General features: G+C 43.3%; 2 protein-coding genes across 4 annotated transcripts; both read left to right on the top strand.

Annotated features, from left to right (window-relative positions):
* Positions 1–66458: 66458 nt before the first annotated feature.
* On the top strand, positions 66459–226563 carry LOC148024578 (S-adenosyl-L-methionine-dependent methyltransferases superfamily protein). 3 transcript variants are annotated; one of them, XM_087694200.1, is made up of 7 exons: positions 66467–66591; positions 66717–66825; positions 99094–99169; positions 120966–121158; positions 225421–225491; positions 225612–225767; positions 226083–226561. In XM_087694200.1, the coding sequence occupies exons 2-7, from the start codon at positions 66717–66719 to the stop codon at positions 226204–226206; spliced, it is 729 nt and encodes a 242-aa protein (XP_087550326.1). In that variant the 5' UTR covers positions 66467–66591; the 3' UTR covers positions 226207–226561. The 3 variants fall into 3 exon arrangements, with proteins under 3 accessions (XP_087550327.1, XP_087550328.1, XP_087550326.1); XM_087694201.1 differs by lacking the exon at positions 99094–99169 and having other exon boundaries at positions 66459–66591; positions 66685–66825; positions 226083–226563; XM_087694202.1 differs by lacking the exon at positions 99094–99169 and having other exon boundaries at positions 66460–66591; positions 226083–226563.
* A 17639-nt stretch (positions 226564–244202) lies between these two features.
* On the top strand, positions 244203–253813 carry LOC148024577 (alpha/beta-Hydrolases superfamily protein). Its single transcript, XM_087694199.1, has 2 exons — positions 244203–244783; positions 253287–253813. The coding sequence occupies exons 1-2, from the start codon at positions 244432–244434 to the stop codon at positions 253607–253609; spliced, it is 675 nt and encodes a 224-aa protein (XP_087550325.1). The 5' UTR covers positions 244203–244431; the 3' UTR covers positions 253610–253813.
* The last annotated feature ends 12275 nt before the right edge of the window (positions 253814–266088 follow it).

Genomic DNA, 266088 nt, shown 5'->3' with positions numbered 1-266088 from the left:
TGTTTTGCATTTGGCACCCCCATTTTTTAGTGGTCTAACCTGCAATTTTTACACTAAAACCTTCCATATTTGGGTCTCTCAATAGTTGTAATTGGTCATATCCAATTTCTCAATATTGAATATAGTACTATTACAAGAACCACTAGCCATAATGAGACGAAGCAACTGCACATAAGAGCAAAACAGGATGTTATAATATCTTGCAAATCGGCCCCAAAACCACTACTAAATCAAGCCACAAATAAGAGGTACTAGCAAAATAATGCATTGTCCACGAACTATATGCAAGAAACTTTCAAGTACAAGTGATGCCCTCAAATAGAATGCATAAAACTAAAATGATAGGTGGTTGTAATAAATTGCAACAATATGTCAACAACCAGTTGTGCACAACCAAGAGGAAAGAAGCCAGGAACAAATAGCACTCAAGACTGACACAACTGCAGTGTGTCAGAAACCATATATGCAATAGGCATAGACATCATGCACAAGGTGGGTCTCAAGGGTAAATGAAGAGAATTGTCAAATGCATAACCAACTGAGCAAAGGCTCAATATATAACATAGCATCCCCAAGTGATCCAGCATCTCCGTCGTCACAAAATCTTCAAACACCCTATGGACCACTTCTGTCAGCAACTCAAGAGACCAAGCCCCACTCCAACCATCCTCTAGAAGAGAAGATCCATCGTTGAAAGCTTCATATAGAAGGCCAACTTTTGCAACTGATAGTGGACAAAGAAAGAATGGTCTAGAGGAACATACTCCTGAAAGTGCTCAAATGTAGACCATAACAAATCCATCGTGGATTGCAATCTTTCCACTTTATCTTGAAACAATGGACACAATGTGACCTGTCTCTGGAGAACTGCCAAGTCCTGCTTAGAGATAGAAGGAATAATAGGGACATTGGGGTTTGGAGGAATGGACCGTGACTGTGCCAATTGGTCTTGCAACTGCTTGATTTGGAAAGCTTGTGATTCCACTGTGTTATGAACAGTTTGTAAAGCTGACAGTTTCACATCTAAAAGAGTCTGAAACTCTTGAGCTTCTTTGGACATTCTCTCTTTGTCCTCTAAGACTTTAGTGACCTCAGAGTGAGCTTCTGTTAATTGAACCTTCAAAGAAGATATTTCTTCTCTCTGGGTCTCAACCATTTGGGTCTACTACTCCATTTGCTTAAACTGATCTGCAACTGTGTCTTTAGCAGAGGCTAACTCAGAGGTTGCCTTATGCAACTTGTCTTTAGACTGCATCAGTTCTTCATAGAAAGAAGCATATAGCTGTTGAATACAAGCTATCACTGAAAGTTCAATCAAACTCTGGATATCATTACTGAGGAATGGAATAGCATCTCCTGATACTAAAATGTTCAGTGAAGGGACTGATATTTTCAAAGAACCCTCTCTATGTGCCCTGAACAAATTGTTACATGTGAGGTAGGTAGGGAGGTCACTGCCAGAGGTAGCAGGAATTGTGACTGAAGGAATAACTGAAGGAGTTTTATCTGCCACACGCTTCAAGCACTTTCACTGAATGACCAGTGGAGGAAGGGAATCAAGATCCTCTATGTCAATAGGTTCTGACTCTTCTGAAAGTGGTAGGGGAGGTACTAGATCAGATGGAGGAGGTGGTAGCACACCCTTCTTTAGGCCTGAGTATGTCAAGAAAGCATATAGGTAGGAACCATAGGTGACATTTGTGATATTTCCTTTGGTTACTTTGACAAAATGTTGGTCCATCTTTGTAAGCAGGTAAGTACTCCAATCAATAGCCACCCATTTTAACACCATCCTGGAAGTTGTGAAGAGTTCCTTGGACAAATAATGGGATGGTGTTTTGGCAGGCATAAACCTGTCTTGGAGAAATTGGCAGACTAACTTCCAAAGAGGATCAGTGATCATGGAAAAAGATACACTTGAAGTGTTTATCACTTTCTTGACATCCTGAATCTCTTTGGTCTGCTTCTGTAAAGCTTGAAAATCTCATCGTTGGAGAATAATTGTCCAGCTGTAGCAAAGGGCTCTCCTTTTTAGGGAAGAGACAAAGCCTTCCCTAACCCTCGGGGTGTCAATACCATGGAAGTACCATGAACCAGGCCCGACTTCTTACTGTATGATGTAAGGAACTCATCACACAGAGATTGATCATCTGGAATTAATGGGAATGAAGCAGCCACAAAAGTCACAAGTCTTGCTTTCACTATAGGTTCAAAAGCCAATAGGGAAGAATAATCCCTACTGATCAGTGGGACATACTGGATAGGAGGAGGAGTGTGAGGCGCCATTCAGATGGAAAACACACACACCACAACACAGACAATCACAAAGAATGCCTCCAAAAAAACCAAAGGGCTATAAAAAAGAAATCAATAAAAAATAAGGATACACATATAGACGTAACTAACCAATTTACCACCCCAAATAAACCACATCCTAGGAAAAATTCGGCATGACCTCTACATATATGCTACCGAAAACTTCATGCGATGCAACAAGCAGGCACCCAAAACCCCGTATCAGGTAAGAAAGAAAGAAAAACTGCAAATCGTACTCGTAATCGTAACACATAAACAAACCATAATACCATAAAGATCTAAATCAGGACCTGACCATAACCTTGACCACCAATGTTAGCTAAGAGGACTTTGCACGTCCATCCCACAAAGCGTGTTTATTAAAAAGGGAAAAAAAAGTGCAGTGAGGGGAAATTGTTTTAATGAAGGGTTCATTTTAAGAAATTATTAATAATGGGTGACATTTTATTAGGTGATAAACCTTAATAAGAAAATGACGATTCCTTCTTAAAATTTTAATTACAATTTATTAGGGTAAAGGGTGAAGCGGTGCTTTATCAAAACCTAGACTACGATTCCCAGACTGGGGTCTCTAAATGGAAATTCATTAATTAAAATTAATGGTGATGTGGAGTGCTTTTTTGCCAGTGCGTGCTTTTTTTGTGACGACTGATTCATTTTTATGAAAAATTAAGGTGCCTCTTAAGCGCACGTAGTGTGTGCAAAGTGAATGACTGGTTGATTTTCATTATTAGAAACTGTGTGTTTAGTGCGAATGCGCGTGAAAGAGTGGGTGAATATAATTCATTTTAGCAATTAATTATGGTTAAGGGATAATGAAAATAAATAAAACTAAAAAATAAATACCTGGTAGGGGTGTGTATACAATAAACTGAAGGCGCACTGAGTAGTTCTCCAAATGCAAGGAATCCAATAAACAAAACAAACACCACTAACTGGAAAAATTAAAACACCTTAGTGTTTTTGTTGATTTTTATTTCATATATATATATATATATATATAATTTATTTATTTTATTTATTTATGATTTTTAAAATTTTATATTTTAGGTGTGTTTGTATTTTGTATATAATTTGGTTTGGTTTATTTATTTTGTTATTTTGTTTTCTTTTTTTATTTTATTTTTTTAAATAATTAAATCGGGATATAGGACACATGAATATGTTGTGAAGTGTAGGGGTGGAATTTTAGCAATCTAGCAAGTGTAAAAAATGTACGTTAATTTATCCATTATTTTCCAATCAATTTTTGGAATTTAAATTGAATTTTCATGAGGTGAAGTATTAAAGTTAGGATTTTTTGCTTCAAATAATATTTTGGCCTTTTGTGAAATAATTTTTAATTGATTAATTAGTGGCAAAAGGGGCAAGGGGATTTGTGAAATTTTTTGGATTTATTTTTGATTTTTTACTAAATTTTTATGAATTTTACTCATTTTATATGCATTTTAAAAGTAATTTTTAAATTTTGATTTTTTTTTTGCAATTTATTTTTTTAAATTTTTACTTTAAAAATATTTCGAATGATTTCAACAATATTGGTGAATTTTTCGAAAATTTTTTGTAGTTTTTTTAAATTTTAAATGAGTTTTAATGAATTTTTGGAATTTTTACGGGTTTTATGTTTATTTTTATGTATTTTGCAGGTTGAAAAATAAAAGGCGGTACCCGAGCTGCGTGTGAACGACCGATTGTAGTACGCCACCGCACGGACAAGTTGGAAGTGCGTCCTCGCGCGTGAATGCCTGCTAACACACCCGTACATAGCGGGAAAACAATGGAAGAGAAAGAGTAGAAACAGGGGCTGACTGAGTAGGGTAAGTTAATTAGGTTAGCTTAGTCAATTAAGTTAGTTGAGTGTGGTAAATCAATTAGGTTAGTTAGGTGAGTTAAGTTTGTTAAGTTAGGTTAGTTAGGTAAGTTTGATTAAGTTAATAAGGTTAAGTAATGTTAGTTAGTGTAAGTCATATTAGTTAATTAAGCTAGGGTTAGTCAGTTGAACTATGGTTAGGTAAGTCTAACTAGGGTTAGTTGTCTAACTAGAGGTAGTTAGGTTAACTATGGGTTAGGGAGGTCTAATTAGGGGTTAGTTGTCTAACTAGAGTAAAGTTAATCTAAGTAGGGTTAGATGATGTTAACTGTGGTTAGGTTAATTCAACTGGGGTTAGGTGAACTAACTAGGGTTAATTAGAGTCACTAACCAGGGGTGGGGGAGAAGGGCGGTTGGCCGCTGCACGGAGGAGGAGGAGGAGGAGGAGGAGGAGGAGGTGGTGGAAAATGGTAGGTGCCTGCGGAGGGTGGGCAAAGTGAGATGGAGGAGGAGGACGGCGGTGGGGAGTCGGCGGGAGGAGAATCAAGGACGAGGACGACAAATGGTGGCGTGCGACTGTCGAGGTGACGGCAGCCAGCAAGGTGGAATCGGTGGCAGGCGCGAGGGAGGACGACCATAGGCACGGGGGAGGACGACCACAGGTGGCGGCGAGTGCAAGGGACGTTGACGACAATGGCGGTGTCCTGAGCCACGGTGAAGGACGACAGCGGCCATGGGGGTGTTAAGGAGGGCCAGGTGATGGAGAGGAGGGAGGCGACTGCAGAGCGTCGACGGGGAGCAGGGGGAGGAGAAGATGGAGATGGTGGTGGACGGGCGCCTGCGGTGGAGGGAGGCGACTGGTGAGTCCAAACAGGTAAGGTAGTTAGGGTTTTTTTTTTTTCTTTTCTCTTTTTTTTCTTTCTTTTGTCTTTTCTTTTGTTTTTTCTGTTGTTTGTTGTTTTTTTTAAAACTTTTTTTCTTCTCTTTTTGTTTTGGTTTTTTTCTCTTGTCTTTTTTGTGAATTTTGATTATTTATTTATTTTTGGTTAATTCGGTGTCTTTAAAAAAAAGGAACGCATCCCCGTCCCGCGTGTATGTGCGCAGCGGGAGTAAAATTTTTTGCAATGATGGGATCAAACAAGGCAAGGATGGCGATGCGCGAACCACAAATGCCACAGGGGCGTACCGAGGCGCGTAAAACCAGAAACACGCACGTTCACGCGTGACGAGAAACTTGGTCACACGGCAAAAAGGAATAAAAATGAGTAAAATCCAAACCGTTCGTCGGATCGAAAAATTGTAAGAAGGAAAAATGTGCCGAGAGAAAGGGATTCACAGGGCTGGTGCATCAAAACTCAGTTTGAAAGGAATTAGGAGGGGTTCACATGGGAAAAACACGAAAAACACACAAAAAAACACTCGAAAAAGTTAATAACTAAAAATCCGACAATCAAAAAAGGGGGAGAAAAAAGAAAAAAGTGGGGGGACGGCTGGTAGGACATGGTTGTCAAATCAAACTGGAATTCCTATGTAAATAGGGCAGGTTCACATGGAAAAATGTGAAAAATAAGCACGAAAAGGGTCCAAAATTCCACAAAAATTAATAACGGACCAACTGTGCATCGAAATGACAAGGAATAAAAAGGAAAAATGTCAGAGGGAAGGGCTAGGATAGGGTTGGCATATCATATCAGGGTTTCGAAGCAATAAAGACGCGTTCACATGGAAAACCGGCCAATTTACGAAAATTGCTTTAAAAATTAATAACTTTAGAACCGTCTGTCAGAACAGGGGTTGGTAAAAATGAAAGATGGGCAGTTCAAAGGGATGAACACGGTTATAAGGTTGGATTGGGATTCTAGTGAACATAGGATACATTCAAATGAAAAAAATGCAAAACAAAGAATAAAGGCAAACAGTCAAGAAACAACCCCAAGGACAGGGTGAAATAGAACGGAAGAGTAGGGAAGGGATCCCATCAGGATAAAATAAAATCATGGCATAGATGCATAATCATAGCAGAGTATATGCATGGGGGTATGCATCATAGACGCACAGGGACACGTCTCCACACTTAGAACCTTAGCAGGAAGGGTAAACCGAACATCAAGGACCGAAAAGTATTTCTATATTCAAAAGAGAAAATATTGGTGTGTAATAATAATAATAATTGGGTGCTTCTATCGTGAGAGTTTATTATTCATCCTTGCTTGGATGCATTTATTATTATAATCATTTGTATTATAAACAATTTCATAATATTAGATTTTTAAACTAGGAATTAGAAAAAAATTAGCCAAAATCACATCGTTCATGCAAGGAAAGCAAATTTTCAAAAAGGGATGTTTTTCATGATTTGTTAGTAAAAGCTAAGAATACAAATCAATTAATACATGGATGAGGGAGGTCCTTACTCTTGTGGGGGGAGATTGTAACCATTATCTTGTCATGCACCCTTGTCTCTATTTTCTCTCTTGTGCAATTTGTGTTTCATGAATTTTGAGTTAATATTTGATTATTTTATCATGAAAGCTACAACACAAACTTAGCTTTATAAATCTTCTACTTTGATACTTCTCAAGGCCCTTTGTGTTGCATGCTCCCAAGTTTCTTCCTCTCCAAACTAGATATGTATGTCAATTTATTCACTTAAGCATATTTTGGGATTTATTTACATGACAATTAGTATTACATGGCTCTTTTGTCCTTTTGTGTAGAGTTTTTGATTGTATACATTTTGTGTAAGTAAGGTCTTGTATAAGCTACTTTATCACATGCTATATAACACAAAATAGTTCTATGTAGAGTTTCCTCTATACAAGCAACTTTTGTACCAAGTGTATTTAATTGCTATGGCTAACAATAATGATGTATTCTAAATATTGGCAACCAATTGAGGACAAGTTGGATGCCACCAACTATCCACATTGAGCTTCTATGATGCATCATATATTGATCGAAAAAGAATTGTGGAGCATTGTGAAAGGAATTTATGTATGTTATGCTGTGGCTATGGAAATTACAAGTATAACAAAATAGGTGATATTGAGGATATTGTAGGTTCACTTTCCTTGAGTCTTCCCCTAAGGGTAGTATTGTGTTAACCTCAGCACAAGAAGAAAGTGAAAAAAGTGGAAAAGCACAAGTCAAGACCTAAGAGAGGTAGCCCAAGAGGAAATCTGACACAATGGAAGAGGCAGAAAGGAGAATGACTAAAAGCGCAAGGCAGCCTCAAAATCAAGTCAAAGGCAAAAGCACATTTTTAAATACAAGGCATCCCTAAAACTATCGTAAAGAGCGCCAGGCCCCCTCCTCTTGTGCAAATTGTAAAGGTAGATGGGCACAATGGGAAGGAAGCTATGAAGACAGAAGGAGAATGAGAAAGAGGGTCTATGGTCAACTATCTAAAAAAGGGGGTGACCGCCCAAAAACGGATTTAGGGTTTTGTATATAAAGTTGAAAAGTTAATGAAGAGCTCATTCTTTGGTGTGTGGCAAAGTGGATTCTTCTTCTTCTCTCATTCACTTCTCTTGCTTGCTTGCTTGTGAGTACTTGAGGGAGGGAGTGTGAGCGAGTGAGGGAGTGAGTGTGTGAGAGTGAGGGAACTTGGAGGTGAAGCCCTCCACCATCTCCTCTCTTCTTCTTCTCTTCTCTTCTCTTCTCTCATCTCATGCATGGCTATGGCGGATGGAGCTTGGAGGAAGAGGCTTGAGGATGCTTGAGCTTGCATCACGAATCGTGGAGCTATCGGAGTGCTTGAGAGAGGAGGCAACTCAATTGGGCATCAAGGTAACCTCACTACACTCGTAGAGAGGGATAGCGCGTCGGCTGTGTAAGAGGTAGCCATTAGTGCTCACTTGGAACGCTTGAAGGAATAAGTGGTCCGTGGGTCTTGGCAGTTGAGCAAGAGCTCCCTTTACATTTTGGTTCTGTTGCCGAGATCAACAGATTCAAGCTTGAGCACTTGCACGTTTTGAACAATTCACCCCTGAACCAGTGCTCTTTGTAGGTAGGAGATTTGGGAGTTTAATCTTTGAAACAAGTAAGTATTTTGTGTTGTTGATGATTAGGCAAGTAGGAAAAATCATTTCAGTGCTTTACTTTTGATTTTTATTGCATTTAGAGTAGGTAGAACCAAGAAATTGCAACAGGAAAGCCTCAGGGTTACTATTGTAAAACTGGCCCAAACAAGCCACAGATCATGAAAAAATGAAAAAAAAGAGTACTTGTAAGGGTTTATGTTGTCAAGAGAGTGATTGGAGAGGTCGGGGAAGGGTTTATAACCCAAGAGACCAAGGAAAAGCTCATTTGCCAACTGTTGCATTCAGAGAGAGAGAGAGAGAGAGAGAGAGAGAGAGAGAGAGAGAGAGAGAGAGAGACCCCTATTGCCCACATTGGATCGATCGACTCACCCATGCATTTTTAGCACATTGTAGGTATGCAGTGGGGTATAGGGGGAAGCCAAATGATGCTTAATACCCCTCTCGTCACATAGCTGCTCAAAGGTACATGACATATATTCTCCCCCATTGTCAGTCCTAAGGCATTTTAGCCTATGCCCACTCTGGTTCTCAAGCAATGTAAGCCATCTCTAAAATACAGCCAAAACAGTTGACTTAAGCTTAATGGGGTAAGCCCAGATTTTACGTGAAAAATTGTCAATGAACATCACAAAATACTTTGCACCACCCATAGATTGCTGATAGGGCATGGGCCCACATACATCTGAATGTACCAATGCCAGGGACTCACTCATACATGTCCTACCAGACTTCTTATGGGTATTCCTAGTCTGTTTGCCATAAAGACAATGCTCACATGAATCAAAACATGCATAGTCAAGGGGCGGTTAGTACTACAAACCAAAAAGCATTTTCATTCTCTTTAAGGACATATGGCCCAAATGGGCATGCCAAAGAGATACATGTGGGATGGAACTGACTGATAAAACATGGTCAACAGAGGACCCATCAACTATAAGAGGATAGAGGTTGCTAGCCTTGACACCTCTAGCAAGCAAAGTCTCCCCCGTGTGATCTTCTAGGTAGAATCTCTAAATGAAACATGAAACCCAACATCATCAAGCTGCCCTGTGTAGACATAAGACTGCGTGTAAGCGCAAGTACATGATATACATTCTGTAATAGAAAAGCACTGCCAATAGAGAATTACAATCGTACATTCCCAATGCCAACAATAGTAAGTGACCTATCATCACCTAAGTGAACTAAATTGGAGACAGTGTAGTAGGAATGAAACCACTCACGGCATGGTGTAACATGAAATCAAGCACCAGAATCCAAAAGCCAGCAGTGCGCATACATAGAGTGAACCTCGGTCAACGTCATAGCATCACAAGCACTAGCTGCAAGTATGTACTCCCCATTGGAGTCATCAGTCTGCATGACATTTATCTCCTTGATTTTCATACTAGATTTTGCAGGCATAATGCTATGATCAAAGGACTTTTCTTGTAATTTGTCTTTCCCCTTCTCTTTGCACTTATCATTGCGCAACTCATGACACTGTGGGCGCATGTGATCCTTATTGCCACAATGATGACATGTCACATTAGCATTTCTCCCATGAGACTTGCTGCGCGACTTACCATGCGACTTAGACCTAGACTTATGCGAGTCTCTTCACGATCATTCTTTCCATTACCATCTTTGCCCCTAAAAGTCAAAGCATGCGACACACAAGAGGTATCCAAGTTCTTACGATTGATCTCTTCCTACAGAAGAGCACCTCTCCATCAAGCGAGTTCAAAATAGTAGGAGCACATAAGGCGGTGTGGAATACATCCCATGACTCACTTAGAGTCCCAAGCAAAAACAATAGAGTAACCTCATCATTAAATGTAATGCCTTGAGAAGTCAAGTTCTTGAGAATTGCATGGAACTGGCTCAAATAAGCAGAAATTGTCATATTCTCCTTCATGCGCAGGTCCATAAGCTGCTTCAGCCAATACATCTAACTTGCTGGACTTTTCTTATCATAGAGATTCTTAATTTTATCCCAAAGCTGCCAAGCACTCTGTGCTTCTTCAACCACATTGTCATGCACTTTTTTGGTGAGAGATAAGATGAGGGTGGACTTGCATAACCTATCAAGCTCATCCATTCGTCATTAGGAGGCTGCTCACCATGCATCCTAAATCGCTTTATTTGTGATTTCTGCACCAATACCTGCCGAACTTGGCTCTTCCAATAGGCATAATTCGTACCATCAAGCTTAGTGATGTCGAAGATAGCACTGTCAATGAAAGAATATGCCATACTATAGTCCAAAATGGTGCAAACATTTCAAAATTGCTTGTTGTTTTCTGTTGTAAACAGTCAAAATACCACCAAAACTAATGCAAAATGACCACGAACTAATAGATAATGATATTGTCCACCAAGTACCATTAAAAGTACATAAAATCAAGATGATTCAGCATAAAAATTCCACGCCAGTCCATGCATAACTGCTTGTTGTAATAAATTATAGCTAGGTACAATGAGAGCAAATTGTAGGCAAAATGAATGCACCAAGTCAACCACTAATTGTCAAAGCATAACCGACATCAAGCGGGCATAAATCAACATGTGGTAGGCATACGGACATCGAGCAAACACCCAAGCATGTCAAATGAATCCTTCAGTAAGCCGGCACACCCCTTGTGTAATAGGGCAAAGTGTACACAACAATGGCGAGACCTGACACAAAGAGGTGTATGCTCAGGGAGTGCAAAGCCCAAATCACCCCAAGTACATCTATGAGGACCATGGCATATCAATCATGCAACATCCAAGTGAGGATCCTAGTCTCAAGCATTCGAATGCTCAAGTAGCATAAACCACCTGCTCAATGTCTGTCAAGCATATCAAGACACTCCCATTGGCACAAAAGCCGTAAATATCAAGCAAAGAAGCTCAACAAGGACATATGATAGCATCAGTGCCAGAAGATCCAAGATCAAGCATCAATAAGACCTTGTGAGCATATAGGCTGTGTAGCATCCGTACATAGCATCCATAGACATCAAGTACATCCAAATTGTAACTCTAGCAAGCCAAGAAATAGCAAAAGTAAGCTCTGGGCAAAGCCAAAGCAAGGCTTAATAGCATCCAACTCCAAACAATGTAATGAGCATGTAGTAGTGGCATAGGCCAAGCATGTCAAGACCGGTCAAACATAAGCAAAGTACATGCCATAAGTACATCAAATATAAAAATCCAAATGCTATATGAAGCAATCTCAAGCTCAACCAATGATTCGAGAGCAAATCCAAGCTCTATGTCGATCCCTGAGAGTCACTACATCAATGTATACGTCCAAGACATAGCCCAAATCCAACATGCATATCCAAACATAAGCAAATAAGCTCCAACCCTGAATATTCCATCAACAAATAAATGTCTAAAACTTAGCAAACTGTGGCTCAATCCAAGCTTAAAACCATAGACAAACCATATGCATACTTTTCCATATTCACAGGCACCAACCAAGCATAATCCTGCATTAAATGACCATGTAGCATAAGCATAAAATGTAATGATAGGGGGTTGCCCTATTTTGGGCTACTTGTGGACTATGTAAAATAGTCAATGGCTGAGAAATTCAGCCCCAAAAGCATCTCATATCATAGGCATACATTCCCCTTGCATTCGTGGAGCATTCGGGACTAATTGAGCAACCAATGTTAATGCCAACCAAGCATAAACATAAAGTGCTAGTGTAACAATGTTTGTGGTTGCATGTGGATTGTGGAAAACAGTCCTAGACTAAGGTAAATTAGTATACAAATCAATGCCAATGATAACCACCAATGTCGAGCATCAAGGGGGTGTTTCCAAGTGCCAAATGAAGTGTTTTCAAGCTGTTAATGAGTGCCAAGGGAGGGCTGAAGTAGAAAATGAATTTTTTGTAGGTGTTCAAGCTTGCCCAAACTGATATGGGGCCTATGGAAGGGTTGGGCAAGGTTAAGGCAAGGTTGGGGGAGTAGTCAAGGACCCCCCTGAGCTCCCTCTTGAAGGGTAAAGTCACTGGTAGAGAGTAGACATCACAAGAAGCAAGAGGACATAGCTGCTCTGCTTCACAAAACTTGTGGACTGAAATAAAATAATAAAAGAGAGCTCCAGTACCTCTAAAGGAATGCCCTGAGGAGGGTGACCAAATGAGCCAGGTAGGTGCTCTCGAGAAGCCTGGAGAGTGACAAGAGCTCCGGAGAGTCGGCTATGGCTGTTGAGAAGGAGACCTAAGGAGTGTAGGTAATCGATAGGAAGTTGAAGGAGTCATGAACCAAGTCGTAATGCTTGAGCAACCATGCTCTGATACCAGTTGAAAGGTGAGAAGGATTGAAGCTTGCTAGGAAGAGCTATTGCGGGAGAGCAAGAGCAAGAAAGAGATAGAGACCAAATGGGAACTCCAACAGTCACAATGTGTGACTAGGCCTTCCTTTATTCAAACTATCACTAATAATAAATAATAAAGTGACGGTGACTGGCACTTGCCGCTTGCAGTGTGCAGTGGCGAGTATTGTTAGTGTAGTAATACACGGGCGGCTAGGCAGAGGCTCCTTTACCCCCAACACAAAGACCCTCGTCAGTGGGTCTCACTGTAAGATCAAGTTGCCATCCAAGGCCTTGTAGAGCTCTTCACTTTGTATTCCATTAATGAATATTTTGGACATTGCTCTCTTGGTTGGTCGCTCGCCAGTAGGGATTCTCTTGAAGAGACTCCTCATATGGGTCACCTAATCTTGGATATCCGCCCTATCCCTCTACTTGACATTCTTTTGCCACACTAGAAGGGTTATTGGAGTATACAGGCTTAGAGAATCTCTTAATGAAGAGACTCTTAAGGCTGTTAAAGTCAGTTCACTTGGCAGCGTCTAGACTCGTGTACCAAGTCCTACCCTGATCTCCTAAGCACATACCAAAAGCATGCGAGCGCAAAGGAAAATTGGTAAGGCTGTTAGTCTTGCAAACTTGCTCAAACTGCTCTATGAAGCTATATGGGTCATCATTAGGCTGGTACTTATCTAGCTACTTTGCGACTATTGGGATTTTAAACTGTCACTTGGAGCCTTGAGTAACTCCGAATCTTGCAAGCAACGAGGTTGCCATTGCAATGGCACTTCACTCTCAGTGGGAAGCATTGTCTAACAGTCGCTTCATGAGAAGCCCACTCAGCGTAAGATCTCCCTCTAGTGCTCTTTCCCTCTCGGCATTAGGATCTATCTGATTTCTACTTGCTAGCGCGAGCACCCGCTGAATTTCTCACATTTCTATGCTTTGCTGCAAGTTTCTGGTTTGTTGCTCCTAATTGTAGTTCATTACATCATGAAAAACTTCCCGCGCTAGTCTTCTTTCCTCTTCTAGGTCCGCTAAGATATCCTTAGACATCCTACTGTGGTGGACGTCTGGGCTTGTAGGTCGTAATTAGCAACCAGCCGTTGGATTTTGATAAGGAGACCACCTAGGCCAAGCTCCTTGTCCCACCCATAGTTAGTACTTGTCTCTGCCATGTCCGCAGTCTCTCTCCACCAAGTCATAGTCGACGAGATTGATTGGATTGGGTAGATCCACTTCTCTAATGGTGCTTGTTCCTCCTGGATTCCCTGCTACGTCTTTTGCTTGGTCCTACGAAGGAATTTCTATCACCAAAATATGTGTCCCAATCTTCTCCTACTAGTGGGTTTGTCCCCATACTATGTCTAGGTGAATTTCTTGTTAATTAGGTCAATCCTCAATTTACAGTCACTTGGTGTGTGTGTGTGTGTGTGTGTGTGTGTGTGTGTTACTTTTTGAGCATTGTGCGCAATCAAGCTTTCATTTTCTTAGTTGTACTTCACGTGTTGGGGAACAATGCAAGTACAAATGCAAAGTGACTACGCAACTCTCACACTCTTGTCACTTGAGGGGAGGTCACACCTATCTCATTGCATGTTATGACTCGTGCATAGACAAAGCAGATTGGTATATCATTGTTAGGGCATAGCAACTTAGACGCAATCTCACTCGAAAAAAGGAGCCGTAGGAGAAGGAGGAAGAAACTCGACGCAAAGGTCACACTAAAAATAGAGAGTGCCACAATGCTGCATATAGGAAAGAAAGCAACAAACACAAAAGCAGAAACGTCAACCCCAAGGATGACAGAGAATGGAAGTGCGAGGATCAGGGAGTACCCCAACTCAAAGCGCCAACTCGAAGCCATCGAAAAGGTGGAGTGGATGAAAGAAGCCTAAGAACACCTAAAAGATGCCAAGCCCATATTAGAGGATGGGATCGATGATCTCTCAAGCATAAGCATGTCAGTGTCACCTCGACGACCAAAATTGAGAGATGTGGCAGCACCACAAACAATGCCGCATAAGCAAAGCCTAAAATCTATGGGCCTGCAAATCAGCCAAGGCCATTGGCTAGGAAGAGTAGAGACAGGATTGTGACAAGTAGCTAGCAATCTCCTCACCTCACTAGTAACCACCCCTATGACTCTAAGCCTAGGAAATCTACTTAGGCAACATTGGCTGTTGTGGCAGGAGCTAAAGCAGTGGGTTAAAGGATCAATGGGCAAGGCGCCACTGACTTGAACGAACACAATGCAGAAACTCAGATATCGAGTCTAACATTGCACTTAGTGCCAAAATCCTTACACGTCAATGCTTTGTGTGGTAGGAAATTGAAACACATGATGTCTTACCGATCTTAACTCTAGGCAACACCACAAGGAAAGAAATTGTAGACATGGGAGCGAGAGTTAGTGTGATGAGCCATGAAGTGCTCTAGACTTGGGGTAACCCACAAATTGAGATGGCCAAGTTTAACATCACTCTGGCTAATGGAACAAAAGTGAAGCCATTTGACGTGTTAAAGAATTGGCAAGTAAAAATCATAGGAGTTGAATCCTTGATTGATTTTATAGTCATGAAGGGAGTGGACTATGATATCCTACTAGGTCACCAACATTGGATGCGCAATGCCAGAGTCATAGAAGACTGGGCGAATGGTTTGATCTTCCTAGGCAATCGAATGGAAGTCGTAAGAGTAGAGATGGACACCTGGAAGACTACGATAATCGACCAAGACGCATCTGCATGTCCTCTACAATCGAGCTGCCATTCTCAGACAACGAGAAATATGAGCAAGCTATTAAACTACTTGGTAAAACCTAAGAAGAGCCCTCTAGTAATCCATATGATGGCCAGAAGTGCGTAGAGAGGGCCCAACCTGATCTCATTTCAAGTACCAATTAATAGATAAGAGCTCCATGAGATCTTAGAACACATGACCAACAAGTTAGCTGGCAACTTGTCAGCAAACCTTAAACCACTCGAAGATCTCTTAAATGGACCTAACTGGCAATGGACCAAGGTGCACGACTTAAACTTGGCCTTAGTCATCGACCAGAAGGATGAAACATATCAATACTTGGAAAATGATGAGCAATCGGATGGAATAGCTTTAACGACGAATATGAGGATTGTTGTTCCTTCAGTGATGATGAGAGTGAAGGAGAGATTGACATAATAGAGTATGACATTAAGGGACAGATGATAGAGCAAATACGACTAGACTCCAAACCACACAAGGGAAATGCCTTTCGAATCAAAAGAGGAGTCATGTGCATAAGTTGTGATCACATCTCGTTGGAGCACGTAGGTGCAATAGACTTTGAGCAAGCAGGCCTTGCCCAACCAAGTGCCATGCCATTGCTTAAGATGGATTCACCATTGGAGCTACAACCACCGAGAGAGGCTCCCTCTTCTAGCGAAGAGGAAGAGTTCGATTCCAAGTCAGAAGTAAGCTCAAATAGTGATCTTGAGATACCTCGACCTTCCAAGACTAGATGCACCAAGGGGGACTTACCCGTCCACCTCAGGCAGCACTGACTTGACCAAGGCAGAGGAAGCGAGTCTCATTGCTCTCTTATAAGAGTATATGGACGTCTTTGCTTGGTCTCTGAAAGAACTCAAAGGGGTAGATTCGAGTGTAGTAACTCACAATACATCCATGACACCCGATGCGACGCCAGTTAAGCAACGATTATACCCTATGAATCCAAAGCATGCCCACATTATCAAGGAGGAAATTGATAAGCTAATGAGAGCAGGATTCACGGATGCATGTCCACGATGTCAAGACTTCCTAGACCATACAAATGATAACCTTTTAGTTAGGGTTATCGTCGATCTCGCACCACCAATAACTGATTACAAGGGAGTTTAGTGCTTCCTAGGCCATACAGGGTATTATCGGTGGTTTGTGTTGAACTATGCATTGCTTGCTAGACCTCTATGCAAGCTGTTGATCATATTTGAATGGACCAAGGAATGCCAACACGTGTATGAGCTACTGAAAAAGGCTCTAACCACAGCACCAATTCTACGAGCCCTAGATTGGATAACCACTTTTCATGTTCACATTGACGCTTCTAAATTCATTGTAGGAGTAGTGTTGTGCCAGTTCAGTGAACACAACTTAAACTATCATGTGAACTTTGCTAGCAAACAACTCATGGATACGGAAATGAATTATTCGACAACGGAGAGAGAGGGGTTAGCCATGGTATTTGCTGTGAATAAGTTTTGACTTTATCTTTTGGCTATGCCATTTACCTTCTTTATTGACCATCAGGCCTTGCCCTACCTTGTTAATAAACCATGTGCCAGGGGATGCATAGCTTGATGGTTACTTCTGCTTTTAGAATTCGACTTCTCCAAGGTCGTATGTAAAGAAAAACAGCATTATATGGCTGATCGTATGTCTCACATCCCCACAAGAGAAGTCACTGGACATGGCATTGCAAATGAACTCCATCTGTTTAGCCTATCCAATGGAAGAGGTTTGTTTAGAGCTGATTTGACCCCTGATTGGGCAGATGACATAGTCCAAGTGCTTGAGCACGAACTCCCTGAACAACCAATAGAAAAAGCTCGACTTAGGTGACTCATTCTCAAAATCCAACCCTATCAATTTTGATAGGAGGCTAGCTTTATCACCTAAGGCAAGACACATTGATGCATAGATGTGTGTGCGAACATGAAATGCACAACGCACTTATAGAAGTACACACGATGGAATAGTAGGAGGTCATTTTAGCAGAGACACAATAGCCAGCAAGGTACTGTAGTCTCAGTTATGGTGGCCTAATCTTTTCTGGGATGTAGCACGGTTTGTAAAGCACTATGGTGAGTACCAAAGGACCAAGGTATCAGCTCGCAAGGAAAAAAATGGACTTAAGTCCAATCATTGCATGGCAACCATTCAAGAAATGGAGAATCGACCTCATTGGGCCAATCAGTCCCACAACACAATACTCCTAAGCAAAATACATCATTGTTGTCACAAACTATCTCACAAAGTGGGAGAAAGCACGAGCTATAAGAAAGAATGACACTAGGGCCACTGTCAAGTTCCTTTGGGAGTAGGTGATCTCATGATTCGCAGCTGCCCCATCAAACTCATTAGTGACCAAGGCACACACTTCATCAATGAAGTCATCGCTCATCTCCTATCCACCTTTCTAATCATCCATTGGAAATCCTCTCCGTACTATCCTCAGGCTAATGGCCTGGTGCGTAGATCGGTCGCAGTATGCTCACGTAGTGAATCCCGGAAGGTCCCCAAGAACAATGAACTCTACCTTTTTGCACAAAAAACAATGTAAAACCATGAACGACAAGAAGCAAGAGACGAATTGGGTTCAATCTCCCCCCATGCCTTGTGTGAGCGCTTCAGAAAGCATGTATTTTATGTATATTTCCATCTTCATGCTCAATAATAGCCCAATTTACAAAAATATGACAAGCTTTTAGCTTTTGAGTTTGCTTTCTACAAAAATAGGAAATAAAGCTAATGGACGGTGCCCATAGAGTCTGGCACGCCCAACACAATGTCCCAAATAGAAATAACATATCCGTGCGCATAGGCGCATACAAAATAATAATCAATAATCAATGCCTCAATAGACATAACAAAATATAGGCGTGGCGCCTATCAAAATATAATCCATAGGTCGAATACTCGCTAGACTCCAATGCTTTCCTCCGCCACTACTGCTATCTCTACACATCAACTGAAGCATTCACAATCGTTAGTAAAATAATACAATTAAACCGACAAAAGTGAATACCTAGTAGTCTTCAGCTACATAAATAAATCAACTGGTTAGAAATAAATCCTAACCTTAATTTATTACGAGTGCACACTCTAAACTCATAAACGTTTATTAATTTAATATGCATTTTGCGGAATCACCCGCTATGGAATCACCCATGTACACAATAAATTAATGAAACGCCCGAAAAGGACAGGCGTCCCCATCAACTTCTCGCACAAAGAATCCACTTTGTGTATGAGCCCCGGTCATCTAAGTTTACGGAATCCACCGTAAAACCTCACGGAATCCACCGTGGATTGTGCCTCCTAGCATCATTGGCCAGGCTGAGTCTACGAATAAAATTATAATAAACATCCTGACCAAGGTAGTCTTTGCTTCACGCAGCAACTGGGATAACAAGCTCATGGCAACTTTAGGGCCTACCGCACAGCTTATTAAATGACCATGGGACAAACTCCCTTTAGGCTAACCTATGGGACTGAAGCAATTCTACCTGTAGAGTTCTTCATTCCTAGCCCGAGGATTGCTCATCAAGAGAGATGGGATGGAAAGGAGGCATGGACAGAGTGCCTAGTTGAACTAGAACGCCTATCAGAAACTCAACTTCTAGCCACCGATGCACTAATATGTGAGAAGGCAAGACGCAAAAGCTGGTTTGACAAGCACGTCATGTAGCGAGATTTCGAACAGGAAGACTTAGTGCTCCTGTACTCTATCAAAGGTCATAAATAGAAGATGAAGTTTAGAGGTCTAGGGCCTTTTAGAGTCCGCACCATTATCAGAACTGGTAATGTGGAACTTGAAACCCTAGAGGGTGAGGGCATAGGTTTCTTCAATGGCAATAGTATGAAGAAGTACTACCCTCCCTCGCACCCTCTACATGAGCTGCCAATGCTAGATTCCCCTGTCAATGTGCGAGTGGCCACTATCATAGGGATTGATGATGAGGATGAGGAGGTAGTAGAACCAACCTACCTAAGTATACCGGTCACTGCCAAGCAAACACACACCTTCAATGCGTTGACCGATGAGGGAGCTGACTTTAATGTCTTAACTCACGATCATTGGACTCACATTGGGAAACTGCAACTGCAGACCAACAATGCCAAACTCAGCCCATATGGGGGCCAATCATACGCACTCTTTAGGAAAGTGCAAGACTACAGTCTCTATCGAGTCTGAAAGCATTTCAATGATCTTCTATGTGTTGCCAAACACCAAAGATGTAGGTATAGAATCGTTGTTAGGATGCACATTTAAAAATCAAGCTCATTGCAATGTCGACTATGAGTGCCAGCGTATCCACCTCGCCATGGGCAATGTACGTATAGTCACCACTTTCAGCAAGGGTGCTGCGCGAGTCCTTCAAAGTCTGCAAAGCCATTGGTAGAGGAACCCACCGCCAAGTCTAAGGAAGGGGGTTGTGACTCACCACCACCTGCCAAACCTAACCAAACCTAAAGACTTGCAAACAACTGAAGCCAAGCCTAAGACACCTGAAGTAAGGCTTCAATGGATGCCAAAAAATCAAAACCCATCCCTTAGGAGCACACATCCTCAGCATAGCAAGGCCAAGAGACCACACTTAAAACCTAGGAGGTCAAGACGGAACTATAAACATCGACATATGGTCAAAGCCACGATGGGTTTCCAAGACCTTATTGCAAGCGCAAGGCTACTATGAGGGTAACACCTGGATCTCCACCTAAGGCCAAAATGGCCAAAGGCCCTACTTAAACACCACCCTTAAGCTTGACCATATGAAACATCAAGACAGATCAGGCACTCGGGCCACAAGAGACTCATGCTACTAAATCCATAGACTCTCTGAAGTCTAGGCCCATAGATTTTAAAACAATCTATAGGCCTAAACCGTAGCCCACTACCAACAAACCATCTCGACCTAAGCCTACTAGTGCCCTTCAAACCTCAGAAGTACCCTTAGCAGCCACATCCCAGCCTATTGAACAAGAAGCCAAGCCACAACTGTAGAAGCAACTAAAGCCGCAACAATCAATTACTGAACTCTCTAGTTCTTAGTCAACCACCTGTGTAGGCCTTAGACCCTCTTATGAGCAGAGATCAATTCTAACTTTGGGCACTGAATTCACTGAGAACACGGGGGATAATTTGGTTGCTTGCCACAGACGCTTGGACGCAACTTTCTGGTCCCTTGCTAAAAGCTATGACTGCTTGGACTAAGACCTTTTGGAAGAGCGTTTCTCAACAGAGGTGCTACGCTACCTTGCTCACGAGAAGAATCTGAATTTGTCTCCGTTAAAGTAGTCAAAGTAGCTGAGGAGTTAATCGCCACTGAGATTTCCCGTGAGCAAGCACAGAAATGATACCTCATCACATCTTATCACAAGAGCACTATCCTTGCCATAGACAAAGGCGTCGAGGAGTTAAAACAACTCACTCGCATCAACTCCTCTTCCTTGAGAAAATGGTATACTCTTCGGCTTCAATGGAAGCTAGAGGGATACCGGATCATGACTAATGTTGAGCAACTATGTGCCATCAAAACCTTGGAGTATGACCCTACTTATGTAGCTCCAACCTCCTATAGGGTGCTGACTACCATTTGCAACTGACCCCTAGAAGTGCACCTCCTGACCCATCCGTATCTAGATCAAATTTTGATCGAGGAGGAGTTACACATTGCTAGTCGAGTTAACTTCGGTGACTTTCTCATCACAGATGTTCTCACCTATATCACTCAAGCATGCATCTACTCTTTCAACATGGACCACTATGCTCAATTTAGAATACAATCTGAATTTCTACACTTGGCTCATGGGAAAGTAAAGCCCCAAGAGCACATGGTAAATGCCCTTAACTTCTCAACCACTAATCCTAGGAAGGATTATTCTCATTCCCAAAGAGGAAAGGGGTACAGTGAAGCGGTGAAGTGAGGTGAAATCAAGGAAAAGTGTCTTAAAATTTTGAAAATGAATAAAAATACTTAAAGCATATTCTTATTTCCATAAAAGCACTATCAACTCCTGTTTATCCTCCGGCAAAAAGTGTCTTAAAATCAATAATGGTGAACCATGGTTTGTAATAGAAATGCTTGAGGGAGGGAGTGTGAGTGAGTGAGGGAGTGAGTGTGTGAGGGTGAGGGATCTTGGAGGTGAAGCCCTCCACCATCTCCTCTCTTCTTCTTTTCTTCTCTTCTCTTCTCTCGTCTCATGCATGGCTATGGTGGATGGAGCTTGGAGAAAGAGGCTTGAGGATGCTCGAGCTTGCATCATGAATCGTGGAGCTATTGGAGTGCTTGAGAGAGAAGGCAACTCAATTGGGCATCAAGGTAAGCTCACTACACTTGTAGAGAGGGATAGCGCATTGGATATGTGAGAGGTAGCCATTAGTGCTCACTTGAAATGCTTGAAGGAATAAACAGTCTATGAGTCTGGCAGTTGAGTGAGAGCTCCCTTTACATATTGTCACCTACACACATAATTCCTTGGGTCATATTAAAGGAATTGGTAAAATTGTGCTAACCATGGCTTATAGCAATACTCTCACACTTTCAAATGCTTTGTATGAACCACACACACACACACACACACACACACACACGCACGCACGCACGCACGCACACATCTACACTTACCAAGTTGAGCTTAGTTATTAAATGTCATATGTCCTATTCATGATCTCTCGTGTGATCATACAATTATTAGATTTGGTTCCTTCTGCTATGGGTTTTCCAAGCTCAACAATTATGGGAATGTGTGGAAGATATGCCATGTGCAAATGTAGATTCGTGAGCTATTTCTTGCACAAATATGACATCGTGTATATATTGCTTGCTCTTGAGCCATATCCTAACATGGAACATAAAGAAGTAGGACTTCAACACCTACACTAAGGGAACATTTCATTGCTAAATTCCTATGACTCAAAGCATAAAATCTTGAAGACTGTAGTGATGTGACAATAGGGAGAAAGAAGCTAGGAAGGAGTGAAGCACCAATGAAGTTGATCCTAGTGGGATTTGGGGGAGTGCTCATAGGTATTATTGAAGAGGTCCTCAAGGATCCTAGAGTAGTTATAGAACTAATAACATGTATAGGAGAGGGAGGTACAACGTCATCATCAAGGCAAGAGGGTACATCAGAGGAGATAGTTGTCATAGAAGAAGAGCCCCTTATTATAGGTGATGAGGATGATGAAGAAGCACAACTACAAAAGGTGGCTGAGCTAGCATGGAAACAAGATGAAGAGACACAAAGAAAATTGTGTGCATAGGATGCTGATAAGACAACATCTAGTGCATCTATTAAACAAGATCGAACACAATCAAAGTTTTCCAACCCACATAGACCAAGAAAAGGTTGTAGACCCAAAGGCAAAAGAAGTTGGAGAAGGAAAGAAGGAAAAGAGCTGTGGAAGCTTAAAAAGCCAAATTGGAAGCCATTCAAAAGAAATAGTTGAACAAAACTCAACCAGGAGAGACCACATAGGAAGAAACAAAAGAAAGGAAAAAGCTTCCACCAAGGATGGCAAAAAGAAAGTGTAATGAAGCAAATTAGCCACATTAGTTCACTTACCTTTACCAATATAAACCATATAAATACTTTAGCCAAGATGGTACTAGGGTTTACTATAAAATGGTTGTTCATGTAGGGATGGAGATCTCTTGTCCATCACCACCTTGGGGTGAGTACCAAGCTTTGCTTCTTATATCTTGATTTCAGATTCCATGGCTACGTTGTGCTATGATATAATGGAATATGCTTATGGCATGGCCATGATTGAAGCAATACATGTTATTTCATATTATTTTCTTAGTTTTCTTGTTGATTTCCATAATAGAATAGGCCTTCTTTACATTGGTATCAAAGCAATAGTTTAGATCCTATCAGAAGTCATTTTCATGCATTAGATCTAGTTGCAGTGACCAGGGAGTGGAAACCACAGTTCAAATTTAGTCACAGGGATTGGTTCTTCCATAACCATGGTTAGACATGGAGATTAGTCACAAACTATGACCAAGACAGAGGTTCTTGGCATGACCCAGTGGATGATGGTGGGCTCCAGCTACTTTGGCAGGTCGTGACTAAACTTTCAACCAAAATTTGGGGCAAGATGGACAAAATGAAGGCTACAGGCTTTAGTGGAGACCAAACTTGAGTTACTTGTAGAATAGGGTTTCTTTTCTCTCTCTTCATGCTTCCTTTCATGGATTCCATGGAAAACCATGCTCCTACCTTGATTCTATGGTTTCTTTATTGTAAAGACACTCCATAACAAGCTTCTTTATTAACTAAGCTTGCTAACAAGCACCATTTATGGTGGTTTTGTTCCATCTTCTGCAATCTCCATCTACCTTGATAGAGAGAAGACCCCAAGGGGAGCTGCAATCATCTTCTTGGATGGGGCGAGATCTTTCCTAGACCATAGAGGAGCATAGAGAGGACCCACCCTCCCTCACCAATTGCTGCTCAGACCAAATGGCCAATTGGCTGCCATGTTTAGAAGTCTGGAAGTGGACGAGGATAGATCCCATGAGAAAGGATAAAAAATGGCATCGCTGCTACTCCTCTTGCCAAAGAACGGGTTGAAAGCCATTTTTCTTGCTACGTAACAATGATTTGTGATGTTCTGATGACTCCTTTATTGTTAAGACAAGATATTCCTTCTTGATAGATGCGATAGACAACTACTGATGACAATCAATAATCTTGCAAGTAGTTAGCTTAGAATCCAAGTATATTGTAAGAGATATCTAGCATCTATGGCTACTATTAAGCCTTGTACACATTGTACTTCAAGCCTTCTTCAACTTACATGAAGATTCTTCACCATTCTTGAACTTTCATCTCTCCTACGAACTCTAGAAATGATAGTTTTGGCAAGCATTGGAAATTTCCATATTTCTTTGCTCATTTCAAGGGGGTTTTGATCTTTTATCATTCTTGGAGAATCTTCGTAATCATGGATTCAAACATTGGCCATCATCGAAGCTACATTGAAGGGATTTGGAATCTTCTTGCTCAATGGAAGGGATGGACAGCATAGGCTTTAAATGTTTTTGAAATAATTGGACTTTTCTTCAATTTTGGAGTCTTCAATCATTCTTGGATTACCTATTATCATTCTACAAGGCATTTCATCAAAATGGAAGGGGATTTTAGCTACATTCAATCAATCTTGGCTTAATGGAGTACCTATGAAGCTTGAAGGAGAAGAGCACACTGCAAGGAGTTAAATCTAACATGGAGCAAGTTTATAATGGATAATCTTTGTCTATTTGAGGCTGAATTGAAGCCATTCTTGTTAAAGGGTTTATCATCAATGATATACTTCAACTCCAAGTACAAGAGGCATTCTCAATCATATTTAATCTCTCTTGAATATCATATTGATGAGCTTATCCAATTGATGGAAAGAGAGGTTAAATTGATAAGAAATTTATCCATATTCCTAAATGCATTACATGATCATTCCCTAGAGCTTTTATAGATGGTAATGATTAGCAAACCACTCTGATTTCATTGCCATAATCATACTCTAAGCTTCCAATTTCTAATGTATTTTTCCCCAACCTTGACATTGCCTTGTTTGATTGTTGTCTCAAATGTCATGAGAAAGTTTGTGCCCAATGGTAAGTGGAAAAAATTTGTAATGCAACGAGTCATTGCTGAAGGTATTTCCTAATGAGGAGCCTAATGATGGACTATCGGCCCCAGTGCCGGTGATGGTTTTAGGAAGAGGAAGAGGCAGAGGCTTTGGAGGGCCAAGCCAAGATCCAGTCACATGTTGGACTTGCGGCCACCTAGGCCACATTTCATCACGCTGCCCAGAACAAGAACAAGCTAACAAGGACAAAGCGGATCTCCAATACACAGAGTGTGGAATCACACATTTGTTTCCTGATTGTCCTAGGCGAAAGCCATCAACAAGCTCTGTCAACATGCCATCAGTGCCTTTGGGGCTTTTTGGAGTGGGAACCTTTGACAGTGAGGATACACCCATCCCACTACATGTTATGACGTGAGCTCAAACAAAACAGGCAGGCATCTCTTTGCCAAGGCCAAGTAACCTTGACGCAACCTCAATAGGAAAGAAAAGCCAGAGGAGACGGAAAAAGAGAACCGATGCAAAGATAACTCTTAAAACCGAGGAAGCGACTACGTTAGTAACGGGAAAGAGGGTCACAGACGCAGAGGCGGAGACCTCAGCTCCTAAGACAGCCGAGCTAGGGAGTGCCAAGGTAGGGGAATATTCCCATCCCAAATGGCAACTCGAGGCTATAGCTAAGGTCAATGAGTGGGTCAAGGACACCCAAAAGCACCTCAAGGATGCTGAACCCATATTAGAAGATCCTATTGACGATTTCTCCAGCGTGAGCACACCAGTCTCACCTTCAAAACCACAAGCTGCAAGCATACTTGCACCACTGGGGGCAACTCAGCAGCAAGGCCAAGGGGAAACTTGCCAAGGCAGACAGAAAGCATGGCCTAGAAATGCTAGCCTTAGGGGAAGACAAGAGCCCAGTAGCCTCCTCACAACCTTGTTGCCTACTCCAGTAACTCTAAGCTTGGAAGACCTACTTAGGTAGAATCATTCCTTATGGCAGGAGTTAAAGGACTTGATGGAGGGACACATAGGACTTGTGGGTGCTGATCCGCAAGATCATGATGCGATTACACAGATCCCAAGTCTAACTCTACACTCAACTCCTAAGTCTTTGCACATCAATGCTTTTTGGGAAGGCACTGAAATGCATGCAGTTTTACCCGTCCTAGCCTTAGGAGATATGACGCAAAAAGGAATTGTAGACACAGGTGCAAGTATTAGTGTACTAAGCCATGCAGTCTTAGAGGCATGGGGAAACCCTCCTGTAGAGACTGGCAGGTTTAACGTCACGTTAGCAAATGGAATGAAGGTAAGACCATTCGGGGTCTTAAAGAATTGGCCAGTAAAGATTGTCGATGTGCAGTTTTCCGTAAACTTCATTGTCATGAAGGGAGTGGATTATGACATACTATTAGGCTGACCTTGGATGAGGAATGCGCGTGTCATTGAGGACTGGGGCAATGGTTTGATTTTCCTAGGGAACATAACTAGTGCAGTAAGGGTAGAGATGGACACTTGGAAGATGACCCCTATTGACCTAGATGCCATCTCAGCTATGCTGAAAGGCAATACTCAAATGACCAAACCCTATGGATCACTCACTAAATATATTCCTTGCCCTGAGGATGAGAGGGATTGGATGTACGTTTTGGCAACCATTGACCTACCATTCTCGGATGAGGAAGAACTATATCGGCAGGCTGCTAAAGCCGTAACCATGCGAATTGAGGAGCCAATTGTGCCACTCTGCATGATGGCAGGAAGCTCACTCAACCTAGGCAAACCAACCTCATTCCATATCCCCAACAATAAACTAGAGCTTCAGGAAATCGTAGAGTATCTGACCAATAAACTGGAAGGGAACTTGGTTGCTAACTTAAAACCTCTATGTGATCTATTAGCTAAGCCAAAATGGAAATGGACCAAGGTCCACGACCTGAATTTGTTATATAACTGGGCTTTAGTTACTGATGACAAGGAGACTGGAGAGGAAAGCTTAGGTGATGATGAGCAGTCAAAAGGACAGGACTCTGATGACGAGGAGTATGAGGACTGTCGCTTTACGGGAGAGGAGAGTGAAGAAGAGATAGATACAATAGAGTATGACATGGAAGGAAAAGCGATAGAACAAATCAGGGCAAACTCGAGGCCTAGGAAAGGAAGGACCAGTCAGAACGAAAAAGTAGTCATGCGAATGGAGTGTGACAGATCCTGGCTAGAATACATAGAAGCCGTGGATTATGAGCAAGTCGGAGTGGCACGACCATGGGTAATCCCAGTGCTCAAGATGGATGCACCTACTGAACTACGACCCCCTGGGGAAACACCTTCCTCAAGTGAGGGATGCGAGTTTAACTCAGAGTTAGAAGTCAGCACTGAGAGTGATCCCGAGATACCACAACCTTCTAAAGTCAAACGCACCAAGGGAGACTCGCCAATCCACCTAAGGCGCAGGAGGCTAAAGGAGGAGGCCAGGAGGCAAGCAAAGGACTCAGAAGCAGAAAGGAAAAAGAAACCGCAGGATCTACCCAAAGGGTTTACAAAATTTAAAAAGGGTGATAGAGTGGTGATTTTGCTAGGTGCAAAAAGACAAGGCCAAACTAGTGAACCGATCGAGGGACCTGCCAAAGTCAAGGAAGTTAACTTGGCTCGGGAAGCTGAAAAGCCAAGACCTGTATTCATTGCAAATGACTTGATGGAGGATGAGGAGACCAAACTTGTTGCACTCTTGCAAGAGTACATTGACGTATTTGCCTGGACATTGGATGATGAACTTAAGGGAGTCGACCCTAGGGTTGTGACTCATAATATCCCAATAGTCCCTGATGCAGTGCCAACGAAACAACGACCTTACCCCATGAATCCCAAACACGCCCATGTAGTAAAAGAGGAGATTTAGGATTCATATATGAGATCGAGCACACGGACTGGGTATCACCTATCGTGATTGTCATGAAGAAAAATGGAAAAATACGAGTGTGCGTGAACTACAAGAAAGTGAATGCCGCTACAAAGAGGGATAACTATCCTTTACCTTACACCGAGCATATGCTTGAGAGGGTAGCAGGTAAAGAAGCCTACAATTTTCTGGATGGTTTCTCAGGCTATAATCAAGTGCAAGTGCACCCCGATGACACGCACAAGACTGCCTTTGCCATGGAATGGGGTGTATTCACCTACATTGTCATGCCTTTTGGGCTGATAAACGCACCTGCGACTTTTCAACGCCTAATGTGCACTATCTTTAAGGACATGCTTAGGCACGAACTGGAAGTGTTTGTAGACGACTTATGCGTACACTCTAGTTGGGCCGAACACTTAGAGAAATTGAGAGCTGTCTTTGAAAGGTGTAGGCTGTACCACCTCTCGTTGAACCCCTTAAAGTGCCAATTTTGGGTGAAACACGGATGCATCTTAGAGCACGTAGTGTCAAGGAACGGCATTGCCACTGACTTTTCTAAAGTCAGAGTCATTGTTGACTTACCGCCACCCAATAACTACAAGGGAGTTCAGTGCTTCTTAGAACACACTGGATATTATCGATGCTTTGTACTAAATTACACACTAATTGCTAGACCGTTGTACAAGCTATTGATAGTGTTCGAGTGGACTGAGGAATGCTATTGCGCATATGAGGAGTTGAAAAAGGCTCTTACTACTACACCAATCTTACGAGCCCCAGACTGGAACATAACGTTTCATGTACACATAGACGCCTCTAAGTTCGCTATTGGAGCCGTGCTATGCCAGCCTAGTGAACATAACTTAGATTACCCGGTGAGGTTTGCTAGCAGGCAGCTCACAGAGACCGAGATGAACTATTCCACGACAGAAAGGGAGGGGTTGGCCATGGTATTTGCGGTAAAGAAATTTAGGCATTACCTATTGGCCACTCCCTTTGTCTTCTTTGTTGACCATCAAGCCTTGCTATATCTTGTGAACAAGCCTTGCGCTACGGGACGCATAGCTAGATGGTTACTCCTTCTACTGGAGTTTGACTTCTCTGTGGTTGTACGCAAAGGAAAGCAGCATTACATGACTGACCACATGTCCCGCATACCCACAGGAGAAGCCGCTGGACAAGGCATACCTGACGATTTACCAGATGCTCATCTCTTTAACCTGTCTAGCGAGAGAGAATTGTTTAAAGCTAATCTGACGCCGTATTGGGCCGATGACATAGTGCAAGTGCTAGAGAGAAGACTACCTAAGAGACCCATTGAGAAGGCCAGGTTGAGAAGAGTTATCCTAAAAATTCAACCATATCAACTGATAGCCGACCAACTCTACAGGTTGGGACAAGACGGTTTATTGCGCAGATGTGTATGTGAGCACAAGATGCACGATACATTGAAAGAAGCACATGGCGGAATCGTTGGAGGACACTTTAGCGGGGACACAACAGCTCGAAAGGTGCTACAATCCCAACTATGGTGGCCCTCCCTTTTCCGCAATGCAGCTAAATTCGTAAAGCACTGCGATGAGTGCCAAAGGACCAAAGTGCCTGTGTGGAAAGACAAGATGGAGTTGACCCCTGTCATAGCCCGACAACCCTTTGAAAAATGGGGCATCGATTTTATTGGACCTATCAGTCTTGCGGCACAATATTCCCAAGCTCGCTACATCATAGTGGCAACCGATTATCTAAGGAAGTGGGCAGAGGTACAAGCCACGAGGAAGAATGATGCTAGAACCACTGCAAAGTTCTTGTGGGAGCAGGCCATTTCACGGTTTGGCTGTCCAATCGAACTTGTAAGCGACCAAGGCACGCACTTCATTAATGAGGTGATTTCCCACCTGCTCTCTACCTTCCTAATAATTCATTGGAAGTCCTCTCCCTATTACCCTCAGGTTAACGGCCAAGCCGAATCCACGAATAAAATCTTAGTCAATGTGCTTACAAAGGTAGTGTCTACTTCAAGAAGTGACTGGGACAACAACCTAATGGCGGCCTTGTGGGCCTATCGCACAGCTTATAAAACGGCTGTAGGACAAACGCCTTTTAGGCTGACATACAAAACTGAAGCCATTTTACCCTTAGAATTCTTCATCCCTAGCTTAAGGATAGCAGTCTAGAGCGTTGGGAGGGAAGAGAGGCTTGGACCAATCGCTTAGTGGAGTTAGAGCGCCTAACGGAGACCCGACTCCTCGCCACTCACTCTCTGATTTGTGAGAAGGCTCGACGAAAGATGTGGTTTGACAAGCATGTCAAACAACTAGACTTTGAACAAGGGGACCTTGTTCTGCTATACTCTGTAAAAGGACATAAGTAGAAGATGAAGTTTCGGGGGCTAGGTCCTTTCAGAGTACGCATGATTGGTAGAACAAGGAATGTTGAGTTAGAGACACTTGAAGGCGAAGGAATAGGCTTTTTTAATGGCAGCCGCATAAAGAAGTACTATCCTCCTTCCCATCCATTACATGAGCCACCCATGCTAGAACCCCCAATGAACGTCTGCATGGCTACTATAACCGACCTTACAGATCAGGACAAAGAAGCAGTGGCACCGGCATATCTACGAATCACAGTCACAGCAAGAGCGACGTATTCTTTCGATGCCTTGATTGATGATGCATGACCATTAGACATGCATTGGTCAATGGAAACTATAGCCCACTAATGCCAAACTCATCCCGTTTGGGGGTAATGCTTATTCACTCCTAGGGAAGTGCAAGGTAGTCGTTTCTATCAAGTCTGAAAGTTTACCAGCTTTCTTCCATGTGTTGCCTGACACTAAAGGAGCCGGTAATATGTCACTATTAGGTCATACTTTCAAGAAGCAAACGAACTGTAATGTGGATTACAACCTAAACCGCATTCATCTTGCTATAGGCAATGTGCATATAGTGACAACTTTCAGCAAGGATTGTCCTGACTCCTCCACCATTACGAAGCCACCAGTAGAAACCCCTACGACCACGCTTTAGACCAAGTCTAAACAGAAGAAAACTAAGGCCTCATGCCAGACTCTCGACCCTAGGCCCAAACCCACCAAGAGTGCTCACAAGGCCAAGGAGTCCAAGCTTATATGGGTGCCAAAATGGCAAAGACCACATTCGGGTAGACTACACAAACGTGATTCTAAATGCCAAAATAATCAACCATCACGGCCTAAGAGGCAGTCTAGACGCTATCGACGTAGACACACAACCACGCCACGATGGATCCCCAAAGATCTCTTGCGAGCACAAGGATACTACGAGGGAAACCCCTGGATTTGGGTGCCTAAGAATGGCAAGTTTAAAAGCTCATCTACAAGCAATCTCACCCCAGTGAGGGAGGCTTGCACACATGATGCTCAGGGCATAGTTAGCAAACCATCGCCCACTGTGGCTAGTAAGCCCCAGCTCATCTATTGACCAAAGCAAACGCCACAATCCTTAGACTTACCTAATCCAAAGAACTTAAATACCCCTATGACTGCTCACTCAGAACCCAGCACAACTCCCATGCCCCCAGAGCTTCCTACAGCACCTCAAAGTTCTTCTGAGTGCAAAGCCACACCTGTGACACCAATGATGGAGTCACCACTATCCAGTCCATTTGCACCATTCCCACCAGCAGGTCTTAAACCTTCCTATGCGGTACGACCTTTTCTTTCCTTGGCTAAAGACCTCGCCGCGACTTCTGGGGATGACTTAGTAACCTGCATCAAGATGTTTGACAAAACTTTCACTACATTCGCTAGAAGTTATGAGAGGCTAGACCTAGGTCTTCTTGACAAAACACTTGCTTTGGATGTTTGTGCATTACCATGCACTTGGGAAGAATATGAACTTATGATCAGTAAATTCCCCAAAATTGCTGCTGAACTGATAGCAAATGATGAAATCTCAAAGGAGCAAGCTGCCCTTAGAAGACTAATCACTTCATATTGTAAGCCTCCTCGTTCTGTTCCTGAGCCCGAGTTGTAAGAGCTCACGCACATGGCAAGCTCGCCTTCCACGTTCTTGCAGCAGTGGTTTGCTATGAGAATCCAATGGGGAAAAAAAGGTTGCCGGATAATGACCAATGCTGAGCAATGCAAGGCAGTTAAAACCATCAAATATGACCCTACTTATGTGGCACCTATCTCGTTTAGGGTTTTGGCCATCACCCGCAACCAGCATTTAGACGACCATGTGCTCGCTCACCCTTACATTGACCAATTCCTTACAGAAGAGGAATTACATGTTGCAAGCCGCCTTAATACTGGAGATCTCTTTCACGATGTCTTGACCTACATCTCCCAAGTCTCCATTCAACCATCTGCTCTTGATTGTCATGCCCAACTCGAATACAATCCAAGCTTCTATGATTGGTTATTGGCTAAGTAAGTCAATCCACGAAAAACAGCATTTGCCTCGTACATCCTGTGCTAATCCTAGGAAGGATTCCTTGAAAGATCCAAGACGGGGGGAGCAATGTGAGCAAGAGCAGAGCAAAATGAGAGTCAGCAAAATGAGAGTCATGCTATCTAGCAGAATGTTATGATTAATTGAGTTTCAATGGAAGATACTGCAAAGGGAAAGCAATAGCAATTGCTGCTGTGAACCTGTCTCTAAAATTCAAGCCTCTAAGCAAGTATACCAGTTTTTGACACGTACATTTTTCTCTCAAAATTGAGTTTTGTTATAAATAAGCCGATTTTTAAGCATTAATGTTGGCATGGTGTGTTGACAGGTAACCAGCATGGTAGGACAAGACAAAGGGGGAAAACTCCCATTTTTTGAAGAAGAGATGACCAAGTTCGGCATCAGCGTCGAGACACGAGGATTTAGTCAATTCACCTTCAAGCACACGCTGAACCTGGATGAGGCCATCTTGGAGGAATCTGCAGTCAAAGAATTGGTGGGCAGATGCCACCTCCACAAGTATATGGAAAAGGTGGGGCAGGCCGTGGATTACAGCATGTGTGCTGAATTTCTAAGGAACTTTGACAAGGGCAGGAATTGTGGTACTGTCACAGTGAGGACAGGGGAGCAGGAAAAAAGAGTTGAAGTGCCCCTCAATGCGGCAATCATAGAGAAGGCCTTGGGGCTCGTACCAAGAAAGAGAGGCGACCGAGAAGGGATGTTTATGCCATGCTAGGGGTAAAGAAAGAAGAGGTGCACACAGTGGATGGAATCAGCTTGGCTGACATCCCGGATCCAACAGTGAAGGTGCAAGCAAAGATGATCCACACACTCTTCTCGCGCCAAAGGTATAACGCATTGATGAACAGGATCGGGGTCCCATTGTTAGAAAGCATCGCAGCAGGAGTCCCTGAGGAGGTAGACTAGAATGGGTTCGTGCAGAAAACCATTCAAAGCTCAGCTGCCCTTCTCACTCTAGTGGAAGCACCAGTAGGAGGAGAATCCCCTGCCTCAACAGCACGCTCCACAAGGAAGAAACCTGCCTCAAAGGCGGCCACAATTAGATATGGTGGTGTTTTGACAGCCATCATAAATGAAGCAATGAAGGATGTTGGAGTCATGGAAGAGCAAGCTGCACATCAAAGCCCACCTCACCACAAAGGAGAGGAATCAAGTGAAAGAACAATAAGTGACAAGGGAGAACAGGAGGTGCCGCCTACACAAGCAAGCAAACCAAAAGGATAAAAGAAAGGGGACAGGAGACACAAGGAAAGAAAAGAGGAATTAAGCAAAGAAGAATGAGCTGAAATCAAGAGGGCTCAAAGAGAGTCTAGGAGGGCTGAGGAAGAAATAAGAAGGAAAGAGGAGGAAGAGCTTGCAAAGATAAGAGAAGAATCAAAGAAGGCAGAAGAGGACAGGAAAAGAAGGGCGGAAGAAGAAGCTGAAGAGCAGAGACTGAAGGAGCTGGCAGAGTTGGCAGAGGCTACACGAAGATCTGTGGAAGAGACCCATGGGGGTGGAGAGCTCGAACTTGTGAGCCCCCATCATAAAGCCGAAGCTAGTTCAGGTGTGGAAGCAGCTCCAGTGTGGCTGTAGGCAAGGGCAAGTCCCTACTACATCCACTTCCTTCCTCTTTTGTGCCTGCAACGACTGAAACCACGACTATAACCACCACACAACCCACACCTCCCCTCGACACGGAATAGCTAATGAACATGATGCAAATGCTAGTGAGCAAAGTGGCCGAGATCGTGCCAGAAACTGGATTGAAAAGGCCCACTGCAAATGCAGAGTCACGGCAAGACCCTAAAAGACAAAGGCTGGAGGCATCAACCACCACACCCCATACTCCCATGCCTGTCGACACTGACTATGACGCATATGTGGCTGAGCTACTCGCACAACTAGACAAGGTGAAGGAAGAGAAGAAAGTGGCCTTGATGGAGCTAGAAAAAGAAAAAGAAATGTCAGATGCTCTTAGGCTAGAAGTCTCAAGGCAGGGAGCCGACCGACGAAGAGAAATGAAGGCCCTGCAAGACCAGCTAGTAGCAAAAGCAAAGAAAGCCCAGGACAACAAAATCCGCCTTAGACAAAGGCTGGAAGATGAAGAGCAGAACCTGGTGGTAGAGCAAAGGAGTCTAAAGCTACTAGTGTAGCAATACAATGATCTATAGCAAAAGGTCACTCAAGTGGAAACATTAAGACAGGAGGTTCAAGAAGGCGAAGCCAGTACACCACAAGAACATACCATGGAGCTCCGTTTGTGGCAGGAGCTAGAAGAACAAAACAGATTAATAAGTGAAATCGAGTTTCTTAAGAGTGAAGGGCTAGGAGTCTCAACACAGCAGAAGCAAAACAGCTACAAGATGAAGTGCAAAGATTACAAGATGTGTTGGAGACCTCCTAGGAAGATGTAGAGGCCCTCATGGCCATGGCTTTTAATCAAAAAAGGCTATTCCTTGCTGAGATCCAAAGCCAAGAGCAGCTGGTGTAGGAAAAATCAGAAGTACTGGCCGAGGTGCAACAAAGGCTCGGCATTGTAGATCAAGCCAAAGGGATTGCTGAAGAGCAACCGGCTCAGAAGTCAAGAGAAAGGAACCAGTTGTGGTTTTTAACAAATGAGCAGCAATAGGTAGTGACCACCCTAGCAAGCCAATTGGAGGAAGAGAGAAAAAGGATGGAAGAAAGAAAGAGCTATGGATTGGGAAATGAATAATTTTGACAGGGTGAGAGACTTGACCGAACGCCTGGCAGTGGGACAGAATGCGAAAGGGTGCTTGCAGAAGCCAGGGTTGAAGCTGCCGAAATAACTACTAAAACATAGCGGCAGGCCTTCCTCAACACGGTACTCCATGTCACACAAGCTGAGGGTGATGATCCAGTGGAAAATGTGAAAAGAAAGTTGGAGCTGACCACCCGAGCTCTAAGATATGGTCTTCAAGAGCGGGAGCTCCCAACGAGTACAGGGATCACTAAGGAGCAACAATTCCACTACTTACGCTGTATAAGCCTTTCCACTGCTGAGCTCAAGGATCTAGGTTTTGAGGAGCATGAACAGCCACCACCACCACCACCAGTCATCCCATCTATGGTTGAGCGACATGTCGAAGAGGGTCTGGATTTCGAGCAAGGTGATGAAGAAGAGCAACAAAGAATGTCGAGTCCGCCTCAACCCAATCTCCCACAGGAAGAACGTGCAGATGCCCATCTGCCTGAGCGTATAGTTGCAGCAAGGAGGAGAAGACAATAATTAGCTGAGGAGGCCCAATGCCGAGCACGCACAATTCCAAGACAACTTTCTGAAGAGCCCATGCCACTGAGAGGTGATGCACATCCTATAGACTGTCCCCAGGAGTTGGTCATCTGGTGTCAGCAAGAGTTCCAGAAAAGGCAGTTTGAGCTCTCATTTGCTTTCCCACGCTCTCTAGACCAGGCCTTGCCTCTAGTAGTCTTAGCTAAGATCAAGGATCTGGCTAATGAACTTGCAAACAGGTGGATTGAATAGAGGAGCCTGATAATAACTAGGTGGCGATAAGAACCATAGGATTACTGGAAAGATAAGGTCAATCTGGTTCCCAAAATAGTCCAAGGCTACGAGGCACAGCCGAAATGGCGGAGGAGGATTTGGGACACCAATTTTGATGCATGGACCGCCTTTTGCAGTTCACTCCCCGAAGAGCGCAATGATCCTATCTACATGCCCTACCCCCGTAGGCATGGAGTGGACTATGATAGAGACTTGCATGGGGATTACGACTTCCCAAAAATAAATAATGTAAATGCTAAGAGCCCTGAGGAATGCTTAGTGTTTAGGTTAGAAGATATACTTCCTTCTATAAATCGTTTCCTTGTAGACTTCTCTTCCTACCCAGATCCAACGTTTTTGACCACTTGTAATCACCTTCGACTTATCAAATTCCTGCTACTCCAAAAACCCACAGCAGAGGAAGCCCATCTCCCCCCGCTCTTCTTTGATATCAACCTAGGAATAGATAGTAGAGCTATGACTAGGTTAATGATGCAATCTACTCTCCTTCCTTCCTTCTATCTAGAGCTCTTAGAAAATATGAGTGACACCCACTTCACAAGGTGTAATCATCCTTTCTTGTCAACCACTCCTCTGAGAGCTAAGGCCGATATTAAAGAATACCTACAAAGTCGCGCATTCTTATCTCAATGCATGCGACCGCCCCGTATTAAATGGGTGTGATATGCCTTGACAATTGTACTCCCTCTCTCATTCTCCAAAAAAAAAGAAAAAGAAAATAAAAAGAAAATAAAATAAAGCAAAGAGAGAAAAAGCCACAAGGAAACAAAGACAAGGTGATTGGAGAGAAAGACAAGAGCAAAAAATAGCAAAGCTGAAAGATGAATCTACTACTAAGCAAGTTAACAAGGAGAACAGTTCACATGTGCTTGCAGTCTCCCTTCATTGTTATTGTGCACCACACTCACTGCATCTAGGGTTCTCCCTAGCCCCTTCCCCACTTCACGCTTAGGGCACATCAAGGGCAGGACTTTCAGACCTGTCACCCTAAGTTTTGCACCGCACCTCCAACGACGCACGAACTGGGTCCTCAAGTGTGGGACATTATCAAGGGCTTGCCTAAGGTTAGACCCATCTCCCCGTTCCACTGGCACGGGCACCATGCACTACACAGTGAGACAAACACACCCCCTAGCAAGTGCACAACTTTTCTTGTAGGTTATGTTCGTGTTTCAAGAACTGGCTGCTTGGTTGAAGAAGATCATCCACTACATCCTCCAATGACAATGAATTTTTCCATGAGTCGGACATGACTCCATTACTGCAACTTCAGGAGCTTCGCTACGAAGGTTTAAATGGCTCAACAGATTTCATGTTGCCAATCATCCGCCTACTGATGGTTGCCATGACTGAACCAAATCAAGTAGAAGGAAAACCCAGTGATGGATCTGCCATTGGCTTAGATTTTGGAATCTCATCTTTCAAAGATGCATGCCTACCGCCTCAAGATCTACGGATCGCTTATTGATTCCACAAGCCTGAAGATTTTCAATGCAAGGTTCAAGATCTTCAGCTCAGCATTGAAGATCTTGAAATCAAACCTGAAGATCTTGAAATCAAACCTAAAGATCTTGAAATCAAAGCTGAAGATCTTCAAATCGAAGACAAGGATCCTGAGGATAACAAGATCTTTAAAAAAAAGACAAAGATCTTCCATGCGAAGACAAAGCAAACCTTTGTCAAGATAGAGTTCAGGGAGGTTTCTCCAAGATAAATCCCTCCAACACCATTCTCCTAAGGGATTGCTTATTGATCAAGAGTTTCTGTTGACCAAAGGATAACCGGCTACCTATTTTCCACCAGCCAATTGGAACCTCTATCAGCCGTCGCAGAATGGGAGCCACAAATGTGTGTGAAATCCCGAGAATTTTCATGAAGTCTAAAGCACGCTGGAATCTCTCCTGGTCATCATCATCAAACTCCATCACCTCTCATTCACAAGCATCAGTGTCATCTACCCACCAGTTCCACCTAGCAACAGCATCATCTATCCCATTACTTCCCACCACATTGCCATGGGACTGGCACTTGGCTAGGAGAGGGGTAATGTTTACCGCAGCACAGAGGAGCGGGAAATGGAAAAAAGGAAATAGCAAAAGGCGCAGGACAAAAGGAAGAAAAAGGCACCTTAATCGGTAACCACACCCTGAAAAAATTAAAAGCACGGGCACGACCCTCAGGAAGTCTTAGAGTCGCCCAAGGAAAGTAAAAGAGTAAAAAGCTCATCATTAAGTGTGAAAGTGCTCCCGAAGCCTTGTAAAAGAGCGCTAGGCTCACTCCTGTGCAAATTGTATGCATTAGTTGGGAATAGGATAGATTAGAACGGTGGGAAATGAGAAATGGGCCTAGGCTAATGGCCGGCCATGTAAAAAAGGGAATGACTACCCATGAAAAGTAGGGCATGTATATAAAGTTCAAAAAGTGAATGAGAATATCATTCTTGTGTGTGGCCAAAGCTTCTTCTTCTTCTTCTCTTGTTTCTTGCCTTCTTACTTGTGCTTGAGAGAGGGATTGAAAGAGTGTGAGGGAGTGAGGGAGTGATTGTGTGAGAGTGAGGGATCTTGGAGAAGCTCTTCATCTTCTCTCTTCATCTTCCCCTCCTCTCTTCTCTTCTCTTGTCTCGTGCGCGGCTATGGAGGATGAAGCTTATGGGAGAGGGATTGAGGTTGCTTGATCTTGCCTCAAGGATCATGGAGCTACTGGTGTGCAAGAAAGAGGAGGGTACTCGATCGAGCATCAAGGTAAACTCACTACACCCGTAAGGTAGGCATTGCGCATCGGCTATGTGAGAGGTAGCCATGGCCACTCGGTTCAAAACACTTGAGCAATAAGTGGTCCGTAGGTCTCGGGGTAGAGCTTGTAGCTCCTCTTCATAGCCAAACTAGTTCTCTAGGACAGTTGCTAATTTTGGGCAAACAAAGACTAATTTTTAGCAAGGAGGAAAGCAATCAAATACCTACAGCAAGATCTCTTCATTTCCTATAGTTTATGGTTCAAAACAGGGCACTAATTTTAGGTTTAATGTTGAAAGTAGATTAGATGGAAAAAGGACTCAAATTAGTGGGAAAACTTCAGCTCCTTTGGTGTAAGGCAAACATGTTTCCAATGACAAGCTCAAGGACATGTATGCAAATGGATATGCTTCAAATGTGGAGAGAAATGGTCTCCCAATCATAAGGCGAAATGCAAAGCCAATAATGTCAAGGTAAGCATGATCTTTGAGAAAGATTCGAATGTTGATGTAAATGAAGGCAATGTATTTCAGCTTGAGAGCCCATCCACTCTTGAAGAGATGCATGACCATGAAGAGGACAACCATGAGGAGTTTTATGATCCCATGGATTGTTTTCCATCCAACCCAAGTGGATAGTATATGGATGATAAATGGACTGACCTAGATTCATTGAAGCTATGCTCTATTTTCCATGACGCATGGAATGGTTCCAAAGGGGATAATACCCTACACCTTAGAGGCTACATTAGTGGAAGAATTGCTCATATTCTTATCGACACACAGGGAGTACTCATAGCTTCATAAACACAATGTCTCTTGATGGGCCGAAGTTGAGCACTCAAGAAATGTCTTCCTCTCTGTGGAATCAAGTGTCAAATGGAGCTTATGAGAACAATAATCAGATTTGATCTAATGTTCCTATCACTTTATCTTCATTATGTACCACTTCAGTGAGTCTTATTGCCTCAGAGATGGGCCCCATTGATGTGATACTTGGTTGTAATTGGTTGAAGAGTATTGGTAGATTTACCATGGATTTGGAAAGGCTGCAAATGGAATTCCAAAGGCATGGACAACAAGTTTATTCTTCAACGGATTGAGAAGAAGAAGTTGGATGTGATCAGTCCCAAGAAGGTTAAGAGACAAATCAATGCTAAGGCATGTATGTTCACTTTTCTCTTGTCTAAGATTGATGAGGATCAGCCCTCTACACCTCCCAAGGACATGGATCCTTGCCTTTGCAAATTGTTGGAAGAATATGATGATCTATTTCAGCCTCCCTCTTCTCTTCCTCCCAATTGTGAAGTAGAACATCCCACTGACTTGCTTCCAAATACCAAGCCTATCAATAAGCCTCCATATCATCTCTCAAAGGTAGAGAGAGAAGAAGTTGAGTGCCAAGTAAAGGAATTACTTGAGATGGGTCTCATACAACTAAGTCAATCTCCATTTGCTTCCCCCGTTCTCTTGGTGAAGAAGAAGGATGGATCATTCCTCATGTGCATAGATTATTGTGATTTGAATAAGGTCATAATCAAGAATACGGGATACCACCAAATACGTATGAAGGAGGGAGATGAATACAAAACAACCTTTAGGACTGAAAGGAGACTATATCATTTTATGGTTATGCCCTTTGGTCTTTCCAATGCTCCAGCCACATCTCAAGCATTGATGAATAAAATACTTCACCCACTCTTGTTTAAAATAGTTTTGGTCTTCTTTGATGATATATTGATATATAGTAAGAGCAAAGAAGAGCATTTATAACATGTTAAAGAGGTGTTTGACATCTTTAGAAAGCACAAATTGTTTGCCAAAGCATCTAAATGCATACTCATGGTCAAAGAAGTAGAGTATTTGGTGCATATTGTTGGGGAAAATGGTATAAAGGTCGATCCAAAGAAGATTCAATGTGTTGAGGATTGGCCTACATCGACAAATACCACATCATTGAGGGGTTTTCTTGGGTTATCTTCTTTCTACCGAATGTTCATAAAGAATTATGCGCATGTGGCTACCCCATTGACTGATAGGTTAAATGATATTTAGTGAACCTTTGAAGGTGTTTTTTTTTTAAGGATTCTCACCTACTCGTAGTGTTTTGGAATACAAATGTATTTTGCAAATCACTCAACTTCTTCTTAGAATCTACATGCAAGAATCTACATGGCCCTTGCCAAATAGTGGGCCTTGCTTTTCTAAGACAATTTTGAACAATTACACATTAAATATAGCCATGGAAAAGTTGTGATAATCTACTAAACACACACTTTATAAGGTGCTAAAGTACTCGATCTTTGGCACTAGAGTGTTTGGATATGTGGCTCACCATCAACTTTATTGCTCAAACTTTGCCATGACGCCACAATCCATCACCAAGCATAGTTTATCGATGTATTCTACTAAAAAATCTTGCCCATATGATCATGCTACATTGTAAATCTCATACCATGGATTTAAGACAAAGTTAGCCAGCACTCATTGGTAAAGACAATGATAATAAAGGAATATGATTACCTTTGGGATACATCCCATCATGGACAAATCTATGTCCTTTTCTATGACTAGCTCTCCTCCATGTAACGCTTTTGTTAATGCTTTAGACAGCCACCTCAAAGTCATGAATCATGACAAATCTTCTAGGACCTCAAGGTGTCAAATAAGACATTGATGGGCACTACATCAAAACTCTAATCTTGCTACCTCTCATTCAATTCTAACAACCTTGTACCTTGTAAGCCACTTCTCCACTGATGCATGGTGCAACATGCAAAAATAATTTATCTTTTGCTCAATCCATCTTATTCTCTATCCCATTTCCAACACCTAAATCCCTCCTAGTCAATTGTCTTCCTTGAGAGTCCATTGCAATCTATTATTTGTAGCCACTACCACAAGCCATTTAGAAATGTGTACAAGGGTATGTGACACTAACTAGCCTTCAATCATGCTACGCTCTTGACAAACCTGCTGTCACATAAAGCCCTTCAAGATTTTCATGAACCACTAAAAAAAAAAAACATTGATTATGCACTGGTCTTGCAACCTCCACTTCATCCACAACATGCATTAGGAGGTAAGTGCATCTCAAAAAGACAAATCGTCTCCATTGCCCCTTGCCTTACTAATTGAATTGAGGATTCTCCTTTTGTGAGACTGATTGCACAATGTTCAATAACTTGTAAATGGCCAAATATATCTCTAGAGTAAGGGAACCCGTGATTGTGCTTGATGGTATGAGCTATCATAATTCCAACATGCTATATATAATATATAAATGCAATGCAAAATCACAAGTACAATAAGCACTTGATCATGATAGTGGCTTTATTGGCTTGCACATAACTAGCACATCTTATGCTATTTATGGGATTTGAGTCCTATTTGTTGGTCATCCTTGATAAATGTGCTCTTGAGAGACTGCATCCCATTTGTGGGCATGCATATAGGCTTGATAATTTGTTTTAGTCTATTCTTCTCTTTAGTGGATAAAACCCAAGGAGTGCAAGGCAATTGTACACAACCATCTGATGTGGTCTACAGGGATCAATTTGTCTCCATAGCATATATCACTTTCAAATGTATCCTTGCCTTTAATGTGTCTCTCTTTCTTGTAATGTGGTTTGACAACAAGCTACTAACATTCTTTAAGATGTGCATGGGATCCCAAAGATGATTGATTTGTAACTAATTCCAATATTGTAACTTATAGTAGATGGAGAATTATCACGCTATACTTGGGAGCCATTGTACCATCTTCCACTCATACCAACCTCGTGCGTTCGTTCATGAAAGAGTCACCCAAGGAATCATTCTCTCATGTCATGGATCTCTAGTAGGAATATTGCATGTCCCTAAAATAAACTACCTTCTTCATTGCGCTTGACCTAGAGGAGTCCACCAACCTTGGTCCCCACATAAGACATGCATGGTAACATGATATGATTAGCCCTGCAACAACTATAGTGTGTAATTGACTTGATGATGAAAGCATATGTTGGAGAAATCCCGTATAATGGAGACATATATACCCCCTTAACCCTAGAAAGTCATGCACAGTCCACATGAGAATTTCTCTTATATTGGGAGATTGTCTCCCAACATGCTTGCACATGTAATCCACACTGTAAATCCTCCCATAACTCTTTAAGCTTATCTATCAATGGACAGAGATAGACATCCATATTCTTACCTTATAGCATTAAGTCAAAAGTAAGTTGGGGTTCAGGTGTCCTTTCTTGATAGAGAGCTAGGGTGGAATGTTATAGTTAACAAGGACTACTATCCATACACTGTAAAAGATTGAGCGTAATCCGAACGAATTCACACCATCCAAGGCAAGATCAAACCGCAGATTCCTTTCCTCCTTTACAAACTCTCATAAAGTTGAGTTGATGTGATGCCATGCTTGTGAGTTTGCTGGTACATATTTGATGTGATGCCATGTTGTTACTCAAAACATGTTATGGATGCATGGTATGAGTGAAATGTGTCTAAGAACCTTTAGGGCAATGATTTGACCTTGTAGATTTTGTTGATATTTGTTAGCTCCACATTTAGGCACATGCTTAGTAATTCATATGTGCTGTGAAAGAGCATGAATTCCTTAGGATAGCTATATATGTTGATGTAGTCCATGCCTAGTTTTTGCAACACTTGCATCATCACAATACTTAGGTATTGTGTTTCTAGTAGTAAATATGTGGCAACTCTCTCTCTCTCTCTCTCTCTCTCTCTCTCTCTCTCTCTCTCTCTCTCTCTCTCTCTCTCTCTCTCTCTCTCTCTCTCTCTCTCTCTCACACACACACACACACACAAAATTGTAGAATGCAAGAAGGGTGAAAGAGAAAGAGACTCACCTCAAAGCATGTTGCTGCTCGTGCTCCAAGTGGTCTAATGCTTTCCTCTCCTTTTGTGTTCTCCTTCTTGTGCAAGCTCTCTTTGCTTGTGGTTGCTATCCCTCCCTTCCTCTTTGATCCTAAATATAACACTAGTAGTTGCACAATAAATGTTGATGATGACTACGATAATAGGAGCAATCAAGCTAATAATAGTATTGTATGATTGACTAGTTAGTCCTAGTCATAAGGCTTAATACCTTAAGAACTAGAAAGCCATAATAATAATAAAATAATGTTTTTTAATTATGTAGTGGTAAAATATTAAAAGGTAATATAGTCACAATCATAGTCTACCACAAGCTATCAGTAGTGGTAAGTCTAACAATGAAAGTCTTAGTGTCTTCTATGCTCAAACAAGATAGCAAAATTGAACCTCAATGGACAATTTTAGTAGAATGATCAATTAGACTAATCACGACCAAAGTAGCACCATTAAACACCTACACCTAGACTAATCACAACCAAAGTAGCACCATTAAACACCTACACCTAACTTCCCACATTGACATCAAGACAACCCCTTTAATAACAATCCACTATGGGACAAAACATAGGGACATCTTTGACATCTAACAAAGCTTGCTTCCAAGTGATCACATCATTCAAACGAGTAGCCAAAAGCCACCTTTTAGTCATATGTCATACGCATTAGGGAAAACTTGGACTCAAGTTTGGCCTTGTAAGAAATTCAACCTTGGTATAAAGAGATCTAATCCAAAACTCATGAGTGACATTAAATTCCACTTTTTCTTTTTAAATCTCATTTTTTTCAAAAGGCACATATTAGCATGTAGCTTTTAAGTTTTAGATTTGCCCTAATTAAGAGTCTAAAGGCCAATACTTAGAATAAATTGCCTAATGTTCAGAATTTGATGATTCATATTTAGATAAGTTTAGATTACTAGCATAGTCTTTGTTTTTTAAAAGTTGAGCCAAAATGCTACGTGTATGCTCGAGTTGCATTTGCAACGCTACATTTTGAAACATACTCATTTGATCTATTTTCATTTTTTGCAAGCAACATCACAAACAAAGATAGTTGGGGCCAAATTAACATAACAAGGGGGATGGCTAAGGTCTAATAAATATTATAAAGGAATATGGATGTGCTCAAATCATCATCAAGTAGGTATAGGGGAGAGGCATATCACCTCCCCATTGATCTTGATTGTAAGTATGAGTTGTTCTGTAAGAAAAACAAATATTGTCTTGTATCTTCTACATCCAAAGAAATGCGTAGATTATAAGAACACAATAATATAAAATTGCACAATGATGAAGAATTATATCCAAAAGATCCTTTTCATAACTCTATGCCTCCATTCATGGATATGACATCCTTGGTTAGCTTTGTTAGAGTTGGGTATAATGGCCTCTTAGGATATTCACAACATTTAAATGCAATAAATAATGTATATAAGTTAGAGGGAGATTTGTTAGATAGAGAGAATTCCTCTTTGAGGCTAACAATAGAGCAATACAAGTGAAAACTATTACAAAACAAAGAGACAATTTTAGTGTTGGAGAAACTGAGAGATCAATTAAGGCTCAAAGAAACAGAATTAGGCATTTGAAAATGGTGTAGAAAAGTAGTGGCATGAAGCAAATAATATATACAGTGAAGTGAGCTCTTTGCTCCTTATTCCTCAATCTCAAAAAGTTTTTAAAAAAAGCATGTTATCATAATTGGCCATTTTGATTTTGAATACAAATATCTCCTATAACCCAATAAAGAAGCATACCCAAGCCTATAGGCATCAATTACATAGATCAAAATGCTTCTTAATAAGGAAGCTATCAAAATGATCCTAAAGGATCAAAAGTATCAATAGCATACAAAATAAGGGGTTGAGGTCTTTATGAAAGGGAACCAACTCAACCCAAGCGATATGTAGGCATTATTGGATAAGACATGTGTATCTAACATAGATAATACATAGATATTTATAAATCTCTTCAATAAAAGTTGAAGGAATCTAGGCTTCAGGATTGATATTGCAAAACGCATCATTATCCACAAGAATGCAAAAGCAAGTGAACAAAGAACTTTTACAAGTCCTAGGAGCTCCATTCTTAATGGAGATATGTATTATGGAGCAACAAAAGAGGTGTTCTATAACAATACAGTAGCATATTTTGCAAATTAGAGATCTTACAATTATACTTTGTTCAATTATTTGACATGACTCTAGATGAATGCAATGGTATCCTCAAATTTATGCTCAAGGTTGATGAATGTTAGATCGTGAAGGGGAGAAAGCTAGAATGGGTTATCATCACTTTGATGAATAGGACACTTGATCCAACAATTTCAATGAAAAATCCAAATTTGTTTATTGTCTATTATGAGAACAATATATTTAGGTAAGGAATGCATTTATACGAGTTTTCTTATTTTGATAGTTTAGCTGCATCAAAGGAAGTGTGTTGCGTGCTTATAATATCTAGGTGTCGTAGGTTCTGTTTGAGAATTTGAAATTTTGATAATAGGAAAGGTGGGGAGCATAGTTGTTGGAACATCACCATCTTCATTCTCTATTGTTTACTCAATAATTAAACCCACCTTTGTGTCCTCCCTTCTCAAAGCATCAACATCCAATTGAGCACCTTGATCCATCTCATTGGCCAAATCTTACGGCTAGAAAACCTCTTGGATCTCATCATCATCTACTTCAAAAGATTGATGTGCATCTTCTCCATCATCTTTCAACACTTTCTCTTTATCCTAGCAACACATACGAAAAGAAAAGAATGTTGGGACAATTTTTTTAATTCTGCATAGGGCAATGGAAATTTACCTTCTTCAAGTCTACTAGAACCCTTAACACTGCCCAAATGAGCTTCTTGCTCAGGGATTTTCAATGAAGATATTGTTGATTTGCACGTTTTGGGCCCCTCTATATGCACTTTTCCAACAAATGTGTGCTTCTAGAATGTAGCCTCATGTTCCTCAAGGTAGATTTGTGAAGCCTTAATCCATTCCTCCACAGAGGCAATGATAGAAAATAGTTGGGATAACTATGGATGGAGATGATATTGTCTTGGTTGACAAAGGAAATCTAGCCACATGTCATCAAGAGTTCATTCACTACTCCTAGTTGTTGAGCCTCCATTCCTTGCATCTTTGTAGAATCCATTTGCAAATAAACATGCATAATTATATTAGGCTCTACATTGGAATATTAGTCTAGGGTGAGACTAGTGGTGAGGAACACCACAAAATAATATGGAGGCTGGACCCCTTGGGGACTCCTTAGAGCTGGGCAACAACAAACATGAGTTTGGGGGGGTGGGGGGGGGGGGGGGGGCGGGGGGGGGGGGAGGGGGGGAGGGGAGGGGGGGCTCACGATATGCTACACCAACGCAATGTAAGTAGGGGCCATTGAAGGACTTGAGTAGCCCCATCACGTTGTCCTAGCCTTAGGCGAGCACAATTGGGAGGGATGGGAGTGGGGTGTTGAAGGTCTCAAGGGGGAAGGCCAACACAATACACAATACAGGGGGGAGGTTTGGGCGGGCCTTCCTCATGTTGTGCTCACAATGCAAGGGGTGGGGAGGCAAATGATCTCAAGGCCCCCCCCCCCCCCCCCCCCCCCCCCCTCATGTTGTGTCAACCCAAGGCTCCCCTTGCATTACTCTAGCCTAAGCCTCACTCAAATTGAGGAACCACACAACATTGTAAGGTGCACCAAGCAATCTCAAGGGCCCATGATCACATTTTGTTAGTCCAACTATGGCATTTTGTACCTCGATACAAGCATTGAGAAACACATAATGGGAGAGAGAAGATTGAGAAACACAATCATGAGCATGCGCAATGAGAGAGAGAGAGAGAGAGAGAGAGAGAGAGAGAGAGAGAGAGAGAGAGAGAGAGAGAGAGAGAGAGAGAGAGAGAGAGAGAGAGAGAGAGAGAGAGAGAGGGAGGGAGGGGAAGATCATGCAATGATGCAAGCACCTTTAAAGTCATTTAGGTTCAATGTTGCATAAAATTTGCCATACATTATTGAAATACTTAGTGTGTTCCATGGAAATAATGGCCAATAGTCTCACAAAAGCTTTCAAAGATAGCAATAGAGATCGTTACTATTTGGATGGAAATGAGTGTCATACAAGATTCAAGTTTGTCAATATTAGAGTTAACTTGAAGGTATCATGCTCTAATGATGCTAATGCCAATCAAACATGAAGGTGTAAATATATTGCCAATGTTGGTGGAATACTTAGCATACTCTAGGGTATAGATGTAGGGGTGCGTTCAATTGGTATACTCCAAGATAGATGTGGCAATATATGGTATTCTACATGCTCATTGAGAGAATAATGGAGAGCAAGAAAGGAGAGTAGTGAGAATTTTTGTAGGCATTCTCTACCTATAATGGGTGGGCCACACTAGTTTACATGTGTTCTAGGATGATGTCATCTTACATTTCAATACCTAGCAAGGTGCCTTTACTAACGAGGGCCATTTTCTTCAATGCTAGATGGCACCCAATAGATATACATGTAGGCAAAACAAGGCAAGTATTTCTATAGTTGTTGTACTTGTGACCTACAAATAAAATTGATATGGCAATAGCACCTATATAAACTATTGAAAAGATCATAGCAAATAACTCAAGACCTGACAAAAGAGCTCTTGAGACCATCTTAGATGCATTTGACATTTTGAGTAAAATTGCGTGAATGTAGTTGTCATGAGTAATGGGTTGTCCAACTCACACAAGCATGAATAAAGTTTATTATGTACGAGTGACAATCATCCTAGCTTTTGGCAATAGGGATTGATTGAAATAAGACCTTGATTAGGATGCACATGAAAAATAGTAGTACTAAGGTTCATTTAGCTAAAGAATTAAGTACTAAACAATAGTCACACTAAGGATGCAACTCATTTAAACAATCATCACACTAGGGATGCAACTCATGTAGGCTTTTAATCACAAAAGCATGTATCTTGGATTGACAATGTATAACACTAGCAGTTGCACATGGAAAGCACACCTATAAGTTGAGATCTCAAGCTTGAAGTGTAGCAAATATCTTGCATAGTGGCAAGGATTGTCCAAGATGGATTGATGAGAACCACCTTTTCCCAAGATTTTGATTGAGTGTTTTTTTAATCAAGATTGCTACTAGAATGACTATAAGTTAATAAAGTAATATTGTGATTAAAATCTTGACTAAGTCATTTAAGTCTAGATGGAGACTTTTGCTAAGGAGTTTGCATAAGGTATTCTAACCACTTTGATATGATATACCATTTACAATCAAAAGTCACATCATTAAGGCAAGTCAATTCTACAGTTGGTTGGAAGTTGATGATACTTATTCTCTCATTAGGGGTGAGGCACAACCATTTTCATGGTCTCTTAAAATAAAATTACTTAACAAAATCCCAATATTGGAGCAACATGAATGCATCTATCATTGATTCCAATGCTTCAAGCTCTTATAATTACTCTTCTTTTACATAGCATTAGAAATATTAAGATATTATTGCCTCCATTGATTATGTGTTAGCAACTCTCCTTGCAAGTGTACGAAATATCTCCTTATGCTTCTTTTTTGTCTTCTTGTGAAAAAATTGTTGTCCTTCTAAAAGGGTGAACAAGAGTGAGAGCAAGAGAGAAGCTCAAGTGGAAGCAAGGGAGCAATGGCTATGGAGGTTTGAACTCAAGAGAGCAAGACCGGTATGTGGGAACTCAAACAATCACAATACGTGACCTACCTTCCCTTTATTATTCCATCATAAAGAATAAAGAATAAACATGATGGGCAATTGCCATCTATAGTGTATAGGTGTGCTGGAACTAAGTACAAGATAAATGTGTGCAGCTAGGCACATGTAGCCTTTAACCCCAACAACTTCCCACTTAAAGGAAAATGTGTTGAGAGTAAGAAGAAAGAAAATACAAAATGTACATACGAGTACAAGTGGATGATGAAAGATGTTATCTTATATAATGCCCATCAGCTTTCGAAGAAAGGCATAATGTTCCACTAGGATACTTTTGGTGAGCAAATCAATAAGATTCTCAACTAAAGAGATATTGAAAAGCTTTATTTGTGTATCCTCAATCACCTCTCTAATAAAGTGATAATGGACCTCAATGTGCTTGGTCTTCACATGAAAGACTCGATTATATACTAGCTAGATGGGAATCATAGACCGATAGCAAATTAGGAGTCATAAAAGTGATACCAAGGTCTATAACTAGATGGCCTAACCATAGGGTCTCCTTGCAAGCCTCAATGTGGCTACGATGTACTTAGCCTTGGTGGTAGAAAAGATAGTGGATTTCTACACCGTACACATCCAAGAAACAACACCTCTAGCAAAGATGAAGACAGAGCTAGAGGTGGACTTCCTACTATCTACATGTCCTACATAATTTGAGCCAGTGTAGCACATGACTCCAATATCCGAGTAGTTGCCACATCAAAGGCACAAGTTTATAGTGCCCTTAAGGTATCTCATGAGACCCTTCATGGTGGCCCAATATCACTTGTCAAGTGTCACCATATAATGGGTCATAACTCCCCCTAGAAGCAAATCAAAATAACCTAGAGCAAGATAAGCTTAACGTATATACATCATAGCATGTGGAAGCCCAATAATGCCAAGTGATATATTTGGGAGCACCCAAACGACATAAATATCCAAGCCCATAAGTGGTAAAGCACTAATTGAGTGCAACCTAGTAAGTATGAATGTAATGGAGCTTGTTAACCCCAACACAAAGAAAGCAAAAGGAAATAAAAAAGACGCAGGGCAAAGGCCGAAAAAATATAGTCCGACTAAAGAAAGAAGAGGAGAAAAGGCCAAAAGTGCAAGGGCAACCTTAAAAGTCCAAGGCAAATGCAAAAGGGGAAAGGTGCATTTTAAAATAAAAAGGCGCACCCTGAAATCTTGTAAAAGAGCTCTAGGCTCTCACCTGTGCAATTTGTAAATGTAGACAGGCGGTGGAAAGGAAGCTAGGAAGATAGAATGACAATGACAATGGGAAAAATGGCCTAGGCTACGGCCGGCCATGTAAAAAAGGGGAAAAGGGGATGACTGCCCAAAAGGGATTTAGGGTTTTGTATATAAAGTTGAAAAGTGAATGAGAAGATCATTCTTGTGTGTGGCAAAAAGTGGCTCTCCTCTTCCTCTTTTTCTTCTTGTTTTTGCTTGCTTAAGCTTGTGCTTGAGAGAGGGAGTGTGAGAGTATGAGGGAGTGAGTGTGTGAGGGTGAGGGACTGAGGAGGAGAAGCTCTCCATCTTCTCCTCTCTTCTTCTCTTCTCTTCTCTTCTCTTCTCTTGCTCGCGGTAATGGAGCTTGGAGCAAGAGGATCAAGCTTGCTTGAAGCTTGCACTTGGATTTGTGGAGCTACCGGAGTGCGCGGGAGAGGAGATAACTCGAACGACATGGAGGTAAGCTCACTATACTCGTAGACATGGATGGCGCGTCAGCTATGTAAGAGGTAGCCATTAGTGCTCGGCTTGGAACGCTTGAAGCAATAAGCGGTCCATGGGTCTTGGCGGTGAAAGCTCCCACATTTTGGTTCCTTTGCCGGGACAAACGGATTCAAGCCTTGAGTGCTTGTGCGCTTCGAATCGAGCATCGAAGTAAGGGTTTTCCCCGAGCCGGTGCTTGAGATAGGTAGGAAAGAAGGTGGTTGAAGATGGTATTTGACCTCCTTGGCAAGTAGGTTTTTGTTTTTTTTTAGATTTATGTTGTGAGATGGAGTAGTGTAGGTATTTACTTTGTGATTTGGATGCATTAGAGTAGAAGAAAAACAAAGAAAATAAGCATTAGGGTTTACTATTGCAAAACAAGGAAAAAACAAGGCAGAAATCGTGCAGAAATTTGTAAAAAGCTCGCTTGTGATGCCTAAGATCGGCAAGTGAGTGATTGGGGGCATCAATACCATACCTAGAAAGGGGTATAAGGGCCAAAAGTGGCAAGAAATGCCACATTGTGCACTGCAGGGTTTCAGGAGAGCGAGAGAAGAAGAAAGCTTCGTGAGTGGATCCACTTCGATCTTGTCATTCAGGAGATATTTACCCAACCCAGGTAATTCTACACCTTCCCCTACATGAGTAGGATGGATTTGGAGCTACTTGACTAGGGGGAAGACCTCCAACACCTAGCACAGCGAATTTTGTGAAGCCCGACGAAAAAATGCGTTGCGCTCGCGTGTCCGAGTGACGTTGATTCTGGGCCAAGTCCTAGAATTGGCCCTCGAACCGCTCGCCATTCGGCCCCTCGAACCACTACACTCGGACCACTCGACTCGGCCCTCGCCCACTAGATCCTTAAACCATTCAACCACTACCACTTGGACGCCCACGCTCGACCCGTCCGAATCGAGCACTTGGACCAACTTGGAACTCGGCCCACTCGGCTCTCCTGACTCGGCCCCGGCCCACTTTACCCTTGGACATCTAGGTTCGAACTGGCCGAATTTGGCATTTGGACAGTTACATACGGCCCCTTCTACTCGGCCCTTGGACAGCCGGGCCGAATTGGGCACTTGGCCCTTGCAATTTGGACCAGCTTAACCGAGTGTAGATTCTCAAAAAATTGACCTGACCCAGTTAAAACTAAGCAACGCAAACTGTCGAAAGCCTTTAGGACACTCAGAACTTGATTCTGGCACAGGGAATATGAAAAATCATAGGGCGCAGCCGCTTAGGAGCTAGAAGTAGGCAGTTGCGAGACCAGGGACTTAGACGCAAACCGCTGAGTGGAAAAGCCTGATTGGATCCAAATACAAATGAGGCAACAAATTAGAAAAACTCTGAACCTCGAAATTGACCCCACAAGCTACATAGAGCGAAAGGCACATCATAGATCCATCACTGGGCTGAAACTTAGAGCAAGTAGTTCAAGATTTGGCTGAACGGTTCTCCAAATTGCGCATGGTGTTTACAATAATGGCCCTGCGGGCCGGGGAGGGGACTACTCCCCGGACCCCCACAGAGGGGGGCTCCGCCCCCTCCGCACCTCCCCTAAGTAGGTTGGAGAGAAAATGCGTGCCGCGACAGGTCCTCCAAATTTGACCCTAGCGTAGTAAGGGCTCTACATGAACATGGATTCTCACTGACGAAAGAGCAACCAAAAGCCCATGCCCGGACCGAGAGAAACATAGACCCTAGAACCTCAATGGGCCCATCTAGCCAACAAGGGAAAAAAGGCCACACTACAAAAACACATATGTGTTGCATTCGGACTGCATCTAGTCAAGGCGGAAAGCAACAACATCAAGCTACAATAGCGAGAATGACTGGATACGATAGTCCTGACAATAGATGCTCCTTGAATAGCACTGCACTGACAAGCCAAGATATCAGTGGAGAATCCACATCTGGTCGAGCAGTTGGGGACTCAAGGGCATTTGTCAGAAGGCTTAAATTTACAAGCCAAGACCCGGAAGATGAAGACATAGTACCACCTGCCTATCTCAGGGTCAAACTCACCGCGAAAAGAGAGCATACTATTGATGCTCTGATTGATGAAGAAGCAGATTTTAATGTATTGACCTATGAGGCATGGACCCAATTAGGCCAACCAGAGCTGACACCGACTAATGCAACTCTTAGCCCTTATGGGGGACTTCCACAAGCACTCATAGGGAAGTGCAATATCCTTGCAACAATTGAAGCTGAAAGCTTGCCCATCCTATTTCATGTTCCTCCAAATAGTGCTAAATATGGTAAGGAAACCCTCCTGGGAAGACCCTTCAAAAGGGCGAGCAAATGTGAGGCTGACTATGTAGCTCAGAGGATACACCTGACACTACCGGGTGTGAGGATAGTCACAACCTTTAGCAAAGGTGACCTCATCGAACCTCGAGGGAAAGGCAAGGAAGGTGCTGACATGACAGTCAAGCTTATTAACGAGAGCAAGGACTTGTGGGAGGAGTTGATACAAGCACAAGTCGAACAACGAGAACCAGTGGAGTGAGGCCATGCTTAAAACAAGAAGGTCAAGAGATAATGCCAAGGACGGGCTTTGGACTTACAAATATCGTAGAAAAACCCAAAGGAAGCCCAAGCCCTATAGGCGAAGGTGTCAATGGAGAGCCAGCACAACGCCGCGATGGATATCCAAAGTGTTGCTACGTACTCAAGGGTATTATGCAAGTAACCGATGGATTTGGGTACCAAAACCCCCTATTAAATCATCTCTATTAGCCGAAGGCAAGGTTGCATCAAGAGCAACGAAGCACAGGAGAAAATTTAAGAGAAACTCTAGGACTCGAGGCAAGAAACTAGACCTGAGTGTTCAAAATAAAGAGCCTCAACCTAGCATGCTTAATAAGCAGATGTCATGTGTAGCCATTGAGAGTGCACAAGAGCCAGTAGTGCCCAAAGAGCCTTTGATTTTCCAAGAGGACAATAGGCATCATAGGCACAACATTGCTCATGGCAAGGCTGACCGCTCAACAAAGCAAATGGCACAATCGTCTAATAGCCTTGAGCAAATCATTCAGCTAGTACCAGGTCCACCTAACAGTCCTAGATCTCTTGCATCCTCTTTTTCCAAACAAACACCGGAAGCACAACAGCGGTCATCAATGGCGGCTGCTCACTCCCAATCTCTATCTCCATCAAAGCTTCCAGATGTCCAAGAAGCAGGACACGACACCATCCTTAGCTCTCAACCTAAGGATATGCCTGTGCAATCCACTGTGGCTAGCTCAACTAATACTCGATCTACGCAAGTGAATGCTCTAAGGGCAATAAAAGACACAATCACTTTCAATTGCCCTAAGGACTGGACACCGCAATTCACCAATAGTAGCAAGTCCACTGAACTAGCTGCTAGTACTTCAAATCAGGGATCACAGCAGTCACAGCCCTCGGCCGTGACAACACCCCTTGCAGAGCATGTCCTTAGCAGTTTGCCTGCGGAGGAGGTGCCGCAACCAGTATCCTTGACAACTCCAGCCCTTCCAAAGCACCTAAAGTCTAGGCTTGAGGAGAAACCTCTCAACGATGTGGCCAAGGAGATGGCGCATCGAACCACTCAACCTAGCAAGGCTATTCAGCAGACCACAGCTATGTCCCATGAGGACACACTAGAGAAAGGAAATGCTAAGGCCCAACCAAGCACAACAACGGTTGACCTAGTCCAGGGTCCTGAGTCATTGAGAGATGCACCTCCACTAACCAAGAAAAAGAGGAGAAAACAACAAAAACAACAACAGTTGTTGCAGATGGTTGTGAACCCCAAGAACATTGGGACGAAGAGCGCTGGAGAACTAATGAATAAAGCATCAAGCCCATCCACCAATGAACCCATTGACGCCTCCCCTACTAGCGGTAAAACCTCAGACACATCCGTGTGCTCTGAAAAATCAAAGTAGTCGTTACCATCAATGGCTGCTTGCAACACTCAATCCACCAATAGAGAAACTCGCATTGATCAATCAAAAGTGGATACAACACTGTCACAATAGGATGCTAAGACCATGCTGGTCACATCCGAGGAGAACCATGACACAACTACCATAAAGCCTCAGGAGAAACATAAACCCTTAGAAATTTGCATGAGATAGCAACCGAGCAAGCCCTCATAGAACATAGAGATGTCACAGAGTGCTTGACTGAGTGGGACACTAAACTGAAATTATTCGCACGTATCTATGTTCATGCAGACATGGGCACATTCCCTAGGGAGCAGCTTGAGGAATATTTGCCTTATCCGCTATCGTGGGAAGAGCAAGAATATCTTGACGGACATTATGACAAGCTCTTACATGAATGCATGCGACTCATCTTTGACGAGGAAACTGACGAATTACGCTTAACCGTGACATTTAATGAAATGCTCTGCCAGCCAAATCTCTTAGAGATAGAGCAACTAAAGCAACAATTAGAGGGTAGAAGCCAATTTGAAAAACGTTGGTTTGAAAACCGCGCTACAATGGCCGAACTTGGAGCCTAAATCATGACAATCTCGGAGGAGCAACTAGCCAAATGGCGGTCCCAAAGAGACCCGACCTATGTGGCACCAACTTCATTTCGAGTTCTAGCTACAATTCGAGGTATGGACCTAGCTGGAACTAGCCTAGATAGCCCTTTGATTGATAAAGTTCTCACTAAGGAGGAGCTACATGTTTTCAGTAGACTCGGACAAGGCACCATGCTACTCGATGTTGCCAAATATTTATTATTGCTAAGTAGGCTACCACAGAAGCTAGATATATGTGCCACACTCGAGTACAATCCTAAGTTCTACAATTGGTTTTTATCCTCACGGAGTGACATGGTTTCATGAACATGTACATAAATAAACAACGCGTTTTGTGACTGTGTAAATAATACCAAAAGAAGCAAAGGCCAACACACCCCATGAGCAATGATGACCAAGTGCAGGTGATACGCATCAAGTCAAAACTAAGGGATTCAGGTTGGCGATGTCGTGTTTAGCTGGACATTTTCATTATGGTTGAAGCATGTGACTTGCATGTACTCTCACGCCTTTCCAAGTGAATGCAGAATGGCACATGTCAATGTCTAGAAGCATTGAATATCCAAGTCACCACAAGACCAACAACCCCACAAAAAACCATTATGGAGGAAGTGACAGGAATACAAAGAAACAAAAGCCATGACGGAAATGCCACTGGATGAGAACCCAAGGATACCTCTGTAGAAAGCACATATTGCAACTGAGCATGGCCAAAGCATAATCATCGATTACCTCCTCCTTCTTGGCCAAACTCTATGTTTAGGCAGGAGCCACGCTCTCAACAAGGGTGAATGTCTCTTCATCATCTAGGATTCAATTCGCAAGATGCTCTGCCCTTGTCCATGCATAGCTCACTCCAAGTGCTACCTCAATTGTTCGATGTCTCACATGTTACAAAGAGGCTTGCAAAATCTCAAGTGTATCTCTTCATCTCAACAACAGTTCCTCCAGCATCAAGGCTAGTGACACAATCATCTCTGTAATATCCATTCTTCATAGCCTTTGGATCCCAACATTTCTCAATCCAAATGAAAGGCTAACAGTCTCAATGTATAGCATTGATTGTATTCATTTTTTCCATTTTAAAAAAGAAAGAAAGAAAGAAACGAAAAGAAAAGAAAATGAAAAAAAAAAGGCACACACGATCACAGCACCGCACCTAGGGGTCCTCAAATTAGGTACGTCCAGTGACCTTGGTCGGCTGGCTCCGTCCCTAATTCCCTAGCCCTTTGTACATCCCCCACAATTGTTTAGGGCACATTAAGGGTAGGACATACCTAGGGAGCTCACCTCGTCTATAATTAGACCTGTCACCCTAAACCACTTGCACAATTCTTTTGCACTCCATCTCAATGCCATTACAATCAACAGTGGTAAGCAAGGCATGAAAGACAATGGAAAAGTACACCACATTTTTCAAGCACTACAAGTAGCCACTAGCTACCAAAAGCTAAGACATCAAGCAGCTCAATTATGCTACATTGCCTTGACAAGACCATAATGATATCTCAAGCAATCTTCAAGTGTACTCCCCGTCTTCATCGACAAATTTTTCCATCAACTTAGCCCCTTGCTTCACTAACCCATTGCTATACAAGGAACCAGGCCAACAGTCTTCTAACTAAGTAATACCTAAATACGCACGTGTACTCACTTAATATTTACACTATAACCTATACACGGTTTGGGTCCTCAAGTGCAGGACAATACTCCAGGCTTGCTTGGAGTTCGACCTGTCTCCCAAACTAATCCAAATATGTATTGTGCATGATAAGAAGACCTGCACTACCCCTTAAGGAGAGACCACATGAGAGGTTTTCCAATTGCAGGTATTGAAGACTCCAACGAAGGTGTTGTTCGCTCTTCATCAACACTCAACTCTGAATTCCTATCTTTATCACCCTGTAAGCCTGCCAAGAATCATCATGTACAGAATTCCCAACAAACCGCCACTTGTACGCCATCAGTGCAACCCCCCCAAAGAACAGCCCTACCACCAACTCCCATTGCCCTACCACCTACCAGTTAACCCACCAATGCGCCCCCAACAACCTTCCTCCCCACCACTACCAACACTTCGCCATGGCAACCACGGACGTCCTTGCCACCCACGTCTTCGGTGCATGCTAACGACTACTACCTACGACGGTGAGTGCCATGGGACTAGCACTCGTCTAGGCGGGGGGTAATGTTAACCCCAACACAAAGAAAGCAAAAGGAAATAAAAAAGATGCAGGGCAAAGGTGAAAAAAAGGTAGCCCAATTGAAGAAAGAAGAGGAAAAAATGGCAAAAGCGCAAGGGCAACCTTAAAAGTCCAAGGCAAATGCAAAAGGGAAAATGTGCATTTTAAAATAAAAAAGCGCACCCTGAAATCTTGTAAAAGAGCGCCGGGCTCTTACCCGTGCAATTTGTAAATGTAGACGGGCAGTGGAAGGAAGCTAAGAAGATAGAATGACAATAACAATGGGAAAAAGGGCCTAGGCTACGGTGGCCATGTAAAAAAGGGGAAAAGGGGAGGACCACCCAAAAGGGATTTAGGGTTTTGTATATAAAGTTGAAAAGTGAATGAGAAGCTCATTCTTGTGTGTGGCAAAAAGTGGCTCTCCTCTTCCTCTTCTTCTTATTGTTCTTGCTTGCTTGAGCTTGTGCTTGAGAGAGGGAGTGTGAGAGTGTGAGGGCGTGAGTGTGTGAGGGTGAGGGACCGAGGAGGAGAAGCTCTCCATCTTCTTCTCTTCCTCTTCTTCTTATTGTTCTTGCTTGCTTGAGCTTGTGCTTGAGAGAGGGAGTGTGAGAGTGTGAGAGTGTGAGGGAGTGAGTGTGTGAGGGTGAGGGACCGAGGAGGAGAAGCTCTCCATCTTCTCCTCTCTTCTTCTCTTCTCTTCTCTTCTCTTCTCTTCTCTTCTCTTCCTCGCGGTGATGGAGCTTGGAGCGGGAGGATCGAGCTTGCTTGAAGCTTGCACTTGGATCATGGAGCTACCGGAGTGCGCGGGAGAGGAGGTAACTCGAACGACATGGAGGTAAGCTCACTACACCCGTAGACATGAATGGCACATCAGCTATGTGAGAGGTAGCCATTAGTGCTCGGCTTGGAATGCTTGAAGCAATAAGCGGTCCGTGGGTCTTAGCGGTTGAGCGAAAGCTCCCACAGAGCTTGAAATCAAAGCTCAATGCTAAGTAAGAGCATATTTAGCATAACCATCTGTGGTTAGCAAGCATTTGATCCGAATGCACAAGTAGCATTAAAGCATAAATTTCACTAATATTCAATACATAAGCTTATTGTCCATTGTTTATGATAGGAATAAATCTTCCAATGACTGAGTAAATCAAGCTCTAATTGATCAGTAAATCCTTTTTGAGAATTAATACATCATCCAATATTAAATCTTCAATGTATAAGCATTAGAGAAGCATAAACCTTCCATAATTTGTTACCCCAAAAGGTGATCAACATGTTTGTCCACTATAATGAATCAATGGCCGATCATCTCAACCTAGAATGATGCCCAAAATGGATTCCAAGATGATGGAGTGGACCCCCAAATACTAGGCAAGAAAAAGTAGGAGGCAAAGGTTCGAGAAGCTAAGAAAATGCAAGAGTAATAGAGTAGCCCCTAAAATTGCATTAAAAATTGTGGGGGTTTCTCCCAATCAATCTCCTACCATGGTTGATGACCTTGGATGCTCTAGCATTGAGTGGAGGTCCTCTTGGGAGCTGTGAAACAATTTGGGAAGGAGAAAAGCTTATATGTACCTTAGTTGGAAAAAGGCGTGGTTGCCATGGAAGTGCAAATGAAGCTCTCTTTTCCAAGTTGAAGAAGAATAGTTGAAGCTCCTTGAATTCCTACTCTGATACCAATTGAAAGGATGAGGAGGAGTGCGAGTGGGAGAGAAGCTCCAATAGAAGCAAAAGAGAGTAATAGCTATGGAGGTTTGAACTAAAAGAGAGAAATACTGATATGTGGAAGCTACTTGAATTCCTACTCTGATACCAATTGAAAGGATGAGAGGAGTGCGAGTGAGAGAGAAGCTCCAACAGAAGCAAAAAAGAGCAAAAGAGAAGCAAAAGAAGAATAGTTGAAGCTCCTTGAATTCCTACTCTGGTACCAATTGAAAGGATGAGGAGGAGTGCGAGTGAGAGAGAAGCTCTAGCAGAAGCAAAAGAGAGAAATGGCTATGGAGGTTTGAACTAAAAGAGAGCAATACTGATATGTGGAACTCCAACAATCACAATGTGTAACCTAGCTTCCCTTTATTATTCCATAATAAAGAATAAAGAATAAACATGATAGTGATAGGTGGCCACCACTTGCAGTGTATGTGTGTGTAGGCACTAAGTCCAATATAAATATAGGCAGCTAGGCAAGCAGCATTTAACCCCCAACACCTTCAATGAGGATAGGATATGTAGCCTTGCATGGTCAAGATTGAAAGAGGAGACTAGGTCAATATAATGAAGGCCATAGAAAGTCCCCAAAAGCAAATCAAAGGGATGATGGGCATGCATGACAAGCTAAGTATGGGTTTTATGAATGAATATGCAATACAATAAGAAAAAAGAAGTAAAGTATGATGGGCATGTGGCAAAGTATGGATGTTGTGAATGAATATGCAAGTATGGGTCTTGTGAATGAATGTGCAATGTAATAAGAAAAAAGAAGTAAAGTATGATGGGCATGTGGCAAAGTATGGATGTTGTGAATGAATATGCAAGTATGGGTCTTGTGAATGAATGTGCTTGGGAAAAATAAAAAGTAGCAATAAGTGACCAACCATTTATAGACATGTGTGATGATGTAGTTATTGTAGAAGAAATGATAGGTGAGTCTATGCAGCCCAAAGTTTCATTGGGTGAGAGACTAGTAGGGACACAATGTTATACTCATATCTTCCCTAGCATGGAGGGAACACAAGGTAGAATCACTTACCTTTCTTAAGTTCGTTTTCTTAGACTTGTTGAATTGTGGATTTCCTATAGTGAAAATTCCACATAGTTGGCACAATTAAAACACTAAAGGGTAGCTCTCATGTTGTTGGATAGAGATAATGATATACCATCTCCATATATCAAGATCTATTATTGCAAGCAATAGCATGGTGGGTGGTGGTGAAGATACATAAGTTCTAGAAATAGAGGTGCAATAACATAACATATCTAGTCCGATAAGTTTTTTAGTGTCATCAAGGTAAGATGAAACTATTATCAATCACCCTAGTACTTTCTTACGTTCTTAACAACAAGTATTCATGTTAATTAATGGTTTTTAGATCAACACGGATACTTGTTAATGAATGTTAGCTATGCTCTTACTATTTTTTCTAATATTATATAATATGGTTGTTTATGTATATTATGTTAGTGTACATCATGCACACACCATTGTACATGCACAAAAATATCAACTACAATTGTGTTATCTCTCCATAATTCATCAAGGATAAGTTTACCCTGCCTGATTGGATGCACAATACCTCCAGAACTCCCATAATAGGTAGGCACGTGATTATTTTTATTCCAACCTTAAGGTAATACCCAAATAAATGCATATTTTTTCACATGCAAGTAAATGTGGATTTCCTACAAAAAGTGCTTGTGCAAGTGGCATATAGTGTAACAAAGTTTTCTAAAATACATTGTTGCAAACTTATGCAAAAGGAGGAAACACTGTTATAAAAACACAAAATGGGGATCTTGTATTACCAACAATGCAAGAAGTAGAAAGATAAAATGCTTGCATTGGTCAATTCAAGAGGGAAATTTTTTGAAAGAGCAAGAAACAAAAGTTCTTTGATAGTAGTAGAAAATGATTATAATATTTCATATCTAGTTTCACAATTTTTTTAATTCATTTGCAACTATCGTCAACTATAAGAAAGCATATCATGTTTGACCAATGTGGTTTGCTTCTACATGGGAGGCCAAGGTAAAGAGGGTCATTCTCAATTCTACCCTTGGAATTAGGCAAATAATGGGTCATCTTGAGACTAAGTCTTGCTAAATTTCTTAAATGTCTATAGTATTTGTTCAATATTACTATTTGGAGCTCGGCCCAAGAGAACAACTTGAGGGACCTACTTTGACTTTCAAAGGAAGAATTTGAAAGGAAAGTACTCGCGTACCAATATTTGTCTCAAGTATGGCTAAAGCAAATGCACAATAGTAGATCTTCATCATCTAAAGGAAAGAAGATAGGGAAACTATAATTAAGGTTAAGTGGTATCATTTTAGCCCTTGAGTGATGTTGTTTATTAATGACATTGTATAGAAGATGCAAATCAATCCACTTGATTCTTTTCTACAGCCCCCATCTTTTGTGGAACATTCAATGTATTATAATATTAGTAATAAATTATTTATTAATTTGTTTTGTCTTGGCTAAATGCTAATTTTGTCTCTATACAAGTATAAGAGAAATTATTTTAAGAGAGATACAAAAAGTGCTCATTTTTTTGTTTAATACTCTATCAATAGGCAATATATCTTTAAGAATGAGGGGAAACAAAGGATAAGAGCATTTATGTATCTATCAAATTTGGGGAGAGAGAGAGAGAGAGAGAGAGAGAGAGAGAGAGAGAGAGAGAGAGAGAGAGAGAGAGAGAGAGAGTCTCTTAGCTCCGGGTGAGGTTTTGTGGCTGGTGGGCGTATATGCTCCTTTTATTGCTCGGGAACACCATCAACTTTGGGATGACTTGCATTGCCTTTCCATGTCTCGTCAAGGTTTTGCTATGGGTGATTTTAATGCATGCATATGTGTGGATCAAGTGACTTCACCTCACTTGGTCATGGATGGTCTTGAGCGTCAGGCTTGGGAGGCTTGGGATGCACTGGCAACTGTGTCTTTGAAACAAGACATGTGGCCTTGGATGCATCCTTCATAGTTAGGATATACTTATCACTCTCTTGAGCATCTAGATACCTGGGGTAGACTTGATATGATATACATTTTTTAGAGCGATTCTTTTCTTATAGTAATGATTGATACATGGGTGGAGTGACAACATGTCTTGTCATATCACTTTCCCTTGGTATTGGAATTGACTCATAGGCCAGTTCATGCCTTTAAGGCTCTGCTTGCTCGTTTGCCTTTGCATTTCAATCTTTTTTGTTGCAAAAGTAGTTTTGGAGTGTATATAGCAATTGATTGCTTCTTTTAGCTCAAGGGTTCTATTTGGGGGTATGGAAGCATGGATTGTTTTTAGGGATAATGCACGTGAGTTATCCCAATAGTATGGTATTTGACATGTTTCTTCTTTTCAAGCTAAATTGCAACATTCACAAACTTTGTTCACTTAGTTGTTGTCTTTGTGTCAATCAAGGGATACTATTGATGACTTGGTTACGTGCATTGAATGGTTAAAATGTAAAGTTCAATCTCTTCAAGAGGAGGAATATGCTAAATACAAATTGTTGGCCTAAGCGAAAGCTTTGTATGATAATAACTGTCAATCTCATCAGTTCATTGCTCATTTATGCCAAAAATACACTTGATTGTGCATTTGTTAGATGAAAAAGGTGATATGGTTACTAAACCTTCTTCATCATTCAAATGTGCATTGATTGTTATAAATCTTTATTGGGTTCACATGAGATTTTTCTAATGTTGTTCTCTGTGCTCGTCGTCGACACATTTGTGACTTGGTTTGTAATCAAGTTAAACATGAATGGGCTGATTTGATGGAGACTGATATCTCATAGGCTAAAGTGGAGGATGTGCTATTCCATTTACCACGTATGTAGGAAAAGCCCTAGGCTGGGATGGGCTTCCTAATGAGTTGTTTTCAGCCCATGCTGAGTAGCTTAAGGACCCATTAACTCACCTGTGTTAGTAAGTTTGGAAATCTGGTTTGATGCCTTTAGATTGGAATATTGTAGTGATTTGGTTGTTGCCAAAGGTTCCTTCTTTGACTTCCTTGAAACAATGGAGACCCATTTCTCTTATGGGTTCTATGTATAAAATCTTACCTAAAATAATTGCCAATAGATTGTAGAAAGTATTTCTACACCTAGTTCACCTATGTCAATATGGTTTCATTAGGGGACGAAATATCATGCATAACATCTTGGATGTTCAACTTAGGATTGATTATGCCAAAGCCTTTGGCCAATAAGTTGTTATGCTTCAGCTTGATCTTGAAAAGGCATTTGTTCATGTCAGTTGGTCTTTCTTGCGACAGCTCATGTCTAACATGGGCTTTGGTCCTCACATGACTTCTCTTGTTGATACCATTAGTCGGGGTGATGTGGCACGTATTGTACTTAATGGGGGGATCATTGATGAGATTGTATTGGATAAGTTGGTTGATTGAGGTGAGATTGTTGATTTGTCTCTTCCTAGTAGTGCCCAACTTATGAGTCAATCATTGGTTGATGATTCCTTTATGTATATTAAGGTTGATCGGACTAATGTAAATCGGGCAATGGTTATGTGGAATCTCTTTGCTTTAGCTTTGGGTCTTCATATTAATGCTCAAAAATCTACACCGATTTCTTGTATAGAGAGTGATTTGTAAGCTCTAGGTTGCCAAGGAGTCGTGATTTCTAAAGGAGATATTACTCAACACTTGGGTTATCCTATTGGTGTGGATGTAGCTCCTTGCTCTCTTTATTGGATAAGTTGGTTGATCAAGGTGAGATTGTTGGTTTGTCTCTTCCTAGTGGTGCCCAACTTTGAGTCAATCTTTGGTTGATGATTCCTTTATGTTTCTCAAGGTTGATTGAACTAATGTCAATTGGGCAATGGTTATGTGGAATCTCTTTGCTCGAGCTTTGGGGCTTCATATTAATGCTCAAAAATCTAAACCGATTTATTGTATAGAGAGTGATTTGCAAGCTTTTGGTTGTCAAGGAGTTGTGATTTCTAAATGAGATATTACCTGACACTTGGGTTAATATCCTATTGGTGTGGATATAGCTCCTCGTGCCTTGCTTGATTGGATGCCATCCTGTATGGATGATTAGTTTATGTACTAGGAATCTCAAGGCTACCGTCTTCACATGAGACTTAAAGTCGCACAATGTGTCCTGATCAATATGGTTTTATTTTTTTTGCCCTTACTTCCTTGGACTAAGAAGTCTCTCTTGGAACTAGTTTAGCCTATCCATTTCATGTTGTGGAAAAAGAAAGCAAATCGTTTGGGCCAAGTGTGGATTTCTTGGTAGCATGTGAGTACTCCTAAAAGGATGGGAGAGCAGTTTTATTGGATGTTAATTTCCATATGGTTGCTTTGAGATTGGCACTTTTGTAGGCTTTATGTGTGTAGAGTCGTCCTTGCACAGATATTGCAAAAAAATTCATTGAAAAGATTGGTATCTCACATGGTCGCATGGTTATTCAAGTTTATTGGTGGCATATGCTGAATTCCATGAGGCCTATTAAGGTCTCCCAGCCTTTTTTCCTTTCTCGTTTGATTACATCTTGACAAGAGATTTTGCGTTTTGTAGTTTGGTGCCCTCTTTATCTTCTCAAGGAGGATAATTCGCCACAAGGAAAAGTGTTGGCTACCTCTAGGTTGTTGGAGTTTGCCTAATAAAGGCTTGCAGTGAGATAAGTTCAATTGGATGGCTTGCTTGGGGTTGTAAACAATCCATGATGGTGTCATTACTGGGCATCCCTGTCTTTATTCTTTCCGAGACATTTTTTAGTACTTTCGAGTGCCTCATGGCTATCATGACATTTGGTCATCCTTACAAGGGCAACTTTTGAGGTACTCTCCATTTCCTACTTTACAGCGCTCTTCTCCTTGGCGGGTTTAAATGCTTGTGCTACTTAATGATTTTGAGAAAAGCTTAGCTAATCAGACCTATCATCAGATGGTCGAGGTCAAGAGATGGGCTACTAGAAAGACCAATAAAATATAGCATATTCGGGACAACAAAAAGAAGTGGTAGGAAAGATTTCTCTAACTCTAGAAGTCTAAGATTCCTTATTAGGGTAAAGTTTTCATATGGAGGTTGCTTATCAGGGGTCTTCCAACTAGGGATGTGTTCCATGCTTACAAGAACTCTTGGTCATTGTGTATTTTGCACTATATGTGATGAGACATTGCTTCATCTCTTTGTCTCTTGTCCTATTGCTCAATAGATTTGGAGTTTTGCTTCCCGCATGTGGTCCCTACATACTCAATAGTGTATATTAGCTTGTGTCTTCTATGTCCGACTTACAATTAGATCATTCTTGCATTTTCCATTTCCTTCGTTGGATAGATTTGTGGCATATTTGGCTCACTCAAAATGCCTTCATTTTTTATTGTGCCTTGGGTATCCATGGTCGTGTGGCTCGTGTTCATGGTTTAATGTTGTGGTAGATCTCCTCTATGATTTCAGTTGACTTGGTTCCTCCTGACATTGTTGCTCCTTGGTTGGATATTGCTTGCTCCACTTTGGTCGTCCTTTCTGTGTGATATTTGTGTGTTATGGACTTGGAGGCCTTTCGACTTGATTTGTGTTTGTTCTATTTTTCTTAGTTGACCTAATGGTATGATGTAAATATTACCTTTTAATTCATTTATCTTCACGAAAAAAAAAGAGAGTCCTAGCTCTAAGTAGCCAAGTAAGTCTTGTATGCTCGTGTACAAGATTGGGCCTTTTCTAGGGTAGGGTTTGCTTTGCATTCATGTAGGTGGTTTATGCTTCTATAGAGCTTACTAAAGGTTCTAGCTTTGACATTTGGTGTTTTCCTAGGTCTCTCTCTTGTAGTGTTTCTTTTCTTCTTAAGCTCCTTGACTTATCTTGAACTTTTATTAAGTTTTCCTTCAATAAGACTAATTTTTTAACTATGTGCACATTTTGTTCTTAATTCAACAAACACATACATTTAAAGGCTTAAATGCTTTAGCCATAATGGTCGACGCCATATGATCCCTACCTCTTCCATTTTCTCAGATGGACAGCTCTTTCGTTTTAAAGGCTTAAGTGCTTTAGTCATAATGGTCGACACCATATGATCCCTACCTCTTCCATTTTCTCAAATGGACAACTCTCTTGGACATTTGGCGCACCTCTAATGACTTCATTTTTGATTTGGCCTTGGGTATCCATGGTCATGTGGGTCACGTTTGAGGATTATTGTTCCACTGCAATTATGCCGCCTCCATGATATATGTGGGGGGCTATGATTTGGTGACCTTTTGGCTTTGACTTGTAATTGCTGAGATTTTCATGGCTGGCGGGCGAGAAGGCCTTATGTAAATATTTTCATGTAACTTAAGCTTTTGAGAGAGAGAGAGAGATGAGGTAGCCTTTTGCCATTTGCTGGGATTTTCACGGCTGGCGAGATGGCCCAATGTAAACATTTTCATTTAACTTCATCTCCTGAAGCTTGAGAGAGAGAGAGAGAGAGAGAGAGAGAGAGAGAGATGAGGCTAAACTTGAGTTTAGGTGGGGTTTCTGCATTCGAACTATCTCGCCAGATGCCACGTTCGCCATCTCCCGACTTGTCAAGGTTGTCGATCCCCTTCTCGTCTGCTCTTCGTCACTGCTGCTGCACCAGCACTGCCACAGACTCGACACGCCTCAACGGTACGTAACCAAATTCGGAAGAGTTTCTTCTATCTTCATTTTTGACAGTCGGTACAACTTCAAATAGCGCGTGCGCATATGCACACACAAACAAGATGTGTAGGGACCAAAAGATACAACAGCTCCCTAGGAGACTCCGGTACTCCACCATCTCCCCGAGCTCCTTACAGATGGGGAAGGCCCCTCTTGATCAAATGGAATGGCATGGACGAACCACACAATAATGCAAACGACGATTCATGATGGGGAAGTATTGCATTTAGCAAACTTTTGAGGGGACGTGGATGTCGGTTTTGTCACCTTCCATCACATTAACCCAAACGATTTTTTACCTCAACTTTTTATTTGTTGACCTCATATGTTCCAAAAACCAACAAACTACGCTCACTATATGTTGTGATAGTTTCAAACTAATGGCTCTGGTGCTTGATGTTTAAGTCCCTTTACATTGTTGAGCGGTTTAAGACATATTTTGAAAGAACCTGCCATGTCAAATTTTCTCGTCAGACAACAAGCCAAATCAAAAATGCACATATCAACCTTGAGAGATACTCGACTACGACCATTGATGGTTTTGTCGTATGCACGTAGAATCTTCAAAGGTAATTGGTTGATTGTTTCTTGGGAGATTCTGATGCCGGGCTTAGTTGGAAAACAATAGGGTCTGTAAATGCTTCTAGGTTAGTTAGTGGTTGGTGTGAGGAGAAAACCTTAGGGTTTGCAAAGAAAACACAAAGCATGTATGAACTCAACTAAAACAATTGAACTCAGATGATAGAGAGACTGGAGAAAACACAAAACACAAAAGTGTAGAGTGAAGGAATAACTCAATGAACTGAAAAAAATAACATATTTCGGAGAGCAAAGAAAGACTCAAACCACACACCCTCTCTAGGAGTGAGTTGATGGGTAGGGAGCTGAAGGAGAAAGCCTTGAGATGATCCGAAAGCAGCATACCACCAAGTTGGGATGTTGGAGGATGCCAACATAGTCGGAGAAGAAGAAAATGCAGCTGTAGCAGGCCAGGAGAAGTGTCCAGCAGCAAATGTAGCCTTTGGAGGAGAAAATGTAGCTGTTTGGGTGATCCAAGAAGCAGGCAACAACACGGACATGCCAAAACTCAAACAATAGATTGTCTAGAAGATGTTAGCTAATGTTGTCAGTACATTAAGGAAATGTGGTTGTTTTGATACTGGAAATGCCAAAGAGTCCATTGGAAATAGATTCTCAACAGCCAAAAGACATCATGGTAGCTAGGTGGCAGCAGGGTATCCTATTGGACAGCAAAATGCAATTGTCTAGACGGCGGTAGTTGGTTGGCAGTAGGTGGAGTAGCCAATAGTGGGCAGACAACAAGGGTGAGAGTTCAATAATTGTCAAGTAATGGTTGCGGAATGTGCCATTGGCTGGATAGATCCCTATTTATAGGCACACGAGCCAACCAACTATCTAGGATAGTGCCGAGTAGGTAGACAACGAGGGTGAGAGTTCAATAACTCTCAAGTAATGGTTGTGGAATGTGCCATTGGCTAGATAGATCCCTATTTATAGACACACGAGCCAACCAACTATCTAGGATAGTGCCCAAACACTTTAGATACGTTAAATGTGGGTGCCCCGACACTTTTGGGAATTTTAATATTTGAGTTATGGGGATGTTTTAATGGACTGGAAAAATGATTAATGTTAGTTACCTTTTTTAGTGTAACACTCTCACTTAGCCCAAAAGCTTGAACCAAGAGGGATTGCAAAACATAACTCATCCAAGAGGTCTCATCCCAAAGCAGCTAGGGCATTAGATAAAGGGTGCACATTGGCTAACCAATGGCCTACCAAGACTACATTGGTGATGAGAGAGTTCTCTAGTTTACCCCGAGATGTCCTATCCTTAAGAATTTATGGTGTCGGTCAATTGTGTTAGAAGTGGGTGTATCGATGGAAGCGTGTGAAATTGTTGTACTACTAAATAGACTGCACAATATAAGAGAGAGGAGAGAGAAAGGAAACATTGTGAAGAAAATAATATTGCACAAAGAATTCAAAAGAAAAGAGATGCTTGGAAAATGGAATCCATATACCAAGACACAAGACAATACAAAAACAATGTGAGTCACTAGTTGTGTGGACAATGGCACCGGTGTTGAGCAAAAAGATGCATTACTTGTTGATTAGACTCTTAAATAGCCCCGAAACACACTAAAAATGCTCTTTTAGAGTAAAACCCTAAAACGGGGAGCGGTTCGAGAGAGTTCAGTGGAAACCCTAAAACGGGGAGTGGTTCGAGAAAGTTTAGTGGAAACCCTAATTTTTGGGATGCCCTTCCACATCTATAAATAGACAGGATACCCCCATTCAACAATCATCCTTGTTTGCAGGTTACACCAGCCCACACACCCTCTGTTGCTGCTGGCGCCCAGTTTTCAGTCTGCAGCCTGCCTCCATCTGCTGTCCAGCCATCATCGACTGCAGCCACATCATCTTCAGCCTGTCCATTGTTGTAGGCGATAGCTCTCAGCTGTTGGCGACTGCCTCCAGACTATCCCAGACTGCTGTTCAACTTGCTGTCCATCATCTCCAGGGTCAGCTAGCCTGCTTTTTTAGCATTGCAGGCCCTGACACTCTCAGACACTGTTTTAGCTTGTTGTTTATAGTAGATTGTGCATAGTTTCGAGCCCCCGATCGGTGGTACACTGTTGTGTTTACCAGTTTCCAGTCTCGAGACTGTTGCGTTTTGGTGACCAGCTTGCTGCCATTCACTATTCAACACTCCTATACTCTGACTGGTTGTCATAGACTTGGGATTTGTCTTCGGTGGATGTCACACTCCGACATTGCTCTGCCCTTGAGCACACTGTACACTCTTACATTCATTTACAACATTCATTCACTTCAGAGTTGTGTTCTCTCTCTCCCTTCTGTTTGTGTTTGAGTTTTGAATTTTGCATTTGGGGTTTGAGTTTTGCCCTCTGTGTATGTGTCTGTGTCTTTGTGTTTCTGTCGTGGTTGTACACTCTGTGTGTCCTCAGTGCAAACCCTAGCAGTCTTCTTAACAATCGGCTTTGGCTACCTCTCTCCAAGGAATCTGCTATAGGTGTGCGTAGAATGAGTGGCTGGAGGAGGGAGCACTTGGCTTATAAATAGGCCCTAAATTTGATTAGGTTGGGCAGCAATTTGGGGCCAAGAAAATAAAGCTAGCTAGCAAATAAAATGCTAGTTAGCCATGATTTGGTGCAAATAAATTGGTGCCACTAGATCAACACACAAAATAATAGTGCCTAACTCATGACTCATGCACAAACTGGCACATGAAGTGACTAATCCCTTAGATTATGGGTGGGCCAATAAAATATGATATATAATGATAATGACTCATCATAGTACATACAACTGTGACCATCAAAATAGGACCATGGATATCCAACTAGTGGATGACCAATCCACTACCAAGTTGCCTAGGAGAGAACTTGATGTTGATGTTGATTATATCAGCTTCTGAAAATAGAAAGGAATCATAGTAGCTCTTTGCACACTCTTTGCACCAGTCAACAATGTCTTTGAAGTAGCACACGCAACCATAATGGCACTGATGCCGTAGTGCATAAACGTGTCAGAGTGCAACAAAGGTGGAAGTGTATGACCAGATTGAAAGAAAATGAACACGAGAAGTGGGAGAGAGAAAAGAAACAATAGAATGCAAAAATCTGTAGTAGATGAATGTTGAAATGAAGGCGGCAAATGTGTACATGGATTGTTGAATGTATCTTCACGAGCTGATCTCTCTCTCCACTTGAAAAGCAAGTGAATGATGACCAGGGTAGGCTGCCCTAAATAGGTAAGAAAAATACACAAAATAATCAGATTGGCTAGTTAATGCTGCCCAAAAAGCAATAGCTGAATAAAATAATGCATAAAATGCTGCACGATAAATGTGGCTGCCACATGGCATCCTACACAGCTTGTTTGGCTTGCTTGACTACGTGGAAATGCTAGAAATGACTTGTAGACTCCATAGAATTGTCTAATTTGAAATTAGAAAATGGGTAACTGTGCCTGAGAGTACTAATTGTACAACAATTGTCAATAGTAAACGACCAATGCCTGTCCAAGGGATGAATAAATCTTTAACTTCCCCTCTCAGATCCTAGATGGGGCATAAGGCTCATGGATCTGGAGTGTTGTCGAAGAATGGTACAAGAAAGAGCCTTCATAAACAAATCTGCCCAGTTATCCTTTGTCTTGCAGTAAACCACATCAATGGTCTCATCCAAGATCTTCTCCCGAATGAAATGGTACTACATCTAAATGTGCTTCAACCTAGCATGAAATATAGGATTCCTCACCACACCAATGCAACTCTCATTGTTGCAATGTAGTGTAGTAGAACCTGTTTGAGAAGAGCCAAGCTCTTCTAACAATCGTTGAAGCTACACTATCTCATGTGAAAGAAGATATTGCTTAGTACTCTATCTATATAGATGATAGGGCAATAGTGGACTGCTTTTTACTACTTTTAGAGATACCACCTACACTCTTAAGTGAAGCAATATCTTGTGGTTGACCTCTTGTGGTGAACATCTCTAGTCCAATTAGAATCCGTCGTCTAGCCTTGTAGAATCAAGATTGAATCCACTGTACTTGTTGGATAGTAAATACCTAGGTCGAGGGTTCTCCTTAAGAACTGCAAAATCCTCATAGGAACCTTCTGTTGGCAATCAAAAGCCGAATCTTGATGGCGGTTTAGAGACAAGATTTAGAGTTGAATGATGTGGATCTTCTATGCCACTGCCAATTCGTTGCCATGAACCATGATGGTGGTTGAAGGATGACGACAATGATGGCATTTGAGAATCGGATGGTGATGGTGATTGATTGTGGAATAATGATTGTCGATAAGCTTGGAGGGATGATGATGAGAACAAGGCATAGCAAGGAATCAGATGGTGATGGCTATGAAGAGGATGAGCATCGAGTCATCACTTTGAGCCAAAAAAAAGGTATTCGACTATGCTTCAAGTTGGCATGTGATGATTCAATGGTAGTCCATTATGATTCATATCCCTTGGGAGGCTTTCAATTGGGGCATTTGATTGGTGGCATTCGATTATGAGTCGTCTCCTTTGAGGTATTCGATGCAAGAGACATATGATCGGAAGCATTTGATTATGCTTGGTGTTTCAAAAAACCACTTGTCAATGATGTAGCTTGGGTTCACTCATGAACCCTGTAAGCAAACCTACAGGAAAAGACAAATCAATCCTAGTAGTAAGGATCTATATCAATGACCCAATCAACTACATTTGCCTTTGGTGAATTTGCATGGGCCATAGCCTTCTAGTGCGGATCCATGGGAGTAGAAAGAGCCTTATACCCTATCTCAAATGTAATCAAAAGCTCGTACACATAACCCTGTTGGGAGATGAAAATGCCCTCGAAGTTTGCCATCTCATGTAGTGTCTCCTTTGTTTGCTTGATCTATTGGGCATGGTCACTTGTCAAAATGAGATCATCCACATAAAGCACGAACAAGTATGCCCTCTAGCTGAGATATAGACATATTAATAGGGATTGGAAGAGGAATGTTGATACCCTAAATTCCCTTGGAGAAATCTGTATTTTTGTTTCAAGCACATGGAGCTTGTTTGAGGTTGCGAAGGGCCTTGTTCAACTTGTATACTTCCTCATTTGATGAGGAAAAGCTAGGAGGCTACGCAACATAGATCTCCTCCTTCAAATCTCCATTAAGGAATGTAGACTTCACATGAAGCTAATAAATTGGCCATCTCCTATGGTTGGCTAAGGCAAGAACGGCCCTAATAGTAACCATTCGAGTTGTAGGTCCAAAGGTATCATGAAAATCAACTCTTGGCCATTGTGCAAATTCTTTTGCAACGAGCCACGGCTTGTGCTCATCTAGAGTGCCATCACATGGTACTTGGTCTTAAAGACCCATTTGACTCCAATCACCTTTCTATGAGTAGACGGGGGACGAAATTCCAAGTGTCATTCCGCTCAATCACATCCAACTCTTGATCCATAGCCTTCTTCCAATGTTGTGGTTACAAAGCCTTCTTCACGGAGATGGGCTTCTTATCTTGTATGGCATGAGACATCAAACAATAGTTACTATAAATCAGCTAGGTGGAGTATGCTTGGTTCCTCTGAGATGGTTGCGGGCCATCTTGCGTTCGCTACTCCTTAGGGACTCTCTCAATTTTGGCAGCAAGTTGAAATACCTGAAATCTGGAAAACGAGATTGTTTTCTGAATAGAGAGTGATCAACAACATTTGCTTTGCTATAAATAGCTGCAAACTGCGGGTGGAAGGTTGAGACTGTGATGTCCTCCGTGAAAGGGGTGTGGACAGAAAGCTAAAAACACTTGAAACGTGCAAAAATGAGATTTTGATTCAATGGAAGAAGAAGAGAAAGGGATGTCGAATCCACCACTGGTCTTTGCTGTCACTGGAGTGGAGGATCTTTGCCGCTGTTGGAGCAGATCCAGCTCTGATACCATGTCAAAAGATGACGTACCAGGGAGAGAGTAGGATTTGCGGAGAGGAACACATAGTGAACTTGGCAAACATGGAGAAGACCTGTGCTTGGAAATGAAAATGCCCTGTGCCATCTGATAGATCTCCAATCCAAGAAAGAAGTGTAGAATCCCAAGATTTGTCATGTCAAACTCTTGCTACAAAATGGCCCGAGTATGATCCACCTTCTAAGTATCACTTCGTGTAATGATAATATCATCAACATACAAAATAATCAAAACACATCGGCCATTTGCACCCTTGCAGTATAGGTTGGGGTCATAATCGGAGTGATGGAAACCATTCCGGACGAAGAAGTGGTCAATCCTTTGGTACCTAGCTCTAGGAGCGTGCTTTAGGCCATAAAGGGCCTTTTGTAGTCTATAGATATGGTCCTCCTTCCCTTGCACAAGAAAACCGAGAGGTTGGGAGACATAGATCTCTTCCTCAAGAATGCCATTCACGAAGGCTAGTGTGATGTCCATCTGATAAACAGGCCAACGATGGTGGGTTGCAAGTGCCAAAATAGTCCCGAATAGTAGACATCAGAGCCGTAGATGCAAAAGTCTCAAAGTTGTCAAAACGTGCCCTCTGAGCAAAACCCTTGGCAACAAGCCTAGCTTTGTGCTTGTCCAAGGAACCATTAGCAAGGTACTTGGTCTTATAGACCCACTTCACACCAATCACCTTTCGCTTCTTGGGACATGGAACGAGTTGCCAAGTCACATTTTGCTCAATGGAATCGAGCTCATCCTACATAGCTTTTCTCCAAACATCCTGTGTAAGAGCTTCTTCAACCGTAGAAGACTCGGAATCCTAAAGAATCTGTGATATAACAGCATAGTTCACAAAGAGTGAACTATCCCATTAGGCCTATAATCGGGCTGATTTGTGTGGAACTGAAGGAGTTGTAGGAAAGTGAGTGACATTGGAATCCTGCATAAGCTGCCTGTACCACCAAGGAATATGAAGAGACTCTTACTCCGCTGCGAGGGAGATTGAGAAGCCTTTCGAACCTGCAAAGCACTTGTCTGTGTAAGGGACTTCTCCTCACCATAGGAAGGGAGATCCTCTTCATTTGAAGAAAGCTCCCTCTCTGACGGTAGAGTATTCCTGGAAGACTCTTGAGGGGAGGCTGAAGGGATGGAAGAACTCGACGAAGAAGAAGTCATATCCGCCTAAGGTATTACGACTTTTGTCTTTGGTACCCACTGCATCCTTGGGGTCCTTGGCCAGCTATCATGAAATAACTACCGTATGCATCACATGTGCTAAACAACCTTGTACATTTGATTAATAACTTAATGAAATGTTATTGGCAAGATTAAAGCATCTCAAAATTTCATGTTCTTGTGACCATAGCTGTTGGGGAGTGACGTTGGAGAAGATAGAGCCAAAAATTGAGAACGCAAATGTGGCAGCCTTTGATGATGGAAGCGCCTGCTGTGATGTGACGCTAGATGGAGAAGAATGAGCGAGGCTACCTAAACGTAAGGAACAATAGTCTTTGGGTCTCACCAATTGGAGGAAGAGATTGCCTATTGTAGAGAAGCCACCAGGAAGTCAAAATGCAAGCAGGGCCTGGAGATGATATTGCTCACCAATAGTGGGTGATAATGCTTGGAAGAGGTGGAGCTGACGCCAAGTGATATAAGATATCTTGATGCTAGGAGGTGGAATGGTGTCGTCGAGGTGTGGATGGTCACCAGTTGGAGAGGAGAAGCCAATGGCACCATAAATGCAGCTCAAGGAAGCTGGAGACTGGCGCCTAGCAACAAGGATGGAGGCAGTGGAAGAAGAGGAGAGAGAGATGACGGTTTCATGAAGTTAGTGAAAGAAGTGGGTGAAAAATGAACCCTATAAAGCCTTTTTGGAGAAAGTGAAACCAAAAGTGGGAATGAAGAAGAGAAATCGTAGGGAATGATGTGGTTTCTCAATACCTAGGACAAAGTAAATTTCTTGTGTTTGATTTCAATGGCAGCCTTCTCTCTCCCCCCTCTCCCCTCCACACAACCCCCTCCCCCCCCCCCCCCCCACAAAAAAAAAAAGGCCTTAAAACTGTCTTTTCCACTTGCATGGGCAAGTTTTGGTAAGTGGTGTTAAAAGATGACGTACCAGCGAGATAGTAGGGTTTGCGGGGAGGAACATAGAGTGAACTCGGTAAACACTGAGAAGAGAAGGGAAGACACAAGAAACTTTGATGAATGGAATGATGAAGTTCTGAATCATGGAGTGAATGTGATACAAGGGAACAAGGGTGCCGTAGCACAAGGAAGATGATGAAGATAGTCACGAACCACAAACCGCAATGTCCTCCTGAAGGGGTATGAGGGTAGTGGAGAGGCTAGAGAGAAGAGGCGACGGACTGAATGAATCAATTGTCAGGAATGAATGAGAGAGTGGCCTATAAATAGGCACAGTCAGTCTAGGATGGCTCCCCTTTTTGGGGTTGCAAACCCTAAACTCAAAACGCAAAAATGCAAAAATGCAAATTGCAGGTGAAGGGTTTCTCAACAAGTGGCAGCCTTCTAGCTCAAATTTTCAATATTATTCAACTTATCAAAATTTTAAAGAAAAAATTAATAATTATTTAAGTGCTTAGAAAATTAATTTCACTAGCCAATAATTAAATTGACTAGATGAATTTGTCTGCCAAGTATTCCTAAGTAGTTATTGACCCTTAGACATACATTAATTGCCTAGTCTCTAATGTTTTAGTTGACATTATTGGCCAATAAATTGGTCTAGGTCCAAATCTAATACCAGGTATGATCTAGTGAATGACACTACTGACATTATTGGCGGCTTAATTGGTCTAGGCCCAAATCTGACACCGTGTATCACCTAACATAACTTATTACGACTTTTGTCTTTGGCACCAACTAGTATCTTGGGGTCCTAGGTCCCGCATTGTGAAATACTTAACTTGCACCCCACGTGTGCAAGTCGCATTTGCCTTTTAATCAAATGCTAAGCAAAGCAATAAAATTTCACATTCTTGTGACAGACCATCCCCTTGAAATCCTGCAATCCTCCTCGATTGCAGTGCAATGTGCGAAAGTAAAAACATATTCCATTGGAATTTCCCAAAAAGCACAGTAATGTAAACAACATAGGCCACTGCTGCTTACCCATGCTAATGCCAAACAGTTGTTGCAAATTTCCAGCTAGCATAAACCATAAGAAAAGACTCGTAAAGAATCTAAAACTACTGCCAACAACCCATAGAATGCATTTCTCATTAGCATATCTCAACTATTTGGCAAAATAATCATAGCAAAGCATAAATTGAGTGTAAACCATTGCTGAATCAATGGCATTCATAAAGCATGTTGCTGTCTACAAAACCAACTGATGATGATTAGTGGGAAAACCAACAACTGATAATCAATCTTGGATGATCGTAGATTGATGAGCATACTCTAATAATCATACATTGATGCAAATGTACAATTTCAGAGCTGGAGTGAAAACCATATTCATCCACATACCAATTGCAATGATTAATACATTGAATAGTGACCTCATGGTAGACATATTGTTGGCATAGTACCTTGGATGCATGCTGAATACATCCAAGATCCACTATACAAGAGAGCTGTCCATCATTGGAGGAGTGAAAGTGCTAGCTTCCCCTTGAGCATCAAGCAATGTTCTGGATCTTTGCTTTGCTAAACTTGATTGAGCGCGATCCAAAGTCAGCTCTAACTAAAAAGCCACGAGGTAAAGTTGCAACAACCAAGAGTGGTTTGCCAAGTCACTCTTACATCCACTTAGCATCCATCAATAGGTGAAGCAACACTAAAACTTTACCAAGAAGATACTTTGCTTGTAACTCTTTATGCCCCAAAACTTACACTAGGTTCTAGGTCTTTTTTCCTCTTGAGCATTGCAATGCTTTATAGTTTCACATTACTGCAATTTCAACTTAACTAATATGCAACATCGCATCTGGTTGACTAGCCCCTCGTGTACTTGATATGGTAGGAGCACTAGATACACTACGAAACATTCTTGTTTGCATACTTTGGACCATTGCAATGTGACTATGCATGGGAATTTGCATACTAGTAGTTACACCGAGATATAATTTTTCTCATGATGAGTACTATATGGGTCATTTCCATGACCAACATTAATACCATGAGTCCCAAACACAATGGGTTGCATATATGCATTGCCAAACTTGCCACTTTGTGCCCTAGCATCATGCCAACATTGCTATACATAGGGTTTTTAATTCCACTTGCTATACATTAGGCCTTACATACCATGCATAGATGGTTGCATACCAAATATCTTTGGTCCTTGCATCCCCATGGATGAAGCATTACCAGCCAATGCTTGGAAAACTAAAACACCACCAAAGTTTCCCGGGTGACCTACATTAGCATGCATGCCTTGGGGTATGAAAAGCATTGGATTGGCACTTCCAAGTTGCCCTTGCATATGCATCAATTGCCCCACTAGCATCATTTGCTTGTGCTCACTACCCACATTTTAAACATCATGTTGCTGTATTGGCTCTTTCTTCAATGCATCTTGCTGTCCTGAAGCTCTTTGAAGACGATTTCCTCTTCTTACCTTTGCTACCCTCTTTTAAGGGGTATGAAAAGTACATAAATCGAGGATCTTTTGCCACTTGCACAAGCATTTCAGCTGCTATTCTCAGTTGATCTTTAAAGTGGTCATCAAATTCCTCTCCTTCTTGTAGGTCCTTAGTTTCTAAAAGCCTAGAAGGATCCACATTTTGGTCTAAACATCAGCTTACTGCCCATGCTACGTGCCTTATCCAAGATTAGGCATTGCATTTTTTTGAACACATTGTGAAATTTTCAGATTGATAGGTATCACCCTTGCTTGATCCCATCTCACTATCTAAAGACATTCTTGTTGTAATGCTCAACTGAATATAATTTTAGCAGTAGAGCAAAGCTTTTGACCTTTAATCAAGTGCCTCGGGCCACCTCGTCAAGGGATTTGATGGTATCTAGGCAATGGAACCATACAACCAGCCTTCCTTCTCGGAGAGGGTGGTAATGACTTGATTAATCAACAATTACAACAAGTATAAAATTAACACAAGCATAAGATTCACATAAACTGAAAATGCAAATGTTACCACTTAATCTAGGACAATGGACAGCTTGCTTGCCCCAAAACTAGCGCCCCTTATGGTATTTCTCTATCTTGAATTGCAATTTGGATGGAATACAATGAGATTCATTGAATCTCCTTCACTTTTTCAATTGCCTCTTGCTGTCATAAATGATTAGCAAGTCTTCAAACCAATTTTCCCCTTGGTTTGCTTACGGATCAACCTTGAATTGTGCTCCTTGGGTGACAAATTTAGTCCCGTATGTTTGCTGGCTTAGTGGCCACTTGAATCTCCTGAAATTGCCCCAATGTCAGTGATTGAAATTCAAGCCTCTAGGCTTTCAATTTTCGAGCACACTTTCTGAACTGGTTGTCAAACCCTAATTTCTACTGTAAATTAGGGTTTATAGCTATTGGGGGTAAAAGTGCTTGTGTCTAGTCGCCTGTCTATTACTACACTTATAGTACCTACACACATGTACACTACAGGTGATGGGTCTCCATCATTATCACTTCATTTTTGATTCTTTTAGTGACATTTGAATAAAGGGAAGATTGGTCACACATTGTGACTATTGGAGTTCCCACATCTTGTTTTTTTTTTTCGTAAAAGGTCTCTCTCTCTTGTATTAATTAGGGAAAAAAGGTACAAGTTTACATGATTACAAGATACACGAGGGCTCTAAGCCAATGTGTGTAAAATCCCAGTACTAAGCCACAAAAAAGTTACACAAGTCATGGCAAAGACCCAGAGGAAATTGCCATATGCCAAGGAAGCAAGTCCGAGTGCCGAATGAGATCTATCTGCCAAAGCAAGAGACCTTTAAGCCGGGCAATGTGTCTCGGTACATTAGAGGCCGAATAAAAAAGAAAGGCATTCCGAATGGTCCAATTGTGCCAGTATCCCCAGTATTTGAAAAAGTGGAATAAGATCTTCATATGCAACTGTGTCGGTGTGGGGTATTTTGGCCGCACGAAAACCCAATCGAAAGGGGTTAGAGAGGACCCCACCACTGCACGCCAAACCTGTGACAAGAGCGACTAGATCTTCTTGGCAAGCGGGCAAGAAATAAATCGATGTCGAGCCGATTCCACAGTAGTGGTACAAAAGAAAGAATTGCCATTCGAGATTCGACGCTTGGAAAGGGCCGAGGCAAGAGGAAGACCACCAATCATCACCCGCCAAAGAAAGACCTTACATTTGAAAGGAGTCTTATTCAACCAGCCCTTCATCACAGTTTCCTTCCACCATGACTGAGATTTCCGCAATCCCCATACAATGTTAGCTTTAACACCTAGCCATTGATGATCTTTAATCAGAAGATGATATACCTGATTAGCAGAGGTCTTTTCCAGACTTAACTGGCCTGCAAGAACCCAGTCCTGCCAAGGACGATCCACAATAGGGGCAGGAAAGGGTTGCCTGCCCTGAAGCACTAACAAAAGCTGTGCCCATAAATCATGGTATCCACGCGGGATTCTGAAAAGTCTCCTGGCAGTACGAAACGATGCGAAGACATTACGACTGGCAAGGGTGGCATCCGCAACTGAAATCACACCCAAACGGGCCATGCGGTTAAATTTTGGTCTGAGCTCATGTTTGTCTTCCCATGAAAGTAATCTCGAGACTGCCAACAATTCCAATTGAAAGGAGTTAGTATGCAAGCGGTCCTCCGCTGGATGCCAACGCGCCTTTTGGAGCACCACTTTCCAGGAGCTAACCAAATGCAATAACAGAGAGGAGGGACTGGAAAACCGAGAGTCTGTATTAAGGACATGCCACCAGGAGCCCCGAAGTTGTGTATTACCATGCCGAAGCTCGTTGTCCTCAAGAAAATAACGGGCTATAATGGTCCACAGGTGATGATCCACGCACATAGCGCGAAAAAGAGACAAATGAAGAGCCAGCATATGAGTTTTAGCATCCAAAATAGCTCCACTACCCAGGCGTTTGGGGGTATATGTATGTGTCCATGAAATCCATGAAATACCTGCGTGCAATGAATCCTTCTTCCATAACATGAAATGAATGGGGTGAGTGAGAGCCTTCAAAGTAGTAGGAGTCCACGACAGTAATGGCAAGAAATATGTGAGCATTGGCAGCATAATTGTCTGGGCCACTTTGAGGCGGACATGGAAGGGCCACGCTTGCGACTTCCAATACATAAACTTAGCTGCCAGTTTCTGTGAAATCCACTCTAGTAGTTGCTTTGGCTGAACATGAATACCCAACGGGTACCTAAGATGCCTGACAATGGAGCCACGGGGAACAATCTGACCCTGCCAACCCAATGACTGTAAATTAGACTCCGTGCAGCTGAGAATGGCTGATTTGAAGGCATTGATGCGAAGACCCGAAGCATGGCCAAAGAGCGTCTAAACATCTAATGCCTTGCGAATGTTGTCCTTGTCTGCACGCAAAATCATAAAGCTATCATTAGCCAAAGATTGGCTAATGAAGTGCTATCCCAAAGGAAGAGACAATCCGGCCAGCTGAGCAGGAACTGCCATTGAAGATAACATTGAAAGAACCGGGTGGGTTGCCAGGGCAAAGAAGAGAGGACTCAAAGGGCAACCCTGTCTCAGCGAGCGTGCAAGGACTAATGGCTCTGTAACCCCGCCATTGAGCATGACGCTCGAAGAAGCCGCAACACTAATGGTGTAGATCAATCGGGACATCTGAGTACCAAAACCCATAGTAGACATAAGTTCTGCAATGAAAGACCAATCTAAATAGTCAAAAGCCTTCTCCAGATCCAATTGAATCAATACCACTTCCTGACTAGAGTGCCTTGCATAGTCAATGGCCATTTGCACATTTAGGATATTATGCAGAATGTTGCGGCCCTTAATAAAACCATATTGAAGAGGATGCACAATGGCTGGAAGTGTTAGAGATCAGATCAGATCAGGGCAGCAGGTGGCCTGGTGCAGTCGGACTGCCACGTGGCAGTCCGACCTGCAGCAGCCAGTCGGCTGCATTTAATGCAGCCACCTGGCTATTTCTGGTGCCCTCTTTTGCCCCGTTTCTCGGCTATTTATACCTGGCACTTTCAGCAGTTTGGTACACTTCTCTGCTCGCAGATTACAGACCGGTGACACGCGCAGATTCCGTCTCTGTTCGCAGATTTCAGACAGCAGACAGTGCAGACTGCAGTAGACTTCGAGGTGAACAGCAGGTTGCATCGTCGAGGTGGAGACACGCAGTCCAGCGCACTGCGCCCATGTATATATCTGCATATCTTTGTATTCAGCATTCTTTATACAGCAGATCTTCATCGTCCACTGTCTCTTTCTCTCTCTTCTCTCTCTGCGTTCTCTCTCTCTCAGTCCTACGCTTCTGCACCGCTGCACTTTGACATGGTATCAGAGCAGTGTTTGAGGGCTGATTGAGCGCAGAATCAACCTGAAGAGGAGTTTCCATTGCGACACAAATTTGCGTTTTTTGCGTTTAAGGCCAGATAGGAGGGCTGTGCCTTGGAACAAGGCTGAAACGAGTGTGGGCGCACAGGAAAGGAGTACAGGTGGTGGATTTGCTGCTGTTTGACGCGGAGGAAGTTTGAGTTTTCAGCCTATAAGTGCAGGTTTTGCTTTTTCATCGCCTCCGGCGGGTGAAGAAGGATCAGGACGCGGAAGAGCCTTAGCAGGGTGAGTTTTCCCAGTCAGAGGGGGCTGCTTTTGTGTTTGTGAAGGCATTGCAGGTGAAGATGTCTACAGAGATTGACTTGGAGTTCCAGGCAATTATGGACCGGAAGGTGCCTGTCTTACCGGCTCTTCCTACAGATCAGAAGCTCGACGGCGACAACTACCGCATTTGGCGCGTCATGATGTTGGCCATCCTTGAGTCCTATGATTTGGCGGAGTTGGTACAGGAGGAGATTGACCGGCCCTCGGTAAGAGTTGAGTCCAAACTCTCTTCCGATGCTCGTGCGGAGTTGGCCAAGGCCCAGTCTCATTGGGACAAACTGAATGCCAGGATTCGATCCTTTCTCTTTCTATCATGCATTACAGCCGTGATCGCTCACATTGAGCACTTGACAGTGGCTCGGGAGATATGGCTGGAGCTTGATCAGATGTACAATCGGATGACCCTAATGAAGCGGGTTTCTTTGGAGGTACAGATGCGGACCTTGTCCGTAAATAAGACTTCTTCGCTATGGGAGCACATTAATAAGCTAAGGCAGCTTCAGATGCAGGTTTAGAATGCGGGGAAGCCGATTTCCTCCGAAGACATGGCGATCACACTATTGTCCCAGTTGCCGCCACGATTCGGTACATTTTACTCTGCCCTTATAGCTTCGGGACGAGAGTCTACTCTTCGTTGGGAAGAGTTGGTTCCTATGGTCTTGGACCAAGAGGAACAGTTAAAGGAACAAAATGCTTCCAAGTCGGAGGCGTTGATAGGTCAAGCCTCTCAGAAGAAGGGGAAGGACCAAAAGAAGAAGAAGGGGGATAACAAGTCCAAGAAGGACAAGGAGAAGGAGAAGGACAAAGATTCCACATGCCATATTTGTGGAAAGACTGGCCATTGGAAGAAGGATTGCCCTGACAAGGACACGGACACCAAGAAGAAGGATACCAAGGATGAAGGACACGGACACCAAGAATGCTTCTGATGCTACGATGACGGCTGATGCTTCTGATGCTTCTGAATGCTTCTGATGCTACGATGACGGCTCCTCAAGAAGCATCAGAAGGACACGGACACCAGAAGCATTAGAAGGACACGGACACCAAGAAGAAGGACCGTCTTTGGGTGTGATGCCTATGTTCACATCCCCAAGGCTCACCGTGATAAATTTGAAGCAGCTTTTCGAAAATAGGTATTTGTTGGCTACAGCTCCCAGTATCAAGGCTACCGACTGTATGATCCCGTCAAGCGGGATGTGTACACTAGCCGTGATGTGCGGTTTGTGGAGGTTTTGGCTAGTTCAACGGGTGAGGAGCATCCCGTTCTTGGAGATCCAAGGGAGAGTTGGGCTCCTTCTACAATTCCACTGGAGCCCGTGCCTTTTGATTATGATTCTGTTTCTGACACGGAGTCTACTGTTCCACCGGACACCTCTGAGGAGTTACCGCCGATGGATACTCTAGAGCCTTCTGCTGATGGAGAAAGACGAGGGGAGGTTCGGCCTCCTCCTCGCTGGGCGCGTGACACACTCCGTGATTCAGGGATCGAGGGGGTTCTTGAGGAGTGGGGACTGCAGGATGGTCCGCGGCGGTCACGGAGGCACCGGGCACATTCTACGGAGCTTGTTTGCTCCAACTATTGTTTGATGACCCGTGTTATGCAGGATCGAGAGCCCATCTTCGTGAAGGAGGCTTTACAGTCCGCACCATGGAAGAAAGCTATGGAAGCTGAGTTGGAGGCTATTGAGAGGAATGGCACTTGGTCACTCGTGCCCCGGCCCCCAAAGAAGAAGGTGATTGGAGTCAAGTGGGTCTTGAAGACCAAATACCTTAGCGATGGTTCTTTGGATAAGCACAAGGCTCGCCTTGTTGCTAAAGGTTTTGCACAGTGCCCAGGTATTGACTGTCATGACACTTTTGCCCCCACAGCTCGTATGGCGACCATTAGAGCTGTTCTTGCTTTGGCTGGCCATAGGAGATGGCCTGTTTATCAGTTGGATGTGAAGTCGGCCTTCCTCAATGGTGATTTGAAGGAGGAGATCTATGTTGAGCAGCCTCCTGGCTTTGGATCTTCAGATGGGAAAGTCTACAGGTTGAAGAAGGCCTTGTATGGCCTCAAGCAGGCTCTGCGTGCGTGGAACGAGAAGATTGATTCGTTCCTCCAATCTCAGTTGGGATATCGGCGGTCCAAGGCCGATCCGCAGCTGTATGTTCACACTTCCGAGGATGGTTGTGTGCTGTTTGTCTTATATGTTGATGATTTGATTGTCACAGGTGATGATGCACAACAGGTCCAAGAGACGAAGTCAGCTTTACATCGGACGTTCGAGATGACGGACTTGGGTCTACTCCATTTCTTTTTGGGCCATGAGATTTATCAGTCTCAGAGGGGGATCTTTATCTCTCAACAGAGATATGTACAGGAGCTCTTGGTGTCTTTTGAGATGGAGGATTGTCGGGCCCTATCTACTCCTATGGATCCGAATTGGAAGGCCACTTCTCATTCAGCTTCTCCTTTGGCGGATGCGTCCCGCTATCGACAGTTGATTGGGTCCTTGATTTGGCTTCTCAACACCAGGGTTGATCTATGTTTTGCTGTTGGGCTCTTGGCAGGGTTCATGAGTGAACCTAAGATGGTGCATTGGCAGGCTGCTCAGAGGATACTTCGGTATCTGAGGGGGACGTCTGATTTAGGGATTCATTACCCCGCAGGGATAGATGGGTCAGATCTTGTACTTGCAGGTTGGAGCGACTCGGATTGGGCCGGTGACGTGGACCACAGACGGTCTACTACAGGTTACTGTTTTACTTTGGGTGCAGGTGTTATTTCATGGAGTAGCAAGAAGCAGCCCACGGTAGCCCTTTCGTCTATTGAGGCGGAGTATCGGGCCGCGTCTTCCACCACATGCGAGGTTGTGTGGCTTCGGAGATTATTGGAGGAGCTTGGGTGCCCCCAGACTCGTTCTACATTGCTGCGATGTGACAATGAGAGTTGCATTGCCTTGGCAAGGAACCCTGTTTTTCATGCCCGGACGAAGCACATAGAGATCCAGTACCACTTCATCCGAGAAAAACTTCTGGATGAGACCATCACTGTGGAGTACTGCAAGACGGAGGACAATCTTGTAGATTTGTTTACGAAGGCGCTTCCTCAGGCTCTACTTTGGAGACATTCCAGATCCCTCAGGCTTGTGCCCTGCCCAGGTTCTGAGAGGGGGTGTTAGAGATCAGATCAGATCAGGGCAGCAGGTGGCCTGGTGCAGTCGGACTGCCACGTGGCAGTCCGACCTGCAGCAGCCAGTCGGTTGCATTTAATGCACCCGCATGGCTATTTCTGGCGCCCTCTTTTGCCCCGTTTCTCGGCTATTTATACCTGGCACTTTCAGCAGTCTGGTACACTTCTCTGCTCGCAGATTACAGACCGGTGACACGTGCAGATTCCGTCTCTGTTCGCAGATTTCAGACAGCAGACAGTGCAGACTGCAGCAGACTTCGAGGTGAAAAGCAGGTTGCATCGTCGAGGTGGAGACACGCAGTCCAGCGCACTGCGCCCGTGTATATATCTGCATATCTTTGTATTCAGCATTCTTTATACAGCAGATCTTCATCGTCCACTGTCTCTTTCTCTCTCTTCTCTCTCTGCGTTCTCTCTCTCTCAGTCCTACGCTTCCGCACCGCTGCACTCTGACAGGAAGGTGCTTGTGGAGCCGATTCACCAGCACTTTGGAAAAGATTTTATACATTGAGCTCATCAAAGAAATTGGTCTCCACTGTTGCAACATTGATGGCGAAGGAACCTTTGGAAGCAATTTGATAAGGCCTTCTTTCAAGAGGAAGGCATGACCCCTGTTTCCCAAACCTGCTCAAACATAGCTGCCAATGGCTTCACCAGTTGGGTAGCTGAGTTCTCAAAGAATTCATCGGTGAGACCATCCCAGCCAGGGCTCTTATCCTTCGGCAGGTGTAACAAAACATCCATAACCTCCTTCTCACAAATATCTGCCTCCAAAGTAGCTTGCATATCAAGTGGAATCTGATGGCGGACCAGATCATAGAAGACTGAATGTGCATGCGTGACCTGGTCAGAAGGCGACGGAGAAGAACCAAGAAGATCGAGAAAATAGTTCTTGCACATAATGACAATGGCGTGCGGATCAGTGACCTTGCGGCCTTCTGAATCCTAGAGTCTGGTCATATTTTTGTGCACATGAGAAGCATGCAAGGCGTGAAAGAACTTATGAGTCTGACCAGCACTATCTTGCAAATTGTCAGTCAAATTATGCAATTTGGCCTGCTGATAGGATTTCAACTGAAATTCTTTAATAAGATCAGCCAAACGCTGTGCCAGGGACAGTAGAAATTCATCATCCGGGGTGTCCACCATTAGCAAACGAACCAAAGCCAGTAAGTCCTCTGCTGCATGTCGGCGCCGTCGACAAAGAGAGGCATGATGGATCCCATACTGGCGAGCAACCCGTCGCACATTAGAGAGCAGCCGTTCAAAAGAAACTGTGCCCTCAGAGGCAAAGTCCAATAAAAATCTCTCAATCAATTGCTGCATATAGCCCTGGAAGATTGAATGCTTCAAATAAGACGAGTTGAAACGTAAAGGGAGTCTAACCAGCAACTACAGAAAAGGTGCAATGGGTTGTGCCAGTATCTCAAGTTGGAGAGGGAAATGGTCCGACAAGGCATATTGCTGGAAGACTTGCATTTCCAGCATCTCAGGAAGAAAATCATCATCTTGCATGATGTACATTCAGTCCAACCGCGACTATGTAGATGCATACTGTGCGGAATGGAAAGTAAACCGTGGAGATGAAGGTTGTAACTAAGACCATAGATCTTGCTTAAGTGCCGCAAGAGCAAAGGCATTCCACACCTGACTTTTCGGAAATCCCCCATTAAGAAACCCCTTCTGCCAAGTCACATCTTGTTTCTCTCTCTCTCTCTCTCTCACTTCTTCTATCATAGCTCTTACTTCCACTCGTGTGTTTCCACTCCGGGCTTAGTCTCTTCAACTGGTATTAGAGCCAACCATTCAAGAAGCTTCTTTATTCTTTGCTTTAGCTCGATTGAAAGCTTCAACTCAAGGTTTTATGGTAGTCATTGTTTCTTTCTCTTGACGTATGTATTGAGTCTTTTCTTCTTCCGGCTTGTTTCAGCTTGCTCTGCTCTTGTAGAGAGCTTCCCAAGGCTTAGTTGAGCCTTGTTGAGTGCTTATTGAGCCGACGAGTAGCCATTTTATCCATTTTGAGTGGATACAAAGCATGCTGTAGATGTCTTGGACAGCTTTGATAGCTTGATAGCACTATAATATTTTGGTCATTACTTTTGCATATGGTATCAGATTTAAGCGTTCTATAGCTAGAAACGAAGATTATGACGAGCTACAAATTTGGGTGTGCACAGAGTTGATTTTGTGCAGTTTTTTGTTCTTTATTTCACATAGAACAGAATTGTTTTGGTTTGATAGCAAATAGTAGATGCCATAATGCATGTCGATGCTTCGGGGATGCTATCTTGTTGCTTGGATGATATGGTTATGATTTTGGGACTGATTTGGGTTGGAAATAGTTGAGATTTCATTGTCATTTTAGTATTATAACAATAGGGCAATGAGCATTTATCAGTGAGAAGCTTATGCCTAATGCTTATTGATACTTTATGGGATACTCAGTGGATGTACTACTACTTCGATTGTTATGTATACTTCCTGGTATGCTATGGCATGCTTTTGAGTTGAGATTTGAGCTTCATTACATTGATGTTGGCTGTGGTTGCATATCTTGGTGGCTTTAGTGGCTTATGTAGTTACAGGCTTGAAGTACATGTTGGATTTTATGCTTTTGGATGCATGCTCTATGGATCTTGGATGTTTGGATGTCATTCAAATGGTATCTTGAGCTTTACTTGCTCATTTGGCATTTGAGTGTTGCTTCAATGGAAGCTATTCGGCTTTATGCATTGAGCCACATTGGCACTTGGATGTACTAGAGAGCATTTGGTTTATGCAGTTGAGCTTGAGCTTATTATAGTGAGGCAGTGGGACTCATTGTGACATATACATACTCTCTTGATATTTATCGGATGTAGTTACCCTATTGTGGGCTGATTTGATCTCTTGGCTTGGACCTGGAACGTATGTTTGTCAAGGTGTTGTTATTGGTATTTATATGCTTTTGGGTTATGTATTGAGCTTTTACTCAATGGGTTATGCATCTGGTAGTTCTCTTTATTTACCCTTGAGACCTACCTTGTGCATGGCGTCTATGCCTATTGCATGTATGGTTCTTGATACATTGCAGTTGTGACAGTCTTCAATGCCGGTTGTTCTTGGCTTCTTCCTTCTTGGTTGTTCACAGTTGGTTGTTGGCATATTGCTACAGTTTATTACAGCAGCCTGTCATTTCAATTTTATGCATCCTATTTGAGGGCATCAGATGGACTTGACCATCTTTTGTTTACAATACAGACAACTCATTACTTTGGCAGTATCTCCTATTTCCCACTTGATTTAGTAGTGGTTTTGGGGTGATTTGCAAGGCATTACAGTAGCCCATCTTGCCCTTCTTTATACTTGCTTGGTCTCATTATGGCTAGTGGTTTTCACGAAAGTGCTATCTTCAATATTAAAAAACTGGATGGGATCAATTACAACTAGATCTTCAATATTAAAAAACTGGATGGGATCAATTACAACTATTGGAAGACCTAGATATGGTAGGTTTTAGTGTAGAAATTGCAGGTTAGACAAGTAAAAAATGGGAGTGCTAAACCTGAAAACATTGCGGCTAAGGATTGGGATGAATTGGATCAGGTATGCAAATACACAATCATTTTATCACTCTCTAAGTAAGTTTACTATAATGAAGTAATTGGAAATCGGATTGCATATGAGCTTTGGACACAGTTTAAGAATCTTTATGACAAGTATAGTCTTGTATCTCAAATGTGTTGGCTGAAATAGTTGATAGACCTCCGCATGAAGGAAGGGGCTTCTATGTCTATACACTTGAATGAGTTTTACTCCATTATCAGCCATTTAGCTTCATTGGAGACTGAGCTCAAGGGTACTTTGCATACTTTGTCTCTTCTTGGTACTCTACTTGAGTCGTGGGACCCTTTTTGTACGGCTCTCTGTGCTAAGGATGGGCTAAAATTGCAAGATAATGAGAGTGTCCTCTTGACAGAAGAGGTGAATAGAAAGAATGTGGATGCTTTCTATATATCACATGCATTGACTGTGCGAGGCTAGCATGATGGAAATGGCCATGATAGAGACTCTAATAGGACTTACTCAAGGACACATGGATAGTCGTGCAGTAAGTCGTGGGGTCATAAGGCTGGTCTTATTTGTCATTATTGTGGGAAAGCAAGTCATATTCGGTCACAGTGCTATAGAATGCATGAAGACAAGTGCAAGGAAAAGTGAAAGGGTAAAGTGTAGGACAAGCATGATGATTGCAACATTGTGCCTAGCAAGTCTAGTGTCAAGATTGAGGAGATTAATGTAGTCTAGCTTGATATATCTAATGATCTTATCTTGGCAGTTTTTCTTTGGATGCTTCACAGCTGACTGATGCTTTGTCAAGATATACTCAGTGTTGGTTGATAGATTTAGGAGGTTTCTTTCATGTGACCTCTCATAGAGAAGTGGTTTTACTCCTATCGTAGTATGATTGGATTAGTATGTTTGGGTAATGACCTGGCATTGGAGATAGTTGGTATTGGTAATGTTCAGTTGTATTTTGGTTTAGACAGTATGTTCACTCTTCATGATGTACATCATATACCGGCTCTCATGAAGAGCCTTATCTCTGCTAGCACATTGGATGATGTAGGTTATGTTGGGATGTAAAGGTCCTTTATTTACCTCCGTGTATTTTACACGTGTATTATGTTGTATATGTGAATGCACCCTTACGGGCCCTAAGTATAAATACATTTTATTCTTTGTGTACCAACACATTGTTGGTACACCCAAATCAGCTCGTACTCTCTCTGACTCTCACTCTCACTCACCTGCTCACTTCTCTGCTGCAAAACTTCACGCTTCCGCTACCCGTGCACTCCAACAACTGGTATCAGAGCTGAGGTTAAGGTGCTCGCGCTCCTTGGAGTCCGTGTGAGACATCTTCAGTGTTTGCTCGCACGAAATACACAGGTCGTTTTTGACCTGGCAGCTCACAGGAGTGGTCGTGTCTGACCAGCAGGCTCACATAGGTCGTGTTTGACCAGCGACAGCTCACAGGAGTGCATGCGACAGTCTCTCAGCAGGTGACAGGTTAGTTCGTTGCTTCTCCAGCCGGCGACAGCTCGTGCAGCAGGCGACAGGGCTCGTTCGTCATTTTCAGACAGGCGAGTGCAGGCGATGACCAGGCGACTGTAGGTGACAACTCACGAAAGTAGGCGATGACCAGGCGAGGGCAGCGACTGCAGGCGACAGCTCGCGCAAGGCTACGTGGCATCTGACGGGCAGCGCAAGGTCAACGGCTGTAGATTCGACACATTTTTTTCTTCCAAAAATCTTTTAAATTTTTTCTAAGGTTTACTGCAAGCAGCCCCTTTGCCACTGACAGAAGTTCGCGCGCGCAAGCACAGTTCTCAGATTTGGGCAAATTTGAACCTGGAAATTTGGGGCTTTTCCCAGATTTGATGCTGTTTATGCTTGACAGTGACATCTGTGTCAGAAATTGCAGACATTGTGCGCCTTGACCTCAATTAATTTGGGGATTTTTCCAAATTTGTTGAAATTTTGCTCATCCGAGTAAAATTTCTTGGCATTGGACCAAGAAAAATTGGGGCTTTTCATGTACTGATGTAATTTTGCTCAGCTGAGTCAGTTTGGCTAACATTTGCGCACTTTTGGACCTGGAAATTTGGAATTTTGTGCAGAATTTGATAAATTTCTGCATTATTTGCCTGTGCAGTGGCTGATTTATGTAAGAACAGTAGAGGATTATTGCTGGTTATGCAAGAACAGTAGTGTATTTGCTGATTTAGCTTGTGCTCTTGCAGTTCAGTGCATTTACACTTGTACTTGTGATAAAAATGGCTGCAACTTCTTCCAGTTCTGACATTAAAAGTTTGATGGAAATCAAGCGATTTGATGGTTAGGGCTTTGATCTTTGGAAAGATCGTATGCAGGGCATACTGTTCTTAAAGGATTGTGAGGATGCTTTGCAAATGGATAAACCCGCACAAATGTCTGAGGCGGATTGGGCCAGAGTCAACAAAAGGCTGTGGCTTATATAAAGATGGGTGTCACTGATGACATTTTGACAGACATTAAGGGTTTAGACACTGGTCATGCAATATGGGAGAAGTTGAAAACTACCTATGAGATCACCACACCTGTTAATCAGGTGCATTTAATGCGCAAGTTGGTGAATATGCGGCTGGATGAGTCCAAGCTTGCAGCTGAGCACTTGAGTGCATTTACTGGCATTTTAAATCAGCTGAAGGATGCAAGTTTGGATTTTGATGATAAGTTGAGGGCGATTTTTTTGATCTTGACATTGTCTGACTCTTGGGAGACTTTGGTTGTTTCTCTCAGTAATAACCCCAATCTCACATATGATGGTGTGAGGGGTTCGATCTTGAATGAAGAAATTAGACGTAAGTCTAGTGGAGAAGGCAGCAACTCAACTTATAATGTTAGAGGCAGGGCTGAAAAGAAAAATGCAAATGCTGGACAGAGAAGCAGGAGCAAGAGCAAAGGAAAAGAAAAGAGTGATGTTACATGCTATCAGTGTGGTCGGAAGGGCCACAAGAAGCTTGATTGCAGGTATTACAAGAAGGAACAAGAGAGAAAGAAGAATGCAAGAGACAAAAAGAAGAAAGAGGAAAAGACAGATGCATCTGAGGCAGGCAAAGGCAAGGAAAAGGCCAATGTGGCCTCCAGTGTTGTCATAGAGGAGCTCTCGGATGCAGAGGCTGATGTATTATGTGCAGTGGATTATGATGCCCTTGTATGTCACATGCAGGATATGCAGATCACCAAGGCTGATGTGATTGATACACTTTTGTCAGTTGATGATGGTGTCACTCAGACTTGGATTGTAGACTCTGGTGCCTCTTTCCATGTGACTCCATGCTTAGAGTGCTTTGCTACTTTTGATGCAGGCTGTTATGGCAAGGTTTACCTTGGAAATAATCATGCTTGCAGCATTGATGGGATTGGCACCATACACTTGTCTTTGGATAATGGGCAAGAACTTGTGTTGAAAGATGTCAGATATGTGCCTGGCATCAAGAAGAGTTTACTATCTGTTGGACAGCTTGACTTGCATGGTTACACCACACTGTTTGGTGGTGGTTTGTGGAAATTAAGAAGGGGTTCCATGCTGATTGCTAAAGGAACCAAGAAGGGCACTTTGTATTGTCTGCACTGTAAAGCTTTGAATGGCAAGTTTCTTGCAGTTGCTGAAATTGGCTGTCATTTGGAGTTATGGCATAAGAGATTAGGCCATATGAGCCAGAAAGGACTTGATGTCCTTACCTCTTTGAAGAGGGTTGATGGAAAAGACTCTAAACTTGATTTTTGTAATGACTGTCAGTTTGGAAAGCAAATGAAAAATTCCTTTTACTCTGGTGTCTCCCGTAAGTCAAATGTCTTGGACTTAGTGCATTCTGATGTATGTAGCATGCCTTTGAAATCGCTGGGTGGTGCTGCATACTTTGCCTCTTTTATTGATGATTGTTCCAGGAAGATTTGGGTTTATTTGTTGAAAAAGAAAAGTGAAGTGTTTGCTGTTTTTAAAACTTTTCATGCATTCGTGACCACTCAGATAGGTAGAAAGTTGAAATGCTTGAGAACTGATAATGGGGGTGAGTTCACGTCTAATGAATTTAAGTCCTTTTGTGACTTGCATGGGATCAAGAGGGAGCTTACAGCCCCTGACAGCCCTTCTTCAAATGGTGTGGCTGAAAGATACAATAGGACTCTATGTGAGAGAGTGCGGTGTATGCTGTCCACTGCTAGTCTCCCTCATGAATTTTGGGGAGAGGCACTTAAAACCGCGGTTCACATTTGCAACCGCTCTCCAAACAGGTCTTTAAATAATGGCATCCCTGAGGAGGTTTGGTCTGGCAAACCGGCCTCATATGACCATTTACGAATATTTGGCTGTGATGCTTTTGTGCATGTTAGAGATGAGCTGAGGAATAAACTTGACCCGAAATCCACCAAAGGCATTTTCATGGGCTATGGTGATGAGGGTGAATTTGGCTATAGAGTGTGGCTATCTCAGTCCAAGAAAATTGTTCGCAGCCGTAATGTTGTGTTTAATGAGGCAAAGTTGCTGAAAAGTACTTTAGCCTCTGATGAAGACATGAAAAAGGTCAAATTTCAGAATTCGCAGCCACCTATTACTTCAAATGATGAGCCTCATGGTGCTGTACCATAGGCTGAAATTGATGATCAGCCGGTTATCTTTGAGCCAGATGATGATGGACAGCAAATAGAAGCACAGGGAGGTCATGGACAGCAAGATAGACTTGCTGATTATGAAAATGCAGGTACTGGAAATGAAAATGAAGGTGCTGTACAGCATGAACAGCATGCTGAAAATGGCTTACAGCAGCCAATAAATGCTGAAAATAACATGCCTCCAGATGTAGATCCGATTCTTGAGAATGCAGATCATTGGGTACGCAGGTCTACACGCCTAAGAAGGCAGCCACATAGGTATGACCCCTCTTTGCATTATGTGATGCTCACTGATGAGGGTGAGCCTCTGACATATAAAGAGGCTAAGTCATGCAAATTCAGCAATAAGTGGGAGCTAGCTATGCAGGAAGAGATTAAATCTCTGTATGCTAATGATACTTGGGATCTTGTGTCGTTGCCCAAAGGAAGAAAGCCTCTTCCAAACAAATGGGTTTACAAAGTAAAGACAGTTGATGGAAAACCCAAGTACAAGGCAAGATTGGTTGCCAAAGGGTATGGACAGAAGGAAGGGATTGACTTCCAAGAGGTCTTCTCACCTGTCGTGAAGATGACCACACTAGGTGTGCTTTTTGCTCTCACTGCTGTATTGGATTTAGAGCTGTACCAAATGGATGTGAAAACAACTTTTCTGCATGGTGACATTGATGAGGAGATCTACATGAAACAGCCCGAGGGTTTTGTAGTTCCTGGAAAAGAGCAGTTGGTGTGTAAACTAAAACGCAGCTTATATGGGCTGAAAGAAGCACCACGGCAGTGGTACAAAAAGTTTGACACTTTTATGCTCTCTCATGGGTTTACACGCAGCCATGCAAATCATTGTTTGTATATGAAAAAGGATACAGATGGCAGCCCTATCATACTTGTTTTATATGTGGATGATATGTTGCTAGTTGGGAAGAGAAAGACTATCTTGGATGCCCTCAAAGATCAGCTGAAATCAGATTTTTCCATGAAAGATTTGGGGAATGCAGAGCATATATTGGGCATGAGGATTCGTAGGGATAGAACGCAGAAATTGTTGTTCTTATCTCAAGAAAAGTACATTGAAAAGGTCCTGGACAGATTTAACATGGCTGAAGCTAAGCCTCTCGGAGTACCCTTACCTCCATACCTTAAGCTTAGTAAAGCCAACAGCCCAAAAGATGACATGGAAGCCAATGCTATGAAGGGAGTCCCTTATGCATCAGCTTGTGGCTCTCTTATGTATGCTATGGTGGCTACTCGTCCAGACATTGCTCATGCAGTGGGAGTTGTGAGCAGGTTTATGTCAAATCCTGGCAAACCACATTGGGAGGCTGTCAAGTGTATTCTTAGATATCTGAAGGGTACACAAAGAAAGTGTATTTGCTATGGGCGGGGTGCACTTAATCTGCCGGGTTATTGTGATGCAGACATGGCAGGTGACTTAGACACTCGCAGGTCCACTAGCGGGTATGTCTTTACAGTTGCTGGAGGGGCCGTCTCTTGGTGCTCCAGGTTGCAAAACATCGTAGCACTGAGTACTACTGAAGCTGAATACATATCAGCTATCAGCTACTAAAGCTTCTAAGGAAGCTATATGGTTGAGCAGACTCGCAGAGGATCTCGGCATGTCTATGAGTACTCCAGTGTTGGGATGTGATAGCCAGAGTGCTGTGTATCTGGCTAAAAATGCCATGTATCATTCACGCACAAAGGATATTGATGTGCGATATCACTTTATCAGACAGATTCTGGAGGATGGTCTAATCACATTGACCAAGATCAAAACACAGGACAATCCTGCAGATGTTCTCACTAAAAGTCTAGGCAAGGCTCAGCATGAGCATTGCATACGACTAGTGGGAGTTGGTTAAAGGTTCACTCCGGACCTTTAAGTGGGAGGTTGTTGGGATGTAAAGGTCCTTTATTCACCTCCGTGTATTTTACACGTGTATTATGTTGTACATGTGAATGCACCCTTACGGGCCCTAAGTATAAATACATTTTATTCTTTGTGTACCAACACATTGTTGGTACACCCAAATCAGCTCGTACTCTCTCTGACTCTGACTCTCACTCACCTGCTCACTTCTTTGTTGCAAATCTTCACGCTTCTGCTACCCGTGCACTCCAACAGGTTATGTTGTCTCTTTTGGTGATTTCTCATGGAAGATTATCATCGAGAATCTTGTTATTGCACGTGGTGCTAAATCTAGTACCCTGTGTTGAGCTAAAATATGCATTATCTGTTGATTAGCTTCTTAAACAGCTCCAAAACACACTAAAAATGCTCTTTTAGAGTAAAACGGGAAGCGGTTCGAGAGAGTTCAATGGAAACCCTAAAACGGGGAGCGGTTCGAGAGAGTTTAGTGGAAACCCTAATTTTTGGGGCGCCCTTCCACATCTATAAATAGATAGGTTGCCCCTATTCAGCAATCATCCTTGTTTGTAGGTTACACTAGCCCACACACCCTCTGCTGCTGTTGGCGCCCAGTTTTCAGTTTGCAGCCCACCTCCATCTGTTGTCCAGCCATCATCGACTGCAGCCACATCATCTTCAGCCTGTCCATTGCTGTAGGCGACAGCTCTCAGCTGCTGGCTACTGCTCCAGACTGTCCCAGACTGCTGTTCAGCCTGCTGTCCATCATCCCTAGGGTTAGCCAACCTGCATTTTCAGCATTGCAGGCGCCTTGACACTCTCAGACACTGTTTCAGTTTGCTGTTTACAGCAGACTGTGCACGGTTTCCAGCCCTTGATCGGTGGTACATTGTTGCGTTTACCAGTTTCTAGCCTCCAGGCTGCTGTGTTTTGGTGACCAGCTTGCTGCCATTCACTATTCAGCACTCCTACACTCCGACTGGTGGTCACAGACTTGGGATTCGTCTTCGGTGGACGTCACACTCCGATATTGCTCTACCCTTGAACACACTGTACACTCTTACATTCATTTACAGCATTCATTCACTTCAGAGTTGTGTTCTGTCTCTCCCTTCTTCTGTTTGTGTTTGAGTTTTGAGTTTTGCGTTTAGGGTTTGAGTTTTGCCCTCTATGTCTGTGTTTGTCTCTTTGTGTTTCTGTCGTGGTCATACACTTGTGTGTCCTCAGTGCAAACCCTAGCAGTTTCCTTCACACCCTCTATCCTTTGCTTATATCTGGGTCAATTAACCATGTTTTGGCTATGGCTACAACTCCATATGTATCTCTTTGGTATCATCGCCTTGGGCACATGTCTTTGAAAGGAATGGAAATTCTTACCAATTTGCAGTATCTTCTGTCCCTAGGCTATAAGTGTTTTGAGTGTTGTGATTATTGTCTATATGGCAGGTAGACACGTAGTACACATAAGAAGTTTGGCATTAAGTGCATGGATAAGCCTTTGGCTCTTGTTCATTCGGATGTATGTGGTCCCATGCCCTATCAGTCACTAGGTGGTGCGAAGTACTTTGTCACATCAATTGATGATTACTCATATAAGGTCTGGGCTTACCCTATTAAGCAGAAATCGGATATCTTATCTACCTTTCATCGTTGGCTTACTCTTGTTGAGAACCGGTTTGGATATAGGCTGAAATGCCTAATATTTGATAATGGGGGTGAGTATGTCTCAAAAACTTTTAAAAAATTTTGTGATGAGGGGGGTATTAAGTGTTATTTGATCGCCCCTTACACCCCTTCCCATAATAGTATCATCGAATGCATGAACAGGATGATTCAGGAGAGCCAATAGGCTTACTATAGTACTTTTGGGCAACTACTATGGTACAGTTGATTAACTAGTCCCCTTGCATTGCTATTGATTGCTAGGTTGCAAAGAAAGTATGGATTGGAAATCCTCCATCATATGCTTATTTGTGTGTCTTTGGTTGTGAGGCATTTTGCCATGTTTCCAAGGACAAGTGCAATAAGCTGGATCCTAAGTTTGTAAAATGTATCTTTCTTGGTTAGAGGAATGCAGGTGAGGTGGGCTATTGCCTATGGGATGCACAGGATGGCAAGGTTATTCACAGCCATTATGTCATTTTCCATGACGAAAAAGATGCATAACCAGCATGAGCACGTGGTCGAGGTATGCAAGGTGATCTTTTAAGAGAAGCCTCTTGCTCCCTTATAGCTAGCTAGATAGCTTGCAGCAGTTGATTGTCTAGTGGCCTAGGCCCCGTCTGTTTTGCAGGATCAGTCTACTTTGAGATGCTCTACTAGAGCTAGAAGTCCTCTTGCTGAGCCCTTTACGACCTCTATGGATTATGCTAGGGTGATAGATGTAGGTTAGCCTCTCTCTTATGATAAGGCCATGCATAGAGATGATAGTCACTCATGGGACAGGGCTATGCAGTCGGAGTTTGACTCCTTACAGTCTAACCATATGTGGGATTTGGCTCCTTTGCCTAGTGCCAAGAAGGCACTGCCATGCAAGTGGGTATATAAGCTGAAAAGTATCCCTTGATGCCCAAAGCCTGCTTATAAGGCCAGATTGGTAGCTAAGGGTTTCAAGCAGGAATATGGTGTTGGCTTCGTTGAAGTCTTTTCTTTTGTGGTCAAAAGGAGGACCCTACTCTTGGTACTAGCATTGGCTGCTCAGCTAAATCTGGCCCTTTATCAAATGTATGTAAAGATGACTTTTTTATGGGGACTTGCATGATGAGATTTATATGCAGCAACCTGAGGGCTTTGAAGAGAAAGGTAGGGAACACCTAATGTGTAAGTTGAGAAAGAGCCTTTATGGCCGTAAGTAGGCACCTAGGGAATGGTACCACAAGTTTGATACTTTTTTGCATTCACAGGGATATAATTGTAGTGTTATGGATTCATGTTTATATACAAAGAAGGCTTGTGATGGCAGCCTTATGATTTTGGTACTCTTATGTGGATGACATGGTTATTGCTGGGAGAGCTCATGATGAGTTGGATGCCTTGAAATCTTATCTCAAGAAGAGCTTTGAGATGAAGGACATGGGATATGCCTCGCATACTCTTGGGATGCGCATCAATCCCAGTGCCATTGTTAACAAACTGTTATTCAGTCGCAGTAGCCCAACAATATCAATAGCAGTCCATTGTAATCAGTGCAGCTAGCAGTGCCATTGTTTCCAGCAGCAGATGTCACCCTTTCAGCCCGGCATCATGAGACCATCTGCATTTTGCAGCCCAGCAGCAGCACCAGGCAAAATTGGGCACCCAGAGTCTAGTGCACACTGCTCATGGTTTGGAGCTGGATGTTGGCTTTCAATAATCGATAGAAATTTGTCATTAGAGCAGCTATTGTGGGGTATGTTATTGCATAATGTTTTGGTTGTGGGTCTCTTAAGCAAATGAAAGGTGAGTTGGAAAATATGTGATGAATACACGCTAGTTGTGAGTCAACATGTGGTCAATGGGATGTAGGGTTGGAGGAACTAGTGGTGTGAGAAGTAAATGTGATTGAGACCGTGGTAGAAATGGATATGGAGAAACGATAAAGGGTGGTGCAGGATAAGGGCCGTGTAACTTGTGCTTGTTGACCTTTGTCAAATATTAAAGATTTGGGAAGAAAGGGAGGGAGGCTAGAAGAGGGAGGGAGGGAGGGAGGATGGTGACCATTATGTTGTCTTACTTGCAGCTACTACAAATATCGAGGCTACTAGTTTTTGGAATTTTTCTTTCGATGGAACCAAACTAACAGCCTCAGTGCATTCGTATGTATACTGTGCCTGCTAGATACATGGTTGTGAGAACTTAAACAAAGTTGGTGTTTTCCTCTTTTATTCCGAGGTCTCTCATTTGGTATGATGTTTGTATTGCGTATAGTTGCTCTATCTTAAAATTATGTTATTTGCCATGAAGAAATAAATAATCTTAAAAAAAAACCGTATGTCGCTAGTTGACTCATTAAGGAATGGGAAAGGATAATATGAAAATTTCTACAATAGTAGGTACTCATCAACATGTAGGGTAGACAACCTTGTATGCAAAGAAGTATAGTGGCCACATGAACACCATGATGAATGTATGTTAGTCAACGTTTTGAATGTTTTACAACATGTTTATCAATATTCGGCATGTGCATGTGTTGCACACATACACATCCACGTACATGCATGCATGCACACACACACACACACATACACACAATACTATACATGCATGTATGCATTTGTGTACATGGATGGGGGGAGATGTACCTATGTGAGAGAGAGAGAGAGAGAGAGAGAGAGAGAGAGAGAGAGAGAGAGAGAGTGTGTGTGCATGTGTGTGTGTTAATGGATAAGGGTAATTTTGCCTAGGGGTCTTGGCAAGGGTAGAGCTTGGTGGAAATTTACAATGATGGTGGGTTGGCTCATTACAACCCCTTCTAAATGCAAAGACTTTATTTGGAGAATGTTGGTGGGTGGTGTTGTAGGGTTTTGACTTGCCTAGTTGCTTGATTCATATGCTATCTCTTGTCTTGAGTTTGGTATTGATTTGTCAAAAGCTTTATGTGTTTGAATGACTAGGGAACACAATTTTGCGGGATTTGTGCAGCTAAATATAGTGGTGGTTTTCCACTTTCTATGCTTTTGGGGATGTTGGCATAATTGGGCTGTCCATAATAGTTCCATTTTTGATTATTGTTTTGGCATGCATAGCCATATTGGTTGTTTGTAGGATCTCCTTTAGTGGTGGCATTCATTTATGGAAAGCTCTATGCATTTGAAGGACTAGAAATGCTAAATTTACATGATCCATGTAACCAAATAAAGTGAAGGTTTTTCACTCTCTACACTTCAAGGAATGTTGGCTTAATTGGATTATCTGTAATCCTTTCATTTTTGATTCCCTTTCTGGTGTGCATAGCCAAATTGGTTGTTTGCAAGGTCTCCTTTAGTGGCAATTAAGCACCATCAAGTATGTGAGTCTTCTTATGAAGGATAATCTGATTACATGGTGTGCTATCGTTGCTTCAGCTGCTTTGTGCGATACGTAGTGATGATGGGACTCTTATACATTCTTTGTAATTAATATAATTACCTAGCGAGAGAGAGAGAGAGAGAGAGAGAGAGAGAGAGAGTATATTAACGTCTCTAAAAGGCCAATGTGGCCTATGAGACCAAAGCAATACATACAATGATGGTGTGTTTCTCATGTGGAACGAAAAAAAGATGAAAAACATGCCTATAAGACTGAAAAAAAAAGAAATAGTGTCCTATAAAAGGGAAACATGTCAATGATCTAAAAGTGAGAGTAGAAAAAGGAAAACTCTCCATCAATGATATGTCTGTTCTCTAAGGAGGTGTATCTCTCCATGGCTGAGGCGTCTCGGCATCTGTCTCCTGTGGCGCTCAATGATGGCTTTAATTTGTCTGTGGTGTGGATGTCTAGGCCTTCGTCCGGGTGGACGTGGGTGCCTAGACCGGCTAAGTGCCACTGCTCTATCCAAAGGGACACCTACAGAAGATGAGGTCCAATGATGATGTACTCCTGTAGGTTGTGTGGCAGTAGTAGTGGTATTTGCCATACTCTGTCGTGTATCAGTGAAAAAGTCAGTGACTGCTCTCTGTCTATGTGAGCCGAGCTGTGGGGGCCTCCTACTTCGTAGAATTGTTGCTCTACTTCTCTGGAGCTCCAAGAGGAAGAATCCCAAGCATCTCTGATTCTCAAACTGCATGATCCGTCTCAGGGGTCCAAAACCCTCTCGAAATAGACAATGGTATCTACCTCGTATGTCATAATATACAGTGCATCGGCAGATGTAGTGTCCTCTGTCTCTGGCTCTCTGTCGCATAGTGGGCATATGCGTTCTTTTGTCTGTATACCCTCCCATTTGCCTGTCTCAATCCTCAGGTGGTGGGATGAGGTGCGGTTTTGACCAATAACTGTGCGTAGTCCATGAGGCAGCTGTGTGTCCATGTAATTGGATCGAGTGTTGAAACCATCCTCAGATACCTGAAGGAAGTGGGTCTGGTAGTGTGCCATCCTCGTGCCATGGGGGGAGGGGGGTTGGCGGATCCAGGCCTTCTCCGTATCTAACTTCAGTATGTGTGCTCTCATCACATGGTTTAGCTCTGATTGGCTTAGGTCAAGTGTAGGGCAATCCAGGCTATAGTCAAAGGGGGGTAGTTTGTCAATCTGCAGCCCATGTAGACTCATCCATGTACTCATTTGAGCATACCAACAATGTCTGTCACCATCTGCTGCTAGTTGTCTAGAAAAGGCCAGGGCTAGCCGTGGGTATCTATCTTGGGGGAGCTCCCATAGTCTATGTATGAAAGTCACTACCTGGACCAAGGTCTCAGCCACCATGGGTGATGCTCCCAACTTAGCTCTGATAATCTCATGTGGGGTCGAGCTCTTCGCTCGTATCATACGTGAGATCATCATGACCAGTGGTCTTTCCATATGCTCCCACCCGTCATAGTATTCCTTCTTTGGTCCATCCTAGTCTCCCAAAGGCTGTCTCATGTGAAAGAGACTCGGACCCCAAATAGCTGCCCCATATAGGAGTGCGGGTGTAACCAAGGTGTCAAAAAGCCACAATTGGTGCGCGGCTCATGAAATTGTATGTGAGCACATTGCGTCTCCAATGCACCTAAGGCTGCATATGCTTTTGCCAAACGAGCCTGTGATGTCTCTCTCCAAGAGAACTGTGGTCCCTTCAATGTGACCCCCAAATAGACATACTGCCTAACCATCTCCATTGGCTCTCCATCAAAAGTAAATTGGTGCTCAGCTCTTGTCACCCAAGCAGCTGAAGTGTTAAATACCATAACTTTAGTTTTCCCAAGGTTCACCTTAAGATCTCTATCTCTGCAAAAAGCTGATAATGCATCCAAGTGTCTATTTAGTCCCTCAGGTGAGTCGGATATAAGTATAATATCATCGGCATAAAGCAGTAATGGTACAAGCACTCCAGCTAGGCTGGCTCCGGCCCCACCAATCCTGTCCACATATTCTGAAATTTCATCTATATACAGCCCAAATAGTGTCGGTGAAAGTGGACAGCCTTGTTTCACCCCAATGGTGCTATTGACTGTATCTAAGATGCCCTCAGGTGTTCGTACTCTGCCCATCATTGTCTCATACAAGGCATAGATACTCCACTGTATCTTTACAGGCACATCAATGTTTTGCATTCTTCTCATGAGTCTAGCACGTGGCACTGTGTCAAAGGCCTTGCGAAAGTCCACAAAACGGCAGTAGATCTTTTTCTTGAATGCCTTGCCTTCTTCAATGATTGCACTCAATGTAAAGATATGGTCTAGAGTTGTATATCCCCTCCTGAAGCCAGCCTGGCCTTTTGATCTCAGGCCATGCATCTCGGCCCATTCAATCGATGCTTGTTCCACGATAGAGCCATATATCTTGGCCAGCATGTGTCCAATCATGATAGTTCGGTAGTTACTAGGTAGCGCGGGGTCTCCACTCTTAAAGAGCAACACAATAATATGATCTGACCAACATGTTGGAAATCCCTCACAAACTGCCCTATTAAAGATGTGAGCCATCGTTGGTGCCAAAATATCACAGGCATGTGCAAAGTGTTCAGCCACTAAACCATCATGATCTTGGGCTTTTTCATTTTTCAGTTTCCATATGGCATTCCTCACTTTTTTTTCTGTGAAAAATCTGCAATTTGTTGGTCTTGAGGTTGAGGGGAGTGGCATAGGCTCTTGGCCAGGAACATCATAGAGTGTGCAAGCATATCCATGCCAATCATCCGGTCTAGTAATCTGTAGGGGTGGCTGGTTCTCATGCATCTTTTTCCATGCTCTATTGCTGTCCTGCCCCAAGAACATGGAATACATTTCTATTTCTAGTCTACTCAGGTATTCCCGCTTCTTTTTGCGTACCAATCGTCTGAAGAGTGTTCGAGCATGCTTATGTGTACATATGCCAAGTGCCATCTCTCGCTGGAAACGTGCTCATGTCTCTTTGCACTCATCATCATACCAACCATTTTGTGGGGCATTACCTTGTGGAGGTTTATCTGATGGTGTAGTGTGTGGGAAAGCGTATGCTGCTGAAGTGTGTATTATCTCGGTCAATTGTCTTGTAAACTCATCCAGAGAGGCCTGTGTGTCTAGCTCCCTCAATGCATCTCGCTGAGTAGTGTTTATGTGTGAGGTCACTTCCACAAAATCATAGCGTGGTAATTTTGGTATGTGTGGCTGTGCTTCGTGTATATGCCCATATTGCATTGTGAAAGCTAGAATAGCACGGTTTGCTACTAATCCAATTGGTCTGTCTGAGATTTCAAAGCTTTTTATGTCAAGTAGCAAGTTGGGTGATCCAATCAAATAGTCCACTATGCTTGACCCTTTCTTGTTATTCCAACATGTGAAACCATTAGATCTTGGCCATTGTGGCAGTCGGTTAAGGATGGCCAAACCATGTGCACTTCCCAATGCCAGTAGGTGTGTTCCATATTCTGTTATCTCTCTATCTTGGGCTGATCTAACTAATCCCACTTCATCTAATGCAATATCTTTGAACATCTCATCACTAGTGTCAAAGAAAGCAGATTGGTTGCTTCCTGTGCGTGCATTAAAGTCTCCTGCTAGTAGAACATTCCCAATGCTCATGTATCTCATTATGTCCTCATATAGTGGTGTAAACGTGGATGCCTCTTTAGGGGCAAACTTAGAGTATGCAGGGGGAAAATAGCATATGGCAATATACATGTCTCGAGTTCTGCTTGTACATAACCTGATCCACATGTATCTTGCCTCTACATCTCTATGTACCACTTGGACTATATCTCGGAGCTCTTCTCTAAATAGAATTGCCACACCTCTTGATCCCCTCATCCCTCCAGGCCACCTAGGCTGGGGGCGATATACACTCCCATCTATATCCATATACATCAGGTAGACGGTTGTCTTTACATTGATGTGTCTCAGTATACATAGCAATGTCTATCCCTTTGAAAGTATCCTCAAAATAACCTGCATCTGTCTTAAGGGAGCCATTACAATTCCACAGTGTGAACTTTAGGGTCTCATAGGCCGCGCACCATCATGCTGTCCTTTTCTCTGTGGTGATGACTCTTCCATCTCTGTAGACAGTCCATTTACTTGCTTTCCGTGCCTCTAGAACACGTGGCATATTTTCCCTCCTGTGGGATAACTAGGTTGGGGCGAGGTCTTCATCTAGGTAGATCTTTTCTCCTTTGAGAGCGATCCTCTTGGAGAGGAAGGCTTTCTTTTTTTCCAAGTCTCCAAACTTCAAGATGAGGACTTTTGTTTTTGTGTCAGCTTTCCCGACTCGCCAGGCCCCAATGATGGGTACATTTGTAGCCCCAATTTTGGTGGCAAGAGCTGTAGCATCTTCAATTGGGGGGACTTTTCTCATCTAGTCCAACCACTCTTACGTGGAGTGCGCGTGCCTATCTTTTTGCCTCTTCTTCCAAGGTGGCATTCATAACTTCCACTTTGTTGCCATGCATTCCTTTGTTCTTTTTTTGCCACATCTATCCATTCTGCATTTTCTTTGACGGTATTCTCAACATTCTCCATTTTCTTTTGGGTGCCTTCCACCACACTTGCATAGGTATGCATATCATTTTTTAAAACATCCATTTCTTTTTGTAGTTCTGGTGTGATTTGTGGTTCCTTTTGTGCGTCCAGTTTCTTTTTGCATTCCTCTAGTTCTTCTTGTAGATTAGAGATCATTGAGTCTTTCTCTGCTATGTGTGCATCCAATGTTTGTTGCATCTCCTTTTTTAGTTCTTCCATCATTTCAGCTCGAACCCGCTCTTGTATATCCTTTTCCATTTCCTTCCTCATGGTACGCATTTCAGCACAGAGTATGATCAACATCTCCTCATATAGTGTTTCATTAATTTTGGAGAGAGAGAGAGAGAGAGAGAGGAGGTTGGCTATGAGGCCAAAGTTGGCCTATGAGACATAACTATGTATAATGATGATCATTACTAAATATCAACGTGTGACAAAGTAAAATGTGATGAGTGATGGTGATATATAGTGCAAAGAGAGACTATAAGTGGTATACAAGAGAGGATACTAGGGATATAATTGAGGGATAAGGGGGGGGGGGGGATACAATGAATGTGGAGTTGCTTATATCTAGCTTTGTGTAGCTGGGTATGGAGACACAATAGTCACTAGCTCCACCCAGTTAAGATTGGTGAAGTATGTCATACATCTTTGAGGAGATAATATAGGGATAATATTTGGTATGATCTCCTATCTCTACCACATATTGGTCATGGCATTGATGAACCTCCCTCATCTCTCTCTAATGTAACCTCTATGCCTGGTACCCTTGCTTTTGTGGTCGGCATGCTGCTTTGATCTCCTTGGTTCTCTGGACTGTCACCACTCTTTGTGTACTTATTATAATTCAGTGGTCACTCCTTGGAAGAAACCAGTGAGCTATGATTGCCTGCCTTCCCTCTATGTAGTGCCATCTTGTAGTTATGATGCATGAAGCCTCTGAATCTCAACCAAGAAGTGACCTAAGTGGCGTCGGTCTAATGGCTCCACAACTAATCTGAGAGAGGTGTCCACCTTGAAGAGTGTGGGGTATCTAGCTCAGACCGTACTATAGGCTTTACATCTGCATACATAGTGCTCTTCACTATCCATCTCCTCTTGACACAATCTACAAAGATTTACTTGGCTTCGGGAATACGAGCTACTCTTAGTATCTCGATCTTGAGTTGATGAGATAAAACCTTGAGCTGGCCAATTTTTACGTGCATCTCAGTGGCATGTACACATCCAAGTAACTAGGTTTCACAATAAAACCATCTACTATGGCCCTCATGGTCTTTGTAATATGACATCATCATGGAAAGGGGCTGTTGAGGTGAGATCAATGTGTGCTATATGTGTAGCTGATAAAGATCGTGTTGCATAACCGAGTTTCTCTTTGACTGAGAAAGCTGTATGGATAGGGAGTCAAGCTAGTACAAGAAGGCATGGAGATGGTATATGTTGATCCCATATCTTGTGAGCCACTGCTTGACTTGCATATAGCATAAAGTCTCACGTACACACACACACACACACACACACACACACACACACACACACACACACACACACACAAAGCGATTAGAACTCTCTCTGAAAAATATATACATCAGACCATCTGGTCAGCATTCTCACTAAATCTCTTACATTCTGTTACATCAGACCATGAGGTCCTCCAAGAAAGTGGCAAAAGACTATCAGGACTTCAACACAAAGAGACAATCACACTGCTGGTGTAGAGCGAACAATAGCTAGCCAGGGAGCAGCAATGTCAGGAAGAACGAGGTCAGCTGATATCATAGAAGAAATCTGCCATAGCACTAAACCTCGAATATGGGCCACATGACCATGGATGCCCGAGACCGAATAAAAAATAAAGGCATTCCGAGTATGCCAGATATGCTACAAGGCAGTCCATCTCAGGAACTAGAAGAGGTAGGAATAATCAGAATGCAAATCAGTTTGCAAAGAAGGCATGGAGGGCAGCTTTCCCATAATCCATGAATGGGCTGTTATGCGTAGTTGAGTCGCCAAGAGACACACGTGAGAAATAAAACACCAGATCTGTCACGCAATTGGACAAGAGGCAAAAAGAGAGTTCTAAACCGACCTAATGGCTTGATGTAAAATATTTACTTAATTTAATTATCTTCACGAAAAAGAGAGAGAGAGAGCAATTAACATCTACAACAGCCCAAATCGGCCTATGAGACCAAAATGTTACATCTGAAAATTCAAGGAATTTTCCAAGTCCCAAAATAGCTGACATCTAATTCTATAACTATTTGAATGAAAAATAAACACTGAACAATACATAGGTGATGAGTACAAATTGATGTCTAAGCTTGATACATTGTGGAACTACTTAGGAAGCACTCTCATCTTAGGATATTTCTCATGGGCCTTGTCTAGCATAGAGAGCTTGAAGTGGTGAGGTATGGTCCCCCCGTGACGGTCCAATATCCTCTGTATTTGTGGATGATACCTCCTTGTTGGGCGTGGACTAGCTAGACATGGGCGGCGGGCTCTGTGTCTATCCGTGGCTGTCTAAGGTGGTCCCCCATGGTGGGGTTGTCGGTCATGAATCAGGGAGGGCTTCATGGTGGAGGGAGTAGTTGATGCTCTATAGGACTCCATAAGTGCATGTTGGTATGTGGCTCTATGCCTTTGCTAATGGGTCTGTAAGAGATACTCTTTGTGGCGGTGTAACTCTAGCAAGAAGAGCCCGAAACATCTCAGATCTGGGACATCCCTAACCCTTGATAGTGGCTCAAATCCCTCTCTGAACAAGAATTGGAAGCGCCCTTGGATCTCGTAGTACATCGGGCATCTGCATAAGTAGTGCTCCTTTATCTTTGGCTCAAGCTAACAAAGTTGGCAAATTGTGTCCTTTGGGGGGAGGGAGTGTGTGCCATATCTACCTATCTCAATCCCGAGCTCGTGGAGAATGTATGGAATTGCACAATGGCACATTGCACACCATGAGACATGTAGCATCTATGTATCTTGGGCAGACAATAAAGCCATTAGGTGTCACGGACATGCCATAATCAAGTGTACAGATTAATTCTTGTTTATGCCATATGAATCCACATCCCATGCGAATGCACTCTTAACAAGACATCCTTGATCCAACCTTGCAAACCCATCCTTGCCATGTTATCATAGAGCCTTTTAGAAGATATACCATGTTATCGCTTGCATCATCGATGATGTCGTCATGGAACAATCTAGAAGATCTTTAGTTGCCCTCCAACACCTATAAAAGGAGGGGCTCACCATAGAGCTCCTCAGTCTTGCCAATGTCAGTCTTGGGAGCTCAAGGAGTTGAGACCTCCAAGTAAGTAACTTCGAGTTCCAGTCCTAGTTCTTGTCTAGTCGTGGTATCTAGTTTTGTCTTGTCTTCCATTATATTCCTGTTGTCTTGTCACCTTGTAATCTCGTAGTATGAGATCTTGTCTAGTACCTTCTTGTATCTTGTTTATCCCCATTGAGGGAGATCTTGTAATTCGGATATATTGTATCCATACCTACGGTCCTGGCTTATGGGGTCCTTCATGTCCTATCGAGTCCTGCTGACTATACCTATGGTCCGAGTTGTGGGATTTTTTGTATCTTGTTAAGTTATCATTGTATCTTATGTCCCTACGTAGAATTATCTTGTAATAAGTGTTGGGATAGAAAGGCCCGGTAACCTCCATGTATATAGTACACACACATTGTACATGTGAACGCATCCTTTACGTGCCCTAAGTATAAATACATTTTATTCGTTGTGTACTGACACATTGTCCGTACACTCTTATCGTCTCAAACTCTCTCAAGCCGTCACACTCACTGGTTCACTCCTGCTCGACCTCCATCACTCTCTGCTGTGTCCCCCTCCAGTTCCAACAACTGGTATCAGAGCTTAAGGTTCTGTGTACGCTTCCCAACTCGAATGCGACCTTCAGCAGGCAATCGACAGGTAGAGTCGACTGGTAGTAGACGTGCAGACAAGACCACGCGGCACTAGGCAGCGGGCGTGGATTAGGCGCCTGCTACTGTGTGCGGTTAATACGTGCAGGTGACGACTGGAACGTCGTGACGTGCAGGTGACCTCTGCGGGCGGTTTGCGTGATGGCCGACAAGTAGGCGGCGCCGGCGGGCAAGCGTCGGTCAGATGTGATAGGGTCGCGTGACGGTTCGCGACGTGGATAGGCGGGCGACGTGACGCGACCGGGGTCAATGGACCCCCCTGTTAGTTCCTTCGTTTTTAAAAAAAAAACAAATCAAATTTTTCTCTAATCCCCTCATTACCACTTGCCTTGGCGGGTGTTCACACACCAGAGGCACAGTTTCAAAATCTATGCAAATCGGGCCACAGAATTTGGGGCTTTTCCCAAATTTTGCATCATTCATGCTTGTGAGTGACTTTTGAGTCAGAAATTGCAGACATCGCGAGTGGTGACCTCAATTAAATTGGGGATTTTGCAAATTTTATCGAAATTTTACTTTTTCAAGTAAAACTTCTTGACATTGGATCCCAGAAAATTGGGGCTTTTCATGTATTGGAAAAGCTTTACTCAGCTGGGTCAGATTGATTGACATTCATGCAATTTTGGACTTGAAATTTTGGGGATTTGTGCAGAATTTGGTAATTTTCTGCATCTTTTGCCCGTGCAGTGGCTGGTTAATGTACAAACAGCAGAGATTTATTTCTGGTTGAGGAAAAAGCAGCAGGTACTTTGCTGGTTCAGCTTGTGCTTTCGCAGATTAGTGCATTTACTCTTGTGTTCATGATAAAATGGCTGCAAATGCTTCCAGTTCAGACATCAAGAGTTTGATGGAGATCAAACGGTTTGATGGTCATGGCTTTGACCTTTGGAAAGACCGTATGTAGGGCATTTTGTTCGTGAAGGATTGTGAGGATGCTTTGCAGGAAGATAAATCCGCACTAATGTCTGATGCAGATTGGGCCAGAGTGAATAAAAAGGCTGTGGCTTACATAAAGATTTGTGTCACTGATGACATTTTGACAGACATTAAGGGTTTAGACATAGGTTATGCAATATGGGAGAAGCTGAAGACTACTTATGAAATCACCACACCTGTTAATTAGGTGCATTTAATGCGCAAGTTGGTGAATATGCGACTGGATGAGTCAAAGCCTGCAGTTGAGCACTTGAGTGCATTTACAGGGATTCTAAATCAGCTCAAAGATGCAAACTTGGACTTTGATGATAAGTTGAGGGCGATCTTTTTGATCATGACACTGTCAGACTCGTGGGAAACCTTGGTGGTTTCACTCAGCAATAACCCCAATCTCTCATATGATGGAATGAGGGGTTCTATCTTGAATGAAGAAATCAGACTTATGTCTAGTGGAGAAGGCAGTAACTCAGCTTATAATGTAAGAGACAGGGCTAAAAAGAAAAATGCATATGCAGGGCATTTACAGGGATTCAAAGATGCAAACTTGGACTTTGATGATAAATTGAGGGCGATCTTTTTGATCATGACACTGTCGGACTCGTGGGAAACCTTGGTGGTTTCACTCAGCAATAACCCCAATCTCTCATATGATGGGATGAGGGGTTCTATCTTGAATGAAGAAATCAGACGTATGTCTAGTGGAGAAGGCAGTAACTCAGCTTATAATGTAAGAGGCAGGGCTAAAAAGAAAAATGCATATGCAGGGCAGAGAAATAGGAGCAAGAGCAAAGGAAATGATAAGAGTGACATTACTTGCTATCATTGTGGTCGGAAGGGCCATAAGAAACTTGATTGCAGGTACTACAAGAAGGAACAAGAGAGAAAGAAGAATGCAGGAGATAAAAAGAAGAAAGAAGAAAAGACAGATGTATTGGAGACATCCAAAGGCAAAGAAAAGGCCAATGTGGCCTCTAGTGTGGTCATAGAGGAGCTTTCAGATACAGAGGCTGATGCATTATGTGCAGTTGATTATGATGCCCTTGTATGTCACATGTAGGATATGCAGATTACCAAGGCTGATGTGATTGATGCACTCTTGTCAGTTGATGATGATGTCACTCAGACTTGGATTGTAGACTTTGGTGCCTCTTTCCATGTAACTCCTTACTTGGAGTGTTTTGCTATGTTCAATGCAGGTAGTTATGGAAAGGTGTTCCTTGGAAATAACCATGTTTGCAGCATTGATGGGATTGGTACCGTACACTTGTCTTTAGACAATGGTCAAGAGCTTGTGTTGAAAGATGTCAGATATGTGCTTGGCATTAAAAAGAGTTTACTGTCTGTTGGTCAGCTTGACTTGCATAGCTACACCACACCGTTTGGTGGTGGTTTGTGGAAAGTGAGAAAGGGTTCCATGTTGATTGCAAAAGGAACTAAGAAGGGCACATTGTATTGTTTGCATTGTAAAGCCTTGAATGGCAAGTTTCTTGCAGTTGCTGAAATTTGCAGCCACTTGGAGTTATGGCATAAGAGATTAGGCCATATGAGCCAAAAAGGACTTCATGTCCTTACCTCTCTGAAGAGGGTTGATGGAAAAAGCTCTAAACTTGATTTTTGCAATGAGTGTCAGTTTGGAAAGCAAATAAAAAATTCTTTTTACTCTGGTGTCTCTCGTAAGTCCAATGTCTTGGACTTAGTGCATTCTGATGTATATAGTATGCCTGTGAAATCATTGGGTGGTGTTGCATATTTTGTCTCCTTTATTGATGACTGTTCCAAGAAGATTTGGGTGTACTTGCTGAAAAAGAAAAGTGATGTGTTTGCTGTTTTTAAAACTTTTCATGCATTTGTGACCACTCAGACAGGTAGAAAGCTGAAATGCTTGCGAACTGATAATGGGGGTGAGTTCACATCGACTGAACTCAAGTCCTTTTGTGACTTCCATGGTATTAAGAGGGAGCTTACAGCCCCTTGCAGCCCTTCTTCAAATGGGGTGGCTGAAAGATATAACAGGACTTTATGTGAAAGAGTGCGGTGCATGCTGTCCACTGCTAATCTTCCTCGTGCATTTTGAGGAGAGGCACTCAAAACTGTGGTTCACATTTGCAATCGCTCTCCAAACAGGTCCTTAAATAATGGCATCCCTGAGGAGGTTTGGTCTGGCAAAGCGGCCTCATATGACCATTTACACATTTTTGGCTGTGATGCCTTTGTGCATGTTAGGAATGAACTGAGGAATAAACTTGACCCAAAATCTACCAAAGGCATCTTCATGGGCTATGGTGATGAGGGTGAATTTGGCTACAAAGTGTGGTTACCTCAGTCCAAGAAAATTATTCGCAGCCGTAATGTTGTGTTTAATGAGACAAAATTGCTGAAAGGCACTCTAGCCTCTAATGAAGATCTAAAAAAGGTAAAACTTCAGAGTTTGCAGCCACCCATTACTTCAGAAAATGAGCCTCAAGGTGCTGTACCACAGGCTGAAACTGATGATCAGCTGGTTACTTTTGAGCCAGATGATGATGGACAACAAATAGAAGCACAAGAAGGTCATGGACAGCAAGATAGGCTTGCTGATTATGAAAATACAGGTGCTGGAAATGAAAACGAAGGTGCTGTACAGCATGAACAGCATGCTGAAAATGGTTTACAGCAGCAAATGAATGCTGAAAATAATATACCTCTTGATGTAGACCCAATTCCTGACAATGTTGATCATTGGGTACGCAGGTCTACACGCGTAAGAAGGCAACCACATAGGTTTGACCCCTCCTTGCATTATGTGATGCTTACAGATGAGAGTGAGCCTCTTACATACAAAGAGGCCAAGTCATGTGAGTTCAGCACAGTAAGTGGGAGCTAGCTATGCAGGAAGAGATTAAATCTCTATATGCAAATGATACTTGGGATCTTGTGTCATTACCAAAGGGAAGAAAGCCACTTCCAAACAAATGGGTGTACAAAGTCAAGACAGTTGATGGGAAACCCAAGTACAAGGCAAGGCTAGTTGCCAAAGGTTATGCACAAAAGGAAGGGATTGACTTCCAAGAGGTCTTTTCACCTGTTGTGAAGATGATCACTTTACGTGTGCTTTTTGCTCTTACCGCTCTTTTGGATTTAGAGCTGTATCAAATGGATGTAAAAACAGCTTTCTTGCATGGTGACATTGATGAGGAAATCTACATGAAACAGTCTGAGGCTTTGTAGTTCGTGGAAAAAAGTAGATGGTGTGTAAGCTAAAGCGCAGCCTGTATGGGCTGAAGCAAGCACCACGGTAGCTGTACAAAAAGTTTGATACTTTTATGCTATCTCATGAGTTTACACGCAGCCATGCAGATCATTGCTTGTACATGAAAAAGGATACAAATGGAAGCCCCATTACACTTGTTTTGTATGTGGATGATATGTTACTAGCTGGGAAAAGAAAGACTAGCTTGGATGCTCTCAAAAATCAGTTGAAATCAGTTTTTTCCATGAAAGATTTGGGAAATGCAGAGCATATTTTGGGCATGAGGATTCGTAGAGATAGAATGCAGAAATTGCTGTTTTTATCTCAAGAAAAGCACATTGGAAAGGTACTGGACAGATTTAACATGGCTGAAGCTAAGCCTTTTGGGCTAACCTTACCCCCTTATCTCAAGCTTAGCAAAGCCAACGGTCCGAAAAATGAGGTGGAAGCAAATGCTATGAAGGGAGTTCCTTATGCATCAACTTGTGGCTCTCTTATGTATGCTATGGTTGCTACTCGTCCAAACATTGCTGATGCAGTGGGAGTTGTTAGTAGGTTTATGTCAAATCTTGGCAAAGCACATTGGGAGGTTGTCAAGTGTATTCTTTGATACCTTAAGGGTACACAAAGAAAAAGTATTTGCTATGGGCAGGGTGCACTTAGTTTGCAGGGTTATTGTGATGTAGACATGGCAGGTGACTTGGACACTCGTAGGTCCACCAGCGGGCATGTCTTTACAGTTGCTGGTGGGGCTGTTTCTTGGTGTTCCAGGTTGCAAAACATTGTTGCACTGAGTACCACTGAAGCTGAATACATATCAGCTACTGAAGCTTCTAAGGAAGCTATATGGTTGAGTAGACTTGCAGATGATCTTGGCATGTCTATGGGTACTGCAGTTTTAGGATGTGATAGCTAGAGTGCTGTGTATCTAGCTAAGAATGCCATGTATCATTCACACACAAAGCATATAGATGTGCGATATCACTTCATCAGACAGATTCTGGAAGATGGTCAAATCACATTGACCAAGATTAAAACACAAGATAACCCTGCAGATGTTCTCACTAAAAGTCTAAGCAAAGCTCAGCATGAGCATTGCATTCTACTAGTGGGAGTTGGTTAGCTAGAGGTTCATATTGGACCTTTAAGTGGGAGGTTGTTGGGATATAAAGGCTCGGTAACCTCCGTGTATATAGTACGCGCACATTGTACATGTGAACGCACCCTTTACGTACCCTAAGTCTAAATACATTTTATTCTTTGTGTACCGACACATTGTTGGTACACTCTTATCGTCTCAAACTCTCTCAAGCCGTCACACTCACTGGTTCACTCTTGCTCCACCTCCATCACTCTGTGTTGTGCCCCCCTCCAGTTCCACTTGTAACAAATCTTGCATAGTCTAGTATCTCGAGCACACTGTAGTGCTTCCATAACAGTTTGGTAAGATTGCTTTCTAGCCCTACTATGCACCATGGAGGCAACCCTTCAAAAGAATCGTGGTCTCCCTTCAAAACCTCAAACAACAAATTTAAGACTTGAATGAATGACAAGCGCAACTTCAAATAGAACACTGTATGCATCTAGGCCCTACAATTCAAGAGATGTAAGACCAAATCTGAAACTTGCAAAACAACAAAGGAAGTGATCTGATAATTCTGCGTGTTTATCAACCCCCAATAAGAGAACCCAAGATCAGCATGTCAAAGAAGTTCAATGGTGACTGTTCGAAGTTCAGGGGATTCTCGCAACAAGTAAGGCTCTATATCTACATGCAACCGGATAGATATCGAGATGATGCTACCAAGGTGGATTGATTGGGACTTTGCTTTGTGGTCAAGCTTTATCATGGTTCAGCCCCAATCTTGGAAAAGAATATACTAGTACTTTACAACTATGAGGCATTTCTTTGTGAGCTCACTTCCACATTTGGAGATGCAGATATTGGTGGAGTAGCAGAAACAAAACTTGGAAGCTACGATAGGGTATCCATCTTGCCATTGCTTATGCATCTGAATTTAGGCAATCAATCTATGACATCACTTTGTACAAGGAGTATTTTATTAGCTAATTCAAATGGGGCCTTTGAGATGACATCAAGGATCTCATGCTCAGTATGCCTGAGACAAAAACACTCAACAATTATATCATGCAAGCCATTCAATGTGATAATAGATTGTTCGAGAGGAAGAAAGAAAAGCAAGAAGAATTAAGGTCTCACCAACGGAACCGAGCCCCAATTAAAGACCCAATCAAAGAAGAAACCAAGCCCGAACTGATGCAAATAGCTAATACCAAATTCAAGCCCTTGACCCCACAAGAAAAGCAAAGATGAAGAGAGAATCATCTTTGTCTATATTATGAAAACCCTGGACATATCACCCTAAATTTTCCAAATAAGAGGGCAAGTACCCCAAGAGTTGTTGCAATCATGCTCGAGTTGGAAAAGGAGAATGTCTAGTTGTAAATGAGACCATACAACTGGACCGTGATATAAGAAAGGGTCTCTTGATGCCAGCCACACCCATGGAAACTTTCCCTGTCAAAGTCCAGATAATCTTGCTGAGAAAGACCCTTTCTCTGAAAGCCTTGGCCGACTCTGGGGCTTCCGCATGTTTCATTGATGATGACTTTGTGATTAGATTCCAGATTCCAGTGCTCCAAAAGACCAATCCTGCAATAGTTGAAGTTGTGGATGGAGGACCTCTAGCATCTAAAGATATTACCAAGGAAACCTGACCACTCATGGTAACTCTTGGCGATTACAAATCTCGTGTATGCTTTCATGTCATATTCAGTTCCAAAATCCAATTATCCTTGGGATCCCTTGGCTAAAGAAACAAAACCTAGAAATTGATTGGGTTAAGTAAAAGATTATATATTATGAAAATCAAGGAAAGTTGGTATATCTAGGAGCCAAAGCCTTTATGAATATAGCAAGGCAAGAACCGACCTACATGATATATTATATACCAGCTCAAGAATCTAGTAAGGATGAGTTAGTGATGCTATTAAGCTAGTATCAAGAATTCCAAGATATCTGTGAAAAAAAGAATGCAGATCTCTTGCCTGAACATAGACCATATGATTATGCTAGAGAACTCCATGAGCGGGACTCAACGACCTTTTGGATCCATCTACAGGCTATCCCTTTATGAACTAGTTGAACCACGCAAGAACGTTGATGAGAACTGAGCCAAGGGGTTCATTAGGTACTCGAAGTTTCCTACTGGAGCCCCAATTTTGTTTTTGAAGAAGAAAGACGGATCGCTTCGAATGTGCGTGGATTATCGAGGACTCAACAAGATAACAATCAAGAATCAATACCCTTGTCATTGATACTAGAGCTCTTGGAATGCCTTGGAAAAGCCAATTTCTTCACAAAGATTGATCTATGAGGGGCTTATAATCTTGTACGGATCAGAGAAGAAGATGAATGGAAGATAGCCTTTCGTACAAGGTATGGTCACTTTGAGTATGTTGTTATGCCATTCGGTCTCACCAATGCTCTTGCAGTGTTTCAACATATGATAAATGATATCTTTTGAGAGCATCTAGATGATTTTGTAGTTATATACTTGGATGATATCTTCATATTCTCAAAAGATCCAAGGAGCATGAGCAGCGTGTAAAATTAGTTTTGGAAAAGCTCAGAGAAAAAGGACTATATGCAAAACTTGAGAAGTGTTTTTTCCATCAGATAGAAGTGGAATTCTTATGATACAATGTCTCCCAGAGAGGAATCTTCATGGACCCAAAGAAGATTGAGACTATTCTTGAGTGGTAGACACCTGCATGTATTCATGATGTCCAATATTTCCTTGGCTTTGCCAACTTCTACAAGATATTTATCAAGGACTACTAAAAAATAGTCACACCACTCACCAGACTTATAGGAAACTCAAAGTTCTCATGGACCCCAGAAGCCGAGAAGGCCTTCTAGACCTTGAAGACTACTTTCACCACTGTCCCAATCCTAGTCCACCCAAATTCTACCAAGCCCTTTCTCTTGGAGATTGATGCATCAGACTATGCCTTAGGAGCCATCTTGTCCCAGGATGGAGATGATGGTCATATGCATCTAGTGGCATTCCACTCAAGAAAGTTTTCCCCTCCAGAGATAAACTATGAGATCCATGACAAAGAACTCCTTGCCATTGTAGATGCCTTTGACACTTAGTGTCATCATCTAGAGGGTGCAGCCCATAAAGTTATTGTCTATATAGATCACAAAAATCTAGAATACTTTATGAAAACCCGCATTCTCAATTGAAGACAATCTTGGTGGAGTCACTTCTTATCTAGGTTTGATATTGTCATCACCTATCACCCAGGACACCAACAATGCCAATTAGATGCTTTATCGAGAAGATCTTATGTGGCACCTAACAAGGGAGAAGAAGCTTTTGATCAACAACGAGCAATACTAAAGCCAGAGCACCTATAGCTAGTAGCCATCTCCAGTTGTCACCAAGACGGCCGTACCTCAATCCAGTTAATCCATGAAGCCCTACTGCATGATGATTTGGCCAATAATGTCAAGAGAAAAAGTCAAGAGGGAAAAGGAAATGAAGTTTGTGAGTTTCAGGAAACTAATGGATTGTTATACTATAAGCATCTACTTTACATCCCTCTAGGAAAGCTGAGACTCTAGGTACTCCAACAATGCCAAGACACCCCAACAACAGGACACTTCGGAGTTAATGAGACCTTAGAGCTTATTTCAAGAGATTTTTGGTGGCCCCAGATGTGGAAAGAAGTTAAGGAATATATAAAATCATGTGATACTTGCAACATGGCCAAGGTACCTCGTTACAAACCACATGGCCTCTTGCAACCCTTGCCGATTCCAGTGCGACCTTGCCCGTTCCAATGCGTTTAGAAGGCACAAGCTAGGTAAGTGACATAGGCAGGAGAGGCCACGTCAGTTGCGAGCTGGATAGTTGCGGGCTGGGTGAGCAGGTGATTGCCTGATGCAGGTAGTTGACATGTAGATCTAGGCGACGTTGGAGACACTGCACGATCAAGCGGCATAGTGCAGTCGACAATTGATGGGGATGGGGGCATAGTCAGGCAATAGGCCAACATAGGCGACGGCTTGACGTGCTACGAGCTGGCGATACACGATAGGTGGCCAGTCAACACCGTCATGACATTGATTAGTCACTTCTAGTTCTTTGCCAAGGTACAAGGCACGACTAGTTGCGAAAGGGTATAAGCAAGAACATGGAATTGATTTTGATGAAATTTTTTCTCCTGTAGTCAAAATGACTACTTTACAAACCATTTTGGACTTGGTTGCATTTGAAGATATGGAACTCATACAAATGGATGTAAAAATAGCTTTCTTACATGGTGATTTGCATGAGGAGATCTATATGCAGCAGCCTAAGGGTTTTGTTGCAAAGGGAAAAGAGCACATGGTATGTAAACTCGACAAGAGTTTGTATAGGCTGAAATAGGTACCACAAGAATAGTATTATAAATTTCATACATTTATGCAATCCCATGGAACCCATAGATCTCAAGTTGATTGTTGCTTATATACCAAGAAGATACTAGATGGCAGCCTTATTCTCTTGGTTTTGTATGTGGATAACATATTGATTGCAGGTAGGGATGGCCAAGATCCCTTATGCTTCAACTGTTGATGGAAGGTGCCATCTAGGCCTATAACATACTTCTGATGATGGAAAGGCTGAGATGGCTAAGATTCCTTATGCTTCAACTGTTGGTAGCTTGATGTATGCTATGGTTGCTACACATCCTAACATTGCATTTGCGGTGGGAGTGGTTAGCAGGTACATGGCACATCTTGGTAAAAAGCATTGGGAAGCAGTGAAAGATATCATGAGATACCTTAAGGGCACAAAGGACTTGTGTATTTGCTTTGAAAAGTAGAACTCATCGGTTGTTGGCTTCATAGATATAGACTATGCTGGTCATCCTGATTGCAGGAAGTCTACTTCAGGATATGTGTTCACGTTCATAGGAGCAGTCTCTTGGATATCCAAGTTTTTGAAAGTGTGTTGCATTGTCTACTACAGAGGCGGAGTATGTGGTTACCATTGAGGCATGCAAGGAGGCTTTATGGCTTTCACGTTTGGTGAGAGAGCTTGGCATTATAGAGGTTCCTATCCTCCATTGTGATAGTTAGAGTGCTATCATACTAGCACGGAATCCTGTCTTTCATGCAAAGACAAAGCACATATTGGTGAAGTATCATGTTATCAGGGATGTACTTCGCAAAAGCATTGAGCTTGTGAAGGTACATACAGATGATAACCCTGCAGACCTTCTCATGAAGGGTCTTTGCATGAAAGATAGGATTCCGTGCTAGCATGATAGCACTCTTGACTATCTCAAATGGAGGATAGGAACCTCTGTAATGCCAAGCTCTCTTACCAAACGTGAAAGAGCGGTTTCCTCATTGCCGCCAGATGATGGGGGTTGGATAGTATATGTGTATTTTAGCTTTGTACATACATAGACTTAGCTAATTCTATCCTCTACCTTCAAGCACGTTGCCTTTAGGTGGAAGGTTGTTGGGAATAAAGGGTCACCGTGCCTTTTACGATGTTTGGGTGTGCATGCACCCTTACACACGCACTTTATATATATTATCAGAAAAACCTAAAGTGGTACAATTTTAGTGATTGTACCCACATTTAGTGTCATGCTCTCACACTCTACTTTGCACACACACTCTCTCTCTCTCTCTCTCTCTCTTTGTGCATATCTCAGTTGCACTCTGTCTCGATCCTTGTGCATTTGACAACACTTCTCTTGTTAGTTGTGAGAGTAATCTCCTCGCCCTTGAAGAGCACTTGCTGTGCCCATAATAGTTTGGTAAGACTGTTCACTCATTTTTAGTTATGTGTTGAATATGAGTTTCATGAGGAAGCATTGGACTGCTTCCAATAATCAAGGTTGGAGAATGTGTACTCAACATGTGGTTAATTGTTATCACATTTCTTGGCAACTTAAGAGCATATTGTATGCCAACAACTCCATCGACAACTAAAAATATGTGGGCAAGATTAGTGGATGCCTTTTGATATGCCAAGGTTTGCACCTTGTTCCTTTTGCTCTGGCCTTGTACTACTTAGCCTACACACTTTTCCATTGCATCCGTGTTGTCAAATGCTTCACTACTAGTGCAATGGACATCATGCCAAGAGCTAGGGGTACCAAAAGTAGAGTTCATTTTAATTAAATCATTAATCCCATTTCTATAATTATTAAATCATTAAACAATCTATAAGTGTGCTAGCTTACATCTCTAAGGTATGTGCATTTGGAGGGTAGGAGTAGCTTCGAGTAGAAGGCAACACTCACTCTGAGTGCTTTCAAGAGCAAATCAAGATGCTCTCTGCAAGGGTTGAGAGCTTTGGTCCTTCCTTTTAGTGTGGCTAGGTTAGCTCAGTGGGGAGATAGTTCTGTGGAGAGATCTGCACTGTTCTTACGGCAGTGCTATGGGACATGGATATATATAGGATGGTTCATACTCATTGAAACCCTAGCTGTGTGTGCCAGGGGAACAGTCCAAATGTACATCTATGGATAGACTACTAAGTGTTAGTTCCAAGCTAATGAGGTTATCTGTACCTATGGTTTGAAGGCTTATTTGTTGCAACCTTCTCTCTTTGGTGATGCATCTCACAGCAATGATTATTTTCATTGGCTTCTTTGTACCAATGGTCAAAGGCTTATTTTTTCACAACCTTCTGCCTGAAAGTGCTAAAAAATGTCTTCATTTGATTTTATCATCTCTAGTTTTATTATATTTTCACAGTGTAATTGGATTTGAATGTGTAGTTCAATGTGCTGGACCTGTCATTTCTTTTGTTGTCTGATACAGTAAATTTTGTACAGAATTTGGAAAGAAGTGGCCAAGTTGGGGGACACTGTGGTTGATGCTACTTGTGGTAACGGACTTGATACTTTGAGGCTGGCAAAGTTAGTTTGTGGGGAGGGTGAACGAGGGGTTGTGTATGGATTTGATTTACAACGGTCTGCACTGGATAACACTGCTTGTTTGTTAGAGCGTGAACTAAACCCTGCTCAGGTATGTGTTAAGACAAACTTTATCTTGTCTGAGCTGTATACAAATATCACTTAGTCATTTGTTCTTTTAACTATTTTAGGGACTGGTTTGATCTGTTTAATTGTCACATTTTTACCAACATGTGTCGGAAGATTACCGTTTGAGTTTTTAAAGCCAACTCAGGTTTCTTTAATCTATATGGTGATAGTGAGTAGTCTTAAACCTCAACAGTAGCTTACGAGTCAAGTTATGACACGGTGGAAAAATTTGAGGTGATTATGTTCTTCACAGTGAAGAGCTGCATATTTCTAAAAATTATTGAGCTGAAACACACAATCTTGTATCAAAATCCAATTTGACTGTGTTTTACCTCCTTGCAGTCTTGATCCAGTTTCTGCCAGCTTCTTCCACGGTTGTATTTCTGAGTTGTGAGTAGTTTGATATGTGTTTTGCTGTGGCATTAGTCATTTTGGGACTGCTAAGCTTCACATTTGCTTCAAAGGCAGACGAAACTTAACGTCAGGGATTCATGCAGTCAAATGCTTAGACTTGTTGGGGACTGGTTGCATTTTGTTATAACTTGCATCTTGGTTGATATAAGGGTGGCTTCACTGGCAAACATGGATTTCTAATTATCCATGATAGGCAGTAGCACTTTCTTGAACTATTCCCTCCCTTTTGCTTGGCATGTAACTAGCCTGCTTAACAAATAAGACATTTGCTTATTTCTACAACTAAATATTTTGAGAGGTCACCCGGATTCGATGGCAGCATGAGATGTACTTGGCCCGCCGTGCTCTGATATGCGGGAGATACTTGGGAGCCTATTTCAAGAGAGCCCCGCCGGCCCTTAAAGCCACACCACCAACCAAGTATCACATCTTACATCCTCCCATCCTCACTCAATGGAGTTAGATCTGCATGGCATTGTTGTACCTCTCACACACATAATCTCACATCCCTAGTTCGACACACTTGTATACATCAATGTACACACTCATTGCACATTAGATAGGATTTTTCACCTTTCACTCTCTTGATACCATGAGGATATTCTCTTGTACATGGATATGTCTCATAGGCTGATTTGGCCTTTAGTAGATGTCAATGCATTGCTCTCACACACACATCACGTGAAATTACTTCATTCCTTCTCTCAGCTGCCTGTGCAACTATCCAGGTGAGTGCCTCCTTACAAAGAATGCCACCTTGCCTCAGCCAAGGGCATATTGTCCTCTGCTGCCTTCAAAAAGATCACCAAGCTTGCCTATACAGCTTGCAGCTCGTGCGTCTCCGCTGCCTACAGTGTGCGGCAACTTGCACGTTAGGTACTGCGCCAACTATGCGTCTGTTTCCAGCCCATGTGTGTGGTTGCTGTCCTCATAACTGACAGCCAATCACTATTTATCTGCTGCCTTAATCACTGCCTTGACTCGTCACATCACTTTGCTGGTGCCATGTTGCTCCTGCCTTGGCCTGCCTGCATGTGGTCAGCCTTCACGCTGCCTACTAGTCAACTTGTCACTTTGATCACCACCTTGGCCTGCCATGTCAACTTCCCCGCCCTGGTTTCGAGATCCCAAACATTGCTTCTCTCAACTAGTAGGCCCCTATTCCCAAATCCCACGCCTGCCCCATCCAAGCACAATTTGGGGCATAATTGGGGTCTTTCCTGTAAATCAGTCAATCTGGGCCCAATTCACAGAAAAGGTTTGGGGCTTTTCATCAATTCCATGAAATTCTTCACAGAATTGCAGAAATTTGCCGCAGTTCATTGTCAATATTAGGGCGTTTGTACGATACACCTCCAATATCACTAGCAAATTCGGGGCCTTTGTCGATTTTGTACAATTAGCTGAAAAATTGGGGCTTTTTCCCAATTTCTTTTCCTTGGCATTTGAACCACCCTATTGGGTATGGAGCTTGTGAAGATGGACCAATAGGCTGTGGCAGATGGAATTCCATGGAGGTGCAAGAAGAGAGAGAGGGAGTGAGAAAGAGAGAGTGAACTCTTGTATGTATACAAATTGAAAGAAGATTGATAACAATAAGTGAGATACAAGTGCAAATAATAGGGCCTCAATCTATAAGCTAAGCTATGCATCAAACCCTTTGGCCCTTATTTAATGCTAACTGGTGTAAAAGGTGTTCACACCTAAACATGCACATTTACACACAATAATATGTGTTCACACTTAAACATGCTCTCCTTGTTAAGTTATTGGTGTGGAAGGATGGATCTCCTTGGCTATTGGAAGGGTTCCTCCCCTGGTTGGGATAACAACATAACAAGGAAACTTGACCTTTGGCCACCGTAACCTATAAGTGATATTGATTAGCGAATTATCCAGTTAGCAATGTTGGAAATGGAGGAAGAGAGAGTGCACACAAGCTGACATGACGTGATGCTGGTCTGACATGGTCATGCTGGGCTGTTGACTGCAAGCTGAGCTCTGGACATGGTCACGTTGGACATTTTGGACATATCCTCTCAATGGTCATACTAGATGTGGTAATAGACGCCTCCTTGGATCACAGCAGCTGCCCTGCTTACCATGCCTCAACCTGCTTTGCTTGCACACTCTCCTCGCTTCCCAACCATGGACACTTAGCCTCCTCATCCACCCTTGCAGCCTTTGTAAGATTCCTCGCATAGGCAACCTCCATCTCCCCTTCCCCCTCACAACCCCAATAGGCAGACCAGCGGCAATACCCTGCGCTAACAAACCAAGAAGCACCCACACCATAGACACATGGAGCTAGCGTATTGCTTGAGATTGCAGCTGGTCCTCCACCATCCCAAGGGGGTTCTAGTGCAGCCCCCCGCACACACTCGACCGATGCCTTCCCACCGGTTCACTTCGCTTTGGACACAAAGCTGGCACTCGGGGAGAGAGTGACAGCCCTAGAAGCATCATCCTTGGCGTGCAAAATGGTTGGAGATTGTCCACTGACCCACAGCCTTAAGGACTCCATCCAGTCAGCTCTTACCGGCACCCCAACCAGGATTACGTGAGTAGTGCCCCTTGGAAAGGGATGCTTTAGACTCCAGTTCAGCTTACCCGAGCAGATGGAGGCAGCGCTTGCTACCAGCCCCCTTGATGTCAGGACCTCAATGGCATACTTCGACATATGGATCGAGGGTTGGGACTATTCATTGCTTGGAGATGGCACTGCCATCACCATCTCTTTTCGTGGCCTTGATGGGTATTTTATGCCATACCTTTGTGATTGGCAGTGCATTCGGCCACATCATTTAGAGGGATAGGACCTTTGCTGATGCAGTCTCAGAAGGCCCACATAGATACCCATCAATTTTAGTGATAGTATCCACAGAGTCTTTGCACTACCTTCCCCAGATTATTAGGATTTCCTCCATTCACGGGGGCTTTCTTATTCAACCAATCTTTTATACAGGCCTTCCTAGTCAGTGCTTTGCTTGCAGGATGATTGGACATCTTGCAACAGAATGCCCTAGGACATGCCGACGCTAGACCTCCTTCAAGGATGAGGGAGGTGGTAGACCCGAGATGCATAGGAGAAGTGAGGCAAAGCGCCAAAGACGATGCAAGGCTAGATAGAGGAGGGGATAGTGTAGTGAAGAGAACGCATTGATGAGAGTCAAGGGCACGAGGGCCTAGAGCCGAGGAGACAGACAGAGGGATGGCGGAGACTGATCAGGGATCTTAGGCCGTCAGCCCATGCGGAGCCACCTCATCCGCTCACTGCTCCCATAGACACTCCTCTTGATGCCTAAGAGCTAGAGGCCCCATAGCCAATGATAGTGGCAGCACTGCAAATTGATGTGATACAGCCCATGGAGGCAGTGACACCAGTAGCTTCTCAGGAGCTACAACAGGCTACAGATACGCCACAATCTCCCAGACCACCGCCTCATTAGGTTAAGCTCCTAGAGCTTAGCTCATCTGAGGTACCTGACACTTAGTAGGCAGGGGAGGTGGTGATGGCCCAGGACAATGAGTAGGAGGGGTAGAGGACTTAGATGCCTATTGTGAGGACTTCCCCCCATTACACCTTGTAGCAGAGATAGCGGAGAGGACACATGATAGAGTATATACTAGGAGGCAACAGAGGCAGGCATGGGCTGTAGAGCCACGCCGATTCGAGAGGTTGAGACACACTCTATGAGGATACTCTCATGGAATGTACGAGGCTTTGGAGGTTGCCACTTCAGGCAGGGCCGGAGTCTTGGCCGGAGTCTCCTGCAACAAGATTTGCACAGAGCTCTACTAGGAGGATCGATTGATTTTCTTATGTTAGAGGAGCACCATCTTTTGACAGTTAGGATATCCCGATGTTGCGGAAAGCTACTGCCAGGTCAGAGTTACACTTATTGGGCAGCAACTGTAGTTGTTACTAAGATACAAGCTGGAGTATGCATATATGCTGGGGAGCAGTGGACCTAGTCGGTATAGGGCTGGGGTATTTTGATTCCAGGGAGAGCCATGTGGGTCTTAGTGAGAGTGGAGGAGGCACTCATTGGTTTGTTGGCCATTTACCCCCCAAATGCCCAGCGAGACAGGAGACAATTTTGGACTATCCTTAGTTAGCCTCTACCATAGGTTGATCACTGGATGGTAGGGGGTGACTTTAACATGGAGGCTCTTGAGGACAGGAGAGGTAGATGCACAAAAATACTAGGGGAGGAGAGGAGGCTGCTTGGGAAGAGTTCTTATTCCAGATTAGAGGCTAGGACCAGTGGTTCACAACAGAGTTTGGGAGGACCACTGGGTCACTTTAGTTCTCTAGGAGAGACAGGGCGATAGGAGCTAGGACCTTCTCCAGGATTGATCAATTTTATGCGGATGACTAGGCCTGCGACAAAGGTGGCCTTACAAGCATCATATTTGGCACGACCCTCTCGGACCACTCACCGATTCAGATACTCCTTTTTGAGAGAGTAGAGGGATCCCATTCTAGTGTTAGGATTCCGGAACACCTGTTCTACGAGGATGATCTTAGAGAAACAATCCCACAGACATGGAGATCTAGACCCTTCTCAGCTTGACGGGCAGCTAGTGACTTGGATGAGAGCCTATAGGAGATTAGTTCCTTCTTCAAGGAGGAGGCCGCAAGGAGGAGATAGAGTCTTCTAGAGAAGGAAAGAGCTGCAATGGCATCATTGGTTACCTTACCGAGGGAGGAGGAGAGATGGCCAGGATGTAGATGGACAGTTGAGAGGATGCATACTGCCACCTCAAAGATTGACACCATGAAGGAAGCTAGATCGGAGTACATATTTCATGCAAGAGCCTCTTTTTGGACTTAGTTTGGCAATAGGGTTAATAGGTAGTTTTTCCGCACCACAAGGCCTAAACACTTTAGACAAGGTGTTCGGAGACTGAGAAGAGCTGATGGAATTGCACAGGGCCCTCTAGAGGCAAGACAAGTGGCCACACAGTACTACACATCCCTACTAGAATCCACCGCTAGACCCCTGGATATGAGAGAGAGAGAAAGAAAGAAAGAAAGAAAGTTATATTAACGTCTACAACAGGCCAGGTTGGCCTAAGAGACCAAAATGTTGCATACAAATGTCTGGGAGATTTCAAAAGTCCCAGTGAAGCTAACATTTATGCTATGTTGAACTAAATTGAGTAGGTACAAACTGATATCTGGACTAGATACAATCTAGAGGTACTCCCAGTGCGGTGTGGAACTGCTCCTGGGGTGTTCATCCTAAGATGTTCCGCATGGGTCGGTCTAGCATGGAGAGGCTAAAGCAGCGGGGCAGGGCCCTTCGATGGCGGCGTAGTATCCCTTGTATCTTCGACCAGTGTCTTCTGTGGGGACGGGGGCCGGCGGGGCGTGGGCACCGGGCTTTACCTCTTGCTGTGGCTATTTCTAAGGTGGCCCCCGGGGGTCGGGAGGCCGGTTGGGCTGGTGGGGGCTCGGTGGTGGGGAGGGTAGCTGGTATTTGGTAGAAGTTGTTGAGTGTGCGTTGGTTGGTGGCTCCTTGTCTTTGCTCCATGGTTCATAGGAGGTAGTCTCTGTGGCGTCGTATTTCCAGTAGAAAGAGCCCCAGGCATCTCTGGTCCTTGAATTCCATTACCTTGGAGAGTGGTCCGAATCCTTCTCTGAATAGGCAGTGGAAGCGTCCCCAGATTTCGTAGTACACTGGGCATCTACAGATATAGTGTTCCTCTGTCTCTCTGGCTCGAGATGGCAGAGCTGACAGATTCGGTCTTCTGGGGGGAGGGGGTTGGCCCCGTATCTGCCCGTTTCGACCCGGAGTTGGTGTGAGGACGTGCGGATCCGTCCGATGGCACTTCTGACCCTGTGAGATAGGTGTGTGTCCATGTAGCTTGGGCGGGTGATGAAGCCGTCCGGGGAGATATGCAGGAAGTGTTCTCGGTAGAAAGCCTTCTTGGTTCCTAGTTCCGACGTGGGGGTCACCCATGTCCTGGCGGTGTCTGTCTGGATGATATCCATTCTGGTGATGCGATTTACCTCCTTTGGGCTGAGCTCCAGGTGTGGGCAGTCTAGGCTGTATTGTAGTGGGGGGGAGGTGGTCCATGTGCAGGCCATGGAGCCGTAGCCAGGTCTTTGTTCGGGCATACCAGCACTGAGTGTCCCCTTGTGTTGCTAGCTGTTTGGATGACTTCAGGGCGAGTCTGGGGTACCAGTGCCGGGGCAGGTTCCATATTCGGCGCAAGAAGGTCACGGTCTGGAAGAGGGCCTCAGCCACGAGGGGCGGTGCCCCCAGCTCTGCGCGGATGATCTCGTGTGGTACGGAGGGCTTGCTTCGGATCATCCGTGAGATCATAAGTATTAAGGGTCTCTCCATCTGCTCCTATCCCTCATAGGTGGCCTCCTCCTTAGGCAGTGGCTGATCCTATGGGGCCCTCCGCGTGTGGTAGAGATTGGACCCCCATATGGGAGCCCCGTACAGGAGGGCTGGTGTGACCAAGGTGTCAAAAAGCCAGAGCTTTGTCCGGGGTTCCTGGAACTGTATGCGGCACATTGGTGCTCCATTGACCCGAGGGTTGCATAGCCTCGGGTTAGTCTATCTTCCGTGGCTTTTCTCAGGGTAAATCTCGGTCCAGAGAATGTAATCCCCAGATAGACGTATCTTTGGACCACGCCCACGGTTTCTCCGCCGTATGTGAAGGGGGGTACCGACCGTCGGAGCCATTGGGTTGACGTGTTGAACACCATGACCTTGGTTTTCCCCAGGTTCACAGTTAGGTCTTTGTCTTGGCAGAAGGCCTGTAGTGCGTCCAGTTGGCGCTGTAGCCTTTCGGGTGTGTTGGAGATGAGGACTATGTCGTCCGCATATAGTAAGATAGGTATCAGTGTCCCTCCCAGGCTCGATCCCTCCTCGCCCAATCTATCTATGTACTCTGAGATCTCATCAATGTAGAGGCCAAATAGGGTGGGCGAGAGTGGGCATCCTTGCTTGACTTCGATGGTGCTGGTGATCTCCTTTGACAGCCCTCCCGGTGCCCGAACTCAGCCCGTTACCGATTCGTACAGTGCCAGTATCCCCCATCGTATTTCGGTTGGTACCTCCAGTTCCTGTAGTCTCTGTGTGAGCCTCGCTTGTGGTACTGTGTCAAAGGCCTTGCGGAAGTCCACGAAGCAGCAGTACACCCGTCTTCCATGTGCTCTGCCCTCCTCTATGATGGCTCTCAGTGTGAGGATATGGTCAAGGGTGCAGAACCCCCTCCTAAACCCTGCTTGTCCTGCTGCTCGGTGTTGGTGTTGCTCTGCCCACTTGCTCAGCTCGTGGTCCAGTATGGATCCATAGAGCTTGGCTAGTACATGGCCAACCATGACTGTTCGGTAGTTCGTGGGAACCATGGGGTCTCCGGCCTTCAGGATAGGTATTATGGTGTTGGCTGACCAACTGGCTGGGAAGCCTTCGCATAGGGCTCTGTTGAACATGTGTGCTAGGAGAGGTGCCAGTATGTCTCTAGCATGGGTCAAATGCTCTGCTACCAAGCCTTCGTGGTCTTGGGCATGGCCATTTTGGAGCCTATCAATGGCGTCCCGAACCCGCCCCGTGCTGAAGAATGTGGATGATCCGGGTCTGGTCCCTGGGGGGCCGGGGTAGCTGGGGCTGCTTGGGTACTTGGTATAGTGAGGTTGCATATGTGTGCCAAGTGTCCGGGGAGGTGATGGGCGTTTGGGCTCGGGGTTCCTGAAACGCCTTCCATGCCTCTTTGCTGTCCTGTCCTAAGAATAGCTGGTAGAATTCATGTTCCACTTTGGAGAGGTGGGCTCGTTTCTTTCGTCGCACTAGGCGACGGAAGATCAAGCGTGCCTGTTTATGCATGTGTACTCCCCGTGCTTCGTCCTATTGAAGACGGAGCCGGGTTTCCCTGCACTCTGCGTCGTACCAGCTATTCTGTGGGACATTCTTGTTCGGAGGGGTGGGGTGGGGGGTGGGGGATGTGTGGGGGAAGTATTCGGCAACCGAGGTGTGTAGTGTGCCCGCCAACTGTGCTGTGACCTCCTCCAGGGGTGCGTGGGGGTTCATTTCTTGCAGGCTCCAATAGAGATGGTCGGAGTATGCGCTGGCAGTTAGCCTGGTAAAGTGGTATGTGGGGAATCTTGGGGGGTTGCTTGCTGGGGGGGTTAGGTCATACCTGCAGGTTATGTCAAATTGCAGGTATGCATGGTCGGTAGCCATTGCGAGTGGGCGAGGTGATATTTTAAAGGACTGAGTTGGGGATAAGTGATAGAGGGCCGAGGATATAGTCCACTGTGCTTGCTCCCAGTTTTTGTGTGGGTGCTTCATGTGCCCCCCGTCCGATGCAATTGGCGCGTGCTTGTGTGGGAAGCATGTGAGGGCATCCGACCCGGGCCATCTATTGAGACCGTTGAGGATGGCCAGTCCGTGTGCCCCCCCTAACACGAGTAGGTGTTCGCCATATCCGGTGCATTCAGCTGTGTCCTGTGATGCCTGGTTGAGTCCTATCTCCTTCGGTGCGATCTCTTTGTACATGTGGTCTTCGCTCTCGAAGAAGGGGGTCTGCCTTTGTGTTGTGCGTGCGTTGAAGTCTCCAGCCAACATGACATCCCCCAAGCTGGAGTAGTGCATGATATCTTCGTACAGTGGTACGTATGGTGACTCGCCCTTCTGTGGTGCGTATGGGGAGTGTGCTGGTGGGAAATAGCACACCGCCATGTATATGTCTCGGGGGCGATCTATGTGTATCTGGATCCACATGAACTGGGCTTCCTCATCTTTCTGCATGACTTGCACCATGGGCTGTAGCTCCTCCCTGTACAACACAGCCACCCCTCCGGACCCTCGGGTCCCTCCTTTTGTTCGGGCTCTAGGGCGGCATGCCGTCTCCCATCTATATCCCCTCACTTCTGGTAAGTAGGTGCCTGGGCTTTGGTGGGTTTCTCTGTAGAGGACGATGTCCTTGCCGGTGAAGGTCTCCTGGAATAATGCAGGGAATCTGTTTTCATAGCTCTGTTGCAGTTCCACACTGCAAAACTCAGGTGGGTCTCATAGGCCACGCCCCATCATTGGCGCTTATCTGTGATGATGACCCGACCATCTCTGTATACTGCCAATTTTCCCGCTTTGTGAGCCTCTAGGATCTGTGGCATGCATTCTTTACGGTGTGCCACCTGTTCGGGTGTGAGGTCATCCTCTAGGTAGACTTTTTTCCCTTTTAGAGCTGTCCTTTTAGAGAGGAAGCTCGTCTGGATTCTAACTTGGCAAATTTGAGGATAAGAGGCCTTCCCTTGGTGAGGTCTTTCCCTACACGCCATGCATTCTCCACTATTTGAGGGTCCTCTACTCCGAGCTTTTCACATATCTGTTGGGCATCTGCCAGGGGGCTATCCCCTTCCTTCCATCCGACCACCCGGATGTGGAGCGCTCTAAGCTTTCTCCTTTTCTCCTCCTCCAGTGCTGCATTCACAAACTTCTCCTTCTTTGTTGGTGACTTCTTGGCTACTTCAATCCATTTGGAGTTCTCGGCCACTTCGGCTTGTGCTTGTTTCACTATATTCGCCCATGTGTTGAGCTCCTTTGTTACTTGTGTCTTCAGCTCGTTGATCTCGGATTGCACCTTGGTGGGCGTTGTTTCGGTGATTTCTCCTTCCTCCTCCTTGAGTAGGTCCAGCTTGTTTCTATATTCATCGAGCTTGTGCCTCAGTTCTTTGATCACCCTTTCTCTCCTGGAGGGACGTTTCAATGTCCACCTTCCAGGAGGTGAAGTGTGATGTGATCTCGGCGTAGATTTCGTTCTTCCATTCTTGCACTTTTGTGCTCTTGAGAGAGAGAGAGAGAGAGAGAGAGAGAGAGAGAGAGAGAGAGAGAGAGAGAGAGAGAGAGAGAGAGAGAGAGAGAGAGTTTGGTAGAGCACATAGAGGGTGGTTATAGTTAGGATGAGTAGACATCTGATGGCCCATTTTACAGAGGAGTGGGAGGAGGCATTTCGGGAACTACCCTCGGGAAAAGTATCTAGGGGGAGACAGACTAGATAAGTCCTTCTTTGTGAGCTACTAGGATCTCATCAGACATGCCTTCACTCAGCCTTTCAGGAGATTATGGCATTAGGGACTATGCCAGAGAGACTTTTCGAGGGGCTGATTCATCTTATCCCCAAAGGAAGTGGAGATAGATTGGAGATCACATAGTGGAGACCGATCACCTTGCTTGGAACTGCTTATAAGATCCTCACAAAGGCGATTAGTCTCAAGCTAGCACCATTGATGTTAGATATTATACACCCCACTCAGATAGGGTTCGTCTGAGAGCACAGCATCTTGGACAACATTTTCACCTTCTGGGAGACCACAACTTTGGCTAGATCCAGGAGGCAAGACCTTATTGTGCTACTTCTCAACTTTGAGAATGCATATGATCACGTGGATTGGGAGTTCTTGGAGGGCACAATGTTGAGGATGGGCTTTCCAGAGCAGTGGGTCAAGGGAGATGTAGCTCTCTATTCTTCAGCATATAGCAAGGTCATGACGGGAGGGGCAAGAGGAGATAGATTCAGCATTCATAGATCAGTTAGATAGGGATGTCCACTAGCTCCTTTCTTTTTTTTATTTGTAACAGAGGCCATGAGTTCCTTCTTGAGAGACAAATCTACAGGTATCAGAGGCATTAAGCTACCCATCCTCGATGTGAGGAGCTTCTTGATGTGGAGTTTGCTGATGATAAAGCAATTTACTTGGATGAGAATGAGGGGAACTTTAGACCCTTTTTAACAGCCATGAACACATTTTGTAGAGCATCAGGAGCACTAATTAATTGGCACAAATCCTATGGATTTCGGGCATGCGACACTAGACAGCTAGAGTGGTGACCACATGAGGATTTCACATGGGTTCTTTGCGGGACTGTTGTGAGATACCTTGGATGCCATGTGGGGATTGATATTACCTCAAAGCAGCAGCTAGCACCCCTCCTTTTGAGCATCAGACATAAGTGTATGTGTTTGGATATACAGATGTAGATTGGACAAGTAGCATGTATGATAGAATATCTATGAGCGGATTCATATTTTCCCTTGGTAGTGCACCAATTACATGGAGCAGCAAAAAGAAACCTACAATTACTTTATCAAGTATAGAGGCTGAGTATAAAGGTCCTGTTATAACAACATGTGAGGTGGTATGGTTGCAAAAGTTTTCGGGTGATTTGGATGTGCAGGTAGATGATCTAGTTGTCATTCATTTTGACAGTATGGGTAGCATACAACTCGCTAAAAATCTTGTGTTCCATGTGTTGGAGCTCTGCGAGACTCTCATCGGCAAGAATAGTAGTGGTTGCCAACCAAGTTCTTTTGGCAACCATGTGGTACATCACCTCTTGTTAGGCATTCTCTAGGTCATGCATCGACCAGGTGAAACGCCTCATTAGGAACTTCATTTGGTTAGGAGGAGATGGGAGTCCAGCTAGAGGGAAGGTAGCTTGGGATGTCATCATACAACCTAGATCTAGAGGAGGATTGGGGATCATAGACCCAGATAGCTAGAGCAAAGCCTTATTGGTCAAGCTCATTGTTAGAGGTCTGCTTCCAGGTGAGGAGCCTTGGAAGAAACTTCTGATGGGGAGGCTAGAGGACTTGACCAATGACACCTACACATGGAGGACCATGGTAACCCAACATTCACTAGATATTTCAGGAGATTAGCACTAGAGATTTAGGGAGGAGCTTCGAGGTTAGATTTGCAGCTGCTATTATTAGAGCATGGAGATCTATATCTCCAAGGCTCCACGAGCTCCCCCTGACTACTATTGAAGAGAAGAGGAGACAACCTCTTCTCTTTAATCATTGTTTGAGATCAAAGTCAGGACACACCATTGGGCAGCGAACACACTTATCATGGGGGAGATTCTCTTTGCAGGTCACTACATCAGTGGGGGAGTGGTTTGCATTTCAGGAGTTACCACATGACACTCAAAGGCAAAGGCTTCATGGTCTTAGGGGAGCCAAGGCTATGATTGAGGCCGTGAGGAGGGGGTTCCACTTGATTGGCAAATTGACACAGCTTCCTCTCAGACTTGGATCGGTCTCTTCTCTAGAGGGGATATCCTTCTAGCAGTCATTGCATCTAGGAGAGACAAGACATTCACTTTCACAATTGGGGAGGATGGCCGCCTCCACTGAGAGGATCTTGACCTTACAGTCCTTAGTGGCTGCTCTAGGCAAAGAATTAGAGTAGTGGCACACTTTGAAAGGAAATAGCACATAGACCTAGACCCAACCACTTGTCTTATAGATAGAAAGGAAATAGCACATAGACCTAGACCCAACCACTTGTCTTATAGATAGATGGAGATATTGGCATACCAAAGGAGGCCTCTACAGAGACTTCAATGGGATCTGGGAGAGTGGTTGTGGAGGGATCCCTTCCTTGATTGGCCATGCGACATTCCCTTTTTTGCTACACCACTAGATTGGGATGGAGGATGCAAACGAGTAAGATTAGAGCTCAGCGTGCATCCACCCCTCATTCGCATAGAGAGGGAATTTTTGATGAGTTTTTATACGACTTTTGGAGGCGGCTACATGACAACTTAAGGCCTAGGAAGACGTCCCTCTTTCTTTGACTTCTAGCCTATAGGAGTTTAGTAGTTGGCACTTGGCTTGGATATGGTAGGGACCCAATGGCATGTGTGCAATGTGGTGAGCGAGAGGAGACACAAAGACATTGCCTATGGGATTGTCCCTAAGCCTAGGAGATTTGGAGAAGAGCTCTTAAGATAGTATTCCATGGTACAATGGAGTCCATGATGGCGACACGGGGGGTTGCAGCTTGGGTCATAGATAGAGGTCTAGCTTGTGGCTATGAGGACACTCAAGGGAGCATTTCTTTTCTCATCATTGGACAGCATTTGAGCAGGATCCCTACCCCAGACTACTCACAGACACAGTGGACTCAGGGATATTGTCACAAATGGGAGCAGGTTTCCAGTATTATAGCTTGGTACATATGGATTGCGAGATGTAGCTAGATCATTGATCTTTAGGATATACCCATTGGGGAATCTTTATCGACGATTTGGACAGAGATAGTCCACGCTCTCTGGGAGATGGGAGAGGATGCAGTGCAACTTTGAGAGGATGAGGAAGAAAAGAGAGGCTTTCCTGCGGATTTGGGATTCAGACACCTTTTTTCATACTACCCATCAAATGGTCTTGCACTTTAGCCCACCAGATTGGTTGTTCACACAACTGTTGTATCTTTGATGTACCTAGTTACTCTTCACAGAGTTCCTTGTATGTTGTATTTACCTCAGGGATTTTTCTTCGAGGTGTTATTAATAGAATTCTCTTTTCTTGGGGAAAAAAAAAGAGAGCACACACAAGATAGTGAGCAAGAGTGGGCAGCAATTCCACACTCCAAAGATGCAAATACTAGAATGATAGAATGAAAGTACAATACGTCTTAACTAACTCAATTGGAGTTGATTTAACTCTAGAGTCTAGTGTCACTATTAACATTCTAGATACACTATACTTCGACACTTTAATAAGTGTCCACACCACACAAATTACATTGGGTATTGCCTAGAATTGGCAAATTCTAACACCCCCTTGCAGTGCGAGTGTGATAGAAGTACACAGATCATCAATCACCATAGGGTAATAAGTTCAAGGACTTGCAAAAAGCCTCAAACTTCTCACGTGGTAAAGCCTTGGTGAAAATGTCCGCAACACATTTTCTTGTGTGGGAACATACATCAAGTTGAACTCTCTTGCATAGCATCTTTCTTTGACATAATTTAGTTCCCCCCTTCTTTCTTAATGTAGAGAGTGGGAGCAATTGGACTACTTTTGAATCTAATGTTGGCCATACAAATATCAATTTTTGAGTACCATGCACAAGGGACCCGTTTTAAACCATGGAGAGCCTTATGCAACTTGCAAATCAAGTGCTCTTTTCCTTTCTCCACAAACCTTGGAGTCTATGAAACATAGACATTCTCATGCAGGTCACCATCAAGAAGGTTGTCTTTATGTTCAATTGATGCACTTTCCAACCATAATGTGCAGCCATTGCAATAACATACCTCATTGTGCTCATGCGGGATATAGGAGCAAATGTCTTCTCATAATCTATGCCTTTTGTCTAGGCATAACCTTTTGCGACCAAACATGCCTTATACCTATCAATGGTGCCATAAGCTTTGCGCTTGAGTTTAAAAACCCATTTGGTGTCAATAGCTTCCTTGCTAGGAGGCAACTCAACAAAAACCCAAGTACGATTAGTACAAAAACCCGTTTGGTGTCAATAGCTTTCTTGCTAGGAGGAAACTCAACAAAAACCAAAGTACGATTAGTAGCAATAGAGTCCAACTCTTCTGGCATGGCATGCAACCAATGTGCATCTTGTTGTGCTTCATCAAAAGAAGTAGGCTCATCATCATCCAACAATGAGCACATAAACACATGCTCATCAAAAGGAGCCTCTACTTCCATAGTATCAACCAAATGTGCCCCTTGGGCATCATGTGCTAGTTGTCTAGCATCCCTTCTAGTGTATCGAGATAAGGGAGTATCAATTTTACTCTCTTGGAGAGTTTGTAACAACCATCTAGGGGCAGTTTTTGCTACATTTACAGTAGTCCTTCCTTGCTCAACTAACTACATGTTCCACTTTGAGGTGCATACGGTCATCAATTAATGGCTATTCAGGGGAATGTGGAACAGCAGCAGCTTGCTGTAATACATCTGTTTGGACATTTACAGCAGGCTCAAATCCCAAAGTGGTAGAAGACCTTCAAAACATCACCTGAATCATATGTGGTTGGCATTTCAAACCATATGAAAAGGCTGCATTTTCCACAAAGATAACATCCCTATTGACAAAAACTTTGCAAGTACGTGGATCATATGATTGATAGCCCTTGCTTTCTGAATTGTAGCCAACAAAGATACATTTTAATGTCTTATCATCAAGCTTTCCATGAAGCTCTTTTGGCACGTGAGTCTAGGCTATGCATCCAAACACATGAAAGTAGTCAACCCCTAGTTTTTCCTCATGCCAAGATTCAAAAGGAGTGATAGTTTTAAGTGCCTTTGTAGATGCATGATTCAGCATGTGATTGCACATTGAAGGCCATCAAGCCAAAATTAATGTGGTAGTCCCTTAGATTTCAGGATGCATCTAGTCATCTCCATGGATGTCTAATTTTTCCTTTCAACCATGCTCTTCTAGTGATTGGTCATCCTCACAATGGCTTGATGCGTGATATCATTATCAAGAAAAAATGTCTCAAATGCACGAGACATGTATTCCCTCCCTCTATCCATGCAAAGTGTGCACTTTTAAACATGTTTAAGCCTCTAGCTCTACAAATCAAGTGTTTAAAGTGCATAAATACATCATATTTTACCTTAAGACCATACACCCATGTATATCGAGAGTAGCCATCTATGAAGGTGACAAAGCATAGATGATCCCCAAGAGCTATTGCCTGCATGGGACTACATACATCGGAGTGTATAGGCTAACTTACGGACAACACACATTGCACCATCCTTTTTGAAGGCAAAACATTTAGGTGGGGCCTCAACAAGAGGTAAGGTCTCCACCATCTAACAACATTGAAGTATCATCAAATTGCCAAAACTCATATGACCATAATGGGCATGCCATAGCTTCGCATTTTGCATAACAAGCGTGAGTGTACTAACTGTCAAAGCATCATGAGATCTCTTCTCATATGTATCCAACAAGAAAGGGCTTGAAGTGAAGAGTATAATTAAGCTCTTTGTCTCTCACAATGTACTTGTCATCCTCAAAGATGATGTGAAAACCTTGTTTATTGAATGCTGAAATTGACAATAGATTTTTTGTAGTCCCAAGTATAAACAACATATTCAAAAGCATAAAGTTTGATCTATTTGCAAAGCTATTAACCTCAGCTCAAGACGGAAGAAAAATAAGTAAAATATGAAGGCAATGGAAGAAGCAGGACGGAGAACAAGCAAGGGCGCAAGGATGACCTCTAAAATCAAGCTAAAGGCAAAGTGCATCTTTAAGTGAAAGGCATCTCAAAATTTTTGTAAAAGAGCGCCAGGCTCCCTCCTTTGCAAATGGTAAAAGGATAGACGGGCATAAACTAAAGAAATAGGCCATGTAGAAGGGAATGGGAAAAAGGACCTTGCCACAATGGCCGATCATATAAAAAAGGGGATGGGTGCCCATGGGATTTTACGGCATGTATATAAAGTTCAAAAAGTGAATGAGAGCTCATTCTTGGGTGTGTGGCAAAAAGAGACTCTTCTTCTTCTCTTCTTCTCCTCTTACTTGCTTACTTGTGAGTGCTTGAGGGAGGGAGTGTGAGGGAGTGAGTGTGTGAGGGTGAGGGATCTTGGAGGTGAAGTCCTCCACCATCTCCTCTCTTCTTTTTCTTTTCTCTTCTCTTCTCTTGTCTCGCGCGTGGCTATAGAGGATGGAGCTTGGAGGAAGAGGTCTGAGGATGCTTCAGCTTGCATCACAAATCGTGCGCAGTGCTTGAGAGAGGAGGCAACTCAATCAGGCATTAATGTAAGCTCACTATACTCGTAGAGAGGAATAGTGCGTCAGCTATGTAAGAGGTAGCCATTAGTGCTCGCTTGAAATGCTTGGATAATAAGCGGTCCGTGGGTCTTGGCGATTGAGTGTGAGCTCCCAACATTTTGGTTCCATTGCTGGGACCAAGGGATTCAAGCTTGAGCACTTGCGCACTTAAATCAAGTGTCGAATTAAGGGTTTCATCCTCGAATTAGAGCTTGAGATAGATAGGAGGTTTTGGGTTTTTGATCCGCACTATAAGTATTTTTGGTGGTTGGTGATTAGTTGAGTATGAGAAATCATTTCAGTACTTTGCTTTTGATTTTTGTTGCATTTAGAGTAGGATAGGATCGAGAAATCGGAGTGGAAAGCTCAAGGTTCACTGTTGTAAACCACACCTGAACAGGGCACAAACAAAAAAAAAGGGAAAAAGGAGTGCTCAAATGTGTCAGAGTCACAAGAGAAGTGATTGGGAAGGCTAAGATTGTGCTGAGCAAGGGTTTAAGGTCTTGGGAGGCAATGGAAAGTCTCATTTGCAGTCTTGGCTTTGTGAGAGAGAGTGAGAGAGAGCTTGCAGGCCACAAGTCCACATCGGATCGATCGGAGCGTGGTGGAGTTTTTTGCAAGATTCAGGTATATGAGACCCTTGGCTTACACCCTTGCTTGAATTTAGGAAGGTCTTATAGGTGGTAGTAGCTTGAGAGTGGAGATTTTTAACAAATTGTAGTCGATGCATAGTTTGGTCGGTAAAATTGGATGCTCTTTCCAGTATCCGATTCCGCGGATCAGACGCTCCGACCAAAGACCTTGTTCGATCTAGAAAATCAGACACATAGGATTGGACCCGCCATATCACCGCCCGGACAACCCACCCTCGTCCAATTTCGAGAGTCGGACACTCGACTGTCCGATCGTGACAATCGGACCACAGAGTCGGACCTAGTGACCTGTCCGATCGGACACCTATCTGGATCGGACCAAGCGTTCGAGTAGCTTGTAGACATATGTAAGGCGGAGCTCTAGTAGCTCACATCCTGTGCCTCATGATGACATCTCCCCCTTGTCTACATAGCCACCACCTAGGGAGCCATCATTTGATGATGATGGTAACCTCATTAGTGAGGATGACTATGAGTGTGTCTCATCATCGGATGCCGAGGAGTCATCTTTAGATTCTCTTGATGAGTACTCAGATGGTTTTGATGATGATGATGATAGTGATGCCTCATTATAGATTCATCATTCATATGAAATAGGTCTCTCTTTTTTTTGTATTAGATATACTAGACTGTAGTTGTATCGCATATTTTGCGTAGCCCATGCGACCGCGATTGTCACCCTCATGTATTCATCCTATTCTGTAATGAAATGGCTATTTTCACTTTAAACATGTACTCTATGATCTATTATCTAATGATTTATGGTTTTTGTTATTTAAAAAATCATCTTAATTTTTTTGGTACTAATATCGTATTGTACCTTATAAAATCAGAAGGTACCAATTAGTATCGTATTTTATCGTACCGTACCGTATTGTACCTTTCGTACATGACAACTATGGAGCATCTTAAAGACGCCGAGCCCATATTAGATGACGGGATCGATGATCTCTTAGGTATGAGCACGCCAGTCCCACCCCCACGACTAAAATCGAGGGATGTGACTTTACCACAGGCAGTGCCGCTTAATCAAAGTCTAAATGCTATGGGCCAGCGAATTGGTCAAGGCCATTGGCCAGACACCATAGGGATAGGAGAGAGACAAGCAGCTAGCAAACTTCTTAATACATTGGTGACCATCCTTGTGACTCTAAGCTCAGGAGACCTACTTAGGCAGCATCCAACACTATGGCAAGAGTTGAAACGGTTGGTTGAAGAATCAAATGAGGAAGCTGGCGCAAACTTGCATGAGCACGACGCGGAAACACAAATACCTAGCCTAAGGCTGCACTCCGTACCTAAGTCCTTGTATGTGAATGCCTTTTGGGAAGGCACAGAGATGCATGTAGTCCTGCCAGTCTTAGCTCTTGGAGATGTCATCAGAAAGGGAATAGTAGACACATGAGTGGGAGTTAGTATGCTAAGCCATGCGGTGCTCCAACTTGGGGTAACCCACCGGTCGAGATTGCTAGGTTTAACATCACATTGGCTAACGGAATGAATGTGAAACCGTTCGAAGTGTTGAAGAATTGGCCAGTGAAGATAGCAGGAGTCCAATTCTTTGTTGACTTTCTAGTCATGAAGGGAGTGGACTTCGACCTCCTGCTAGGCCGGCCCTGGATGCGCAACGCGAGAGTCATAGAAGACTGGGGCAACGGTCTCGTCTTCTTAGGCAATTGAACGGAGGCTATAAGAGTAGAGATGGACACTTGGAAGACTACGCCAGTTGACCTAGATGCCATCTCCACCATGCTGAAGGGTGATGGCCAGATTAGGAAATCCTATGGGGCCTTAACCAAGTATATCCCATGCCCTGAGGACGAGTGAGATTGGATACATGTTCTTGCTACTATCGACTTGCCGTTCTCGGACAATGAGGAGTACGAACAAGCCATCAAGACGAGTGGCAAGCTCATGGACACACCCTTAGTACCAATCTGCATGATGGCTGAAAGCCTACGTGGAAGACCCAATCCTGTTGCATTTCAAGCCCCGAACAATAGATGAGAACTCCTGGAGATCCTGGGATATTTGACCGACAAATTGGCTAAACTTGAGGTACAATTGGGCCTTAGTCCCCAACTAACCAGAAGAGACGTATCAAGACTTGGGAAATGGGGAGCAATCGGACAAAGACAACTTTCACGACGAATATAAAGACTGCTGCTCATTCAGTGATGAGAGCGAAGGGGAAATAGATACTATAGAATGCGACACTGGGGGACGTGTAATCGAACAAATACGAGTTGACTCCAGACCACGCAAGTAGCATGCCTTTAGGAAAGGGAGAGTTATGCGCTTGGACTGTGACCGAACCTGGTTGGAGCACATAGGTACAATTGACTATGAGTAGGTATACCTAACCTAATCAAGCAACACACCATTGCTAATAATGGACTCTCCTTCCGAGCTACGACCACCAGGAGAGACTCCCTCTTCTAGCAAAGACGGGGAATTTGATTGTGAGTCGGAAGTCAGTTCAGAGAGTGATCCTGAGATACCTCGACCTTCTAAGACTAGCCGCACCAAGAGGGACCTACCTGTCCACCTAAGACCTTGATGGTTAAGGGAGGAACGATGAAAGCTGCCTAAGGAAACGCAGATAGAAGAGGAGCGGAAATCACAAGACCTACCAAAGCGATTCAGGAAATTAAAAAAAGAAGATAGAGTAGTGATCTTGCTGTGAGCCAAACGATAGGGGAAAGCAAGTGAACCAATCGAAGGACTTGCCAAGGTCAAGGAGGTCAATTTAGCCAGAGAAGGGGAGACACCCCGACCCGTCTTTATAGCTGATGACTTGATCGAGGAAGAGGAAGCGAGTCTCATTGCTCTCTTATGAGAGTATATAGACGCCCTTGCTTGGTCTCTAGAGGAGCTCAAAGGGATAGACTCGAGTACAGTGACTCACAACATACCCATGACACCAGACGCAATGCTGGTCAAGTAGTGACCGTATTCCAATCCAAAGCATGCCCACTCCATCAAGGAAGAAATTGACAAGCTATTGAGAGTAGGATTCATCTACGAAATTGAACACATGGATTGGGTTTCACCCAATGTCGTCGTGTTAAAGAAGAATGGAAAGATTAGAGTGTGTTAATTACAAGAAGGTAAATGCGGCTATGAAGAGAGAGAACTATCCATTACCATATACCGGGCACATGCTCAAGAGAGTGGCTAGCAAAGAGGCCTAAAGTTTTCTGGATTGCTTCTTTGGATACAATCAGGTGCAAGTGCATCCTAATGATAGGCATAAAACCGCATTCACCATTGAATGGGGCGTCTTTGCCTACATAGTAATGCCTTTTGGGTTGACTAACGCGCCGGCCACCTTTCAACCACTGATGTGCACGATATTCAAAGACATGCTCAGGAAGGAGTTAGAGGTATTTGTGGATGACTTGTTTGTTCACTCTACTTGGAGGGAACACTGAGACTCCGAGCGGTCTTTGAATGGTGTCGACTATATCGTCTCTCATTGAACCTCTTGAAGTGGTAGTTTTGAGTGAAGCATGGATGCATATCCTAGGACACGTGGTGTTGAAGAACGACATTGCCACGGATTTCTCGAAGATCAAGGTCATTGTCGATCTTCCACTCCTAACTGATTATAAGGGCGTTTAGTGCTTCTTAGGCCATATAGGGTATTATCGACGGTTTGTGTTGAACTATACATTGATTGCTAGACCTCGATACAAGTTGTCGATCATATTCGAATGGACTGAGGAATGCCAACGTGTGTATGAGGAACTGAAAAAGGCTATGACAATGGCACCAATTTTACGAGCCCGAGACTGGACACTTACGTTCCATGTGCACATTAACACTTTGAAATTTGTAGTAGGAGCTGTGTTGTGCCAGCTTGGTGAACACAACCTAGACTACCTAGTGAGCTTTGCTAGTAGACAACTCATTGAGACCGAAATAAATCACTCAACCACGGAGAGAGAGGGTTTGGCCATGGTGTTTGCCATAAAGAAAATTTGGCATTATCTTTTGGCTACGCCTTTTACATTCTTTGTTGACCATCAAGCCCTGTTGTATCTTGTTAATAAACCTTGTGTGCCACAGGACACATTGCTCGATGGCTACTTCTGCTTTTAGAATTTGACTTCTCCGTGGTGGTACATAAAGGGAAGCAACACTACATGGCTGACCATATGTCTCGCATCCCCATGGGAGAAGCTGCTGGACAAGGCATTGTGGACAAATTGCCGGATGCGCATCTATTCCGCTTATTCAATAGAAAATATCTGTTTAGGGCCGACATGACGCCGTATTGGGTGGATGACATGATCCAAGTACTTGAGCACAAACTACTTGAACGACCAATAGAAAAGGCCCGACTTAGGTAGATCATCTTGAAGATCCAACCCTATCAGTTGATAGCAGGCTAACTCTACAAATTGGGGCAAGACGGGTTGCTACGCAGATGTGTGTGTGAGCATGAAATGCATGACGTACTCACAGAGGCACATGATGGAATCGCAGGAGGACACTTCAGTGGAGACACGATAGTTCGCAAGGTGTTGCAGTCCCAGCTGTGGTGGCTCACTCTCTTTCGAGATGCAATACGATTCGTAAGGCATTGTGATGAGTATCAACGGACTAAGGTCCCCATTCGTAAGGATCACATGGAGCTAACCCCAATCATTGCACGACAACCCTTCGAGAAATGGAGAATTGACTTCATCGAACCCATTAGTTCCACTGCTCAGTATTCACAAGCTAAATACATCATTGTCGCCACTGATTATCTAACGAAATGGGCGGAAGTACGTACTACGAGAAGAAATGACGCTCGGACCACTGCCAAGTTCTTATGGGAGCAAGTGATCTCTCGATTCAGTTGCCCCATCGAACTTGTTAGTGACCAAGGTACACACTTCATCAACGAAGTGATAGCTCATCTCTTATCCACCTTCCTAATCATCCATCGGAAGTCTTCGCCTTATTACCCTCAGGTAAACGGCCAAGCTGAATCCTCAAATAAAATGTTGGTGAATGTCCTAACTAAGGTGGTTTGTGCTTCGCACAACAACTAGGATAAGAAGTTGATGGCGGCCTTGTGGGCCTTACAAACAGCTTATAAAACGGTTGTGGGTAAGACTCCCTTTAGGTTGACCTATGGAACTGAGGCAATTCTACCCTTAGAGTTCTTCGATCCTAGCCTGAGGATAGCCCTTCAAGAGAGATGGGATGGGAAGGAGGTATGGACGGAACGCCTGATTGAGCTCGAACGCTTATCGGAAACTCTTCTAGACACCTACGCGCTAATATGCGAAAAGGCAAGACGCAAAAGTTGGTTTGACAAGCATGTCAAGCAACGAGACTTTGAACAGGGCGACTTAGTACTGTTGTACAAGGGACATAAATAGAAAATGAAGTTTCGGGAGCTAGGTCCTTTCAGAGTTCGAACCATTAGTCGAACTGGTAACGTAGAACTCAAAGCCCTAGAAGGTGAGGGTATAGGTTTTTTTAATGGCAGTCGCATAAAGTAGTACTTTTCTCCCACGTACTCATTGCACGAGCCTTCAATGCTGGCGCCCTGTGTCAAAGTAAGAGTAGCCACTATCACTGAGATGGACGATGAGGACGAGGACGCTGTAGAACCAATTCACCTAAGCATAACATTCAATGCCAAACACACATGTACCATCAATGCATTGATCGATGAGGGAGCTGACTTTAATGTCTTAACTCATGATCATTGGACCCAAATTGGCGAACCGCAGTTACAGCCCACTAACGCTAAGCTCAGCTCGTATGGGAACCGATTGTACGCACTCTTGGGAAAGTGCAAGGCCATAGTTTCTATCAAGTTTGAAGGCATGCCAACGATATTCTATGTGTTGTCTAATACTAGAGATGCAAGCACAGAGTCGCTATTAGGATGAACCTTTAAGAAGTAAGCTCGTTGCAATGTCGACTATGAGTTGCAAGGTATTCATCTAGCCCTGGGCAACATTTGCATAGTTACAACTTTCAGCAAGGGCGGCGTGACTCCTTCTAAGTTCGCAAAGCCATTGGTAGAGAAACCCACTGTCAAGTCTAAGGAGGGGGGTTTTGACTTGTCACAACCCTCCAAGCCTCAATGCTAGTAAACCGCTAAATCCAACACTGAAGCCCATGAACCCTAGTTCAAATGGGTACCTAAACATTAGGGACCGCCACCTAGAAATAGAAAACCACAGCCTCGCAAGAATAATGACCCACATTCGAAACCTAGGAGGCCAAGACGAAACTATAAACATCGACGTACGCTCAAGCCACGATGGGTCCCCAAGACCTTATTGCAAGCGCAAGACTACTATGAGGGTAACACCTGGATTTGGCTACCTAAAGCCAAAACAACTGAAGGCCCTACTCAAATGCCACCCTCAAGCTTGACCACACGAAACATTAAGCCAGAGACACGCAGGCCACAAGAGAATTGGACCGCTAAGTCCATAGAACCTCCAAAGCCTAGATCAGCAGGGCCTAAATGTATCTATCACCCAAAACTGCAGCTTGCTACTAACAAACCGCCCAAATCTAGCATCGATAGTCCCCCTCAGATCTCAGAAGCATCTAGTAGTGTGACAACCGTGGCTACAACCAAATTTGTCGAATAGGAAGCCAAGCCACAACCTCAAATGCAACTCAAGCTGCAACGCTGAACTCTCTAGTTTAGTCAAACCCCAACCACCTGCTAGCCTTAGACCCTCTTATGAACAACGATCAATTCTAACCTTGGCCACAGGCTTAGCTGAAAATATGGGGAATGGCTTGGTTGCTTGTCTTAGACGCTTAGACGCGACTTTCATGACACTGGCTTAATTCTACGATCGACTAGACTTAGGCCTCTTGGAAGAGCCTATAGCAATGGAAGTGAGAACACTCCCTTGCTCTTGGGAGGAGTCGGAATTTGTATTCATCAAGGCTTCTGAAGCAGTTGAGGAGTTAATTGCAACTGAGATATCCAGAGAACAGGCAATTAAACATCGTCTCATTATGTTGTATAATAAAAACACGATTATGGCCAGAGGCCAGGAAATCGAGAAGTTGAAAGAACTAGCTGACAATGGCTCCTCTTTCTTATGCAAATGGTATGCTCTTCGATTGCAATGGGAGCTAGATGGATGCCAAATAATGACCAATGCTGAGCAACGACACGAAATCAAGGCATCGGAATATGATCCAACATATGTAGCTCCAACTTTCTATAGGGTGTTGACTACCATTCATAATCGACCCTTGGAAGAACACATTAAGGGGCATCCTTATTTAGATCGCATTCTCACCGAGGAAGAGCTGTATATTGCCAACCGAGTGGACTTCGGTGACTTCTTGCTTGATGTTCTCACTTACATTACGCATGTAGGCATACGCCCTTTCGACATGGACAGCTATGCTAATTTAAAATATAATCCGAATCTCTATGCTTGGCTCATGCAAAAGTAAAACACTAAAGATTTTATGCTGAAGGCTCTTTATCCTCTGTCCTTTAATCCTCGGAAGGATGCTTCTCAATTTAGAAGGGGGAGGGGGTAAGGTGAATCAAACCAAACACATAAAAAAACAATAAAGTAAAAGCACACATGGGAACCTCAATGGTAGGATGACACAACTTGTGAGTGTCGAAAAGGTCAATAAAATTTGAAATCAATAGACTAATTGGAGGAAAAGTCGACTTTTGCACTTGAGCAATTCAGTTCAGCAAATATGTAGTTGTTTTCTTTTGCTTGTGACTAGTTTGAATAACACTAATGGTGAATATGGCTTCATGACATGCACCCATCATGGCAAGCCAAGAAAAGGCTGGCAAATTTCCTTTTTCAAAAGAAGAGTAGGCAAAATATGGTCTTTCGGTGGAAACACGAGCCTTTAACCAATTTAAGTTCCGGCATATCTTCAACCTAGAAGATGTGGCCATCAAAGACTGTGAGGTAGATCATTGAGCAATACAATCTGCAGAAATACATGGAAGTAGTAGGCCAGGGGGTAGACTATATTCACTGTGTAGAGTTCTTGCAAACTTTTCATAGGAACCACAATACTGTAACTATGTGTGAGGGAGAGGAAACTCGTCGGGTGCAGATTGAGAATTGACCCTGGAGCTGGTAGAAAAAGCATTGGGCTTGCCAAACAAAGTTAAGAGGAAGCCGAAGAGAGACGTATACGCCTTGCTAGGAATGGACAAGGTGAAGGTCCACACCAACGATGGTGTCAACTTGGCAGATATTCCAGATCTCGAAATCCAGCTCCAAGCCAAGATGGTGCATGCGTTGTTTTGTAGTTAAAGATACAACACCATCATGAGCTGCATTAATGTCCCCTTGTTAGAGAGCATTGCAGCATGGTTGCTAGATGAGGTGAACCTCAACGGTTTTGTGAGGAAGACCATCGAGACCTCGGCAAGGGCTTTGGCAACAGGAGGACAACGCGCTAGAGGAAAATCCCCTGCCACCAAGGCTAAAAGGAAAGCTTCATCTTCAAAGGCCTCAACCATTGGATTCGGTGGGGTTCTTACCGCCATCATCAGGAAAGCCTTGAGGCAAGGGCAGGAAGGAGGACAAGGAGTGGATGAAACACAAAGCAGGTTGCCACCTGACCAGGAACAAGAGGCGCAGTTGAGCGAAAGGACACTGAGTGAGAAAGAAGAAAATTGGGAATAGGCAGAGCAGACTAGTCGAGGGAAAGGTTGAGAAGACGAAGAAGAAAATTACATGAGAGAAGCAAGAAGAGGAGAAAAGGAAAAAAGAGAAAGTGAACTTGCAAAAGGCTCGCAAGGAGTCCAAGAAGGCCGAGGAGAAAAGAAAGAGAAAGCAGGAAGAGGAGGAGGAGGAAGACATAGCCCTCGCATTGCGCAGGTCCATTGAGTAGCAAGATGAGCGGGAGGCTGCGAGTCAACTTAGAGATGAAGGGCCAAGCTCAAGTGTACCATGTGCAGTGCGAGAAGGCAAGGGCAAGGCCCCCATCACCACTATTCTCACTCTCTTGGCACCTGCTACCACCACTGCCATGTCCACACCCAGTTCTATGACCTAGGTGGACGCCAACAACCTAATGGCTTGGGTCCAGTACTTCGTGAATAAAGAAATGAGCCAGGGAGCAGAAGAAGGAACCTCTTTGGCAGGAACCAAAAGACCGGTAGCAGGCAAATGTCGAGTCAACGCAAGACCCAAAGAGGCAAAAGGTGGCAACCTCCACAACCTCCGTTCCTGCAATAGAGAGGCCACCTGTAGAATACGATGAATATGTCAAGGAACTTCTCTCTCAACTAGAGAAAGCCAAGGAGGAGAAAAAAATCGCAATAGGAGAGCTAGAAGCAGAAAAAGAGGCCATGGCTGTATCCCAGTTGGAGAAAACACGCCAAATAGCCATGGCCCAAATGGAAGTTAATGAGTTGAAGGAGCAGCTACAGGCTAAAGAAGAGACAGAAGCTGAATGGCAAGCACAATTGGACGAAGAAACCGAGGCCATACGACACCTGCGACGGGACAATGAAGAGATTGTGGGGCTCCATGAAGATCTGTCGGCTGAAATGGAGAAGATTACTAAAGCCACATAAGAACTGGAGGAGCTAAGGGAGGAAAGAGCACACAGGTACGAAAGAGAGGTGGAAAGATTGGCGAAGAGGCAACCTTAGCACAGGAAGAGCAGTAGAAGCTAAGGGGAGAAATGGAAGATCAAGAATGAAGGTTGATAGTGCTAGCTTAGAGGCAAGGGAAAAGCCTCGAAGACATCAAAAGGAGAGCAAAAGAATGGGCTAATCAGAATGAAAAAAGAGTTAAAACCTTGGTATACCGTCCAAAACATTGGTGGAAAGCAAAGCAGCGGCTGTCCACATGAGTTTCGAGACCCAGCAATGTGCCTTCCTCAATATGCTACTCAATGTCACTTAGACAAAGGAAGGGGAGGCCGTTGAGACGATTAAGAAGAAGCTTGGAATAGCACGCAAGGCCTTGAAGGCAGGACTTCAAATGCTGGCATGACCAGTGGGAGTTTCCCTAAGTCCCGAAGAACAAAGGAAGTATCTATTGCAACCAGGCCTGACCCCACAAGAGGTGGATGTGTTAGGGTTCGCTGAAGGGGCACAACAGGAAGCCCAATACGAGGAAGAGTTTGGACCGAACTTCGAGATGGGACCTCATGAAAAGGAATTAGTCCCACAGCCTCCCTCCCCACCACAGCTAGACAATCGACAACAGGTGGACACCTTCGAAGAAAGAAGAGTTGCACTCAAGGAATAAAGGAAGGAGATGGTGGAGGACGCAAGGAGAAGGTTGAAGGCCAAACCTATACAAGTACCACCTGTGCCTATTCCACCGAGCCAGGATACTGTTCCAGCAAGCTTCCACACCGATTTGGTGATTTGGAAACAACAGGAGACCTCAAGAAACCCCTTCGACTTGAACTTCCAGTTCCCCACTAACTTTCGTAGGTTTTGCCGGTCAAGGTTGTGGAAGAGGTCATCAATATCGGTAGTAGGCTCGGGGGAGAATGGCTGATGGAGAGATAGTAGAACCCCACCCTCTAGGGCACAGAGGATGCAGAATTTTGGCAAGAAAAAATTCTTAAGGTCTCGAGATCAGTGCCGGGCTACGAGTGCTAGCCTATATGGAGAAGGCGCCTTTTTAACATAAATATGGACACTTGGGTGGCATTCTGCAACACCCTCCCATTCGAGCGCAACAACCCAATATTCATGCTATACCCTCACAAAATGGGAGTGGATTTTGACCCCAAGGTCGATCGCTGGTACGACTTTCCCGTGATCTACAATGCAAATTGTACCACACCGGAGGAGGTCCTTCACTTCAACCCTGAAAATCCAGATGACTCTATAGTCCGTTTTGTAGATGAATTCTCCTCATGCCCTGACCCCGCATTCATTGCTACCTATAATTACCTTAGGCTACTTAGGATCCTACTTAGGCAAAATCCTGCTCTGCAAGAACGCAAGCTTCCACTCCTTTTCTTTGATCCCAACGCCATAGACAGTTGCACCATGGCTCGACTAATAATGCGTGCCACTTTTCTCCCCTCATTTTGTTTATCCATTCTAGAAGATATGAATGATAGCTGCTTTATGCGTTGCAATAATCCATTTCTCTCTACCATCACTCTGCAAGTCTGTCTAAACCTCAAGGGGTACTTGTAGAGTCGGCAATTCCTAAATAAGTCTCTTAGACCCCCTTCTCCACCCCACTCAGACAACAAAGCTTAGCTCTCGTCTTGCCTATGTAATTCAAAAAACAAAATAAAATAAAATAAAATAAAAGAAAAGAGGGAAAAAAAAAAGAACGAGAAAGAGAGAAAGTAAGAAAGAAAAAAAAGCAAAGATGAAATGTGAAGAAATCACAGCGAACAGTAGTCTATCCCACATAGGCCACAATCCCTGCATCTAGGGGTTCTCAAGTTAGGTGCGTTCAGTGGCCTCGGTCGGCCGGCTCCGTCCCTATCTCCTAGCCTCATTTTGATTCCCCACTTCATGCTTAGGGCACATCAAGGACAGGACATACCTAGGAAGGTAATACTCACCATGGTTAGACTTGTCATCCTAAGCTACCCGCACCACACCTCCCTTATGCACAAACTGGGTCCTCAAGTGTGGGGCAACGCCGAGGCTTCACCCAACTCCCAGTCCCACTAGCACAAGCACAATGCATTACATGGCCAACTGAGCACACCCTTAAGTAGTGCACCTTCTTTTCTTTTCAAGTACAAACAAGGCTCCAAACCCCAGCTTCGGAGGCTCCATTGTCCATGCAATACGCAGCCTCCACCACCTTAATCGGGTGATTCGTTTCTTTCCAGGCCCAATTCCTCTGTGACCCCATCATCATTGACTCACACGTCCACCCCACCCTTTCTCATCGAACCTTCACCAGCTCAAACTTGCAAGTGTCTTGGAACCAACACCCGCTTAAGAACGGGGTCATCTCATGAGACAATGTCACCATGCAGGCAAATCAAGGTAGCAATAGACCAAGGTAGCCCTTGTCAAAAAGTGAATGAAGAAGCTCTTTTGAAATAGTGTAGGAGAAGGCAACTGAGGAGGGCCAAACGACGGATCCGTCCAACACGATATTCAATTCTAAATATGGATCCGCCCATTAGCCTCTCTCCACATAGGGAACCGTTCAACACGATATTCAATTTCAAAGGATAAATTCCCTCATGGCCAGCAGCAAAGAGGGACCCACTCCAACTTTATCTCCAATTTCAAGGGTCGGTTCATCCAACACCAATCTCCGTACGGGCTTATACACACACTCAAAAAAGCCACCTCGGCTACACCCATCCCTCCTTCCTATCACTCCGCATCAGTGCCATGGGATTGACACTATACTAGGAAGGGGGGTAATGTAAGCCTTAGCTTGAGACGGAAGAAAAAGAAGTAAAATACGGAGGCAATGGAAGAAGCAGGATAGAGAACGAGCAAGGGCACAAGGATGGTCTCTAAAATCAAGTGAAAGGCAAAAGCGCATCTTTAAGTGAAAGGCATCCCAAAATTTTTGTAAAAGAGCATTAGGCTCCCTCTTGTGCAATTGTGAAAGAATAGACAGGCATAAACTAAAGAAATAGGCCAAGTAGAAGGAAATGGGAAAAATACTAGGAAGGGGGGTAATGTTAACCTCAGCTTGAGACGGAAGAAAAAGAAGTAAAATACGGAGGCAATGGAAGAAGCAGGATAGAGAATAAGCAAGGGTACAAGGATGGTCTCTAAAATCAAGCGAAAGGCAAAAGCGCATCTTTAAGTGAAAGGCATTCCAAAATTTTTGTAAAAGAGCGTCAGGCTCCCTCCTGTGCAAATTGTAAAAGAATAGACAGGCATAAACTAAAGAAATAGGCCAAGTAGAAGGGAATGGGAAAAAGGACCTTGCCACAATGGCCGGTCATGTAAAAAAGGGGATGGGTGCCCATGGGATTTTAGGACATGTATATAAAGTTCAAAAAGTGAATGAGAGCTCATTCTTGGGTGTGTAGCAAAAAGACTCTTCTTCTTCTCTTCTTCTTCTCTTCTTCTCTTCTCTTGCTTGCTTGCTTGTGAGTGCTTGAGGGAGGGAGTGTGAGGGTGAGGGATCTTGGAGGTGAAGTCCTCCACCATCTCCTCTCTTCTTCTTCTTCATCTCTTCTCTTCTCTTCTCTTTTCTTCTCTCGTCTTGCGCGTGGCTATGGAGGTTGGAGCTTGGAGGAAGAGCTTTGAGGATGCTTGAGCTTGCATCACGAATCATGGAGCTATCGGAGTGCTTGAGAGAGGAGACAACTCAATCGGGCATCAAGATAAGCTCACTACACTCGTAGAGAGGGATAGCACGCGGGCTATGTGAGAGGTAGCCATTAGTGCTTGTTTGACACGCTTGGACAATAAGTGGTCCGTGGGCCTTGGCGGTTGAGCGTGAGCTCCCAACAAAAGAATTAATCAGCACTAAACCAATTCTATAGATATCATTTGCTAGAATTATTTGCACATGTAACTCTCTTCTGTGCAAGGATGGAATGCGTAGATGTAAATAGACACTTCTGTGAAGTGATATATTTGGATGTCCCACTATCAAAGTACCATGTATGCTATATTTCAACAGCATCAAATATAGAATCAGCCATAGAACTACCATGATTGCATGCCAAAAAGGCATAATCCTCCTCAATGAAGTTGGTTGTAGCATCCCTATTCGAAGACCAAGTGGCGGATGTCTTGTGGACAACCAAATTGGAGTCTTTTTTTTTTCTTTGGCTAATCTTTTTTTACATTCTTCTATGTAATAACGAAGCTTCTTACAATAGTGGCATTCCATTACTTCTTGCCTTTATCTACATCATGGACAACCTTGCCAGATTGCTATCTCACATTATCCCTTGGCTGATTTTTCATTGGTTGCTTTGCTTTCCCTTTGCCTTTGTATTTGGAAAGGATGGCTACATCAACTGAACGCATAGTAACATTCTTCCTAGTTTGTTCTTCTTGCAACAAGGGGCTTGTCAACTCCACGAATATGAGGGGCTGTTGTGCCCCCCTTAAAGACAAATTGAGTGAAGTGTGAAACCCAAGGTATGGCTTTAGTAGAGAGTCCAAGGTGATGTTTATCATCTCATCATCTGTTAGCACCTCATTGATATTCAAAAGTTGCTCTCGCAAATCCTAAATGTAGGTGGGGTTGTAAAATATTACACGGCGCAGCGAACAGAATCTGAGAAAGAGATAGAGAGTACACAACAGATAAGAGGAGAATCAGTAAATTCTTTAACTTCAAACAACTGATACAAAGATGGCTCTGTCCACCCGTGCGCTTCCACTGTGTGAAGCTTAGATGGCGATCTAGACAGAAGATAGGTGAAGAGCTTAAGGCTAGCTGGAACAACAACTCTGACTGGGTGAAAGATCAGTGAGTGATGGCTGCGAAGGGGTTTAGCTTTTATAGCCCGCGAAGGTCGTTAGGTCGGCCTGTTTACTTACCTACCATATGAGCCTCCACTAGTCGGCCAGGGAATATTCCAGGGAATATTCCAGGGGCCCCTTTTAACTCCCTTACCACGCAACTCAATGCAATGTGCCTCGAGTTGCTACCAGCTTAACCACTCCATCTAACCCAAAGATTAGACCCACAACAGTCACCTTTTTGCCATCCGGTCACATAGACCTCATCTGATATACAAGTCAGGACTCAACCAATGTCCGGGCTCACATTTGGCTTCTCCTCATAATGGGGGCCTTACAACTTTGAGCACCATGGATCATTGGTAGCACCTAATGAGGGTGGGGCATTGATCATATCTAACACCCCCCCTCAATGTCCACCCATAGGTGAACTATCTCCTCGGCCCAATGCCGAGTCTCTGAAGATGAACTTGAAGCAGATCCTTCGTAAGTGGTTTGGTGAAGATATCTGCTCCATTCTCCTCTGTTGGACAGTAGACCAATTCCACTATCCCATCCTCCATCAAATCACGCACATAGTGATACTGGATCTCAATATGTTTGGTGCGTGCATGAAACACTAGATTTTTGGCAATGGCGATGCAACTCTGATTGTCACATCTCAGCACAATTGGTTCTTCATCCTGTACTCCCATATGCCATAGAATCCTTCTCAACCATACGGCCTCACATGCAGCAAAACAAGCTGCCTTGTACTCTGCTTCGGTAGAAGACAATGCCACTGTTGGTTGCTTCTTACTAATCCAAGAGAAAATTCCTGAACCCAAAGAGAAACAATAACCAGAAACTGACTTCCTGGAATCAATGTCTCCTGCCCAATCTGAGTCACAGTTCCCCACAAGAGAAGTTCTGAAACTATATGTGATACCATAGTCAAGAGTTTTCTTCAAGTATCTGAGCACCCGCATCCCAGCCTTCCAATGACTCTCATGAGGTTTGTTTGAGAACCTGCTCAAAACACCAACAGCAAAACTGATATCTGGTCTGGTGTTACACAAGTAGATCAGACTGTCGACCAACCTCCTATACCTCCCAATGTCGGCTAGTGCTGATGTATCCTCGACGGATAACTTTGTATTCACCTCCATAGGTGTAGCTATCTCCTTGCACTCGGTCATGCCAAATGCCTTCAAGATCTCCCATGCATACTTCTTCTGAGAGATGAAGATCTTTCCTGGCTCTTGCCAGACTTCAATCCCCAAACAATAGTGTAGCAAGCCCAAGTCTGTCATTTCAAACTCAGAACTCAAAGCCTTTCGAGTTTGGTTGATCATATCTTCATAGTCACCTGTAATAAGAAGGTCGTCCACATATAGGACAATCAGTACAGACTTTTTACCATCCCTGTAAACATACAAGTTAGCATCTGAGGCACATCTTTTGAAGTTTAGGTTTAAAAAGAACCTATCTATCCGCTGGTACCATGCTCTGGGGGCTTGTTTCAGCCCATACAATGCCTTCTTCAGTTTACACACTTTGTTCTCAGAATGGGGGGCCTCAAACCCTGGTGGCTGAGCCACGTACACCTCCTCCTTGAGGTCACCATTTAAGAACGCTAACTTAACATCCATTTGGTGCATTGGCCACTTCTTATGGGCAGCCACTGCAAGTACCGTGCGAATAGTGGTCGTTTTGGCAGTTGGGGCAAATGACTCTTGAAAATCAAACCCTTCAACTTGTGAAAATCCTTGGGGAACCAGTCTAGCTTTGTACTTTTCTAAGGTACTATCAGCCTTGTACTTTACCTTCCAGATCCACTTGGTGCCAATAACCTTCCGCTTTGCTGGTCAATCCACTAGCTCCCAAGTGTCATTCTTCATTATGCTGTCATACTCCGCCTGTATAGCAGCCTTCCATGATGGATCTGCAAGTGCTTCTTCTAAGTCAGTTGGCTCCTTTACTTCTCTCATAATCTCAACCATCAAGGCCATATTGACTATGTGAGCAGAAGCCCTCCTTTGCTCCTCTATTCTCTGAGACCTCCTTGGTCCGTCTGCCTTCTCCTCAACAGATGCAGGCATAGGATTATTGTGGTCATAGAGCTGCTTCACCCAGCGCGGCACTAGCTTTTCCGGTGGGGTGATGTCAGGTTGGTGAACTTTTTCTTCATCATTTGAAGATGATGCTTCCTCCTCCTTAAGGATAGGGATAGCTCTCGGGACAGGTTCATAGTGGACTACTTCTTCGCTTGATGATAAAGTGGAAGAACTTGCCTTCTCCTCCTCCACTGTATGCGGCTCCTCCTTGAACACCACATCACGGCTCGCGATGATCTTCTTTGCCTCTTGGTCATATAATTTGTAAGCCTTCTGCTCATCACTATAACCCAAGAAGATACATTTTCTGCTTTTTGGTTGTAACTTGTTTCTCTTCTCATCTGGAACATGTGCATAACATTCACATCCAAAAATTCTGAAATGTGAGATAGATGGTTTCTTACCTGTGTAAGCCTCATGAGGTGTTTTTCCCTTGAGAGCCTTTGTATAGCTCCGATTTAGAATGTAGATTGCAGTATTAACAGCTTCAGCCCAAAAATGGTTAGGCAATCCCTTGCCCTTTAGCATGCATTCCCTTTGCTCTTGCAAAAGCCTTCAAACTCCTTTGAGTTGAACTCACCACCACCATCTGTTCTAAATTTCTTCACACTTTTCCCTGTTTCATTCTTAACAAGTATTAGCCATTCTTTAAACTTACCAAAAGCTTGAGCCTTATCACGAAGGAAGTACACCCACATCTTCCTACTGTAGTCGTCGACAATCAACATAAAATAAGAAGATCCCCCCAAGGCCTGTGTAGGCATCTTACCACACAAGTCAGCATGCACCAACTCTAGAGGAGCCTGTGCTCTATTCTTGCTTTCTTGTGGAAATGCCTTTCTTTGTTGCTTGCCCATCATACAAGCTTCACATGGTTCCTTCAATTCAGTTATTGTAGGTAGGTGAGCAACTATACCTTGCTTTTGCATGTCCTTCAATACTGCAAATCCGATGTGTCCAAACCTTTCATGCCAAAGCTTACTTGTGCCCACTCCAGCGGTGGCTGTAAGAGCACTTAGCTCATACAGGTTGTTTCTTCTTTCTCCTTTGCCAACAATTGTGCCAGCACTATCAATAATTTCTGCACCTGTCTTCTTGAACCTCACTTCATGACCAAGATCAGTTATGGCAGCAACTGATAAGAGATTTCTCCTGATTTCGGGAACATACAACACATTTGAAAGCTTTTTGACTTCACCATTTGTAGCAACAAAAGAAATAGTACCTGTGCCCGCAGCAGGGCATTTAGCATCATTTCCAACCGTCACAGTGATGGATTCTTGTAGAGGCTGCATAGAACTGTATAGACCTTTCTTGTTGGTCATGTGACGGGAGGCCCCACTATCCAACACCCAAGAGTCAGTGGTAGATTCTTCTTGCGTCGAGGAGCACACTTCCTCAATGGTCGCCATGAATAATTCCAACTCTGCTTCAGTCATATTGGCTCTCTTTCCCTTTACTTTTAAGGGTACCATTCTTTTCATCTGCCTTCTTGACACGACAATCTGCAATTGCATGTCCTTTCTTCTTACACTAGAAGCACTCTCCTTGAAACTTCTTCTTTCCGCCCTTCTTCTTTTTGTCACCATCATTTTTGGTGGAGGAAACACCTTTGCCTTTTGCATTGGCAGAGAATGCAGCATCTCCATTGTTGCTTCCTTCTCGGGCTTTCAGCCTCAACTCCTCCTCCATTAATAATGCACAAAACTCCTCAAAAGTCAAAGCTTGAGGTCTCACCTGAGTATTAAGGGCAGTTACTAGTCCATCAAACTTTTGTGGACAAATCCGAAGACACCTCCGAGCTAGCTCTTCGCTAGTCTTTTGTATCCCAGCGCCAGCCATCTGGTCGCGCAGATTCTTAATCCGAGTGATGAATGCTTCAACCGTCTCTCCTTCAGCAAACTTCTCTGCTGCTAGTTGATTCTCCAAGTTTTGAATCCTTGTTTGGTTTCGTGTTTCGTACTGACTCCTTAGTACATTCCAAGCCTCTGACGCTTTGGTTGTATGCTGAATCAGAGTCAAAACACTGTCAGAAGAGCTTGTAACTAAGGCACACAATGTATCTGCATTCCTTCGTTTCCAAGCTCGTAGAAGATCTGCATTCGGAGGAATCATCACACTAGGATTTGATGGGTCGGGGGTAGGCTGTGGTTTTGCGTCAGTCCCCAGCACAGTCTCCAGAAGCTCACAAGAATCAAGGATAGTTGTAATTTTGAACTTCCACAAGGTGTAGTTTGTACCATCTAACTTGCCTTCGCTGAAGGTTGGTGGACGAATCCTCAGTGTTTGAATAGCCGGTACAGCAGCACCACCTCCTGCACCGCTTCCTGATGCGCCAGAACTGCTTCCCGGAGTCGACATCGTTTCTCTTTGCTGTTGAAGCCTTTGCCTCTTGCACGCTCTCCGATCTCTAGAGCCCCCTGGGCTCTGATACCATGTAAAATATTACACGGCGCAGTGAACAGAATCTGAGAAAGAGATAGAGAGTACACAACAGATAAGAGGAGAATCAGTAAATTCTTTAACTTCAAACAACTGATACAAAGATGGCTCTGTCCACCCGTGCGCTTCCACTGTGTGAAGCTTAGATGGCGATCTAGACAGAAGATAGGTGAAGAGCTTAAGGCTAGCTGGAACAACAACTCTGACTGGGTGAAAGATCAGTGAGTGATGGCTGCGAAGGGGTTTAGCTTTTATAGCCCGCGAAGGTCGTTAGGTCGGCTTGCTGACCGACCTACCATATGAGCCTCCACTAGTCGGCCAGGGAATATTCCAGGGAATATTCCCTTTACCATCGGGCCGGGGGCGCTGCCCCCGGACCCCCACCAGGGGGGCCGCTGGCCCCCCTGGGACCCCCCAGCCAGGGGCCGCTTCCGCAGCCCGCGGACCCCACAATAGGGGCCCTTTTTAACTCCCTTACCACGCAACTCAATGCAATGTGCCTCGAGTTGCTACCAGCTTAACCACTCCGTCTAATCCAAAGATTAGACCCACAACAGTCACCTTTTTGCCATCCGGTCATATAGACCTCATCTGATATACAAGTCAGGACTCAACCAATGTCCGGGCTCACATTTGGCTTCTCCTCATAATAGGGGCCTTACAACTTTGAGCACCATGGATCATTGGTAGCACCTAATGAGGGTGGGGCATTGATCATATCTAACAGGGGTGATCTGTCATAGCATCACCCTCATCCATATATGCATTAACCAATTCTCTTCTCAACAAGTAAGAGATTCCGGCTTCATTGTGTGCTGCAAACATTTGTTCTTAGATATTTCAAGTTGCTTTTGAGATATTGCATGAAAGATGACTTAGGAAAAGACAGAAACGATGAAGCCTGAAGAAGAATAGTTCTCCTCCGTGAGTACGAGTGTCCGTTTCTCCTCCCAACCTCGCCTAGATAAGTGCTGGCTCCTCTCTCCCCGTTTCCTCTGCCAGTCGTCCACTTTTGGTGAGTCCTACTATTCTTGAACTCTCTTACTCTCTAGGCTCCCCCTAACCCCGTTCAGGCGCCCAAGAGCCCAGACGGTCATTCTCGTGCATGTTCCCCTAGATTTGCCTTAATGTCACATTAAATGTCACTTTAATGTCACATTCAATATTTGTGACCTTAACGTTACATTAAATGTCACTTTTAATGTCACATTTCCTTCCCCTTAAGAATCGGTTTCGTTCTCGAAAACGATACTTGGAAGGTCTAACTGTAAATCGGGAAACCTTTTCTTTAAAGTACTTACTCGCTCCATGTTGAGCTTTCTTCTGAACAATCGTTCCACTTAACCAAACATTCTTGATAAATAGTATTCCTTGTTCGTCTATTACGAACATTTAATATTTTTTCTGGTTCATGTGGATTAGATTGGTCATTGAATAGCTCCTCAATATCATAATTTAAGATTAGATTATCCAAATCACCCAGCTTCTTCCTTAATTTACTTACATGAAAAACTGGATGTATTTTACTACCAGCAAGTAGTTGGAGCTTGTAAGCCAATTCTCCCACCTTTTTAAGTATTATGAAAGGACCACAATACCTTGGTGAAAGCTTTGGACATTGTCCCTTTTTCATAGTTTTAGTTTGTTCAGGCACCTTAAGATAGACCAATTCTCCTTCTTCAAAGGAGATGTCTCTTCGGTGAGGATCTACATATGCTCTAGCTCGATTTTGAGCTTTTTTAATATTTTCTTGAGCAAATTTTAACATACTATTCATATCCTGCAAAAAGTCTTTAGCTGCCTGAACCTTTTTCCTTATGCAGTCCTACTGCAAAAGGAGCTCTGGGCTGAAACCCATACATTAACATAAATGGACTATATCCAGTGGAAGAGTGCTTGGCACTGTTATATGTAAACTCTGCTATCGGTAAATACTCTTCCCAATTAGTTTGCCTTTTACTTATATATGCCCTAAGCATATCTTCAAGAATTTGGTTAACCCTTTCAGTTTGCCCATCTGTTTGCGGATGATCCGCCGTACTCATGCTAAGTTTAGTATCCAATTTCCTAAATACCGCACGCCAAAAATGGCTATCAAATTTTCTATCCCGATCAGAAACTATATTTGCCGGAAGGCCATACAATCGGTATATGTTCTCTACGAACAATCTAGCCAATTCTGGTGTTTTAACATCAGTTGAAGTTGAAATGAACCTAGCCATTTTGGTTAACCTATCCACAATCATCCACACAGAGTCGTGTCCCCTCTGTGTTCTAGGTAAAGCAACAATAAAGTCCATGGAGATACTCTCCCATTTTCTTGAAGGAATTTCTAGTGGATGGAGAAGTCCTCCCATTTTTTAACTTTCAGCTTTATTAACTTGGCATTTATTACATTTGACCACATAGTCAAGGACGTCCTTATTCATTCCAGGCCAATAGAACTGCCTTTTAATAAGACTATAAGTCTTATTAACTCCTGGATGTCCCGCGCTAGGGGTATCATGACACTCAAAGAGTATCTGGCGCCTTATTTCTGTATCTTTCGGGACACATACCCTACCCTTGTAGAGTAAATAACCATTATCAATGGTAAAATTCTTCCACTTGAATCCAGTTTGAGCAACCCCTGATACTCCATTTCCTTGTTGAACATCCTCAGATATTCCTTCCTCAGTAGAAGCACTTTCATTTGGATCCCCATTTTTTATTGCTTCCCATATGTTGGAATATGCCGGATCAACCTGGCATTTCCCTTTTAAAGATTCAAGCAAGTTGGAAGTGAACTGAGTAAAACTCAATTCATTAATGATGGGCATTCTGCTGAGTGCATCAGCTACTATATTACACTTTTCTTTTCTATATCTTATCTCATAGTCGAACTCTTGGACGAGTTCGGCCCATCTGGCTTTATGCCTGTGTAAATCCTGTTTATTATTAAGCCACTTAATGCTTTCATGATCCGATAAAATCGAAAGTTTGGCACCATACAAATAGTGCCTCCATTTCTTCATTGCATGTACTATTGCATACAGCTCCCTCTCATAAACAGAATAGTTCTGTTTTGCACGGTCTAATTTCTTGCTTTCAAAAGCAACTGGTCGACCTTCTTGTAATAAGACCGTGCCTATTGCCTTATCACTGGCATCAGCTTCAACCACAAATGGTTTATTGGGATCCACTATTAATAGTACTGGAGCTGTAGCAATAGCTACCTTAAGTTTTTGAAAACTTTCATTTTGGTCTGTTCCCCAATTAAAACTTTTTCCTTTCCCTTTAAGTTGGTCTGTCATTGGAACAGCTATTTTGGCATAATCTCGAATGAATCTTCGATAAAATCCAGATAAACCTAGGAAGATCTGTAGCTCTTCGAGGTTTCTTGGAGGTGGCCATTCAATAATTGCCCTTACTTTTTCTGGATCCATGTTGATTCCCTCTTTCGAGATAATATGTCCCAAATATTTGACCTCTTGTGCAAAGAATTCACATTTAGTTTTCTTCGCAAAGAGAATGTGTTCTTAACAGTTGGAATACTAATTGTAAGTGTTCCAAATGTTCTTCTCTTGATTTACTAAAGATCAAGATATCATCCAAGAAGACTACTACAAAATGTCCTAGATAGGGCCGTAAAACACTATTCATCAGCTTCATAAAGGTAGCTGGTGCATTAGTGAGGCCAAAAGGAATCACCAAAAAATCACAATGCCCGTATCTAGTATGAAATGCTGTCTTGGAAACATCTTGTGCCTTAATTCTTACTTGGTGATAACCTGATCTTAAATCTATCTTTGTGAAGAATTTTGCCCCTTGTAATTGATCAAAAAGATCTTCCATTCTGGGCATAGGAAATTTATTCTTCGCTGTTATTTTATTAAGTGCTCTATAGTCAACACAAAGTCGCATAGAACCGTCTTTTTTCTTTACCAATAAAATTGGTGAAGCCCAAGGTGAATTACTGGGTTGAATAAACCCTTTATCCAGGTAATCTTTAATTTGTCTTTCAACTTCTTGATGCTGTGTTTCGCTTAACCTATACGGTGGTTTTGAAATAGGGTGTATATCCTTATTTATATCAATTGGGTGATTTATATTACCCCTATCTGGTGGAAGGCCACTTGGTAAATCAGAAGGAAACACATCTTTAAAATCATCTAACAAACTACTTAATTCATTATTAATATTCAACTCACAAACATAAGAAAATTGTTGCTTTACATTACAGAAAGTAAAAGTATTCTGTACAGGAAGAGACCACAACATATATACCTCACAAACTTCCTTCTTTATCAGCTTTTGAACTTCAGTAGAACACAACAAAGGATTATCAGATACTTCATGTTCACCTTGAATAACAAAAGTCTTACCATCTCTTTCAAATTCCAGTGTATTATGGCGATAACTACGTTTTAAGGATGGTTTCAATCCCCATAGCCACTCCCTCCCTAGAGCAATATCAGCTCTTTCCATGTTCATTATTTGGAAATCAAGTTTATCTTTATATCCTTGAATCTCAATTTCCAAATTGGATACCATTGTATCCCATATTTTATTGTCTTGGCCTTGCATCATACGAACAACATATTGATGCTCACTCTTTTGTTGGGGAAGTTTCAATTTTTTGACAAGTGCATAATTTATAAAATTATGTGTGGCACAGTCATCAATCATGACTCTAACCCTCTTTCCAGCTATCAATCCATGTACTCTAAGTAAATCATGTGGCCCAAAAGTAGGCTGCCACATAGAAGTTGACATACAACACTTATGTTGTACATCCATGTGCAAGACCTCTAAAGATTTATACTTTTCATGGCCCTTTAATTCTAAGGTCTGCACTACATGGATTTATTTTTCTTTTCCCTTGCCCTTGTCCTTATCCTTTTCTTTGTCTTTCCCCTTTTTCTTTTGAGGGCAATTCCAAGCAGCATGGTTAGGGGATAGGCAATTGAAACACAACTTTTCTTTTTTGGCCTTATCAAAGTCATCAGGACTTAACTTTGGTCTTATATACGGTTTCTTTTCAAAAGGTTGTTTTTTACCCTTAAAAAATGCAATTTTCCTTTTAAATTTGCCCAGAAATTTTGAGGTTTCCAATTTCTTAGACTTGGGCTCTGTATCAGTGAGACTAGTGAGTGTACCTGGACGCATACTATCTTCATGAATTAATGCAAATTTAATTGCCTCTTCCAGCGTCTTAGGTAAACTCCGTTTTACTTCCTTTTTACAGGCTTTATCTAGTCCCCTAATGAATCCTCTTGTTTTTTGGAATTCATCTATTCCTTCCAATTTGAGGATTATCTCACGATATTCCTCCAGATATGTCAGCAGGGGTCGTCCCTTTTGTCTGACATAATCCCAATCTTCCCAATTTCTTTCCATTTCATTTTCAGGAAGGAATTCTTTCAAAAAGACGGATTCAAATTGAGCCCAAGTTTCAGGTATTTTATTTGCCTCCTTTAAAGTTCGCCACCACTTATATGCTTTGGGCCCCAAAGTTAAACTAGCCTCCAGTGCTTGGAGATGTGGTGGGGTATTTTTTAGTTTATGTAAATCTTCCCATTTTTGGAGGAAATTAAAGATTGTGTCTTTATTCCTATCTTTTTCCTCTCCGTAAAATTGAGGTGGTTTTATATCCTTTAGAACTGGATTATCCCTCAATTTATGGTAAGGTTGGGGTTCCTTAGGATCTCGCATAGTCACATCTAAATCTTTCGATGAAGATGGGACATCCGAGGTTTCTATCTTATTTTTATCTCTTTCCAACAATAAAGTTAATTGAGATTTTATTTCCGTGAGTGTTTGGGTTAAAAATTCCATTTGAACCCCCTGAGCTTGCACACGAGCAGTAAGATCATCGAATTGCTCTCGTGTAGCAAAAAATTCTTTCCATTGTTCTTCTTGTATTTCTAGTTCATGGGGATCTAACATAGGTTGGTCCCCAGAACTAGAGCTTTTCATTACCCTTTCTTTCCCTTTTTCTGTCATTAATACACTGGAATTGGAAAGCAAAGATAAGAAATTTGCATACAAAGTAAAGTACTTCCCTGATTTTAATGGCAGACAGTTGTTGCTGGTTTGGAAATAAACCCGAAGAGTAAGGAATAAATTTTATCGCCCGAACAAAGTCAGTCACGCAGGAAATGGAGCTTCTTTGTAGAAACTACTAGTATGTGACATTAAAAGTGACATTTAATGTAACATTAAGGTCACATTGCATGGCTAGATATGAGGGATAATTGCTCTCTTCACTAAAAGAGCAATCAAAGATAAAGCTTGTGCAACCTTGGAATCCCATTTCTTGTGTTCTTTTGTAGGAGGATCATGGGCAATAGCATTGGCAGCTTGCTGTCCTCTATCCCCTCTCTAAGGCGTTTGAGGTGCAAAGCCTCCTCGTGGGCTTAGTCACCAGTCACAAAATCGGAAAGACCCTTATGCAACAAGCAGATTTTGCACCATAAAACTCCTTAAGGAGTAGTTGGTGCCATCCAATTTATCCTCTTGAGTGAAGATTCCCAAAATGTTGTTGTGGTCACTGTGACCTTGCCGAGACATTGCTGCAATAAATACACAAAGTGCAACAAGACAAGAGTTTCACACTAAAAAGATGCAAGTACTAAATGTGTCCAAAAACTGTCAAGTGCCTTGAAATGCGTCCAAGATTGTACAAAACAATATCAAATCTGCAATACACAGCAATTTACTGCTGTACCACTGCACTTGCCTTGGAGTATGTGCCAAATGCAAAATTCAGCAATTTAATGCTGAAAATCACCAAATTTCCAGAAAGTTTTTTGCCAAATCTGATCCAAACTGCAATTGAATGCTGCTGTTGCCCCTATTTGCTGCATCGGGATTCGTGCCAAGAAAAACTCCCAAATTTTCGAGAAGTGGAGCGGATTTTATATTCCTTGAAATGCGCACAGATAGCAAGCAGCTACTGGACTTCACCTTGGGATGTGTGTTGGACCAGAAATTAGAAAAGCCTCAAGTTGCTTGCACTAATCTTGAAGAAATTACACATGTTGGCAATTTTGGAGGAGATTCATGCACCGGAGCTCGATTTTGGCAAAAGCCCCAAATTTCCTTGAAGATATTTCATAAATTGGGCAGTAGGTCGAAAACAACCTAATTTCTTGGCACAAAGTGTGAGAAATTGAAAATATCTCTGAAATTGGGGATAAGATGAGCAAAATGGATGAGAAATTTCAAAAATCTTCAATTTTACAAATCAAGGTTTTTGCGATGTTGTGACGTTGTGCGCCCACCATTGCAAACTTGAGGGCCGAGTTTTTTGCCAAGAATTTGAACTCATTAGTCAATGTCATTAGGAATTTGTTTTTCGTTGTGTGTGTCTTTTCGTTTGTTGTTTAGTTTGAAAATTTGATTGCTTGGTTCCATTCTAAATTTTTTGTATTCGCTAAGTAGTACTCAAGCGAAAATAGCCCGCGTGTATGTCTGTGTGTGTGATAGCTCATATGAATGCTGTCAGAAGTGGAGCAGCGGTAGAAGCATAAACATGTGCTGAAATAAACTGCTGAAACACAAGACAAAAAGAGAAAAGAAAGAACACGATACAGATGAGAACTCAGATGTATGCACGGGAAATGGAATCCATATATCTGAACACGAGACAGTCGCATACAACAGTGAGTCACTGGCTGTGTGGGCACTGGCACTGGCTTCTCTCTTCACAGAGTCTGCAGATGGTGAAGATGAAGTGATTGACTGAGGAGGAGCCACTGAGTATAAATAGGCTGAAAATGTGGGGAGCAATAATGCTGGTCGGACAGCATTAAAGCTGGCCGACTGGTGCATAAAATGCTCCACTGGCATAAAATGCCACACCAGAAAAATACCTAAAATACCTAATAAAAATGCCCAGCCCAGATCAAGCTCAGACTCACACATGAGCTAACAAATACTCTGCTAACACCCTCTCTCAGATCATGAGTGATCTGATACAATACAATAGTACAATGAAAAGGGATAAAAAACTATACAACATAGAACCACCAAGTAGAACCATGGATACCCAAGCAGTGGGTGATCAAGCCACCACCAAGGTGCCTCGGAGAGAACCTGATGTCGATGTCGATCGTACCAAACACCTGAAAATAGAGAAGATCATAGCATGTCTCTGTGTCCATCATCAATGTCTCGCAGTAGCATACAAGACCATCCTGTCAAAAATGCCTCTGAACATAGGTGACCATGGATTCCCCGCCTTTGGCCAGACCGCCAAAGTGTCCCCTCATGTGAGCTCCAGACAAAAGCCTCCCGCTCTCTGTCAGATAACCAGCTCAGCATGAACCTGGATGTCAATCCCAGCTCCAGGATTTGATTCCGCCAGACTGAAGTCGATGCGTCAGGGACATCCCTCTCTGGAACCTGTGCACCTGTATAAAAGTATAGATGAGGCGCAGCTGCCCCATTTGAACACCCGCTCACACTCCCTCTCTGGCACAAGAGTCGTGAGGGATGACCTCATCACCACCACTAGAAAGTGGCCGAGGAAGGGGCCACCAAGCCCTTCCCGCGATCCGAAGAAGAGGATCCCTTCCGCGCCTTGGACTTCACCTTGGTCGGAGGATCGGAGTCGGAGTCTAATGAAGGAGAGGACTCATCGGTAGAGTCAGCATCCCGCTTCGTCTTCTGCTCCTTCTTTCTGGAAGCCGCTAGCTTCTTGCAGTCCTTCCGCAAATGTCTCTTCTTGCCACAATGGTAACACTGGGCCTTCGTCTTCTTCTTCCTGTCACCCCTCGCTGAAGCTACATAAGCCTCACCTCCATAATGTGCCGGAAGCCGCCCCTGTAATCTCAAGGATGTCTCATGGTTGTCCTGATCAAAGTCTTCAGGAAGAGGAAAAGGACGGAAAGGTCGAGCAATAGCTCCAGAGACGATGCACCATAGCCGCTTCTGCACATACCAAGCTTTCATGACAGCACTCCATTTGAGATAATCAGGTCCATGTAACTTATCAGCAGTGGAAGTGCACGGAGGAGCCATATGGAGAGGATAAGAAGAGAAGTAGAGAAGAGATGGAATTGAGAGAGGAAACACAGCCAAAACACAAGCACAGACTACAAAAAATGAGAGTTCACATGCAATATAACCCAAAATCTGATCAATAGAAGACAAAATCTGCTGCAGAAAGTTTAAAATCAGTCAAAAACTGCCAAAAACAGCAAAAACGGCCTGAATGAACAATCACCCAGCTACGAGAGACGCTGAATCAGCAAAACGCAGGCTGTAAACTGGAGAAAAACAGGTAGAAAACTGTTGCCTGCAGCTGCAGATGAAAAACGCAGGCAGCAAAGGGTGCATAGGCAGTAGGCGATGGCAAAACTGCAAAAAACGCAGGCTGAAAACAGCCCCAAAACAGGTCGCCTGGCTACGACAGCAGTCGTCTGATCAGCAAGGGTACAAAACAGTCCTGAAATCAACAAGAAAACACAACAGAAACACAAATCCTGAAAACTGATACCATGTCAGAAGTGGAGCAGCGGTGGAAGCATAAACATGTGCTGAAATAAACTGCTGAAACACAAGACAAAAAGAGAAAAGAAAGAACACGATACAGATGAGAACTCAGATGTATGCACGGGAAATGGAATCCATATATCTGAACACGAGACACAGTGAGTCACTGGCTGCGTGGGCACTGGCACTGGCTCCTCTCTCCACAGAGTCTGCAGATGGTGAAGATGAAGTGATTGACTGAGGAGGAGCCACTGAGTATAAATAGGCTGAAAAAGTGGGGAGCAATAATGCTGGTCGGACAGCATTAAAGCTGGCCGACTGGTGCATAAAATGCTCCACTGGCATAAAATGCCACACCAGAAAAATACCTAAAATACCTAATAAAAATGCCTAGCCCAGATCAAGCTCAGACTCACACATGAGCTGACAAATACTCTGCTAACAAATGCTTGCTTGTGTGCCTACATTATATTTGTATCCAAAAACTTCTAAAATGATGACAAAGGTTTTTAGTGTATGCAACTTAATGTCAAGATAAGCGGGAGTTGCTAATCTTGTTGGCTCACTATATGTTGTACTTGCAATCAGAAAACACATCCAAGCTGACAAAAAAACTACTATGAAACTTGAAGATGGAGACTTAAAGGCTTCCAAGGAACTGCGTGATGGTGGTAATGCTGACAATCATGAGGCTAACAAGAAAATTGTTGTAGATGCTATGAATGTTACAAGTGCTACAAATGCAAAAGAAGAAACAATGATATTGCCAAGGGTGATAAGACAGAATGAGGAAGCCTTGTCTTCTCTGGGATCAAGTAGCTCCAAGGAGGATTTGATAGGCAAAGCAAATGCTTCAATTTTAGGAGCTTGCGGCTATAGTGCCTCAAACTTTAGAAGGCCTTACAGTGGAACCAACAAAAATAGTAAAGAGGGTCGCAAAGCTTTAACATTGAGTAATTCACGTGATGTGGAAAGCAGAGCTAATGATAGCTTAAAAAAGAGAAAAAGCTATGATCTGTGACGATTAGGAAGAGTGAGAGCGTCGTCATGAAGGTAGGAGAGGTTGATCAGACGGAATTGGAAGTCACAACCAATGATGGGGAATGGGTTATATTTTGGATGATAGCGGATTGGAATTATGTAGCATCGAAGGGTGACAATGATCCGAATAGCATATCGTATTGAACGAAGCAATCTGACTTTGCGAGGCGGACGAAAGACGAGAGTTAGACTCTATCAGAGCCATTCTTCTCTCCATGTGGATATGTTGCAAGAGTTGATCAAGAGTTTTGGAAGCATTAGTGGCTATATTCTAGGGAATAACAAAGAACAACACAAGGTGGTCTACCAACAGGTGGGGGGGGGGGGGGAGAAGGGGAGAACACCACAATAAAGATAGCACAGATGGCCATGGGCACAAGGGGTGTAGTCTCTTCTAGTTGTGGAATTGATGAGAATTGCAGGTCTACCGCCACGGATGGAAAGCGGATGAAGCATCGTGGACTCGTTAACTAATTACAGGTGAGCTTCCATAAAACTCTGTGACCATCATCATGTCAGAGATCGTAGCCTGTTTTCACGCAGGCAGCAGCTGCACAGTCGGACTGTGCAGTCGGACTGCCACGTGGCAGTCCGACTGCCTGCAGCTGATTTTTATCAGGCTGCGCCCTATTTTGGCGCCCCATTCTAGGCAGATTTTCGCCTATTTATTGCTGACGTTTTCAGCAGTCTGGCATTCATTCTCTGTCGCAGATTACAGACCGGTGCCGTGCAGATCTCTGTCTCTGTTCGCAGATTTCAGACAGCAGACAGTGCAGACTGCAGCAGACTTCGAGGTGGACAGCAGGTCGCATCGTCGAGGTGGAGACACGCAGTCCAGCGCACTGCGCCCGTGTATATCTTTGTATTCAGCATTCTTTATACAGGAGATCTTCAGTGTACACTGTCTCTCTCTCCCTTCTTTCTCTGCGTTCTCTCTCTCTCAGTCCTACGCTTCCGCACCGCTGCACTCTGACATGGTATCAGAGCAGGGTTTGAGGGCTGACTGAGCGCAGAATCAACCTGAAGAGGAGTTTCCATCGCGACACAAATTTGCGTTTTTTGCGTTTAAGGGCAGACAGGAGGGCTGCGCCTTGGAACAAGGCTGAAACGAGTGTGGGCGCACAGGAAAGGAGTACAGGTGGTGGATTTGCTGCTGTTTACTGTTGTTTGTCGCGGAGAAAGTTTGAGTTTTCAACCTAAAAGTGCAGGTTTTTCTTTTTCATCGCCTCCGGCGGGTGAAGGAGCTTCGGGACGCTGAAGAGCCTTAGCAGACTGAGTCTACTCAGTCAGAGGGGGCTGCTTTTGCGTTTGAGAAGGCATTGCAGGTGAAGATGTCTACAGAGATGGACTTGGAGTTCCAGGCGATTATGGACCGGAAGGTGCCTGTCCTACCGGCTCTTCCTACAGATCAGAAGCTCGACGGCGACAACTACCGCATTTGGCGCGTTATGATGTTGGCCATTCTGGAGTCCTATGATTTGGCGGAGTTGGTACAGGAAGATATTGACCGGCCCTCGGTAAGAGATGAGTCCAAACTCTCTTCCGATGCTCGTGCGGAGTTGGCTAGGGCCCAGTCTCATTGGGACAAACTGAATGCCAGGATTCGATCCTTTCTCTTTCTATCATGCACTACAGCCGTGATCGCTCACATCGAGCACTTGACGGTGGCTCGTGAGATATGGCTGGAGCTTGATCAAATGTACAATCGGATGACCCTGATGAAGAGGGTTTCTTTGTAGGTACAGATGCGGACCTTGTCCGTCAATAAGTCTTCTTCGCTAAGGGAACACATTAACAAGCTAAGGCAGCTACAGATGCAGGTTTAGAATGCGGGGAAGCCGATCTCCTCCGAAGACATGGCGATTACACTCTTGTCCCAGTTGCCGCCACGATTCGGTACATTTTACTCTGCCCTTATTGCTTCAGGGCGCGAGTCTACTCTTCGGTGGGAGGAGTTAGTTCCTATGGTCTTGGACCAAGAGGAACAGTTAAAGGGACAGAATGCTTCCAAGACGGAGGCGTTGACAGGTCAAGCCTCTCAGAAGAAGGGGAAGGACCAAAAGAAGAAGAAGGGGGATAACAAGTCCAAGAAGGACAAGGAGAAGGACAAGGACAAAGACTCCACATGCCATATTTGTGGAAAGACTAGCCATTGGAAGAAGGATTGCCCTGACAAAGACTCGAAGGACACCAAGAAGAAGGACACCAAGGATTCTGGAGCGGTGGCTGCACCCTCATCAGCTGCATTTCTACATCTAGTTGTCATTGAGGACGCTTCACCGAATGCTTCTGATGCTGCGATGGCGGCTTCCCAATCTCGAGAGTGGATTATTGATAGTGGTGCCTCACGGCACATGACTCCTTCATCAGATGGTGTTGCCCAGCTGCGACCTTCGCGTGGGCAGGTTCTCATTGGAGACAGCTCTTCTGTTTCTATTGCAGGTCGGGGTAAGATGCAGCTTATTCCGGATGGACGAGGTGGCACCTATACTTCAGAGGTTTTGCATGTACCAGGATTGGGGTACCATCTCCTTTCAGTCCATAAGATTTGCTCTCTTGGTCTTCTGGTGGAGTTTGACAGTTCTACAGTGCGAGTCCTTGATCGTGAATCGAGGAAGGTTCTATCATGTGGATATGAGGAGAACGGCATTTACAAACTGAAGTCTTCCACTGCCCTCTCTACTCTTCTTCTTACCTCACAGTCACAGTCTGAATTATGGCATGCTAGGTTTGGTCACCTGAACTATGACCATCTTCGGAAGGCGTCACGGGGACAGCTTGTTCGAGGGTTGCCGGATATAGTGGTGAGCCAGCAGCCATGTGTCTCCTGCATAAGGGGGAAGCAGCATAGGGATGCCATTCCCCACACCGCTTCGCGGCGGTCTACTTCACCGATGGAGTTAGTATCTACGGATCTATGTGGCCCTATGAGGAATGAGTCCCTGCGTGGGAGCTCGTACTTCATGCTGATCGTGGATGACTATAGCAGGATGACATGGGCCTACTTTTTGGCACTAAAGTCAGAAGCTTTCTCGCACTTCAAGGATTGGCTTCTCTTTGAGGAGAACCGATCAGGCCGGAAGTTGAAGACCTTGCGATCCGACAAGGGAGGTGAATTTGTGTCTAATGAATTTGCTCGGTTTTGTGCAGATAGAGGAATTCACCAGGAGTTTGCCAATACGAATACTCCACAAGAAAATGGTATTCTCGAACGGAAGAACCGCAGTGTGATCGAGATGGCGCGCACCATGATGGAGCACCGACAGACCCCTCAGGTTCTGTGGGCCGAGGCTGTGGCTACTGCAGTTCACATCCTTAACCGATCTCCTACTTCGGCCGTGGAAGGGATGACTCCATTTGAGGCGTATTTTGGGTCGAAGCCAGATGTTTCTTACTTTCAGGTCTTTGGGTGTGATGCCTATGTTCACATTCCCAAAGCTCACCGTGACAAATTCGAAGCGGCTTCCCGCAAACAGGTATTTGTTGGCTACAGCTCCCAGTCCCAAGGCTACCGACTGTATGATCCCGTCAAGCGGGATGTATATACTAGCCGTGATGTGCGGTTTGTGGAGGTTCCGGCTTCTTCAACGGGTGAGGAGCATCCCGTTCTTGGAGATCCAGGGGAGAGTTTGGCTCCTTCTACAGTTCCACTGGAGCCTGTGCCGTTTGATTATGATTCTGTTTCTGACACAGAGTCTACTGTTCCACCGGATCCTTCTGAGGAGTTACCACCGGTGGACATTCCAGAGTCTTCTACTGATGGAGAACGACGAGGGGAGGTTCGGCCTCCTCCTCGCTGGGCCCGTGACACACTCCGTGATTCAGGGATCGAGGGGGTTCCTGAGGAGTGGGGACCGCAGGATGGTCCGCGGCGGTCACGGAGGCACCAGGCGCATTCTTCGGAGCTTGTGTGCTCCAATTATTGTTTGATGTCCGGAGTTATGCAGGATCGAGAGCCCACCTCCGTGAATGAGGCTTTATAGTCCGCCCCATGGAAGAAAGCTATGGAAGCTGAGTTGGAGGCTATTGAGAGGAATGGCACTTGGTCACTTGTGCCACGCCCCCCGAAGAAGAAGGTGATTGGAGTCAAGTGGGTCTTCAAGACCAAATATCTCAGTGATGGTACTTTGGATAAGCACAAGGCTCGCCTTGTTGCTAAGGGTTTTGCCCAGCGCCCAGGGATTGACTGTCATGACACCTTTGCCCCTACAGCTCGTATGGCAACCATTAGAGCTGTTCTTGCTTTGGCTGGCCATAGGAGATGGCCTGTTTTTCAGCTGGATGTGAAGTCGGCCTTTCTGAATGGTGATTTGAAGGAGGAGATCTACGTTGAGCAGCCTCCTGGCTTTGGTTCTTCCGATGGGAAAGTCTACAGGTTGAAGAAGGCCCTGTATGGTCTCAAGCAGGCCCCGCGAGCTTGGAACGAGAAGATTGATTCGTTCCTCCAGACTCAGTTGGGATATCGGCGGTCCAAGGCTGATCCGCAGCTGTATGTTCACACTTCCGAGGATGGTTGTGTGCTGTTTGTATTATATGTTGATGATTTGATTGTCACAGGTGATGATGCACAGCAGGTCCAGGAGACAAAGTCAGCTTTACATCGGACGTTCGAGATGACGGATTTGGGGCTACTCCATTTCTTTTTAGGACATGAGATTTTTCAGTCTCAGAGGGGGATCTTTCTCTCCCAACAGAGATATGTACAGGAGCTCTTGGTGTCTTTTGAGATGGAAGATTGTCGGGCCCTCTCTACTCCTATGGATCCGAACTGGAAGGCCACTTCCCACTCAGCTTCTCCTTTGGCGGATGCTTCCCGCTATCGACAGTTGATAGGGTCTCTGATTTGGCTTCTCAACACGAGGGTTGATCTATGTTTTGCTGTTGGGCTCTTGGCAGGGTTCATGAGTGAACCTAAGACGGTGCATTGGCAGGCTGCTCAGAGGATACTTCGGTATCTGAGGGGGACATCTGATTTGGGGATTCATTACCCCGCAGGGACAGATGGGTCAGATCTTGTACTTGCAGGTTGGAGCGACTTGGATTGGGCCGGTGACGTGGACCACAGGCGGTCTACAACAGGTTACTGCTTTACTTTGGGTGCAGGTGTTATTTCTTGGAGTAGCAAGAAGCAGCCCACGGTAGCGCTTTCGTCTACTGAGGCGGAGTATCGGGCCGCGTCTTCCACCACATGCGAGGTTGTGTGGCTTCGGAGACTGTTGGAGGAGCTTGGGTGCCCCCAGACTCGTCCTACATTGCTGCGATGTGACAATGAGAGTTGCATTGCCTTGGCGAGGAATCCTGTTTTTCATGCCCGGACGAAGCACATTGAGATCCAGTACCACTTCATCCGAGAAAAGCTTTTGGATGAGACCATCACTGTGGAGTATTGCAAGACGGAGGATAATCTTGCGGATTTGTTTACGAAGGCGCTTCCTCAGGCTCTACTTCGGCAACATTCCAGATCCCTCAGGCTTCTGCCCTGTCCAGGCTCTGAGAGGGGGTGTCAGAGATCATAGCCTGTTTTCAGGCAGGCAGCAGCTGCACAGTCCAGCTGCACAGTCGGACTGTGCAGTCGGACTGCCACGTGGCAGTCCGACTGCCTGCAGGTGATTTTTATCAGGCTGCGCCCTATTTTGGCGCCCCATTCTAGGCAGATTTTCGCCTATTTATTGCTGACGTTTTCAGCAGTCTGGCATTCATTCTCTGTCGCAGATTACAGACCGGTGCCGTGCAGATCTCTGTCTCTGTTCGCAGATTTCAGACAGCAGATAGTGCAGACTGCAGCAGACTTCGAGGTGGACAGCAGGTCGCATCGTCGAGGTGGAGACACGCAGTCCAGCGCACTGCGCCCGTGTATATCTTTGTATTCAGCATTCTTTATACAGCAGATCTTCAGTGTACACTGTCTCTTTCTCTCCCTTCTTTCTCTGCGTTCTCTCTCTCTCAGTCCTACGCTTCCGCACCGCTGCACTCTGACACATCACGCCATGGGTCGTGCAAAGAAAGGTGTTGTCAAAGTGGATACTAGCCGTGTGCTTGTTTTGAGAGACTTGGATTCCATGCTGAGGGTGCAATCTTGAGCGAAGACAGTGTCGAAAACTAATCAGTGCAACAACTGGAGCAGAAGGAAGCAGGGTGATCGACTATGTACGTTGGTAGCTTATGCAGTTATCTGGCTCCCAGTTGCCACATCTATTCCATGGAGTCAGGATTCCAAAGAAGACCTAACAATAAGCGACTAGATATTATGGAGATAGTGACGGGCGATTGTAAGGTATTTGAGATAGAGAAACATCTCCAATATTGATTACCATAGAAAAGAAAGACATGTAGGTTGCTTTCGTAATGCAAAAGAATTGGAAGGGAGAAGGCCAATCCAAAGTTTTTGCTTCAATTGCAGTACTCTTTGATAGCACGTAAGCTTCAATGGACTAGGTTGACATAAAAAAAGTGAAGCATTGCTCCTTCAAGGCCTTAATTGCAGCTTTCTTAGGTTAGTCTCTTGGTAAAATTCCATAAGAAAAGTACTTAAAGCAACCAAGTGGAATCAAGCAAGTCTATTTTGCTTAAACATATTGGTCTTGGCTTGGAAGTTGGCAAGCTCTTTTGCAAGCTGCTCAAGATCTATCTACTTGGAGAACTTGGCTTGGATTCTTAAGGACAAGCACTTGGATTTGGGATTTATTCATGATTAGAAGCTCTTGAACTTCATTGAATACTCGACTTGGCATTTATGGCTATGGGTTTAGCTCTCCTGATTGAGCTTTGGTTTTGTAATTTGACTTTGGATTTGTACTTGGAATAGAGCTGCAATATACTAGACCTTTGTCATCAAATCTATTGTCATGAATGGATCTTGATCTTGTTTCCATATGACATAGCATCCCTGTGATGAGGGACTTTCGTGAACTCCTATACGTATTTCGTGTGATATCTAGTGAACCTGACGTGAAAGTGTCGCTTCTGTTCATCGAGATGGGAGACCCTTTGAATAATCCACCTTTCATCGACTTTTCTTCCTCTTCGACCGATGAGATGAAGACTTTGTTACAAACTCTTTCTTCAGTCATTGTGATGCAAAATTAGCAGATGCAATTATCTATGCAGTAACTGTTGGACAACAGTTGGATCAACAACAACTGTTGTATTAAGAACAAGAGCATACGCTTGGTACGACTAAGCTGACCGATGCTGTGGTTAGTGAGCAAAAATTATTTGATGGCAGAATGTTTTAGTCTACATTAAGACCTTTGAAAGCCAGATGCGCTTCTTCGGAGTTCTGACCAACTGGAGCATCTATTTCTTACGGCTTGTCATGCCTGCTATGTAGGTTAGAGTAATAGATCTGTTTTCCGACCTTGAGGCGACTACAGACTTGAAGAAGGTACTTGAGGATCAGATTCTTAACATCAAAATTGAATTCACTCTTGGAGAAGTCTTGGGAATTGCCAAAATAGAATTTCATGATTTTATCATCAACATCATTAAAAGAAAATGATAGATTATTAAAGAGCCAACACATGATATGATCCATCGAGAGGCTTTAGCAGTTGTTGAGGCTATTATCTATGACTTGCAGATTGAGGAGATTGATTCTGATGAGGAGATTACTGAGGAGTCTACAGATGGAACTTTATGTATGCAATCCAAGAAGACTCTTTAGCCTTTACTTCAGCCCATACAGTATGCGGAGAGTAATGACGTGTCTAGATTGGTGCCTCCTAGCCATTTTTCTCGCAGTCACTGGGTTCGTGTGACTACGGAGATGGTAGTCAAGCTTGGTGAGGCAGAGATTCCTTGTGTTGCTCTTTTGGATCACGGCTCCGAGATTAATGTCATAGTGCGTGGATTGTATGATACTAGTAGATGGCCAATTGATGTGGTTCATGGTTGGCGCATGCGTGCGGTCAACAACACTGCATGAGATTTGTATGCTGCTTGTCCGAACTTGAAGATTTCTATTGGAGATGTGGATGAGCCTTATCATTTCTTTGTGCAAAACTCTTGTTTCTATCCTATTATTTTGGGGCAGCCATTCATTGCTGAGTCTCGGATGGAGACTAAGGTTCTGGACAATGGGTCTGCCTATGCACAGATTTGAAGCAAGGATGGAAAGAGGGCTGTCCAGTTCAGTTTGTGTCAACCATCAGCGGAATAAGGATTCTTTGAGGGATTCTCCTTTCTAGCAACAGAGCTAGTTTTTTGTTAGGTACCACTGTCTTGCGAGATGATAATGTTACGAGACAGGGAAAGCTCTCGCCTCCTGGAAGTGGCAGTTTTTCCTCAGGAGTTTATGGTGTATTTGGTGAAAGTACTTTTGTGTTTTCAGCATATTACAGACATGCCTTTAGCTACCAGGGAGTGCTTGAAGAGAGAAGAAAAAGAATTGAAGCTTGTAGGTCTTTTACAAGATGAAGATAGGGTAGATGGTCTCTATGACAGGTTATTATGCTCAGATATCATGGAGGATCTTTTAGCATTGCTGGAAATTGAAAATCAAGAGCTATCATATGTCTTACAGGTCCATTCTCTGGCAATGTATTCCGAAATTGTTGATTTCATGCTGCTAGAAAATTTGGGTGCTGAGAATTCTCAGCAAAAAGTGTTCTTTGCTGAAATATTTCAGCAAAAAGATTTATAGGGTGTTGATTTACAGCAGCAAACAAGATTTACAACTAAAGTAAGCTGTGAGCCTTAGTGTTGGGCTATTCATATACAGTCCAAAAAAGATATGGTTGATTCTTGTCAGTCAAAAGAGTTGGGTTTGTTTATACACAACAAACTTTGTGCTTACCACGGTATTTATAGGAAGGGCTGAAATTTGCAGGTTGTAGCAAAGAAGCCAAAGTACAAACAAAATATAAGATAGTTGACAAGAAGGTCAGAGTAGTTGCAAGACCGCTACCTTTGGATAGTGATGAGATGATTAAGAGAGTAGCTATGTAGTCTCCTTTACGAGATCTTGCAGGTATTGGACACAGGTTTTCAAGCAAGACATTGAAAGAGATGAAGATTGGGATTGAAGATTTTTTACTTCCAATAGAGGTGAGCCTTTGCTTTTTTACCGCATGAGATAGGTTACGTTGATCCTAGGGTTGTGATGCTTATGGTTGTTTTTACCATTTTGCATGTCCCTTGGAATCTACGGCCTATTCGTGTGCCTAGGGCTCAATTGCCCAAATTGGTGGAGCTTTTGAATGAGCGGATCAAGATAGGGATTCGAGAATCATCTTCAGCTTCATATTCCAATAGATGGTTCACAGTTCAAAGATGAATGGGACACTCAGATTCATACAGGACTTACAGTTGGTGAACAGGGTCACTATACGGAATGTTGGTGTAGGACCTATTGTGGATGAGTTTGTAGAGGCTTTTGCTAGACGTGCTATCTATTCACTTGGCGATCTTTATTCCAACTATGACTAGTTCCAGCTTGCCCTTGAGAGTAGAGATTTGACTACGATAAAGGCACCTTTAAGCCTTGTCCGGATGTGTACGCTTCCGCAGGGAGCTACTAATTCGGTTGCCCATATGATGAATGGGATGAACAAGGTTTTACAGGATTTTATTCCGGAGCTTACCGCGCCTTTCATTGATGATCTGCCTATCAAGGGTTGTTTGGAGAAAAAGAAGGATGAGACTTTAGATGATCATGGATGCAAGTACTTTGTGGTTGTGCATATTAGAGATGTTGAGAGGATTCTTTGCAGGCTGCTAGAGGAAGTGAATTTGACCTTATCGGGGCTAGTGTATATTTTTTGTGCCAGAGAGGTTTTGTTTGTTGGACATATGTGTGGTTATTATGGCAGGAGGCCTTTCCCTGCGAAGGTTGATGCCATAGAGAAGATTCATGAGACTTGCTCTTCTACTTCGGAGGCTCACAGGTTTCTTGGAGCTTGTGTATTTTATCTTATTTGGATTCCTCATTTCGCTCATATTGCAGATGATCTCTACTAGCTCTTGAGGAAATGGCAGTGTTTTTCTTGGGATATGAGACACACTAGAGCTATGCAGAAGCTGAAGAGATTGTTGAGAGCTGCTTTGACTCTTTGAAAAGCAAATTATGAGTGTGGGAGATCGATTGTACTCACTATTGATACTAGTCCTATCGGCATTGGATGGGTTGTTGGCTAGGACGATGCAGATGGGAATAGATATGTCATTCGGTTTGGGCCGAGAGTCCTAAACAAGCGGCAGCGTAAGTATCCATAGATTTAGAGGAATCTCTTGGGAGTTGTCATCGCTCTCAAGAATGATAAAGAGTACTTCATTGGTGCTGTTGTGGTAGTCGAGATTGATTGCTTGGCTCTTCTAGGTATGCACAATGGCAATGCAATGTCCTGTGATGAAAATGCCAAGTAGAGAGCAAAACGTAAGCAAGAGTAGAGGGTGAGAGTCAGAGAGAGAGAGAGATGCGCGATGTTCTTGGGTACAATTTGTGTGTGTATCTCTTTAGGTTTTAGATAGATAGATATGAAAGTACAAATGTGCTAAGGGTGTGTTCACACCCATGCACATATAAAAGGCACGGTGGCCCTTTATTCCCGACAGGAGGGTGGGTAGCATCGAGAGCGGTGAAGAGATGGAACCCACGTGTGTAGCTTTGATATCAATTGCTAGAAATGGAGAGAGAGAGAGAGAGAGAGAGAGAGAGAGAGAGAGAGAGAGAGAGAGAGAGAGAGAGAGAGAGAGAGAGAGAGAGAGAGAGAGAGAGAGAGAGAGAGAGAGAGAGAGAGAGAGAGAGAGAGAGAGAGAGAGAGAGAGAGAGAGAGAGAGAGAGAGAGAGAGAGAGAGAGAGAGAGAGAGAGAGAGAGAGAGAGATTAACATCTACATAAGGCCAATGTGGCCTATGAGACAAAATCCAGAGTTCATCTATGTCTAATGTCATCTCATCAGTAAGGTAAAGATACCAGGCTTTGGTCTTTCGAAGGTTCACTGTAAGGTCTTTATCTCTACAGAAGATGTGCAAAGCATCTAGATGGCACTGCAATCCCTCCAGTGAATCTGAAATGAGAACAATATCATCTACATATAGTAATATCAGTATCAGCACCCCTGCCAAGCTGGCTCTAGCTCCTCCTCGGTCTATGTAATCAGACACTTCATCTATGTATAGACCAAACAATGTGGGTGAAAGTGGACATCCTTGTTTCACTCCTATGGTACTGTCAATCCTCTCTAATAGCCCCCCAAGTCCTCGTACATGACCAGTCACTGCCTCATATAATGCATAGACACCCCATCGTATACTCTATGGTACTTCAATGTCCTGCAATCTTGCATGATGCATGTGCGAGGCACTATGTAAAAAGCTTTGCGAAATTCTACAAAGCATTAATAGATCCTCTTGTCTCGGGCTTGACCCTCCTCAATAATGGCTCTGAGTGTGAGAATATGGTCGAACGTGGTATATCCTCGTCTGAAACCTACTTGTCCTTGTGCTCTCTTGCCTTGCATTTCAGCCCACTTACTGAGCTCATGCTCAAATATAGATCCATATATCTTGGCCAAAGTATAATCGATCATGATAGTCTTGTAGTTGCTAGGAATTAGGGGATCACTACTTTTAAATAGCGGAATGATAGTGTTGTCTGACCAGCTCATAGGGAAACCTTCACATACTACTCTATTGAACATATATGCTAATATGGGTGCTAATATGTCACAAGCATGTGAGAAATGTTTTGCTACTAGTCCATCCTCATCCTATGCCCTTCCATTTTGTAATCTATAAATTGCATCCCCAACCATTTTCAATGTGAAGAAAGACAAACAGCTGTCTCCCATAGTCAAGCCAAGCATTTGGTGATGTAATCTGTATGGGGGGCTGTCTTTCATGAGACATCTTCCATGCGCTCTTGCTATCCCGTCCCAAAAATAGCTGATATATCTTTGCTTCTGCTTTCGCTAAGTAGTCTCGTTTCTTCTTCCATACAAGGCGTTTGAAGAACGGCTTTGCTTGGCGATGTGTCTGAGCGCCTAGCTCCACTTCTCTCTGTAAGCGAGCTCGGGTGACTCTACACTCATCATCATACCAACTATTTTGGGGAGCAGTAGATCGTGTCGGTCTACATCGGGGCAAGGTGTGTGGGAATGCATATATGGCGGATCCATGTATGGCCTCTGCTAAATCCCTTGTACATTCTTCCAACGATCTACTCATCAAGTCCAATGTATGTAAATTGGTCTGCAGAGAAACACTGTAGATGTGTGAGGTGTCTTCTGTAAAGTAGTATTTGGGATGTTTAGGGAGGCATGGTGTTTCGTGTTTCATATGTACACGAGAGCATGAATGCCAAAATAGCATGATTTGTTGCTATGCCAATTGGTCTCTTAGATATCTTAAAGTTTTGAATGTCTGGTATCAATGTTGGTGAGCCTATCAAGTAATCCACAGTACTTGCCTCTCCTTTGTGATTCCAACATGTCAAATTGTCAAATCCTGGCCATTGTGGCAGACCATTAAAGATGGCTAGTCTATGTGCACTTCCCAAAGTCAATAGGTGTGCCCCATAGGTACTCACTTCTTTATTGTGGGCTCTCTTGCATAGGTCTATTTCATCTTTTTTCGCAAATAAAGAGTGGCTAATTATATTACTTCAGGAACAAAATCTTTGAATACAAGGAGGTGCTCATGCTCATCAACAGACTAACTGGAGTTGATGTAGAGTCAAAAATATATCAAATGTACAAACCTCTTAGGGCGGTCTAGGGGGGATGGGGGCAAGAAGCCATGGAGGGGGGGTGTAGCGCCATTTGGGATTGCCTGCCTGCATCTTGAAAAATAGGTCATGGCCACCTCAACTGCGCATGAAATGACAGGGAGCTCTTGACGAGCCCTGGACTCGCCCTGTACCTGATCCCATCGTCCGCGGAGGGAGTGAATGATGGAGGTCCAGAGCTCTGCTAAGATTGCTTGTACTGAAAGTCTCTCTCTGCCAAAAACCTCTTGACACCGTGCCTTCCAAATATGCCATTCAATAAGACTCCCTATGATCTCCCATACTTCAAAGCGATGTGCTATCGGCTCTAGTACCTGGCGGATGGTTAGAGCCTCCAAATCGACCATTGTGCACGACCCTGCCTCAATAATGAATATCGTGTCCTGCATCCCGGCCTCATACAGAAGGTGACGACCCTGGTTGACTGCTTGCCAACAGAAAGCTTCCCAAGAGATGCATCCAAGGCTGGGAGCCATGCGGTGAAGGATGCGACATGCTCCTCTCCACACTAGCTGCGCCACCTTGCTTGACCAAAGTCAGTGTTTTGGGGTCTCCAAATGCTGCTATGTGTAGCGCTTACAAACTCCCTCCTGCATTTGGGCAAGCCAACTTCCCATTGCCAAGCCTTCGTGTGCCACCAACCATAAGAAGTATGATACCCTCCTCGGTCTCCAGCTATCCCATAGGTGGCGCTAGAAGGTTTGTCGTAAAGACTCCATGATGCCATGCTCTCCCAATGCCTGCTACCTGACGGCGCCCAATCCATATCCTCCTGCATTAGTATGTGTCTGTCAATCCTAGCAGTGTACTCTAGGAGTCTCAGTGGCTTCTTGGCGACAACAATGGCCGGCCATAGCCACTCCCCTAGATTCCACTCCAGCTCATCAAGTAGCTTGCCCTCCCAGATCCAAAGGCGCCACTCCTTGAACTCCTCCCAGAAGACAAAGGGGTCTAGTCGCCATGTCTTCCCCTACAGGCCAATCACTCGGATCCTCCTCCATGCGAGGACAATGATCCCCTCATCCTCCTGCCCCCTGTCAAGAGTCAGATGCCCCCCCACTTATACGGTGTACATAGTTACTTGGAGTTTCGGAAACAACGAAACGGAAACGGTAGAAACAGAGTTTCGTCTCCAGGAAGAAACGGGGAAACGAGGAAATGGTAGAAACGAGTTTCGTCTCCAGGAAGAAACGGGGAAACGAGGAAACAGGGCCCTACCTTAATGAGGATCCATTGGAGGGCAAGTCTGGTGCCAGCAGCCGCGGTAATTCCAGCTCCAATAGCGTATATTTAAGTTGTTGCAGTTAAAAAGCTCGTAGTTAGATCTTGGGGCGGGGCGTGCGGTCCGCCTCCTTGGGTGTGCACTGATCGCCCCGCCCTTTCTGTCGGAGATGCGCTCCTGGACTTAATTGGCTGGGACGTGGATTCGGTGATGTTACTTTGAAAAAATTAGAGTGCTCAAAGCAAGCCTATGCTCTGAATACATTAGCATGGAATAACGCGATAGGACTCTGGTCTTATTGTGTTGGTCTTTGGGACCGGAGTAATGATTAATAGGGATAGTTGGGGGCATTCGTATTTCATTGTCAGAGGTGAAATTCTTGGATTTATGAAAGACGAACTACTACGAAAGCATTTGCCAAGGATGTTTTCATTAATCAAGAACGAAATTTGGGGGCTTGAAGATGATCAGATACCGTCCTAGTCTCAACCATAAACCATGCCAACTAGGGATTGGCGGATGTTATTTTGATGACTTCGCCAGCACCTTATGAGAAATCAAAGTTTTTGGGTTCCGGGGGGAGTATGGTCGCAAGGCTGAAACTTAAAGGAATTGACGGAAGGGCACCACCAGGAGTGGAGCGTGCGGCTTAATTTGACCCAACACGGGGAAACTTACCAGGTCTAGACATAGTAAGGATTGACAGATTGAGAGCTCTTTCTTGATTCTATGGGTGGTGGTGCATGGCCGTTCTTAGTTGGTGGAGTGATTTGTCTGGTTAATTCCGTTAACGAACGAGACCTCAGCCTGCTAACTAGTTACAGGAAGGATCCTCTTCGTGGCCAACTTCTTAGATCGCTTGAGCAACTCAAGTTCACTGTGTGCACGATAGATGCTCAACACTTTAGGCCTCTTGGTGACAAAGTTCACCATGGACTTTGCAGTAGTAAGAATAGTGTCTACCCAATTCAATTTTTGCAAGTCCTCCATCAATAAATCAAGAGAGTGTGATGCATATAGAGTCCATCTAATCTTGGGATAGGCAGCCTGAAGCATTTGCCCCATGGAAACACAATTGGAACCTTTATCCATAATCACCTGTACCACATTTTCTGGCCCTATCTCCTCAATGGCTATGCGTATATGCCCATAGATGTACGGGCCTGTGATCACTGTACCAGGAGCTGAAGCATCAATGGCTCTCAAGAACATTGTCCCCTTGCATGAGGACACTAGAATGTTATAGATACTGCGTCTACGTACATCTGTCCACCCATCACATAACATAGTACATCCATACTTTACCCAAGTGGCCTTCAATGGTTCTAACTGAGCCTGTATACGCATCTTCTCATTTTTCAGTTCTCGTGTGCGCATACCATCATAGGATGGACCTTCCCACTCGCATCCAATATGGCTAATGGCTCTCATTGCTGATCTCCATCGTAGCGTTCGCAATACATAAAAAGGTATAGCACACTGTATAAAGCAGCGAGTGAGCTCCCTAGTAGCCTCTTGAATAGCTTGCTTTTGCAAGCTTGCTTGAATGCTTGCCTTCTAAAGTGACCCTTTTGCCCGCCCTGCCACTGTACCTGTACCAACTCCACTTCCCCTCCATGCCCAGATGCCCTGTCACTGACGCCCTATTCATGGTAGCATCCTCTTGACGCCCTGTTCCCGGACACTGCTGACGGACCCCTGCTCGGCATCCCAGCCTGTCCCGTCCTGCTGTGGAGACCGCCCGGCCTGTGTTTCGCCTGTTTGCCCCTGCACGGTGACAGGTAAACCTCAGTTTTCATTAGCTCTCCTTGCTGAGTACACCCCTGGACAGTGCCTCTGTACAGAAAAAAGGGAAAGCGAGAGAGCCGGCAAAAGAGAGGGTCAGTCCTCCTTCGAGATCAAATCATCATATACGATGGCTGGTTTGGATCTGGATTTCATAGATCAAACAGTGGCAGCACTGGGCCCGGATTCTGATGCGGAGGAACCTGAGGATATGGTTTCGTGCAACGAAGAGATGCCCCCTGGTCCCGATATCCAGCCTGCGGGTAAACGTACCAAGCATGCTTCGGAAGAGATAGGCGTTTCTCAGGATCGGTCCTATGCCCAGGTTGCTTCGGATTCGGTGGACTCTCAGGAAGTGGACTGGGAACACTTGCTGGAATTTGCAAACACTTTGCTTGGCGATTATGTTCAACATAATCAGGAAGCCTTTTCTGACTCTGCACCTGACGATGTGCTGGACGCCACCGTGGACCCAAAAACTGTACTACGCTCCTTTTCGGTATTTTATGATCGCGCTGTGATACTTTTCTTCATTGGTCAAATCCCGTTGCTTTCCCGTATTCGCCAGTGGTTGCAACATCTGCTACAAGGGGACTGTGTTGAAGAGATTTTTGTTGGCTCCCGGGGTTTTTTTGAGGTCCTGTTGAAATCAGAGACGCACCGTGCTGCTCTCCTGTCTAAACTGCCTTTGTTTTTTGAACGCCGGTTGGTTCATGTGGTTCCATGGCGGCCAATGGCAGATTTTCAGCGTCTGCTGCAACGTGAATGCCCGGTCTGGGTCGAGGTGGAAAACTGTCCGGCTGTTTATTGGCCACTATTGAAGGATGCTATGGCCGCTGTGGCCACTGTTCTAGTCCCTCCCAGTCTCCGGGCTGTGAATCGCAACCGCTTGTGTATGCTATGGGACACTGCAAGAAAAAGGCCTGCCTGGTTACGCCTCAATTGCCCTGGCATGCACCCATTACACTTTCGTTTGAAATGGGGCAATTTTGCAGGGCATTGCTTCTCCTGTGGACAGTTGGGGCACTTTATGGCCGAGTGCCCGGAACAGCAACACACTTCCCATGATGGCCATGCTGTGCCGCCCATGGAGGAGATGGTGTGTGATGCCCCATCGCTGGATGCTACCCATCAGCCCCAAGCTTTGGCCAAAGGTAAACAACAGGTTGCGGGTCTGGATTCTAGCGCCACTAATTGGGTGGAAGTACGTGCAAAAAAAGGCAACAGGGTTGTTGCGGCCATGGAGAACAATGTGTCTACTACATCACAAGATTCCATGCGTACATACATGCGAAGGAAGGAAATGCAGTCTTCTGAGCGCTCGGCTCCTGCTATGGTTTCCTCTGCCCCCCTTCATCAGCCCGCCAGGAAAATGTCTTCGGATCGTTCAAAGGGTCCCTCTGCTAAGCTGGCATTTGATACCAGAGGTAATGTCATTACCCCGTGGGACCGTCGTTATCCCCGTTCCATCCCTAAGCCAGCAGATATGCCGTCTACTTCCAAATTTGGTCCGCAGAACTCTTTTGCAGTGTTGGCGGATTTCTTGGACGAGGGAGTCCTGGACATTCTCGCTGACAAAGTCAAATCGAGGCAAGCAGTGCCTCGTACCTGATTTTGTTTTGAGTATACATGAAAATCGCCACGTGGAATGTGCGTGGAATTTGTTCTCGACACAAGCAACATGCTATGTGGACTGTGTTGCATGAAAATCAGTGGGATGTCCTTTGCGCTGTTGAGCACAAGAGTCACGATGAAGCCGGAAAAGTGGTAGATTGCCATGGCTTTAGATTGTTTTATGCTGGGTCACAGGCCATGCATTATTCGGGTGTGCTCATGATTGTCCATGACAAATATCAGCCTGTTCTGATTAAAAATGATGTTCATGGCCTTTTTTGGTGATTGAAATTATATTCGAAGGGGAAATCTTATGGCTACTTGGCCTCTATGCTCCGAATGATTCCTTATCTTGTCGGGCGCTTTGGCAAACTTTGCAGACCTCCTTGTCACTTGGCAGACGGGGCTTCTTCATGGGGGATTTCAATATGTGTGTGGATTCCTCCCAGTCCACATCGGAGCATTCGGTGATGGATACGCCGGAAAGTCGTATGTGGCAGGCGTTGGCTCTTGACGTCCTTAAGCAAGATCTTTGGTCCTGGCTACACCCGTCCTCTACAGGGTTTACTTTCCATTCTGCCCAGTATGCAACAACATGGTTGAGGTTGGATCGTATATATATAATGCAGAATGATGATTTTCTTCCTGAGCTGCTCGAAATAAAAGTGTTGCAGCAATATGCCCTGTCGGACCATTTCCCTCTGCAGCTTGAGCTGCTTGCACAACCCATTGCCCCGTTCAAGCAATTTCTGGAGAGACTCCCTTTGCGTTTCAATTCGTCTTACCTGAAGCATGCCATCTTTCAGGGATATATGCAGCAATTGATTGACAGATTTCTCTTCGACTTCTCTTCTCAAGGCACTGCGTCATTTGAACGATTGCTCTCTAATGTGCAGCGGGTTGCTCGGCAGTATGGGATCCACCATGCCTCTCTTTGTCGGCAGCGTTGCAAGGCAGCCGAGGACATGCTGGCTTTGGTTCGTTCTCTGCTGGTGGACACTCCGGATGATGAATTTCTGCTCGCACTGGCCATGCGAGTGGCGGATCTTATTAAAGAATTCCAATTGAAATCATATCAGCAGGCCAAACTGCAACATCTGACAGAGACGTTGCAAGATAATGCATGTCAAACCCATAAGTTCTTTCGAGCTCTTCACGCCTCTCCTGCTAGGGAGAATATGACTAGACTCGAGGACGTAGAAGGTCACCTTATCATGGATCCGCAGACTATTGTGCATATGTGCAGGAATTATTTTCATGACCTTCTCGGCACCACTTCTCCACCTTCAGATCAAATCACTCAGGCCCGTTCGGATTTTTATGACCTGGTCCGCAATCAGCTACCGCAGGACATGCAAGCTATTATGGAGTCCGATATTTGTGAGGCAGAGGTTATGGACGTCTTGTTACATTTGCCCAAGGATAAAAGCCCGGGTTGGGATGGTCTCACCAATGAGTTCTTTGAAGCTTTTGCTACCCAACTGGCGAAACCATTGCAGGCCTTGTTTCAGCAGGTGTGGCAAACCGGGATCATGCCTTCCTCATGGAAAGAAGGCCTTATTAAACTGCTTCCAAAAGTTCCTTCGCCATCTAGGTTGACACAGTGGCGCCCCATTTCCTTGATGGGTTCAATGTACAAAATCTTTTCCAAAATAATGGCGAATCGGCTTCGTAAGCATCTCCCGGCCATTGTGCATCCTCTACAGTATGGTTTCATTAAGGGCCGAAATATTCTGCACAATGTATTGAATGCTCAACTAGCTATTGATTATGCAAGGCATTCTAACTAGGAGGTAGTACTGATTCAACTGGACCTGGAAAAGGCTTTTGACTATCTGGATTGGTCTTTCGTCGCTGAACTTATGTCGGCTATGGGCTTTGATCCCCGGATGTCTCGTCTAATCTACACCATTAGCGCTGCGGCGTCTTTGCGAGTCATGCTGAACGGAGGTGTTACTGAGCCATTTGTACTTGCCCGCTCTGTCAGACAAGGATGCCCTTTGAGCCCGCTATTCTTTGCCCTCACGACACATGCAGTTCTTTCCATGTTATCCCATATGGTAGCCTCTTCTCAGTTGGCCGGTTTGTCGCTTCCTTCAGGACAGCACTTCATTAGCCAATCCCTGGCGGATGATACTTTTATGATTTTGCGGGCGGACAAGGCCAACCTCAAGCGCGCATTGGATGTTTGGGGCATCTTTGGTCAAGCCTCCGGCCTTCGCATCAATGCGCTCAAATCAGCCATTCTCAGCTGCACGGAGTCGGATTTGCAGTCCTTGGACTGGCAGGGTCTGGTTGTTCCTCGTGGCTCCATTATCAGGCACCTTGGGTACCCTTTGGGTGTCGACGTTCCACCAAAGCAGCTTCTGCAGTGGATTTCTCAGAAAATGGTGGCTAAGTTTATGTATTGGAAATCTCAAGCCTGGCCCTTCCATATTCGTCTCAAAGTGGCCCAGACAATTATGTTGCCAATGCTGACATATTTTTTGCCATTGTTGCCCTGGACTACTACGACTCTCAATGCTCTTACTCAGTCTATTCGTTTCATGCTATGGAAGAAGGACTCATTGCATGCAGGTATTTCCTGGATTTCTTGGTCGCATGCTTGCACCCCTAAACGCATGGGTGGCGGAGCTATTTTAGATGCCCAAACTCACATGCAGGCACTCCGTTGGTCTCTCTCCCGCGCCATGTGCTCGGATCATCATCCATGGGTCGATATAGCCCGTTATTTCCTTGAGAGCCATGGGCTTCTACATGGCAATACCCAAATTCGGACTTCTTGGTGGCATGTTCTTAATGCTGATTCGAGGTTCTCCAGTTCTTTTTCGTCGCTGCTTAATCATTTGGTATGTTCCTGGAAACGGGTCCTTCTAAAGGCTCAGTGGCATCCAGCGGAGGATCGCTTGGCTACGAATTCTTTTCAATTGGAATTATTGGCAGCCTCGCGTTTACTTGCATGGGAAGGCAAAAATGAGCTTAGACCACAATTCAACTGGATGGCTCGTTTGGGCTTGTCTTCGGTCGCGGATGCCACCCTTGCTAGTCGCAATGTGCTTATATCTTTTCGTACAGCCAGGAGGGTTTACAGGATTCCGCGGGGATATAGACCTTTATGGGAACAGCTTTTGCGGATGCTCCAGAGCAGACAACCCTTTACTGCCCTTGCTTCAGATCATCCCTGGCAGGATTGGGACCTACAAGGCCGGCTGCCTTTAAGCAAAGCTTCTGCTAATCAAGTTTATCATATTCTGATCAAAGATCAACAATGGTTAGTTACCAAAGCCAATGCTTTATGGGGCTTACGAAAATCCCGGTCCTGGTGGAGGGCAACTGTGATGGAGGGCTGGTTGAACAAGACCCCCTTCAAATGTAAAGTCTTTCTTTGGAGAGTGATGATTGGTGGTCTTCCGCTTGCGTCGGCTCTTTCCAAGCGACGAATCTCCAATGGCAACTGTTTCTTTTGCACCACTGCGGTGGAATCAGCCCTCCGCAGATTTATTTCTTGCCCTGTCGCAAAAAAAGTCTGGTTCTTTTTGTCAGCTATTTGGCAATGAGCGGTTGGATTCACCCTGCGCCCCTTTGATTGGGTTTTCGGGCAGCCCAAATACCCCACTCCTGCACAGCCACATATGAAACTCATATATCATTTTCTTAGATATTGGGGCTGTTGGCATAACTGGACCATTAGGAATGCTTTTCTTTTTGACTCCGCCTATAATGTTCAGCGACATATTGGGAGGCTTAAGGGCCTTTTGTATTGGCAGTTGGATCTTCTCCGGCATTCAGATTTGCTCTCTAGGGAGGACTTCCGTCCCTGGCTTATGGCAATTTCATCTGCCCCCTTGCCATAACTTTGTAACTTGTAGCACTTAGCCCCTCTTCACATGATGGCCTGGATTGGCGTCATGTATCTTGTAATCAAGTTATCTTGTACTTTTTTTCGTAATTAATACAATTACCTTTTACGAAAAAAAAAAAAAGAGAGAGAAAGAGAGAGAGAGAGATGGCGGGAAGAGAGAGAGAGAGAGAGGGAGAACCATTTCTTGATTTGTTTGGGGGTTGGTGGAGGCTGATTCATGCATTCAGGTTTTGAGAGAGAGAGAGAGAGAGAGAGAGAGAGAGAGAGAGAGAGAGAGAGAGAGAGAGAGAGAGAGAGAGAGAGAGAGAGAGAGAGAGAGAGATTGGAGAGAGAGAGAGAGAGAGCGGGAGCGACGGGGAAGGTGATGTCGCCGCCTGAGCGCTCTGCCCTGCCGTCCGCCGTCTAATCTCCAGGTGCTGGTCGCCGTTGTTGCCCGTCGGACCTGCGGATCGTGGCAGCTGTCACTGCCGTCGGACCTGCCCGCCATCGCCTGTCAGCCCCCTGGCAGAGCTGACTCTTCGCTCGCCCCAGGTACCACCGCCCGTTCACGCCTTTGTTCACGCCTTCGCTCACACCTCACGCCTGCTCGCTGGATGCCTGTTGCGACTTCCTCTGCCCGCTTGCATCGACGTCTAGCGTCTGCCCCTCCTGTCGAACGTTGTCCCGCCTGACGTCCGCCCTGCCTGACGACGCCCCGCCTAACGACTGCCCCGCCTGACGTCCGCCCTGACTGACGTCTGCCCCGCCTGTCGTCCGCCCTGCGTGACATCTGCTCCGCCTGTGGTAGACTCCTCTATGGCCGCGTGCGGGGCTGACGCAGCCACATTTACGCCTCCCCCGTGTTTCTCCTGTTACCTGGCACCCCGGGTCATCTGCCCCTAGCCAGTCATCCACCGTGGTGGTCGACCTAGACTTTTAACGCGTGCAATCTGTTCGTGTGACGTCCTGAGGGTCGTCCTCCGCCGTGTGCGAAACCAGCTTACAGGGGTGCAGATTTCTAACTCAGCCGACAGTGATCTGCACTGTGCGTCAGTCCTCCTTCGAGATCAGCTCGTCATACAAGATGGCTGGTTTGGATCTGGATTTCATCGACCAAACGGTGGCAGCACTTGGCCCGGATTCTGATGCTGAGGAACCGGAAGATATGGTTCCGTGCACTGAAGAGATGCCCCCGGGTCCTGACATCCAGCCTGTGGGTAAACGTACCAAGCATACCTCGGGAGAGATAGGTGTTATTCAGGATCGTTCCTATGTGCAGGTTGCTTTGGATTCTGTGGACTCTCAGGAGGTGGATTGGGAGCATCTGCTGGAATTTGCCAACACTCTGCTTGGCGAATATGTTCAACATAATCAAGAAGCCTTCTCTGACTCTGCACTTGACGATGTTCTGGAAGCTATCGTCGACCCAAAAACTGTCCTACACTCCTTTTCGGTGTTTTATGATCGCGCTGTGATACTCTTCTTCACTGGTCGAATCCCACTGCTTTCCCGTATTCGCCAATGGCTGCAGATTGTGCTACAAGGGGAATGTGTTGAAGAGATTTTTGTTGGGTCCCGAGGTTTTTTTGAGGTCCTCTTGAAAACTGAGACGCACCGTGCTGCTCTCCTGTCTAAACTGCCTTTGTTTTTTGATCGTCGGTTGGTTCATGTGGTTCCATGGCGCCCGATGGCAGATTTTCAGCACCTCCTGCAACGTGAATGTCCTGTGTGGGTAGAAGTGGAAAATTGTCCGGCTGTTTATTGGCCGCTATTGAAGGATGCTATGGCCGCTGTGGGCACGGTTCTGGTCCCTCCCAGTCTCAGGGCTGTGAATCGCAACCGCTTGTGCATGTTATGGGATACTGCAAGGAAAAGGCCTGCTTGGTTACGCCTCAATTGCTCTGGCATGCATCCGTTACACTTTCGTTTGAAATGGGGCAATTTTGCAGGCCATTGCTTCTCCTGTGGACAGTTGGGACACTTTATGGCCGAATGCCCAGAGCAGCAACACATTTCAGATGCGGGCCATGTTGCTCCGCCCATGGAAGATATGGTGTGTGATGCTCCGTCGCCAAAGGTAAACAACAGGTTTCGGGTCTGGATTCCCGTGTCACTGATTGGGTTGAAGTACGTGCAAAAAAAGGCAACAGGATTGTTGTTGGCATGGAGAGCACTGTGCCTACTACCTCGCAAGATTCCATGCGTACATATATGCGCAGGAAGGAAATGTTGTCTTCCGAGCGCTCTGCTCTTGCTATGGTTTCCTCAGCCCCCCGTCCTCAGCGCGCCAGGAAAATGTATTTGGATCGTCTAAAGGGTCCACCTGCAAAGCTGGCTTTTGATACCAGAGGCAACGTCATTACCCCGTGGGACCGTCGTTATCCACGTTCCAACCCCAAGCAAGCAGATATGCCGTCTACTTCCAAATCTGGTCCTCAGAACTCTTTTGTGGTGTTGGGGGATTTCTTGGATGAGGGAGTCCTCGACATTCTCGTCGACAAAGTCAAATCGAGGCAAGCTGTGCCTCGTACGTGATTGTGTTTTGCATACACATGAAAATAGCCACGTGGAATGTGCGATGAATTTGTTCTCGACACAAGCAACATGCCATGTGGATTGCATTGTATGAGAATCAGTGGGATGTCCTGTGCGCTGTTGAGCACAAGAGTCACGGTGACGCCGGAAAAGTTGTGGATTGCCATGGCTTTTGTTTGTTCTATGCAGGAACATAGGCCATGCATTATTCGGGTGTGCTCATGATTGTACATGCCAAATATCAGCCTGTTCTTATTAAAAATGATGTTCATGGCCGCTTTTTAGTGGTTGAAATTTTATTCGAAGGGGAGATCTTATGGTTACTTGGCCTCTATGCTCCGAATGATTCGTTCTCTCGCCGGGAGCTTTGGCAGACTTTGCAGACCTCCTTGTCACTTGGCAGACGGGGCTTCTTCATGGGGGATTTCAATATGTGTGTTGATTCTTCCCAGTCCACATCGGAGCACTCGGTAATGGATGTGCCGGAAAGTCGTATGTGGCATGAGTTGGCTCTTGCTGTTCTTAAGCAAGATCTCTGGTCCTCGCTACACCCGTCTTCTATAGGATTTACTTTCCATTCGGCCCAGTATGCAACAACATGGTCGCGGTTGGACCGTATATATATCATGCAGAATGATGATTTTTTGCCTGAGATGCTCGAAATAAAAGTGTTGCAGCAATATGCCTTGTCGGACCATTTCCCTCTGCAGTTCGAGTTGCTTGCACAACCTATTGCACCTTTCAAGCAATTTTTGGAGAGACTCCCTTTGCGTTTCAACTCGTTCTACTTGAAGCATGCAATTTTTCAAGGCTATATGCAGCAATTGCTTGACAGATTCTTCTTGGACTTTTCCTCTCAGGGCACTGCGTCACTTGAAAGATTGCTCTCTAATGTGCAGCGGGTTGCTCGGCAGTATGGGATCTATCATGCCTCTCTCTGTCGGCGCCGTCGACAGGCGGCGGAGGACCTGCTGGTTTTGGTTTGCTCCCTGCTGGTGGACACTCCGGATGATGCATTTCTGCTTGCACTGGCCATGCGGGTGGCCGATCTTATTAAAGAATTCCAGTTAAAATTGTATCAGCAGGCCAAATTGCAACATCTGACAGAGACTTTGCAAGATAGTGCATGTTAGACCCATAAGTTCTTTCGAGCTCTCCATGCCTCTCCTGCTCAAGAGAATATGACCAGACTCGAGGATGTAGGAGGCCACCTTATCCTGGATCCACAGACTATTGTGCATATGTGCAGGAGTTATTTCCGTGACCTTCTCGGTTCCGTTTCTCCACCTTCAGTCCAAATTACTCAGGCCCGTTCGGTTTTTTATGACCTGGTCCGCAATCAGCTTCCGCAGGACATGCAAGCTACTATGGAGTCAAATATTGGTGAGGCAGAGGTTATGGACGTCTTGTTACACTTGCCTAAAGATAAAAGTCCGGGTTGGGATGGTCTCACCAATGAGTTCTTTCAAGCTTTCGCTTCCCAACTGGTGAAACCATTGCGGGCTTTGTTTCAGCAGGTGTGGGAAACGAGGATCATGCCTCTCTCATGGAAACAAGGACTTATTAAAGTGCTTCCAAAAGTTCCTTCGCCATCTAAGTTGACACAGTGGCGCCCAATTTCTTTGATGGGTTCAATGTACAAAATCTTTTCCAAAGTAATGGCGAATCGGCTCCATAAGCATCTCCCTGCCCTTGTGCACCCTCTCCAGTATGGTTTCATTAAGGGCCGAAATATTCTACACAATGTTTTGAATGCCCAATTGGCCATTGATTATGCCAAGCATTGTAATCAGGAGGTAGTACTGATTCAACTGGACCTGGAAAAGGCTTTTGACTATCTGGACTGGTCTTTCGTTGCTGAACTTATGTCTGCTATGGGCTTTGGTGCTCGGATGTCTCGTCTAATCTACACCATTAGTGCAGCAGCGTCTTCGCGAGTCATGCTGAACGGAGGTGTTACTGAGCCATTTGTCATTGCCCGTTCTGTTTGACAGGGGTGCCCTTTGAGCCCTTTATTCTTTGCCCTTGCGACACATCCAGTTCTTTCCATGTTATCACACATGGCCACCTCTTCTCAGTTGGCCGGACTGTCGCTTCCTACAGGACAGCACTTCATTAGCCAATCCCTGGCGGATGATACCTTTATGATTTTGCGTGCGGACAAAGATAATCTTCGAAAAGCATTGGATGTTTGGGGTCTCTTTGGTCAGGCGTCAGGCCTTCATATCAATGCGCTCAAATCAGCCATTCTAAGCTGCACGGAGTCGGATTTGCAGTCCTTGGACTGGGAGGGGTCTGGTTGTTCCTCGTGGCTCCATTGTCAGGTATCTTGGATACCCTTTGGGTGTTGATGTTCCCCCAAAGCAGCTTCTGCAGTGGATTTCTCAGAAAATGGTGGCTAAGTTTATGTATTGGAAGTCTCAGGCCTAGCCCTTCCATGTTCGCCTCAAAGTAGCCCAGATAATTATGTTGCCAATGCTCACATATTTCTTGCCATTGTTGCCCTGGACTACTACGAATCTGAATGCTCTTACTCAGTCGATTCGCTTCATGCTATGGAAGAAGGACTCATTGCATGCAGGTATTTCCTGGATCTCGTGGTCGCATGCGTGCACCCCCAAACGCATGGGTGGCGGAGCTATTTTAGATGCCCAAACTCACATGCAGGCACTTCGTTGGTCTCTTTTCCGCGCCATGTGCTCGGATCATCATCCGTGGGTCGCTATAGCCCGTTATTTCCTTGAGGGCCATGGGCTTCTGCATGGCAATACCCAAATCCGGAGTTCTTAGTGGCATGTTCTTAATGCTGATTCGCGGTTCTCCAGTTCTTCATCGTTGCTTACTCATTTGGTATGTTCCTGGAAACACGTCCTTCAAAAGGCTCAGTGGCATCCAACGGAGGATCGCTTGGCTACTAACTCTTTTCAATTGGAATTACTGGCAGTCTCGCGTTTACTTTCGTGGGAAGGTAAACATGAGCTTAGATCACAATTCAACCGGATGGCACGTTTGGGCTTGTCTTCGGTTGTGGATGCCACCCTGGCCAGTCGCAATGTGCTTATATCGTTTCGTACAGCTAGGCGGCTTTTCAAGATCCCTCGTGGATATAGGCCTTTATGGGAACAGCTTTTGACGGTGCTCCAGAGCAGACAACCCTTTCCTGCTCTTGCTTCGGATCATCCCTGGCAGGATTGGGACATATAAGGCCGGCTGAATTTGAGCAAAGCTTCTACCAACCAAGTGTATCATCTTCTGATTAAAGATCATCAATGGCTAGTTACTAAAGTGAATGCTCTGTGGGGATTGCGTAAATCCCGGTCATGGTGGAGGGCAACTGTGATGGAGGGCTGGTTGAACAAGACACCCTTTAAATATAAAGTCTTTCTTTGGAGAGTGATGATTGGGGGTCTTCCGCTTGCTTCGGCTCTTTCCAAGCGACGAATCTCCAATGGCACCTGTTTCTTTTGCACCACTACTATGGAATCTGCCCACCACCGATTTATTTCTTGCCCCGTCGCTAAGAAAGTCTGGTTATTTTTGTCGGCTGTTTGGCGAGGGGTGGTTGGTATCACCCTGCGCCCCTTTGATCGGGTTTTTGGCCAGCCCAAATACCCTACTCCCGCACAGCCACATATGAGGCTCATGTATCACTTTTTTCGATACTGGGGCTGTTGGCATAACTGGACCATTCGGAATGCTTTTCTGTTTGACTCCGCCTATAATGTTCAGCGGCATATTGTGAGGCTTAAGGGCCTCTTGTATTGGCAGTTAGCTCTTCTCCATCGTTCTGATTTGCTCTCTACGGAGGACTTCCGTCCCTGGCATATGGCAATTTCCTCCGCATCCTTGCCATGACATTGTAACTTGTAGTACTTAGAACCTCTTCACATGATGGCTTGGATTGTCGTCATGTATCTTGTAATCAAGTAATCTTGTATTTTTTTCGTAATTAATACAATTATCTTTTACGAAAAAAAAAAGAGAGATGGCGGAAAGAGACTGTGCACCTGTCTGGCCCCTGCCATCGCCTTGACCTGTGCGCCGTGCCCCTGCCATCGCCTAGTCCTGTCGTCGCCTTGACCTGCGTGCCCTACCCTTGCCATCGCCAAGACTTGCGCGCCCTGTTAGAGCGCACCGTCGACGCCTGGAGATTGCCCGCCTGTTCCACCCCTGTTCGCTTGTGCCTGCCTGATCTTGCTCGCCTGACGACTGCCCACCTGAGCCGCCTGTGGTCGTTTCCTCTGTGTCAGTGTGCAGCGCCCTGTTGCCCCGTCGACGCCGGAAGACTGAACGCCTTTCGTTTGCAGAAACAAGTACCTTTCGTTTGCTGCCCTGTCAGTCATCTACACGGCATCTGCCTGCGGGTGCTTGCCCTGTGCATCTTGCTGGGCCGCGACATAGACAGGGAGCCCTAACCTGGCAGCACATGACTGCAACCCTGCGCAAATCAGAGAGTTGATCTGCTCCTGCACACACACACACACACACACACACACACACACACACACACACAGAGCGCTTCTGCCTGCGGCGACCTTCTGCGCCCGTTTTTCTCATGAACGCCTGCCCTGTCTGCAGGCGCAGCCTGCAGCCTGCCCCTATTGCGCCTGTTTCGCGACCTGCCGCCCTGTCTACAAGCGCCGCCTGAAGTCTGCGCCCCTCTCGTTTGCAGCCTGCCTCACCTTCGACTGTACCTCGACATGCTGCCCTGTTTGCAGCCGCCGTCTGCAATCTGCTTCATTTTTGCCTAGCTTTTGTGTCCACAGGGGGTGTAGCGCAAGGAGTGCCGGGCGTCCACAGAGCGGACGGGGTCCACAAGACAGTCTGACAAGCCACGACATTTGCAGAATCAGAGCAGTGAGCTGATCTGCTCCTGTGCACACAGAGAGCGAGAGAGAGAGAGAGCGCAAGAGATAGCGTTGCTCTTGCCTGTGCCCCCTGACAGAGAGAGAAGACAACAGTATGGGTGGCCTGGATATGGATTTTCTAGATCGGACGGTGACAGCCCTTGGCCTTGATTCTGATACAGAGGAGCCGGAGGACATGGTGCTGTGCACGGAGGAGATGCCTTCGGGTTCTGAACTGCCGCCTACGGGCAAACGCTCCAAGCATACTTCTGACGAGCCAATGGGTCCTCAGGAACGTTCCTATGCGCAGGTCGCCTCTGATCCTGTGGATTCGCAGGAGCTTGACTGGGAGCATTTGTTGGACTTTGCCAATACTCTGCTTGGCGATTATGTCCAGCATAATAATCAAACTTTTTCTGACTCGGGAACTGATGATGTGCTAGAAGCCACGGTGGACCTGAAATCAGTCCTGCAGTCTTTTTCGGTGTTTTATGACCGTGCCGTTATACTTTTCTTCACTGGCAGGATCCTAGTGCTTTCACATATTCGCCAGTGGATGCACCATTTATTGCAAGGGGAGTGTGTTGAGGAGATACCCTGCGGCTTTTATGAGGTGCTGTTGAAATCAGAAACACATCGGGCTGAGCTCCTGTGCAAGTTGCCATTATTCTTTGATCGTCGCTTGGTCCATGCTGTACCATGGCGCCCTATAGGAGACTTCCAGCGCCTGCTCCAACGAGAATGCCCGGTGTGGGTGGAAGTGGAAAATTGTCCGGCCGTCTATTGGCCATTGTTGAAGGATGCGATGGTAGTTGTGGGAACAGTGCTGGTTCCCCCAAGCCTCAGAGCTATGAATTGAAACCGTTTATGCATGTTATGGGACACGGCCAGGAAAAGGCCTGCGTGGCTTCGCCTCAGTTGTTCTGGCATGCATCCTTTGCATTTTCGCCTGAAATGGAGCAACTTTGCGGGACACTACTTTTCATGTGGTAAATTGGGGCATTTTATGGCAGAATGCCCAGAAAGACAACCGTCTTCCGAGGATGCGTATGTTGTGCTGCCTAAGGATGACATGGTGCTTGATGCCCCGGCACAGGAGGCCCTTCAGCCACCTAGTGTTGTGGATAAAGGCAAACAACAGGTCCTGGGCTTGGATTCTCGTAGCACTGATTGGATGGAGGCTCATTAAAAAAAAGGTAAAAAGTTGGATGCAGGCCTGACGGACCTTGGGCCTAATGCTTCACAGGACTCCGTGCGCACATATATGCGTAAGAAAGAAATGTTCACTTCACAGCATGCTGCGCGTACTATGGCCCCGTCTACCCCCCGTAATCAGTCTACCAGGAAAGTCTATACAGATGGTTCCAAGGGCCCACCTGCTAAGCTGGCATTTGATACAAAAGGTAATGTGATTACACCCTGGGATCGGTGTTATCCCCGTCCCACTCCCAAGGCAGTGGATTTTCCTTCTACCTCTAAAGCAGGCCGCCAGAATTCGTTTGTAGTATTGGCTGATTTTCTGGATGAGGGTGTCTTGGATGCTCTCGCGGAAAAGCTGAAATCGAGGCAACAGGCGCCTCGCTCCTGATTTCCTTTTTTGAAGATATATGAAGATAGCCACGTGGAATGTGCGAGGCATTTGTTCTCGCCATAAGCAACATGCCATGTGGACTGTCTTGCATGAGAACCAGTGGGATGTATTGTGTGCAGTTGAGCACAAAAGTCACGGTGAAGCAGGAAAAGTTGTGGATTGTCATGGATTCCGTTTGTTTTATGCAGGGACACATTCTACGCACTATTCGGGCGTACTGATGATTGTCCATGAGAAATACCAGCCTGTTCTTGTTAAAAATGATGTGCGGGGCTGCTTTCTGGTAATCGAAGTCTTATTTGAAGGAGAGATTTTATGGTTGTTGGGCCTCTATTCTCCGAATGATCCTGCATCCCGACGGGATCTTTGGTTGACTGTGCAGGGCTCGATGTCACTTGGCCGAAGGGGTTTTTGGATAGGAGATTTCAATATGTGTGTTGACTCTTCTCAGTCCACTTCAGGGCATTCGGTAATGGATGCGCCGGAAAGCCGTGTGTGGAATTCATTTGCTCTACGCGTACTTAAGCAAGATCTTTGGTCGTGGCTTCACCATTCTTTTTCAGGGTTTACTTTTCATTCCGCACAATATGCAACTACTTGGTCGCGGTTGGACCGAATGTATATCATGTAGGGGGATGATTTTCTTCCCGAGATGCTGGAAATGAAGGTCTTGCAGCAATATGCATTGTCGGATCATTTTCCCCTCCAGCTTGAGATGTGTGCACAACCTATTGCACCTTTTATGCAGTTGCTGGATAGGCTCCCTTTACGTTTCAACTCCTCTTATTTGAAGCATCCAATTTTTCAGGGCTATATGTAGCAATTGATTGAGAGGTTCTTGGTGGACTTCGCCTCTGAGGGCTTGGCTTCCTTTGCATGGCTGCTCTCTAATGTGCAGCGGGTTGCTCGGCAGTATGGGATCCATCATGCCTCTCTTTGTCGGCGACGTCGACTTGCAGCAGAGGACTTACTGGCTTTGGTCTGTTCGTTGCTCGTGGATATCCCAGATGATGATTTTCTGCTCTCACTGGAGATGCGTTTGGCCAATCTTATTCAAGTGTTTCAGTTGAAATCTTATCAGCAGGCCAAGCTGCATAACTTGACTGACACATTGCAAGATAGTGCCTGTCAGTCTCATAAGTTCTTTCGCGCCTTGCATGCTTCTCTTGCTCGCGAAAATATGACTAGACTCCAGGATTCGGAAGGTCGCATGGTCACTGACCCGCAGACCATTGTTAATATGTGCAGAAATTATTTTATGGAACTTCTTGGTTCTTCTCCCTCACCTTCTAGCCAGGTTACGCATGCCTGCTCGGTCTTCTATCATCTGGTCCGCCAGGAAGTTCCACTTGACACGTAAGCTACTTTGGAGGCGGATATTTGCGAGGAGGAGGTTATGGATGTTTTGTTACACTTGCCTAAGGATAAAAGTCCTGGTTGGGATGGGCTCACTAATGAATTCTTTGAGAACTCGGCCACGCAGCTGGTGAAACCATTGGCGGTTATGTTTCAGTAGGTTTGGGAAACAGGGGTCATACCTTCCTCATGGAAACAAGGCCTTATCAAACTGATTCCAAAGGTCCCTTCGCCGTCAACGTTGCAACACTGGAGACCAATTTCTTTGATGGGCTCGATGTATAAAATCTTCTCCAAAGTGCTGGCGAATCGGCTTCACAAGCACCTTCCAGCTATTGTGCATCCTCTCCAATATGGTTTCATTAAGGGCCGCAACATTCTGCATAATATTTTAAATGTGCAAATGGCTATTGACTATGGGCGGCACTCTAGTCAGGAAGTGGTATTGATTCAATTGGATTTGGAAAAGGCTTTTGACTATGTGGATTGGTCTTTCATTGCAGATCTCATGTTTGCTATGGGTTTTGGTATTCGGATGTCCCGATTGATCTACACTATTAGTGCTGCGGCTTCTTCAAGAGTTATGCTCAATGGTGGGGTTACAGAGCCATTTGTCCTTGCACGCTCGGTCAGGCAGGGTTGCCCTTTGAGTCCTCTCTTCTTTGCCTTGGCAACTCACCCGGTCCTTTCAATGTTATCCTCAATGGCGGCTTCTGCACAGTTGGCAGGATTGTCTCTTCCTTTGGGACAGCACTTTAATAGCCAATCTTTGGATGATGACACCTTTATGATTTTGCGGGTAGACAGGGACAATATTCGAAAGGCATTAGATGTTTGGACACTCTTTGATCAGGCCTCTGGTCCTCGCATCAATGCCTCTAAATCAGCCATACTTAGTTGCACGGAGCTTGATTTACAGTCCTTAGGCTGGCAGGGCCAGGTGGTTTCTTGTGGCTCCATTGTAAGGCATCTTGGATACCCATTGGGGGTGGATGTACGGCCAAAAGAACTACTGGAGTGGATTTCACAAAAACTGGCGGCGAAGTTTATGTATTGGAAGTCGCAAGTGTGGCCATTCCATGTCCGCCTCAAAGTGGCTCAGACAATTATGCTGCCAATGCTAACGTATTTCCTGCCATTGCTGCCGTGGACGCCTACTACTTTGAAGGCTCTCACTCATCCCATTCGTTTCATGCTATGGAAGAAGGATTCACTGCAGGCAGGAATTTCGTGGATTTCATGGTCACATACATGTATCCCTAAACGCATGGGTGGTGGAGCTATTTTGGATGCAGAAACTCATATGCTGGCTCTTCGTTGGTCTCTTTTTCGTGCCATGTGTGTGGATCATCACTCGTGGACCATTATAGCCCGTTATTTTCTTGAGGACAGCGGGCTACGCCATGGTAATACACGACTTCGGGCCTCCTGGTGGCATGTCCTTAATGCTGACTCTTGATTCTCCAGTCCCTCTTCCCCTCTGTTACTGCACTTGGTCGGCTCTTGGAAAGTGGTGCTCCAAAAGGCCCGTTGGCATCCAGTGGGGGACTGCTTGCAAACTAACTCCTTTCAGCTGGAATTGTTGGCAGTATCGAAATTACTTTCATGGGAAGACAAACATCAGCTCCAACCGAGATTTAACCGCATGGCCCGTTTAGGTGTGACTTCGATTGCGGATGCTACCCTTGCCACTCGCAATGTCCTCGCATCATTTCGGACTGCTAGGAGATTTTTCAGGATCCCGCGCGCATATCGTGGTTTATGGGAACAACCTTTGTCGGAGCTTCAGGATTGGCAACCCTTTCCTGCCCTAGCTGTGGATCGTCCTTGGCAGGACTGGGACCTTGCAGGCCGGTTCAGTCTGGAAAAGGCCTCTACTAATTAGGTGTATCATCTTCTCATTCAAGATCACCAATGGCTGGGTGTGAAAGCTAATACTGTTTGGGGATTGCGGAAATCGCAGGCATGGTGGAAGGCAACGGTCATGGAGGGCTGGCTGAATAGGGCACCTTTCAAATGCAAGGTCTTTCTTTGGCGGGTAATGATTGGTGGTCTTCCTCTTGCCTCAGCCCTTTCCAAGCGTAGAATCTCGAATGGCAATTGTTTCTTCTGTACCACCACTGCGGAATCGGCCCGACATCGATTTCTTTCTTGTTCGCTCGCCAAGAATATCCGGTCACTCTTGTCGCAAATCTGGCGCGCAGTGGTGGGGACCTTGCTCACTCCTTTCGACTGGGTTTTTGTGTGCCCAAAGTACCCCACACCGCCACAGTTACATATGAAGATCTTGTTTCACTTTTTCAGATACTGGGGATGCTGGCACATTTGGACCACGCGCAATGCTTTTCTCTTTGATTCGGCCTCTAATGTACCGAGACACATTGCCAGGCTTAAAGGGCTCTTGCATTGGCAGATAGATCTCATCCGGCACTCGGACTTGCCCCCTCGGGAGGATTTGCTTGCCTGGCATATGGCAATTGCCTCTGGGTCGTTGCCATGATTGGTGTAATCTTTTTCGTGGATTAGTACGGGGATTTCCCACACGTTGGCCTAGCGCCAGTGAGAGAGCAAGCGAGTGAGAAACAGAGAGAGAGGACAGAAGCATGGCTGGGATGGATATGGCTTTTATCGACCAGATGGTGGCAGCCCTTGGTCCGGATTCTAATACAGAGGAACCGGAGGATATGGTTCCTTGCACAGAGGAGATGCCTCTTGGTTCTGACCTTCCGCCTGCTCCAAGCATACTTCTGAAGAGACAATGGATCATCAGGAATGTTCCTATGCGTAGGTTGCCTCTGATTCGGTGGAGTCACAGGAGATTGACTGGGAGCACTTGCTGGAGTTTGCCAATACTCTGCTTGGCGATTATGTCTAGCATAATCATGAAGCTTTTTCTGACTCGGGAACTGAAGAAGTTCTGGAAGCCACGGTGGACCCGAAAACTCTCTTGCGCTCTTTTTCGGTGTTTTATGACCGTGCGGTTATACTCTGCTTCACTGGCAGGATCCGAGTGCTTTCCCATATTCGCCAGTGGCTACACCATTTACTACAAGGGGAGTGTGTTGAGGAGATCTTTGTTGGGCCCCGAGGCTTCTATGAGGTGCTGCTGAAATTGGAGAAGCATCGGACGGAGCTCCTGTCCAAACTGTCATTGTTCTTTGATCACCGCTTGGTCCATGTTGTGCCATGGCACCCTATGGCAGACTTTCAGCGCCTGTTTCAACATGAATACCCGGTGTGGGTTGAAGTGGAAAATTGTCCGGCTGTTTATTGGCCATTGTTAAAGGATGCCATGGCCGTTGTGGGAACGGTACTGGTTCCCCCAAGCCTAAGATCCATGAACCGAAACCGCTTGTGTATGTTATGGGACACGGCCAAGAAAAGGTCTGCGTGGCTTTGCCTTAATTGCTTTGGCATGCATCCTTTGCACTTTCGCTTGAAATGGGGCAACTTTGCCGGACACTGCTTTTCGTGTGGAAAATTGGGGCATTTTATGCCCGAATGCCCAGAGAGGCAACTGTCTTCAGATGATGCGCATGTTGTGTTGCCTATGGAGGACATGGTGCTTGATGCCCCGTCACAAGAGGCCATCCAGCCACCTAATATTTTGAATAAAGGTAAACAACAAGTCTTGGGTTTGGATTCCCATAGCAATGATTGGCTAGAGGCACGTCCCAAAAAAGGTAAAAAGTTGGATGCTGGCGTGGCAGATTCTGGGCCTTATGTTTCGTAGGATTCCGTGCGCACGTATATGCACAGGAAAGAAATGGTCTCTTCACAGCATGCTGCGCGTACTATGGTTCCTTCTGCTCCCCGTAATTAGTCTATGAGGAAAGTATATACAGATGGTCCAAAGGGCCCACCTGCTAAGTTGGCGTTTGATAATAGAGGTAATGTGATTACACCCTGGGATCGTCGTTATCCCCGTTCCACTCCCAAGACAGTGGATATTCCATCTACCTCTAAAGCGGGCCGTCAGAATTCTTTTGTAGTGTTAGCTGATTTTCTGGATGAAGGTGTCCTTGACATTCTAGCAGACAAGGTTAAATCGAGGCAAGTGGTGCCTCGTTCCTGATTTCTTTTTTGAAGATATATGAAGATAGCCACGTGGAATGTGCGAGGCATTTATTCTCGCCATAAGCAACATGCCATGTGGACTGTCTTGCATGAGAATCAGTGGGATGTCTTGTGTGCGGTTGAGCACAAGAGCCACGGTGAAGCAAGAAAAGTTGTGGATTGCCATGGGTTTCGTTTGTTTTATGCAGGAACACATGCTATGCACTATTCTGGCGTGCTTATGATTGTCCATGAGAAATACCAGCATGTTCTTATTAAAAATGATGTACAGGGCCGCTTTGTGGTAATCGAAGTTTTATTTGAAGGAGAGATCTTATGGTTGGTGGGCCTCTATGCTTCGAATGACCCTTCATCTCGACGGGATCTTTGGAAGATTTTGCAGAGCTCCATGTCACTTGGCAGAAGGGGTTTTTTGATGGGGGATTTCAATATGTGTGTTGACTCTTCTCAGTCCACTTTAGGACATTCGATGATGGATGCTCCGGAAAGCCGGGTGTGGAATGCCTTTGCTCTTGAGGTACTTAAGCAAGATCTATGGTCTTGGCTCCACCCTTCTTCTACAGGGTTTACTTTTCGTTCCCCACAATATGCAACTACATGGTCGCCACTGGACCGAATGTATATCATGCAGGATGATGATTTTCTTCCTGAGGTGCTGGAAATGAAAGTCTTGTAGCAATATGCCTTGTCGGACCATTTCCCTCTCCAGCTTGAGATACTTGCACAACCCATTGCACCTTTTATGTAGTTGCTGGATAGATTGCCTTTACGTTTCATCTCGTCTTATTTGAAGCATCCAATCTTTCAGGGCTATATGCAGCAATTGATTGAGAGGTTTTTAGTGGACTTCGCCTCTGAGGGCTCGGCTTCCTTTGAACGATTGCTCTCTAATGTGCAGCGGGTTGCTCGGCAGTATGGGATCCATCATGCCTCTATTTGCGTCGACACGCAGCGGAGGACTTACTGGCTTTTGTTCATTCACTGCTGGTGGACTCCCCAGATGATGAATTTCTGCTGTCTCTGGCGCAGCGTGTGGCTGGTCTTATTCAAGAATTTCAGTTGAGATCTTATCAGCAGGCCAAACTACACAACTTGACTGACAATTTGCAAGATAGTGCTTGTCAGACTCATAAGTTCTTTTGCGCCTTGCATGCTTCTCCGGCTTGTGAAAATATGACTAAACTCCAGGATTCCGAAGGTTGAATGGTCACTAATCCGTAGACCATTGTCAATATGTGCAGGAATTATTTTTTGGATCTTCTTGGTTCTTCTCCGTTGCCTTCTGACCAGGTTACGCATGCACGCTCTGTCTTCTATGATTTGGTCTTCCATCAGGTTCCACTTGATATGCAAACTACTTTGGAGACAGATATTTGTGAGGAGGAGGTTATGGATGTTTTGTTACACCTACCTAAGGATAAAAGTCCTGGTTGGGATAGTCTTACCAATGAATTCTTTGAGAGCTCGGCTACCCAACTAGTGAAGCCATTGGCGGCTATGTTTCAGCAGGTTTGGGAAACAGGGGTCATGCTCTCCTCATGGAAAGAAGGCCTTATCAAACAGCTTCCAAAGGTTCCTTCACTGTCAATTTTGCAGCATTGGAGATCAATTTCTCTGATGGGTTCGATGTATAAAATCTTTTCCAAAGTGCTGGCGAATCGGCTCCACAATCACCTTCCAGCTATTGTGCATCCTCTTCAATATGGTTTCATTAAGGGCCGCAACATTCTGCATAATATCTTAAATGTGCAAATGGCTATTGACTATGCAAGTAGGCGCTCTAGTCAGGAAGTGGTATTGATTCAATTGGATCTGGAAAAGGCTTTTGACTATTTAGACTGGTCTTTCATTGCAGAACTTATGTCTGTGATGGGTTTTGGTAATCGGATGTCCTGATTGATCTACACCATTAGTGCTGCGGCTTCTTCGCAAGTTATGCTCAATGGTGGGGTTACAAAGCCATTTGTCGTTGCACGTTCGGTGAGACAGGGTTGCCCTTTGAGTCCTCTCTTCTTTGCCTTGGTGACCCACCCGGTTCTTTCAATGTTATCTTCAATGGCAGCCTCTACTCAGTTGGCCGGATTGTCTCTTTCTTTGGGACAGCACTTCAATAGCCAATCTTTGGCTGATGATAGCTTTATGATTTTGCGTGCGGACAAGGACAACATTTGCAAGGCATTAGATGTTTGGACGCTCTTTGGTCATGCTTCGGGTCTTCGTATCAATGCCTTCAAATCAGCCGTTCTCAGTTGCACGGAGTTTGATTTACAGTCATTGGGCTTGCAGGGTCAAGTGGTTTCCCGTGGTTCCATTGTCAGGCATCTTGGGTACCGGTTGGGTGTTGATGTTTAGCCAAAGCAGCTATTGGAGTGGATTTCACAGAAACTGGCAGCTAAGTTTATGTATTGCAAGTCGCAAGCGTGGCCCTTCCATGTCCGCCTCAAAGTGGCCCAGACAATTATGTTTCCAATGCTCACATATTTCTTGCCATTGCTGCCATGGACGCCTACTACTTTGAAGGCTCTCACTCGCCCCATTCGTTTCATGTTATGGAAGAAGGATTCATTGCACGCAGGTATTTCGTGGTCACATACATGTACCCCCAAACGCTTGGGTGGTGGAGCTATTTTGGATGCCGAAACTCATATGTTGGCACTTCGTTGGTCTCTCTTTCGCGCCATGTGTGTGAATCATCACCCCTGGGTCATTATAGCCCGTTATTTTCTTGAGGACAGCGGCCTTCGGCATGGCAATACCCAACTTCGGAGCTCGTGGTGGCATGCCCTTAATGCAGACTCTCGGTTTTTCAGTCTGTTCTCCTCTCTGTTACTGCATTTGGTTGGCTCTTGGAAAGTGGTGCTCCAAAAAGCGCGTTGGCATCCAGCGGAGGACCGCTTGCATACTAACTCTTTTCAACTGGAATTGTTGGCGGTCTCGAGATTACTTTCATGGGAAGACAAACATGAGCTCAGACCAAAATTCATCCGCATGGCCCATTTGGGTGTGACTTCAATTGCGGATGCCACCCTTGTAAGTTGTAATGTCCTCACATTGTTTCGTACTGCCAGGAGACTTTTCAGAATCCCGCGTGGATACCGTGATTTATGGGAACAGCTTCTATTAGTGCTTCAGAGCAGGCAACCCTTTCTTGCCCTTGCTGTGGATCGTCCTTGGGAGGACTGGACCCTTGCAGGTTGGTTGAGTCTGGAAAAGGCCTCTGCTAATCAAGTGTATCATCTTCTCATTAAAGATCATCAATGGCTGGGTGTTAGAGCTAATACTGTATGGGGATTGCGGAAATCTCAATCATGGTGGAAGGCAACTGTGATGGAGGGCTGGTTGAATAAGACACCTTTCAAATGTAAGGTCTTTCTTTGGCGGGTGATGATTGGTGGTCTTCCTCTTGCCTCGGCCCTTTCCAAGCGTCGAATCTCGAACGGCAATTGTTTCTTCTGCACCACTATTGTGGAATCGGCCAGACATCGATTTATTTCTTGCCCGCTCGCTAAGAATATCTGGTCGCTCTTGTCGCAGGTTTGGCGCACGGTGGTGGGGTTCTCACTAACCCCTTTCGATTGGGTTTTTGTGTGCCCAAAATACCCCACACCACCACAGTTGCATATGAAGATCTTATTCCACTTTTTTCGATACTGGGGATACTGACACAATTGGACCACTTGGAATGCCTTTCTTTTTTATTCGGCCTCTAATGTACCGAGACACATTGCTAGGCTTAAAGGTCTCTTGCATTGGTAGATAGATCTCATTCGGCACTTGGATTTGCTCCCTTCGGAGGACTTACTTCCCTCGCATATGGCAATTTCCTCTGCGTCTTTGCCATGACTTGTGTAACTTTTTCGTGGCTTCGTACTGGGATTTTCCACACGTTGGCTTAGAGCCCTCGTGTATCTTGTAATCATGTAAACTTGTTGTACTTTTTTTTCGTAATTAATACAAGTACCTTTTACGAAAAAAAAAGAGAGAATGTGTGTGTGTGTGTGTGTGCGTGGCTCTGGAGTCCTTAGTCAACAAAGGAGCAGGCTCAACAGAGTGGAGAGAAGAAACGTAGGCAGATGAAAAGTCGACTGGAATGTGGGAGTCGGGGTACGCTCATGTTCGGGCCAAAGTTTTGCCCCAAATTGCAGTCTATAGAAACAGCGTTTCTTGGGGGTCTCCGTTTCTAGAAACGCTGTAGCGTTTCTAAAACGTCAGAAATGGCATTTTGTGTAACTATGATGGTGTAGAAGGTCCCAGGTGGAGCGCCACCCACTCTCCTTGCCACCTAGAGGGGGATGCTTGTTATAGAAAACCTAGCGGCCCATACCTCCCCGGGCTCTATCGGCTCTCGTATCAGGGGAGTAAGCCAATTCTTGAGGAATTGTTGCATCTATCTCCCTTCTCCTAAGCTCCACGCCTCTCTAGCAGCTTTTGATGCTCGCCGCAATACCTTGTCATCTACCAACCTGTACACCTCCCGCCATGTCCTTATGGTACGAGTTGGGCTGGCCTTCCACCCAGCCCACTAGATGTGGGGGCGCTCACCAATTTTGAGCCCCATCCTGATCTTTGACCTGGGGGTTCCAAATCATTGGCTGACGGTCTATCTCCTCGTGGCAACCAGGGGGGCTCTGTATCAGGGCTTTACGGAGGCCCTGGCACACTCGGAGCAAGCTGTGTAGGAAAGGTGATCTGGGGGGGGCGATCTGGGTTGATGTGAAGATCTATCTCAGGGACGGCCTCTTGATCTTGCAGTAGGACCTTCCAAGTATGCCCTCCTGGTGTAAGACCACGGATAACTAGCTTGCCCGAGAGCGCCATACTCTGATACTCTGGGTCTATGATCCCGATCCCTCCCTCTGAACGATGCCGTATGATGGTTACCCACGCCACCTTGGCCTTGGAATCCCTGGGGCCGTTTGACCTGGACCACAAGAAGTTTTGCACCAAGCGGCAAAGGTGTTGTGCATAGGATGACGAGAAACACCAACACGAGGAATGGACTAGGCCGTCGCTAGGACCTGATTAACCACCAGGGCTCAGCTTGTTATTGAGAGGCAAGCCGTACTCCAATAGGTCAGCTTCCTCCGAATAGAGTCGAGAACTGGAAGAAACTACTGGGTAGGAGTGATGTCAAGTCCCACCTGGAACCCAAGATAAGGGACGGTCTGCCCTCTACTCACCCATCTAAATCCCAAGTGGACACCCCACTCCATGCTAGAGTCTAGGTCTGTGAGAAAACCGACTTCCACTAGTTGATTTTTGCTCCCGCTGCAAAACAGAACACCTCAAGAGCCAGCCTCACTCTCTCCAACATCAATACATTGTCCTTGATGTAGAGTGTTGTATCATCTGCATACTCTGAGTCTAGCAACTCAGTCTCCTCCCTCACGGGAAGGCGAAGATCTCATAATCCGCTCATGCGAGACTTGCAGAAGTGGGGCATCACCTTTGCAAAGAGTAGGAACAGGTACAAGGCCAAGGGGCAACCCTGTCGGACTGATCTCTCCAGCCGAAACTCCTTCCCCTGCCTACCACCTATGAGAACCGTGCTGGTGGCCGATTTGTAGAGTGCGGAGACCCCGCGAATCCAAGCTTGGGGGAAAGCCAACCTCACCATGGTGCCCTTTAGGAAATCCAAGTTCACCCTGTCATAAGCTTTCTTGAAATCCAAGAGTAATACAACCAGTCTTTGCCCACTGTGTTGGGCCCACTTTGTCACCTCAAAGAAGCTGAATACATTGTCGAGGATGCTCCTATCCTGGACAAAGCCTGTATGTGTGGCCTGGATAATGTCTGGAAGCACAGGGCGTAGTCGCCTACCAATCATCTTTGCCAATGCCTTATAGGCCACTGACAATAAGGTGATCGGTCTCCACTGGGAAATCTTCAACTCGTCTCCCCCTTTGGGGAGAAGATTAATAAGGCCTATTGAGAGACTCCCTGGCATCTGTCATGAGGTGAAAATCTTCTGGAATGCCACCAGTAGGGGGTCCTTCACCACCTCTCAGAAGATAGTAAAGAAGGCCTTAGAGAGGCCATCCTCTCTTGGGCATTTCTGCCCATCCTATGTATGGAAGGCCTCCTCGAGTTCCTTCTCTGTGAAGGGGGCTAGGAGAGAGCATCCCATCTCTGTGACGATGGAAGGGATGTGATCCCAAACCTACTATCTATATCGTTGTCCCCTGGCTGAGGCTGTCTCCTGCAGGAACAGGCGCTTGGAGTAGTCGGTGGCAATCTCCATCACCTCATCTGAGCTAGAACAAGTCCTCCCATACTGATATCGAAGGCTGCGTATCTGCACTCCTTGCACATCGTGTCCCCTTTCCATGCCCAAAAAGTTGCTGAGGTGCGGAAGGAAAACTCCGAACGATTGTCCTCAAGGCCAGCAATGGCAGCTCGCGTGCACACCTCCTGCGCCTGGAGGGTGGGATCCCCTGGTGCCTCCTATAATAATCTGTGCATTATGAAATCTCAGCTCGTATGTAATCCATTGGCAGTTTAAGTTAAAGAATTACCACAAGGGGCACTAGTTTTGGGACCAAGAGGATGTCTATTGTCCAAGATTATGAGGGTAAAGTGTGCATTCTAGTTTATGCTCATTTATTCATTGCTATAATAAGTGCTTAATCAAGTATTACCACCCCATCCAAGAAGGAAGGCTAGTTTCAATGTATCTCCCTATTCTCTCTCTCTCTCTCTCTCTCTCTCTCTCTCTCTCTCTCTCTCTCATAAGTGTATATTAATATAAGGAAATATTTATATCAGGCCAACCAAACAGGAAGGAAACAACGGTAATGAAGCCATCAAGCTGTCAAAGCAACCTTCTACATGAGTAACACAAAGAGATCACACAGAAAGGACAACAGGAGTAAAGCGAACAATAGCCAGCTAGGGAGCAGCAATATCAAGAAGAACTAGGCCAGTTGACATCATAGAAGAGATCTACCATAGCACTAAACCATGAACACAAGCCACATGACCATGGATGCCCGAAACTGAATAAAAAATAAAGGCATTCTGAGTACGCCAAATACGCCACAGGGCTGTCCAACAAAGGAACTGGAAAAGGTAGGAAATATCTGAATGCAAAGAAGACACAGAGGGCATGTTTCCCATAATCCACGAACGAGCAAGTATCCGGTGTTGAGTCGTCGAGGGCCACATGCGGGAATTGATACTCCAAATTTGCCGAGCAACAGGGCAAGAGACAAAGAGATGAAGCAATGTCTCATCACATGTAGTGCAGAATACACAACAACCAGGAGAAATCTTTTAAGCACGCAGCACATCCCTAGTTGGAAGACCCCCAATAAGTAGCCTCCACATGAACACTTTACCCTAATACGGAACATTAGACTTCCAAAGCTGGAGAAATCTTTCTTGCCATTTTTTTTTTCTATCCCGAATATGCCATAATTTATTCACCTTCCCAGTGACCCATTTCTTCAGTGACCCATTTCTTGGCCTCCACCATCTAATGATATATCTAATTAGCTAACCTCTCCTCCAAACCATTAGGAAGCACAAACATCCAATCACGCCATGGATACAATGGTTGTAACGCAGGCAAAGGAGAGAACCTCTGAAGTCTGTCCTATATGGATGACTAAATGTCACTATATCCGCAAGATACGCGAAAGTACCGACGAATACACCTAAAAGAATAAAGACAGGCTGCCCAAGAATAACACCATCAAGGATTGTCTGCAACCCCAAACGAGCCATTCGATTAAACTTGTCTCTTTGCAAATCTTTATTTGGCCAGACCAACAACCTGGAGAAAGCCAATTCTTCTCCTTACAGTGAATTCTCCTCCTTACAATTATTAGGAGGACGCCAAATTGCAAAACGTAGAATCTCCTGTTAGGATGGAATCAAATGAGAAAGGAGAAAATATTGGGAGACCTTAATAGGCCTCGTGGAATTAAGCACATGCCACTAGGAAGCACGAATAATCGTGCTACCATGAGATATGCCAGTCTTTTCTATGAAAAATTTAGCAATATGTGACCAAGGATGACTCTGTACACATAGGGCTTGCAAAAGGGTTAGCCTCAAAGCAACCATATGCAAGTTGACATCCAACAAAGCTACACCCCCCATCCTTTTCAGAGTGGTCACAGGCTACCACGAAATCCACACCTATCCCAAACAATTACCTTTCTTTTCCCACAACATGAATTTGATACGTTGAACCAATTCTAAAAGGGATTTCTTAGTCCAAGAAAGCAGTGGTAGAAAAAACGAAATCATACTAATCATAATGCATTGAGCAACTTTAAGTCTAGCATATAGAGGTCAGCCTTGAGATTTCCAATACATGAACGTATCATGAATCCGTGAGCCCATTCAATCCAGCAAGGCACAAGGAGCTACCTCCACACCAATAGGTTATCCCAAGTGTCTAGTTATATTTCCCTTTGAGATCACAATACCGTGCAAGCCGAAGGCTTATAGATCATTCTCCGTACAAGAGATTAGAGTATATTTCTTAGTATTAATACGAAGACCCGATGCCAGAGCAAAGATTCCATGCCACCACTGCTTGATTAACATTAGTACGATTAGCCTTGAGGAATATAAAAGAATCATCTGCCAAAGATTGACCCATAAGTTGGGTACCAGAGGGAAGAGACAAGCCAACTATCTCTCCTTGATCAGCCAACTTATCCAACAACGAGAGTATCGGATGAGTGACCAAAGCAAACAGCAAAGGGCTGAGAGGGCAGCCTTGCCGAAGCGATCGAGATAAGTCAATTTCCTCTGTGATCCCTCCATTAAGTGCAATGCGAGCCACAATACCTTGACTAATGGTATCTACCAAAGAAATCATGCGAGGACCGAATCCCATTGTGGTCATTAATTGACGCAAAAAAGACCATATAACATGATCAAATGCCTTTTGAATATCAAGCTAAAGCATAACAACCTGCTGGCCTAAAGCTTTGGCATAGTCAATTCCCAATTGAACATTCAAAATGTTGTGCATTATATTCCAACCTTTAATGAAACCGTATTGACGTGGATGAACCAGGTGCAGAAATACCTTCTACAATTTGTTGGCAATGATTTTGGAGAAGATTTTATATAAGGAACCCATAATTGAAATGGGTTTCCATTGTTTCAAAGAGGTTGGAGAGGGAACCTTGGGCAACAACCTAATGACAACAATTTTCCATTCTGAAGGCATCATACCAAAATTCCACACTTGTTGACACATGCAAGTTAATGGGTCCTTAAGCTACTTACTCCACATGGGCTGAAAACAGCTCATTAGACAGCCCATCCCAGCCATGACTTTTCCTTTGAGATAAGTGGGACAGCACTTCTTCCACTTCATCTTTTGAAATATCAGCCTCCATTAAATCCACCCATTCAGGTTTGACCTGATTACTAACCAACTCGCAAATATATCAGCGAGCAGAGTGAACAGCATCTAAAAGGATCTCTTGCGTACCCAATAAGGATCTATAAAAGTCAACAGTCATCCGAATGATGGAAGCAAGATTAGTCACCATAATATCTTGCCCATCCATTAAACGCATTATATTTTCTCAGGCATATTTCTGGTGCAAACGAGCAAAAAATTGATGGGATTGACAATTATTGTCATGTAAAGCTTCGGCTCTAGCCAACAATTTGGATTTTGCATATTCCTCTTCTTGAAGAGAATGAACCCTACCTTTCAATCATTCAATGCATGTGAGTAGGTCATCATTGGAATCCCCTAACTAACATAGAGACAATGAATGAGCCAATAAAGATTGAGCATGCTGTAATTCAGCTCATAAAGAGGAAGCATGTTGAATACCATATTGTTTGGAAAACGCTCGGGCATTTTCCTTAAAAATAGTCCATGCATCCATCCCTCCAGATAGGACCCTCAAGCTAAAAGAAGCGATCAATTGCTGGACACCATCCAAAAACTGATTTTGTTGAAGAAAAGATTGGTTAAAATGAAGAGGCAAACAAGCAAGGAGAGCCTTAAATGCATGAACAGGTTTGTGGCTCATTTCCAAGACCAAAGAGTAATGATCTAACAAGACATGTTATCTTTCCACCCACATGTCAATGACTGTAGGAAGAAAAGAATCGCTCTAGCAAATGTAGATCCTATCCAGTCTGGCCGAGGTATTTGGATGTTGAAAAGAGGATAAGTATATCCTAGTTGTGATGGATACATCCAAGACCACATGTCCTATTTCAAAGATAGTTGCTAGAGCATCCCAAGCTTGTCGCTTAGGACCATCCATGACCGAATGCGGGAAAGTCGCCTGATCCCCAAATACAAATGCATTAAAATCACCTATGACAAAGCCTTGACGAGCCATGGCAAGGCAGTGCAGGTCATCCCAAAGTTGATGACATTCCCTTGTAGTTGAAGGAGCATACACACCCACCAGCCACAAAACTTCTCTTTCATAAAGTATTTCTAGAATCACAAATCAGTTACAAGGGTCTTGAGAAACCAATGATGGTTGCAAGGAAAATTTGATAGCCAACATAACTCCAGATTTATGTGGAGCTCGACTTCTAAAAAATACTACATAATCCTTATAAACATAAGAAGATCCAGCCCAAGCGTGCTATTTATGCTCCACAACACAAAAAACGTTCCAATTTCTAGCTAACACAACTTGCCACAACCAATACTACTTGCTGCTCGAAGAAATACCTTTCACATTCCACAAAGCAATTCTCATGATAAATCACAAATGAGACAAACTATTAAACCACCGTTTTCCCTTTCTCTTTTACATCAATAGCCTTAGCTTCCTGGAGTCTCTCCATTTCGCTTCGAATTACATCTACAAGATCTGCCCTCTGCAAGCCGGCAATCGAAGCACGGGAAGGAAATTGTTGTTGCTATGAATGGAGAACATCTCAAGGAAGCATAAGCCTCCCAAATGCATCAAAGCGCAAAGCAGAATTAGAAGTCTGTTTAGCATCCACTGCCGGTGCACATGAGGATTGAGGTTTCATATAAAACCCCCTACCTCTGCATTGAAAGGTCTGAGTGATTGGATGCGGCAGTGGATGGGCAAGAGTCGAACGAGAATCTTGTTTGGCATTACGTCTAACCACCGTGACCCAAGAATCATCCTAAGGGGACAAATTTCGCATGAGCATAAGCGAAGCATGCTCTACGCCAACTTGGGAAACATCCTTCTTTCCATCATCGCGACCATGTTGGAGAAGCTACTCAAGATCAACTTCTGGCTACTGAAGCATTTGCTAAGGATGGTGGTCTTGCATATCCATGTTAGGATCCATAGAGTGCTATAATACCTCAGGATTTTTGTCGCATTCTGAAATGAAATGGCCCAATTAGCCACATTTGAAGCAGTGTCCAGCAAAAGTATCCCATTTCAACTCATAAATCAATATTTGCAACCCTAGTCAAAACGAATTTTGGTCAGGCGAGGTTTCTCTGTATCCCAAAGCATACATGTCCTATTCCTATTGCGGTAAGCCAACCGAGGTTCCACCGAAACCTCACCAAGGGTTCTCAATACCAGAGGGAGGAGTCTCCAAGGATGTGAAGGAAAATCATTCACCTCCACCCAAATTGGGCATGCTTGCCTCAATAGATCCTGAAATTCAGCCATAGGCCTTAAAGGGACCATATGAACTAGCTGCCCATCCATAAACAAAGGAATGTGTTGCATAATGAGAGCCTGCACTTCCAAGGAATGAAAAAAGAACCTCAAAGAACCCCCTCCGTCCATCGTATATCTCTTCAACAAGAGGGGCTTGCATATGCTTTGAAACATCATCATGGCACTGTTCAGCATTGACTAGCATGGACTGCAGCCAAGCATGAATTGTGGTGATCAAGGGAGTCCTTCCTGTAAAGTAAAAGATTGTTGCCCTCTCATGGAAAGCAGCAATCTGCTGTAAGACCAGGTCAGTTCCCATGACTGCAACTACATGATCCCCATCCGGTAAAGAGTTGGCTTTGCTCTCATTAGCATGGACATAATCTGACATAAGATGATTGGCATTGGCCAGCATGAACTGAAGAGACCCATCAGTCTATAAACAAGAAGCATGAACCTTTGATTGAGGCAAATTTGGGGGGCTTAAGACTGGTTCTTTTACCGACATCCTACGACGCTTGCCCATCTCATCCCCATCCATCAACGGCCCGGGGTCTTCAGCCGAAAAATCACCATCCAAACCCTCCAGCTCTTGGTCATTCCCTTGCCCTATATGCTGATCGAGGAAGGCCATATCAATACCATTTGATACCTGCAAATTTGCCATTGTAGAACTAGATGCTGATCACAAACGTCTTTTTGAACCCTGACATTCTAAGTCCAACCAGATCTGAGCTGGAACTGACTTCTTCAGGCCCTATATGAAAACTCTCTGCACAGGTGCAGTAGCTGTGAACCGTCTTCTGGCTCTCTCAGTCGTTCAGTCAGACACCACAGGAAGGAAGGAGGACAATCTGCAGGTCGACCAGTAGTATATTCAGGGACTGCAGGGGCAGGTCGCGTTTTACAGGCAGGGCAGGTGTGACCCTCCGCAGGACTGAAAAGAGGAAGGAAGACTGCGCGCGACCCTCCTCAAGCACTGTCTCTCCTGATCTGTGACTGCCGCAGCCCTGTGGAAATGCAGATCACACAAGACTGCAGGACGATTAGGGTTTTCAGCTTCATGACAGGCAGAACACGATGGCGCGCTGGGGCAGATACGATAACTCTGGGTCAAAGTGCAGTGCGAACGGTGCTCAGGTCAGATCGTCACCATGTCTCGCTCGCTCTCTTTCCATTGCATCGTTCTCTCTTTTTTTTCTTCGTAAAAGGTAATTGTATTAATTACGAAAAAAAGGTACAAGTTTACATGATTACAAGATACACGAGGGCTCTAAGCCAATGTGTGTAAAATCCCAGTATTAAGCCACGAAAAAGTTACACAAGTCATGGCAACGACCCAAAGGAAATTGCCATATGCCAGGGAAGTAGGTCCTCCCAAGGGAGCAAGTCCAAGTGCCGAATGAGATCTATCTGCCAATGCAAGAGACCTTTAAGCCGGGCAATGTGTCTCGGTACATTAGAGGCCGAATCAAAAATAAAGGCATTCCGAGTGGTCCAATTGTGCCAACATCCCCAGTATCTGAAAAAGTGGAATAAGATCTTCATATGCAACTGTGGCGGTGCGGGGTATTTTGGGCGCACAAAAACCCAATCGAACGGGGTTAGTGAGGACCCCACCACTGCGCACCAAACCTGTGACAAGAGTGACCAGATATCCTTGGCAAGTGGGCAAGAAATAAATCGATGTCGGGCCGATTCCACAGTAGTGGTGCAGAAGAAACAATTGCCATTCGAGATTCGACGCTTGGAAAGGGCCGAGGCAAGTGGAAGACTACCAATCATCACCCGCCAAAGAAAGACCTTACATTTGAAAGGAGTCTTATTCAACCAGCTCTCCATCACAGTTGCCTTCCACCATGACTGTGATTTTTGCAATCCCCATACAATATTAGCTTTAACACCCAGCCATTGATGATCTTTAATCAGAAGATGATACACCTAATTAGCAGAGGCCTTTTCCAGACTCAACCGGCCTGCAAGGTCCAGTCCTGCCAAGGACAATCGATAGCCAAGGGCAGAAAAGGGTTGCATGCCTTGAAGCACTAACAAAAGTTGTTCCCATAAATCACGGTATCCACGCGAGATTCTGAAAAGTCTCCTGGTAGTATGAAACGATGCGAAGACATTACGACTGGCAAGGGTGGCATCTACAATTGAAGTCACACCCAAATGGGGCCATGCAGTTAAATTTTGGTCTGAGCTCATGTTTGTCTTCCCGTGAAAGTAATCTCGAGACTGCCAACAATTCCAGTTGAAAGGAGTTAGTATGCAAGCGGTCCTCCACTTGATGCCAACGCGCCTTTTGGAGCACCACTTTCCAAGAGCCGACCAAATGCAGTAACAGAAAATAACAGGCTATAATGGTCCATGGGTGATGATCCACGCACATAGCACGAAAAAGAGACCAACGAAGAGCCAGCATATGAGTTTCAGCATCCAAAATAGCTCCACCACCCAGGCGTTTGGGGACACATGTATGTAACCACGAAATCCACGAAATACCTGCGTGCAATGAATCCTTTTTCTATAACATGAAACGAATGGGGCAAGTGAGAGCCTTCAAAGTAGTAGGAGTCCACGGCAGCAATGGCAAGAAATATGTGAGCAGTGGCAGCATAATTGTGTGAGCCACTTTGAGGCGGACATGGAAGGGCCACGCTTGCAACTTCCAATACATAAACTTAGCTGTTAGTTTCTGTGAAATCCACTCCAGTAGTTGCTTTGGCCGAACATCAACACCCAACGGGTACCCAAGACGCCTGACAATGGAGCCACGGGGAACAACCTGACCCTGCCAGCCCAATGATTGTAAATCAAACTCCGTGCAACTGAGAATGGCTGATTTGAAGGCATTGATGCGAAGACTAGAAGCATGACCAAAGAGCGTCCAAACATCTAATGCCTTGTGAATGTTATCCTTGTCCGTACGCAAAATCATAAAGCTATCATCAGCCAAAGATTGGCTAATGAAGTGCTGTCCCAAAGGAAGAGACAATTCGGCCAGCTGAGCAGAAGCTGTCATTGAAGATAACATTGAAAGAACCTGGTGGGTCGCCAGGGCAAACAAGAGAGGACTCAAAGGGCAACCTTGTCTCACCGAGCGTGCAAGGACAAATGGCTCTGTAATCCCACCATTGAGCATAACACATGAAGAAGCCGCAACACTAATGGTGTAGATCATTCAGGACATCCGAGTACCAAAACCCATAGCAGACATAAGTTCTGCAATGAAAGACCAGTCTAAATAGTCAAAAGCCTTTTCCAGATCCAATTGAATCAATATCACTTCCTGACTAGAGTGCCTTGCATAGTCAATGGCCATTTGCACATTTAAGATATTATGCAGAATGTTGCGGCCCTTAATGAAACCATATTGAAGAGAATGCTCAATAGCTGGAAGGTGCTTATGGAGCCGATTCACCAGCACTTTGGAAAAGATTTTATACATCGAACCCATCAAAGAAATTGGTCTCCAATGTTGCAACATTGACGGCGAAGGAACCTTTGGAAGCAGTTTGATAAGGCTTTCTTTTCATGAGGAAGGCATGACCCCTGTTTCCCAAACCTGCTGAAACATAGCCGCCAATGGCTTCACCAGTTGGGTAGCCGAGCTCTCAAAGAATTCATTGGTGAGACCATCCCAACCAGAGCTTTTATCCTTAGGCAGGTGTAACAAAACATCCATAACCTCCTCCTCACAAATATCTACCTCCAAAGTAGCTTGCATATCAAGTGGAATTTGATGGCGGACCAGATCATAGAAGACTGAGCGTGCATGCGTGACCTGGTCAGAAGGTGACAGAGAAGAACCAAGAAGATCCAGAAAATAATTCCTGCACATATTGACAATGGTCTGCGGATCAGTGAACATGCGACCTTCTGAATCCTAGAGTCTGGTCATATTTTCTCGAGCAGGAGAAGCATGCAAGGCGCGAAATAACTTATGAGTCTGACAAGCACTAGAGACAATAGAAATTCATCATCTAGGGTGTCCACCAGTAGCGAACGAACCAAAACCAGTAAGTCCTCCGCTGCATGTCGACGCCGCCGACAAAGAGAGGCATGATGGATCCCATACTGCCGAGCAACCCGTTGCACATTAGAGAGCAGTCGTTCAAAGGAAGTTGTGCCCTCAGAGGCGAAGTCCAATAAAAATCTCTCAATCAATTGCTGCATATAGCCCTTAAAGATTGAATGCTTCAAATAAGACAAGTTAAAACGTAAAGGGAGTCTATCCAGCAACTGCATAAAAGGTGCAATGGGTTGTGTCAGTATCTCAAGCTAGAGAGGGAAATGGTCCAACAAGGCATATTGCTGCAAGACTTTCATTTCCAGCATCTCAGGAAGAAAATCATCATCTTGCATGATGTGCATTCGGTCCAACCGCGACCATGTAGATGCGTACTGTGCGGAATGGAAAGTAAACCGTGGAGATGAAGGTTGTAACCAAGACCATAGATCTTGCTTAAGTACCGCATGAGCAAAGGCATTCCACACCCGACTTTCCGGAGCATTCATCACCGAATGCCCTGAAGTGGACAGTGAAGAGTCAACACACACATTGAAATCCCCCATCAAGAAACCCCTTCTGCCAAGTGACATGGAACTCTGCAAAGTCTTCCAAAGATCCCGGTGAGATAAAGGGTCATTCGGAGCATAGAGGCCCATTAACCATAAGATCTCTCCTTCAATTAAATTTTCAATTACCACAAAGCGGCCCTGTACATCATTTTTAATAAGAACAGGCTAATATTTCTCATGGACAATCATAAGCACACCAGAATAATGCACAGCATGTGTCCTTGCATAAAACAAACGAAACCCATGGCAATCCACAACTTTTCCTGCTTCACTGTGGCTCTTGTGCTCGACCGCACACAAGACATCCCACTGATTCTCATGCAAGACAGTCCACATGGCATGTTGCTTATGGCAAGAACAAATGCCTCGCACATTCCACGTGGCTATCTTCATATATCTTTAAAAAGAAAATCAGGAACGAGGCACTGCTTGCCTCGATTTAACATTGTCTGCTAGAATGTCAAGGACACCGTCATCTAGAAAATCAGCTAACACTGCAAAAGAATTCTGCCGGCCAGCTTTAGAGGTAGATGGGATATCCACTGTCGTGGGAATGGAACGGGGATAACGACGATCCCAAGGTGTAATCACATTACCTCTAGAATCAAATGCCAACTTAGCAGGTGGGCCCTTTGGACCGTCTGTATATACTTTCCTTGTAGACTGATTACGGGGAATAGAAAGAACCATAGTACGCGCAGCATGCTGTGAAGAGAACATTTCTTTCCTACGCATATATGTGCGCATGGAATCCTGTGACACAATAGGCCCAGAATTCGGCAAGCCAGCATTGCTACGGGAATCCAAACCCAAAACCTGTTGTTTACCTTTATCCAAAACACTGGATGGCTGGGTTTCCTCTTGTGACGGAGCATCAAGCACCATGTCATCCATGGGCGGCACAACATGCACATTATCTGAAGATGGTTGCCTCTCTGGGCATTCGGCCATAAAATGCCCCAATTTACCACACGAAAAGCAGTGTCCTGCAAAGTTGCCCCATTTCAAGCGAAAATGCAAAGGATGCATGCCAGAGCAATTAAGGCGCAGCCACGGAGGCCTCTTCCTGGCAATGTCCCATAACATACACAAACGGTTTCTATTCATTGCCCTTAGGCTTGGGGGGACCAACACCGTTCCCACAACGGCGATGGCATCCTTTAACAATATCCAATAGACAGTCGGGCAATTTTCCACCTCAACCCACACCGGGCATTCACGTTGAAGCAGGCGCTGAAAGTCTACCATAGGGCGCCATGGCACAACATGGACCAAACGGCGATCAAAGAACAATGGTAGTTTGGACAGGAGCTCAGCCCGATGCTTCTCAGATTTCAGCAAAACCTCATAGAAGCCTCGAGGCCCAACAAAAATCTCCTCAACACACTCCCCTTGTAGTAAATGGTGCAACCACTAGCGAATATGGGAAGGCATTGGGATCCTGCCAGTGAAGAAGAGTATAACTGCACGGTCATAAAACACGGAAAAAGAGCGCAGGACAATTTTCGGATCCACCATTGCTTCGAGAACGTCTTCAGTTCCTGAGTCAGAAAAGCTTCATAATTATATTGGACATAGTCGCCAAGCAACGTATTGGCAAACTCCAGCAAATACTCCCAATCAATCTCCTGCAAATCCACAGAATCAGAGGCCACCTGAGCATAAGAATGTTCCTGATGACCCATTGTCTCTTCGGGCGTATGCTTGGAGTGTTTGCCCGCAGGCTGAAAGTCAGGAGCAAGAGGCATCTCTGTGCAAGGAACCATATCCTCCGGTTCCTCTGTATCAGAATCCGGACCAAGGGCTGCCACCGTTTGGTTGATAAAAGCCATATCCGGGCCAGCCATGCTTCTCTCTAAGCTGAGACGGGACTATGACAAAGGTGAAGGGGCAGGAAAGGAACTGGGCGTCTCTCTCTCTCTCTCTCTCTCTTTCTCTTTCTCTCTCTCTCGCGCGCTCTGCAGGTCCCGCAGACCTGTAAAATCAGGGAAACACCCGGCTGCAGCAACAGGACTGCAACGGGGCTCCTGTGCAGAACAGGACAGACGCGCGCTGGTGAACCCCTGACAAACAGGGCATGCGAAGGCAGGCGAGTAGCTGAGGGCACAGATCCAGGTGACTGTGCAACGTCCGAGGGGAGACATCAGGCAAGACTCCATGCAGTGGGGCACAGTCGCCCAGCAGAGGGCGAGCGGGTGGTGACCTGATGGCCACAGCAGACGACGCGACGGCAGCAAAAGAGACAGGGACGATGCAGACCTGGCAAGCACGGGTGTCGTCGGCGAAACCTGAGCCTCCACAGGTAGGCGGCCGCATGCAGGCGGACGTTTGCAGGCAGGAAACAACAACTCAGGCGATTTAGGGTTTCTGTTGGCGGCGCAGGGACAGGACGCGAACGACGGCCATCTCCACACTCCACACATCGTTCTCTCTCTCTCTCTCTCTCTCTCTCAATTGTCCCAATGTTTCGTCAAGCAAGACAATGCCCAAGCCTTAAAAGAGTAAGGCTGTATATAGTCTTATGGAGGGTTAATAATAGCCTGTCCCCCCTCAATACTATCACTGAAGCTCCTCTCTCTTCGTGATGATCACTGTTGTGATCTGGAGAAGATGCATCTCACAATGGTGCCGTCCAATTTGTTTGTGTGGCAGGTGTTCCAATGTTGTGATGTTGTTGATGATGATGCGTTCCTCTGACGGTAGTCTGTGATAGTTCATCCCCCTGTGGCTCGAGGGAGTACACCTAGTTTGTGTCATCGATGTCACCTCATTAATTGATTAGTTGGAATAATTTGATTTTCAATTATCAAGGTTCATAACCTTTGCTCATTAGGTCTTGTTCTCATGAAGGTCGGGTTTAGTCATTTGTACACGGAAAAGAAAACTCCTTAGTATGCGAGACATTACAAGAGGCATCAAAATTTGGAGCCTATCATGTGTCATCTACCATGCAAGAGCATTCTAGCTCTCTTGTTTAGTATCTCTTTTGGTTTATTTGTTGATTTATTTCATGTGTCCAAGTTAGTTTATGTTACTGTTTAGATTATTTCCGAAGGCCAATTTCATTCAGCAGGGTGAGATATCTAAGTTTTAAGTGGAGTTTCAATGGCTGCCACAGGAGAAGAAGAAACAAGGTTGAGTGCTTGGTCTGAAGTAGACTAAACAAGCCAGAAAATGCTAATGATTGATGTGAGCCCCTTTTTGTTCTCATACCACATCTTGACGTGATACCATTGAGAAGAGGGGGACCCAAGACTGATGCACAAGAGAGGAGTGCAATGCATGTAAGCAAGAAGTGTGAAGGTGGGCTTTTGTGCAGGTGGATGTTTGTCAAGAAGAGGATGCTTTTCAAAAATCTAGTGTCTTCTGCTGCAATCATTATCAGGGTTACATGCACATTGTCTCCTGTATTTGTATTGGCAGAACATTCGTGATCTTGTAGGGGGAGGGTGCACTTTTAGCTCTGCATCTAAGACCTAAAAGTCTACTGATTGAAGTTTCTTAGTGTTGATGTCTTGGAGCACTCTTAGCTCTGCATCTCAGTACATTGATTGAAGTTGCTGAGTGTTGGTGTCTTGGTACTTTGATGACTAGCACTCTTGTGCCATTTGCATGCAGTCAGGACTTTGAGGGTAGAACAGTCCATTGACTTGGTAGTTCAGTATTGACAAGCTTGGGCCATTTGCACCATTTGCATGCACTCAGGTGATTGAAGGTGCTAATGAGGTCTCCCTATCAATATCATCTGCTGGGTCATTATTTGGTCATCCCGGTGTGAGGCAAAGGGTTTTAGAGGACATGTGAACACCAGAAAGCAAATCCTGCCAATCATGGAGAAGGGCACAAATTCAACAATGAGTTTAAGGAAGAACAAGGTCACACATAAGATTGTTGAAGCTCCCATAGATAATATGTTAGGCCACATATTATCTATCCCTGACCTTCAGAAGGGACTTCTCGATCTGCATAGTAACTAGTTACATTCTAATAAATGGAGCTTTGCAGTGACTTAGTATGGAGTGGCTTTGGCCTAGGGGGCATGAGGGTCTTGTGGCTGAGATTCCAGACCAAAAGTGGGTACGCTGTCTCGTGAAAGACTTGCTGACATTGCATTCATAACAATCTGGTTGGCTGAGAATACATGTATCTACACCCAGAAGCTTGTGACAGGATCTAAGGATCCTGGAGCAGCCCAATCCAATGGTAAATATAGTGGAACAGCCAATTGGCAAAGCTCGGTGGAATTGAGCTTCTGATGGGGATAAGACATCAATTAGAGAAGGCTAGATGCTGAAGTCTGAATGGTGGTGGCACAGGCAAATATACTGGCAACTGCAGTAGCACATTCAGATGGAGAGAGGAGGGAGCCACAGTGAGAGTGCAGTATTATTGCTAAGTGCGAACTTTTCCTTAGATGGGTAAGGCTGAGATGTTTATATTGGTTCGCTGCTGATATTGATGCTCAGTAAATAGGTGAATGTTGATGAAGCCAGCTATCATATACAAATGTTTCTTATGCTCGCACTCAATGCAGCCTTTTATTTAAATCCCCAGCTGGTTAATTGGTGCAATAGGTATCAGAAGCTATCCTTTCTACCCATTTGTGTGATATACCTGAGAAAGGTGGATAATTCATATGTTTAGCATCCTTATACAGTTGCACATTTTGGGTGAAGCGACCTTCATACTCTCTCTGGGAAGTTTCTCATATCCTATGAATCCTATTGAAATTTTCAGGCTGTAGAGACCTAAGCCAGTAGCGGATCGTTTTCAAGACATACCTCCTGTCACACGAAACAATGATCATTTGATCAACTTCCTTTCAATCCAGCATGTGTAAATTGAAGACATCAAATGCTTCTTCTGACTAACTTCAATAAAGCTTATGGACAAGGCATGTTCTGTTGTAGCCAATGATATTCTTTTTTCTTCAAGCGTTGTACAATTTCATGTTAGTGTTTTCTTAGGGGCACTTTAATGCTGACCTCTTTCACAAGTGGGCATCATTGCCTGTGTACCTGTTCCACTAGGATAAACCCATACTTTCTTGATCGTGTTCTCTAGTGTTATTGTTCCTTGCAAATGTCGGCCTTGCAGTTAGTGTTACATGCCAGTTGATAAAACTCATATGTCAAATATCAAACAGAAGGCTGAGCAATGCATGAAAAGCTGCATATTTCATTTAAACGCTCTCAAGTGCTCTCGTTGTTTGAAAACCATTTTCTCAAGTAAGCCTGTGTGGATAGAAATGGAGTTGAATGAATTATCTTTTAGCCATCTCATTCTTTTATCTTGAAGTGAGCCTCCTACAGGAATAACAAAAAGAAATGGAGCTGAAATTGTATCCTTGTCGTTCTCTTTTCTTGGAGTGAGCAAGCATTGGATGCAAACTTAGTTCCTGTTTTTGGGTTTCAGAGGGAGCGGGTGAAGCTGTTGCAGATGTGCCACAGCAAACTCGGTGAAGTAGTGGGAAATAATGAAGTAAGGTTAGTAGTTTTCTATTGTATGTCGAAGCATTACCGTTGGGTCACGGAGTCCATTACTTCTGAGAGCTTGGAAGTCCATGGTATGTTAATGGCTATAGTACTCTAAATTGTCTTGTGCAGTGTAGTGGCTTTCAATCTCGGGTATTTGCCAGGAGGAGACAAACATTTAATTACACAAGCTGAGACTACAGTCAAGGCCTTGAAATCTGCCACAGCATTGCTGAGATCAGGTGGAATGATCACCATCATCGCTTATATCGGGCACCCTGGTGGACGGTAAAGCCTACAAATAGAAGGCATTCAAAAATGGAACTTTTTGTTTTTTTTTAATGCAGCCAACTACATGCACGCACCCATGCACAGATAATGTGGCTGGCAATATTAAATACTTTTTTTTTTTTAATGATGCTTAAAGGATGCTGTACATAAGTTACTCTTATCCTTCAAAATGAAAATATGATGTTTTTTGTGCTTACTTTCTTGACCAAATAAAATAAGCCATTATGGCATACATAACAATACCCTAGTTGGGTTCAGATCCCTATCCTCATTCACCAGATGGGAATAATGTTTGGATATTTGTTTCTTCAGTGAAGAATATGAAGCCGTGCGGGAATTTTGTACGGGTCTTCCAACATCAAGCTGGATTTGTAGCCATCATGAATGTCTTAATCGACCACTTTGCCCACATCTCTTTCTCCTTGCAAGGAGATAACTCTCTCTCTCTCTCTCTCTCTCTCTCTCTCTATATATATATATAGATACTGTATAATTAGTAAATAGCATTCATCTAGCACTAGAGCACCATCTTCCCCACGCACTCTATTTCCATTTCAATATTGCACGCTCGCGCGCGTGCGTACACACAATGTGTGCATGCACACATAATTAGCTATATCAATTTTCCTAGTCTATAGACCTTCAATGGACTTCTATTTTGGAAAAAAACTTGAAGTGGAGATGAATGCCCATGAAGGGCTATATACGTGACTTATAGCTCGTTAAAAGGAAAATACCAAGCAAATTAAAAATAGCAAAGACATGAACATTTTAAATTTTGCAACATCTTTTGTCAATCAGGTATGGCCTAAAATAGATTTCAAATTTTTGAAAATTTGTAGTGGAGGTAAAAGTCAAGAAAGGATTAAGTAAAACTTTAAAGCATGTTAAAAGCACAAGGAAAAGAACACAATCCCACCATCTTGGATTTTGTTGACATGGATACTCTCAACCCATTGTGTATAGCATGATTGGCTAGGATAGTTTCAAATGTTTCCATTGGGATTCTTCTTTGTAAAAAGATTTATATATGCTTGCGGGACCCTTCCTTTCTAAAGATACATGTAAGAGTGTGAGAAGGTGCATGTCCCATTATGCATGTCTTGAGTTTAGGAGCGATACAAGGGTTCCTTAGAGGGGGTTTAAAAAATCCTAGGTCCCCCCTTCCCCCCCCCCAAAAGTGGTCATTTGAGTTTTAAAGCATAATATATTGGTGATAAAGTATGATTACTTAGACATAACCTCCAGACAAGAAGGCCCTCCACTAAGCTAGACTATCAAAGATTTGGGCCCTTCACCAAATCAACCTAGTTGCTTAATGACTCCAACCTCCTAGCACCATGAAGATCCACCCAATCTTCCATGTTTCCTTCTCAAGCCACACCATAGCTCACTACTAAGGGGGGAGAGATCTAATCCCCCACCACTTGTCCAAATTGAAGATCATGAAGAATTTGAGGTCAAGCATGTCTTAGACTCGATGATCTCTCGAGGTTGGTTGGAATACCTTGTTTATTGGAAAGGATATGACATCCATGATTGCACTTGGGAACTTGTAATGCTTTTAAATTCATCATAATAACGGTGTACCACATGATTGATAAAGCTTGACTCTATAATTACAAGCTTCTTTTTAATGCTTCATTTAGATTCTTTCCAAGATATATCTACCACAAACATAATCTAATAAGCCCACATTAACATTGATATGGTCGTGATTTAGTTTTAGCCTCGTCGGATGAGAAGATGTTCATGTGGATTCTTGATTAGAGATTGATGTCTACAGTTCTTTAAGCATATTCATTTGGTAAGTCTTATATTAGTTATTGGGGGTGTGCATCTCCATTGATTTGAGGGTTATGGTTGATGATTGCAAGAGCAACAATTTTCTCCATCACAACCCTCACTATGCAAAGCCCTCTACTTAGGATTTGGGTGGGAGCCAATTCAAATTTCAAGAACAAACACTCGAAATGGTGTAAAAGAGGTAATTGCATCCTTAAAATATGCAAATTCATTTAAGATTTTCAAAAATTATTGAGAAATAATATTTATTAGACTACCATGCATGAAAACTGTACCAACTTATTAGCAATATCATTTGTTGCCTTTGATTAACAAGGAGAGACCTTGTTGGGCTCATACAACTCCATGTAATAATATCCACCTCCTTTTTAAAAATAAGGTATAAGTGTCTCAACCACAAGAATGTAGACTAGAACTCTTTAAGTTTGGAAAATGTTTATAAGTAATGTATTTGACCAATGGATGAACTACTTTTAAGGGTTATGTTAGTTTTGGTGTCAAAAGTCCTCAGTAAAAATTACATGGTATATGGGAACAAGACCTCTCTAAGACATCAAAGAAAATTACCAATGTCATCCAAGTTCTTAATGAAGCTTGTATGGTATGTGGGGAATAATACCTTTGGTGTTGAAAGTTCTTAGTCCAACTTCCATGGTAAATGTAGCAAGAGTAAGTGAGATCTAGTGTAAAAAGTCACAAGATAAAGCTTTTATGGTACATGGCAAATAATATCTTTAAGAAAAACACTAATGTCTTATGATTAAGAGAGATTGGGCTTGATTATCGTGAATCAAACTTTGATGTGAGGACTCTTTGGCACATCTTTCTATGTACGAAATTGTTGATACAACATGCTATCTCCTTATGTAGTTGTGTCATGTTTCTTTCTCATCCCATACTGAGCACCATAATTGCTATGGATCTATAGTCAAGAAGGATTGTGTTGCCATCCACCTCAACTCCCTCATTTGGATCTTCCACATAGTGGGTTAGCACATCACCCAATGCACAATAAGGGTCATGGCGACTTGGCTATGTTGGATGATTTCGCCAGCATCCTTGTAAGCCATGTAGGATTTGTGTAGGTGTCTTGCTTGTTTGGCTCTTCTATATAGTAAAATGAAACATAACTAAAAGAGTGCATAACAAAGGGACTTGATTGCCTAAGTATGCTATATGGGTTTGCCATCCTCATCATAAGTTAAATAGGAATCTTTGTAGACATCTTCCTCATTTGACTTTTCCACATAATGATTGACATATTCTAGATGGCTTATTGTCATTCTACAAACTCTAGATTTAAGCTCCATTAGTGTTGGTTTATAGGAGGGTAAGATTGGTGTAAGAATTAGGGTAAGGAAACCATCTAGGTGTTTTGTAACTTACATTATCATGTCCATATTTTCTATAACTAGCACAAACATTCATAGGCTTTAGGCACTTCAAGGGCAAGCAATTACCACCATAGTGGACACACTAAATGTTAGGGTTATATATTGGTCTAGATTACATGATCTTGGTCTAGGTTGCATGATGTTTACTTCTTTAAACTTTCCATCATCTAGTAGAGACCCAACATTTTCTCAAATCTTCTACCACTTTGCACCCATATATTCTACTTGTTGCCACTCTATTCTTTGTGAAAGTGATTTGCCCTAATCACTTTCTTAGAGTTTTGTGGGTTACCTCTATCCAAACTAGAGTTGCAAGGTATGGCTGTTAGCAATCTTGTGTGCCTTGTGTGGTCATCTCTTGCATGTGAGCCTCAATCTAAGTTAGATGAAGATGTTAGGAGCTTTGACATTGTATTTTTCTATCATTTTATGTATTTTAACCACTTTAGATAAGGAGAACACATTAGTGCATTTCTTTTTGTGCACTTTTAGCTATTATTTAGGGGTTTAACTACATTGAGGGTTTTTCCTCTTTCTCACCTATATATAGGCAACCTACCCTTCCACTTTCATTATTCATTGTCCATCATTGTTCCATCATGATCAACCAACCCTCCTCATTCTCTTATCCCTGTGCTATTGTCAGGTGTCCACACTGACGCATAGAGCTGCATGTTGGGACTGACTATTGCAGCCTTGTACCTTCAGCCATTGCAGTCACATTGTTGGTTCTCTCTTGTGTTCTTTCTTTGTCTCCTCTTCGTGTTCACTTTCCTCTTTCCATTGCACACTGTCACACATGGTATCACAACCATGTGTGGGAGACAGATATCTTGAAGAGAAGCATGCTCTCTGTGAGATTCTCTCTTGTGTTCTTTCTTTGTCTCCTCTTCATGTTCACTTTCCTCTTTCCATTGCGCATTGTTACACATGGTATCACAGCCATGTGTGGGAGTCAAAGATCTTGAAGAGAAGCATGCTCTTCGAGATGAAACTTGCTAGGCAGCTTCTACATGTGCTACAAATATTACTTTTGGAGTCAAAAAAGGCATGGCAACTTGTTTTTAACCCTTTATTGTTGTGTTTGCCGAGATAGATTTTCATTTTTGGCCTCAAGCAACTTTTGGAAGGCTAGGCAGCTTCAATCTGCACATGGGTAGCTTCTACCAAGCTAGGCAACCTATTTTCTATCCATTCAAGTATGCATTTTGAAAGGCAAATCCCATGTTTATTGTGTTTTTGGGTCTACTAGAATAGGCCCCTATATCACATGTGTTTTATGTAGATAGCCCTTGGCACACTTGTTGTAGGAACAAACCTTCCATTGCTTGCATTTTCCATAGGCAACCCTCCTTGAATTTGCATTTTGATATTAGATAGCCTTCTTTATGCTTAGTGGAAGGTTTTAAGGCTAGGTGACAACTCTTCTCAGTTAGGCGGCATTGTTGTTCTCTATTGGGCTACAAGTAGCAGACATATCCCTTTCTTTGCTACATTCTCATATTGGCATATTCTTACCAATTAGGGTGACTTTGTTTTTTGTGTTGTTGGGCGGCCTCCATAGCAAGCCAACATTAGGGTATTGGGGGATCGTGTGATTTGGGATCTTTCACACAAACCACCATTTTATTACTCTTTTCCATTATATTCTTTCAGGGCTTCTAGTCCGTGATTGGTATTGATGGCATCTCTTGAGCAAGTCCTATCCTCTCTCTCCACATTGGACAAGCTCGATGGGATGGTGGCTTGATGATGATAAAGATAAAGACATTATGAGCTTTGACATTATATTTCTTTGTCATTTTATGTGTTTTAGACACTTTACATGGAGGGCACATTAGTGCATTTATTTTTATACACTTGACTATTTTTTAGGGATTTGATCACATTTAGGATTTTTCCTCTTTTTCTTTTTCACTTATATATGGACAACGTGCCCTCCCACTTTCATTATCCATTATCCATCATTGATCCTTTGTGATCATCCATGTCTCCTCATTTTATCATCCCCCTACTACCGTCTAGCACTCACACTGATGCATAGAGCTACGTGTTGGGGTTTACTGTTGTAGCGTTGTACCTTTAGCCATTGCAGTCGCATTATTTCTTTTCTCTCTTGTGTTCTCTCTTTCTCTCCGTTGTCATGATGTTATAAGGACACAATGTGAAAAAGTATGGAATGTATCATCATCCGACTTTTTTATTGATCTAGAGAGTCAATGTGATCTAAGCTATTAGTACTAGTATGAGTTGCATGGATTATCCAAAAATACTAGATTTTTGGATAATTTTAGTCAATTTTTTATATTATTTATTACAAAAATTTGAAAAAGTTAAAAAAAACTTCTAAATTAGGATGGCATGCAAAAAGCTAGTAGCTTTTTCAGCCAATTAGGGTATTTTCACAAGAGGGACAAATTGACAAAATCGCACGCGTTGCGATCACTGTAAACATGCTGAAAACTGCAGATTGAACTGAAAGAAAAAGAATGAGTGATCCGGGAGATCCGTGAGCAGGTGTCTTAGAGTTTTACCCCCCTTTCGGAGCCAACGGAGCCATCAGATTTGGGTTCCGAGTAGCAGAGGAGCTGTAATGTTGATGCACGTTTTGTTCTACGAAGAAGCTCGAGGAGATCTAATGCCTGGAGATTGCTTTTGAGTAGTGCGAAGATTCCAAGTTCGTTCAATACATATTGATTCAATTCATTGTGCTTTGTCTTTGTAGTGTTTACCACTTGGGTATTCTCTATCTTCTCTTCCATCTCCTATCTCTACTTCCTTCTACTTCTGATCCTCGATGGATTCGACCTTTCGACAAAAACCCCTCCGACATTGGTGGACTCGACGTGAAAGGTCATCAGAAGAAGGAAAGACAAGATTGGAGAATCTTTGAATACATTCTCCAATGATGTTTTGCAACACTTGGTGCAAAATATGAATATGCTTATACATGTACAACAACAATAGGTGATGCAAGCTTTAGCTTAAATAGAAAGTGTTGTAATGAATGCTTTGCAACTAGTTGAGCGTGAGGTAAAGTTATTCAATGGCAGGAATGTATCTGCATATGTATATACCTATGCTCAGAAGACGGAATTCTTTGGAGTAGCTCAATCTACATGGAGCCGGTATTTTGTACGTGTTACTGTTCATGAAGTGAAAGCACGGATTACTGAATTATACTTGCAGGTTGCAGACTGGGTAGTCTTCAAGAAGACACTCAGGGAAGAATTTTACATTGAGGACACCAATTTAATTACGCGCAAGACTTTTCAAGAGTGGGTTTTACAACCTAATAAGGGTCTTGTGGCCACGGAATTATTAAGAGAAATTGAAAGTCGATTTGAGTAGTTGGATCTTGCAGAATAGCAAGCTCTTGCAAGTCAGAAAATTGAATTGTTTCTACAGGCAGCTGATCCTGAGCTTCAAGAGAAGCTTGGTGGTTTGCTGGAGGATCTGACTACAGAGATAGGTTTGAAAACAGAGTGGAGACATGTCAAGGAAGCTGTTACTGCACTTGTGAAGAAGCATAGAAGAAAAGAAAGATTGCATGTCTCTAGCTTACCCACTGTTACGGGCAAGATAGTTGATATATCCAGTAAGCCACCTACTTCTGTGGCTAACCCTATGGGGCTGTACTTGCTATTGTTCCCTCTGTTAGGGAAGATGCCTTAGATGAATTGGTCAAAGGCATGCGGGATCTTCAATTGAAGGTTGCAAAATTGGACGAAAAAGGACAATAGGAAAGGGGACGACGGGCAGCAGCCCCTAAGCCTGGAAAAAGATGTATGTTGTATGATAGTTTGCAGCACGAGAGAAAGGATTGTGATGCTTATCAGGAGGCCTTGGCACAACAGCTTATCTTTTGGAAAGATAGCAAGATCCATGCACAAGAAATGGATTGCCTCTTGCTTTGAATTTTGGGAAAGAGAGGTATACAGAAGTTGTTGAAAGACTTGGCAGTCCGAAATGCTTATGCGGCAGTACATGCTTTTACTTTTGGTCTACAGTTGAATAGAATGCATGGCCAAGTGATGGTTGGTCCAAAGGCTAAAATATGGACACATGCTTTACATACAGCTTAAAAGAGAAAGGTCACTGATAGTGAAATGTCTCATGCAGGGCAAGACATTCGTGGCATAATTGGTTGGGAATCACAAGTAGATGCATATTTAGTGTATGCATATTTAGCAAAGGTACAAAACACGGATGTACTTGTGGAAGAAAAACGAAAAAAAGATGAAGATATTGTAGGAACAATCAAACCAATTGCTTTGCCACTTGCACCAGAGAGTGAGGGCATGTATGAAAAAGTGTCAAGGTAGCCAAGCTTACGGGATCCTAAAGATATAGGTTATCGGTTTACATCTGAAACATTACAGGACTTGAAAGTTGGTGCAAAAGGGTTTCTTTTGCCTGTTGAGAGAGACTGTTTTATGCGGATGTTGACTAGACATGGAAAGGCATTTACATTTCAGCCAAGTGAAATAGGTTGTGTAGATCCAAATGTTGTCTCTCATATGGTCATATTTACGGTGCCACATGTACCATGGAACTTAAGGCCTATTCCAGTGCCTAAAGCTTACTTGCCAAAGTTGATGGATTTGCTAAATGAAAAGATTCGCATGAAGATCTTGGAGCCTTCTTCAGCCCCATACTCAAATTGTTGGTTTACTGTGCCCAAAAAGAATGGGGCTTTGAGATTTATTCAAGATATAAAACCAGTCAATAAAGTAAGCATAAGAAATATGGGTGCAGGTCTTGTGGTTGATGAATTTGTAAAGACTTTTGCAGGCAGAGCGATCTATTCTTTGGGTGATCTTTACTCGGGTTATGATCAGTTTCAGCTTGCAATTGAAAGCAAGAATATCACAACCATGAAGACTCCTTTAGGGTTAGTATGGATGTGTACTCTCCCACAAGGTGCAACAAACTCAGTGGCACACATGACAAATGCTATGAATAGGATACTCAGGAATTTTATACCACAATTGACTATGCCCTTCTTAGATGATGTTCCAATCAAAGGGTGTGCAGTGGATGAAAAGAATGAAGAGATGGATGCTCATGGATGCAAACAGTTTGTTGTAGACCATATTGTGGATTGTGAGAGGATTTTGACACGTCTAGAAGAGGTGCATTTAACTCTTTTTGGACAAAAGTCTATCTTTGGAATTGAAGAGGTTTTTATTGTTGAGCATATGTGTGGGCCTTATGGGCGAAGGCCATCACCAGCAAAAATAGATGGGATTGATAGAATGCAAGATGTATGCACGAATGTATCAGAGGTGCGTGGATTCTTGGGTGCATGTGTGTTCTATTTGATATGGATTCCTCACTTTGCACATGTAGCCGAAGCTCTTTATCAGCTTCTAAGGAAAGGTAAGAAATTTCATTGGGAAAGGAAGCATCAGAAAGCAATGAAGAAATTGAAGCAACTCTTAAAATCTGCTCCTACATTGAGAAAGACTGACTATTCACGTGGAAAGCCTATCATTATTACTGTTGATACAAGCCCAATTGGGATTGGATAGGCAATTGGGCAAGATGATGAGGAAGGACAAAGATATGCAATTTGCTTTGGTGCTAAAGTATTGACTGAACGACAGAGAAGATATCCACGAGTTAAAAGAGAATTATGGGGTATTGTGACAGCCCTTTAATGTGATAAGGAGTATTTTATGGGTGCTCATGTAGTCATTGAGACCGATTGTTTGCTGGTATTGGGTATGACTACTAGTTGTGCTACTCCAGACATTGCTATGCTCTAGTGGATTGCATACATCAAATCTTTGAACCCTGAATTTCAACATATTGCAAGAAGACATAACCCAGTGGCAGACATGTTATCTCGAGCACGTTATGAGAATGAAGATGGGATGATGGATGAGAAGGAAGAATATGACTTTCTTATAGTTGAAAAATGATGTTGCAAGAGTGAATTTAGCAATGCAAGGTGTTGCTATAGCATTAATAGAAGCTTGGACAACAAAGAGAAGACACTTCAGATGTTTTGTATCTTGTGTAGAAGTGTTTCTAGAAGACAAATATACAGGAGAGTGGCTGAGAATTGGTCAATACCTTAATACATTAACAAAGAGATATGAATGGTCAAATGAGGAGTTTAAGAAAATCAAGAGGAAAGTGTATGGGTTTTTTTAAAAAGATGGATACTTATGGAAACATGCTAAAAAGAAATAGGATATGCCATTGCGAGTTTTGGGTGACAGAGCTTCACAAGTAAAAGTAATGCAAGAATTTCATGAAAGCTTGTGGGCTGGTCATAGAGGTGTTTGGGGTACTTTTACAAAGATCAAAGAAAGATATTGGTGGCAGGGTATGTATAAGGATGTTGCTCACTTTGTGGAAACATGTACGACATGTCAAATGTAATCATCTGTGAGACATCGAGATGAATTGAAACCCACATATCCATTGTCTCTTCATTTTAAGTGGGTGGTGGATTTGGTCACAATGCCTACAGGTCTTTGGCAAATGAGGTATCTTGTGCTTGCTTGTGAAGACTTGACTAATCAAGTGGAAGGGAAAGCTTTACATACTAAGACAACAAATGATGTGTGTACTTTTCTCTTAGAAGAGATCTTTTGTCGGTATGACTGTGTGGGAAAAATTACAGCATATAGAGGTGAGTTGGATGCAGATAAAGCTCATGATTTCTTTGCACAGTTGGGGATAAAGCTTGCTTTAACTTCAGCCTATAACCCTGAAGGAAATGAAAAAAGTGAAAGAGGTCACCCACTTATTGTGAAGGCATTGGCAAAAGCATGTGGAGAGAATATAAAAAAGTGGCCACGATTGCTTCCTTATGCTTTATGGGCCCACAGAACAACTCATAGTGCTGTTACAGGATATATGCCTACAGAATTGATGTACGGTCAAGAACCTATCATGCCGATAAAAGAGATGACAGTCACATGGAGTGTGTTACCTTGGGAGGAGGAGTTGAATCGAGAGGAGTTGTTGGCCTTACGGATTAGACAGTTGGAAAGAAAGTCAAAAGACATAGAGGCAGCAACTGCAAAGTTAAGGGCAGCAAGGATACAGAACAAGAAACGGTTTGACAAAAGACATAGACTGAGACCAAGAACCATACAAGATGGGGATTGGGTATTGGTTTATGATAGCAGTTTAGATAACCAACATAGTGCTATGCGTAAAGTTTCCAAAAGATGGTTTGGACCCTATGTGGTAAGACATGTGTTTGATAATGCTACTTATGCATTAAATGAGCTGAATGGGACAGCCATCAAACTTCCGGTAGCAGGGAAAAGAATCAAATTATTCAAAATGCAAGAATCTACTACTTATGAGTCGCCTAAATTGGAAGAAAATAGTGATCTTGATACAGGGACTAGCCAGGAAGATATGGAAGATGAAGAAATAAAGGAATCTACTACCTATGAGTCGCCTGAATTGGAAGAAAATAGTGATCCTGATACAAGGACTAGCCAGGAAGATATGGAAGATGAAGAAGTAAAGAATATGGTTGCAGAGAATGAGGACTCAAATCTGGTGACAACTAGGATTTTGGCACATACCGGAGGATGTGCAGGTTTAGAGGGAGTGGATGTCGTGATGTTATGAGGACACAGTGTGAAAAAGTATGGAATGCATCATCATCCGACTTCTTTATTGATCTAGAGAGTCAATGTGATCTGAGCCATTAGTACTAGTGTGAGTTGCATGGATTATCCGAAATACTAGATTTTTGGATAGTTTTAGCCAAATTTTTATATTATTTATTGTAAAAATTTGAAAAAGTTAGAAAAAAACTTCTAAATTAGGATGGCATGCAAAAAGCTAGTGGCTTTTCCAGCCAGTTAGGGGATTTTCACAAGAGGGACAAATTGACAAAATCCTGCACGTCGCGATCGCTGTAGACAAGCTGAAAACTGCAGATTGAACTGAAAGAAGAAGGAGTGATCCAGGAGATCCGTGATTTGGTGTCCTGGAGCTTTACCCCTTTCGGAGCCAACGGAGCCATCAGATTTGGGTTCCGAGTAGCAAAGAAGGAGCTGTAATGTTTATGCACGTTTTGTTCTACGAAGAAGCTCGAGGAGATCTAATGCCTGGAGATTGCTTTTGAGTAGTGCGAAGATTCCATGTTCTTTCAATACATATTGATTCAATTCATTGTGCTTTGTCTTTGTAGTCTTTACCACTTGGGTATTCTCTATCTTCTCTTCCATCTCCTATCTCTACTTCCTTCTACTTCTGATCCCCGATGGATTCGACCTTTCAACAAAAACCCCTCTGACACCGTGTTCACTTTCCTCTTTCCGTTGCGCACTCTCACAATGGCCTCGTACAAATGCTCATTTTTCATGTCATTGACGAAGGCCTTTGATATCTTTTTTAGTAGCTTGTTATGCCTTTTGATCATAAATACTAATAAACTCACTCATCTATAAATATTTCAATGAGCTAGCCCTTGGTCCTTGGCAAATGTTTGGTTGATTTGCAATCTAGCTACTAGGTGTTCATAAGCCTAATGATGGTGTTTTCCCCCTAATTGACTTTCAAAAAGCAATTGATGAAGAGGTTCTTCAATGTGGATAATGTCATCGTTTGATTGCACATAAGCTAGTAAACTAGGCTCTACCCTTTTTGCCTAGGCATAAACCAAAGGCTTGTGTCCTCTTGTTTTTAGCCATGAGGTTATTGCCTCACAAAGTTAATTGAATTGTTATATGATGCCATACAACTCAAACACTAGGCTTGGTAGATAGATGGCAAGGAATTAATGTGTTTTGTGTTGTGGTAAGCATAGTATTAGCTGAAATTAGGTAAATTAATATTTTTAAAGAATTATTGAGTATTAATAATCTTTAAGTGAATCTATATATTAAGCACATTCTATAACAATATGTACTTACATGATATTACATATTCATAAACGTATTATTTTATTTATGAATCGTAAGTTTAAGCTTATTGAGTAGTAATTTTAAGTAAATTATTGATTTTTATTATTATTAATTCATTTAAGTGAGTCTCATAAATATAAATAATACAAGATTACTAGATTTAAGGCATGGTTTTATCAATTTTCTTTATAGAATGCTTTGTTATATTTCTTTATGTGGTCCATGTTTAGAAAGCTTTCTTAGGTTTCTTTATAAAAGCAACATAATCACAATAATATAATAAAAAGTAGTTTTATTGTTTCTTTCTTATTTAGAGTCAAATTTTAGAGCTTTCGAAGTTGTTTTGGGGATTTTTACATGTTTTTAATGTGATAATGATGTCAAAACGACATGCCATGATTGGGCACACTACAAAAAATAAATAACAATTAGAATAATATGCACCAAATAAAAATTTAATATTTATCAATAATCTACAAAATATATTAGTTAAATATGCCCTTAAAACAAGGAACAATTGACCAAATCAATATTTGAAAATAATTAGGAGAGCATATTTTAGGACAAAAGTATATAATTAGTCAAAGAGGTTGACTTTAGCTAAGATTAAATTTAAAACTATTTATATTTAATAAAAACCATCTCTAATACAAGTTATAGATATTTGTACAAGCTACAACTTTTATATATTCAAATTCTAAATGGAGTGAAAGTTATCTTGGTAGAAATTCAAGTTTCTATATTAGCTTGAGCTTGGAAATTTTATTAAGCTTGGGTCACCTAGAAGGTTACTTTGGTGATATATAGCTTTATAACTATATAGAATCAACTCAATATGACAACTAGAGAGTTGTATACAAAGAAATTTTTATAAATCCTTTCTTGATAATGAGTTGCTAATTTCGAAGGTAAGATTGTCCAACTAGAGCCTAAAGTTTGCCAAAACATAAAATAGTAAAATATGGGTTCTGTGTCACTTTAGGATTTAAATATCTCATTAAATATTCAAATTTTGAAAAGCTTGCCTCTAATAGGAATTGGAGATCTTTTTAGGCTCTAAAAATCAGCCTTAAATTCTAAACGAATAAAAAGTTACAATACTCGAAATATAGCTCCATAGAAGGATTTTAAACTAAAGTATAAGCAAGATGGAGACATTGAGATTTTGGAATTTGGGTAACCCATATAGTCATTCAAAACTCAATACCTACATCAAAATATTTAAAAGCCTTAGTTTTTGAAATTAAACCTTTCTTGAGTGAAAGCTCAAATCTTATCTATGGCACCATCTTTTACAAACATAATCCCCTCTTCACAAAAATTAGAGATGAGAAATATGAATCAATCAATGTAGTTAAATGATGAAATGGAAGGATTTGAAGTAGGAGGAACATGACTATAGCTTCTATTTGTAATGGTTTACCTTGTAGATCTCGATTATTCTCTACAATGCTTGCCTTTACATAAGATATCAAAAGCAATTGAAAATTTGAAGTGTAGCCAAGCTTCGATATCACTATTATGAAGTGGACCATATAGCAAATCCAACATCTTAAATCTTTCATATAGACAACTTTATTAAACATAAAAGAATTTGAGTAAGTTAACAAATTTATAAAAAACAAAAGAGAAATGCATGATAGGGCTTGACCTTGCCCATGACAAAAGCCACGGTTTGCGATTCTCCATTATGGAATATTACTTCATATAGTTATCTTTTTTAGCTCAATTTCAGAACATAATTGTTAAAGTGTAGCAATATCACGTGTGGTTAGTGTATTGAAAAGAGGAGGCTAAAACATTGAAAAACATCCAAGGTTGTATTAGCTTTAAGATATTCTCAGATTGGGCTTTTCTCCTCATTGCCAAATTGATTTTAAATTAGTCTTTAGAAACATTGAGAAAGACATTGAAATCCTAGTACTCAGAATTACCCTTGACTATGACCAAATCACTACCAAAATAGGTACTCAATGTCATTGCTATGTAGTTAAATATAAAACCCATTCTATTGAAAATTCTCAATGAGTTTGGAAGTCATTACTAACTCCAACTTATGATTATCTAATATTTTCCTATCACTCAAAATCACATTAATATTTGACAAACACAGATTCCTTGTATGAGGCAATGTTTCATGAAAATCAAGACTACCTTATTTTTATATACATGTATGCTTTAGTTTTCCTTGTTGATGTAGTGTAAATTTGTTGCATAACACTAGCATGTGACTAGCTACCTGTATAATTTTTTTATCAACTAAGGACAATTGATTTTTAATCCCTATGTAACGTTATGAAAAATGCTATGAAAATAAGATGATTTTGTATTTACTTATTTGTGGATTTTCATTATCTATTTGTTGCATTATTGTGACTTATTATATGTAAGCGTTGCGTACAACACTAGTTCCATTGTATTTGGTAGATAGATGGTAGGAAACTAATGTGTTTTGTATTATGGTAAGTTTACTAGACGAAATTAGGTGACTCAATACTTTTGAAGAATTATCAAGTATATAAATAATATTTAGTTGACTCTACATTGCAAGCATAATGTGTAATACTATGCAATGTATATGTGAATATTATATAATATTAAAATTATTAGTTTATTTGTGAGTTACAAGTTTAAGCTTCTTTAGTGGTAATGTTAACTAAATCATTAATCTTTGGTACTATTAATTTATTTGATTTAATTTATTTAATATAAATACTACTAGAGTATTATATTTAAGATGTGCGTTTATCAAAATAAGATTTCTTTATAGAATGCTTTACTTTTAAAAAAATGTTTTCTCTTTGATTTGAGGTTAAAATTTAGAGCTTTTGGAGTTATTTTGGGGTTTTACAATGTTCTAGATGCAATAGTGATGTCAAGACATAATGATTTGATACACAAAACTCTCTATGGTAATTGGAATAAGCTACATGAATCCTCTTAACACCCAAAAGTTTGCATTTTAATGGATACGTGTATCTTCTTTATAATTAGATATATGATATGAATGTAAACACCTATGTAAATCAATATTCCATAATGAAGGATGATAAAACACAATTCATGTCATGGGAAAGATTCATTCCTATCTTGCATTTTTCTTTAGTTCTTTGTGCGTTTGTTAGCTTATTCAAATTCTTTTATATTTAATAAAGTTGTCTATATCCAAGACTTGAGATGCTAGATCCACCATGTGGTCCACTTAGCAACAATAATTTTGTTAGACTCATGAACAATTGCAAATTTTTTTTTTTTGGAGAAAATTGATTCTTGGAGTTATGGCTCTTTTCTTTTTAGTAACTTTGGCAACTTGACTTTCCTCATTATTTAGGGATAGTCATAGGAGGCCTCTATTCACTAGGCTTCAAAAATAGGGGTCCATTTTAAGTTCTCTTGGTTAATGAGGGGGGATAAGTGCACAAACCATTGTAACCAACATTTTCTTGCATTGCCTGGGTGTTCCCCCTCCACCCGGGCCTTGCGCCAACATAACACGAGTGCTATTTCTTGCAATCGTAAAGTCTTCTTGCAATCTACTTTCTTTCAAAGCAAAGTGCCTTCTTGTAAGCTAAAGGTGGGAAAGACCACGGGGGATCACGGTGAGAACCGTGGGTGACAAACGCAAAGTTGGGAATTGCATGCTACGCACGCATTGTGCGTCATACTTGGGGGGGGTGTGTATGAGGGGGGATAAGTGCACAAACCATTGTAACCAACATTTTCTTCTCGCATTGCCTGGGTGTTCCCCCTCCACCCGGGCCTTGCGCCAACATAACACGAGTGCTATTTCTTGCAATCGTAAAGTCTTCTTGCAATCTACTTTCTTTCAAAGCAAAGTGCCTTCTTGTAAGCTAAAGGTGGGAAAGATCGCGGGGGATCACAGTGAGAACCGTGGGTGACGAACGCAAAGTTGGGAATTGCATGCTACGCACGCATTGTGTGTCACACTAACTCTTCTATTCAATTAGCAAGGCTAGCAACTCCTACAAAGAGAGGTTAGGATTAGGTGATAGGCAAGTGTCTCTAGATTGGTCTAAGGAGTTTATCCTAGCACATGAATCCCCTCTATCTCCTAATGTTGGGTATTTCTTATGCACAAGGGCTACTACTTGTTCTAGGTTATATCCTTAGATATGTGATTGTGGCCCTTTTAAGTATTTTGCCTTGAATTTGAGGTGAAGCTCATGTTGCTATTAAAGGGTTGGGAGATGTTTTACCTTGATATCAAACATTGCAAAATTTACATGATATTAAGAAAAAGCTTTAGTTTCTTCCTCAAACAAAATTTTCATCAACTTTAAGGTAGAGTGTGATTTCCAATTAGCTCAATAAGCAATTTTGTGCAACAAATAAAGAATGCAAAAATGCATGAACCTAAATCTACTTCCCTTTTTTTTTTCTTGATTGTTTGAATTTTCTAAAATTTTGGCTAAAATTGATACCTTGTCATAAATTCACTATGCAATGCATTTTGAAGGACTATGCCTCACATGTACATTAACACACTTCATTGTATAATATATAGATGTGATGTTGTGAGCCTACGTGTGAAGTTATGAGCCTAAGGGTCATGCTAGACACAATCCAAATTGGCCTAATTAGACTTCCTAAAATTGTAGGAAAGTAAATATAGCTTTTGAAGAAAGAAGCATGAGAGGAAGTGTAGAAAGCCAACTCACTTTGGATGGTGACACACTAAGATACTTTACCAAACTCTCAAGTAAAGATAGCCTTGGTCCTACCACGTAGGTAGGACTTAGGCACCACATGCTTCTTATTCCACCAAAGTCATGGAGTTTAAATTAAATGTCTTTAATTTCTTATGTATCATTATAGCATTGGTCTATTCATTTGAATTAAGGGTGTTCACTTTTTCCTTCCTTTCCTTTTGATACATTTTAAACATTTTCTTCCATTTTTTAAAACCAAATTTCAATTTTTGGTTGGATTGTCAATTCTGCATGCTAGTAGGTAATGGGTAGTCAATTAGTTATTCCACTTAAAACCTATTCGCGCTAGGTATGAGGTGCTGAACTAGGAATCGATCATGATTCAACACCCCAAGAAGAAAAGAGGGAGGCGTGTTATTGATAGCGGCTATGAATTGAGCTACATTAGTTGGTTTTAAAAAAAGCCAAATTCTAATTGAAATTAAAAAGGAAAAAGAAAAGTTGCCTTTGCTCGACATGTTGATATTGTCATCATTCAATGTGCATTGTTCCAATCATGTTTTACGATGAACCACTTGGGGCAATGCCCTCTTCGAATGCTTGGTTGGGTTTTCAATTCACACACTAATTGCACACTTAGAAGCATGCAGACTTGTGTGAATTCACCAACAGGTTCAGCAACAACTGATTGCGAACTTCCCCTTCGTGGAGACATGTTCTCATATGTAGAGGTCTTATTTTTGGTGGATGGTTTCTAGTTCTTTCTTCCTTTCCATTTGATACATTTTAAACCCTTTTTACCATGTTCAAAATCCCTTTTCCATTTTTGATTGGCTTGTCAATTGTCATGTTAGTAATCATCTCCGTTCCCTTGTCCCTTTTTCTATACTCTAGTTATGTTACTAGGCAATGTTTGGGTTGTCAATAATTTAATGTACTCATATGTCGAGGTTATATTTTATCTTCTTGTTCACCTCCTTTTACATTTAATGCTTTTGACTACTTTTTCCTATTTCATTGTACTTGCATATGCATCACTTCTTAGTTTTATATCATTTGCATGGTAATTTTGAAACTCTCTAGGCCTTGCACATCCTTAAATGATGTAAATATTTCTCATTTTTATAATACATATTTATACTTGCATTTAAAAAAGAAAAGAGACAAAATGACATGCCACATTATGTTCATTGACTTCTGCAAAGCTTGAAGAAAGTCTAGCGAGTATTAGGGTAAACATGTAGATTGAAAAATGTGTTATAATAATACGACGCTTTATTGTTGCTCACGAGGAGTAGAGATGTAACTGCTAGGCTTGGCTTTGTATATAGCAAAGCCAAAATAGTGCACTATCAATGGCTATTGGGGGTTTGATTTGTGTCATTTTTATGGCCCCAAACCCCCTCAATGCTCACATTGCTTTCAGTGTAACATTATAAAGTTCCTTTTTTTGTCGACGTCGTTATGTTTTGGCCATCGCACTAGTGATATGAAACATCATGAAAAATCTTTAATAGTGTTGGAGTGAGAGACTGCATGGGTGACTCGATACACGTCAAAATGGATGGGAACCAATAAAGATTTTGGTAGGAGCACACCTTTCCTTAGGTGTTAGTCTACTAGGTATTCTACCCCATGGATGACCTCACTCTAAAGCATGTGTCTCTTTACGAGAGCAAGTAGGATGGATCAACAAGTATCATGGCACAACATTTCGAGACTTCATTGATGTGTGGCCTCACACTAAGGCATGTATGCTGTGTCTCTTTAGTAGTGCAGATAGGGACTATTACCATCATGATTGCTCTGATGTGAAAATTGGCAGCATCTCAAGGCTTCATTTCCAGTCCTGATCGACGAGAGATGTCGGGAGGACGCGCCTGAAGCATCCTCAGCCAGAACGATGGCCGATGCCAGCATCGAATACCATACCCTAGACGCAGGCCAAGGCGTCTTTCTTTCTTTGAGAGTGTACAAGCCTTCGACACCAGACAAAAGGAAAGAAGACCTGGCCATCGTCTTGGTCCACCAGTACTCCGTCCTCGGTGGATGCCAAGCCCTGCTCAAAGGCACCGCCACTGCTCTGGCGAGGAGAGGGTACCTGTGCGTGACCTTCGACATGCGTGGCGTCAAGCGGTCCACTGGGAAGTCGTCCTGGACCGGCTCCTCTGAGGTCCAGGATGTTGTCGCAGTATGTCTGTGGGCGGCTACGAACCTTCCCACAAGCCGAATCCTTCTCGTAGGGTCTTCTGCAGGTATGGTTTGGTGCCAGTCACTCTTTCTCATGCTAATTCCTGATACATACGACCTACTGCCGAAATTTGTATAAAATGCTGTACACATCGAATAAATGCTTTAAGAAGAAAGGTGCAAAGCGAGTGTTCAAAAATAACTTTGTTGGAAGCAGATACAAAAATCTTTAACTCAAAAATTTGGAGAGATATTTGGATCAAATTACATGTCTTTGCTGTTTTTATAACTAAGAATTTTGTAAAGTTCTAGGGTTTTAAACCTTCATCTCTAAAATTTGCAGGTTGTTTAGAAACTTTTGATTTCAATTTGCATTAAACCTCAGTTTTTCTTGAACATTGAGTCCAGCAATGCTTTTTAAAGGACAGGCTTGATCTTGCCTTCGCATGAGCCTTGCAACTTGTTTACATTACGTTTTCTTTGGTCGACTGCACACCCTCAAATTTTGGGAACATAAACTCTTCCAAGACATCAGTGCAGAATTAATATAAGGACTCACATAACTAGTTTGTATTTTCAAGCCTTTTTTCTCATTAAGGGATTTTGTGACGTGAGACTGAGCAAGGAGTAGTCTTCACAAGTCCAAGTGGTTATCAGTAACATGACATGATCAGCAGCCCTTCACAAGGTTTAGGTGGAAGTCCAACAGATTATCGTGTATCTTAGCAGGTTATCATAGGCTGAGCTACATGACAGGCCCAACCTCTGTTTGAAAAAGCCTTTCGCGAAATGGCTATCAAAAGCATTGAACCAATCTTAAAATAGCAAAGCAAGGTGATGGCATTGGAGATTGGGCTAGTGTTGGAAGCCAACATGTGTAGGCTGCAATATTTCATGGATTCAAATAGCTTCTTGACAACTTGAGGAAGCAAGCATATACATTGCTTTAGTGGTCGATATTGAAACCAACTTCTCTTGCTTTGTAGACCACGAGATGAAAGTGCAAACAAGATGGCATAGCCATTGATATAGCAAAAGGTCCAAGGTCAGTCCTCCAATTTGCATTAGTATGGCATGTATGGAGAGAAGTCTTAACATTAGTGGTATCAAGTTTGCTTGTAGTGGTATGGAATAGCTTGTACATGACTTAAAAGTTGCTTTAGTTGTTACTAAAGCTTTAAAAAAGAAGATTTTAGAGAAAATGTAGCTACTATATAAAAGATTTTGTGGAGTACAAGTAATGGTCTATTTGGCACGACTTCCTGTTTGTAACCAACCTTTTGTATATCAATTGTTACCAAGACATATTGGCTCAATGATTCCAAATCAATTTGATGCTAATATACTTAGAAAGGTGATTTGTATTACTTAAGTGTTTTAAAATATAATTAAATGTTGATCTTTCTATCTAAGGGTGACTAATGGCTAGAGCACTCTATAATTATACTCGGGTCGTCATTGATGAGATGCCCAAGAGAAATTAAAATTATAGTAAGGCAGTTAGATTGATCGGAAAGCTTAGATAACTAAGACTTTTACACTCAAATAGTCACATTGATTAGAAGTCTATATAATGAGTGGTTTCAAAAAGTGAAGCTAGATGCTAATGATTAAATAAACAAACCATGAACCGATGAACCTATAAAATGAAGCTATCTAGAATCTAAATTTGGCGACTTCTAAAATTTAGGATAATTGATCAAGATGGTTAAGCTCAAAGTATTGTTATTCCCATGTTCTTCTCTATGCTTTCACTATTTCTTAGTAGGAAATATTTGTCATCCATTGCTTAGCGAGATAAGAGAGTCCTTGGTAATTTTGGAGGAGCTAATCCTTGCATAAGTTGGATAGCATTGTCAAAAGATGATGTACCAGCGAGACAGCAGGGTTTGTGGGAAGGAACAAGAAGTGAACTTGACAAACATGGAGAAGAGAAAAGAAGAGAAAATAAACTTTGATGAATGGAATGATGAAATTCTGAAATATGGAGTGAATGTGATACAAGGGAACAAGGGTGCCATAGCACAAGGAAGATGATGAAGACAGCCATGAACCATGAACTGCAATGCCTTGTTGAAGGGGTATGAGGGTAGTGGAGAGATTGGAGATAAGAGGTGACAGACTGAATAAATCAGCCGTAAAGAATAAATGAGAGAGCGGCCTATAAATAGGTACTGTCAGTCTAGGATGGTGTCCCTTTTTGGAGCTGCAAATCCTAAACGCAAACTGCGGGTGAAGTGTGAAGGGTTTCTCAACACCCCCTCTCAGGTCCAAAAAGGGGAACAAGAGAAGAGTGAGGTGGAGATGCAATGCTACATGCTGAAGAATGCTCGTGCAGCAGTTGCCACTTGGACAATGTTCCTCGTGGGGAAATTGTTCACTTGCCTAAGCGCCCTAATACAAAGATAATGAAATCATGCAATGCATAGGAGAAAAGTCGGACTCTGTGGTGTTGAGAACCATAAGGATATGCCTGTACTCGATCTTGGGAGGTGGCTCGATGCTGACCAAGGGACAAAGAAAATCCACCCTGTAATCTGAGAATACTACCTGAAAGGAGACCTTTGAAGATAGTCAAGAACTGGATGAGCAGTAGAACCCGAAACTCAGCTTCGGGAGAGAAGCCACTAGCTTTGTGACTCCATGTTGGAAGGAATACAAAGGCCTAGCCACCAAGTTGCTGTTGAAGACCCAAGGTCCCCGATCTAGGTAGATCCTCTAAATCTTGGGTATAATTAGAGGAAATGATTGCTCAAAGAAGAGTCACTCCTCGAAAGTGAAAGGTGGTGGTATGTGAAGAACTTTATGGCATATAGGGTTCCTCTCTGAATCGGAAGGAGTAGAAGTGGGAGTTCCCCTATGAAGCCGAAGAAGAATTGGAAACCCCCTCTAAGGGCCAAGTAAGAAAGTCCCCCTCTGAATCTTAGTCTAAGAGAGAAAGGGAATCCAACCACTCATGGCTCATGGATTGCGAAGCATCTAATGACGAAGGAAGTGCCGCCGGTTGTGACGAAGAAGGTATCTAGTGCTCAGAAGAAGAAGTTGGAAAGCACCCGGAAGTGGCCTCTCGAACCTGAGTGGAAGAGGGTGGGGAAGAAGGTGGCCGTAGTAGTAGCACCCAGTAGAAGGGCAATCTGTCGTTGGTGAAGACGCCATGGTACTGGTGTGGTAAACTGGATAAGGGAGGGTCGGAGGGAGAAAAATGATATCTCCTAATGCGAAGTGGAAATGATAGAGAAATCAAATGTTGATGCTGAACCAGCCATCGGTCTTTGTCTTCTTTGATGAGGAGGAGAGAGAAAGACTAAAAACGCAGGAAAAACCATCAGCAGCAGTCAACATGCTGAAATTAGCTCCGAACAGTGTGTGGTAGGCTAGAAACAAGGGCCACACTGTTGTAGACAACAATGGCCAGCTTGGACCGCAATATCCTCTGCGTTCGGGGTGTGGGCAGCAAGCTGAAAACGCTTGAAACCTACAAAAACGAGATGTTGATGCGATGGAAGAAGAGAAGTGGATGTTGAACCCGCCACCGGTCTTTGCCGTCATTGGAGTGGAGGATCTTTGCCATTGTTTGAGCAGATCCAACTCTGATACCATATCAAATGATGATGTACCAACAAGACAGTAGGGTTTGCGGGGAGGAACACGAAGTGAACTCGGCAAACATGGAGAAGAGAAGAGAAGAGAGAAGAAACTCTAAGGAATGGAATGATAAAATTCTGAATCATGGAGTGAATGTGATACAAGGAAACAATGGGTACCATAGCACAAGGAAGATGATGAAGACAGCCACGAACCACGAAACGCAGTGTCCTCTTGAAGGGGTGTGAGGGTAGTGGAGAGGCTGGAGAGAAGAGGTGATGGACTGAATGAATCAGCCGCAAGGAATGAATGAGAGAGTGGCCTATAAATAGGCACTGTTAGTCTAGGATGGCACCGCAAAAACTCAAACTGCGTGTGAAGGGTTTCTCAACAAGCATAGGGTATATTCTTTTAGGTTGAAATTAGTTAAGATTTCAATGTACTTGGATCGGTAGTTTCTATATATACAGGACACCTCAAGGCCAAGGTAGTAGGTGGGTGAACCCTTCTCATTGATGGGAAGCTCGTGCACAATAGAGTTAATTTGAGTCATAAGTATATGTGAGCTACTAATGATACAATTGCCATCAACATAGAGGTCTTGTTTGACAAATGAAGTCCTACATTCCAAAATATGAATATTTTTTGTTATTAATGAAACCGTGGAATTCTAAGGATAAGAGATAGTCGTGAGTTTTCGTATGCCACTGACATGGAGCTTGTTTCCACCCTTAGTCTCATGAAAGTAGGAAACAAACTTTGGTCAATTGCTATATTGGAAGTTAGATATCTAGCCATGTAATTCTCTTTGTTTGGAGTGTTGTGTAAAAATGGAAGTTTTAACATTATGTGATGAAAGGGTCAGTGTAGTCCATATCTTCAATTTGGGAGAAACCATGGGCAAGGAGCCAAGTAGGATATGATAAACCTTTCTTATGGTAGGGGCAAAGGGCTCTAGGTCATGTTTTAAGTTGAGGCATTGAGCTTCTCTAACATAATTGCTTCCCATTGGGATCTTTGGTCATAAAGTGTTGTGTTGATAGGGATATCATTGTGATAAGAGCTCTAAATTTATATTGAAGTCTTGATCATCAAACTCTATATCATTGTGATAAGAGCTCTAAATGTATATTGAATATTGGTATCTCATGATGAAGTTTATCACTCTTTTAAGTGACACATGGCACACTTACTCGGTGTCGCACGGGATTTGCACGGGGGGTTCCTAAAGTTGCTCGCCGCATGGACGCTTTGTGAGGCGGCAGTAAAGGATGATGAAGAGTGCTTAACTCAAGTCAAATACATGGGATCCAAAAGAGGATGCTTAAATTGTCATTCAGAATAAAAAGCAAGGAATGTAAAAGCTTCATGATTGCTATTGCGCGCCTTGCCACTTTCGATTAATTTTTGGCGGGTCGGCAACAAACAAGGATAAAGTTTGCAAAATGTAAGCAAGTAAATGTATTGATAGCGCAATGGTCAGCTCTAGCAAAGGAAGGAGAAATAGAACATGTTCATAGCTTCATAATCTTGGGTACATGAGGGACTAATCTGCTATTTGATGTTGCATGAGTTGTACAGAGAATCTTTGAAGGACTAATCTGCTACTTGATGTTGCATGAGTTGCACAGAGAATCTTTGATATTGCAATCCATTCATAGTGACAGGAAACGGCCGGAACGGCCCCCCGGCACGCGGAATCGCTGTCCTCGGAATGTATCCGTCATGGACCGCGTTTCCAAATGATGGAACGTTCCCTGACCCGTTTCAGACAGGGAACGCAGCGTTCCCTGTCTGAAACGGGACAGGGAACGCCACGTGGCAAAACTTACCTGCGCTCGGTCGCGTCCTGCTCCCACCTGCATCCTGCCCCGAGCCACCTTCATTCTCTTCCTTCTTCTTCTTTCTTCTCTTCCTTCTCTTTCCTCTCTTCCTTCTTCTTTCTCTTCTTTCTCCTCCCACCTCCAACCTCTTTCTTCTTCTTCCTTCTCTAGGTTTGGCGTTCCCGTTCCTACTTACTTCATGAATTTTGATTTTTTAAATGCCGTTCCCGTTCCCACGTCCCCGTTCCCTAGGTTTGGCGTTCCCGTCCCCGTCCCCATCCCCGTTCCCCATTCCCCGTTCCCATTCTCCGTTTCATGTTTCTATGAATCCATGATCACCTTCATGGATTGTTATGCCCCAGACCTGTCTTGCTCTTCGTCTACATGCCCATGAAAGGAGCTTTATATCACGGTTCTACCACTAGTGAGCTACCCGTGAAGCCAACTGCAACATTGGCCGGTTTTATCAATCTATGTTCATCGGCCGTGTTTCTTATCAACCCCATGCAGCTACATAGGCAATCACATTTGTGCCATGCTACTAGCATGATTCGTATTCTTCTTCGTCTCTAATCTACACCTCTTTTTCCCTCCTTTTCTTCAGTGTAGTAGCCTATTGGATGGACTCCTCCTCCTTGTGCATGCAGGCTAGTGGTCCATGCAACGCCACTTCTAGTACCCTATCAACTGTGTCTTCAATAGTCTCCCAGCTCTACGAGAGAGTTTGTTGCAGGAGATAAAGAGAACACGAGAGCCCTCCTCCCTTCCTTGTTGAACACCTCAATGCAATCTTCACTGATGCTTGTAGCTTCTTTCGGTTCACTCCTCCCTTTTATTCATCCTCCACCTTCGAATGCATCGACTCGTGCAATGATATCTTCTTCCTCATGGCTTCATCATCTTCATGTCACAGAGCTCCTCTGTCCTTTCAGTCCACCGTTTGGCTAACGTCAATTCAGCTTCAAACTTCTTTTCTTGCCTCACGTTCCTCTTCTTCAACTTCGCAACAGCCTCGTCCACACCTTCGTCACCTCGTTCATAGTACCATCCGCTGATGAGTTCCCTTCCCTCTGTCCGCGTTCACCAAGCACGCCTGTCATAGTAGTGTTTGCCTCCAATTCTTTGCCGATAATGTTATCGTCATCTTCTCTCCTCCCCTTTACTCGTCTTCTGCAGGTTTGTCATCTTCATCAGCCTTCAGCAGCTCCAGACGTCCTCCGATTTTGTGTCTCCGTCCCTCTTCACCTCCATCGTCGTCCCCTTGTTCATCTTCTTCATGTTCATGTCGACTTCTCGCCTTCTGCTCTCGGCTCACAGCAACGTGCACTTCGCACTTCCTTCCGTCCGTATCAAGCTTCTTCTTCCCTCCCTCTTATATAATCAGCACCACCCCCCCTCTTTTTTATTAGCTACTCTTTCTCTTCTGCGGCTCTCTGATAATTCGAGATTGGAGCTTTTTCCTCTAGAAAAGCTTGAAAAAAAGCTTTTGTTTTTATTGTTGTCATGACGACAGTGAATTCATCAATTATGTTATTACAAGCTTCTGATTTCAAGGATTACATCAACCGCCGCCCATTGTCCACATTAGGCCCAAAGGCGTTATTTAAGGCTCTTAGGCCTTAGCCTTTCTCAAAGGGTTTTGTATAAAGTTTAGGTCTTAGCCTTGCCAAACGGTTGTTCTCGAGCCTAATTTTCCCCTCGAATTGCACATAGGCCATAGTTCTATTCAACTCATGGGCCATTTTGACCTTGCCTTTGGGCATGTGATCTTGTCCCAATAGGCCAATTTTTACCTTTGACCTTTTGTTTGGCTTAAAGGTTGTCTTAGCCTTTATGACTCAATGGCATGGTTGATAGGTCACTGTCGTTTTGAGATGATGTTGATAAATTGTAGTAGTAATTCCAGCTTGCGAGCATTTTCAATAGCTTTCCAATTTGCATGGCCATCTTGAGCCTATGTAAATCCTAAAACAGGTCCCCACAATAGAGTAGGATAATGTCCAATCCCAAACTGATCACAAAGAGGAGTATTTAACTTTAGAGCACAATCAACCTTTGCCAAGATGACAATGCCATGATGTATAAAAGGTAGAGGGACAGTGGTCATAGCACAAGAAGTCTCCTCCATCTCCACAAAGAATGCAAGTGTTGGTTATAGCATTACTCCACTTAAATGTCCATAATATGAGCATATATCCTTTAGCTTTCATAGATTGCTAAATATTGTTCCAATTTTGGTTATGAAGAGTCATATCATCTTCACTGGCAACATCCAAATTTTGTCAAGTCCGCGAGTCTTCTTCATGTGATTTGTTTTTTTCCATGAATTGTGCCCTATCAAGAACATGCTTTAGAAAAGAACTACATTCCCAATCACTCGTGCAGTTTGCAAATTTGAGTCCATGCTTTGCAATCAATCGAGCAATGCTCCACACAAAAAATTATGAATGCACTGAAGTTTTTGTGCCTAGCCTAACTACATGTGCTTGTGCGTCATGCAAATGCAAACACAAAAGAAACACACAACGGAAATTAAACTCATAATGATGCTAACTAAAGAGTCCAAAATCTTGGCAGAAAACTCTGCCCTCAGGTTTGCAGTGGTAGACGCGCAATGTCGCGACACCGTAATCAGAAGAGGGTGTTCACATGCTAAGAAAGAATAGGCCATGAGAGCTTACAACTCCCAGGTACACACATATTTGCTTTGAAAGTTTTCACTTGACATGCAATAGCTTTGATCCAAATGCAGACTGACCACCAGCAACCTCTGTAATGTTTGCTATCACTGCCCAATGAAAACAACCATCCCATTTGGCCTCTCTTTTCTCATGGTGTTACTGATCATTGGCTTTATCAGGTTTTATACTTTAATGAAGAACGCTATGCCAAAATAGTACTTTTATGACCACTGGTGTATCTATGAGATCTCATTTCAGTGTTGGATGTCTCTTTTCATCTCAAACTTTGTTATATGTCTATTACAATGGTACCAAACAGTCTTTATAAAAATTGCCTAGCTCTATGTGTACTAGGTTGGCATTGAATGGAACACCTTGATAGCTACAAGATATCATAAACGGAGTACAGTGGTTGGGAATCTGGTTCAGTTTTTGCTCGTGTAACTTGAATTTAATTTCTTATTAACAACCTTATGCAGGTGCACCAATCGCTGGTTCAGCCATAGACGAAACAGAACATGTTGTGGGTTATGTAGCTTTGGGCTATCCCTTTGGACGCCTGGCATCAATTTTGTTTGGTAGGCATCATAAAGCTGTTTTGGAGTCCAGTAAACCAAAGCTTTTTGTTATGGGAACAAGTGATGGCTTTACGAGTGTCAAGCAGCTAGAGAACAAGTTAAAATCTGCTGCAGGGCGAGTTGAGACACACCTTGTACCTGGAGTAGGCCATTTTCAGATGGAAGGGCCTGATTATGATGAGCAGATGGCCATTTTGATCTCAGACTTTGCAGCTACTCTGTGAGCAAGATGATCCTTTTCAAAGAAACATATTTCAGGACTCTGAAGATACATATTTCAAGACTGGTGCTACGTGTATTCTAAAATTGAGGTTCACAGAGCAATGACTGGTCATGAAGATATATCTTTCAAGACTGGGAAGCTACCTGTAGAGTCAATTTTATGTTTGTGAACTTCAATGCACCACTTGACCATCTTGTTTAGCATTTTTTGGGTATTCCTTGCTGACAAATTGGCACTGTAGCCACCATTGTAGGTCTATTCACAGATCGTGTCATTTTTGATACTGTACTATTTGTTGTGTTAGATAACATACACAACTGCTTAGTGCTTGCATGCGAAAAGTGCCAAGAGAATGATGCCATCACTTTAGTGTGCTGGTGGAGGCTCCAACCAAAATGATGTTACCGTAGCCTGCCTCACCTCCTTGTTAATATTTACATCACTTTTGGCTAGAGTGGTTATTAGCAGCAACCTAAGAACATGTGCTATAAATTATGCAATTGATCTCTCTCCAATGTGCGTTGGTGTTGTTACTAGAGACTTTAGGATTAAACCTGGTCCTTTCAAATGAATGGATTATTACAGTCAAACTCCTGCAATTTTTAGGATAGGTTAGTTGTGATGGTTTCATTCAACAGGAAGTCCTACTCCTTGAGGTAGGAAATCTAGGTCAGAGGTGCTCCATTAGGCTTAGGGCGAATTTCTATAGGAGTCTAAAACAGCTTAAAAGTTTAAATCGATTGAGATGAGATTGGAAGTTATGTAGTCTAATCATATGAACTCCAGAAGATTTAATTGATGTTTAATGCAGAGCCTAATTGTTCGGTCTTTTTCACAAAAAGCAATGGCCTAGAGTTTATCCTCATGCATGAACCTTCAGTAAAGTGTTCAACAAGCATCTTTTTTAACATATCTTTTTTTTGTCTAGTGTGGGGGATTTCAATCCACAATCCTTGCGAGTTCAATTTAAGAGAGCCCAAAAGCCTATGTTATGGTTGTTGACTTGCAAAGCAATCCTAAGATAAAATAGAGACTCCTACCTTAAGATGTCATGTTTGCATCAAATCTCGTATGATGGCAAGTATGTTAATTTCTCCATTCAATCTTGCTTGTGTGGCAGGCATGTGGACTTCCCCCTTCTCTCTTAGTAGTTGTCTTTCCTTGCAATGTCCAATTGATTGCAACAACAATCTAGGCTAGCGCAAACTTGCATCAAATAAACTAATTAAAAGGGTGTTTACATCTTGTAGTTGGGGTTTCAATGGAGAGACAAAAGGTGTTGGGTTTTCATTGGGAAGGCTATTTCCATGTGTTCATATCATTAGCAAACGGGAATGGGTGTTGGATTTTGTTGTGGCTTTTAAAGGACACTTGGCATTTGCACTTTATTGTACACATTGCATAGTGTTGCCTTGGCGTAGTTGGTAGATAGACTTCTCCATGTATCTTTGATATCTAAAAGAGCTTGTATTTATTGGGATAAGTGTGTGGAGCTTAAGACTAGCCTTCCTTGGATAGGGTGGTAGATGACTAGATTAATTACAATTGTGGCTTAAAATTCATAAATCTAAAACCAATACTTTATCAAAGTAATCTTGGACACCACACTTAATTGGCCCCAACAATTGATATCCCTTGCAGCAGGATCCCTCTACAAGTTCCAACATTGTCCGTTGTTATAAATGACTAGCAACATGAAGAATCAATTCGGCCCTTGATTGCTCTAGTTTGTGCACAAATTGGTCCTTGACATTTTGGACATGGGTCAAATCAATTGTAAATGGGCAAATCCTTTAGATTAGTTGTGAATTTTTCTATCACAACTACTATACTTCTCACAAAATCTTCAATGATTGGACATGACTCATGATGATTGAGAAACCCTAGTTAATGTTGGAATTTAGGATTTTTTACAACAAAAAACGATGTTGTCCCCTTAAATCTAATATAGTAAGAATGTCCTAGAATTTAAATTAGGTGAAGAAAGAATCTTATGAATGATTGCTTTGTCGGCACCAATAGCTTTAAAAGAGGCAATAAAAACTTAGTGTAACATGCAAGCCCTTTTGCTCTACCACTTTCTCATTGAAGTTGAGAACATTTGATGTCTTCTCATCTTGTGTGTGTGATTTGTTATGATGGCCTATTTAAAAGCCAATCTGATAACCCTAGGATGCCCCAATAATAATAGTCGACCTAGTTGGAATGATTCTTCTTTAGCCTTAATCAGGCCCCATCAACTCTTGCATGGCAAGTTATCTCTTTTTGTCAAGTGGTACACATTTTAATGCAATCTTAGTCTTCGAACTTTCATTTTGAGCAATAAATTAATTGTGGAAATTGAAAATCCACATCCTTGCCCATCGGAATGTGTTGATCCAAATTTGATATGCTAAGCCCTTCAAAATTAAGTCATTTTAAATTATCATTTGGCCTCATTAAATGTTTTTTTTTTTTTTTTTTTTTGCTTAGGTAGCATGATACCATAAACCATTTCAATTGCCCATTTAATGCTCTAGGCCAAAATTGTCATTAGACATCAAAAGTACTTGTCAAGCATAACTTGACAAAACTTTTGCCTAGTTTCCCCATTGCCAATTTAGGGTTTTACATTGTCAATATGCCCCAAAAGTAACTTACAATGCATGAATACCTCACGTGCACAATTCAAAAATTCCAAAGCTAAGCTATAACAATAAAAGTCCCCTGTGAGATAGATTCCCCTTGAAATCCTTAAAAACATCTACAATGTGACAAAAAGAAAAATACGTAACTAGAAAAAGCATAAGGCACCATATTCAAACACCACCCATCACTATTCAATCATGCTACCATAAACCACATGCTAAACTTTCTAGTCAAGAAAATTGTCATAATGCACAAGAATGAATCATAACTACTACCAAAACTACATGGGATGCATAAATAAACCATAAGCCAAAACTTGTTTGAGCATCAAAGCATAATAACGCATAAACTAAGCATAAGCCATACATGTACTCTTACTTGTATCATATGACACTATTGTCCAACAAATCTCAACTAAAAGCCACTAATACTCAATACAAAAGCAAAGTCTCATACCCACGGTGAAAATTATACTCATTTGCATATACCAACTAGTACACAATAGTAACCTCGTGGCAAAAATAATGTTAGCAAATAGTACCTTCAATGCAAGTTGAAGACATACATGATCCACTATACATATGACCTATCCAACACTAGAGGAGCGAAAGTGCTACCTCCCCCTTGAGCATTAGTTGTGGTACCCTTGACCTTTCACTCTGCAAAATCTAAAGGAGCCCTCGGCTCACGCTAAGATGCATCAAGGTAAAGCTACAACATTGGAGGATACTCTGCCAAGTCACCCTCTTCCATCCATTTAAGATCCATTAGTGAATAGTTCTAAAACTTCATTAGATAGTGTCTAAAAACTTTACTTCTTATCATTTTTTTCTTTATGTGGCGAAATTTTCTTAGGTATTAAAATCTCATCCAGCACCTGAACCTCTAGTTGAATTTCAACAAATACATCCTCTAGCACATCTCTATGAAAAGGTCTTAATAGGCTTGTATGAAAAGCATTACTATCTTTAACTTTTAGCCTATATGCAACATCAACTTTTCCAACACTTGGAAGAGCTCATAGTAATACATATTTAGCTTACAATATAAATGCTCCTTGCCTTTCATCTTTTTCAACTCTCCTTCTCAAAATGGAGCAATACCCAATCACCCTTTGCAAACTCTAATGAACTTATAAGATGATTGATTGCTCTCTTGTGTGCTTCTCTTGTAACTGTTAAATTCCTTGCTTGACCTTTTGATAGGCTACATTCGTATTCTCCACAATTTATTAGCTTCAAAGATCTTATTCTTTGTGTGAAAGATTGGTAGAACATTCTTTCCACCCTTCACAATCTCAAAGGGAGTCTTACCATCAATGGAACTATGCACTATATTGTGATATTGTAAACTCAACTAGTGATAGAAATTGTTCCTCTGATGTTTTATGCTCAGAAACTAGTAGCTCAAAAGATCCAAGAGTATAGACTTTGTTTCTTTTAACTATCCATCAATTTATGGATAATTTCAACGGGTATTCATGTTCTCAAACAACCCCTTTCAAATCAAACTAATCATATGAAGATCTTGACCACTAACAATCGACTTTGGCATGCCATGAGAGTTAAAGATGTGTTGCATAAAATGATGGGTAGAAGATTCTAGGATTGTTACATCCTTTGCCTGCTCCTGGACGGACACATAGAGAGAAAATGATGGGATATTGTGGCAATTTTATTCTTGTACAGAAGAAGATTAAAATTAATCATATAGCACAATTTTTTTTGGAATTCGAACATACTATGTATGTGGACACAAATTGCTCAATATTGTGCCTCAAAGTTGACCAATAAAGGAAATGGTTCACTATCCTAACTATGGCATCAATGCCACTATGTCTTCCATATGGGGGAACATGACTTCCAATCATGACTTTAGGCCTCAATTGCTTAGTGACACATAACTATCCGTCTCATAAGAAGCCATCTCTAAGCACGATGCTTATGCCTTTGGCCATTGCAAAGCTGATCATACACATTCCTAAAGTCTATATTAATGGCATACTTCTCTTTCATGACATTCAACTCAGCGTGATACACCGTAGTGGTTGCTGAAAATTGAGACTTTGTAGACAATGCATCAAGCCTCACACTTTTCTTACCATCTTTATGCAAAATTTAAAAGTGAATAGTCAACACATATACACCATGAACCATCCTTTTGCATGAACACTAGAGAGCAAAAATGAGATGTGCTAGATTGAATCAGCCCCTTTTTCGATAACTCGTGTACCTAGCTTATAATCTCCTTTTGTTGAGCTTCACTCACCCTATACGGTGGCTTATTGGGAGGACCACTTCTTGGAATCAGATCTATTGCACGATCCTTAGGTCTTTTAGGTCATAATTGCCTTCGTAGTGGCAGTGAAAAATAATCAACATACTTTTAAAAATGCCATATGATCTTTATCCAACTCTTAGATATCGCCCACAATTTCATTATCATCTTTATCCTTAGTAAATAGTAAGATCATTGAAAGTTTATTTTTCATTACTTTGGAAATTGTTGAAGTTGACAAAACGATAATAAATTTCCATTTTTAAGTGTTATTTTCAAAGTATGGGCCTTGCACTTATGCTAAAGAGTAATAACTCTTACTTGGGAGTTGAATACTGCATGCACACAATGAAAACAAGGCATTCCAAGCAATATGTCACAACCCTCCAATGGAGCAATGGAGAACTCTTTGTTGTCCATGTAACTCTGAATGTGCAACTGAAGCATTCCAATGAGAGGTATGATGGGCTCTACATGAACCTTACATGCCATACCAATCTCTCCCATGGAACCCATTTCATCCTCTCTAATACCTAGATGGGCAATTATGTCTGCAAGATGAAATTTGCATGTGCTCCAAGATCAAAGAAGATCAAATCATGATCGTCTCTTATTTTATCCCCCAAGCATGATAAAGCTTTGTAGCAACATCATTGAGTTGACCACTAAGCATGCTAAGGACTAAACTAGTAGATATTTTAGGCTCTTCCCCTTTCAATCACCTTAGTTTTAGCCTTTACAAGCTATAGCTTGTTGCCTTTTGGGATAGTCCTTTGCCAAATGTTCTCCCCTCATCACAAACAGTGCATTTATTTGTAGTCATTAACAACCTCAGATGGGTATCATTTTTCCAAGTCCCCCCTTGCTATTTTTGCATTCTGATAGTCTTATTTTCATACCTACTCCTCTTTTTAATTTTAAAAGTCTTCTCAAACTTTCCATCCTCAACCTTGAAGCCCATTAAACTTACACACGTCATAGAATCTATTGTACATTCAATCTCCATCAATTGTGACATGCTAGTCATTGTGGCCTTGATGCGAAAATCATGAATTTCCTTAGGTAGCCCACCATGCTACTTCTTTATCATCTCTGAAAAAGAAACACCACAACAAGAAGTGATGAGCCACAATGCTTCCCATAACTTCTTATTGTTTTGCTCTAAATTCTTGCATGTTGTAGCATAAGTAGTCATGACATCCACCTCAAAGGCACTCATAGACCAAGAAGAGGCAAAAGATTGTGTAAATTGAATCCAAGTTAGCAATTTTTTACCTTCCATAAGAAGTGATCACCACCCTTGCAATGTATTCCACTTCAATAAAGTGGTTGCCTTTTGAATCTTGATAGCTAAATGAAGTTTTCCCATGTGTATGCTGTGTTAAAACCACTAAATGAAGGTCAAGGCTCTAAATCTATCTTGCACACCACTAAAGACTCCAAAACTTTGCACATTTTTCACCCTCATCGTAATCTTTAACTTTCCCTTTTCATGCCAAGTTATCATAAATAGGTGGTTGAAAGAAATACGCATTGGTTGCATTTCCCTCATGACTAGCATTAAATGGAGCATTTGCTTAACTAGCATTCATTGCATGAGCACCAAACACATCAAGGTTAGCAAATGCATTACCATACATGCAAGTTTGTGCTCCAAGTTCATGTCCAAGCAACTATACATGGGATTAAGCATTCCACTTCCCACTCTCAAATACATAGGTTTTTGCATTCCATCAATTACTACTTGCGTATCATAAGGATTCAAGCCATACATACCCATAACTAAACCTTCACTAGCCATTCAATGGAAAATGGATCCTCCATCAAAGTATCTTGGATGCCCAACATTTGCATGCATGCCTTGCTCTCCAAAATTGATTGGGTTGGCCCTACTAATATGGCCTTGCAAATACAATGATTTTGCAACTAGCATCACTTGCTTTTGCTCATTTTTAGCATTGTGCACATCTTAGTACTAAGCTGCCTATTCTTTTATTGGCTTATGCTGTCTTGAAGCTCTTAATGATGACCTTGCCGTTGTCCTTCTTTGGGGCATTCAAAAAGCACAAAAACCAAACATTTGCCAACTTAGTGGAAGATAGCTACTACTATCTTCAATTGTGCTTAAAAAGACCCAACTCTTGTTCAAATCCAATATTCCCATCATGCTACCCATGTTGCAAGGCAGTTGGGCATTGCATTTCTAACACTGCTTAATGAATTTTCATTCTATGATGCATGATGCTTGTTGGAACCCATTTAATTAGAGTAAAATGATGACATGCTTATTGTTTTGTACTCAACTCATAACCAATTGAGCAAAATGTAGTCACACTAGCTTGCAAATAAGTGCATTGGGCCCACCTCCTCAAAAGAGTCGATGCGTCTCAACAATCTAACCATGAAACAACCTTCCTCCTCAAATGAGATGGTATATGACCTTGTTAATCACAATTTATAGCAAGCATAAAATTCACAAATCTAAAATTAATGCTTCACCCAATTAATCATGGATAGCCCACACCCAATTGTCTCCAAAAACTTGCACCCTTTGTGGTATTTACTTAGCGTGTATTCCTTGAACTATAACTAGAGACTCGCAACTCCTACAAATTTCAACACTATTGGTTGTCACAATTGACTAGTAGCATTAAGCATCAAATTTCCCCCTGAATTGGGTACAGTTTCAACAAAATTGGTCCTTGAACTCTTTTACACATGCCAAATCAAACATAAATGGAAAAATCCTTTGTCATTTGTGAATTTTCTATTATACTTGGTGCATTGATCATCACCTCTCCAATTCATGGACATGACTCCTCAAGTAGTTGAGAAACCCTAATTTTTCATGTAAATTAGGGTTTGATAGCAAAAGTACTAATGTCTACCTTCGATCTGAGAGAGAGAGAGAGAGAGAGAGAGAGGCATGCTAAAGATAGAATCTTTTGGACAATATCTTTGATAGCGCCAGTAGATTTGAAAGAGTAGTAAAACCCTAGTACAACTAAAAATCCCTCTTCTATCACTCTCTCTCATTGAAGCAAAGAAGGAAACATATGGCCCCTATCTAGTTGCATGTGTTCAATCTACTGTGACTTCTCCTTACAGTTAATCTAGCCACCCCATAATGCACCAACAACAATTGACCTCACTAGAATAATTCTCCCACAACCTTAGTCGACTCCACCAACTTGCATGGCAAGGCATCTCCCTTTTTGCCAACAAGTGGCACACATTCTAATGTCATCTCAACATCTACACTTTAATTTCCAACAATAAATTGATTGTGAAAATTAAATGTTCAATTTTCACCTAGTCCACAGACCACCACAGAACTTTTGCCATAGTCCCCCATTATAAACCTAGGGTATCAACTATCATGGCACCCCAAAAGTAATTTGCACTTCACATATGCACAATTCAATAACGCCAAAGCTAAGCATTAAATAGACAATGCCTTATAGGGCAAATTGTAGTGAGGTGATTGCTTCATGTCACATGATGATTCATATTGGATTAGAACTCAACTCTCTTCAACAACTTCACATGGAGATGATTGCTTCATGTCACATGATGATTCATCTTTAATGTTCATAGGATATACCCATGCTATTTCATGACTGAAGGGGAGGTAATAGCCATGTTATTTGACCTTGGTGGTAACACATGGCTAATATTTAAAGGGAGGTAATAGCCCTATTATTTCACTTTGGTCTTCATCATGAAGATACATTCTTCATATTGTTGGATTCATATATTAAGATACTTTTGGTCAATTAAACAAGGCTTTGAAATAATTAATTTTTGGGAGCTTTAAAGACTTGATTTTAGTGTTAAATGAAATAAATTGTGTGATAAATACATTTGACGAAGTTGTGTCACTAAAGACAATGTTGATTTTTATAGTAAAAATTATAACAAGGACAAAGCTTTGTCATTAGAGTTGAATTTAAGAAAACCCTAGGAATTAGTATTTTGGTAAGCTTTACACTATTGGAAAGGAACTTTAAAAAATCCAAGGAATAACATGCTTTTTCAAGCCTTTTTTTAAAAGGAGTCTTCTTAGGATTTTTCATTGTTAGGATGATTTTTTCCTATGTCATTACTTTCAAAAAATTTGAAGCGTACACTAATAGATCACTTATAAGTATGACTATATACATTCCCTTAAGATTTGAACACAAAGTGAATATGTCATTGATAAATATGGATATAGTTTATTTTCTTGAGATGCTCCCACAAGTCTAAAATCATAAAAGATATCAAAACATCCCATCTCAAAAGAAGAATTCCTAACAGTTTTCACTACAAAGATTATAAATGGTTTAATAGCATGCTTTATAAGCCTATAAATATGTGCCTTGCTATACATCAATTCATTTGTGCAACCAATAACAAATAGCAAGCTTAGTCACGAGAAAAGGATGACATATGCAAATTAGATGGGCAATGAGATTCACCATAAGCTAGAAGCTTTAAAGAGCCAATCATTTTTGTGAATTTTGCAACATTTGAGGTTATGGAAGACCAACAACATCAAGAAAGTAACATAATACACCAAATAAATGTAGCATTTAGCCTTTTAGTATAGATGATTACTTGAAGGCTAAGTAGTTTTCCTTTCTTTGATGATTAGATCATAGCTTATCTAGTATGCTACTTTCAATATTAAATTCAAGCCCAATGTGTGAAACTTTAAAAACCCAATACCCCACAAGTCCTCCAAAGTTGGCATGATCATAAACTCACGTGATCCAAAGCCATGGCTACAAAAAGAAATGGGTGGACATGAATATGTTTTGGTATGATACATTATATAATCCATCATCGAATATTTCTATAAATAGTAAACTATATGATTCTTTAGTAACAATAAATGTACCAAATCATAGCATTAGACAATCAACAAGTGTAGGTTCTAAAGCCATATCTCATCTTCTTGATAAAGTCAAAATACCAATAGGATCTAAGAGACTTCAAAACCATGACAACTTCCTTCTCATTAGTTGCTCTAATCAAGTTGCATTCAAGAAACATAAGGTAAACAATGCAATCTACTCTCTTAACAAACATTTAAACTTGAAGAAAAATCTATAAGAAAAACATAAACACTTTACTAACCAAGATTGCAAGATTGCAACCACCTCATGGTGGACAACAATGACATTTAGAGCATACATAGTTGAATGTTAAAACTAGTAGACATTGTCACGCTATTCTTTCTCATGACCTCACCCACAACTCTTTTTTCAAAGCAAAAAATGAAACAAGTATATTTGCCAACATTTTAGACAAAGACAAGATGGTGTGTTTCAACTGCAAATAAGCATACATTTGATTTGATTTCTTCAATAATCCATGCACACACACAAAAATGAATAAGACCTAATGGTTTGACACCAACATTCACAAAACACAAAAACATATGCCTTAATTTTCAAAATTGACGCACATTTGCTTAGATATTTCTTGGTGAGATCTTTCCAATGCCAAAGTTGCCCTTGGAGCAATGAAGGTTCTCTTCGAACTACTTTCCCTAGAATATAGATCTATACTCAAGAAAATTGGTATTCAACTTTTGCTCTTACTGGCATTTAGCTTTTCCACGCTCTTTTGGACCTTAACAAAACCATTAGTTTTGGAAAATGAAAGCCATCATGAATTGAAAAAATTAACATGATTGTATGCTTTGTTATTAGTCATGCCCTATTTTTATCCAAGTTTACATAACCTTAGAGCATTAAAAGCTATGCTTGATTTGTGTTTGGTTGGCCGTATGATCACAAAGGCAAGCCCCTTTAACATGGTATGTCCTTCCTGAAAGCACAATCTCATCCACCAAATAGTCAAGTGTACATCCATACAACATACCTAGGATATCTTACAAGGTATAGCTAATGAAAACCTTGACACATGATTGAAAAACCTTATGACCATAGTTCCCTCTCCACATGTGACTTCTTTTTTGTGTTCTAGCACATTAAAATAAAAAGGGCAAACACACATTTGTCATGATAGATCTTTTTGGAAGAATTGGGGTATCATGTCCAAAATGTCACCATAGTCAAAATCCCCTTACAAGTAAAACCTTAAGACCATGTCTTGAAAAGAAATAACACTTTTTCAACTTGAAACTATAAGATATCCAACTTGCACTAAGACACAGCTTCGCATTTGTTCCTCTTTATGGCTTGTCCCCATGTTGGGTTACATTTGACTTGTTTTTAGTTTGGTAGAATGCTCCATTTGTCGAGTACACCAGATTACTTAGCTTCCATACATGTTACTTTGAAAACTTTATACTTTTGTTTCCTATAATTTGACCAGCTCCCTAAAAACTAACAAACCATATATTGAGAACTCCTTTTTATGAATATTGCCCAAATTGGTAAACATAGTTCTATTGGCACCAACTTGAGGTTATGAAGCTTTTTAGCATATTTTAATCTTTACTCGATTTTTCCTTTTTCTTGTACCTCTTTCCTCAAAAAGATGATTGCTTGATCAATTGTATTGATGCTAGCAAGCTTTGCTCATTCTACTTTCCTTCTTGGCCATCTTTCAGACACTGTAAAAGGCTGGGGCGATTTACGTCACTGATGTACTTTTTAAGTCTAAAAAGATCACTGATGCAAAAGGCTGGTGCGATTTATGTCACTGATGTTTCAACTTCATAAGAACAGTTACCTGGCTGCACTTACATCATATGCACCAGAACCGTAAGGGTGAAGGATATACAATAGAAGTTAATGCCCAATAGGTACATCAACTACAAGGCTTCCTCAACTTCTAGAAATGCATGCATAGATTCACATTTCTCTCGCTGTCATGAACAATTAGAGCCTACGAGTAAAAGTATCTACTTGGAAAGGACATACAAACATTCAAGTTTCTTCATGAGCATGTTATCAACAATTAGATTCCGTGATTCTGTTGAGTCTAGGATAGGGCACATCTGAACATAGCTACATTCGATTAAATCAAAACATTGCACAATTATGCTTAACGCATTCGAGAAGGTTGATCAATCATGCACACTATTACTACAAAGAGAATACTTAAGGTAGCATAAGGACCACACTGGCTTTACAATGCAATACACATGGCAAGAAAGAGATGCAAGTCCTCCAACTATGATTACCCCACACCTAGGGTAGTGTAAGGAGCGCACCGGCCATGGCGCGATGTGTGCTGAGACAAGGGACCTGAGTTTCAGGGTGTTTATGAATATCCCAGTTGCAATGTATTGAAATTTGATATGAACATTGCATTGAAATTACAGGTGGAAAGACGCAACTTTCAGCAATATGATCTGTACATCACAATCAATATGTTTCAAGACAGTATCATGAAATAAGTTTGCTCCATTGGAAAGAAACTACTTACCTAAAAGTGACTCCTAGCAACAGAACAGGAGAGCAATAGGATAATGACTTGATCCATATTTATGATTCCCCCATGAACTGAAACCTTGTGTCCTGCAACCTAAATTGCTGGAGCTTTTTTCATATTTATGCAAAGTGACTCTTTACAAAATCTAGATCATAAGGAGGCATGACACGGACAGCATATCAA

Source organism: Lygodium microphyllum, chromosome 15, assembly GCF_053477565.2.
Source record: "Lygodium microphyllum isolate KBCC chromosome 15, Lygodium_microphyllum_v1.1.10, whole genome shotgun sequence".
Classification (NCBI taxonomy): Eukaryota; Viridiplantae; Streptophyta; class Polypodiopsida; order Schizaeales; family Lygodiaceae; genus Lygodium; species Lygodium microphyllum.
This window is presented reverse-complemented; position numbering and strand designations above follow the sequence as displayed.

Coding starts and splice junctions, on each gene's coding strand:
- LOC148024578 (XM_087694200.1), top strand. CDS start 66,717: ATGCCACGTTCGCCATCTCCCGACTTGTCAAGGTTGTCGATCCCCTTC. Junction 121,159..225,420: donor GTGAACTAAACCCTGCTCAG/GTATGTGTTAAG, acceptor TTTGGGTTTCAG/AGGGAGCGGGTGAAGCTGTT. Junction 225,768..226,082: donor ATCGGGCACCCTGGTGGACG/GTAAAGCCTACA, acceptor TTGTTTCTTCAG/TGAAGAATATGAAGCCGTGC.
- LOC148024577 (XM_087694199.1), top strand. CDS start 244,432: ATGGCCGATGCCAGCATCGAATACCATACCCTAGACGCAGGCCAAGGC. Junction 244,784..253,286: donor TCTCGTAGGGTCTTCTGCAG/GTATGGTTTGGT, acceptor AACCTTATGCAG/GTGCACCAATCGCTGGTTCA.